Source organism: Corythoichthys intestinalis, chromosome 10 (genome assembly GCF_030265065.1).
Source record: "Corythoichthys intestinalis isolate RoL2023-P3 chromosome 10, ASM3026506v1, whole genome shotgun sequence".
Taxonomy (NCBI): domain Eukaryota; kingdom Metazoa; phylum Chordata; class Actinopteri; order Syngnathiformes; family Syngnathidae; genus Corythoichthys; species Corythoichthys intestinalis.
In genome coordinates, this window is record NC_080404.1 from 41,491,169 (window position 1) to 41,772,889 (window position 281,721).

The 281,721-nt window shown below is 39.7% G+C and overlaps 5 protein-coding genes across 15 annotated transcripts; 2 read left to right on the forward strand and 3 right to left on the reverse strand.

The window, feature by feature from the left end:
* Positions 1 to 4,809: 4,809 nt before the first annotated feature.
* btaf1 (BTAF1 RNA polymerase II, B-TFIID transcription factor-associated) lies at positions 4,810 to 51,190 on the reverse strand. The gene is made up of 38 exons (XM_057848452.1): positions 50,755 to 51,190; positions 49,784 to 49,907; positions 46,056 to 46,170; positions 39,153 to 39,287; positions 38,417 to 38,616; positions 38,160 to 38,293; positions 36,005 to 36,134; positions 35,842 to 35,910; positions 35,534 to 35,623; positions 35,362 to 35,457; positions 34,207 to 34,383; positions 33,981 to 34,121; positions 33,737 to 33,861; positions 33,364 to 33,484; positions 32,749 to 32,853; positions 32,451 to 32,600; positions 32,067 to 32,209; positions 31,781 to 31,955; positions 31,469 to 31,672; positions 30,953 to 31,373; positions 30,680 to 30,864; positions 30,441 to 30,594; positions 27,700 to 27,809; positions 27,323 to 27,524; positions 27,048 to 27,196; positions 26,794 to 26,946; positions 24,014 to 24,135; positions 23,752 to 23,919; positions 23,591 to 23,668; positions 23,381 to 23,510; positions 23,165 to 23,306; positions 22,979 to 23,109; positions 20,093 to 20,215; positions 16,201 to 16,353; positions 15,912 to 16,123; positions 13,861 to 14,020; positions 13,625 to 13,795; positions 4,810 to 5,957 (listed from the first exon to the last, which is right to left on the reverse strand). The coding sequence occupies exons 1-38, from the start codon at positions 50,766 to 50,768 to the stop codon at positions 5,808 to 5,810; spliced, it is 5,562 nt and encodes a 1,853-aa protein (XP_057704435.1). The 5' UTR covers positions 50,769 to 51,190; the 3' UTR covers positions 4,810 to 5,807.
* A 2,801-nt stretch (positions 51,191 to 53,991) lies between these two features.
* Positions 53,992 to 60,770, reverse strand: ccnj (cyclin J). 2 transcript variants are annotated; one of them, XM_057848544.1, is made up of 6 exons: positions 60,702 to 60,770; positions 60,045 to 60,137; positions 58,478 to 58,688; positions 58,098 to 58,397; positions 55,836 to 55,995; positions 53,992 to 55,668 (listed from the first exon to the last, which is right to left on the reverse strand). In XM_057848544.1, exons 2-6 carry the CDS (start codon positions 60,111 to 60,113, stop codon positions 55,332 to 55,334), a joined length of 1,077 nt encoding a protein of 358 aa, XP_057704527.1. In that variant the 5' UTR covers positions 60,114 to 60,137; positions 60,702 to 60,770; the 3' UTR covers positions 53,992 to 55,331. The 2 variants fall into 2 exon arrangements, with proteins under 2 accessions (XP_057704527.1, XP_057704526.1); XM_057848543.1 differs by lacking the exon at positions 60,702 to 60,770 and adding an exon at positions 60,352 to 60,536.
* Positions 60,771 to 68,697: 7,927 nt separating this feature from the next.
* LOC130922800 (zinc finger protein 518A) lies at positions 68,698 to 85,789 on the forward strand. Its single transcript, XM_057847870.1, has 3 exons — positions 68,698 to 68,927; positions 75,847 to 77,955; positions 83,462 to 85,789. The coding sequence occupies exons 2-3, from the start codon at positions 75,861 to 75,863 to the stop codon at positions 84,109 to 84,111; spliced, it is 2,745 nt and encodes a 914-aa protein (XP_057703853.1). The 5' UTR covers positions 68,698 to 68,927; positions 75,847 to 75,860; the 3' UTR covers positions 84,112 to 85,789.
* On the reverse strand, positions 84,565 to 106,643 carry blnk (B cell linker). Of its 5 annotated transcripts, none has more exons than XM_057847876.1 (18): positions 106,556 to 106,643; positions 97,563 to 97,687; positions 97,275 to 97,340; positions 96,402 to 96,448; positions 96,291 to 96,331; positions 96,072 to 96,189; positions 94,789 to 94,892; positions 94,594 to 94,666; positions 91,768 to 91,793; positions 91,640 to 91,691; positions 91,431 to 91,497; positions 91,321 to 91,355; positions 89,500 to 89,578; positions 89,395 to 89,423; positions 89,210 to 89,259; positions 89,046 to 89,129; positions 88,819 to 88,974; positions 84,565 to 85,591 (listed from the first exon to the last, which is right to left on the reverse strand). In XM_057847876.1, the coding sequence occupies exons 2-18, from the start codon at positions 97,607 to 97,609 to the stop codon at positions 85,394 to 85,396; spliced, it is 1,272 nt and encodes a 423-aa protein (XP_057703859.1). In that variant the 5' UTR covers positions 97,610 to 97,687; positions 106,556 to 106,643; the 3' UTR covers positions 84,565 to 85,393. The 5 variants fall into 5 exon arrangements, with proteins under 5 accessions (XP_057703859.1, XP_057703858.1, XP_057703860.1 ...); XM_057847875.1 differs by lacking the exon at positions 106,556 to 106,643 and adding an exon at positions 98,193 to 98,210; XM_057847877.1 differs by lacking the exon at positions 106,556 to 106,643 and having other exon boundaries at positions 97,563 to 97,754.
* On the forward strand, positions 98,799 to 221,287 carry dntt (deoxynucleotidyltransferase, terminal). 6 transcript variants are annotated; one of them, XR_009064581.1, is made up of 16 exons: positions 98,799 to 98,943; positions 99,039 to 99,110; positions 112,672 to 112,830; positions 118,433 to 118,607; positions 120,158 to 120,268; positions 126,651 to 126,821; positions 134,039 to 134,110; positions 134,313 to 134,436; positions 135,678 to 135,810; positions 157,547 to 157,649; positions 173,267 to 173,515; positions 174,544 to 174,627; positions 220,571 to 220,644; positions 220,745 to 220,813; positions 220,876 to 220,904; positions 221,023 to 221,089. XR_009064581.1 is itself a non-coding variant. In XM_057847871.1 (13 exons), the coding sequence occupies exons 2-13, from the start codon at positions 99,049 to 99,051 to the stop codon at positions 221,107 to 221,109; spliced, it is 1,530 nt and encodes a 509-aa protein (XP_057703854.1). In that variant the 5' UTR covers positions 98,799 to 98,943; positions 99,039 to 99,048; the 3' UTR covers positions 221,110 to 221,287. The 6 variants fall into 6 exon arrangements, 4 of the variants coding, with proteins under 4 accessions (XP_057703854.1, XP_057703855.1, XP_057703856.1 ...); XR_009064580.1 differs by lacking the exon at positions 221,023 to 221,089 and having other exon boundaries at positions 220,745 to 220,887; XM_057847871.1 differs by lacking the exons at positions 220,571 to 220,644; positions 220,745 to 220,813; positions 220,876 to 220,904 and having other exon boundaries at positions 221,023 to 221,287.
* The last annotated feature ends 60,434 nt before the right edge of the window (positions 221,288 to 281,721 follow it).

A 281,721-nucleotide genomic window follows, 5' to 3' on the forward strand; every position in this document is an offset into this window, starting at 1 on the left:
ATTTACTGGGGGAGATTTTCATATCTGGTCAATGTCATTCGTAATATATTATTTTGTATTTTTCTTGGAATAAATTAATTTTTTGATGCTGATTAAAAAATCTGGATTTTTTTTTTTTAATAAGAGATCATGTCACTTCTTTATGGATTTTTTTAATGCATTTGCTTTGTGTGTCCATGTGAAAAATAATCTATTGGGTGGAATTAAGTAGGCCCACATAAACAAATGATTGGGGCTTGATTAAAAAAAAAAGTTATCTGTAAGGCAAAATGGCAATTAAATGGGGAAAAACAAACAGAATTGAGTGTATGTGAGTTTTGTATTTTGTAGCAGCATGGCCGTTTTGACAGAAGGCTTACGCTGTTTTGCTGTATTCAATAAAGTGCTTCTCACGTCCTTTGTCTGGTCTGCAAGTGTGAGCCCGAACATGGATCCAGTGCATATAACCGGGGTGAAAGTGGGCCAGAACGGTCAGGAACGCAGTTCCGGTATAAGATTCAGGGCTGGAACGCTTTGATTACGAAAATATGACGGCAACTGTCAGCTGCCACACATGCATTTCATCTCCAAGAAGAAACCAATCTACCAACATCAGATTTACATACACAAGTGTTAACAACAAGCATAATAAAGTGCTTGTGTCGCGTAATCCGTTTCCACTAAGCTTGAGAACGATAAACCGATACGACCGGATATCCGGTTTTACAGGTGAGAGATACAGCTGTATCGATAGTAAAGTTACCATTCGACAGTAATTAGCCATTAAATATTCAATGAACCGATAGTAGAGATAGAATTCGGCTATCGCGAGCACAAGAATCGGCTTCTAATGCCTCGTTCAATGCATTGCTTAATGGTATAATAATTTAGCTTTTACTTCACATGCTGCGCTTGTGTCATTCACCACACAGAGCACTTAGATTGAGACCGCACGCATGATATAATATGGACAAGCACAACTCACTGTCGTGGTTGCCTCAACTTTCCATGCATTTTGGCAGAACCGCTAGTAGTCGCCGTCATTACCCGATCGTTACGGGCGTCATGACAACGCGAGCGCTAACAAAACCACTGTAACGCACGCTCCGTAGCGTTTTCTTCACAGCCCAAAACGAAACTAGTAGTGGCAACGAAGCAACAAGCTAAAACAATGGACAGTTTGAGCACAGACGCCAGCGACGTCCAGCGATTGATTTTCAACGCACCCAGGAAAACAAAAGTCGGACTCTGTTCACACGGGACAGGGCTAGCGTGAAGTGTGGAGCGGTACAGAGATCGTTTTCGAGAGAGTTTTTAACCCTGAAAAATAACCCACTACAATGGTGGAAAGGGCAGCACGACCCTCTGGAGATCTTTTTTTCCACGAAACGCAGTCTACTTAAACATGAACATGTGGATTAATTGATCTTCCTCAAGAAAAAAGTCTGCCCTTCAAAAAAGATATGGACAGTGATGAGGAGTAAAAAATGTGGAAACACCGGCATAAGTGAAAGACTTTGCTCTGTATAAGGTTAAAGTAATGATTATTGACCTGTCTAAAATGCCATATTTTTATTCCCCCAATTATACCAGTGGTAAAGCATAATTTATTATTTATTTATAATAACATAGCAGGTTTAATTCTTTTTTTCTAGAGCTGCTGCATATAATTAATATTTTTTGTTTGTAAGATGTTTACGTTGAAAGTTTGCACTTAAATTACTTACCTCTTGTGTTCAAAACACCAGGAAATACAGTAATTGAATTACTGCACTTTATTGTCTGTCACTGGAGTTGGAGTAGTAAGCCTTAATTTTTTTTTTTCATAAAAAAAAAAATAAAACATAACATTGGTATGAAATTTGTTGTTTAATTTTGCTATTAGAAATGTTGTCTTTTTTTATATGTTTAAAATACTGTACGAACACACACAGCAAATGTTTACTATCGTATCGTTTTCACTCTGTATCAAACCGTATCGTTCTTAAACTGTATCGAATCGTATCGACTCGCTCGGCCATAAAAATGTTTCGTTTTTTAATCGAATCATAACCTGTGTATCTACAGTAGATACATATCGAATCGGCTTCATGCCAGAGATTCCCAACCCTAGTTTCCACCGATATTTATCATTTATTTTATTCCACGGACTGCATGGAGGTTTCCCCATCTGCTGCAGTTATCAGAGTCTGACGATGACGAGTCACATCCACGTGCGAAGGCATGCAGCAAATCAAAACGCCTGGACTCATTTATTCATTCAGTTGGCTGACGTACTGACATGTGATCACCAGAGATAGCTCTGATTGGTTCAAATGCGCATGTTTTCTGAAACGGCAAAAAAAAAAAAAAAAAAAAAAAAAAAAAAAGGGCAATGCAACAGAAAATGGATCAAATCTTTAAGAGTAAGCAAAGATTAAAGGAGGCTTATTTATCATATTTTGTTTTATTTGCTCTGATGGGGAGGTTCAGAACATCTTAGCTGTCAATCTGCACTTTGGACTTATATTTGTTCATTCATGTTAGGCTACTTATTAATTTCCTTATGATTTAAGAAGAAAAATGTGTGCGTAATCTTCAAAATATATTCCATTTCACTCTGCATAATATAAGTCATTTGTACTTATTTTTCCGAATGTATGTTACTTATATCTTTATTATTAAAAAAACACAACAAAAAGTAAATGTTACGTTATCTATAATTTGTGTATACATCCCATGTTCTTAAGTAGTTAAAATTGAGTTTTGGCATTTAGTATGTGAGGAAATGAGGGAAAATAAAAATTAGGAGATGGAGGTTGGGGTTATAGCCATTTTTGTTAATATTTATTTTGCAAATCATCCAAAAAATTACTATTTTTAATGAAAATCAGTTATGTGTTATAGAAATAACTGACCAAAACAGTTTTCTTGGCATTTCAGTATTTTTGTGCCCCCCCCCCTCAAATAAAATAAATAAATAAAATTTCTTGCTCCGTGGCGACCTTCATGTCAGGGAGTTCGGCAAGAAATCCTAACCACTTTCACCCCTGCATACAGTATAACCAAGGGCGTAGGTTTGGTCCCAACATAGGTAGGGACGATATAACAGCATAACTTACATGTAGACTTTTTGCTGGGGACGGCACATTAATAAAACCAAACAGATTGGGTGACGGGGGCTGAATTTCTCATGAATATGAACCTAATTAATTGATAGGCTAAATGATTAATGCAAATCTGTAAATCTGTATTGACTTATACAAACTTTCAAGTGTATTGGTTCAGGTGATACACCGTTCGATTCAAACCTGTGTTTTCAAAAACTACTAAAGAAACATTTTTTAAAAATTCCAGAATAAATGTCTGGATTTTATTAGTAAATTTAAATTGCAATATTTGAACATAAATTATATTAACATATACGTGTTAATAATCCTTTACCTATTGCAGATTCCCAGCCTGGTCCAGCTCTACAATTTTGTCTCTGGTGTCCTTCAACAGCTCTTTGGTATTGGCCATTGTGGAGTTTGGAGTGTGACTGACTGAGTTTGTGGACAGGTGTCTTTTATACCGATAATGAGTTAAAACAGGTGCCATTAGTACAGGTAACGAGTAGAGCCTCGTTAGAAGAAGTTAAGACCTCTTTGACAGCCAGAAATCTTGCTTGTTTGTAGGTGACCAAATACTTATTTTCCACTCTAATTTGGAAATAAATTCTTTAAAAATCAAACAATGTGATTTTCTGTTATTTTTTTCCCCACATTCTGTCTCTCATGTTTGAGGTTTAACCATGTTGACAATTACAGGCCTCTTAATCTTTTCAAGTAGGAGAACTTGCATAATTGGTGGTTGAATAAATACTTATTTGCCCCACTGTAAGGTTGGTGGGAACAATTTGAGCATCGTGAAAAGTTGGTAGTGTTATGTCCTTACCGTCCCTATGCAAACCTACGCCCTTGGTTTCATCTACTACACTGAGCAGTAATTCTCAAATGTAATGCCATGGCACTTCCATGTGCCGTGAAAAAAAACAACCATTGGTACTTTAGGAATAAGTCTATTTCATCTTGTTTGTCCCAGAAATATTCATTAAAATCTGTTAGTGATGTACAGTGACAAGGTGGAAATTAAATAGCTGGCAGAATAGTGTCCACCATTAGTAAAACTAGATTTGTAAGAGTTGTAACAGCTTTGTGTTCACTTAAAAGGCTCATAATTCACAGAAAGTAAATTGAGACGAGAGAATCACTTCAGTCCTCGTACTTTTGAATCGTTTTTTTTTTTTGTCATTGTTGTGCAGTGAGGTTTTCTACTTTTGGCCATGTTTACACCTAGCAGGCTTTTTTTTTTTTTTTTTTTTTAAACATAGGACCCTGCACTAATACGCTGGGGAAAAAATAATTACGTCCACACCAGCACATTTGTTTGAAAAAGCTTCCACAGCCAACCGTATTCATTCATAACAATGCGTGAAAAATAATTGTCCATAATACCCCCATCCTTCGCATGTGTTCTTCAATATGAAGCACTGCAAGAGTTCGTAAATAAATGGAAACAAACAAACAAAAAGCACCTGATTTACTCCAAATGTAAACATTGGTCTCGTGTGAATGGGGGACAAAGGTTATCACAGTCAGACATTTCAACATTTAAATTTGATCAGTGTCCACATGATGGCGCCACAAACGCAGAATTCGTACATCTTCACTTTGGATGCAGTTTTTAAGAATCCTCGTTTCAATGCGCGTGCGGATGATAGTCCAAACCGTAGAAAAAGCTCTTTATGCCAAATACCCTGCTAGGTGTAGACATTGCCTTAGAATGTCTCATAAGCAGTTGGGAGATCTTGATCTCATCAATTCTCATTAAAAAAAAAAAACATTTAACTGTAATTTTACTTGAACACTGTTTTGTGTTCAAATTTACTTGAATTTACATGAAAATCTTAAGACAGGCTGCATTTGTTTTTAAATATACTTTACAAAAGAACACTACACCATAATAACCTCAGTAGCCTACTAAGCTTATTTGTCCTTCTGGGCAAACGTAATTAAATGTACTACATGATACTTTCACAACTGATCTCATCTTTCAATTCTGTTGCCAAGTCAACGACAAATATTGAGACCAATGCAACTCTTTTTAAATACTTAAACAAAAAACAATAGTGTGACATGGTTCAAAGGGTTTGTAGAATTTATTACAATTCCACTTTCATAAACAAAAATCCACCATTACGGAAATATCTACAACTCCATTCTCGCTCTTTTATCTATTTATTTAAATACTTAAATGGCAGAAACCATTTTCAACTTGGCCCCTGACCACGTTTTAGTCAGTGTGACACTGTATTAAGCAAACGGCTTTTCTTCAGGTCGTACACTCATTTAGAGGTTCTCGACATGAGTCTTTTCTGCATCGGAGAGTTGTGAGCAACTGAAAAGAATAGAGTCATTTGGTGGCTGAGTAGAAGTGCTAGGTCAGGTGAGACAAAGTGTGGTAAAATGTCACGGTTGTTTGGATTGCCAGAGATGAACTGTTGTGCTTCTGTAACTGAGGATGAAGGCAAAATAAGTTTGTGGCACTACATTACAAAGGCAGTGTGCCATAAAAAGTAGTAGCTACGTTAAATTTTACACTAAATGATGAAACTATAAATGTTGACAGTTTGGTGCACAATTCACTGAAAATTTGCGGGGTGTAAAACTATACAGACATTTGACAAAGGGGCTTAGCGAATTAACTGAATAGCACTAAATAAGGGAAACTTGAATTCATCAGGTTCTTGCAGGGTTTGTTAAGATCCTGACCAGGTCCTGCTTGGCCAGCTGTGAGGTCATGTGACACTATTGCAGGGAGTGCATGAAACTGTCCAAGTTGTACTCGCTGTCGTACTGCTGCTGGTCCCAGAGCTCTCCTAGACCGTCCAGTACAGATTTCATGGAGGCCTTTCCTGAGGTTGAAGTAGACTGTTCACCCCTCTCACCTTGGTCACCCTAAAGCACAAGAAATTAGGGGTGTGACAAAATATCGAAATGGTGATATATCGCGATACTTTGTATCCCGAAAGGTTATCGATATGCGCCTGACAAGAATCGAGATATCGTTTTAAAAAGGTGTCAATGTCTAAAAAAAAAATAAAAAGGAACCAACAAGTTGCTACCAAAATCTTCTACCATAACAGTGTCTCAGTTAACTCTAAGGCTGCATTGACTGGGCTCTACGCCCAATCCATTTAGATTGGGAACGTTCATTCATTCGAAACAAGAGCATTCACAGTCAGATTTTCAGGGCATTTACAGGTCACTTGCTGTTCATTTTAGGGCATTTAGAGTAGAGATGTCCCAATCAGATATTTGGATCGGATCGGACGCCGATATGGGCAATAAAATGCGCATCGTTATCAGATCGGAACATGGGGAAAAATTCCGATCCAGACTTCCGATCCAGTTTTTTTTTTTTTTTTTTTTTTTAAATCCGGTCCGGGTTTTCCAGCGCACCGATTTACATAATCCATTCCAGTTTTTGCTTCAGTTTCCCTAAAATCCGGTCCGCATTTTACGGCACACCTTCAACACGCTACATTTACATTATCGTCTCCCAATTTACCGAGAGACTTTATCAGTAAAAATGTCAGCTGTGTGGGATCATTTCACCTTAAAGGACGACAAAGAGGAAGAGGCAGAGAGCAACATAAGCCACAATAAAGTCAAGGGTGGTGGTAAAGCTGTAAGAAGTTTTAATACAACCAACCTAATCAAGCATTTAGCGAAATACCACCACAAACAATATGAGGAGTATGTTAAGAAAACCGAAGACAAAAAGAAAGATCCTACGCAACTAACACTGGCAGAAACTTTTGCTATGCGTGACAAACTGGCACTCGACAGTCCCAAAGCCCAGGGAATAACAAGAGTCATTGCCGAAGAATTCATTCTGGATGACGAGCCATTATCTCACGTGAGTAAAGGCGCACCATCCAACACGCGATTCGGCCATGGAAGATTCGAGAACGATTCACAAACATCCAAATTCCGATTATTGAAATATGTCAAGTAAAGCGGAACTAATACACAGCGGGGTCTTCGGGACGCAAAGAGAAACTGACCGCATTGCGTCCCGAAAGTAAACATAATTTGTCTTAGACCCGGGTAATGCCAATGCTCAACTCACGGCTTTAGCTCAACTCATGCCGCTGGATAAAAAAAACACAAGAATACCTGACTGCTGCTGACAGCCGCTCCAAACTACGTCAACGTCGTTTTACTGGAGATAATAGATATATGTATATAGAACTAGATGCATGATGACAGACTCGACTGCGTTAACAACATCGAAGTATTGAATACCAGATGCGTTAGTAAGCCGCCGCCATCTTAAAGCAGAAGACTTCCCTAATAGGCTGTTGTGAACCTTCCAAGCAAACCTAATTAACTTTTTATCTAAAATACTCCTAAATCGGCACAATCTTGACTTGAATCTATCTTCAAAACAGTTTTAAAACTTTCACACGTCGAAAGTTTTAAAATTTTCACATTCGAAAGTAGACAGAAGGGAAATTATGGAATAACGGGAGCAATTTTAATAACTTTAACAGTTGATTCGCAAAATTAAATGAATTGAATGTAGTTTAAAGCTGCTGATACGGAATGGTATTTTAACAGTATTTTATTTACTGTTTTAAAATGTTAACTTGATACTGAAATAGTCATTTATTTAAACCTGAGAGGCTTTTTATACAATTTTTGTAACTAATGCACGAAACATTAAAAGCATCTAATAGCTTGGGGGATTTGTGGGATTTTCCACTGAGGTTGTTGGTGTGTTTTGCTTTTTTAAGACAGTTTACAATACTATTTGCACGTTTTACTGACTGTCTGCCATTTCTGTTTGTTATTTATAATGTTTTGTGTTTGTCACTGAATAAACAGGTCAGTTTCTTGTTACCAACCGTTGTGTGTTATTCAAACTCACCTAATTCAGCTGGCTAGTTGTTATAAGAGTACTAAAACCTTTTTCAACATGAGTCTGACAACTAAGTAAGGAGGCTAAATAACTTTAAACTTTAACACATGCTCACATAGGTCGGTATCGGTATCGGCCAGTATTGGTATCGGAAGTGCAAAAAAAATATCGGTATCGGATCGGAAGTGCAAAAACCTGGATCGGGACATCCCTAATTTAGAGGTCATTTCCTGTTGCGTTTGAGTCACTGCCTATTTATTTGGGTGATTCCTAAGTCACTTCCTGTTCTGTAACTCATAATAAACAGGAAGTGACCTATAAAATACCCCAAAATCAACTGATAGTAACAGAAAATCAACAGGTAAATGACCTTAAATGGCCCAAAATTACCTCATTGCCTGGCATTGGCTGCCACTGACGGCCATAGACGTTCAATCCGTTTGAAGTGGGAGGGATCAGTTCACATGGATTGGACGTCTACTAGTAATAAACTCATTCTAATTCGCAGCAGAAGCTTGTTTATTAGTTGTTTGTTAAATATCCTAGAATCAAGGGCGTAGGTTTAGTCTCAATATTGGTAGGGACGATAGAACAGCATAACCTGCATGTACACTTTTTGCTGGGGACAGGACATTAATAAAACCAAACAGATTGGGTGAACGGGGGTCAGGGCTACATTTCTCACCAATATGAACCTAATTACCTTAATTTCCCGAATATAACGCGCATTTTCCCCAAAATTTACTCGTAAAATCATGGCTGCGCGTTATTCCCGGGTACATGGATGGAGACAGAAAAAAATTCATCATGATTCATGTTCCATTGTAAGCATGGACCAGCACAATATTACCTAATCCGAACGACAGTGATATAATAATCAAGTTTTATGTGGTAAATAATTGTTTTCATGATATTTTTCACATCTAATAAAATTAACTTTTTTTTTGTACTATTCGTTTATTATTTACCGGTACATTTTTCGAACCTTTGCGTTGCCGGCACACGGCGATGTTGTCTTGAAGAGAACGTATACGGCGATCCGTTTCGTATAAATGTTGACCGTGTGCCAAGCTAGGACAGGAGTCTGAGGAAGAGTGTCGAACCACTGAGCCAAGCCGCGTTGTTTTATTTACATTGAAACTAGGCCTGAACGATATATCGTTTAAACATCGCCATCGCGATGTGCGCATGCACAATAGTCCCATGGCAAGAACGTGCGATAGTTTTTTCATTTCATTTTTTTAATCCACAAACGTTTGTTTTGAGGAAGGAGGGGGAAGGAGAGCGCACAGCTTCTCTTTCCCTCCAGCTCCGCAGTCATCGGCTCCTCCCCCTCCCACTGCTACAGCGGAGTGGAGGGAGGAGGGGCCGAACAGCAGAGCGGAGGGAGGAGGGGCCGTTTTCAAAGTGAAAACATGCAAGCAAGCAACACGTTGAAGGAACCGAGGGAAGACTGTCTCCAAAAGGAGTTTTGGAAGTATTTTGGCTATCGACAAGAATATAAGGAACAAAAAACAGCCCTGTCGACAGTGCCTTGCCGTGGCTGCCATCAACAAGAAGTAATCCGTCGAACATTGGGACCATTTAAAACGCAGGTATCTATGCATTACAGCTACGAGCTTCCCATCAGAGGCTTTTTAGTACAGGTGGGAACATTGTTACGTGCCAACGTTCTTGTCTCAAGCCTGCAATGGTGGATAAACTAGTAGTTATGGCCTAAAACCTATGAGACCCAGTTGAGAATTGCTGAGCAAGGAAGGTGGACGATATGCAGACAAATACATAACACAGCTGTAGGAATGTCTTTTCTTTATTCATGTGACAGCTTTTAGGAAGGCAGGAAATTTGAGAGTTAAAATGGTTCTGTTATTCATCACAGTTATTTGCAGTTATTCAGTTCAATTATTTACAAGTTCAATTGAGTTTCTGTTTCTTTTATATTTAAATTTATTGTAAATCGTATTTTTCAAATAACTATATAGTATAGCTGCACATAAAGTTTTGATACTTCATATTTTTGTTTAAAGATTTTTACAACTTTGTTGCTGTTTTGTAGTTTTATATTGTTATATTTTGTGTAAACAACTCAGGGGACTAATGCACTTGCACTTTTATTTGTCATATTTAATATTTAAGTTCAAATATGTTGACAACTTTGTTGTTTTACTGAGGTTTTTATTTATTGTTATAGTTTGTGAACAACTCTTTTGTCATATTTAATATTTTTGCTCAAATATGTTGACAATTTTGTTGTTTTACTGAGGTTTTTATTGTTATAGTTTGTGAACAACTCTTTATTTGTCATATTTAATATTTTTGTTCAAATATGTTTACAACTTTGTTATTTTATAGAAGTTTTTATTTATTGTTTTATTTTGTCAAAAACTTAGAGGAATAATGCACCTGCTCTTTTATATATATCATTTAATTTATTTGCTGCTGTTGAAGTGCAAAATATTGTGTTCAATAAATGATCTATTTTGTGCAGACATGGCTTCCTGGATCCCTTCATACAGCAATCTTCATCATTCACAAATGAAACGGTATTATATGAATACACTGTGGTCATGGTGTGTCATGCAAAGTATTTCCAAACAGCTATTCAAGTCATCTAGTGAAAATTTCTTTAAAAAAAGATATATATATATATATTAATATCGCAATATAATATCACAATATATTGCAAACCTCAAAAAAATCGCAACAATAGTTCTTTCCAATATCGTTCAGGCCTAATTGAAACTCACAAAGTAACAATGTACGTCTTGCACGCAAATCGCGGGACATTTGTTTACTTCTGGCTGTTCCCTTAACTCAGTGCTTCTCAATTATTTTCTGTTACGCCCCCCCAAGGAAGACGTTAATGTTTCGCGCCCCCCCAACTCTCTGCCGCCACTGTAAATAGTATCATTTGTCTATAATATTACTATTATAAGTACGCCTCAGCCTAACATTGTGTCATTTTTTTTCTATTAAAGAAAAAAAGTAACATAGATCAACTTATAATAAAGTATAACTTTATTAACATTGTTTTGCTTGTAACAGAAAAGACTTAACGCGCATCAATTTGCCTGAAGTAAAAAAAATAAAAAATAAAATTTAAAAAAAGTCACATCCAAACTGTAAAAATACACTCAAGGTACATTTTGACCATTTGATACTAAAAAAATAAAATGTAATAAAATCAGTAAATAATAACAAATTCAAATTGATTAGAAACATTTACTTTTCAGGACAACATGCCAAAAAATTTGACCGAAAAAAAACTAAACTGAATAGAAGGGGGAAAAAAAGTCTTTGGACAGAAGGAAAGTTTTTATTTTCGCTGATTCACCACAGTGCTCACTGGTTTACTGATATAACACTGACAAAGCGGGACGATTGTGACAATTGGCAATATTCAGCACGTTTTCGCTGAAAAACAATCAAGCGGCTTATCAATGAGATTGAGGTCTAATGTCTTTAAGTGGTTTCTTAACTGATTTGGCTTCAGACTCAGTAAACAGTGGTCTTTCCTCATTTCTCACTATATTAAAAGTCAAAGCCAAAAGGCAAATGGCCCGAAAAAAGCGCATTGTCGGCGGCCGAGGGAGAACCGTAGGTGAGGGCGGTGGTCGTGACGATCCCAAGCCGAAAACGGCACTTCTCGGCCGGACACGTGAGAACCGGAGAAGACAGTGGGTCGCTGCGTGAGTCCAGCTCTGCATGAGTCTCTTCCGTGTGCTCTTGCTTACTTCAAAAATACTGCACGCACTTTGAAAATGAGAGCGCCACTGCCACCCACGGAGTGGATGTGCAAGTACACTTTATTCTAGTACGGCAAAAAAAAAAAAAAAAAGCATGTTCCCCGAGGTCACTCGCGCCACCCTTGGCATCGCTCAGCGCCCCCCTGAGGGGGGCGCGCCCCACCATTTGAGAAGTACTGCCTTAACTAAACTCTTCCCCCCGGGAACTACACAACTTGCCAACATTAGTTCCGCTGGTGAATTCTGTTAAAACTCGCTAAAACTCCTTACTTTGTGAAATTTATTATCGTATTCTGTGAGCAATTTTACCACTGAATTTTTTTTTTTTTTTAAATATTTGACAATAGGATTAGAAAATGCTGCAACCGCGTACGTTATAAAAGTTCAAGACACGAGACTCATATTTATTGGTGCTAAAATTAGGGTGAGCTTTATACATGGGTACAAGAATTTTCCCTAGATTTTACAGGTAAAGTTGGGGTGCGCGTCATACACAGGTGTGCCTTATATTCAGGAAATTACGGTAATTGATAACTGATAGGCTAAATGATTAATGCAAAATAAATCTGTATTGACTTATACTAACTTTCACACTGCATATTTAAAACATCTTAATCTGATCATTTTTTCTTAAACCTAGTCGAATTATTTTCTCCATCTTGTTTTGAGTGTTAAAGGCTACTTAACAGATTAATGCGTCAGATTATTCCCTTACTTTAAATGTTAAATTGTTCTTATTAAGCCCACTCATCTAAAACTTGGTCATTTTTCACCTAAATCAAGACAAAAATTACTTTCAAATAATGTTTTGATGTAATGTAATGTTTTGAACAATATATTCTTGAATTAAGAAAATTTCTGAAAAACAAGCAAATGTATGACACACGTCTGTTAAGCTTATTTGCAGTCAGCTATTTTTCTCATTTCAAGAATAATTTTACTTATTTCTATTAGATTTACACTGAAAACAAGGGAATTTATGTTTGTTTTTTGTTTTTGTTTTTTTCAGTTTTAAGGAGGTGGGTTTTTGCAGTGCATATTTATTGGTTGAGGCGATACACTGTTCGATTCAAACCGGTTTTAAAAAAAGACAACAACTAAAGCATTAAGAAAGCGCGTCTATGGGGTGGGAGGAGGGGGCGCGGGTCAAGTCATCAGCCAATCAAACGTGCGTTTGAAGGGAAAAAAATAGACTGGCACATTCAGCAAGTGAAAAGCGGTCAATGCAAGTCGGAACATAATGAAAATAATTCACTTAATAATGGTAGGGTCAATTCTATCCTTACAACATATGTGAGACAATCTAAATTGCCAATATAACTGAAGTCATTATATAATGCAAATAAGGTTTCTTAAAAGTTGGTGGGGAAAATTCGAGCATCCTGAAAAGTTGGTAGTGTTATGTCCCTACCGTCCCTATGCAAACCTACGCCTTCGCCTAGAATGATTTCCTGACCAATATATCGATAATCGTTGTATCGCCATATCGTTGGATCATCGTTATCGTGAGCTTTGTATCGCAAATCATATCGTATCGTGAGTTACCAAGAAGTTCCCACTCCTACAAGAAATTCACACGTGTATATATAAAAATCGACATGCCATTAATCCTTTAAAATGATTGCACATGAAGCTAATTCAGCTAGTTTGAACCTAAACTGATAAACGCATTTTAAATGTTTTCTTTTGGAAAAATAAAACACAGATAATTAGGCTGCATTCATACTGCAGGCATATCTGATTCCAATCGGATTCTTCCTCTAATCTGATTTCTTTGGGCTGACTGTTCACACTATTTTTAGCAAGTGTCCAAATCAGATCTGGGCCTTTTCAGACTGAGCCACATTATTGACGGACCTGACAGATTGCCCAGGCCTTAGTCTCTTGAAACAAATAGAGATTTGTAGCCAACCCTGAGAGACATTTTGACTGGAGAAGGCTCATGATCTCACCTTGTCAAGAGTGAACAGGTTGAGGAGCTGGTCTGTTCCCATGCTCTGTAGGCTTGCATTCTCCTGGCTGATGATGGTGTTGGCGATATTCATCTTGAACTTCTGGAGACCCATTATCTTCTCCTCCAGGGTGCCCCGAGTAATCAGCCTATACACGTTCACCACCCGTTTCTGATTGACACAAAAGAGACTCTTAATACGAAGACCATAACACCCTCACCAGTTCATATGCATACCTGGCCTATCCTGTGTGCGCGATCCATGGCCTGCAGGTCCCTCATAGGGTTCCAGTCATGTTCCACAAACACCACCGTATCAGCGCCAGTCAAATTCAGACCAAGACCGCCAACATGCGTGGTCAGCAACAGCACATCAATGGACGGGTCGTTGTTGAACCTACAACAACAAATGAGTTTTAAAGGGAACCTTGGACTAAAGACTTGTAGGCTCTAATAAGCCACAATTGTTCTCTTTTACTAAAATATGTTATTAGTAAGGGTGTAACGGTACATGTATTCGTATTGAACCGTTTCGGTACTTGGCGTTCGGTTCGGAACGGAGGCGTACCGAACGAGTTTCTGACGTAATGTAACCCTTACTTTTCGAGGCAGTGAGTCGATCGGGTTACAGTTTCTTTGTCTAGATTATATTTACTCCGTCTTCCCTACTATAATGAGGACCAACACGGTAGGACAGTAAGAAACGTCAACGGCACAACAACGTGGCCGCCACGAGAACGCAGTGAAACGCAGCCGTTAATCAGCGAATGCACACCAGTCGCAGTGCGGCCACATGTTGCGTCCCAGAAGCGGCTCAACGCGATGCACGCGAAAACCACGGCAGAGTTTACTATTTGACGCGAGACGCGGCCCTCCTTCGTCAATACTACTAGCTAGCAGACCGGAAGTCACTCGTGTAAAAATCGGGGTGCATCCGGTCGATTTTCAAACTAATATGCAATCATAACCCACTTTTTGAGCCCATCAGATCTCTTGAGTGGTAGATTGGGGCACAGTTGACTTGTCTTTGTTGATTTACAGTTGTCTTCTCTGCTATAATAATAACCAACACGGCCCCATATTCAATACAAAACCCACCTACCACAACAAAACAAGTAGGTATACGCGGGGTCTGAAAGGCAAATTGTTGTTGGATTATTATCTTTATAAATACCCGCTACTTTTTGAGCAGAATTCTAGCTTTGTATAGGCTACTGTTCCTATTTTTGAAAGCACAAAAAGTGTGTAATAAACAACTAGCACATTTATATTTTGCATTTTGTTTTCTTACTGTACCGAAAATGAACCGAACTGTGACCTCAAAACCGCGGTACGTACCGAACCGAGATTTTTGTTTACCGTTACACCCCTAGTTATTAGAAACATAAAATATTGCCATTGATTTAAAAATGTCTAATATTATTATTATTACATAATAATATTTAGTACGTTTTCACATACAGAAGGCGCCATGTTTTATGCACGCAATGGACGCTCGGGGTGATGATGTAGTTTGTCACTGTCACTTGAACACTGTGTTCTGCAATTCCTTCCTATGAGGTGAGACGTCCAACATATTTGTTAAAAGCAGCGAGTACTTACCATTTATGTTTTTATTGAGTCTTCTATTACTTTTTCATTGCCTCAAAATACTTCTTCCATGCATTTCCCTCTCATACTCAGTTTTTTTTTGTGGTAGCTTTAAAGCAGATAGTTGATCGGTTGACCACGTTAGTCAAGTAGCGTATTTAAACCACCGTTATTTAATATTACTACGTTTAAGTATTTTTTCAACTAATCTTTAGTATGTTCTGTTTGAATTTAAACAAAACTGAAAGCGCACAGTAGTACTAAAGGTGTCAAATTTGTCTCCTGTAGACGTTTCGCCGGCGTAGAACATTTTGGCAGAACACCGGTTTTGTCCTAGTCTCGTCTCATCCAGTCTTTCCTGTTCATTTTGCTTTTTCTGCTCGTTTTGTGAAATATTGACAGTGCTGTCATGCTCATTAATGTTCCTCTCAGGTTCGAATTGAAAGCCCTGAACAGATGACGTCACTAGTCATACTCTGGAAGCCCGGCAGCGTCAACAACAATGGCGACCTACTAGTTTTTATACAATTTTACAAATTGCATAAAAACGAAAACATCAAGAGGGGTTTAATATCAAATCATTTTAACTCATAATAACATTTATCTTTTAAGAACTTAGTAAGTCTTTCTATCCCTGGTTCCCTTTAAATGGGCGTCAAAAAGCACAGTCAAAGCGCGGCGTGACACTGAAGACTCACCGAGAGACGATGGAGTGGCGCAGGCCTGCCTGCACGCTCCCATCCAGTCTCAAGTAGGTGACAGCAGGCATTTTGGGTTTCAGGAGGTCATGCTCGACGATATCCAACATACTCTTCAGCTGACAGAAAATGAGCACCCGATGCTGAGCCACCACCGCCTCAGTGCTTCCTTCGGAACCTCCGCCACCACCAACTCCACAGTCAAGGAGTAACTGAACCGACAAACAAATTTGCACTTTAATTTTCTCACTAAACAGCCTTTTGAGAACATGAAGCTTAAGTTAATCACCTGTTTTAGTGCAGAGAGTTTTGGAGCATGCTGAATGTCCCGGAGGTTGGAGTTTTGGCCCGCTAGCTGCTCGGTGACGCGTTTGTACTCTGGATGCTGTGGTGTCAAAACCAAGCTCGGGTGGTTGCACAGCTTGCGCAGGTACTGCAGGGCCTGAAAGATTATGTCTTTATTGTCACATTCCATCCTTTTCTGTGAATCAAAAGAGTGTCACCAGTAGGCATCCAAATCATTTGAAGTTGGAAGGCTAGCAGCGAATGGGCCTTCCTACTTCAAATGGTTTGGACGTCTATAAACATCAGCCCATTCTTTAAGAAACTCAAGATAAACATGGCAACTGCATGTCCAAAACTTCCAAAAACATCTAGTACAGAATATTTGAATCACAATGTCAAGAAACAGAAAATGTCTTCACTAATTTTTGTGTAGGATCTCAATATGGTATTGGAAATGAAGTCATTCTGAAACTTAAAATCCTGTCTGACCTAGGCCTGTCGCGATAACAAATTTTAGTGGGCGATAAATTATCTAATAAATTATTGCGATATGCGATATTATTGCGCCCCACCCCCCCAAAAAAATTTTTTTTAGAGCGTTTATTTTTATTTATTGTCATCATCATCATCGGTATCATTGACAGTTGCAAGATGTGATATGAGCAACCCGAAAAAAACGAAGAAAAGACCAGGGCTGACGAGAGAAGCATATGCTTATCAAGTCCCGTCCCCTTTTAACCAATTTACAATAACAGTGAGAATACAGTATATAATAATAGATCAAGTAGACCCATTTAAACGCAATATATGTTTACTTTTAAATCAAAAAATACCTTTTAAGAAATCACAACTAAAAACAATAGACCATGCCTCTTTCAAGTAAAAGACAACAATATTAATACCGCACAGAAACACATATTAAATGTCTTTTTTCAAGAAAAAATAAGATTGCACTTAATAACAAGCATTTAGGCATATAGGTATAAAGTTGCAGTCACAGTAATTGCACTTCAACAACAACAACGAAAAATAGACTAATTAAGTAGCAGTAACAAAAATTTGGCTCCCAAAGGTATCAAATATCACTTAACAGAGTTAAAACGTTCTCATTTCTTCAGCAATGTAGCGGACTTCACTTTCCGTCAGGGAACGCTATTTTGCGCGGTGTCGTCTGTATTTCTCACATCAAGCGAATACCTCTAATTGTCAATTAACATGACGAGGAGGCTCCGCTTGTTGCAATGCAGTTTTCTTACTAAGCAGTGAAAACTGGAGAGGATAACAGTGTTTCAAATGAGCATGTAGATTTATTCTGTTGGCCATCTTTGTTGAAACAACCTCCAAAAACATTTTGCAGACTGGTTCGTCCTCTTCCTCATTCCGCTCGCTCATTGCTGTGCGCCGACAGTGCACTCGGCCCTGCCTCCATCCATTAAATGACGGTCACTCAAACTCAAATGTATAAAACGAACATACCCAGAAGTCAATAAAACAGAGTGGCACAAGGAAGCTGAACTTGAAACAGCGCTGTCAAGCACGTCTGCCATACATTTGCCGCAAGCGCGCATTGCGCGCGCACGTGCACACGAGGCAATAAATCGCAGCACGAAAATTACCGTCTTTATTTTTATATACCGCGCGATAAATGGAATTATTGCATATTTCGACAGGCTTAGTCTGACCTGGAATTTGCTTCAAATATTTCACTGTTCACAAGGTCCTCAGTAAACCTGGGAGTTTTACTCTGACCAGTACAGTAACGTTAGTCCAAATAAGTCGCGCCCAAAGCAGTTGTTAAGTCATACTTACTGCATGTCTTTTGAAAACTGTATTCTTACACAACTGCCTATAATAGAGGAGTTCCCATAAAAATCGATTATTACATGCACCGCGATTCGACAAGTGACGATTTGATTACGATTCATAAAGGCTCAAAAACGCTGATTTTCCCTCATAGCATTATGACAGCCGCTCGTAGCGGAACAAAATTCAAGACACGTCTGCTGCCCGGACACTGTTAACGGACGCACGCACAACGTTATGATGGATGCAGCTGAAGTTACTGAGCGAGAGATTTACTCCTGTTCAAAAGACTGGAAAATAAATTTGTGTATGAGGCAGGCAGGGACCCGGCAGTTGCGCTTTGGGTCCTTTTCTGTGCGCAAGTTATTTTTATTTTTTAGGTCCTCGTCTTTCAGATGTCCAGCTGTGGTTTCAAGTCATGTCAATTGAAAAATGTCCTGAGTGTGTTGCTAAGACACATGTGCGTCTATAAAAGGTGAGTACACAAACCCTCTTGTATGGTGCAGCCTTTATTGCTGTTGTTTTTGAGGTGTTAATAGTTAGCGCCGAGCGCTAAGCTAATTAGCCAATCCGCTAACATGTATTTCATATGCAGAACGTGTAAAACCATGATTAAGTACCGCGGTAACACTACAAACATGCAAAATAGTACAGAAATCTGTGAAAACAAAGTATATTGGTTAAAAGAAGGCTTATTCCTAAAGACACTTTGTTTCAAGAAAATAAAGAATTCATTCCACCTGGGTAAATTTTATTGTATTGTTGAGTGAAATAAGTACCGTAATTTCCCGAATATAACGCGCACTTTTTCCCCCAAAATCAACTTGTAAAATCATGGTGCGTATTATAAATGGGTACATGGATGGAAGACAGAAATGTATATATATAAACCCTTTTTTTTATTATTAACACGGCCATGTTGTGTTGAAGAAACGTATCCGACGATCCGTTGCCGACTATTACGGTACGTGACGTCACCATTTTGTTTCGGTAATACTTCACTCTAATCGGCCGAATGATTCCGTCTGTGTTATCTGCTTTTTTCACTCTTCAAAAAGCAAATAATTTAGTTTCTTGAACTCATTTGAGTCAATGTTTATTGCAGCACCGCAACTCAGACCATAACAAACGTAACAACACAGACTTCCTGTGTGTGTCCGTCAACTATATCCCTCGGGAAACTCACCAAATAACAATAGTTCCTATTGTTACTCTCGTGTCGACAGCAATGAGCGCTCTCGGATTTATGACTTACGTTCTTTCATTTTACCGTATCAACCCATGGAAGAAACATTTATTCATCATGATGAAACGAGCAATTTATACAGCAGCCTTTAAAAGAAAAGTCACATCTGTTTTGTTTTCTCCTAGATTCTGGTAAATTGGAGAAGTTGTCAAATCATATTATTACCGTAAATATTGTCAGTTTATGGTAATGTTTTGAACTACCAATATGCAATGCTTCTGCTTTGTTTCACCAGTCAATAAAATGACATTTCTGTATCTGTACACGAGCTCTGCTTTCTTGTATTCTTCTATTTATTGGTGCTAAAATTAGGGTGCGCGTTATAAACTGATACAATAATTTTCCCTAGAGTTTACAAGTAAATTTGGGGTGCGCACTATACACGGGTGCGCCTTATATTTGGGAAATTACGGTACTCCCTTAAAAATGTTAATGTTTTTGCACTTTGTTGGAAAAATAAATAAATAAAAAAGCAGTTTAAGGGCAGCTTTTTGTTGTATGGGCATGTTTCCATCGTTCCTGTTGAATCAATACGATATTTTAAATAATGGACAAAAATGTGTCTACTTTATTCGTTAGTAATGTACGATGGATCGATAATCATGATAACCGTGATCATTGTCAATACCGTGATCATCGTTAAAGAATCAAACCGTAGCACCCTGAATTGTAATCGACCGAATCGTGGGGTGCTTAAGATGGTACACCCCTACTGCCTAGACTAGTACACTCCACTTCTTGTGTAACAAACAAGAGGACTCCCAAATATTATCCACTATTTGGCAATGACCCTCTCTTGGGTTTTGAGTCACCGATTGAGAATTAGATGCCAGTCATGTTTATTTACCTGGAAAACATGGCCTGTGGCCTTCAGTTTGGGTTTCTCCTCCTGCTCTGCAGAGGTAACAGAGATGCTGTCGTCGATGTTCGCCTTAGCGCGAGACTTGGCAAAGTCTTCATAAAGCTGAACCTGAAAGTTTAGAGGGAACGTTAATAGAGCTGAAATGATTACTCGAATAATTCGAGTAACTTTATTAATCAAAAATTGATCGAAGAATTTTCCCCGCCTCAAGGAATCGTTCAATTTTGCCAGCTCTTAACATGATGTTTTTGCCCGGACTAATTTTAATGCTGCACAACACGCTGACATCACGTGTGCAGGAAGAAGAGGCAGCGAACATATTGGATTCAACCATGCCTGAATATAGAGAGAATGACGAAGATGCCGACCGACGAAAGTGAAAAGAAAGGAACCAAGAAAAAGCAGAAAATGTCAAAAGTGTGGGAGCATTTCAAGCTGGAGACCAAGGCAAACACTGTTTCATGTAGCCACTGTAAGACAGCGCTTGGATAACACTACAGCAGGGTTCACCAAATCTGGACCTCGATGCCATCCATCCTGTCATGTTTTCCACGTCTCTCTCCTCTAACACACCTGAATTAAATGATTATGTCATCAGCAACCTCTCTAGAAGCCTGATAATGATCCTGATTATTTGATTCAGGTGTGTTGAAGGAGGGAGACATGGAAAACACGACAGGAAAAGTGACTCAGAGCTCCGGATTTAGCGAACCCTGCACGACAGCAAGTCCTCAGCTCCACCGAAAGGACCCTGTTTGCGCCAAGAGTGGAGAAGCGATACTCGGCACAAGGTAAAATTAAGGTAACATAGCGCTAATAAATGAAATCATCGTTACTGTACCTTGCTAACGTAACGTTAGCCCTGTGGAGGGCTAGGTTTCTATTATGACTATTGTCGATGCGTGGCTAACTTGTCTTTCATACAGGCATTATTTAATCTGTATAAATACAGCGCTGTAGAGTGATGAGGGTGTAAAATAAAAACATAATAAAGCTAACTGTCAATTTTAACTCGGTAGTCATTGATGGATAAAACACCAAATAGCACTGGAGTCTAATGTGCTCTTATACAGAGGGTATGATACATTTATTTTGAACACTGCAAAACTCTGGTTCGAATGCCTCCTGGACGCCTCCCCGGAGAGGTATTCCGGGCATGTCCCACCGGCGGGAGGCCCCGAGGACGACCCAGGACACGCTGGAGAGACTATGTCTCTCGCCTGGCCTGGGAACGCCTTGGGATCCCGCCGGAGGGACGGGTTGAAGTGGCTAGGGAAAGGGAAGTCTGGGCTTCTCTGTTAAAGCTGCTGCCCCCGCGACCCGACCCCGGAGCAAGCGGAAGATGATAGATGGATGGACTGCAAAACTCAAAATCCTATCAGGACGTACAATTTCCACGGACTTAAAAATAGCTTGACAAAAATGGAAATTCAAAATAAAACACGTGGGATAAACACTCAACTTTTAAGTTATGTGTGTTATCAAGTGTAATGACATTTTTAGGTAAGAAATATATATGGCGGAAAACACAGACAAGACTGAAAAAGTTTCTTCTCTTGCACTCCTCTTTAATAAAAGAAACTGCTGTATTTTAAGCCAAAACAACTGTTGTGTTTGATAGAGCAATATGTCTATATGCTGCCATAGCAGATTCATGATGCATTAAGACCCCAAACTATTTTTAATTTGTCCGTTTTACCCCAGAAACCCCTATTTACAGACGTCGCGCAACCACTTTTGTTTCAACCCAGCCATAAAACGAAGGCAATTATATTATTCAAAATGTCATTTTTAGCTTTGAACCATTAATTGATGTCTGATATTTCGTTAAAAAAAAAAAAAAAAAAAAAAGACTTTAAAAAAATTATTAACTCGCATATTTTAAACTTTTAAACAAATTTCGTCACAATGAAAAAAATTGTGTCTTTAAAAAAGTAACTGATATCTACCTCATAACTATCGCTTAATTGTATTTTTTTGTGTTACTGTCGCATTTTCTCTGAAATGTTAGATGATAAATAATCCATCCAAACAAACAAAAATTGAAAAAAAAAAAAAAAATGTTTAAAAGGGTAAATATATGAAAAAGAAAATCTTGACCACTCCTTGATATCTGTGATTTCTGCATCGCAACCCTTGTTATATTACCATGTTTCACCCATAAAATCCCCCCAAAATCCAGCTGTGGCCATTTACAGCTGTGTCTTGATACATGCTACATGGAGTTTTTGGATCAAAACGAGGCAAGTACGCGATAATATCTCGTTAAAGTCATGGCGTCTGTAATTCTGCTCTCACCTCCAGATAGGGTTTCGCTGTTTAATTTTTTTTTAATGCCCTCATGTTCAAAATTTTTCGTCCCCCATAAAATTGAGATTTTAAGCTTTCCAATGATTTATCACACGTGCATATCAGACAATTTTGAAAGTTGGCCAAATTGGGGGTCTCAGAATGGAACTCCAAGTCACCTGAGTGTTTTTCGCCTTATGGGTATTTTATATATTATTGAATTTTAAATAAGATCTTAAGTTTTTTTTTTTTTTTTTTTTTTAGGTGAAAGCAGTGATTTTATTTTCTAGTCACATCTTAGATGCAATTATTGGCCGCTTTCAACAATGTACATCTAAAATAAAGACATTGTCAAAAAAATGGTTCAATATTAGGTTAAATGTCTTGTTTTCTCGTACACTGTATATTATAACTGCTCTTTACCTAAAAAAAAAGAAAAAATGTTTTATCCGATTACTCGACGGAACTGTCAGTCCAATACTCGATTACTAAAATATTCGATAGCTGCAGCACTAAACGTTAATAAGAGCAATACATTGGACATAAACGAATGGTAGGTAAGGCCAATGAAGTTCATGCTACCTGCAAAGGACTCAAGTTGCAGTAGTAGTCCTGAATTATTTTGGGAGGAAGGTCTTGTAGCACATCCTCTTTCATTCTTCTCAAGAGGAAGGGTAACACTTGCCGATGAAGGGCCTCCATTGCCAGGACACCTGCAGAAAGATAGCTCAGTTCACAGTTCTCAGTTTGAGTAAGGAGCTGCCATACCAGCCTCCTGTTCCCGTGAAGAACTTTTGGCGTCACGACTGGCCAGGATTGGTTTGCCATAACGTGCGGCGAACTGGCGCTCCGTCCCGAGGAAGCCCGGCATGAGGAAGTCAAAAAGAGACCAGAGCTCTAGAACGTTATTCTGGGGATGAAATAAGGGTTGGAAGTCACGTAAGACGATGCAGGTTGATAAAAACACGCCAAGAAGGAACTCACCTGAATTGGAGTTCCTGATAAGATGACACGGAAGTTGGCAGCCAATTGTTTAATAGCTTTAGAAAGTTTGGTTTTGCCATTTTTGATGATGTGACCTTCATCAAGAATACAATAATTGAATTTGATATTTCTGTAAAAGCAGAAATAGAAACACATGTTGATGAAAAATGCACCTTGTAATAAATGTGATTAAATCGTACAGGTACTCACTTAAAAAAGTCAATGTCGTTTCGAACAACATCGTAAGAGGCAACTACAAGATTGTGTTTTTTCACTTGGTGTTGTAAACTGAAAGTGAATTGAAATGCCATTTGGATTTCATTCTAAATGACCACTCCCCACACAAACATATGCCCCTTCAACAACCTTACCGCATTCTCTCTGTAGGCGGCCCTGTATAGTGCAAAGGATTGAGGTACTCTCTAGCACAGAACTTGCCCACCTCATCCACCCAGTGACCAGTCAGTGTTGGCGGGCACACCACTAGTGACGGAAGAGGGCTGCAGTCTGCCGCCTTCGTCTTGGCATATTCTTGAGCCCTGAAAAGGCATCAACCAATAAGAACGCCAGCTCCAGTTCATAAAAATTAAATTCCAAGTACGCTAAGGGGCAAAATTTGGGCTTTAAGCGTACCTGAGGTAGTGATCTCCTGCGAGTATGCAGATAGACTGCAGAGTCTTGCCGAGGCCCATGTCATCACACAAAATACCATGCAGTTTGTACTTGTTTAGAAAGGATAGCCAATTAACACCATCCTGAAACATAAAATATATTTTCACTGAAGAAAGTGACACTTCAGATCAACAACACTTCTAATGTATCATATTTATCTTTATTGCTACACAAAATGTACACTGCTGGCCAAAACTATTGGCACCCCTGCAATTCTGTCAATTTTCTCCCAGAAAATGAGATAACAAATGTTTTAGCATCTGCAGTAATATATTCATTTATTTTGCTTAAAATGAAAAAACACCATTGAGAATGATTTTTTAAAAAAATTCCATGATCATTTTACACAAAACTACAAAAATGGGCCAGACAAAGGTATTGGCACCCTTTGAAAAATCATGTGATGCTTCTCTAATTTGTGTAATTAACAGCACCTGTTACTTAACTGTGGCACATAAAAGGTGGTGTTAATAACTAAATCACACTTGCAGCCAGTTAAAATGGATTAAAGTTGACTCAACCTCTGTCCTGTGTCCTTGTCTGTACCACATTGAGCATGGAGAAAAGAAAGAAGGAAAACAAAAGAACTGAGGACTTGAGAAGCAAAATTGTGAGGAAGCATGGGCAATCTCAAGGCTATAAGTTCCTCTACAAAGATCTGACTGTTCCTGTGTCAACCGTGCGCAGTGTCATCAATAAGTGTAAAGCCCATGGCACAGTGGCTATCCCTCCCTAGATGTGGACAGAAAAGAAAAATTGAAGAGCGATTTCAACGAAAGATGGATAAAGACAGACAGTGGATAAAGACCCCCGACTAACATCCAAACGAGTTCTAGCAGCCCTGCAGTCCGAGGGTACAACAGTGTCAACCCGTACTATCCGTCAGCGTCTGAATGAAAAGGGACTCTATGGCAGGATACCCAGGAAGACCCCACTTCTGACCCAGAGACATAAAAAAGCCAGGCTGGAGTTTGCCAAAACTTACCTAAGAAAGCCAAAAATGTTTTGGAAAAATGTTCTCTGGTCAGATGAGACAAAAGTAGAGCTTTTTGGGAAAAGGCATCAACAGAGTTTACAGGGGAAAAAAACGAGGCCTTCAAAGAAAAGAACACTGTCCCCACAATCAAACATGGCCGAGGTTGCCCTAATGTTTTGGGGTTGCTTTGCTACCTCTTGCACTGGACTGCTTGACCGTGTGAATGCCATTATGAAGTCTACCAAAAGATTTTGCAGCATAATGTAGGGCCCAGTGTGAGAATAGCTGTGTCTCCCTCAGAGGTCGTGGGACTTCCAGCAGGACAATGAACCAAAACACACTTCAAAAAGCACTAGAAAATTGTTTGAAAGAAAGCACTGGAGACTACCAAAGTGGCAGGCAATGAGTCCAGACCTGAATACCATAGAACACCTATGGAGAGAGCTGAAAATGGCAGTTTGGAGAAGGCACCCTTCAAATCTCAGAGACCTGAGGCAGTTGGCAAAAGAGGAATGGTCTAAAATTCCAGGAGAGCATTTTAAGACACTCACTGATGTATACCGGAAGCGGTTGTTTGCAGTTATTTTGTCTAAAGGTTGTGCTACCAAGTATTAGGCTGAGGGTGCCAATACTATTGTCTGGCCCATTTTTGGATTTTTTTGGTAAAATGATAATTCAATTTTTTTTTCTCTTTAGTGTTTTTTCATTGCAATCAAAATAAATGACGATATTACTACAAAAGCATTTGTAATTGCAATCATTTTCTGGGAGAAATTGAGCATTATCTGACCGAATTGCATGGGTGCCAATACTTTTGGCCACCAGTGGATCTTGATCAAACTGGAGGTCAAAATTTTTCCCAGTTGCTTAAAAAGCTTCCTGTCCGGCAAAGTACAGTGGTACCTCGACAAACGATCCTTTCGACATCAGACATAAAATTTGACTCGTCATTTGTCTCGACATATGACAACATGCTTAAAATATGACGATTTATGACAACGTCGCAATTTCACGGACACACCAGATATTCTTGTGAGAGAAATCAACCTGAGTCCCAAGATGAAAGCTGGAAATGATAAAAAAATATGAGCGTGGTGCGCGCGTCAGGGAACTGGCTCGACAATAGGGCTGGAATATGTCTATGATCTCGACAGTCCTCCATAGATCTCTATTCGCCAGTCTTTATAAGGTGTCAATTATTATTGTTGTAACATCAGCAAGAAAGTGGCCAGCTTCGTCAGGTTTTTAATAATTTCACAACACAGCTACTGTCCGCCGTTGCCGATGCCAACAACAGAACATGAGGTGAAAGTAAAAACTAACGCACCTCTCTCACTCTCGCCAGTCACACGCCGTGTTCAGGAACAGCATGCAAAACACAACCGCCACATTACAACCTGATTCGTTACATTATTATTCCGATTGGTATTAATAATTTGTTTTGCTATGTGTAATTGCTGTTTGTAATTGCACCAGGAGTATTTGTAAAGGATTTAGCGTTGGTTTTTGTTATTGTACCAGCAGTATTAATAAAGGATTTAGCGTAGGTTTTTTGGGCTGTGTAACGAATTAATCAAATTATAATGTATTCTTATGGGGAAATCCCACTTGACATATACCTTCATTTCGATTTACCAACCAGGTCCTGAAACGAAACGAATTAAATCAGTATGTAGAGGTACCACTGTACAACTTTGGCTTACTGTTATGCAAAAACAGAAATTTGGAGGCCACAATTTTCTATGTGAAAACAAATGAGACATACCTGCTGGTACTTCCTTAACTCTGCCTTAATAGGCACAGGGATGACATAATTCTCCAACTTTCTGCTGTCTAGCAGCTGTTCCAAAAAGCGTCGCTCTCTGGCCTTCTGGCGGATCAGGTCGGCAGACATGGCAGGAGGGTCAGGTATTCCTGCCTGATAAACAAGTAGGCTATGTCAGGGTGGGAGGAGAAAAACCTCAACAGATTTCAGTGTTGAAAACACCGTATGTTGGATTCTTATTTGTGTAGTCATACTTCCAGCGGCAATAGGCGGATGAGCGTAGCAAAGCACTGCGTGGCCATAAAACGAATACTGTCACTGGGATCGCTCATACGGCCCAACACCGGTACTACCAGCAGTACGATGTAGGGCACAATATCAACATCCAACTGCTCCATAACACCTGAAAGTAGGCAGGTCAAGGGAAATATTACCCCAATATAAAACGGGAAAACACATTACTTTTGAATAATGCACATTCCTGTATAAAGGTCATAGAGACATTCACATGAGAATGCGTGAAGGATACAAGCCAAAGCTTCGATGGCACCCTCCTGTTTGGTGCAGTCATGAATAGCAGCTAACCAGGGTAGTACGCACTCAAGAAAAACATCCATGGTCTCCAGCATGGAAATCTTACTAAGTACACCAACACACCGTGCTGCCATGTGACGCACTGCTGTGTAAGGATGCTGCAGGCAGGTAAAGAGATGAGGAAGGTGTTCCAGCAGCTGAAAATACAGGACAAAACTATTTAAAACAATAACAGTGAGCAATCCCTTCCGCTGAGAAATATTCTTGTGCCAAGGAAAATAAATTAAGACCAAATCAACATGTTTACTGGAATGGATTTTGCAATGAGGTCACCACAAACACAATAGAACCGCCATGATGGTTAAATCATACCAGAGGTTTGAGGTCAGGGGACATGGCTCCAGTCATGACTTCAAGCACTTGTAGCGAGTTTACCAGTTCCTGAGCTGCAACATCGCCTCTTTCCATCTGAATCTGCCTATCTGGAACACAGGAAGCACACATGAGTCATGACTCTTAATGTATTTCCTTGCAACACTGGTTCTTAAAGTGCGGTATGAGTACCTCCAGTGGTAAATAGGCTCCCTCTAGCGGTATTCAAAAGAATTTGTTTTGAAAAAGTTATTAAATTTATATATACACTCACCGCCCACTTTATTAGGTACACCATGCTAGTAACGGGTTGGACCCCCTTTTGCCTTCAGAACTGCCTCAATTCTGCGTGGCATAGATACAACAAGGTGCCTCAGAGAGTTTGGTCCATATTGACATGATGGCATCACACAGTTGGTGCAGATTTGTCGGCTACACATCCATGACGCGAATCTCCCGTTCCACCACATCCCAAAGATGCTCTATTGGATGGAGATCTGGTGACTGTGGAGGCCATTTGAGTACAGAGAACTCATTGTCATGTTTAAGAAACCAGTCTGAGATGATTCCAGCTTTATGACATGGCGCATTATCCTGCTGAGAGTAGCAATCAGAAGTTGGGTACATTGTGGTCATAAAGGGATGGACATGGTCAGCAACAATACTCAGGTAGGCTGTGGCGTTCCAACGATGCTCAATTGGTACCGAGGGGCCCAAAGAGTGCCAAGAAAATATTCCCCACACCATTACACCACCACCACCACCACCAGCCTGAACCGCTGATACAAGGCAGGATGGATCCATGCTTTCATGTTGTTGACGCCAAATTCTGACCCTACCATCCGAATGTCGCAGCAGAAATCGAGACTCATCAGACCAGGCAACGTTTTTCCAATCTTCTATTGTCCAATTTCAATGAGCTTGTGCAAATTGTAGCCTCAATTTCCTGTTCTTAGCTGAAAGGGGTGGCACCCGGCGTGGTCTTCTGCTGCTGTAGCCCATCTGCCTCAAAGTTCAACGTACTGTGCGTTCAGAGATGCTCTTCTGCCTTCCTTGGTTGTAACGGGTGGTTATTTGAGTCACCGTTGCCTTTCTATCAGCTCGAACCAGTCTGACCATTCTCCTCTGACCTCTGGCATCAACAAGGCATTTCCGCCCACAGAAGTGCCGCTCACTGGATATTTTTTCTTTTTCAGACCATTCTCTAAACCCTAGAGATGGTTGTGCGTGAAAATCCCAGTAGATCAGCAGTTTCTGAAATACTCAGACCAGCCCTTCTGGCACCAACAACCATGCCACGTTCAAAGTCACTCAAATCACCTTTCTTCCCCATACTGATGCCCGGTTTGAACTGCAGGAGGTTGTCTTAAACCATGTCTACATGCCTAAATGCACTGAGTGGCCACCATGTAATTGGCTGATTAGAAATTAAGTATTAACAAGCGGTTGGACAGGTGTACCTAATAAAGTGGCTGGTGAGTGTAAACTACAGTGCAATACACACACAGTTCAGTTTTATTCAACTTAAACTACAAAATATTCACATTTAACGTTAGCAATCATTTACCAGTCAACTCAATCTTTGATTCCATTACCATTTAATTCATTTATTACATTCAGCACTAAGTGAAACCTACGGAAGGTAGAGGTTATGTACGTTTCTGTTCAAGATAACCCCCAATATTAATCTGAGAGTTATCAAATTTGGAGGATATCTTGGTAATATAAAATGGAACAATTTTACGATAAATAGGTTGAGTCGTTGTGAAGTTAACTCAAATTTTGGGGTAGGTGATAGGATAAGAGAAAGGGTCAAAGGTCAGCTATAGGGCAATGCTTTAAATTTGCCACCTTGGGCAGAATTTCGCTCTTAACTCCCCATTCAAATCAAAGTGCAGATTCATTGCTCAAACTGTAGCTTACTAAAAAAAAAAAAAAAACTAAAATCACAGCCTGACCAACCCTAAACATTTTGACCAACCACACAATGCAGTTTAACTCATTGCCTACCGAATTCATTTTAAGTGAGAAGGCTGCGGTGATAATTTGCTGCCAGATTCTTCTAGTCAAAATGGATTGGACGCTTAGCGCAGTGAATGGCAAGCAATGTGTTCATGTTATTGCTGATTAGAAGTGCAACAATTAATCGACAACTAATCGATTAGCAAATTAATCAACAACTGTTTTGATAGCCAATTAATCATTTAGGACCTTCACCTTAAACCTGTCTAAATTCTTGTAATTATAACTTCACAGTTGTAAATATCAGATTTCTTCTTTATAATTTTTATTAAGTCAAAGTAGGACAAGAACAAAAATCTGCTCACGTTTTTGCTCATTTTCAGAGATTTTACAGTCTAAACTGGCTTCTTAATAAGGCTGCAACAACTGAGTGATTACATCAATAAATTAGTTAACGAATTTGATAATCGATACAGTTGTAGAATACAGTTAAGTCAGGAAGCAGTAATAAAATATTCTTGAATGAAATAGTCAACCATTTTGTCTTCATTGCTCCTTACTACATGCTTAAAACAACTTCAAAGTAAACTGTGAAGGTAATTGGGAAAAAAGCGACATTTATCTGATTAATCATTTAATTAATCGTCTGAATAATGGATTATGAAAATAGTTGTTAGTTGCAGCCCTACTGCTAGTGGTGGTCCTCGGAGAACCAGGTATTCCTTAATGTAGTACTTGCGTTAAAATGGTTGGGAATCAATGTCCTATGTCATACATACCGATATCATGATTTTCATCAACGACAGCCCTCAGAGGTCCCACTGTGTTCTCCCAAAGGTAAGGCAGAGACTTTGTGAGATCAACGCCAAAGTGCCTTGCAATGGTTGTAAGGGAAAACTCTGCCCCTCTTCTTTGAATGAGACACGGCTTTCGCTAAAAAGGAAGAAAACAAAAGTACAGACACATTTGACTTTTTTTTTTTTTAACCTTAAGATGACATTATAACACCTCTCCATACCTCATCATTCTCTATGCCAATTGCGCTGCCGGGAGGAAGATCAGAAGGGGGAGTTTTGGAGGATTTAGGAACAGGACCCCTTTTACTTGTGATTGCAAATGCTGCCCTTTGATGACGGTACAGTGTCATAATGCCTCGAGTTTTGGTAACCATATGATGGGGCCAGTCTTTGTCCAAACCACTGCCTAATTTTCATGTGAAAAAAGGTTGGAAAAAATCAAATCAGACAGTAGAATTAAGAGGTAATGACGTAAATCATTCAACTGCTGTTACCTTTAGAATTGTCCAGTGGGGTGGGTACAGGACAAGCAGATGAGGGAGTAACGGAAGAGTCCGCACAGACTGAGGCACAGAGGTTTTTTATTATCTTGGGATTGGGACAAGGTGAGCGTCCGCCACACTGCTGTAGCAGCTTGGCAATAAAAGAAGCAGCATAGCTCTGAATAAGAGTATTTTCTTCCCGTTTGATGGACTCCATCAGAGGTCGGACCAGTGGGTTGAGTTTGTCAGGAAGCACGTGGAGGTTAATCACAGCACAAGCGGTGAACATGTGAACCCGGAGATGCAACTGCTGCCATTCATTACTGGTTTCCATTACTGTGGCCTGTGCCTGCTGCCGTTTACTGTCCAATACCTGCCCCGGTTTTGTCTTCATATTCAAACCGGATGTTGATTCTGTGAAGATGGTGGTCAACTAGGAAAAAATGCACGAGAATGGGAGTTTTTTTTAGTCTAGATAAAGCGCACGAGTGGTCGTGTACAAGTACGTCAGCGTGCTGCTGGCCATACCAGCTCGTTGGCTTGATCAATGGTGAAAACGCTACAATTGAGGCGGTCCTGAATGTCTATGTGAGCCTCAGAGAGCAAGGCGATGAGCTGCTTGCACTCATTTTGCATGCGTGTGAAAGGAATGGCAATCTCATCGTAATACAAGTGCTCTGATAGAATGGCGAGAAGACGAGGCTGCACCGTGCTGGACACCATCTGGCAATCCTGGTTGGGAGAGTGAAAATGTACTGTAAATTAATATTTGACTTGAAATGCACCGATTCCCTCACACATAAATACATTTACAAAAAATAAATAAATGATATGCTTCACCTTTTGAAGAGCAGCCCACTCACAGAGTACAAGAGCTACAGCTATTCGTTGCAGTGCAGACTTTGAATTGAGGTGAAAGAGCAACAACTGACCCAGCGACTCAGCTGGACGGATCTCCTGAGTTGCAGCATTGAGGTGAGGGTCACAGATACACCTACACAGGGCTCCGAGCAATCTGGTGAAAAGATATCAGAGAAACATTGCGAAAATAAATGTAAAAAAAAAAAAAAAAAAACTCCATTGTTCACAAAAGAGTGACAGTTTCCGAAAAATTATGCCAACTTACTTGGCAGCCATGAGCCGAGCACGGATCACCACATAGTCCCTCGATACTGGGTCATCAGTCACCGTCTCTGACCCAGCTATATACTTCTGGACTGTTTCCTTTACCTGGTTGGTCGCTTGGCGTGCCTTTGAACCAGCTTTATCCTGGTAAAGCAACAGTGCCATGTTAAAGTGTTTGCATTTTAATTGCTGATCAGGTAAATAACTGCTTGTAGCATGTTCACAACTTATTAAATGGTGTAATTTGATAAAAATGTCAGCATATTTTTAGGTTTGTACAAAAAGAAAGCTTCTGTTATCCTACCCTGCTTCTTATTGTAAAAATTCAATTAGTTCGAGATGAACAATAGTTTAGAAGTTATAAGATTTGAATGGAAAGAACAACCTTGGAGCGGGCTTTCGCTTCAAGCAACATGTTGAGGTCAATGGGAATGTGCGAGGCCTGCATCATGAGACAAAGCCAGGCACCCATCCACGGACAGCTGGCTGCTACCACATACTGTTGCGGGGCCTGTGAGAGAAGCTCTGTCCATACCTGCATGCAAGTACAATAAACATGAGCTACAATAAATGGGTTAGGAAGTAAAATAAATTATTGAAAGTCAATAACTGAGCAAATAGTAACTTGTAATAAATTGTCTTCAGTCGTCATACGCAGTGACGTCGTCTTCCATGCAACATACCTTTTGTATGAGTTCTAGAATTTCCTCATTGCTTTCTAGTATGCAAGACTGGAAAATGTGGCGAAGCATATCTTGCATGATAGGATTGATCCATAATGCACACTTCTGATTAAAAATAAATAAATACAAAAGCACATCAGCTAGGAATAATATTTTTTAAAAAATGAATACATCACAGACAACTCAAGATCCTAATACACAACGTTAGACAACTCAAGATTAGGGTTGGGCATCGTTTGAAATTGAAAGATTCCGGTTCCGATTAAGATTCCACATTTCGATTCCGGTTCCGTACGATTCAGATTCTTTTAAGAGGCAGGGTCCCAAAAAAAAAACAAAAAAAAAAAAAACAAACAAAAAAAAAAAAGACTAAACCATCCAATACAACTTCTCGATTTTTTAAATTATATGAGCTTCTCACAGGGCTTATTTTAACTTGTATATAAATATTAGTCTTTGAACTTGAGCAATTTTTTTCCGCTCGGCGGTCAGGGCATTGAAACATGGAATCGAAATTTAAGAATTCGAACGATTTCGGGATCATCGGAGTGATAGAACCAGTTCCCATCGATGCTCGATGCCCAACCCTACTCAAGATCCTAATACAAATTTTACCTGGTCAGATTTAGACAGCAGTGTGTAAAGTGTTTCTAGTGCTGCCCGTCTCACTGATGATATTGTATGTCTCAAGAAGGGCCAGACCCGGGGGACCAGCACTGTTAATGACTGCTGCATACTAGAGGGAGGGAAAAAGGTAATAGATTGTAACAATAAAATGTTTAATCACAGGTTATCTATTACCAATAAGTTTAAAGGTGACATTGTGTCAATTTACATTTTTCCCCCCAACATTTTATGGATAACATAGGCCAAAATGAGTGCAATTTATGTCGTTTGTGATTTTATTGCAATCGCAATGAAAGTACAAACCACCAATTGAGATCTGTTATCATTCAGCTTTCACACTGTGGACCTTATTTAGACCAACCTGCACTGTCGAACCTGCGGGTAGGTGAGCAGGGACGATAACAACGTCATGATGCTGTTGGTGGAAGCAGTGAGATCATCCAGATCCAAAAGAGCATCCCACAATGTGTTTATGATGAATGGTACCTGAGGTAAACAAAGAATGTCATTAACAACATTAAACCTTGAAGAGAAGGGATTGTGGAAAAACTACACAAAAAATCTGTACTGGACAACAGGTTTGAGTACTGCTCCTGAAAACTGACCTTATTGGGCAGTATCTGTACTAAGCCTTCTACCACAGGGATGAGTGCTGCAGCAGCCACAGCCCTGACATCATCATCAAGGTCCTGAAGACCCAAGGTGATGGCAGGTAGCAGGCGTGGGAGCAAAATGGAGATTAGGTCCTAAGATGTAGAAGAAATAACATAACAGTGATTGCAAATGTGCCGCAAAAAGTGAATACTGAATACCAAATTGAACGTGTGCTACCTGTCGGACAGCAAGAGCATATTTGATTCCAAGCAGGCCTCCATGACGGACCTCCCACTGGTCTTCTTTGAGCAGCTTCAGCAGGACATCAACTGTCATAGACACACCCGTCTCACTCATGTAGCGAAGAGCAACACCAAGTGTCTGAGCACACGTCTCCCGGACAGGTGCCACTACCTGGTAAGTAATTAATAGAGATTAAGTACAACAACAAATAATTTTTCAAACATTGAGTGCTTTAAAGTCATGACATTACTGCAGCAGAGATGTACATATACTCTTTGGCTACTTTCATACTACAGGTCTTAATGCATGAATCCGATTTTTTCATGTTTTTCCCCGACTCGAGTGAGGCATTAACTTGATGGTCTGAACGTGACAAGTCGCATAGAACTGGACCATTTCAACTCCGATCTGGGTCACTTTCGTATGTGGTTCAAATCCAATCTGGGCCACATTTTTCCAGACTGTCGCGGCGGTCTGTACTGTCCAGTCTCTCAAATTGGAATTCATGCAGCAATTAGGTCATCAAAAAGCGAGAGAGACGCTACGGTGGCGGTGCAGCTGTGCGTTATTAGCGCCTAGCTTGCCTTGAACACGGCTTTTTAGGAAGGGCCAGACTTGACAACAGTCATAAAAAAATAAAAATGGGTTGAGGATAAGCCTGAGAATAATTGGTTTTCTGTCTGCTCCATATAAGCAATATTTCAACATTGCTTACACGGCCGAGAGTCGGGGCAAACTGCCCGTGTGTGTGTGTGACATGCACGGACAGTGCATGCATGCTATTGATCCATATACTTTGAAAATAAGACTAAACTGGGATTATTTATGTCTGTTATTTGTGTCCTCTTTTTAAAAAGCAAAATATGATATCCCTGGAATAACGGATGACAGCCAGCATGTGTGGTCATTTGTTTCGATGCTTCTGCGCATGCGGGTCGTCTTACTCAGCGCGTGTCGGACTGCGAATTAGTGCATATGCGTAATACTTGAATGGTCTCAATGGACAAAGACAGTCTGAACGGGCACGCCAAAAAAACAGATATGACAAAAAAATCGGATTTGTGCATTAAGACCTGTATTATGAACCTAGCCTTTGTTAACTCTGAAAATGTGGATGATGACTCAGAGCTCTCCGAGATGAAGACGAACCTCATCAGACACAAAGTCTCCAAAACGATCCAGAGCGAATACACACAGCAAACGGATGACGAGGTCTTGTATCCACTCTTCATGCTGCCGCATCATCTAAACATAACATGCCCCACAGTTAGTGGTAAACCCCCTGATAAACATTTTTCAATTCATATAGATTATTATATACCTGCTCTGCAGTGCTTCCCACAAGTTTGCCACCTCCTGCGCCATGGCACTTAAGGATTTCTCTAAGACCAGTGCCTGCACCATGACGGATCTATAAATAACCAAATTGGTTAAAATGGTTTTGACGTCAATCGCCGTCAATAACAGCCAACGACTTGGCACTGCACCAACAAATCACAGTGCGTTCACAGGTCATGGCTGCCGTTCATCTAACTGATTTTGTAAATATCAAAACATGCAACACTCAGCCTCCCAGTTTGTTACTGTTTTTCTGTAGTTTCTTAAACTTGCAAACAACAGTTTTTGTACCTCCCAAGAAGGATTAAAGAGGTCATTGCAAAGCTCTTCACTGAAGCTTTCCAAGGGCCACTCTTGTGTCTAAAGATAAAGAGACATCAATACATTATTCACACAAATTTGATTTGGAAAAATACCCAGATTTTGATACATTTATCTATATTGGTTTCTTTACCTCCTCTGAAAGACCGGCGTTATCTGTAACTTTGTTAAATAATACTTTTTGCTCTGATGCTGGCTGGTCAATAACCATGCTGGTGGTCTTCCTTCGCTTCTCTTCAGGCTCGCCTTCAAAACTGTCATTACTAAATAAAAGTGCATATGGTCAATCGTTAAACAAAAACACTTTTTTAAAAAATATTTTAGACTATATTTGAGCAAGATAAACCTCTGTATGCTATTTTTATGTTAACTTAAACTTAACAAGTAGCCACAGATTTGTTTTATGTATAGTGGAGTGGCTTGAATAACTATCATAGTCAGGGGTGCACATAATTTTTTTGCCCAGGTTCTCAGAGGAGGACCTGGAGATGTGACTTGGTCCTCATTGAGCTTGAGAGCCGACCCACCTGATGCGATAAATTTATGACAAGCTTTACTTAGAGCAAATTAACTTTAATTAATTATATTAACAATTAATGCTTGATTAACATCAACTTGCACAACAAAATTGCCCTTACTTTGAAGTGAAATGTAAAGAAATAAAAAGCACCAATTCAAAATAAAGGGCATTATGCGGTTCCCACATTAACTCCAAGCCTTTTTAAAAAAGTGGGATGTCCTCCTCATAAGACCTCATTGAACGTGCATGTTTAGCTTTGTAAAATGCGAGCAAAAACACGTTTGTCAGTGCATGTCGCTGTTCATTACCTTTATTCCGCCCTATTCCGCCACTTGTCCATAGGGCGAGTGGGGTCCTGTTTGACATCGATAGTTTGCTTAATTGCCACATGCTCTCTGTTTTTTTCGTGCTTTTCAAAGTTTGGATGGCTGAAATTCTTTGACCCTACATAAAATGCGCTGCTCTTATCGGCGACATTGGGATTCTCACGGCACATTTTGTACCGCATTTCCGTGCGAGCATCATTTGCTTCTAGCCATGGTACCTCCTGTAGCCACTTTTCAGCAAAAGTCCTTTTTTTTCGGTAGCTCCGGTGACGTCTCTGTCGTCTGTCTGTCTTTTGACGGGGGTGGGGGAACACGGAAGTAATTACTCAGTGTGGCCTGCCTCTTCGACATTTTGAGAAGTTATTTTCTCGTGTCCGCCGCAAATACAGTGGTCAGCCATCGGTACGCAAAAGCGTATGGAAGCCGTTGAGGGCCAGCGCGTTTGTCTACGTCTAGTCCGCATGCGGACCACTTATGTGCACCCCTGATCATAGTGCATAGAAATGTATTCATAAAACCGTAATTTTTGCACTATAAGGCGCACCTGACTAAGTCGCCACCCACCAAATTTGGCACAAAAACGGCATTTTTGATAGATAAGCCGCACCGGACTATAAGCCGCAGCTGTCCTCCCTGTACCAAAAGATATTAACCAGTAACACTTTATTTGACAGCGGCATCAAACGACTGTCAAGTGACCAATTGATCCACCATGAAGCTTTGAACCACTTGGTTGCTAAGCTTCATTGCTTCAAGAAGCTTCATTTGGTCATCATTGCTCCCTTGTGTGAGACAGTTAACCTCTGCTGCCACCTGCTGCCAAAACTGTTGTTCTCCAACATGCCTCCTAGCATGCATTGCTGCGATACAGATGTAAATAACAATCAAAACTCATGTTCTGTGCTAATTATTTCTTCAGTTACTGCTCCAGTTGTTTCATTAGTTGCTAGTTATGGTTTTTGGTAACACTTTATTTGACAGTGGCGCCATAAGACTACCATTAGACAATCATAATTATGACATGACACTATCATGAGCATTAATGAATGCTTATAACAAATGTCATTTAGTGTTATCTAGCAAATTATTTCACTTTCGAATGGATGTAAAAGATCAAAGCTGGACATAAATGAAAAAAAAAAAAAAAAGGCTGGACATAAATGGAGTTAGTGACAAAATTTGCCGGATGACACTTAATGAAATCTGTCATAAGCATTCATTAATGCCCACGATAGTATCATGTCATAATTATGACTGTCTTATGACAGTCTTGTGATTGCTGTCAAATAAAGTGCTACCTATTAAATCAAATAAATCAACAAATAAGCCGCACTTGACCATAAGCTGCAGGATTCAAAATGAAGGGAAAAAAGTAGCGGCTTATAGTCCAAAAACACAATTAAAAAGACTGCAATGAGCAGTATAACCATGTTTTGTCTTACCTTTTTTCATTTGGATCCAAGTCCCTGGATTTTTGTTTTGCAACTAGCTTTGCTAGTCTTTTTGCCTTATTCTTCTGGCGATTGCTCATGCCTGGCCGGAATTCCGAGTCTATCAATTCTGCAGCTTGAATAGGCTGAGAAGATTTACTATAATTATTTCCGATGCATTGTTCAATAATATAAAAAAAATTGTAGGAGAAGCCTACTCACATACTGTTCTGATTAAGAAAGGCTATAACGTTCAAATGAAGACTTACGACATGGTTACGGGAGGTGGATCCTGCGGTTATCTTGCTTCCTTGTGGTCGAGACCCACTGGATGAACATGTATAGTCGAGGTCCTCATCATTAAATAGCTCCTCTGTGTCCATACCAATTGCAGCACCTATGTCAAGTCCCAGTTTCTTCTGAAGAAGCTTTCTTTGACAGGCCAGACGTTCTTTTGGGTCCATTTCACCTGAAGACATAGGACAGTTCGCAGCCACAAAATATTAGGCAATAAACAAGGGTAAACCCTTTCCAACAAAATGTTTCTAATTCGACTAGTTTGATGAAACCACTTTAAACTTATAGTTCAAATGAATACGTTCACACAAGAAAAAGCAGAAGTGTCAAATGTTTGTGAAACGCGCCAGCAATGTAAACCACCAGAAACTAGTTCAGTTTTGGAGGATTCGTTAGTCACATTGTATTATAAAAAGTGGGACAATTGTGACACCCACGAAAGTGAGCTTGAGAATAAATCTCAAGTCAGTGTACCAGTAGAAACTCATTACTTTCTGAAAACGAGTTTCCAAAGAATGAGTAATGCATCAGAAATGCAGTTTCGAAAACAATGGTTATGAAAAGCAGGTTGTCAGCGTTCAGACGTTTTAGCACTTTTAAATAATAAAGGATCATTTTGCCTTTGTTTGAGTCTCAACATTTCAAACAGAAGACACAAAAACTGCAGTTTTAACGAAATCACTCTTATGTAATCATGCCCTGACTTACACATTTTGTCATCCTGCAATTCAAACTCCACTCCAGCAGATCCCAAAAGAGATGCTCCATGTTTGAGTAGGCGGGAAATGTCGAAATGGTAGAAACTCAGCCTGTCACAAGATGGCTCTTCTGGCGATAAAGACTCTGTAACAAACAAAAGAAACGGATGACTTGCATTGCAGTAAACCGGTGCAGAGCAAATAAGCAAAAGCATATTGCATCTTAACCTTTCTACATTATCCTTTAAAAAAAGAAAAAAAAGACTAAATTTCTTTGTGAGCCTAGATTAACTCACTTCAAGACATATCAGAACTTTGCAGACATTGCTACCATGAGTGTGACAAAATCTCGATATGACAACATATCGCGATATTTTGCTATCCGATGAGTTATCGATATGCCGATATGCTCCAGACAAGTATCGATACTTTTATTCGCCATAATGGCCATACCATGAAGTATGGATGCTGAAAGTGCCTGTGACAGCAAAAAGCATGTTTATTTCATATTTCATGCGGTATTTCATGCTCCTGAATGAAATGGACCGCTTGAATGTGTGTGGAAGCGATCGATTTATGTATTCAATTTTTTGAATCCCGCCCCATGAACATGAGTGACTTCCTGGATTGAGGACGACTACGAATGTGACGTCAGCATATCACAATACAGCATTGCTTTATAGCATGCAGATGGACGGCGGATTCAGCTGATTTTGCGGATTAATTCGTTTATTTTTCGCAACACGCCAGCCAAATGCGCTGCAGGTTATTGTTGCTGCACCAGGGAGAGGCGTGTGAGCCTTCTTGGGTTTCAAAAAGTTCCCATTCATCACGGTTTTTGGCCAAAACAAGTCCGACAACTGTGGGACCATTGGACTTAACGAATTGAGTAATCTCCGTGTTTTGTATTATGTCAAATACTGGGATCATGGCACACGTTTTAATAAGGAGGTGGCTTGCATTTTGTGGATAACAATGCTCCTTGTCCACAGAGAAGGCCACTCGACCGACGACTTGTCACACACCCCGCTCGGTTCTCTCTGCGTGCCCGCCGAGAATGTGCTTTCCTCGGCTTGGCGACGAACACTGCCAGCCCGCTGTGGCCACAGTAGAACGACCAGCTGTAACTTGCTCACCCCAGGGGCTGGCTGATCCAGCCCGCTCGGTCCTCTTCGCGTGCCCGCCAAGAATGCGCTTTCCTTGGCTTGGCCACGAGCAGCTCCATGTTCTGACGTCAGCCGGTTTGTCCACTGATAATGGGCTATTTTTGGCGTTCATTCCCAGCGGCGAGCACTGCCAGGCCGCCGTTGTTTATGCTCTTTCCTCCGTCTCCAAAGCCAAGGCAGGAAATGACAAAAGCCAGACCAACTCCGGTGGTATAAAATATCGTTCGGGAGAGGAAGAAGTTGGCAGTTTTGATCATTATGCAGTAATATTGCCCTGTCCATCTGAATAAATGCATTTTTAATATTTCATATTCCATTTAGCACAAGACTTATTTGTCATGACCATACCATTTTTTTAGCAATTGGGAAAAATACTTAGATAAAAAGAATATCCTGTAAAAATATTGGAGTGGAGCGATTGAAACAATCATGACATTTTGATGCTGTCTGTTGCATTTTCCTCGTTCTTACTCTTCCTCCTCAATGGGCTGAACTCTAGAGCAGATGAAATTGTGACCCTGCCGACGTCATCCTCTAACTAGGGACGCTAGAGCGCTATACTGACAGGCACTAAACGGCAGATTAAAAGACTAATTTCTCATCATCTGCGATTTGCCAAATTGCTGTATATAGTCGAATCGTCTCAAAATATGATTCTAATTCATACAACAATGCTATTTAGATTTTTTTATGCTGTCACAGGCACTTTAAAGTGCTTGTGACACGAAAAAGCATGTTTATTTCATAATACACGCGGTATTTTATGCTCCTGAATGATATGGACCGCTTGGATGTGTGTGGAAGCGATCGCTATATTTATTTAGTTTTTTGAATCCCGCGCCAGGAAAATGAGTGACTTCCGGCTTCGGTCTCGCATTGAGGAGGAGGGCGCTGTGACGTGTACGGTAGAAGACGTCCTCTTCACGCTACAGTGTACTGTTGTGTATGAGGACTAAGGATTCAGCTGATTTTGCGGATTAATACTTTTATTTTTTGCATCACGCCAGCCAAACGGCTGCAGAAAAATCATTCTGTATGCGGGAGAGGCGTATGCGCCTTTTTGGAGTTTCAAAAGGTTCCCATTCACCGTGGATATTTACTGTGGGACCATTGGACTTACAAGGAAGTAAGTAAACATCTTGTTTTGGATCATGTCAAATACGAATACAGTGATTACAAAGTAAACACTATAAAATTCCTTTAAATAAAGGACTACTTACGTTTGATCATTGATAGGCATGTAAAAAGCTATCCTCACGCTCATTAGCAGTTAGCTGTTAGCACGTTAGCTACAAAACAATTCCAGCCACCCTCCTCCAGGGAACGAACTGTAAATTGCTCTCCGCCGGGCGGTTTGCCGATCCGCAAAGAAACTCGACAACCGGGTCGTCATGTCAAATAATCCAGGCTAGTTATGTGTGATTTTCCACTTCGAAGACTTTGAAACATCCCTCGGTTCGGGTTAGCATGTCGGCTAGCTGTCACTCCTTCTGGTCTGTTTACATTCTCCGAAGCCGGGGAAGGGAAATGACATATGTCCGATTTAGGTGTCATAAAATATCGTTCGGCAGGTGTGACAGTAAAGGTAAAGTCGACTGTTTTGACCATTATGGAGTAATTTTGCCATGTCGTCTTGAATAAATGGATTTTTATTATTTTATATTCCATTTAGCACAAGTTATTTGTCATGACCATGCCATTTATTTAGCAATTGGGGAAAGTACTTGGGTAAAAAGAATATCCTGTAAAAATATTGAAGTAAAGAGACAGAAACAATGACATTTTGCCGCTCTCTTCGTCGCGTTTTCCTCATTGTGAATAGTTCCCCCTCGACGGGCTGACTGGTCCTTCTCAAGCCATTTATATAGCTATTGGGGAAAATACTTGGATAAAAAGAATATCCTGTAAAAATATTGGGAGTAGAGAGACTGAAACAATGACATTTTGCAGCTCTCTTCGTCTCGTTTTCCTCGTTCTGAACAATTCCCCCTCAATGGGCTGAATAGTAAAACCGATGAGCCTAGTCTACCGCTGACGTCATCCACCTGTTGGGGACGCTAAAGCCCTATAATTGTAGGCGTGGCTAACCGGCAGATTAAAAGACTAATTTCTCGTCATGTGCGCTTTGCTAAATTGTTGTATATAGTCAAATCGTCTCAAAATATGATTCTAATTCACATAATAATGCCATTTAAGACTTTTTTTCTGGTGTCGTATGCTCTTTAAACTGCTCATTCAATGTTTCTTGAGCAATTCCTTGACGGTCCGCTAGGGGCACTCAGAGTGGCAGTGAAGGTAAATTGTGCCAAAGTCTTCTAGCGAAGAAGATACAAGACTTTGGTTGAAAAACCCAAAATTTAGCGAGAATGCCGGCGGAAAAAAGTGAGAAAAATAATCCTACCAATCACGCTCAGACACATTTTGGATTATACACCAATAAGGAAGAACTAAGCTGAACAAGGACTTTGCTTTATGCAAGAATTGCTGAACAAAAAAACAAGGTACACTGGAAACACAATGAATATGCACAGCCACCTGTAGCGCCTACAAAATGGTCACCAGATAGCAACAACCTGCCATCATGTCTTTGCTTTTATCACCTGAGAAAGGTTTTCCAATGTAAATGATTATTGCATTTGCATGAAGTATTTGGATTACATTTAGTTTTGAATAATCTTACATTAAGTGGATGGAAATGAATATCAAACAAGCCTACATTAATTTACTGCCTAATATAATTTGAGAACCACTTTCCATCTAATTTAACACTAACTACTAGAGGCGTGCAAAATTTCCGATTCTTAGAATATTCGCGATTCGGCCGAGGAAGATTCGAGAACGATTCACAAACATCCAAATTCCGATTGTTGAATTATACCTGGTAAAGCGGAAATAAAACGCAGTCAGCGCGGTCTTCGGGACGCAATGAGGAACAGACCGAGAGTAAATATCATGTGCAGCTAATGCCGCTAGGTAAAAAAAAAACAAAAAAAACAAAATCTGACTGCGGCCGTCATGCGCCACAAACAGCGCCCAGTTGCTAGTTACTACAAACATACGGCAACATACGGCTATGGTAGATATCACATATATCTAGACTAGATGTGAATTGACAGACTTTCCCGCGTTAGTAAACAGGCGCCATCTTAAAGCAGTAGACTTCTCTAGAAGGCTCTGCTGTAATGAATCTAATTACTTTTTATCTAAAATACCCCTTAATCGGCAAAATCTTGACTTGAATCTATCTTTAAATGATGAAACCGTTTTAAAAAACTTTCACATGTCGAAAGTAGACATGAGGGAAATTATGGAATAACGGGCGCAATTTTAACAACTTTAACGGTTGATTCACTACATTAAATGACCTCCAAACAAAGCAAAAGTTACTATGTTTTTGTTTTGTTTTTTGAAAAAATGGGAAAAAAACATGAAAGGTAACACCAGTTACTTACTCAATACTCAATTTACTTACATCATTAAATTAATTGAATGTAGTTTAAACCTGCTGATACAGAATGGGGATTTGAGTATTTTATTTACTGTTTTTAACCGTTAACTTGATACTAAAATAGTAGTTTGGTTTATTTAGCCTGAGAGGATTTTTGAACAATTTTGGAACAAATATACAAAACATTTTAAAAAATGGGGGGAAGGGGGCATCAATAATCATTTATAATCGAATCGGAGTCTCTGAATCGTAATCCTAATCGAACCGTTAGGTGCCCAAAGATTCCCACCTCTACTAATAACTATAACTGCCATTTTGATACAATAAGCTACAAAATGATTTGAATTGCCTCAAGATAAATAAGGTGATGTGCATGTTAATTAATGTAGCCTCCATATTTTTAAATTCTATACATTCAATTCATATTTAATTTACTCAATACTTCCAACTCACATAAAAATCAGGATTTCAACTCAAAATCTATTCAGTTGCTAAATGTTTTTGTTTTAGTATGTTGTTTTTAAGGTAAGGAAGAATGAGACTGACTGAGCCAGACATTGCAATTGCTGAAGAGACGGTGGAAGCGCTCAAACCAATGCTTGTGGCAGCAAAGGTCATGTGCGAAAAAAAGAAACTCACTATTTGTAGCATAGGTCATGTGCGAAGAAAAGAGACCCGCAATTTCTATCATTTCTCCAAGCTCAACTGCCAATTGTCACCTCCAGCACTGTTAAAGATTCACCTCTGGTTCGAAAAATTAAGTGTGCCAATCATCATTATCTATAGACCCTACCCACGTGACGTCACAACTCCTTCCTCCTGACTGGTGCCGCCCAATTGTCCGTCAACACATCATGTTTACCTGTTACGGCTACGTACATTCCTCCTATTTACGACGTGTTTTTCTGCTCGTTAACATTAATAATCAAAATGGTGAAGGCGTGTGTGGCGGTCGGTTGCAATAACAGAGAAGATAGACGGAGAAGACTGAGAGACTTGAAGTTCTACCGGATTCCGAGAGACCCGGAGAGAAGAGAGCGAGATGGGCTGCTGCAATTCGACGAGAAAACTGGACTCCAAACGATTACCACAGATTATGTAGTAGTCATTTTATATCTGGTAAGATGCATTTAATATATATTTAGAGGGTTTTGGGCTGACAACCACAATTAAGATCATTGCTAGGCTAATCGCCGACAACATACACGTATGTATGTAGTGAGAGTGCTATCGCTAAACCATATAAACATTAAAAGCCCTCACTCCATTGACAAATGACATTAAATACATTAGACTTGACAGTGGATGTTAGCAATAACAAAAGATTTTGAATTGAAAATTTCGTAACTCACCTTTCCAAGCACAAGATAGATTCCTGCCGAATTTTCGTGGACGAAGGACCTGTTTCACCCAACCAGCAACGAAGTATTTATAAGCCTCCAAGCTCTTAAAGTTTTTCAAACTTTCGTGAGAATAGGCTGATTTTGTGTGGACAAGATAGTTGTACATATCAGAGTAGCTAGCAGATGTCAGGCAAATACGGCGGAGACAGCGGGTCGAAAAACATCAATTTAGGCATCCAATATGGATCTGGCGAATGGATAAACTGAAGCTTTTCCACATAACGTCTTTTATGCAACGCATCAAGTGAGTTTACGGCATCCGAAAGCACCGGGTCTTCCATGAAATGCATTATAAATTGCTCGATCAATTGAGACCATTGATAATACAGACACAAAATGACGGACAAGGGGGCGGAACCATACAGCGAGCACGTGATTTTGTGACGTCGGTGGGTAGGGTCTATACCAGTGGTTGTGGTTTGTTCCCTCTATATGTGCAGGTAAAAACTTTGCAGTAGATTTATATTTTACAGCAATGTTGAACTGAAAAGGTGTCACTGTTAAATAATTGGAAATGTCTTTTCATTTTAAATTAGTTGTATCGTAGAATATCGTACACAACCGTTAAAAATTGGGGGTCTAAGCCCCCAAACTTTTGAACCGTAGTGTATATCGATTGGCTGATCAATGTATCGATAACAACTGCATCGCAATATCGTGAGATAATCGTTATCGTGAACCTTGTATCGCGAATCGTACCATATAATATCATGAGGTGCGCTGAGATTTACCTCAATAATCGCTTGATGTCAGCATTAAGCAAATAGTTTGTTATGAGAGGTCATGGCTAGATAAATTTAGAGAGTGGGTTTCAGCAAATCGCCAATTGTCCTAGCCTTGATTGTCCAATTAAACCAAACATATGCAGTATCTGCAAAGACAGCCTTGGCACTCACCTTCTTTAGGGTTTGGCGCAGGATTCCACTCCGGAATATTTTTCACAATAGCCTCTACGGCTTGGCCAGCCGCAATACGAGTGTCCCAGTTTGGACTCCTTAGGTAGGTCAAGACCTTAGAATAGATAGAACCAATTTATTGCCTTAAAGGGATCCATGGATACAAAGACATGTCGTTCTTAAAAGATAAACATTATTATGGGTGATATGAAAACCCCTCTAGATGTTATCGTTTTTATACAATTTGTGAAATTAGTTTTAACTAGTAGGTCGCCATTGTTGTTGACGTCGCAAGGTGGTGATGTCACTTGGTTACGCTGCAGAGCTTCCAGTGTATGACTTTAGAGACATAAACATGTCATCTGTTCAACCCTCTTTTAATTTGAACCAGAGAGGAACATTAATGAGCATGACAATACGGTTGACATTTCACAAAATGAGTAGCAAAAGCAAAATGAAAAGGAAAGACCGGATGAGACAAGACGAGAGTATGACAAAACCGGTGTTCAGCCAAAATGTGCTACACCGGTGAAACATCCGACAAGAGACAATTTTGACACCCAAAGTACTACCATGCCATGCGCTTTCAGCTAGTTTTGTTTAGATGCATACACACAGAACATACTAAAGTGCCTTAAGAAAATAATTAAGTATAGTAATATCAAATAAGGGTGGTTTAAAAACGCTACGTGTCTAATGTGGTCAAGAGATCAACAATCGGCTTTAAAGCTATCACAAGAAAATGCAATGCTTAAAGGTATGAGAGGGAAACGCATGCAAAAAGTATTTTGAGGCAACGAAAAAGTAATAAAAGACTCAATAAAAACACAAATAGTAAGTACTTGCCGCTTTTACCCAATGTGCGCATGTGTTGGATGGCTCACCGCGTAGAAGGAATTGCAGAAGTAGTGTTCGTCTAGTGAGTGACAAGCTAAGTCATCACTAGAGGCGTGAAAAATTTCCGATTCTTAGATTATTCGCGATTCGGCCGTGGAAGATTCGAGAATGATTCACAAACATCCAAATTCCGATAATTGAATTATACCAGGTAAAGCGGAAATAAAACTCAGTCAGCGCGGTCCTCGGGACGCAATGAGGAATGGACTGAGACTAAATAACATGTGCAGCTAATGCCGCTAGGTAAAAAAAAAAACAATAATACCTGACTGCGGCTGTCAGCCGCGACAAACAGCGTCCAGTTGCTATTTGCTACAAACATACGGCAACATACGGCTATGGTAGATATCACATATATCTAGACTAGATGTAAAATGACACTTACCCGCGCTAGTAAACAGGCGCCATCTTTAAGCAGTAGACTTCTCTAGAAGGCTCTGTTGTAGAGAACCTATTACTTTTTATCTAAAATACCCTTAAATCAGCAAAATCTTGACTTGAATCATCTTTAAATGATGAAACAGTTTTAAAACTTTCACATGTCGAAAAACTTTCACATGTCGAAAGCAGACATGAGGGAAATTATGGAATAACGGGCGCAATTTTAACAACTTTAACGGTTGATTCACAACATTAAATTAATTGAATGTAGTTTAAAGCTGCTGATACAGAATGAGGACTTGAGTATTTTATTTACTGTTTTTAACCGGTAACTTGATACTAAAATAGTAGTTTGGTTTATTTAGCCTGAGAGGATTTTTGAACAATTTTGGAACAACTATACAAAACATACAAAAAAAAAAGGGGGGGGGGCACGGGGGGGAATCAATAATTGATTTATAATCGAATTGGAGTCTCTGAATCGTAATCGAATCGTTAAGTGCCCAAAGATTCCCACCTCTAGTCATCACCCCGAGCGTCCATTGCGGCCATAAAACATGGCGCCCTTCGCAGGTCAAAACATGTGCTCAATATTATAGATTTTTAAATCAATGGCAATACTTTATGTGTTTCTAATAACATATTTTAGTAAAAAAAAAAAAAAAAAAAGAACAATTGTGGCTTATTACAGCCTATAAGTCTTTAAGTTTGAGGTTTCCTTTAAACATTCAAATGTTAGATGAGCAGAACAATTAGAACAGGCAACGAAAATGCCCACTTTAGAAAATATATCTTATGACCAACGTTCCCTCTAAGCTGCGCGCGTGCGCAATCGCGCACTGCTGACACCTACTCTGCGCACAAGAAATTCAATGCTGCGCACAAAAAAAAAAAAAAAAAAAAAATCAACAGAAACGTATGTTGTAACTCTGAGTGAGAGGTGTCCAGCAAATGATACGATAAGGTTCACTTCCGCTACGCAGCCAATCATAGCATTGACATTGCTTGTGTATTGCCCAGCCTACACGCGCGGTGTAGGTTAGCAAGCTGACAACAGTGCGTGAGTGCGGCGGAGTTCAGAGACGCAAAGGCCAACCCCTTATCATGGCGAAACGAACGGGCAGCGACACATCCACTCACCAAGCCAAAGTAAAAAAGAAATGCGGTTCATACAAGATTGAGTGGCTGTCGGAGCATGTGCAAATAGACGAACAATCGGTGAAACTGAAGCCAAAGTACCAAGTGAATTTTCAGAGGGAAAAATGTGGACTGAATGGAATTTGGACTACCTCAAGCGTCATATTCAGCAGAAAAGTCATTTGAAAGCTATTGAAAATTATAAAGACTCAAGATGCGACAGGGGATTGGTACATTATTGAGGGAGAATGCAAAAGACCGACAGAAAAGAGACGAGCTGTCCCAAAAAACAAAATCTGACCCAGAGCAAGTTGAAGTTCTCATTGACAATATTTTACTTGCCATCGAAATGAATACGTCAATGGTGTCAGTTCAACAAATCCGCAATCACATGGCAAAGTATGTGAGTATACCAGAAAGCTGGCGAAGTAAAAACTATGCCTTTGAATTTGTACACTCAATCAATGATATAGTGGAGAACGAGACTATGTGCAGTGTTAAAAATGCACCCTGGCAAACACTGATAGTAGATGAGAGCACTGACATATCAGTACACCAAATGCAAGTCCTATATATTAAGACGTGAAAAATAAGGTACAATTTAAGTCAGATTGGTGTGTATTCCAGTGACATTTATTAAGATATTTTAATTATGGATATTAATCATTAAATGCTCTTACTACTAAATAATTTACGGGCAGTAGAAATGCTAAAAGGCGTGATACTGGTGTGTGGCCGCTACCGTATTTTTCGGACTATAAAATCGCAGTTTTTTTTCTTAGTTTGGCAGAGGGTGCGTCTTATTTTCTGGAGCGACTTATATGTGAACTTATTCACACATTATTATATCATTGTCGCTAGTTAGCATGTTCTTTATGCTATTGTTATCTGAAAAAAACTAAATAGCTATGTTACATTGACATACCAGGCATGTTCTCAGTTCGTTGTTTATGAGTCATGTAATGTTATCATACCGTACACTTATTCAGCCTGTTGTTCTTTATTGTATTTTTATTCTAAACTGCCTTTCAAAATGACATGTCTGTTCTTGGTGGTGGATTATACCAAATAAATTTCCCCCCAAAATGCAACTTGTACGCCGGTGCGACATATATGTTTTTACCTTTTCATTGCGCATTTTTTGGCTGGTGTGACTTATAGTCCAAAAAATACAGTGCACATCTGATGTTGCTCACTGTGGGCCACAGTGTGCTCAGGGAGATTGTGTGTTCGCTCAGACACATGAAAAATTAGAGGGAACATTGCTTATGACACCCTGTTTCAAAGCCTTTGGGGGAAACAAATCAGCATACCTTTGCTAACAGATTGTTCAGTTCATGCGGATGTAGTTTCACCACTTCTCCCAGCTGCTGGGCTGCTGCTTTCCTGGTTACTGGTGTTGTTCCAGTGTCAAGTAGGATGAACAAACGATCAAGTCTAGAAATAATTGCATAAGGTCACTAAAGACAATGCACGACAAAGAGAGGATGCAAGAGTGGCTGCAAAAAATATCATAAGCACAATTACAGGAAACCTTTGAGTTGACCTGCACACTGAAATAAAACAAGAATAGAATTTGTGATCAATAATTTCATATTGTAGTTAAGTGTAGCCACTTATGAGACAGCAGACCCATGTGTAACCAACAGGGGGTTATAGTGCTTTGCATAAGCAGTCTATAAATACGATGCCGTGGATTAGAGGTGTGCAGGTTTTGCCCCAGGTAAAACTTCAACAGAGTTTGCTATGCAAATGACGACCAGTGTCACACAAAGAGGACTTGGAACAGCCAAACCCTTTAAACATCATACAGTGTTTAGCCATTCAAGTCTTGTCAGTCTGCTGACAAAATTCATTAGTATATGATTCAAATCAACACCTACTCTTATACTATACCGGTGCTCAACTGTCAGGGGGTTTGCTGAGACAACCATCATGTCATCACATTGTATTACTTCCCTGCATCTATTCAGCATCTTGACTACATCAAGCAAGCATTGTTGCTCAACACTAGTGCACCGCAAATGAGTAAATTAAAATGTCATATGGGACCAGCAGTGCAGTTACAATTTTAGTCATTAGCAGGATTTAAAAGTGGACAACGACGAGTGCTCAAGTTTTCTGCCAATTTTATACTGCTTGCAAACCGGCTGTTTGGATAGCTTAGTTGTCGCTATGCCGTCCTTTGCCGAACCAAACGCCACACTGTTAAGTAGGCAAGCTAGCCAATTGTTAAGTCCGTCACATAAAAACTATGTGTTAGCGTAATGTAGGCCGGTCTTACCTTGTTACAGCCATGTTCAGCAGTCCTTTCGTTCTTCCCGTCCCACATTCAAGCAGAAGCTAGTAACTCAACACGATCGGTGTGGAATGGTTCCAATGTGGCGAATAATAGCAGGCGAAATCATGAGCTAGTTAGCAGCTAACGTTAGCGAGTCGAGGCCCGACCGTGTGTGGATGTGCTACTGACCGCCCCAAGTGTGTCGAACCAAGAAGAAGAGTTCACAATTCATGCCTTCAAAGTTGTCGCTCTTGCCTCCCGGATATCTTCCGCCATCAAAAATTACCAAGTACCACACATATATCAATTTGTAGCTTACGTCAACCTGCAGAACTCTTAGCCGATGAATATTTCAACCTAATTAAATATAAAGAGTTATTTTGTGGTGCTGTGACGGCGACCCAGTAGACTGTTTTTATATGAGGGGCCATCTTGCATTTATTCCTTCCTCCGTGGAAGGCGATCGCTGATTGGCTACACACATCACAGGGAGCCAATCAACGTACACGTCTAAAGAGGAAACGAGTAAAGAAAAAAAAACGTGTAGGACGTTTTTTTGTTGTTGTTTTTTTATGCGTATGTTATATTGGCGTGGCCGTAGGCGAGCTTTGACAACGCTGCATGTATTCATTACATAATACAAACATACATTAACTCATTTATGCGTATGAACAAAACCCAACAATTTCGTATTAATGCATCATATTTTGAAATGTCTTTGTTTTCCTAAAGCCTTTATTATTAGTCACTGACTGTTATTGTACTATTTCCCTGCTTGAAATTGCTCAAATGAAACGAAATATGGAACGTGAACAGCCGTAGAGCTGACCGTGGTGCTGAACACTTAACTAAACTTTGTGCGCCTCAAAATGGGAAGGTTTGACGTAAAACATTTAAGGAAAAATCAAGGAAATTCAGTGATAAACTGATTCGAAAAGAAAGGAAGAACAGTATACGCAAATTTCATAGCCATACTATAAACTCCCAAATTTGACTTTGTCTATGGCTTCAACCCGCATGCTTGGACCGACGGTCGATTCAGGCATCGGTGTAGCATTGGCATTCCCACATACTGAATATTATCAAGTGCGTAGGTTTGCATAGGGACTGTGGGGACATAACACTCTCAACTTTTCAGGATGTTCAAATTGTCCCCACCAACTTTAGCAACCTTATTTGCATTACATAATGAATTCAGTTATATAATAATAATAATTATTATATTTATATAATATAAAAATGTAGATTATCTTCACCTATATTGTCTACCATTATTAAGTGAATTATTTTCATTATGTTCAAACTTGCTGAATGTGCTGGTTCATTTTTTCCCCCTCAAACGCACGTTTGATTGGCTAATGACTCATCCCCCCCTCCACACACACACAGCCTCCCGCCACACAGACACACACGTACACTCACAACCCCGACAGTCATGTTGACAACATGCCGCCTCCTCCTCCCCCTTAAAAGAGGAGGGATAATAGCAGTTTTTTTCAGCCAGCAGCAGCCACTGTAAGTAATGTAAAAAGAGGACAATGTTGTGGAGGTGGGGAACACACCAATAGTTTTGCTGCTGAAAATCAGACCTGCATCGGAGTTGGCATAACATTAAACTGTGTGAACTTGCTAACCTCCAAAACGACTGCAGTCAAGCCAGCCTTCGCAAGGAACAACGAAGTCAAGCTAGCCATCCCTCATTTGGATCATTATTTGCGTTATATACAACACGGTAATGCAACATGGTGGCTTCAGAGTGCAAGTCCCTTTATTTAAAGTCTTGGAGTAGTCTAGTATGGCTCAGATGTACAGTACATCGGTCCTTGGACATCTAATATTTTTTTCATTGATTTTTTTCCCCCAAATCACTTCTATGTTACAATACTTTAGTTTGAGTTTTGGGGTACTACAGTGTACCCCAAAAGTGGACCCATTCTTGGATATTTCGTTTTTTTCAATAAAGGGACTTGCACTTCAAATGGTTCTTTAGTAGTTTTTGAAAACAAAGGATTGAATTGACCATTATTTCACTTGAACCAATACGCATGAAAGTTAGTATAAGTCAATACAGATTTATTTTGCATTGATCATCATCTCTTATATCATATTTGTGAGAAATTTTGCCCTGACCCCTGTTCAATAATCTGTTTGGTCTTATTGATGTCCTGTCCCCAGCAAAAAGCGTACATGCAGTTTATGTTGCTATACAGTCCCTACCAATATTGAGACCAAACCTACACCCTTGATTAATATCATCATCTTTCCAACAACTTTTAACAAATATAGTCTGGGGAAGACTGATTTCTTTTCAATGTCTTCAACCACACCACTACTTTGACACAAACATTTCAAGCAATCGTGAAAGACATCCAATAAGGAATATAGGGAAAACTTACTAAAAACTGATTTCTAAGACATATTTATATAGCATTATACGGGATGAAAAAGCAGACCACCAGGCATATCAAGCTCAGGTGGGAGAGGGAGGCAGGAATAGAACTATTTGTTGAGCACTGGTCGATTTGTTAAACCATGGCAACTGCGTCTAGCTTTGATTTATGGCCTGATTTCACATGGAAGAATAAATAGCCAACTACGTGTTTATCACCCAAGAGTAAAGGAACTCCAAAGTATAAATCCTGAACATAGTAAATGGGAGAAACTGTGGATGCTCCTCTGTGGGCCACATCCATATCTTCTGGGAGTGCCCCAAGATCTCCTCTTATTCGAAAGTGATGGTTGTTGAAAGGGTTGTGGGTTTGAAATTGGAAATGAGTTTTAGTACGTTTAATTTGGGTAACATTCCGACTCGACTTAGAAGACAGGTACCTGCTACAGATATTGCAGGCTGCAAGAAAAAAAAAGACTAACTCGAAAGTGGCTGAAGGAGGAACCACCTACTTTCACTAAATGGGTGGACATAATGCACAATGGAGGGACTAACCTTCTCCCTCAGATATATTCCGCAGTAAAAAGTGCAAGATACTGGAACAGAAACTTTTGTTCACCTTAGTTTTGATTAACAACATATAATTTTATACTTATCCCACTGGGTATGGGCTATGTAACCAGTTGTGGGCATTGCAGTGAGTGAACATGTAGTAGTGGTTAAAAAATATACATATATATGGGTTCCCACTACATGGTACGTTTGCCTTTCTTTAATGTCTCTTTGTTGTTGTGATTTGTTATTGTTGAAAAAATTTCAATAAAAACAAAGTTGACAAGCATGGGGTTTGCATTTCTTTTATTTGTATATATATGTCCATTATACAGGCTTTTCACAGTCACGTGAAACCAAAACAACAATTGTTTCAAAGAACATATGTATGGCAGCAATTGATACAATTGGAAATTATTCGCTTTTCTCCTTGACTCTCTTTAAAGTGTAATTGTCAAGCTGTCTTCTCCAGCAAGTGCAATTCAGAGAAGTAAACAATTTCTTTTACTGCCACATTGCTTAAGTGGTCTGTTTTGTTTGTTGATGTCCCAATTGCCTCAGATATCTCTAGCCCGAGAGCTTTAACCACAATTTTGAACAAGGTGTTGTCTGGAACACAGCATAACAGTAGCTCAGTAAATCCAGACGACAAATTGTAATTGTTGTTTCAAACAATGCCAGGGATGCATAAGCATCGTCGTTAACGTGTGATTTAGTGGGTCACAGACCTGCTTTGCAATGGGTTGGCCTGCCCAATGCCCACTAGTGCACTGCAGGATACTGCAGTAGAACTGAGTGGATGGAGGAGGGAGCAAGGCAAAGGCATATGTGTGCCATTGTCAGGTTGGATTACAATTTTGACAAAAACTCAAAACAAATGCCTATCAGAATATGAAACACTGGAGTGATTTAATAGAAAACAGGGTAAATTACCTTGGAAAATATTGACAAAAATCCAGGGACTTTTCTTATCCAGTGCAAAAGGGGTAGATACTGTAGATGCCCGCTGCTGTGTCAAAAAGCTTTGCATGAACAAAATCACTTTTGGTCACAAATTTAAGTTCAACAGAAGTTTGTGTTTTATTCAAAACACTTTAGTGCACAGCACTGACTGAAATAATTTGTGTCCAGAAGAGCAACAATTTCTCTGTATATGAACTGATTTTTAACAGTTCACAATTATACAAAAAAAAAAAAAAAAAAAAGTGCTGAAACATTCAATGTTCGTGCGCCACTTACTGTCAACAAAAGGATATGAATATTGTGCTGGTATTGCCTTAACTAAGTATTGTTCTCAACAAGATGGTAGTAAGGCATTTTTGTGCAATACTTCTTATGTACTTTAGATTAAATAAATAAATACATAAATAGATACTTTTGGCCAGGCAAAATTATAACTGAAGTAATACCGCTGTGTAAAGACTCTAGTGGTATACTTGAGCAGCCAACAGTTATCAACTAAACAAAAATCCTAATACTGGCTCTCCATACAAAATTACTACAGAGCAGGCATCCAAATAGCCTAAACCTTGTGGTTCAAAGTGCGACATATATTCAATCAATTCCCTTAAAATAAAAATGTTTTAGTACAAAGAAAGATATCTTGACTTCTTTTCAATCACTAAATTCCAAAAGTTCATCACCTGTCAAAGCATGTAGCACCACTGTAGAGCATGCTGACTTGATAAACTCTGTTAGTTTGGTTAGATTTTGGCTCAAATGCGGTAGTTACGGTCTGAGTACTGCCCTGCGTCGCTCCGTTGGAGACCTGCATGGTGGCAGTATGGGTCAGATATGAGGCAGGCCTGAGGTTTGGGGCAAGAGCTGGCTGTGAAGCTTGCTGGGCGTACTGCATGCCCGGCCGGTACTGGGCCACAGTGGCTGCCTGGCTCGAACTGTGGTACACCGTCTGACCTTTCTGCTGTGGCTGTTGGCACTTCTGCTTGTTGGCCTCTTTAACATCACTGTCATGTGCGCTGGATAAAAAAAAAAGGACAAAAAGTGAAGAATTATTCATGAATATTCAAGACTCAGTGAATCAGTTTGACCTTGAATTAAAATGCATTTCATTTGTGTTCCTTTAAATTATACTTTTTCAACAATGATGATTTTTTTTTTTTTTAATTCATTGTCAGATACACACATGATGAGTTTCTCAGCACATGGGACAAGGTTCTCCCACGAATATCCACTGAGCCGCTGCAATCGGGGGGCCCATGTGGGGGATACATGCAGGATGAGGCGTGAAGCAGCCACGCATGCAGCAGCCACCAAAGAGGGTGCAAAACATAAAAACGCATGATCTAGGAAAAGAACAATGTAACAAAATACAATACATTGTTTAACAAGTTTAACAGATGTGGTGTGAATTTCCTCCCCCCTCCAATCAGAACTTTTCTTAAGTGTTTACTACCATTTAAAAATATTTCAGAAGTTAAAATCGTTGATGAAAAGATTAAAAAAAAAAAAACAATTAAGATTCATGAATCTTTTACTTGTTTTAGCTTTCAAATAGATGCTAAATCAAGTTGAGAAAGTTAATTTAAAATAATAGATAATTAAAATAATAAAAGTTAAAAAGTAAAAAAAAAAAAAAAAAAATTAAAATTCCAAAACAATTAAAAGAAAATACATATAATTTTATGAATGATGCAAATTAGCGCTAACAGGCATACAGTATATCGTTTAAAAAACAAAAAACATTGAGGCTGCTTTGGTTCTTTGCCCCAAAAAGATGAAAAGCCTTACAATGACGGCAACACATGCTGTATGTATATATATTAGCCTACTATCAAAATGACAAAGTTGGCTACAAATATATAACGAGCCTTCATGATTAAATGTTTATTTTCCCCGAAGTGCATCCTATAGAGAATGACGACCTTGTGACTACTCTGTTGTACGATGCCACCTCAAGTTTAACTACATTACAATATCAATGAATTAAAAGAATGTTTGTGTCATGTTTGTCCTATTACAGAAACCATAATTAAACAATATATAGATATTCTTTACCCCCATCTTTTTCCATTTTCAAACATTTTAGAAAAAGCTCCAGGGAGCCACTACGGCAGCGCTAAAGAGCCACATGCGGCTCTAGAGCCGCAGGTTGCTGACCCCCATGTTAGTTTAACAATGTTATTTCAAAGAGGTGTTTCATCATTACCCCTTAAAAGTGTAGCTAGAAATACCAGCCTTTTCACAAATGACTCAGAAGGGTGACAGTACGTTTAGACCAGACATGTCTAAAGTCAGGCCCGGGGGCCAAATGCGCCCCGTGGTCAAATTTCATCCGGCCCCCAGCCTCTGTGATAAAATCAATAACGTCTGGCCCGCACAAAGACTTAATAAATTGGTCAGCAGTACTGCTACCAGCATATGAAGTAGCTTACACACTAAATGCTGCTCCTCATTTACCCACTAAAAGGCAGCAGCACTCTAAGCAATATTACCCCGTGTGACCCTTTACTTCCAATTTTCTAAAATGATGATAACAAAAAAAAAAAAAAAGTTGGCTTCAAGGATAGGTGGAAATTGGACTATTTCTTCAGTAAAATATCCAACAACTGTGTCTGCCTCATTTGCAAAAAGACAGTCGCTGTTTTTAACCCTTTATTGCCAAATGTATCACATTTGATACGCCTAAAATTTCATGATTTTTAGAGTAATTCAGAATTTTGACATTTCTTTTTGGAAAAAAAAAAAAAAAGATGGATGCAACACGTGCATCTGCAGATTCCATGAGAAAAAAAAAACAGGATTTAGCTAGGGTTATAGATATTAGAGTGCTTATTACACATATTCATTTTGACATTTATTTTTACAAATTTGAAAAAAGGGTTTCATTAGGACCTTATTTTTCAAATTTTGGGATTCTCTGATAATTGCTTCATGTTGCAGGTGTTTAAGGGTTAAAAAGTTCAATGTGAGGAGATATTATCAAACAAGACACGCTGACATGTACGGCAAGATTACAGGGAAGATACGCAGGGAGAAATTGAAACAACTTGAAGCTAGTTTAATTTCACAGCAGCAGTATTTCGCAAGAGCCCGTGAGTCAAATGAGAACGCCAAAAAGGCTAGTTGCGAGATTGTTGAAATTATTAATTTAAAAAAATAATAAAGCAAATGTAACACACAGAATGACTTGCTAAAATTGCTTAAATATATTGTTCTACGTAAAGGACGTCAGCCAAGGTCGGCCCCCCACATTTTTATCACACTAAATCTGGCCCCCTCGCAAAAAGTTTGGACACCCCTGGTTTAGACATTAATGAAAGCAAGCAAAACAACTTACCAGCAACGCGTGTCGAAAATATATTACCGCTCTTGTATTTTATCCGAGATTCTCCATAAAAGTACCGTAAGCGTTATACAGCATGCATTAAACCTTTGTTAACATTACCTTGTAGGGAGACCTCCAGGAAGTAATCAGCATACTTGGCCATGTAGGGTTTTGTTTTCTCTAGACTGGACATAGGCCAGCCGTCATGGAGATCTCCCTCGTGGACCGCAATAGAAAGGTAGTATTCAATGAAATGAGCTGCCGTGGGGAGGTACAGGTTCCACTGGAAGGATTCTAGCAGGAAAAGCTCCATGTGCAGTAGAGCCTGCTTGGTCAAAACAAGATTCATAGTGCTCATGCATCCGAGACTGTTCAGACTGTCCAACTTTGGAATCCTGTCCTCCCTTTCCTCAACCTTACCTAGAGGAAGGAAAACAGAGCATCACTAAACACAAAACTACAAAAAGCCTTTTCCTACACATGGGCTGTTACATACTTACTGGCCAAAAGAAGACATGAGAGTGAGACCATATAAAGCTGCTGCACTGTGACATCATAGCGGTCCATGAAGAGGTCCAGCAGGTAGACAGCAAGGTGTCTAGCTGTGGGGCACAGTTGGAAGTGGTTGCTGATGATGGCTATGAGGTCTGCAAAGTATCGCCTCAAGTAGAGCTGAGGAGACTGGCCTTTGAAGGAGGGCAGCTTGAGCTCCTGATTGACAACATTTTGCATTTGGAAAAGTACTGTCAATAAAGGTGTGTAAACTAGTAATCAAACCATACTGAAGCAAACTTCAACAAATAAAAATCCTGGAAATAAAAACGTTCACCTTAATAATGGCAGCTTTTTATACACACACAAACACCTTGTGCTTCACATTATTAAAAGGTCATTCAAAATTATTTTAAAAATTGAATTCAGAAATACAAAACAGTACGCTAAAAACACTGAAAGAACATACAGGCCATGTAAAATATTTAGGGCTGTCAAAATTATCGTGATAACGGCGGTAATTAATTTTTTTCAATAATCACGTTAAAATATTTGACGCATTTAACGCACATGCCCCGCTCAAACAGATTAAAATGACAGCACAGGGTCATATGCACTTGTTACTTGTGTTTTTTGGAGTTTTGACGCCCTCTGCTGGCGCTTGGGTGTGACTGATTTTATGGGTTCAGCACCATGAGAATTGTGTAATTCTTGACATCAACAATGGCGAGCTAGTAGTTTATTTTTTGATTGAAAATTTTACAAATTTTTTTAAAAACGAAAACATTAAGAGGGGGTTTAATATAAAATTTCTATAACTTCTACTAACATTTATCTTTTAAGAACTACAAGTCTTTCTATCCATGGATCGCTTTAACAGAATGTTAATGTTGATGCCATCTTGTTGATTTGTTATAATAAACAAATACAGTCCTTATGTACAGTATGCTGAATGTATATATCCGTTTTGTGTCTTATCTTTCCATTCCAACAATAATTTACAGAAAAATATGGCATATTTTATAGATGTTTTGATTTGCGATTAATTACGATTAATTTTTAAGCTGCGATTAACTCGATTAAAATTTTTAATCATTTGACAGCCCTAAAAATATTTAAAGATTTTTAAATTTCTTTAAAATGACCTCAAACAAGAGTATGACAAAAACGTTTCTGACCTGGACTTATAAAAGAATTCACAATTTGGGACGACCTCACTTGTGTTGGTGGTGTACATTTGAGTGATGCATAACACCTCAATGCTGTTTCTCTATGCTGGCCTTTAACTCTGGGTTCAATTCTTTGAGCTTTTATGTTTATATGACATGAACCTTTTCTCAATGTGTTCAGGAACTAAATTATTTTGTGACTTATAGCCCATTAGCAGAGTTATAGTCTATTTTATCAGAATGGGAGCCACTAGACTTAAGAACAAAAGCAATGACAACAATATTGCTGCATATAATGTTCAAGTTTAAGTAATGGGGGAGAAACAAAACTGTTAAATCTTAGTTTTGAAGAGTAATTCTATTACTAATCGCAGTTCCTATTCCAAACCCCGGTCTGAACACTTACATTGTATCGCAGTGTCTGGTAAATATCTGTTGCCAGTTGTCCTTTCCACCATTGGTCCTCTAGCTCCATTTAATATAGGGGCTTTTGAAATATCTGAAAATACAAATTTGACGTTTGACATTATATCACTAAAAATTCGCCTGTTCACAAAGTAAACACATTTTGTGCGAAAACAACGCCAGAGACACAGTGTCAAGCAGGCAGTATTTTTACTGTTGATGCTAGCAGCAGCAACTAATTGTGCTGTTCATTCATAAATTTCAAAGCACTAACTATATAAACAACATTTGGAAAAACGAAACCTCACCTAGTGAGTACATGAAGGGAATACAAAAATCCGTTGCGCCGAAGTAAATTTCAATATACATTCGCAGAACATACTCGCTAACAAAAATCAATACTAATCAGTTAGTGAAACTTTTTCGGTCTGCAAGAGCCCAGCAAACACAGCTGTAGCCGTCATGCCACCGGAAATACAACCATCAAGGTGAACCGCCATCAATTACAAAATTAAACACGCTACAATGGAATTACATATATTTACTCATAGCTGACGAGAAATTGCGTTATAGTGTATCATTTTCAAATGACGTAGAAATTATTTTTTGTATCGTGAGGATTTTTTTCAAAGGCAAAATAAACTAATTTTTGGTTTACCTTTTATCGGACGAACTTTTTTTTCTTTGCCATTTTTCATGAAAGCAACACGGTGTCTACCTACCACTGGTCGTTAATCCACAGGGATCAGCCAATTAAATGTAAGTAAGCACAATTAGTATCCAGTCACTGGATAGCATAGAAATCGCATTGATTAAATAAATGCATGATTTTTGATAACAAACCACTTTATAGGGGAAATAGTGACAGAGGGATTCTTTTTCAAATATCCATGATAAATGCAAAAAATGGCATGATGAGAAGGCTCGCTTCTCATCGACAGCTTATTATTATATACATAATTGTTCAACTAAAAATTCCGATTTTGAAAAATGAGGATGAACATCGTGACGTAGTTCTTTTTCTTTTTTAACCTGCCCTTCAGCTGCTTGTCACGCAGAATGGAAATCTGAGTGTCCGATTGGTTTGAACACTTTTAATGTTTGACATGCAAGGGCATAGGTTTGCATAGGGACGGTAGGGCCACAACACTACCAACTTTTCAGGATGCTAAAATTGTCCCCACCAACTTTTAAGCAACCTTATTTGCATTATATGAATAATGAGTTCAGTTATATAGGGAATTTAGATCGTCTTCCCGTAAGTTGTAAGGATAGAATTGACCCTACCATTATTATGTGAATTATTTTCATTATGTTTACGTTTACTAATAAAAACCAGACATTTATTCTGGAAGTTTTTATAATGTTTCTTTAGTAGTTTTTTTAAAATAAAGGTTTGAATCGAACAGTGTATCACCTTAACCCAGGGGTTCCCAACCTATTCCACTAAGGCACACTGTGGGTGCAGGATTTCATTCTTACCAAACAAGATGACAACACTTTTTCCCCAATCTGGTGTTTTACAAGTGCAATCAGTTGATTGCAGTCAGGTGTGGCTTGTTTTAGCAGAAGCCTCATTGGTTCAACTGTCTCTGCTGGATCGGCTGGAACAAAAACCAGGACCCACAGTGTGCCTTGAGGACTGGGTTGAAAACCCCTGCCTTAACCAATGCACGTAAAAGTTATTATCAATTGATATGGATTCATTTTGTATTGATCAGGGGTTCAGTGAGTAAGTGTAAGGGGTTTGGCGAAGGTAAAGTAATGCAGAGCCCTATTTTCGTACGCTGATTAAATCCAGGCAAAGTGGCTTTTTAGACCAGGCTTTGAACTGGTTTGCTCCCAATTTACAGGCTTAATCCATTTATTTAACTATTAGTCCTCGATCTTGTAGCAGGATGAACTGGTTTGATCAGTGGAAGGTCGACTCGCCATATGAGGGAATACAACAGACCAATGGGAAGCGTGGGCTCAAATTTTGACCTGTTTATAAAACATGCTGTCAAAATGAGAATTTTGAATGGGAATTTGCTAAACTATTAGCTTGATAGCTTTGATATATTGGTTTAGAATTTGACAAAAATAACCTTATTATCTAATTCCGAAGGGGTTCGGTGAATCCACATGTGAATCTTGTGGTGTTCGGTACCTTTAACAAAGCTGAGAACCACTGATTTAGTCTATCAATTAATTAGGTTCATATTCATGAGAAATGTTGTAAGGATAGAATTGAGCCCACCATTATTAAGTGAATTATTTTCATTATGTTTATGTTTGCTAATAAAAAACAGACATTTATTCTGGAAGTTTTCAAAATGTTTCTTTGGTAGTTTTTGAAAACAAAGGTTGGAATCGAACACCTTATTCGTATCACCTGAACCAATACACATGAAGGTTAGTATAAGTCAATACAGATTTGTTTTGCATTGGTCATTTTTAGCCCATCAATTAATTAGGCTCATATTCGTGAGAAATGTGGCCCTTTGCCCCATTAATCCAATCTGTTTGGTCTTATTAATGTCCCGTCCCCAGCAAAAAGTGTACATGCAGGTTATGCTGTTATATTGTCCCTACCAATTTTGAGACCAAACCTACACCCTAGATCACATGGGAGTATGACACACTTCCATTGTGATCATTCAACATGCCTCGTTTATTAGTAGAAAGCAGCTAACAGGAAGAAGTTATGGGGGGACAGAAGAAAAGGAGAGAGAGACAAAAGAAGTACAAACAACAACAAGAAATACATTAAACGCCTACATTAACTATGAAGATGTTGGTGCCATCGTTAGCCAGTTGTATTTTCAGTTGACACCATGTGGGGGGCCTGATGACCAAGGAAAAAAGAAGAGGAGGGGTCAGAAAGATGAGTGATTGGGAGGGGTGGAGTGTACACAAATCAGCCATGTGAAGTGTAGAAATTTGTGTGAATCCCTTGTGAGTGTGAGTATGCTGGCATCCTATTCTATGCTACCTGATCGCTAATCCTGACACCGAGTTTTACTACTTGAGTGAGTGTAATTGCACCTAGTCATGCGTGAATCCCATCAGACATGTGATGGTCCTGCAGATGAGTGGAAATGTTGAAATGCAGCCCATCCCTCCTCCCGCAGTCCAGCAAGGGGGCCCATAGATAGAACTTTTCAGGTGGAAGAATAAGTAACAGGTGATTAAAATATATGATCTACATTTGTTAACAATCAAAGATAATTATGACACTCATTTGGATGTGTGGGTGGGTGGACGGATAGCATTCATCTTTGGCAAAGCTCTGCTCTGCACTGGGAAAAAAAAATCCGACCAGGATTAAACATTTCAAACCAAAATATGATAATCATCTTTATTTTCCAAATAGGTTGGAAAGAGACAAGGATTAATTGATTAATTAGTAGGTTCAGTTTCATCCTACTCAAAGAATATGAAAAATATGGCGACACATAGAGGGTAGGACAGGATAGGAAGAACCAGTATTTCTTATATGATAGTTCTCTGTCTGCCAATATATTTATTTTCAGGCAGTTGGTAGGTTCAATAACCCGTTACTGGGATTGTATTAAATTTGTTATGATAGTTTATGGGCAGGTAAGTAAATGACTAGTTTGCACGTCCGCCTCAGTTCCTAGATCATGTGTTCTAATCTAGGTTCGGGCCTGGCTATCAGTTTGCATGTTCACTTGTCTGTTACAGGTTTCTTCCCACATTCTAAGAACATGGATGTAGGCAGAGTGAATGCTTGCATATGTTTGGCCTGCAGTTGGCTGGCAACCAATTCAGAGTGTACCCCGCCTACTGCCCACAGTTGACAGAGATAGGCTGCAGCAGTTTGGAAGATGAATGTTTGCAGTAGCATGTAATGCAGAATTAGTGAAATATTGTTTCCTGTTTTTTCATTAATCTGTAAAATTGAAAAAAAGTAGTTTGATATGCACACATTCCAACACATTCAAGCACACACATACTAGTCCTTCTCAAAAAATTAGCATATTGTGATAAAGTTCATTATTTTCTGTAATGTACTGATAAACATTAGACTTTCATATATTTTAGATTCATTACACATAACTGAAGTAGTTCAAGCCTTTTATTGTTTTAATATTGATGCTTTTGGCAAAAAAGACAAGAAAAACCAAAAATCCCTATCTCGAAAAATTTGCATGTTTCATCCGACCAATACAAAAAAGTGTTTTTCAATATAAAAAAAGTCAATCTTCAATTAATTATATCAGCTATGCACTCAATACTTTGTCGGGAATCTTTTTGCAGAAATGACTGCTTCAATGCGGCGTGGCATGGAGGCAATCAGCCTGTGGCACTGCTGAGGTGTTATGGAGGCCCAGGATGCTTCGATGCTTCGACCTTAAGCTCATCCACAGTGTTGGGTCTGGTGTCTCTCAACTTTCTCTTCACAATATCCCACAGATTCTCTGTGGGATTCAGGTCAGGAGAGTTGGCAGGTCAATTGAGCACAGTTTTGCCATGGTCAGTAAACCATTTACCAGTGGTTTTGGCACTGTGAGCAGGTGCCAGGTTGTGCTGAAAAATGAAATCTTCATCTCCATAAAGCCCTTGATAAAAGACAGTAGACCAACACCAGCAGCTGACATGCCACCCCAGACCATCACTGACTGTGGGTGCTTGACACTGGACTTCGGGCATTTTGGCATTTCCTTCTCCCCAGTCTTCCCCCAAACTCTGGCATCTTGATTTCCGAAAGACATGCAAAATTTGCTTTCATCTGAAAAAAGTACTTTGGACCACTGAGCAACAGTCCAGTGCTGCTTCTCTGTAGCCCAGGTCAGGTGCTTCTGCCGCTGTTTAAGGTTCAAAAGTGGCTTGACCTGTGGAATGCGGCACCTGTAACCCATTTCCAGTTTTCTGCAGGTCCCCCAAGGTCTGGAATCGGCCCTTCTCCACAATCTTTCTCAGGGTGTGGTCACCTCTTCTGGTTGTGCAGTGTTTCCTGCCACACTTTTTCCTTCCCACAGACTTCCCACTGAGGTGCCTTGATACAGCACTCTGGGAACAGCCTATTCGCTCAGAAATTTCTTTCCGTGTCTTAGCCTTTTGCTTGCGGGTGTCAATGATAGCCTTCTGGACAGCAGTCAGGTCGGCAGTCTTGCCCATGATTGCGGTTTTGAGTAATGAACCAGGCTGGGAGTTCTTAAAAGCCTCAGGAATCTTTCGCAGGGGTTTTGAGTGAATTCGTTGATTCAGATGATTAGGTTAGTAGCTTTTTGAGAGTGCCTTTTGATGATACGCCAATTTTTTGAGAAAGGAATTTTTGTCTTTTCTTGACTTTTTAGCCAAAATCCTCAATATTAAAACAATAATGGGCTACGACTACTTCAGTTGTGTGTAATGAATCTAAAATATATGAAAATCTAATGTTCATCAGTACATTACAGAAATTAATGAACTTTATCACAATACGCTAATTTTTTTAGAAGGACCAGTATATATAATATATGTAGAAATGTGCATTTGTCGTACTGGCTGATATCGCAATACGCTTTAAACTGCAATGCCCAGCTCTAATGAATATTTAACAAATTAATTTTGAAAATTGGAACATTACTGCCACCCACAGAATACGGAACATTTTTTTTTTTTTAACTCGGTGTCTGCCATTGACAGCGATAGATATCCAGTCCATTTTGACTAGGAGGGCTGGCAGCGATTAATGACAGGTTATTAATTAAAAATAAAAATAAATACATTTTAAAGCAACACTTGGTAACTTTTCAGTTTTAGTTGATTTTAGCGACGCCGGTAGTGATAGTGTTTTGCCTTAAGGAAGACTTCGTTTACTATGAGGACCAGTGCACACCAGCATAGTGTCGTAAAATTATGATGCTCACCTGCAGATGTATTAAACAACATTTGTTTTCAGCAGGATGACAAGAAATAAGGTAATGAATCCAGTTGTGGCTAAACAATAGCATATGACAGTTAGCAACCGTATGGTATAGTGTGGGGGTCGTCACGCCAGTGAGTGAAAGCCGGGCCAATGTTTATTCTGTATATCCTGGTAGCCGCCCTTTCTTTTTCATCCTCAGACAAAACTTTTTGTCACTATTGCTCTGCCATCCTTGCAGAATTCGCGCGAAAGCGTTAGCATCGACTTCTGTCTTCATGAATGGGGAAAGTGACATGTGCCGTCAGTCAGCACATTTGTAGTTTTTTGTGTGTGGCAGGGTTCCTGCTTGCCTGGAACTCCAGATTAAACGCTGTTCCAGCGATAGATTCTTGCGACCGTTCCGCGGATCAAATTTCCAGGGCGTAGCAAGCCACAGCAAATAGACAGTGGAGTGTACCAATTATCGACGGGCAGACGTCACGTTGCTAAAGCCACAAGAAACTAATGCATCGAAATAAACATACAAGGAGAGCAGAGAAGTTTATTCAACATGGCTAGCGCCAGACTGTTGGTTTAATGACTCGATGTGTTTTTGGTCATTTAAAACTGAGGTGCAGTTTACATGGTGACTCTGCGACACCAAGACGTAATGAATGTGTTGCGGAATGGCCTCTCTTTCATATGGTGTCGGCGAAAACGGAAGGCTAAGACGCAAACCACTGAATCCGGGCTCCAAAGTGGAAGGATCCGATTGCAGGGGCTTGCTCCGCATCCTTATCAATGGAAAGCTCCCTCACCAATAACGTCAGCACTCGCACACGTCACGTTGGCCATTCGCAGCAGTGCAACTAAATATTAAAAAGAGCAAACATGGTGGATTGTCCGCTTTAATTGACTGATTTTATAATATGTTTAAATATGTTGAATGTTTCCTTTTTTGTGCCTTTTGGGGCAAAAGAAAAGTGCCATTGCTTAGAGTGGGCGGGTCTGTTGTCTTCCGGGCTGAGGAGGTTGTTGAGGTCAAAGTGCATCTTTGGCCGTCGCCTTGTAAATCTGCATTATTCGAATAGAGACGGAACTATATAAATGTAAATTTGAAATTTTTCGTATTCTCGGAGAGAGAGAGAATTTACTGCGGAGTGCAACATATTCTTGGCTCTCACGTTCGCCATCTGTCGCCATCCATTGTTGTGGAGACGACTTCCGACATGCAAGAGTGACGTTGCTCGTTAAGAACACGTCACGCAAATAAACATATCTGATTGCAGGGATGAGTTCGTTCCGGCTCGAGAGGCCATTAAGGAGCTGGGTCCCAGAAAATTACAGGAATTGAAATTGAAAAATACAGGGAGAACAGTCTGGCCGTCCGTGACAGGCAAGGTTCCTGCCTCCCTCCTCAAAGTTAATTAGTGCCGGTGAAAGTGAGACAGACCCAGGCCATGTTCACACGTAGCAGGGTATTTGGCAAAAAGATATTTTTCTACGGTTTGACCTATCATCCACACACGCACGCAGATTTTAACCAGGGTACTTAAAAACAACGGGGAAGGTGAAGATTTGCGAATTCTGCGTTTGTGGCTCTATCATGTGGACACTGATAACCAAAGATTTACGTCACTGGCTGCGACAAATTTTGTCCTCACGTCACACATGAGACCAATTTTTACATTTGGAGTATATCAAATAGGCACTTTTTTGCTTCCATTTTTTTTTTTTTTTTTTTACAAACTCTTGCTGTGCTTCTTGTTGAATAATGGGTATTTTGGACAATTATGTCATTGTTTTGAATGTATTTCAAAATGAACGAAAGCGGTTGGCTGTGGAAGTTGTTTTTTTTTTCTACACAAACGTGCAGGTGTGGACGCAATTATTTTTCCCCAACATATTAGGGCAGAATCCTCGTTTTTAAAAAACCCTGCTACGTGTGGACATGGCCCCAATCAAGATATAAAGGAGGTGTCATTCCACTAGTTGTCAGTTGGCATCTCATCACAAATGTTATGTAAATATTTTATAAAGGTTGAAAAGACACCTAGGGTTGCTTTAAAACCCCAATCTTTTACAAAAGTTACCTAGTGTTACTTTAAAAACCCAATTCTTTTTTTTACCCAATTCCGATCCTCTGAAAATGTAGGGCCGAAAACCAAAAGTGGTTTTTGCCACATAAAACATTTTGCCAAATGGCAAAAAAAATGCCACATGGCAAAAATGTTTTGCCACATGGAAAAAAAAAATGCCACATGGCAAAAACTTTTTGCCACATGGCAAAAAAAAAAAAATGCCACATGGCAAAAAAATGCCACATGGCAAAAAAATTTTGCCACATGGCAAAAAAAAATGCCACATGGCAAAAACATTTTGCCACATGACAAAAAAAATGCCACATGGCAAAAACATTTTGCCACATGGCAAAAAAAAAGCCACATGGCAAAAACATTTTGCCACATGGCAAAAAAAATGCCACATGGCAAAAAAAAAGCCACATGGCAAAAACATTTTGCCACATGGCAAAAAAAAAAAAAATGCCACATGGCAAAAAAAAAAAAAAAAAAAAAAAAGCCACATGGCAAAACAATTTTGCCATATGGCAAATACCACTTTTGGTTCTCGCTGTCTCTCGAAAATGACGAGAACGCTCCGGATTCCCCAAATAGTATGAAGACCCCTCATTTAACGTCTATCGCAGTCAATGGCAGTGAAAAGAGTTAAAAGACGTGAAATAAAAGTCATAGCTGAACAATTTCCAGACATTCATAGAAGTTATAATAACTCAGAGTTAGTAATATTTTCATGTTGAAGAGGATGATTAAAAATAAATAAATAAAAAGGCTTTTGATTAGCATCGAGCCACTTGAATGTCGCCAGGCTGTCGGCAAAGTCAGCAGGAGGCCTGAAACAGGACGAGCTGAGCTGCCTTTGAGTGCCATCAGGCTAAAGGCTAAAGGGGCTCAGAGGCTGTAATCCCCGGATGATGAAACCATCATGGCTGCCACTCGCTGAGCTGTCAAGCGCTCGACAAAAGAAAAGGTAAAAACCGAGACACTACTTTCAACAACAATTGCTTTGACTCGGATTTCCATAACCTTGTAGCTTTAATTACAGTGTCGCAGCAACGCCACGCTTTGATGTGCATTTATCGTAACTTTGCCTTACGCTCTTTATTCCTCAAGTTATTTTGTCTATGCAAGCGCTTGGTGCGTCACGTTATTTAAAACAAACGAAACGCGACTTGGCGTCACATTTAGCTCGACAGCAAACACTTAAAGGGCGTTCTTCTGGGAATTGAACACAGTGTCAAGTCTTACGCTCGGTTGTATTTAAATCGTCACTTCCCAGTTCCTACGCGTCTGTCGGCTACAGTCTCGTCACTTTGTTGTGGTTAAGTTATAGTAGTACAATGGCCGCCCCAATCGCCGACGTAGCTGCTATGATATGATTACTCTTTGGAAGCTCCTTCCGCTTCATTCATTAGTGCGTTAGCAAACTCCGAAAGCCATTTTAATGTACATATACTTTAAACGGTGATTAAGTAGTAGTGCACATAAATAGCGCGTGTGCAAGTGAGCCCACCAGCAGTGGCCCAACACTTAGTTGTTCAAATGAGTTCCGTGTTTTCCGCCATTGGGAAATGATAGGATTTTCAAACTGAACAAGTTCAACCACTGCTAGCAACAAGTGGACATGCAGCAGAAATATAGGGTGCCTCTATTGAGTGAATACTGTATGGTGAAGCAAGTATTCACAAGTATTTTGTGCACCCCTTAAATTATATGAATGCTCAGAAGGCTGATTCTTTTTTTTCTTTCTTTCTTTGGTTAACTGTATAATTGAAACACAAAGGTTAGTAGTAGATTTTACTTGCAAAACAACCAAAAAGTATCTGTAGCTGGTTCCTTTCGGGTTTTGTAAAGGGCTTTATAAATAAAGTTGATTTGGTTTGAATATACGAGTCCTTCTCAAAAAATTAGCATATTGTGATAAAATAATGTACTGATTAACAGACTTTCATATATTTTAGATTCATTACACACAACTGAAGTAGTTCAAGCCTATTATTGTTTTAAAGGGTATGACAACACCTGGGGAAATGCTAATATTCCATCATTTATCGACAAACGCATGCCTTTTTGGATTCATATCATGCCACTTCGTGTAATTACACACATCGCAATACCAAGAAAATGATAGAAATTTGGATCGATTGTCAAGCTAAAAGGACCCGCCCACGAGATCCCGGAAATCTAGCATATTGTGTGCGTGACGTCACTACAAGGAAACAACCGGCTCAGTGCTTAGTACTGAATGGCGGCGATGATGGCGAACAATTTTGTTTCTAGTTGCAGCGACGAATCCGACGTAACGAACATTCTTCTAATGGTCACGAGGTATGAACCTTTCTTTGGTGTTTTGGGTTATCAATTTGAGCCCAAACGAAAGCGAATGCAGCCTAATGAAAGGATCATTGAGAGGAGCAATCACACTGATGAAACACCGGCAACATCGTGTGGGAAACACCGAATGGTTTGTTTTGCATTTCTTTTTGTGAAGCTGATACACCGTGACCGCAAAATAATTTATGGCATTCATTTATTGTGCTATCATAGGTTTTCGCTCTGCCAACAGACACAAATATGAATGGGATTCGAGGATTTGTTCTATATATTTTACGAGCGATAATTCATACATGTGTCGAGTCCTATATCCAATGCGTGATATGTTTTTATTTTAAAAGAGTACTGACTCTGGCCATTTGAGCTTGGCTGCTCCGGTCCTTTGGTTAGCCTGGGGTGGTCTCATCAGAGCCAGTCGTCCTCTTTCTTGATATCTCGGGACATTTAGGTGGCTGCGCGTGTTTGGTGGCTGCTTTCATCAGCAATTTCTTAGCAAAACCTGATTTTAATTTGTCCATAGTTCGAATAGCTTTCAGGTGTAAAATGCGCACCACACAAAATCGTGCCGGAGGCTGGGTCTGCAAAATTAGCCCTCTTAGCACGGACGAACTTTACTCATTGTCTGCGTAGTCCAGCTCTTTTTCTCGCGTTCAGGGACTCATGGGTACTACATTGCGACAAATGGCTATTTGTAGACCACATAGCATGACAGGTTTGAACCATTTCAACGATTTTTTGGTCAAACACGAACGCAACTCTCTCGTCGATAAACAACGATTGCACCTGCCTCGACCTTTCATTTCCTTGTTATAACGTCTCCGCCCCATTCGGCTGCTTCCGGAATACTTTCGGAAATGTTGGTAATTTTCGATCTATTTTCGATAATCGCTCATGAATACAATTTATTTTTTTGTTAACTTTATTAATATTTGTTATCTTACCACATAACGGTTCTATTGATATCTCACAGCCCCTTAGTGTTTTAATACCCTTTAATATTGATGATTTTGGCAAAAAAGTCAAGAAAACCCAAAAATCCCTAAAAATTAGCATATCATGAAAAGGTACTCTAAAGAAGCTACTAACCTAATCATCTGAATCAACGAATTAACTCAAAACCCCTGCGAAATATTCCTGAGGCTTTTAAAAACTCCCAGCCTGGTTTAGTACTCAAAATCGCAATAATGGTCAAGACTGACAACCATGGGCTGAGTTGCAATATATAAACTCAACCGCAGCTATTGTTTTTTAAAGCTAGTATTCGGCTAACACGTTGTGCTGGATGCCGGACACATCACTGAAAAGGCTAAGTGTCCGTCCTAAAACCGGACAGGTAGTCACCCTAAAGCTCATCTTTAGTGCCACTGACAGCGCTCGACGTACAATCCATTTTGACTAGGATGGGGCGAATGAACTGTTCCAGCCGACAAGAGATCTTATTACCATAAATGTGGCCTGCTAACCAAAAAAGGTTTGACAACCCTTGGTCTAAAGCTCATTGAGTGGCAGTTGTAGCGGTTACTAGTCCTTCTCAAAAATTAGCATATTGTGATAACGTTCATTATTTTCTGTACTGTACTGATAAACATTAGACTTTCATATATTTTAGATTCATTACACACAACTGAAGTAGTACAAGCCTTTTATTGTTTTAATATCGTTGATTTTGGCAAAAAAGTTTTTTTTTTTTTTGCCGTACTAGAATAAAGTGTACTTGCACATCCACTTAGTGGGTGGCAGTGGCGCTCTCATTTTCAAAGTGTGCGCAGTATTTTTGAAGTAAGCAAGAGCACACGGAAGAGACTCATGAAGAGCTGGAGAGGTGTGCGCCGTTTTCGAAAGCCGTTTTCAGGCCGGACTCACGCAGCGACCCACTGTCTTCTCCGGTTCTCACGTGTCCGCCCGACATGTGCCATTTTCGGCTTGGGATCTTCACGACGACCGCCCTCATCTACGGTTTTCCCTCGGCCGCCGAGAATGCGCTTTTTTCGGGCTGTTTGCCTTTTGGCTTTCACATTTAATACAGTGGTAGGTGAGGAAAGACCACTGTTTACTGTGTCTAAAAATGATTATAGCGGACAGCCGGAAGCCAAATCAATTAAGATGCCACTTGAAGACATTAGAACCCAATCTAATTGATAAGCCGCTTGGTTGTTTTTCAGCGAAAACGTGCCGAATATTGCCAATAATCGTCCCGCTTTGTCAGTGTTATATAAGTAAACCAGTGAGCACTGTTAGCATGCTCAGTGGAAAATAACCCCACACCATTGAAAACTGGAGGTGATACTGTGAGCAGCGGGCAGCAAAAATAAAAACTGTCCTTCTGTCCAAAGACACCTTTTTTTCCCCTCTTCTATTCAGTTTTGTTTTTTCCGTCAAATTTTTTTGGCATATTGTCCTCATGAGTTAATGTTTCTAATCAATTTGAATTTGTTATTATTTACTGATTTTATTTTTCAGTATCAAATGTAAAAATGTACCTTGAGTCTATTTTTTACAGTTTGGATGTGACTTTTTTTTTTTTTTTTTTTTTAATTCAGGCAAATTGATGCGCTTTAAGTGTTTTTCTGTTACAAACAAAACAATGTTAATAAAGTTATACTTTATAAGTTGATCTCTGTTATTTTCTCTAATAGAAAAAAAGGATACAATGTGAGGCAGAGGTGTACTTATAATAGTAATATAGACAAATGATACTATTTACAGTGGCGGCAGAGTTTGGGGGGGCGCAAAACATTTACGTCTTCCTTGGGGGGGCGTAACAGAAAATAATTGAGAAGCACTGCCTTAACTTATAAAGACTGGCGAACGGAGGTCGGAGGAGAACTGTTGAGATCGTAGACATTCTACCGCCGTATTGTCGAGCCAGATCACGGACGCACACACCACGCTTATATCTTTCTATCATTTGCATCTTGATTTCAATGTTAAGCGGCACTTTTTTCCTTTTTCACCACCTGCACTAACCTTCTTGGAACCCATGTTGATTTCTCTCACAAGAAAATCCGCCTTGCGGGAAAACAAAGAAACGGCAGCGCTGTCAGAAATCGTCGTAGAAACAAATGGCGAGTCAATTTATCCGTGGGATGTCGAAAAGATGGTTTGTCGAAGCAAACGTATGTGGAGGTACCACTGAACTGAAAAACTAAGTTTGCTTTCCACAAAATACAGTGATAGACACAGTGCTTAAAAACAACTTTAGCTATTAAGTCCATAATAAAAAGGTAATCGGAGCGTTCGACTTTGTACAAATGATTACCCATAAACAGGGGCATAGGTATAACATAACTGAACCTGCATTTGCCGCCTCCTGTTCACAGCCAGCTGGGATTGGAGCCAGCACCCCTGTGACCCTTGTAGAAAAAAAGCGACGCATATGGATGAACTTTGTATTAAGTTATTCATCCAGACTCATTCCACAGCTGCAAAACCTGAAGCTTAGTCATTAAATTATTAATTATTGTAATATGTGTGAGTTGAGTTCATTTAAACTCATCTTCTGGTTGAGGGATTTTTTTGTGTGTCAAGTAGGGCTGCAACAAACGATTTAAAAAAAAATTTGGGGGGGGAAATCAACTATTCTCTAAATTCAGGGGTCTGCAACCTTTAACACTCAAGCCATTTCGACCATGTTTCCACAGAAAAGACAACACTCTGAGCCGCACGATGTATATATATTTATACATACGTATATACCGTAATTTCCCGAATATAAGGCGCACCCGTGTATAATGCGCACCCCAAATTTACTTGTAAAATCTAGGGAAAATTATTGTACCCGTTTATAACGCGCACCCTAATTTTAGCACCAATGAATAGAAGAATACAAGAAAACAGAGCTCGTGTACAGATACAGAAATGTCATTTTACTGAATGGTGAAGCACAGCACAAGCATAGCATATTGGTAATTCAAAACATTACCATAAACTGACAATATTTACGGTAATAATATGATTTGACAACTTCTCCAACTTACCAGAATCTAGGAGAAAACAAAACCGATGTGACTTTTCTTTTAGAGGCTGCTGTATAACTTGCTCGTTTCATCATGATGAATAAATGTTTCTTCCATGGATTGATACGGTAAAATGAAAGTGAGAACGTAAGTCAGAAATCCGAGAGAGCTCATCGCTGTCGGCACGACAGTAACAATATGAACTATTATTACTTGGGTTTGAGTTTCCCGAGGGACAGATATCGTTGACGGACACACACTAGAAGTCTGTGTTGTTACGTTTGTTATGGTCCGAGTTGCGAAGCTGCAATAAACGTTGACTCAAATGAGTTCAAGAAACTAAATTCTGTGCTTTATGAAGATTGAAAATAGCAGAATTTAACACAGACGAAATCATTCGGCCGATCATAGTGAAGTATTACCGAAACAAAATGGTGACGTCACGTACCGTAATTGTCGGCAACGAATCGCCGCACATGTTTCTTCAACACAACGTGGCCGTGTCAAAAAAAAAAAAAAATTTTAAATCTGTTTATATATAAATATTTCTGTCTCCATCCATGTACCCGTTTATAATGGGCACCATGATTTTACAAGTTGATTTTGGGGGGAAAAAAGTGCGCGTTATATTCGGGAAATTACGGTATATTCTGTTGCTTATATTTCACTTAACAAAGGAGTTTTCCCCCTGTTCAGTAAGCAGAATTAGTGTTCACTTTTTACACTCTCATTTACAGAACACTCTCACAGGACGTGAATTCAGCAACTATGTTAAGTCACAGTTGCACTCGGAAGGCGTACCTACAAGTCTTTTCGTCTGTGAATAGCATGACCTTCTTGAGCGTTCGGTTAACAAACACAAAACACAGTGAGCCTGATTTGGTCAACCTACTAAAGGGAAGATAATAATACCAAATATTCATTTATTTAATATAAAACTGAGCCATATCAGAGGGTTCAAAGAACCATATGAGGCTCCGGAGCAGTAGGTTGCTGACCCCTTCTCTAATCATTTTAGCAATTAGTTGACTATTTGGATCAAATTTAAATTACAATTATTAGCACCAGTATATGGTTGTTATATTGAAATAGCTAGAGAAAGCATTTAACCCGCATTAGCTTGCCGCTTGATCTGTGTGACCTAAAAAAGGACAATGATTATAGTACATGTAAGCAGGATTTGTGTATTATTCCTATTATTTAATTACAGGTGTTGAAAAGTAAGGGTTACAGTACATTTAAACCTTTAAGGAAATACTATACTACCTCACGATATGACAGGGAGGGCACAGGATGACTGGTAATGATAATAATTGCGCGACACAGCGAATCGATATTTTTTAATTAATTTTCAATTATTGACTTTTAGAGATTTCTTGCTGCAGCCTTAATTGATTCAGTTGACTTAAATGGGTAAAACAGTTACAGTTTTAACAAATTAAGCCTCGTTTTTTTTTTTTTTTTTTTTGTGAATCATTTTACCTTAGATTTTTGGTACAATGCTGAATATTAAAAATGCAACATTGCCATATTTCTTTGAAGTTAGCTTGATTTAAATAAGTAGTTGCATTGTTTTTTATTTATTTTACTTATTTACAGAAACCTGAAAGCCTATGGATTTGGTGGATATTTGCACAGTTATCTCTGCTACAAATAAAAAGCAGTGCACACGCAAGAACAATCGAGTTTGGCACAAACGGCTCCGCCGAAGGAATCCTACAGCTTCTTTTTCAACTATGCAACGTGGAACTCAAAATGGACCAAAAAAGATGCCCGAGGAACATGAACAAAGCACAGAGTGGCCTTCCTCAAAAAAGTCCCACTTGGAGTCCCAACAAAGTGAACGCTGGACAAACCATAGTATCGATGCACTCAGGTTTACGTGCTGTCAATGCAAGGACAATCTGGAATATGTTCCCAAAGACTTGGTGAGACACTTTGAGGAAAACCACAGAGGAAGCTCACCTATTTTTTCTTGTCATATGTGTCCGTTTGATGCACATGACTTCACATACCTAAGGGTTCATCTGTTAAGCCACAAGGACACTTTTTCTAGCTGCAACATTTGTAATGATGACGTGAAACGCACATGGGAAGAACTGAGTACACATCTCACAATGTGTCACTGCCAAAATGGCAAATATTCTTGTGAAAAATGTTCAAGATTCTCTACGGAGGATGTGACCATGTTTTTAAAGCATATGTGTGTACATCACCTTGGCCTTCAAAGAGCAAATGAGATTGAACTTGACAAAAATGTTACTCAGTTTGGTTCTGTGACAGCAAATCAAACTTTACGTTGTCCCCACTGTAGCTATGAAGCATCTCATAATTGGGTACTTGCAAAGCACATTAAAGCAAACCACGGTTGCCAGAAAGGTAACCAGAAAAAAAAGGAGACCCGTTCCAAAATGAGAAACTCAAACCATACCCACATTAAGCCTAGGTTGACAAGGAGCTCAGTGAAGGAAATGTGCTGGTTGACACAGGACTGCCTCTCTCTTCCAGGTAGAAACTTCCTGGATAAATACTGTCATTTGCCTGATCCCCAAACTACACTAGAAGAGACACAACAGTTTTTAATGAAATCTGTAGCAGGGGAAAAGGGTGATCAGAAATGGACCAAGGCTCTTAAATCTGTTCTGTCCAATGTTCCTCAAGATATAAGTGTCCATCCAAAGTCTGAGAATGGCATCGTGTCCAATTCCGAGGCGCTCACCGTCCTCACGGTCCAGAACAAGATAACTGTTGCTCAGAATGGTGCTACCTATCCTAAGAGGTTAAAGATGGTGGAGACAACAGAGAAAGGAAGTCTAACCCCTGAAAGTACTGCTGCTGATACTCATTATGACATTGGACAAAACCAACGTCAAGTAATCTTGAATGACAACCCATATTGCCTCGACACTGAAACAAAAGTAAGCAAAGATGTAGTAACTCGCACCCACAATGAAACACTTGAGTTTGTCAAAATCCTGGAAAATGGAGAGAATCAGGAATCAAAAACTAACTTGAACAATGGGGAAGATGTCAAGAATGAGGATGTGCAACTGGGTTTAGATGGAATCAATATTTCTGGTGAGCCAATGATCACAAATGAGAGCCAAGAGCAGAAAGGCACTTATAAAGCCAAACCAAAAAATACCACCAAGAGAAGAAGGAAAAGAAAATCCAGATTTAAAAAGGTGAAGAAAGTAACTTCTGAATTAGCCTTAAAGATTGTGTTAAAGAAAAATCCAGTCAAAGAAAGACAGTGGGTGTCACAAAGCCCGTTACTTCCAGTGGAAGACCACTCTATACTACCGCCTCCCGACACAACAGTGAAGGCCTCGATACCTTTGACTGATCAGCATGACCCCAAAGAAGCCATTACGTTAGCACATACACCATCAGGGACTGAACGTCCTCTACATGGCAGCACAAAGCCTGCCGGGTTGAAAAATGTTCCCATAGAGCAGCCTTTTGTGGTTGAAGATTTGCAATTCTCATTTGAAAGAAAAGGCGATGATGCAAATAAAACACTACAATTTGTGGAGACCGTTCATGACAAGAGCATCTTGTCAAATTTAACCAAGACTGCAGTCGAGGCGTGTCCTGAGAGCTCCAGTGGATCCCCAAACTGCAGTGCGTCAGCTGTTGATGATGGGGGCATTCAAAGCAGCCACAGCAAGTCACCCCCTATTTCTGAACCTGCTATTACATCATATGGTAAGACAGCAAATTATAGTTCATGTTGAGATAAAAATCGCTAAGGGTTTAACTCACTGTTAGATCTTTACATTTACACTGCTGACCAAAAGTATTGGCACCCCTGCAATTATGTCAGATAATGCTAAATTTCTCCCAGAAAATTAATTCAATGGCGTACCGCAAGCAACACGTCACTTCCGTTCATTAATATTCATGACATTAGCTACTGTTGCTAAGTAGGGACAAGCCACCGTTTGTCCCTAATAGGAAATGAATGGAAATCGTGTACGAAGGAGATGTTTACAGAGTTAAACCTACCAATTCTCTCCGAAAATGATGTGTCTGGTGCCAAATTCACTGGCAAAGATGTGGAAGAACATAAAAATGTTCAGTTAAAGAGATGGCTTTAGTGTCGAAGGCTGAAAAAGACGAAAAAAAACGAGCCGACCTAAGCATAGCTTTAGCTTTTTTATCGACGCGACTGACAATGACATTCTCCTGTTTCAACAAGCTATCCTTTACCATCAGCCCTGTCTTTCTTATATATCCTCTGGTTGTCCAACGTCTCTTACCGTTCTTGGGGGTAATTTAGTTACCTTTGTGTAGCGATCGCAAATGCTACTCAGTGACAGCCAACGAACACTTTTAATTTTTTCATGATAACACATCCTAATCCTATGATTTATTTACACTTCCCCCTTACTAATGTTGTTTTTATATATAACAGAAACGGTAACAGTGGCAGTCAGATACCATCTTTTCAGGTCATTCATTGTCAGACAGAAGCAGTACGGCACAACGTTACGCTAAAAAATAAGTTAAAAATATAAAAATGGCTTACCTCTTTGTCCTCTGAAAGACCATGCCAACCCAACATAATGTTTACTGCATATGAAATGTGAATGGATTCACCGAGCTGGTGTTAAAGTCCGCGCAAGTTGATTTGGTCTTCACATTTTTACCTCCCGAGTTTTTGGTTTCCGGAAACGTATGAAGAAAACATCCTTCATGTGTCGTAATGTCTAGAGTCGTTTCTACAAGTTCCAAAAAAGCAATGCGTGATTGGCATTTTCGTTTTTGAAAGATTACCGGCGAAAAGTAGCACTAATTGCGTTGTGTTTATGCGAGGGCGGGTCTATAATGTCCCACTTCGGCTTTACTTCCGCTTTACGGTGCGACGTCACGGTCTAAAAATAGCCTGCGTGCGGTATGCCATTATAAATGCTTTGGTAGTAATTATCTTCTTTTGCTTGCAATGAAAAACACAAAAGAGAATGAAACAAAAATAAATGACACTAAACTCCCAAAAGTATTGGCACCCTCAGGCTAGTACTTGGTAGCACAACTTTTAGACAAAATAACTGAACAACCGCTTCTGGTATCCATCAATAGGTTTTTTGCAATGCATTGCTGGAATTTTTGACTATTCTTCTTTGGCCAACTGCTCCAGGTCTCTGAGATTTGAAAGGTGCCTTCTCCAAACTGCCATTTTCAGATCTCTACACAGGTGTTCCATAGGATTCAGGTGTGGACTCATTGCTGGCCACTTAAAGAGTATGAAAACACCTGGGGAAATGCTAATATTCAATCATTTATCCATAAATGCATGCTTTTTGGATTCATATCATGCCACTTCGTGTAATTGCACACATCGCAACACCAAGAAAATGATAGAAATTTGGATCGATTGTCAAGCTAAAACGACCGGCGCCCGAGATCCCGGAAATCTAGCATATTGTGTGCGTGATGTCACAACTAGGAAACACCCGGCTCAGTGCTTAGTACTGAATAGCGGCGATGATGGCGGACAATTTTGTTTCTAGTCGCGGCGACGAATCTGACGTAACGAACGTTCTTCTAATGGTGACGAGGAGAGTTATAAACCTTTCTTTGGTGTTTTGGGTTATCAATTTGAGCCCAAACGAAAGCCAATGCAGCCTAATGAAACGATCATTGAGGTGAGCAATCACACTGATGAAACACCGGCAACAGATCGTGTGGGAAACACCGAATGGTTTGTTTTGCATTTCTTTTTGTGAACCTGATACACCGTGAGCGCAAAATAATGTATACAATAATGATCATTTATTGTGCTATCATAGGTTTTTGCTCTGCCAACAGACACAAATATGAAGGGGATTAGAGGATTTGTTGTATATATTTTACGAGCGATAATTTATACATGTGTCCAGTCCTATATCCAAAGCGTGATATGTTTTTTATTATATAAATAAATTTGATTTGATTTGATTTGATAAAAGAGTACTTACTCTGGCCATTTCGAGGTTGGCTGCTCCCCTCCTTTGCTTAGCCTGGGGTGGTCTCATCAGTTCCAGTCATCGTCCTCTTTCTTGATATCTCGGGACATTTAAGTGGCTGCGCGTGTATGGTGGGCACCGCATCTGCTTTCAGCAGCAATTTCTTAGCAAAACCTGATTTCATTTGTCCATAGTTCGAATAGCTTTCAGGTGTAAAATGCGCACCACACAAAACCGTGCCGGAGGATGGGTCTTCAAAATTAGCCCTCTTTGCACGGACGAACTTTACTCATTGTCTGCGTAGTCCAGCTCTTTTTCTCGCGTTCGGGAACTCATGTGTACAACATTACGACAAATGGCTATTTGTACACCACATAGCACGACAGGTTTGAACCATTTTAGCGTTTTTTTTTTTTTTTATAAAACACGAACGCAACTCTCTCGTCGATAAACAACGATGGCGCCTGCCTCGACCTTTTGTTTCCTGGCTGTGACGTCAAAGCCCCATTCGGCTGTTTCCGGAATACTTTCGGAAATGTTGGTAATTTTCGATCTATTTTCAATAATTGCTCATGAATGTGATTTATTTTTTTGTTAACTTATTCATATTTGTTATTTTGCCACATAACGGTTCTATTGGTATCTCACCTTATTCATATTTGTTATTTTGCCACAAAACGGTTCTATTGGTATCTCACAGCCCCATAATATTATCATTCCCTTTAAGAAGTATCCAGTGCTTTCTCTCAAACCATTTTCTAGTGCTTTTTGAAGTGTGTTTTGTGTCAATGTCCTTCTGGAAGACCCGTGACCTCAGAGGGAGACCCAGCTTTCTCACACTGGGCCCTACATTATGCTGCAAAATGTGTTGGTAGTCTTCAGACTTCATAATGCCATGCACACGGTCAAGCAGTCCAGTGCCAGAGGCAGCAAACCGACCCAAAAACATCAGGGAACCTGCACCATGTTTGATTGTGGGGACCGTGTTCTTTTCTTTGAAGGCCTCATTTTTTTCCCCCTGTAAACTCTATGTTGATGCCTTTACTTTGGTCTCATCTGACCAGAGAACATTCTTCCAAAATGTTTTCTGAGGTAAGTTTTGTCAAACTCCAGCCTGGCTTTTTTAAGTATGTCTGTGGGTCAGAAGTGGGGTCTTCCTGGGTGTTCTACCATAGTCCCTTTTCATTCAGATGCCGACTGATAGTACGGGTTGACACTGTTGTACCCTCGGACTGCAGGACAGCTTGAACTTGTTTGGATGTTAATCGAGGTTCTTTATCCACCATCCGCACAATCTTATGTTGAAATCTCTCGTCAATTTTTCTTTTCAGTTCACATCTAGGGAGGTTAGCCACAGTGCCATGGGCTTTACACTTATTGATGACACTGCGCACTAGCCTTGAGATTGCCCATGCTTCCTCCAAATTTTGCTTCTCAAGTCCTCAGACAGTTCTTTGGTCTTCCTTCTTTTCTCCATGCTGAATGTGGTACACACAAGGACACAGGACCGAAGTCTACTTTAATCCATTTTAACTGGCTGCAAGTGTGATTTAGTTATTGCAACCACCTATTACATGCCACGGGTAAGTAACAGGTGCTGTTAATTACACAAATTAGAGAAGTATCACATGATTTTTCAAAGGGTGCCAATACTTTTGTCCGGCCCATTTTTGGAGTTTTGTGTAAAATGATAATAATTTTTTTCCTATTCTCTTTTGAGTTTTTTCATTGCAAGCAAAGTAAATGAAGATATTACTCCCTAAGCATTTGTAATTGCAATCATTTTCTGGGAGAAATTGAGCATTATCTGACAGAATTGCAGGGGTGCCTATAGACCCTACTCACATGACATCACAACCACGCCTCCGCGCCATATTGTCCGTCAGGTCGTCTGGTTTAAGCATTACCGCTACGTAAATTCCTCCTATTATGGCGTGTTTTTCTGCTCAACATTAATAATCAAAATGGTGAAGGCTTGTGTGGCGGTTGGTTGCAGTAACAGAGAGGATAGACGGAGAGACTTGAAATTCTACCGTATTCCGAGAGACCTGGAGAAGAGAGCGAGATGGACTGCTACAATTCGACGAGAAAACTGGGCACCAAACGATCACCACAGATTATGTAGTAGTCATTTTATATCTGGTAAGATGCATTTAATATATATTTAGAGGGTTCTGACAACCACAATTAAGATCATTGCGAGGCTAATCGCCGACAACATACAGTTTCAAATTCAAGATGCTTATTTTTTCCACCATCATTACATTTTGAATAATATTTAACTGGTACCAAGTGAATGAAGCTGGCCTTGTCTACGGATCATCAGTTAAACAGGTGTGTCCAAACCTTTAGCAAAGGGGGCCAGATTTGGTGTGGTAAAAATGAGGGGGGCTACCTTGGCTGATTTACATAGAACAATATATTTAAACAAATTTTAGCAAGCCCTTCTGTGTGTCACATTTACTTTATTATTTTTTTTAAATTCATAATTTCAGCAGTCTCTGTGGCGTTGTCTTTCGAAACTCGGGCTCTTGCGAAATACTGCTGCTGTGAAATTAAACTAGCTTCAAGGTGCTATAATTTCTCGCTGCGTATCTTCCCTGTAATGTTGTCGTACATGTCAGCGTGTCTTGTTTGGTAATATCGCGTCACATCGAACTCTTTGAAAACAGCGACTGTCTCTTTGCAAATGAGGCAGACACAGTTGTTGCGTGTTTTATTGAAGAAATAGTCCAATATCCACCTATCCTTGAAGCGTCGGCCATCGCAGTCAACTTTTTTTTTTTTTTTTGATTGTCGCCATTTTAGAAATCACACAGGGTAATGTTGCTTAGAGTGCTGCTCTTAGTTTTTCAAACTTTCGTGAGAATAGGCTTATTTTGTGTGGACAAGATAGTTGTAGATATCAGGGTAGCAGATGTCAGGCAGAGACGGGCGAAGACAGCGGGTCGAAAAATATCGATTTAGGCATAAAATATGGATCTGGCGAATGGATAGACTGAAGCTTTTCCACATAACGCCTTTTATGCAACGCATCCAATGAGTTTACAGCGTCTGAAAGCACCGGGGCTTCCATGAATTGCACTATAAATTGCACGACAAATTGAAACCATCGATAATACGGATAAACAATGACGGACAATATGGCGGCCGTATACAGCGGCACGTCATCCTGTGACGTTGGTGAGTAGGGTCTATACTTTTGGCCAACAGTGTAACTTGAAGATTCGCATCTTTCTAAACGAGTGCCAATTTCTACTTCGCAGGTGTGATAAACCCAGCAGGGAAAAGTCAGATTGACCTTCATGTAGAAGTGCCTCCAAAATCCAACCCAAAGCTTTTCAACTGTTCTGACCAGCCCATAAAGAAAGCCATCCGTCAGGAATCGTGGCCAGCCTTCGTACGCTCCTGGCAGCCCCCTCCAAAAAGCCTGCAAAGAACACTAAAACTTAACGCCGTGAATCCCTCTCAGTTGATCAAGCGTCCCGTCAGAGACCAGCCTGTTGTGGTACTCAATCACCCAGATGCAGACATCCCAGAGGTGGCCAGGATTATGAACGTGGTCAGCCGGTACAAAGGAGATGTGCAAAAGGTAGTGCTGTCACAAAGAACTCTGAAAGCGCTGTCAGCTGTGACCAATGGGAATAGTGAAACAAACCATTATATGGACGCTCAGACACAACCGCCGTGGCACGGGGAGAGCCTAATCCAAGAAAGGTTTGTTTTGAAGCTCAGGCTACGGAGACTAAGCAGGAAAAAGTACGAGGTCGTTGATGCAGTGTCGTCCAACAGAGTAGTTGCAAAAAAATTCAGTTGCTGGTTCTGCGGCAGGGTCTTTGAAAAGCAGGAGTTGTGGATGGTCCACCGGCAGAGGCACCTGATTGACTGGAAAAGGCCAAACTGTGAAAACTTTTAAATGTCCCGTGCACTGAAAGAAATGTCTGGAAGATAACAATCATGGAGAAAGTGACAATCATGTTTTCCAAGTCTTAATTTAAATGTCGCACATCCTGGACCATCTCAGGGTAACATTACATACCATAATCCTCAGTCAGTCTCGCCCAGGTGTTGCTTCTTTAAAACTATTGATGCAAGAAGGCAATTTGTAAAGTCAAAAAAATGTGATGACGTAATTTAGTTCGAGTACCCTTTTTGTTTATCGACACACTTTCTTTATTTAAATACACTGTTGCATTTTTTTCCCTTTAAGAAAACACTGTAATTGTGTATTGCCACACAGGTTGTATATACGGGTAGGCTATAAAATATTTATGATTTTGGAATGGGATGTCAAAACCCACGTTAGTCAGAGATACCAAAAGAGTTAAAAGAAGGAAAAAAAGAAGCAATAAGCTGTTTTATTCAACATTTATTTATGGCTCTAATGAATGGAAATTATTTTGAGGCCAATGGAATATTTCTTGTAAATGTTTTGTAAATTCGAAATGTTCAAATCTAGTATTATCTATGACATATATTTTCATGCATTCATTTAACAGGGGCAGATTTTCTTTAACGTGCTACATTTTTATACCTAAAGTTGTTCTACGATGTCAGCAAATGATAGATTTTCTTTTTTAATCTGACCTTGATTGGTTGTTTTCCCCCAATTAGTTTACTTTTGTTTGACTTGAAGATGCTAATCTAGTTTTTTACTTGCACTATGAAAGGAGGATTTCTATTTCCATTACCTCACCCCAAGCTGACAGCAGTCTCGACAGGTGTCCTCCTGTGGCAAAACATTTCCTAAAGCATGACATCTCAGTATTGACAGCACAGGAACTGTGGTGTGTATCTGCGTTTGTGTCACTCAAGGACCATCCCTTTTTAGAACTCAGTGTAAATATCAAATCTTCAATTCAGAGGAGAGATTTATAATTGTACTGTACATAGTTGAGCTAGTGGTACTCAAGAATAAGTTGTATTTCTCAAAGTGCCTTAATTTTTTTTGTTATGCAACAAATCTGCATGAACGCTATTTGATCAGAGAATAAAGTTGTTTTCCTGGTGACATAATTAAAGAGACTGAGTTATATATTTCTTTATTTAATGAAAATTACAATTTGTGAGTTGCTGACTAATTAAAGAATCCTGCATCCGCTACAGTTAAAGTCTGGCTTTTTTGTAAATTTGAATACTAAATGAGCGTTGCAAAGCATCTCAATAAATCATGTTCCAAGTCTCCTGAGTCTACTAATTTAGTGCCACGTGACCTGCGGACCCCTTGGGTTCTGCAAACTAGGGGAGAACACAGAAGTGTGGTGATGTCCAGATGTGGTTGGCCGTTTCGGAGGAAAGCACAGCATGACTGCACCCTTGCTGTTACTCTTGCTGTCTATGAGCACCAGTGGTTTCTTCTGATGTTTTTCAATGATGTGAGAGACACTGTGGAAATACTAAAAGGATAGAAAAAAAAAAAAAAATTTGAGCTCTCACTGTTGAACCACACGTTCATTTTTACAATGGCATATTTGTAAGTATTGATCAATGTTTTAGATTTACATGTATGACTCAATATGGAAACATTTTCAAATTACAGTGCCTTGCAAAAGTATTCGCCCCCCTTGAACCTTGCAACCTTTCGCCACATTTCAGGCTTCAAACATAAAGATAAAATTTTAATTTTTTGTCAAGAATCAACAAGTGGGACACAATCGTGAAGTGGAACAAAATTTATTGGATAATTTAAACTTTTTTAACAAAAAACTGAAAAATGGGGTGTGCAACATTATTCGGCCCCCTTGCGTTAATACTTTGTAGCGCCACCTTTTGCTCCAATTACAGCTGCAAGTCGCTTGGGGTATGTTTCTATCAGTTTTGCACATCAAGAGACTGACATTCTTGCCCATTCTTCCTTGCAAAACAGCTCGAGCTCAGTGAGGTTGGATGGAGAGTGTTTGTGAACAGCAGTCTTCAGCTCTTTCCACAGATTCTCGATTGGATTCAGGTCTGGACTTTGACTTGGCCATTCTAACACCTGAATATGTTTATTTTTGAACCATTCCATTGTAGATTTGGCTTTATGTTTTGGATCATTGTCCTGTTGGAAGATAAATCTCAGTCCCAGTCTCAGGTCTTGTGCAGATACCAACAGGTTTTCTCCCAGAATGTTCCTGTATTTGGCTGCATCCATCTTCCCGTCAATTTTAACCATCTTCCCTGTCCCTGCTGAAGAAAAGCAGGCCCAAACCATGATGCTGCCACCACCATGTTTGACAGTGGGGATGGTGTGTTCAGGGTGATGAGCTGTGTTGCTTTTACGCCAAACATATAGTTTTGCATTGTGGCCAAAAAGTTCAATTTTGGCTTCATCTGACCAGAGCACCTTCTTCCACATGTTTGGTGTGTCTCCCAGGTGGCTTGTGGCAAACTTTAAACGAGACTTTTTATGGATATCTTTGAGAAATGGCTTTCTTCTTGCCACTCTTCCATAAAGGCCAGATTTGTGCAGTGTACGACTGATTGTTGTCCTATGGACAGACTCTCCCACCTCAGCTGTAGATCTCTGCAGTTCATCCAGAGTGATCATGGGCCTCTTGGCTGCATCTCTGATCAGTTTTCTCCTTGTTTGAGAAGAAAGTTTGGAAGGACGGCCGGGTCTTGGTAGATTTGCAGTGGTCTGATGCTCCTTCCATTTCAATATGATGGCTTGCACAGTGCTCCTTGAGATGTTTAAAGCTTGGGAAATCTTTTTGTATCCAAATCCGGCTTTAAACTTCTCCACAACAGTATCTCGGACCTGCCTGGTGTGTTCCTTGGTTTTCATAATGCTCTCTGCACTTTAAACAGAACCCTGAGACTATCACAGAGCAGGTGCATTTATACGGAGACTTGATCACACACAGGTGGATTCTATTTATCATCATCGGTCATTTAGGACAACATTGCATCATTCAGAGATCCTCACTGAACTTCTGGAGTGAGTTTGCTGCACTGAAAGTAAAGGGGCCGAATAATATTGCACGCCCCACTTTTCAGTTTTTTATTAGTTAAAAAAGTTTAAATTATCCAATAAATGTTGTTCCACTTCACGATTGTGTCCCACTTGTTGTTGATTCTTGACAAAAAAATTAAATTTCATATCTTTATGTTTGAAGCCTGAAATGTGGCGAAAGCTTGCAAGATTCAAGGGGGCCGAATACTTTTGCAAGGCACTGTGTGTTAAGTGAATGTTGAGTACATGCATTACATATACTTACATACTTTCTTACATATACTTTTTAAACAGCTTTTATATACAGACTGTACTCAATAGATTTGCAGTTCAGCTGAAGCCTTCTCGATTAGCATAATTTTGTTGCAGCCCAGAATGGTTGCCAACTAACCGCAAAAATCATATAATCTGAAGTATTTGTCTTGCCTCACCAACTGTAAAGTTTCTTGTTTATATGACTTCATTGCACTGCAACAGGTTCCGGTTTTAAATTACAACTTAAGCTTAATTATTTGTATAAAACTGCAATGTCAAAATCATCTGCTGTAATACCGTGATTGCTGTTATCTCACAATGAATGAAACTAAGGGTTTGCATAGGGATAGTACAGACATAACACTATATATGGACATAACGGTTATATAGGTAATTTAGATCGTTTTCCCATATGTTATAAGCATAGACTTGACCCTACTATTATTAAGTGAATTATTTTCATTATGTTCAGACTGATATTTACCCCTTTTCACCTTCCACAACCCCCTGGCCCCAAATGCTGTTTGATCTGCATCAGAGTTAGCATCGAACTAAACTGTGTGAATTTGCTAACCGCCAAAACTCGAGTAGGAAGCTGCTTAGAGAGAAGTGTCCTCCTCTATGTGTTTTCTACTGTTAACGTTAATTAAACTGTGAGAACTGTAGTGAACCGAGGTTTACGCCGTTCTCCCTAATTTTTATTTTATTTATGGGGTCTTAAAGCAGCCCAAATGAGCTTTCATTTTTTGTTGAGTTTGGCTGTGCCTGTGAACAAAAGCAGTAGTGTTTTACATAAAGGAAGGTTCCATTTTTATTTATTTTTGTTATTCCCTGTAAAAGTTTTTTCAGATGTATTTGTCTTTATTTAGACAACGTTTAGTGGTCTTAGGACAAATATGTATTTTCAGCAGATAGTGTAAAGCGCTTTGAGCGCCTAGAAAGGTGGAAAAGCGCTATATAAGTGTAACATCATCATCATCATCATCATTCCTTGATAGTTCTGAGATTATTAACCAGTTTGTATTGATTGTGTATGTTATTATAATTTATGTTCAAATATTGCAATCTCACAATGCCAATAAAATCCAGGCATTTATCCTGGAAGTTTTCATTATTATTATTATTATTTTTAGTAGTTTTCGAAAACAAAGGTTTGAATTGAACGGTGTATCACCTGAACCAATACACATGAAAGTTAGTATAAGCGAGTACAAATTTATTTATCATTGATCATTTAGCCTATCAAATAATCAGGTTAATATTCGTGAGAAATGTAGCCCTGATCCACGTTCACCCAATCTGTTTGGTCTTATTAATGCCCTGTGCCCAGCAAAAAGTGCACATGCAGGTTATGCTGTTATATAATTCCTACAAATGTCGACACCAAACCTACACCCTTGAATGGAACAACAACAGCAAAATAAGGCGGTATACCACTTCTGTTTTCTTCTCAGTCCCCAATGCATACTGCTGTCTTGTGTGTATAAACCGGATTGGGATGTTGTACACCTTGCCGTGATAGTACACGACTAGTGTGTAGGGCTGATTTATGTCCTGTCCAGAACTCTTCCTCACCATGAAGGCCCCATCCTGAAGCAGAAACCAACAGAGGGTCAGTGAAATGTCAATGACTATGTCGTGGAAGTTGATAAGAGTTATACTTCATTTGCGTGAAACAACAGCTGGTCAGCAGTCTTGCGGTCACATTCCCCAGCAAACCATGGCTTTTCATAGATGTCTGCATCCTGAAATAAAGAAAATAAGCAGTCAATGGAGAGTTTGAATTCTTTATAGTGCTATTCATTTTGGTCTCTGAGAAGATAACCTTGTTTTGGTCCTTAGTCCAATTTTCATCAGAATGGCTTTCAGTTTGTTCTGGTATGCAAAGACAGTTTACAAGGTAAATGCCAGGAAAAATATATAGTAACAGCGGTACCTTCTGCTCTCTTTGTTAACTAATAATGACTCCAATGTGGTTGTTTTCTTGCACGTATACAAAATGTTACTTACCAAGGAAAGAAACATTTGGAAGCGGTATTCTGTAGAAGTGTCCAGACAAATAGTGAATATTAAATTGAAAGTAATTTATCTCTATGGTCTCTGCATGTGCCTTACTTTGACTGCTTCATGTCCAGAGTAGGGAATTTTGGAGGATGTGGTCTGCGATCTGTGTGAATCATCGGCAGCTTTCGGCCTGTAATAAACCACACAGACCATCAGAACAATGTGTTTTGCTGCGGTCCCACTGCCCCAAGCCGAGCTCTCCTATTTTAATGCATACATTGCACTACCCTCCCCTCACAATCCCATCGCGGTGCTGGGAACCTGGCGGCCACAGTAATAGGGTGGTAGGTGGGTCCCACACTTTTTCGCTATGGCGTGGCCCCTGGGGCGTGGCCTCCCCTCTGCCTGGGCTGCAGTCCGCGGGAGTTGGGGAGGTTGGGGCTCCGATCTTGCGTCGCCCCATGGCGGCTCCTCGGCGTTCTCCTGCCACCGCCTTTCCCTCTCTTCTCTTACTGGGTTTCCGCCCTGTGCTCCGTCGCGGGTCGCTGGCTGGGCGTCGGTGTATCGGCCGGGTGTTGCTTGCTCCGGCAGGGGACCCTGCCCTGGGCTTGGTGGGCCGCTGAGGGTCCCATGGCGTGCCGTGCTGGTTGCGGGGCTGCGGCTGTGGCTCGTGGGCTGACGGGGGTGGAGGTGGGCGTGGGATATTTCGTGCGTCCCCTCTTGCCATCCCTGAAGGCCGGTTGATGGGTGCGCGGGTGGCCCGCGGACCACCCTGGATCCCGGGGGGGGGCGAGCAAAGCTCCTTTGCTGGGCTGCGGGAGGAGGGATGGGCTGCACTGACCCCCCCCCCAAGGTTGACTGGGTGGGGGCCAGGGCCCTGGGTTGGCGCTCGCGTGGCGTCTCTGCTCGTCTGCGTGGCTGTCGCGCGTCTGGTGGGGCTCGTGTGCGGCTGGATGTGATAGGGCGCGCTTGGGGGTCCCGGTGCCAAGATTGGTGATGGGGCGGCGTAGGGTCGGTCGCCAACAGGCTTACACTCACAAGGGATTCACACAATTACAGGGTTCTAGATCAAAGAGCTGATTTGTGTACACTCTACCCCTTTCAATCACTTAGCTTATAGACTCCCCCACCCCCGTCCCTCTCTTTCCCTGGTCAACAAGCCCCCCCACATGATTTCAACCGGAAATACATCTAGCTGACGATAGCATCAACATATTAGTAGTTAGTGTAGATGTTCAATGTATTTCTTGTTGTAGTTTGTGTTTTTCTTTCTTCTCTTGTGCTTCTTTTCTTCTGTTCCCCCATTACCCCTTCCTGTTTGCTGCTACGAGGTATGTTGAATGATCACAATGGGAGTATGTCAGACTCTCAATGTGAAACATTAAAACTGTTCGGACCATCCGAGCACCTAGACTTCCATTCTCCGTGTAGAATAGCTGAACAGGACAGTTTTTTTTGTGTGTGTTTTTTTTATTTATTTTTTTATTTAAAAGAACAATGTATTTTCCATATATTCATTTTCTACATAGCTTGTCCTTGTTAGTGTTACGGTTCGGACTAGCTGGATTCTATATAGCTGACTTTGGGCGAAGATTTTCATGATCATATTATAATTTATCCCGGAATCTATCTGTATTTATTCAGAGAATAGGAAATGCACAGTTGTCCTACTTGCTAGGATGATGAATATTGGGCAGAGGAAGAACAAGTTTATATTTTTAAGGTCTCTATGCGTCCTCCCAATAACAAGAGGTTGGCCACTGTATTTTTTCATCTTCAAGTGCACATTCTGCTCTCATATTTATTTAGAAAAGAATGTATATTTGTACAATAATTATGTAACTACACCATAGGAAGGCATAGCTATCCCTTGAAATTTATTTTTCTTCTTTTTGGATTGAAAAATTGGCCAGATCAAATAAAAATACTTACACTCAAAGTTATGCCTTAAAGGGGGTTCTGGCAACCTGAAAAAGAAAAATCAACTCCTCAGTCACTATCCTGATATTTAAAAGTACCGTGTATATATTTCTGTTACTTACAGTCTGGGCATAGGTTTGGGTGAATAAAAGGGAGCTGGTTCCTGTTGACCAGTGCCATGAGAGGAAGCTACAAAAATGTAGTCAGATGAGGTTTGAATGACAAGTTTGCTTGCTTATATTAATGCAAGTGTATTTCTGCTGTTACACTTGTCATCCTCTAAGTGACGCTACATGCTAAATTACTGAACTGTAGTGAAATTGATACTCACTATCGACATGATCCCCCACTGTATATTTTGAGTCACTTTCAGCCTGGTGTTCCTGGATGGACAAAAGGCAGTATTTATCTAGAACATTATGAAATTATTGTCACACAGACTTGAATACAAAAACCCACCTCTTTGCCCAGCGTATCACAAAAAGCTGGGGGGGGGGAAAATCCACATTTATGATTAGTTTGGTTGTGAATATGGCAACATTCATCATTTAATGTCTGTGTTGTGAGAAGCCCAGAGACGTTTTAACACTATATTTCTGTTTGACCCTCCCTCGCCCAACCACATCCCCTTCACGCCACAAACCCTTTGAGGCCCAGGCCCAGTTGTAGCCACACACCCCTCTGCTTAACGTCTGGCTCCAACCTTTTATGAGGCGAAATATACATTGGTATGAAAAAATATCTGAACCTTTCTCACATTTCACCATAAAATCACCATCAAATGTGATCTTTGTCAAAATAACACAGATGAAAAAACAGTGACTGCTTTAAAACCACCCAAACATTTATTGGTTTTCATATTTTAATGAGGATAGTATGTAAACAATGACACAGGGGGAAAAAATAACTAAATGAACCATCACATTTAATATTTTGTGCCCCGCCCCTTTGGCAGCAATAACTTCAACCAAACAGTTTCTGTGGCTGTAGATCGGTCTGGCACATCAATCAGGACTAATCTTGGCCCATTCTTCTCTACAAAACTGCTGTAGTCGAGTCAGATTCCTGGGATGTCTGGCATGAATCGCTGTCTTTAGGTCATGCCACAGCATCTCAATGGGGTTCAAATCTGGACTTTGACTTGGTCAATCCAGAATAGGGGTGTGACAAAATATCGAAATGGTGATATATCGTGATACTTTGTATCCCAAAAGGTTATCGATATGCTCCTGCCTAGAATCGAGATATCGTTTTAAAAAGGTGTCAATGTCGAAAAAAATAAAAAAGGAACCAAGAAGTTGCTACCAAAATCTTCCACCATAATAGTGTCTCAGTTAGCTCTAAGGCTGCATTGACGGTGCACAACACCCAATCAATTTAGACTAGGAACGTTCATTCATTCGAAACCAGAGCATTCACAGTCATTCTGTTCGATTTTCAGGGCATTTACAGGTCACTTGCGGTTCATTGTAGGGCATTTATCGGTAATTTCCTGTTGAGTTTGAGTCACTGCCTATTCATTTGGGCTATTCCCAGGTCACTTCCTGTTCTGTAACTAAAAATATACAGGAAGTGACCCATAAAATACCCCAAAATCAACAGGAAGTAACTGAACATCAACAGGTAAATGACCTTAAATGGCCCAAAATTACCTCATTGGCTGCCACTGACGGCCATAGACTTTCAATCCGTTTGAAGTGGGAGGGATGGCAGCGAATGAACGAATGTTCATTCGCTGCCATCCCTCCCAGTTCAAATGGATTGAACTTCTACTAGTGATAAACTCATTCCAATTCACAGCAGAAGCTTGTTTTTCTTTTCATTAGTTATTTGTCGAATATCCTAGAATGATTTCCTGACCAATGTATCGATAATCGTTGTATCGCCATGTCGTCAGATCATCGTTATCGATGCTTATCGATGCTTTGTATCGCAAATCGTATAGCATCGTTAGGTACCAAGAGGTTCCCACTCTTACTCCAGAATGTGTATTTTGTTATTCTAAAACCATTCTGAAGTTGATTTACTTTTTTGTTTTGGATCATTGTCTTGTTGCAGCATCCATCCTCTTTTTAGCTGTTCAAATGTCTGACAGACGGCCTCAGGTTTTCCTGCAAAAAATCCTGATAAACTTGTCGAATTCATTCTTCCATTAACAATTGCAAGTCGTCCAGGCCCTGAAGGAGCGAAACAGCCCCAAATCATGATGCTCCCTCTACCATGCTTCACAGTGGGGATGAGGTGTTAATGTTGGTGAGCTGTTCCATATTTCCTCCACACATGACGTTGTGTGTTACTCCCAAACAATTCAACTTTGGTTTCATCAGTCCACAAAATATTTTGCCAAAACCTCTGTGGAGTGTCCAAGTGTCCTTTTGCGAACATTAAACGAGCAACAATGTTTTTTTTATTTTAGACAGCAGTGGCTTCTTGACCATAGTTTTACATATTGTTGATGTGTGCGCAGAGATATTGGACGGTGCCAGTGATTTCTTTAAGTCTTTAGCAGAAACTCTAGGGTTCTTTTTTACCTCCCTGAGTATTCTGCGCTGAACTCTTGGCATCATCTGTGGTGGACAGCCACCCCTTGGGAGAGAAGCAACAGTGCCAAACTTGTTTGTAGACAACTTCTCTGACTGTCGACTGTCTGTTGATTGGTGAACATCCAGATTTTTAGAGATAGTTTTGTATCCTTTCCCAGCTTTATACAAATCAACAATCCTTGAACGCAGGTCTACAGACACCTTTTTTGACCGAGCCATGATGCACATCAAACAATGCTTCTCGTGAAGACAGTTCTTAACAGGTGTGTGTTTTACAGTGGGCAGCGTTGCTTTAAACCGCTCATCAGTGATTGGGCAGGCACCTGACTTAAATTGTTTGGTTTGGTTAAAAATTGGTTTCAATTGCTCTTTAAGTCTCCTTAGGCAGAGGGTTCACTTATTTATTTTTCCCCTTCTGTCATTGTTTGCATGCTATCCTCAAATGGAAAACCTATATATATTTGGGTGGTTTTATTTAAAGCAGACAGTTTTTGCATCTGTGTGATTTTGACAAAGATCAGATCACATTTGATGGTGATTTTATGCAGAAATGTGAGAAATTCCAAAAGGTTCAGATACTTTTACATACCATTGTATCAACATTCTTCACAAGGGTTGTCAGTTACCGAGCACTTCAGATTATTTTTATTGCTATGTACTGTATTCCAAAAGAAGGATCAGCTTTTACTATCTTTAAGTTTCATATTTATCTTTCTTTCTGTTAATTTGAAGTATATCTTACCAGAAGGGGGGTTCTCAGCAGGTACTACGTAATTGTCATCCTCATTACTGCCATCTGGATTGATATAGTCATCCTGTAGTACAGCAAGAGAACATTAGGAAAAAAATTGCCGTGTAGACTTAATGGGAAGTTTCTACAATATGGAAAGGTGGAAAATGAAAAAAAAAAGTCTCTATGCTTGTGTCTTCATCTCACATCATTACTGCCCATATGGGTGGGCTGTGGGTGCGATCGCTGTGGTTCTTTGGATCGTTTGACTGCCTTTCTGTGTTCCAGGTTTGGCCTGTAATTGCAACCGTCTGCAAAGGAGAAGCTGAGTGTCAGCATTTGCATAACGCTCACTTCTGAGCCCCTACCTCTTGTACTGGCTTGACAGTCTTTCTATTTTACAAACAAACAAACAAACAAATCCAATAGGCTACAAAATATATATGGCGGAAAACACTCAGGTGACTTAAAGTTCCGCTCTGAGACCCCCAATTTGGCCAAATTTCAAAATTGTCCTATATGCATGTCTGATACATCTTTGGAAAGCTTAAAATCTAAATTTTCTGGGGGATGAAAAATTTTGAGCAGGAGGGCATTTAGAAAAAAAAAAAAATAAATAAATAAACAGCAAAACCCTATCTAGAGGTGAGAGCACGCGAGAGCAGAATTACAGACACCATGACTTTAATGCGATATTATCCCGTACTTACCTTGTTTCGATCCGAAAACTCCATGTTGCATGTATCACTGAGTGTCAAGACACAGCTGTGAATGACCACAGCCGGATTTTTGGGGGATTTTATGGGTGAAACATGGTAATATAACAAAAGGTCGCGACGCAGAAATCGCAGACATCAAGGAGTGGTCGAAATTTTCTTTTTCATATATTTACCCTTTGAAATGTTTTTTTTTTCCCAAATTTTGTTTGTTTGGATCATCTAACATATCGGAGAAAATGCGACAGTAACAAAAAAAATACATTTAGCGATAGTTATGAGGTAGATATCCGTGACTTTTTTACGGACACCATTTTTTTCATTGTGACGTCATTTGTTTAAAAGTTTCAAATATGCGAGTGTTAAAGTATTTTTTTTTAAAAACGAAATATTAGGCATCAATTAATGATTCAAAGCTAAAAATGACAGACATTTTGAAAAATAAATATAATTAATTACTTTAGTTTTATGGCTGGGTTGAAACAAAAGCGGTTGCGCGACGTCTGTAAACGGGGGTTTTCAGGGTAAAACTGACAAATTAAAAGTAGTTCGGGGGCTTAATGGGGCATGAATCTGCAACGGCAGCATATAGACATATTGTTCTATCAAACACAACAGTTCTTTTGGTTTAAAATACAGCAGTTTATTTTAAAGAAGGGTGCAAGAGCAGAAATTGCTTTTTCAGTCTTGTCTGTGTTTTCCGCCATATAGAAAATCGGTCAAATCGTGTGTGTGAATTTTGATTGTATCGACATTATGTTCAACATGACTCACCAAGATAGGCCTCTGCAGGGAGGGATGAAGATAACGTCCTGGTAAAGACTCTGTGGCTGGGAGGTGGTTCATAGTTGATATTGTGCACTTGCCGTGGATTGTCGTAGATATCATTGTCCTGAGGACAGCATACATTGAAAAGTTAGCTATTTTAGAGAGTATTGTAGAGCTGTGACAGTTAATTTTCTGTATTGTAAAAATAATAATAATCAAACTTACATATTCTGATTCCGACAACATTTCTGGACCCACCATTTCTTCTGCACTCACCATACACATATTGTATTTTGAGGAAAAAAAAATGCTCAGTCGTAAATATTAAGTTCTTACCTCTGTAGTCCCTCACCGGAATGTCTGGAACTGGTTTGCGTTTCAGTCTGTGATAAAGATAGACAATGTAACTAGAGGACCAATAACTGAAAAGTTATTTAACATGCTGTAGTCATCCATTCTTTCACCATAGTCAAGGAAACACTGTCAGGTCCAGTACCCTCTCACCCCCCAGTGAGAATGAGGTATGTACAGCCACCACCACAGTAACACTGCAGTTTGGGTGGTCCCTCTTGACTCTAGAGGTACTTTGGTACATGGAGATTTTTTTTTTTTTTTTTACTTTGGAGATGTGTAACTCAACATAAAGGGCTTACTGATCAAAACTGTTGACTGCATCAGCAACACCAGCTTCAATGACAGATTAAGTATCTACTTTATGTTTCCCTTGTAGTTGATAAGTCCACATCCAGTAGTTTGAGTAATACATTATTTCGATAACAGCATTTGAGGCAGAAACCGTGAATTATAACTGAATGAAAGGAGAATATAATAGCCAGAAGTGAGAGACGGCTTTGAACCGAACTGACATACAACTAAGTTCAGTAACACAAAGCTTCAGTGTACCGACTCTGATTGGTTCCTCTCCTTTAGGGCTTTCATATCAGAAAAAGTAAGTGAGACAGCAGCCATCTGCTTGAGATATTTTTAGCTTCATAGTCTTACTGAAATTACTATGAAAACAGAACATTTTCCAATGATACACAGGTTCATTTTTAGATGTTAGCAGCAATATATCATTGTAATGACTAACACACTAATTGGAAGGAACCATATTGTTCCTGTCGTGCACAAGTCGTCTGTTCTCGTTGTCAAGTGTCGAAATGGGTGAGAATGTAGGTATTTAAAAAAGTATACAAACGTTAAAAGTACCTTTTTAGTTTATTCAGGTTGCTGGCATCATTTTTCTGGATGTTCTGAGCAATCTTTTGAAGCTGTCTGAAAAAAAGATGAACAATGTGTACAAATCAGCAGCGTTAACATGAATAGGAACAAGGTCCTACTGGAAGTTCCTTTAACTTTTAGAATGGCAAAATTTACATGTTAGGCAATAGCTTTCAGATAAAAGCTGGAACAAATTCCATCAATTTGAAGTTACATCTTCATTCACCTCCTTGACATGACTTAATGGTGACAACAAAAAAAATCAACAAAACTTACCGAATCTTTGCTGTGGCAGAAGCAGTGAGTTGACTGATAATATCCATGCTTAATCTAATGCTTTACCTACAGTATTTAGATGCCATTTATCTCATGTTGGTCTGTGTAAGTCACACCTCGGGCACCTAAAAGTCGGAATTTAATTTGGTTAGCTCAAACAGACAAAAAATTAAAAGAATCACTTCTCTTTTCCACTCTAACACAGATGCACAAACACAACCACAATTTCCACATAACCTCTATCATTAACAGGTGCATGTGTTATGTTGTATTATGACACATCTTTGAAAATGTTATTTTTAATTTACATTTTAGCTCAATAATTGCAATACATTAATGTCAGCAGTATTTTAAAATCATCAATTGCTTGCAATGTCCTGTACTGTACCTAACAAAAACTATAACATTGATTGCTATGTAATTATTTCTTATAAATTAAAGAAATATTCAGTGCAAATAAAATACAATGGTTTGGAAGCGCCAAACATCTGTAAACATGGACTGTATCATTGTAATTTGACAAATGCTTTTTTAAATTAATGGTATGATAAACATTTTGTTGTTGTTTAATTTTGCTTTCATTTTAAGGTGATTCAGAAAACTGACAAGACAATGGCCATTGTTACTTACAGTCGATGGGCTGAACGGTTCATAGCTCCATCTGACAGGTTCAGTTCAAACAACAGATAAGATATTCAATGATCTGGCAAGTAACACTTGGTGTGAGCCTGTTTGTAAACAGTGGATGGCAGTATTTCACTTCACGAATGTGTGATTGCCAGCTGACTTCATTAGTTGTCTCTAATCTAACATTTGGAGGTGATACTGAGGTCCACATTAAGGGATCTCTGGGGCACACATTTGTTTTATAAAGTATAAAACAGGACCTCTGTGTGATAACCACAACGGAATGAGTGCTGCATGGCAGGGAAAGGTGCCAATGTTGACCTTCTACGTTTGTAAAATGTGTGGCTCATTTAAATTGAGGAATGTTTCATGAAATTTTTTTACAGCAATAAGCAAATCATCAGGAAAAATTAAGATGCTTCTGTCACCCGGTATCACATGTTGATTAAACAGATTTCGCCCAAAGAAAAATATGGAAGCGTTATACCCAATAACAACGCTAGAGAGCATGAGCGACATTTAAAAAAGTATTTCTTATTCAAGGACTAGCGACTGTGACGTCAGCGCATGCGCATTTCCTTTTGGAACGTCGGCCTTTCTAATTGAGGGGAAAAAGTTTTTTTTCGCTCCAGAACAAAATAAAAAGATAAAGAAAAGCAAATTGACAGATGCCTCAACTGCTGCGGCGTGTTGTCTTCTGCTTAAAGCGAATTCAGACGGTCGCGTGGTGAAAATATTGAGCAGAACCCACTCGGTAAGATGTGGAAACACAGTTCGCTAATTCGCTAATGCTAAATTGGCTAACTTTTTTTTTTTTTTTTTTTTTTTACATTCATGGCTAACTGCTAGCGCCTTATTCATGCAGGCCAAAAGCCTTGTGTGCGAGGAAGAGGACCAGGTGTCGTCAGTTAAGACTATTCGGTGAGATGTTTAAAAATGATATAAAATATATTTTCCTTTTGAAAGGAAAAGAAATGTAATTTATTTGTGTTATGGAAAATGTACCATTTACAGTATTGCATGAAAAAAAAAAACGCTTTTGAAAGCATGATTAACTCATTTGCTCCCAGAAACGTATAAACACGTTCTATTTTTAAACGCTTCATTGTCCCAAAAACGTATTTATACGTCTTTTGCGTCTTTTTGGTTTTATTTTATAAGAAGCATATATAGACCCCAATCATGTGACGTCACAACTCCGCCCCCCTGACTGGTGCCGCCATATTTTCCGTCAGCTCGTCGTGTTTACATATTACCGCTACGTACATACCTCCTATTACTGCGTGTTTTTCTGCTTGTCTAAGGACTCACCGCCTAGTAAACGAACCCAAAAACCTTCCTGACAATCGTTAACATTGATTAATCAAAATGGTGAAGACATGTGTGGCGGTTGGTTGCAGTAACAGAGAAGATTAACGGTCATTTTAGTAGTTGCTGTGTGCCCATTGTTAAAAGGGCAAATCTCTAAAGCAGCATGGTTTGTTTATCTCGGTCCATGATGCGTTTGTGTCGACAGCCGTTAGACAGCGGCGAAAACATCAATATGATGCCAACACGATTGCAGACATCATCAGACGGAGACGACGAAGCTCGTCGCCACAGTTGCGCAGCAAGAAGGTGAGCGCAACAACAGGTGTTGTGCCAAAAAATAGCCACCCTGCGTGAAATGTCCCCCCTGACGGGAGCGCCCACACGGAAATGACTTTCTTGTACCGTGAATATGTATTATTTTACTCTGCTTGAATTAATAAATGTCATACCTGTGTGATTGTCATTGGAATATGGTCGTGAAAACCTGTAGACTAATACATTTCTGTTCAAAGATGGTTATGTGGTCCAGTACATGATTTGTTACTAAAATACAGTACTAATATTTTGTGTAATTTAATTTAAAACCGATCTTACAGTCGTAAATCCATTACTGTAATGCGTCCATGAAAACATTTGATGTTTTCACGTCAATACAGCGTTATAAATAAGCGCTCCCGTCAGGGGTGACATTTCACGCCGGGCAGCCATTTTTTGGCACATACCGGCCCGTTGTCGATCAAGTTTCATTTTACAATCGTGACAAAGGTGACGCTCAGCTGACCAAATGTCGGTTTACATTCGGACCGGTGCCGATTTTGGGTACCCAACTCCTCATCGTGGTCTCAGGACGAGCTCTGACGCACGGGACGGGACCCGACGGGAGGAAACATCGGTTTGGGCATCAAATATGGATCTGCCGACTGGATCGAGGGTTAGGGTTAGCCAAATAACGGCGTTTATGCAACTCATCCAATGAGTTTACAGCGTCTGAAAGCACCGGGGCTTCTGTAATTTGCGAGTGAATCCACCTTTAGAAACTACAATCATTGACAATACGGACACACAATGATGGACAATATGGCGGCACAATACAGCGATCACGTGATTGTGTGACGTTGGTGATTGGGGTCTATAGCTTCCGCTCTATCTGAGAAACAAAGAACAAAGCTCAAAACCCATTTTAAAGCAATAAAACTGGCCACTGGAGGGCAGTAGCGCAGTTTGTAAGACCAGGCAAGCCGATACAACAGCAATGAACGGCCGGGCAGCATGGTCGGAGCGCTGGCGGCATGATTCCAGGCGGCGCTCCGACCGAACAAAACAACTGAGAGGACGCCAGGGAGGCCAGGCGCTGGACGACCGAGCAAAACGAGTGGGAACCCCAGTGCAGTGTCTCGCCGAGCAGACCCCGCAGAAACGCAAAAATAATCCATCTTTGTGACACACAACGATGAGGGAAAAGTTTACACGGCTGACGTGGCAACAATGGCGTCATCTCGGCGACAAACCATCATCTCTCAGTAGTCATGTGTGAATAAATTGTTACTTTGCTATCAAAAGCCCTATTTGTCTGGTTGGTCATGGTATTTTGCAAAAGGAAAACATTATTCAGATGTTTGGGATGTAACTAATGCAAAAAAATAGCTTTGTTAAAGTCAAAGTTATGTTTGAAATGTATGCGTTTACAAAAAGCTCATTTTCTCCATTTTTTTCTTTAGAAATATGAAAATTGCTCAAACTAAGCTATTTTCTAATGCTGATTTCTATATGAAATTTGAACTTACTTTTTGTCTGCTGAAAGAAGAGAGTCTGATCTTTCTTTTGGTGGGTTTCATGTTTCTATAGCAATAGAACAGAATTTTCTGTGGGCCTTGCAAAATCAGTCAAAATCCAGAAAAACGGCCGGGAGTGAAGGGCCTTGCTCTGGCGAAAATGGCTGGGAGTGAATGAGTTAACATTTTTGTGTTATGAAAAATATCATTTCTTGCATACAAAATGCTTGTGAATGAATATGTTTTATTATTGAGTGTTTATACTCACTATGTTTTTAAAAAGTTGTACAACATAAATGAAACTGAAAGATTGAAACTGAAAAGATTGTAACCCAAGACCTGTGTTAAATACTGGTCAGGTTTTTTTTCTGATTGGAAAAAAAAGAAAGATCAGATTGGATTCAACGATAGCGAGCTAACCCAGAGTGATTAAAGAACCAAGAACATCGATAATTGTGGAATAACAGACGGATATCCGGTAGGATTGCATCAGTCATTGGACTAATACATACATTTTTCTTTTCTTCAAAAGAGTGCACTCCAACGAACATTTGGAAAAAATCTATTGCAATAGTAAAAACTTGACACATTGAATAAGTTGCAATTGCAGCTAATATTCGACGATTTTGACTTTGACGAACAATTGACTGAGACCCAACACAACTATTTTTTAAAATCTTTTTTCTTGTTAATTACAATTGTGGTCAAACGTTTACATACATTTGTGAAGAACATAATGTCATGGCTCTCTTGAGTTTCCAGTTATTTCTACAACTCTGATTTTCCTCTGATAGAGTGATTGGAACAGATACTTCTTTGTCACAAAAAGCATTCATGAAGTTTGGTTCTTTTATGACTTTATTATGGGTGAACAGAAAAAAGTGATCAAATCTGCTGGGTCAAAAATATACATACAGCAGCGCTAATATTTGGTAACATGTCCCTTGGCCATTTTCACTTCAATTAGGCGCTTTTGGTAGCCATCCACAAGCTTCTGGCAAGCTTCTGGTTGAATCTTTGACCACTCCTCTTGACAGAATTGGTGCAGTTCAGTTAAATTTGATGGCTTTCTGACCTGGACTTGTTTCTTCAGCATTGTCCACAAGTTCTCAATGGGGTTTAAGTCAGGACTTTGGGAAGGCCATTCGAAAGCCTGATTTAGCCATTCCATTACCACTTTTGATGTGTGTTTGGGGTCATTGTCCTGCTGGAACACCCAACTGCGGCCAAGACCCAATCTTCGGGCTGATGACGTTAGGTTATCTTGAAGAATTTGAAGGTAATCCTCCTTCTTCATTATCCCATTTACTCTCTGTAAAGCACCAGTTCCATTGGCAGCAAAACAGCCCCACAGCATAATACTACCACCACCGTGCTTGACGGTAGGCATGGTGTACTTGGGGTTAAAGGCCTCACCTTTTCTCCTCCAAACATATTGCTGGGCATTGTGGCCAAACAGCTCGATTTTTGTTTTGTCTGACCACAGAACTTTCCTCCAGAAGGTCTTATCTTTGTCCATGTGATCAGCAGCAAACTTCAGTCGAGCCTTAAGGTGCCGCTTTTGGAGCAAGGGCTTCCTTCTTGCACGGCAGCCTCTCAGTCCATGGAGATGCAAAACACGCTTGACTGTGGACACTGACACCTGTGTTCCAGCAGCTTCTAATTCTTGGCACATCTGCTTTTTGGTGATTCTCGGTTGAATCTTCACCCTCCTGACCAATTTTCTCTCAGCAGCAGGTGATAGCTTGCGTTTTCTTCCTGATTGTGGCAGTGACAAAACAGTGCCCTGCACTTTATACTTACAAACAATTGTTTGCACTGTTGCTCTTGGGACCTGCAGCTGCTTTGAAATGGCTCCAAGTGACTTTCCTGACTTGTTCAAGTCAATGATTCGCTTTTTCAGATCCATGTATGTATATTTTTGACCCAGCAGATTTGATCACTTTTTCTGGTAACCCATAATAAAGTCATAAAAGAACCAAACTTCATGAATGTTTTTTGTGACAAAGAAGTATCTGTTCCAATCACTCTATCGGAGAAAAATCAGAGTTGTAGAAATAACTGGAAACTCAAGAGAGCCATGACATTATGTTCTTCACAAGTGTATGTAAACTTTTGACCACAACTGTATATATATTATCAGTCTTAGCTGTTTGTGAAGTTTTGTGCTTGTATGTTAAGTTCAGTTACATTCTGTGCAAGTCCTTGGGTTAAGCCCCTCCTCTTCTTAAAACCTAGTGACGCCCCTGCTGTGCACCCATCCATCAATTTATTACTGTTTACCATTCTTAAGGTTACAGGTACATGGGGCTAAATCAGACAACTGGGTGAGGGCCAGCAGGACTGGTCAACAATCTAGTCAGGGAATTCACACTAACCATCAGGATACAGTACTGGGATACTATGTTATCATCAGGGGTCGCGTTAACCGAATATTTTCCGTCGTTGACCGATTTTTTAAAACGGTGACGGAAAAAACTGAAGTCCATCCGTCATTTTGACCGATTGCAATTCACACCCCAGACCACAGGGTGGCGAGTGAGCATATTAATTAGCTATTGTCTCTCTTGATGCATGAAGTCGTTGGCCTTACTCTGAAAAATGTCAAGGCAACTTGAGTGTCCGAAGTTTCTTCAAAAAGCCCCAAAATGACGATGGTGTTGATAAAAGAGGTGAAAAAACAGGGACTGCACAAGCGGGCACGCAATTCAAGTCCATGCGCACCAAGAGGAAAGTGTGAGACGACGTTCAGGCCACAGCAGGTGAACTGTTAATTTCATTGTTCCATATGCTACATATGGTAGGCTACCTAACTACTGGGGCCACAGTCAGCTGTTTTTGTCACTGCGCAGAAAAAGTTACATATTCATCTGCTTGATGTGTGATGGCACGGCGTGGATTCTCTGTTAAGCTTGTTCGGACAGAATATTAATTTAAAATGAATGAAAACTAAATACTATTGAATATGTTGAAGCGGTATGCAATGTTAAGAGTCTTGTTAGCTGTAGGCGCACTATCCTAGACCCCTCACTATCCACTCGCGGGGGCCTGCGCTTGTCAGTGACGTTCCTTATTCTCGCTATATGATTATACAACTTTAACATTTGTTAATAATACGCTCTGTGTGTAGTATCATCCATCGCTTTTCCTTTTTAAATGGGCACTTATAAGCGAACGCAAGAAGTAACAACGGGAACATTTTTAAACAGGCATTTCACGGGAGAGCATTTCGACTCTTCGGCCAATCATATAGCGAGAGCGAGTGGATAGTGAGGGGACCGCGCGCGGCTCTTAAAGGCTCAAACACACTAGAAACGTGAACATCGCGTCAACGATCCCGCCGCGATAACGCACCAGTGACGCTTGGCGTCAATTTCCATAGGACGCGTTTCACGAGCAGCGCGTCTGTGGAGCGGCTTGATCGGTTCACGCGAGGATTGCAAGATCGCGCGAGAATAGCGGGTATTAAAAGCTAATAAAACAACAACACTTTGCCTTTCAGACCCAGCGTATTGGCCAGCTTTCTTTTTGAAAGAAAGAAGAAAAAAGTCATGTGCTAAAGCAAAAAGCAATCCCAGTGACAAAGATTTTAACATTTTTTTTCTTATGAACATTTTTCTAAGCTTTATTGGTGTTTTTTCTCAGGTTAAAGCACCACGGAGGAATTAATTTAATTTTGTAGCAGGATTTGTGTATTATTCGTATTAATTGCAGGTGTTTTAGCTCAGTTCAGTTTATTTTATTTATATTGTAAGTTACGATTGCATATTATTTTGAAAATCGACCGGATCCACCGTATTTTTACACGAGTGACTTCCGGCCTGCCCGATCCTACCTAGAATCAAACAAACTCTGCTGTTCTTTTCGCGTGCGTCGCATTTAGCGCTTCTGGGACGCGTCTAACACGCGGACGCACTGCGACTGGTGTGCATTGGCTGATTGACTTTAACGGCCGCGTTTCGAAGCGTAATCGCGGCGAGATCGTTGACGCGACGTTCACGTTGCTGGTGTGTTTGAGCCTTTAGTGTCTGTCACGTGACTGTCGTAGTCGGTAACGCGCTCGGCCATATGGACACACAAGTACGGAAGGTGAATTATGCCAAACAAAGGGTCACCACAATGTCATTATCATCATTTTAAAAATTTAAGTGACGGGTAAAATTAGATTATGAACGGATTTTTATGACCCTGTCAGTCAAAATGACAGACAACGAAAAAGTCTAGCGCAACCTCTGGTTATCATCAACATAACAATGAAACTATTTTAGTCATAATTTTTTGTTTGAACTTTATTTCTGTTGGGTAGCAACACAATCATAAACTTAAGAAAAAAATAATTACCATAAAATATGCAGCAATGCCAACTAAATTATATATTCCATTTTTTATTCATAATTTATTGTTCCAGGCCATTACTCTCTCTCTCTCTCTCTCTCTCTCTCTCTCTCTCACTTTCATTTTTCTGTCCTACATACAGTTACTGTGGTATTCCTTATAGAACATCCATTGTATTTACATTTGTCTAATACACCTCAGGGAGATTTTTAAAGCACTACCATGGCCTCCAGGTAATAGACAGCACCCAAAATAAACACAGAGTGAACCCTTTAAAGCAGACTCTTGTGATTTAATCATGTGTAAATCACAGCAATCCCATCATATGAAAGACTTTCCTTCCTTTAAAGAAAATGAACCTTGACCCCACATTTTATCATTATGCATCTACAGTGAGGAAAAGGGTGTCTGTATAAATCAGACTTAGCCTTCTGACACCGACTAAAATATCAAATAATCCACCCCAGCGGATACTTAGGCACCGTCCCGATGTTGAATTATTTATAGGAGTGTCTGTGCTTGTTTAAATGAGACACAACTTCTCTCTGAGCTTCAGCCTCTCTCCTTTGTATCGCCCACTGCAATCCTGGTGTAAAGCCACTTTTAAATCTTAATAACTCACTGTCTGTTAGAATGGTGTTGAATTGTCATTTGTGAAGAATTCTTTTAAGCGCATGAATTCTCGCTTTATATGACAAGAATGTGTGAATGTAACCAAATCTAATTGGTTTGATGGTGAATACATACAACCATTTGAACAACATGTTTGCATACTGTTCTGTCCGGGAGGGCATTTTGCTTGGCAAGAAGAAATGAGGAAGTGCATGGTGATAAATCCAACTTTGGATTCAGAGCAATAAAGATGCAGTAAAACGATTTTTTAAAAAAGGGTTATTTTCAGAGGAAATAGGTCAACCTGCCAGCACTCTCTACATACTTATCACTCACCTTGCCCATAAATAAGGCCACTTGGCTCTGGTCCCACCCCTCACACTGCTCCCTTGATGGCAAGTTCATTTCAGTCACAGCAGGGATACCCGGGTTGAAGTGAGTGTGCCTGTAGAAGTGCAGTAATAGACTGACCTGTCACATCATGCAGCTCCAGGGTTCAGATAAAGCACAGAGCAGCACGCAGTGGGAGGTCATATTTCATTATTAGTCTCCCACATCTTTAACTAATGCAGGAATTTATTTATTTATTTTTCGACCAAAAATGACATTTCACTGATGTGTCTAAGGTTGGAAGCAAGATTTTTGTTTTTTGTTTTAAGTAAATGTGCCAGAGGGGGATAAAATATTTCTGTTAATTCATAAACAAAACATGATTTTTCCATAAACTGCATTCACTTAAATTGCTGGGTGTTGTCCAAATATTTTTGATCAAAACAAAACTTTTTGCAGAACATGCTATCTGCTGCTAGCCTGTTGCTAATCAGTACGTGTAGGATGGCACAATTATGTAAATGCATAAATGCAAGCGTTACACGTTTTTTTGTTCGTTTCTTTGAATGTGGAAAATGCAGTTAGTCAGGGAGAGACAACTTGATGTGCCACACAACAACACTTATGTTGATGGACATTAGGAGTGTGACAAAATATCGAAATTGTGATATATCGTGATACTTTGTATCCCAAAAGGTTATCGATATGCTCCTGCCAAGAATCGAGATATCGTTTTGAAAAGGTATCAATTAAAAAAAAATAAAATAAAAATGAACCACCAAGTTGTTACCAAAATTTTCCAGCATAAGTCAGTCATAAATCAGTTTACTTTAAGGCTGCATTGACGGTGCTCGACGCCCAATCTATTTAGACTGGGAACTTTCGTTCATTCGAAACCATAGCATTCACAGTCATTCTGTCCGATTTTCAGGGCATTTACAGGTCACTTGCTGTTCATTTTAGGGCATTTATAGGTCATTTTCTGTTGAGTTTGAGTCACTGCCTATTCATTTGGGTGATTCCTAGGTCATTTCCAGTGCTGTAACTCAAAATAAACAGGGAGAGACCCATAAAATACCCTAAAATCAACAAAAAGTAACTGAACATCAACAGGTAAATGACCTTAAATGGCCCAAAATTACCTTATTGGCTGCCACTGATGGCCATAGACTTTCAATCTGTTTGAAGTGGGAGGGATGCATTCGCTGCCACCCTCCCAGTTCAAATGGATTGGATGTCTACTAATGATGAACTCATTCCAATTCACAGCAGAAGCTTGATTTTCTGTTTATTAGTTGTTTGTAGAATATCCTAGATTGATTTCCTGACCAATGTATCGATAATCGTTGTATCGTCAGATCATCGTTATCATGAGCTGTGTATCGCAAATCGTATCGTATCATGAGGTACCAAGAGGTTCCCACTCCTAATGGACATATACAGTGTTATGAAAAAGCATCTGAACCTTTTGGAATTTCTCACATTCCTGCATAAAATCATCATCAAATGTGATCTGCTCCTCTAAATCACATAGACGTAAATAAACCCTCTGCCTAAGGAGACTTGAAGATCAATTGAAACCAATTTTTACCAAACAATTTAAGTCTGGTGTGTGCCCAATCACTCATGAGTAGTTTAAAGCTGCCCTGCTCACTATAAAACACACAGCTGGTAATAATTGTCTTTATGAGAAGCATTGTCTGATGGGCATCATGGTTCGGTCAAAAGAGCTGTCTGAAGACCTGCGATCAATGATTGTATAAAGCTGGGAAAGGATACAAAACCATCTCTAAAAGCCTGGATATTCATCAATCTACAGTCAAAGAAGCTGTCTAGAAATGGAGAGAGTTTAGCATTGTTGCTTCTCTCCCAAGGAGTGGCCGTCCACCAAAGATGACGCCAAGAGTTCAGCGCAGAATACTCAGAGAGGTAAAAAAGAACCCTAGAGTGTCTGCTAAAGACTTACCAAAATCACTGGCACAGTCCAGTATCTATGTGCACACATCAACTATATGTAAAACTATGGCCAAGAATGGTATTCATTGGAGGACTCCGCGGAGGAAGCCACTGCTGTCTAAAAAACATTGTTGCTTGTTTAATGTTCGCAAAAAGGCACATGGACACTCCACAGAAGTTTTGGATAAATATTTCGTGGACTGATGAAACCAAAGTTGAATTGTTTGGGAGTAACACACAACGTCATGTGTGGAGGAAAAAAAGAACAGCTTACCAACATCAACACCTCACCCCCACCATGAAGCATGGTGGAGGGCGCATCATGATTTGGGGCTGTTTTGCTGCCTCAGGGGCTGGACAACTTGCAATCATTAATGAAAGAATGAATTTAAAGGATTATCAGGATGTTTTGCAGGAAAACCCGAGTTCGTCTTTCAGACAGTTAAAACTAAAAAGAGGATGAATGCTGCAACAAAACAATGATCGAAAACATAGAATTAAATGGTTTCAGAAGGACAAAATACAATTTCTGGAGTGGCCAAGTCAAAGTCCAGACTTGAACCCCATTAAGATGCTGTGGCATGACCTCAAGACAGCCATTCATGCCCGAGTAGAGAAGAATGGGCCAAGATTAGTCCTGATCGATGTGCCAGACTGATCTGCAGCTACAGGAAGCGTCTGGTTGAAGTTATTGCTGCCAAAGGGGGGGGGGGGGGGCCACAAAATATTAAATGTGATGGTTCACTTACTTATTTTTCCCCCTTCTGTCATTGTTTGCATACTATCCTCATTAAAATATGAAAACCTATAAATGTTTGGGTGGTTTTAGTTAAAGCAGACACCTTTTTTTTCATCTGTGTGATTTTGACAAAGATCACATTTGATGGTGATTTCATGCAGAAATGTGAGAAATTCCAAAAGGTTCAGATACTTTTTCATACCACTGTACACTGTATCAAGACTAGGTGCGTTCTACTTTGATGATGGCATGCTCGACTTATGCTCCACCTTTGTTAATATTTTTTTCTATTAATCTAATAGATTGTGATTTATTGACCTGTTTTGCACATGCAGCAATCGTTTTAAATAAAACAAGAAATGGAATCATGTTGTCCAAATGTTTTATTGGGATCAATATCTGTAATAAAAAAGAATTACATACTATTTTTGTCTGTATGTATATATCTTGTAGTATTTCCTTGTAACACCAAAATCCGTGTCAGCCCTTCTGCATTTGGCAACTGTAATATTGTTTGTGATTTCACCTAATTTTGGTTACTCAAGTGGCCGGCATATCAATCTACACCTCACATCAACACAGGCTGCACAAGTTGTGATAATTTTGTCGTAAATATGTCGTGCTGAATCCATTTTTGGAGATTCCGTGGGTTCCTCTGGTTTGATTTTGTAGTTTTAACTTTGTCAACACACAGCTTACTTCAACCACACTTCATGTTGTTCTGTCTAAACCGGAAGTTCGGAGCAGAAATGATTAAAGATGGCGCCGCCCATGTTTCGCTCAGGAAACTTTTCTATACAGTAATAAAATGCAGTAATTATTATTAGCAGCACAGTGGTGTTGGTGCTGAATCGATTTTTCTCTGGGTACTCCAATTTCTTTGAAAACTAAATTGCTCTTAGGTGAGAATAATTGTCTGTCCAAACTTTACGTGCCCTGTAATTAACTGGCTAGCACTCATATATATCCGTACTCATTCCCTTACTTAGAATTAAATGACCATTTTCCTCTTCAATTTTTCTTTTTCACGCACCAATAAAACTGTAATCTGTCATCTACAATGACCAACAAACTTGCTGATATGTGCTTATGTTGAGTTCCTTGAATATCTAACGTTATGTTTTCCCTCATTGGACTGTAAATTATTACATATGCACAACAAATTGAAGGACCTTGTTGTTAATTACTCTTACTGACCACGTTTCCATCAACCATCACGTGGCCTGCTTTGGCTACCTGTCTGTGCAAAGGTTGTTGATGAAATTCCAGCGAGAGTTTTTTTTAGACAGTAAGCTAATTAAAGTGGTGGAGCAGATGGTGCAGACTTGGTCTGGACATAATGTGTGAGCAAGTGGCAAAAATGAACTGGACATGGCAGGACAGCTGTGTGAGGTGACCAGAATTCAGGCAACTCCCAAGACAGAAGCTTCACACTCATTCCAAGACGGCGTTCTTGCCATGAAACTTTTGAGTTGAGTTGTTGGGTGTAACTCAAACACACTTGCTCTTAAAACATATACAGTGCTGGCCAAAAGTATTGGCATCCCTGCAATTCTGTCAGATAATGCTCAATTTCTCCCAGAAAATGATTGCAATTAAAATGCTTTGGTAATAATATCTTCCATTTATTTTGTTTGTAATTAAAAAAACACAAAAGAGAATGAAAAAAACCCCAACAAAAAACAATGAAATCATGATCATTTTACAGAAAACTCAAAAAATGACCCGGACAAAAGTATTGGCACCCCCAGCCTAATACATGGTAGCACAACCTTTAGACAAAATAACTGCAAACAACCACTTCCGGGATCCATCAATGAGTTTCTTATATTGCTCTGCTAGAATTTTAGACCATTCTTCTTTGGCCAACTGCTCCAGGTCTCTGAGATTTGAAGCGTGCCTTCTCCGAACTGCCATTTTCAGATCTCTCCACAGGTATTCTATGGGATTCAGGTCTGGACTCATTGCTTGCCATTTTAGAAGTCTCCAGTGCCTTTTTCTAGTGCTTTTTGAAGTGTGTTTTGGATCATTGTCCTGCTGGAAGACCCATGACCTCTGAAGGAGACCCAGCTTTCTCACGCTGGACCCTACATTATGCTACAAATTTTGTTGGTAGTCTTCAGACTTCATAATGCCATGCACACGATCAAGCAGTCCAGTGCTAGAGGTAGCAAAGCAACCCCAAAACATGAGGGAACCTCCGCCATGTTTAACTGTGGGGACTATGTTCTTTTCTTTGAAGGCCTCGTTTTTTTCCCCTGTAAACTCTGTTGATGCCTTTTCCCAAAAAGCTCTACTTTTGTCTCATTTGACCAGCGAACATTCTTCCAAAACATTTTTGGCTTTCTCAGGTAAGTTTTGGCAAACTCCAGCCTGGCTTTTTTTATGTCTCTGGGTCAGAAGTGGTGTCTTCCTGGGTATCCTACCATAGAGTCCCTTTTCATTCAGACGCCGACGTCTAGTAGGGGTTGACACTGTTGTACCCTCTGACTGCAGGACAGCTTGAACTTGTTTGGATGTTAGTCGAGGTTCTTTATCCACCATCCGCACAATCAGAAGTTCAAATCTCTCATCAATTTTGTTTTCCATCCACATCTAGGGAGGTTAGCCGCAGTGCCATGGGCTTTACACTTATTAATGACACTGCGCACGGTAGACACAGGAACATTCAGGTCTTTAGATATTGACTTGTAACCTTGAGATTGTCCATGCTTCCTCACAATTTTACCTCTCAAGTCCTCAGACAGTTCTTTGGTCTTCTTTTTTTTCTCCATGCTCAATGTAGTACACACAACGACACAGGACAGAGGTTGAGTCAACTTTGATCCATTTTAACTGGCTGCAAGTGTGATTTAGGTATTGCTACCACCTGTTATGTCCCATAAGTAAGTAACAGGTGCTGTTAATTACACCAAGTAGAGAAGCATCACATGATTTTTCAAAGGGTGCCGATACTTTTTTTTTGGGCCCATTTTTGGAGTTTTGTGTGAAATGATAATGATTTAATTTTCATTTTGCATTCTCTTTTGTGTTTTTTTTATTGCAAGCAAAATAAATGAAGATATTACTACCAAAGCATTTGTAATTGCAATCATTTTCTGGGAGAAATTAAGCATTGTCTGGGGGTGCCAATACTTTTGGCTGGCACTGTAAATGGAGCATTTCTTTGGCAAACAAGAGCATGCCAAATTCTATGGGGGGAAAAAAAAGAAAAAACCACCAGCCAATTATGCAGGTGTTTCTATGGTAAACACCAAAACTACAACTTCAACACCTGTTGCCAGAAATTTTCTAGTCTACCAGTAACTGCCAGAAGCAACCGCATAAGACCTTTTTTCCTTGATGAAAGTTGGAAGAACAAAAGCTGAAGAAACATTTTGATCATTGAAGAAACGATGTTCCATTCTGCCATTGTGCCTTGTGTTAGGAAGCGGTCAAAACCAACGAGCGTCGGTGTCCCAAGTCATGTGATTAAGTTTAAGGAGGTGAGACTGTACCTAGTGGAGAGGAAAATGGGCTCCAGCAGGAGAAGCTTTCTGACCCAGCTGGCCAGGTCAAAAGGCTTTGTTGTGGATGACATCCTCAGGTTGGGAAAAAAGTATTACTTTTTACTCTTTAATCTGTGTTTGTTTTTCGACATGTAGTTATGACTGTTAAATGAAATTTAAGACAACACAGAGGGATTTTTAATGAGTTGGTAAAAAATTCAAGTCCTAACTGAAGGGAGAATTTTTCTGTAACATCTCAAGCCATGATAAATCACCTGTGAGCTGCCTTTGAATGTGAAAGGCGTCGTCGTTATTCTCTCACTAGTTGAAAGCTTTCTGAAACTGTGCACACATTCCTCTGTGTGATTGAAAACAAAGCTACATGCTAAATTTCCAATTAGGTGATGTTATTCATGCAGCACATTCATAAGAATTGACTCAGGTTAGAATTAACCGAAAATTCAGGTATTCTATTTCTGTAACGAGTTTGCACTATTGTCTGTTAGCTTTGATAATTCTTCTTATTATCATATTGTCTCTTTGGAGCAGATATATTGATTTGAACCGCATATAGTGCCCACTGTTAATGAACTGTCCTCATGAGTGTTGTATAACTGTAAGTGTCTGTGTGTTTGTGTCTGTGTGCCTGCAAGCCGCGAGACAGCATGGACATGGCAGCATTCCCAGAAACACAGCTTGAACGCTACTTCGGTTACACTCGGCTTGATACAATGGTTTGAAACCAACGGCAGGAAATAGAGCGTGCCTGCCTCAAACTGACGTTAATTCTGTAAGCCGACTAAACTCATATCAGCTGCAGTTTGATAGCAACAGCACAAACATAGGAAGAAGGCACATTCCCCTCAACACATGGGCGTAATGGCCACAATATTCTCAAAGAACAGGGAAGCAGGGGTCTTCTCCGTATTCAACCTTTGAGACTTTAATATGACCTTGTTTAGAATTGTCTGATTATCCCAGTTATACCAATCAACATTGTTCTTTTTGTCTTTCTCATTTGCATGTCATTTTGACTATTTCTATTTTTTATGACATTGGCTACCTGCAATACCACAGTTTACATGGAAACGTGACTTTCAAGATTTTTAACATACAGTGCAGGCCAAACCTTCTCATTCATGCGCTTTCTTTGTTTCATGAATCATTACATTGTAAATTCTCACTGATGTTAATAAAACTATGAATGAACACGTGTGGAACTATGTACTCAGCAAAAAAAGGTGAAATAACTAAAAACATACATAATATTCTAGTATCTTCCAGGTACGCATCATTTGCTCGAATTCCTTTTTTTGCACACTCGTGCCATTCTCTTGAAGAGTTTCAAGTAGGGGTGTGACAAAATATCGAAATGGTGATATATTGTGATACTTTGTATCTCAAAAGGTTATTGATATGCTCCTGCAAGAAATTGAGATATCGTTTTTAAAAGGTGTCAATGTCTTGAGGAAAAAAAAAAAAAGAACCAACAAGTTGCTACCAAAATCTTCCACCACAATAGTGTCTCAGTTAATTAAGGCTCCATTGACTGTGCTCGACGCCCAATCCATTTAGACTGGGAACGTATGTTCATTCGAAACCAGATTCATTCACAGCCATTCTGTCCGATTTTTAGGGCATTTACAGATCACTTGCTGTTCATTTTAGGGCATTTCCAGGTCATTTCCTGTTGAGTTTAAGTCACTACCTATTCATTTGGGTGATTCCCAGGTCACTTCCTGTTCCATAACACAAACAGGAAGTGACCCATAAAATACCCCAAAATCAACAGGAAGTAACTGAAAATCAACAGGTAAATGACCTTAAATGACCAAAACTACCTGTCTGGCAGTTGCTGCCCGTTGACGGCCATAGACGTCCAATCCGTTTGAACTGGGAGGGTGGCAGCGAATGAACTTTCATTCGCTACCACCCTCCCAGTTCAAACGGATTGAACGTCTACTAGTGATAAACCTCAATTCAACTTCCAACTTCCAATTCACAACAGAAGCTTGTTTTTCTGTTTATTAGTTGTTTGTAGAATATCCTTGAATGTTTTCCTGACCAATGTTTCGATAATCGTTGTATCGCCATATCGTCAGATCATCGTTATCGTGAGCTTTGTATGGCAAACCGTACCGTATCGTGAGGTACCAAGAGGTTCCCACTCCTAAGAGCGAGTCACCTGAAATGTTTTTTGACTTCACAGGTATGCCTTTTCAGGGTTAATTAGGGGAATTTATTGCTTTATCAAGGAGTTTGGAACCTTCATTTGTGTTACATTGAATGAGGTCTGTCCAAACTTTTGGCCTGTTCTGTATAACATTGTTTTTTGTTTTTTTTTTGCAAGTCAGTACAGTTGAAACAAAGCATATAAGCGAACAGATCCACAAGTTAGTCATCGAAGCAATGCGTCATATTAGATATATAATTGTTAATAATATACTACACTGTATTTTTAATACTGTAATGGCAAAACTCAACATTTATAATTTACATTGTTTATTCAACAAGGTACATGACAAGATTAGGTTGTAAATAATAATCTTGATTATGTGTTCCATAATCTACAGTTTTCAAATGTGTGCATTTAGTATTCAGTTTGCTGTTTTACAAATCAAATTCTCCTAACTTTGTATCTGGGTTATGAAATAACTTCATTGGAAATAATCTTGAACTAATTTTAGTTCAGGGTGAATAAGAAAAAGTTGATTTTCTCCATGTACAAAGTTTGTTAAATCTCTTAATGAACAGGAGATGACAACACACAATTCAGGAAAAGAAGAGAGCAATAATCACCAAGATAAAATATAAAGGAAATATAAAGGAAAGAATATTTAATAGCTGGCCGGCCAGGACCAATGTCCCGGAGAGCCCCACCCACACACCTTCGAGAAGAGCTGACCCGAACTCTCAACGCATACACTTTTTGTTATTTCCAATGTGAATAGGCAGGCCCCCATGTTAACCCATCGGCTGGCTCACAAGAAGGTGGAATTTTACTAGGCAGCTGTGTTTAAGCCTGTCGCAATATGCAATAATTCAATTTATCGCACGGTAAATAAAAATGAAGGCGTTAATTTTTCCGCTGCGATTTATTGCCTCGCGTGCACCTGCTGACGTGCTGTTAAAAGTTCGGCTTCCTTGTTACCAACTACGCAAAATGCATTTTAGTTCTGTTTTTAGTTCAGTGCAGTTTAAGTTTAGTGCAGGTGGAGGGAAAAAAGAAAAGGCGACAGTGCAGCTGGAGGATAAAAAAGAAAAGGTGACGCTTACCATTGAAATGAAGATGTGAATGATGGCAAAATATAAACATGGTGTGTGCATCCATGAACTGGGTCGTAGAATGCCGATCTCGGCCGGCGGTCACCCTCCGTTCGCCAGTCTTTATAAGTTAAGGTGACAGTTCTTATTGTTGTAACATCGCCTAAGAAATCGCCAGCTTCGTCAGGTTTCAAATCATTTATTCCATTAACTCGCCAAGTGTCCACTGCTGTTGACGCCAGGATCGAAACAGAAAGTAAAATAGCGCTCTCCTGCTCACCGTCAGCCCCGTGGTGTGTCCAGGTACAGCAAAAAAAGTCCGCCACATTAGAAGCCGATTCGTTACATTATTACAGGTACTGTACTGTATTATTGTTATTATTGCTATTATTATATTATTGTTATTCTGATTTTTATTCATATTTTATTTGTTTTGCTCTTTGTAATTGCTATTTGCAATAGTAACAGCAATATTTATTAAGGATGTAGTGTGGGTTTTTGGGCTGTGGAACGAATTATTCATTCATTTTCCATGCCGTTTTGACCTCACGAGGGTCGCGGAGTATTCTTATGGGAAAATCCTGCTCGAAATATGGCCATTTCGACTTACAAACAAGCTCCTGGAAGGAATTAACTTGTATGTAGAGGTACCACTGTATTACACATGGAACGCCATAGCAGAAGCTATGAGGGGAAACGTTTTCATTTGCCTAGATGCTTAAATTATTAAATGGAATTTTATTTTTCTTAAAAACACATTTTATTTCTTCTGTGTTTCTGTGCAAGTATTAATATTGTGGTCTTTTACTTAAAAGAGGCATGGTCTATTGTTTTTAGTTGTGATTTCCTAAAAAGTATTTTTGAATTTAAGAGTAAACATTTATTGCGTTTAAATGGGTGTACATGATCTATTAATATATACTGTATTCTCACAGTGTTATTGTTTTGTTTTTTTTTTTAATTTGGGGGGGTGCAATAATATCGCATATCGCAATAATTTATTAAATAAATTATCGCACACTAAAATTTGTTATCGCGACAGGCCTAGTTGTGTTATCTGTTCATCACGTTGCTTCAGAGAAGACGATACGAGCTGTGCAAATCTTATGCGGTACAAAATGATCTAGAAATAAATACCAAATACAATGAACAAGCTAGTGGTGTTTTCATCAACAATGAGGATAACGAACAATTTTTTTCATGACGATGACGTCACGATGATGCACTGAAAATGAGTCACACTTCAAGTATATGAAGAATAAAGAACAGGTTTGGTGTCAAAAGAGTTGTTTTGATCTTTAATTTTAAATAACAGACAGTTCACACACGATACATCATCACTGATTGACAGTGCCTCGGTGCTTTTTATGATAACGTTAACATCAAGGCTTCCAACGCAGTTAAGGAAGTTCCATAGACGCCAGAAATCTGCTATGGGTTCCCACTGACTAGTTGTAGGACACGGCAAACAAATTGGGCTGGAGGGCTTTGCAGACCTTGGACAAAAGGCTGGACGCAGTGCACGATGCCAGTTTGAAGCTAGCCGCCACAGCTAGCTGGTTTTCACCCGAGGCTAGAAGAACTCTATGCGGCATCAAAAGTTGGACAGACCGCCTCAAAACCGTCTTCTGCGTCGCCTGCGCCCCAACATTTGTATAATCAACATTTATTCAGTATTGATGAGCTGAAGATCCACATTCAAGCGTTCCATCTTGCATTGTTTATGTTTTCTCCGTTAAACTAGACAAGAGGAAGTCAACAAGCATGCCCCGAAGCCGTACAAACATAACACCCATCTAGTGGCTTGGCGGTGAATTACAGAGCAACGCGTCACCTGGCCGGAGAACCATCGAATGTTGAATGACGCCGTAGTCGCTGCGCCGTCACCCCAACGCGGGAGCATAACTCAGGCTTGACTTGTGGCATTAGCATAGCGTTCGCATTAGCATTTACCGCAGTGACTTGATGTCTTCTTAAATTGCTGGAAAACATTTTACATACAGTTCGTGGTGTCCAGGTGAGTTTAATTAATTGCAAATGATATGCTGTTTTCCTGCTGAGTGTGTCACTTATCATAAATGTTGATGTCCTTGTAGACTCTTCAGTTATTTGCTCGTCTGTCATGTTCATTCGAAATTGTTGGAAACCTATTTATTTATTTACTCATGGACTAAAACTTTTGAAGTTTATAGACAAAAACATTATGAGAATTTTCGTCGACTAAAACTAGACGAAGACGAACACATTTTGAAATGACTAAAATATGACTAAGACTACAGTAATAAGTATTTTTGGCCAAAAGACGATAATTAAAATGGCTGCCAAAAACAACACTGGAACAAACAGATGGGGGCAAATATATCTACAGTCTTAAATTCTCTGTATCTTGCTGGACGCTTTGAATCAAGTGCTAAAGTAATTCATTTTTATTTACAGTGATGAGATCACTCACGTGGTGTCTGAAGACAGCGAGACATCATCTCTTTGGACGTGGCTAAAGGGGTGTGGCCTTGGAAATCTTTCCAAGATGCAAGTGCTGCACATCAGTTGGTTCACTGACAGCATGAGAGAGGGAAGGCCTGTTACTGTTGAGAACAGACATCTTATTCAGGTTTGACTCGTAGATTGGATGGATTGAGAAAACAAACCAAACCATATCTTTTCATATTTACACAGCTAAATTTTAACGTGCCAACCAGTCACAGCTACCGTAATTTCCTGAATATAACACGCACTTTTTTCCCCAAAATCAACTTGTAAAATCATGGGTGCGCATTATACACAGGCTTTTATTGACACAGCCATGTTGTGTTGAAGAAAACGTATGCGGCGATCCGTTGCCGACCATTACGTTACATGATGTCACCATTTTGTTTCGGTAATACTTGTTTCGGTAATACCACACTAATTGGTCGAATGATTTCGTCTGTGTTAAATTCTGTTTTTTTCACTCTTCATAAAGCAAAGAATTTAGTTTCTTGAACTCATTTGAGTCAACGTTTATTGCAACTCGGCAAATTGGACCATAACAAACGTAACACAAGACCGAGTTCCTGTGTCCGTCAACTATATCTGTCCCTCAGTAAACTCAAACCCAAATAACAATAGTTCCCCTTGTTACAGTCCACAGCGATGCGCTTTTTCCGTTTTCCGACTTCAGTCCCCACTTTTATTTTACCGTATCAATCCATGGAAGAAACATTTATTCATCATGATGAAATGAGCAAGTTATACAGCAACCTTTAAAAGAAAAGTCACATCTGTTTTGTTTTCTCCTAGATTCTGGTAAGTTGGAGAAGTTGTCAAATCATATAATTACCGTAAATATTGTCAGTTATTGGTAATGTTTTGAACTACCAATATGCTATGCTTGTGCTGTGTTTCACCAGTCAGTAAAATGACATTTCTGTATTTGTACACGAGCTGTTTTCTTGTATTCTTCTATTTATTGGTGCTAAAATTAGGGTGCGCGTTATAAACAGGTACAATAATTTCCCCTAGATTTTACATGTAAATTTGGGGTGCGCGTCATACACAGGTGCGCCTTATATTCGGGAAATTACGGTATGCTGTCTGCACTCTTAATTTCTTTCAGGTTGATATGTTTCAAGTGTATCAAGACATTTGGTCAACATACTGTAGATTCTCCTTGCTCAATACTTTTAGCTTCTGCAGAGCCACAATGCCTCACGCTGCTAAAACTATTACTAATTTGATGTAAACAATATTCTTTTTGTTATGTCTGATTATCTAGACTTATTTTGTCATGGCCTTGACATACATATCACAAATGTTAAACCATTTCTTCTTAGTATGAAAAAGGCAATTTACAGGGGGCAAATTGGATGACTGCAAGCAGATTTGTAATGCCAAGGGTTCAGCGCTGTAATGGATTTGGATGTCACCAGACTGTGAGATGAGTGTCATTAGCCTGTTGCCCTGGAGACACACAGTTATGAAATAACTCTAAGGCAAACAGTTACATTTCTGTTATTCAGCTTGAGTGCGTTGCTCGGTTTTTCGGGGTACATATCCTCTAACACACCTAGACATTCACCATACAGCAGCGTTCATGTACTTGACATGAAAAGATACCGAGTACAAGGCAAGTAATGCCATGCATTTATGTGGTTTTGAGACCCTTGTTATTCTTCTACTCAGGACGCACTACCTGCATTGCAAATAGAATCAGCACTAGCCCCTGTGGCTATGATTTCTCAATATGCCTGTCAGAGACGGACAAGTACAGACAACAAAAACAAGATTTTTACAGTAAGAATCTTTCCTCACTTCCCTCCATTTTACATGTACTTATTTTGGTCTATGAAATTGCAAATTTGTTTTACTGACAGTTGATACGGTACGGCACTGTAGTGGTCATGAATGCATTTGTAATGTTTTGGTGTGGTTGCCAGCTTTTACTCACTTGTGAGTCCTCAAGCCAGCCAGCTTTTAACTATGAGCATTGTGTCATGTGGAAAAGCATTACCAAATGTATTGATACAACTGGCTGTTCGGCTGTTTCATGATGAGCGCTGGTAAAAATGATGTAAGATCACCTTTTAAGTTTAAACAGGCCTAATGTACAGTCAATGGACCAACTGTCACACATACATTATAAATGCCAACATATGCCTTGGTTCCTACTCACATCTCAAAAGGGGGTGAGTTATTATTTAGGTTTCAAACCCCTGCTTCCCCATCTTCATTAGTTCTGCAATTAGCAGTCTCACTTAGTTTCTCTCCCCTATAATTAAATCATTAACCTCATGTAAAACCAATGTAACTCCTCATGGGAGATATTACTTCGGAACATCTACATTGAAATAGCCTGTCTGATTGAAATGTAAATTACAGTAGCTTTCTAGGACCTTTTGACTACACGTTGGAAAAACAGTGTCACCATATCATATCTTTGCTCTATCCAGAGATGAATTTTGTTATCCAATTTCTCAGAAAAAAACTACATAACAGCCAGACAAGGGCTTATTCTTTGGTTAGCAATCCCAGAGAAAGGATAACTATAATTCCTCTTTCTCTTCGGGTATGAGTAAAGGTGTCACGTCAAAGTTGTAACATAACACTGACTCATCCAAACAAACTACTGGTAACATATCAAGTACACATGCATGCTCTCGCCTTCTTCATTACCAGCCCAGCTTGCTGCTACTGTGTGTTGCATGCTGTTTAGAGAGTCAGCTTTGGGAGTGTGTTTACAAGCGGATGAGTCGCTCCATCTCCCTGCGGTGCACTAAGCGGGTCAGTGCATCCCCGGGTGAACTAGTGTCCTGTTTACTGACCCGAGGCTGCATGTCTGCACAAGACAGCAGGTGGTGCAGCGGCCTCAAATGAGTGCTTGGGTTAAAGTATAAATAAGGTGTCTTTCTTGGTCTGGTCAAATCCCAGAGCGTTCAATGTAAGCCTTATTTGGAAGTTGGAAATGGCTCAGTAGTTTATTACACATACTTGAGGATCTTTCATCGGAAAGTATCACTATGTAAGACTACTATGACATACTACAACAAACATATGAAAATGTCAACTGAAAATTTCTCCTGAAGGGACACACTTGCCAATTTTCATAAAACATTCCATCCATCCATCCATCCATCCATCCATCCATCCATCCATCCATCCATCCATCCATCCATCCATCCATCCATCCATCCATCCATCCATCCATCCATCCACCCATCCACCCATCCACCCACCCATCCACCCATCCACCCACCTCTTAATGAAGGGAAGCTTCCCAAGGAAGGATCCCAAGGCGTTCCCAGGCCAGCCGAGAGACAGTCTCTCCAGCGTGTCCTGGGTCATCCCCGGGGCCTCCCGCCGGTGGGACATGCCCAGAACACCTCTCCTGGGAGGCGTCTAGGAGGCATCCGTACCAGATGCTCTAGCCAACCCAACTAGATCCTCTCGATGCGGAGGAGAAGCAGTTCGACACAAAGTCCCTCCCAGATGACCGAGCTTCTCAACCTATCTCTAAGGGAGAGCCCGGACACCCTGTGGAGAAAACTCATTTCGGCCGCTTGTATCCGGGATCTTGTTCTTTCGGTAACAACCCACAGCTCGTGACCAGAGGTGAGGGTAGAAACGTAGATCGACTGGTATATCGAGAGCTTTGCCTTTCGGCTCAGCTATTTCTTCACCAGTACGGAACGGTACAAAGGTTGCATCACTGCAGACGCTGCACCGATCCGCCTGTTGATCTCCTGCTCCATCCTACCCTCACTCGTGAACAAGACCCCAAGATACTTGAACTCCTCCACTTGGGGCAGGATCGCATGCCCGACCCGCAGAGGGCACGCCACCCTTTTCCGACTGTGGATCATGGTCTTGGATTTGGAGGTGCTGAACTTCATCCTAACCACTTCACACTCGGCTGCGAACCGCTCAAGTAGGAGTTGGAGGTCACAGCTTGATGAAGCCAACAGCACCACATCATCTACAAAAAGCAGAGATGCAATGCTGAGGCCACCAAACCGGACCCCCTCAACACTTCGGTTGCGCCTAGAAATTCTGTCCATAAAAATTTTGAACAGAATTGGTGACAAAGAGCAGCCTTGGCGGAGTCCAACCCTCAATGGGAACAAATTTGACTTACTACCGGCAATGCGGACCAAACTCCGACACCGGTCGTACTAGGACCGAAAAGCCCTTACCAAGGGGCTCGGTACCTCGTACTCCTGGAGCACCCACCACAGGACTCTCCGAAACACACGGTCGAACGCCTTCTCCAAATCCACAAAACACATGTATACTGATTGCACCCATGCACCTTCGAGGAAACATTCAATATTCCATTTATCCTCACCATGGGCATTACGGCAGACAAGGTAAACCCTGAATAGGTTGCCAGCCAATCACAGGGCACAATGAGACACATAACCATTCATGTACACACTCATGCCTCAGGACAATTTTGAAATGTTCAATCAGCCTACCATGCATGTTTTTGGGATGGGCGATGCCGGAGTACACGGAGAAAACCCACGCAGGAATGAGGAGAACATGCAGACTCCACACAGGAAGGCCGGAGCCTGGGATTGAACCCTTCACCTCATTACTGTGAGGCAGACGTGCTAACCACTCCTCTACTGCGTCACCTTTAATAATACAGTTATGGACAATTTAATTTTCATTAGCCTTGACTGTTATGAATCATTGAAAAGTTGAAAGTATTGCTCATAGTGCTGCTTGTGGAGAGCATAGTGTACTCCACTTTAAGAATACTAAACCTGGCATGCTAGGAGCAATCAAGTTCCCCTGACAGTGTAGTGTGACCTTGGATTTTTACCACACCGAAATGAAGTAGTAGTCAGCGGAGCTGGATGTCACTCACAGCGGGGGTGCTGAGGATCTTTTAAAGTTTTTCCCATTCAACAACAGCCGTTTCGGTACAAATTTGTCATGCCTGCACGTTTTCTCCATAAAAGGCGGCCACAATGGCAGTACACACACATGCTGGATAGTTTACGTACTACTACTAGGCTACTACAAAGACATTGTTCTATTTCACCAACAGTGTGTGTTGGCGTTTTTGTATTGGAAATAAAAGTGCCCATGTATTAATGCAAATCCCCGCAAAACTAAAAAGCCAATAAGTCTCGGTTTAACACCCCCTTTTCACAGCACTAGAATAAATTGCACACGAATATCCAACAGTGCTCTGCACGGCGGCAGTCAACAGCAACACCAAATAATAATCTGGCTTCAATGCAAGCATATCTTACCTATTCGAAGACACTAAAGGACAATCATCTTAATTTTCGAACTCGAATTGAATTTTAGAAAATGTCGCTGCTTTTGTAAAGAAAAAAAATCGCAAATTTGTTTTTGGGCCATCTTAACGCCTCCTCTGTCAAGTTTACTTTTCCAATAGCGCCTTTTTCAACCTGACCTGGTAGCAAGCAAGGTGTCAGGTGTTGCTATTAACAAACAAAGAAAAAACAACAAATTTATTTATTTATTTATTTTCAACAACAAAAACAAAAAAAGAATCTACAAAACAGTTTTTCCTCCCCAACACCAGGGGGTGCGCTGCACGCTCAGCACCCCACTTCCGGCACTACTGTTAGTGGTCAGTTAAAATAACTACAGAAAAATAAGTCATGTTTTTTTAATTAAACTTTTACCAGTTTTGTACTACTTTATGATATTCAACTAGGCATGTGCCGGTATGAGATTGTTATATGGTATGATAACCTTAAGCAACAGGCATGAAAATCTCTCACCTTTCGGCGAAATTCGCCGTTTTGAAGTAAAAAAGGATGACCTACGTGAATCGTGTAGATCCGATGAGAAAATTTTTAAGGGGGGTGGGGGGGTCAGGTGTAGGCATGTGCCGGTTACCTTCACGGTTTACCATGCTATGAAAACGTCGCGGTTACAAAACCACTAAAATTTTCCATCATACAGTAGTACGTATTCGTTATTTTTCATGTGTCAAAAATGCAGTCAGAAGTGGCTTGGTGCGGCAGCGCTTACCCCTTCCGCTGTTTGATGCTGCGTGTGTCAGTGACGCTATTCCAGCAAACCCAAAAACAAACACTCCAAACACAAGGCGTACTTTTCTTCAATTTATTGAGCTCTCAAATCGTGGTAACTGAAATATACCAAATGAATACATTTAAAACGTTGTACAATCGTATTTTTCCACGTGTGAGTAGCTTCAACAGTTTAGCTTCGTGAAAAAGTTTGCCAAAAACATAACACACATTTTCCTTTCAAATTCAATACACAGAGTTACTAAAAACCTACAAAGACGAATGATAGGAAACTCTAAAACTTTTATAGACAACATTTTAATGGCCATATTCAATGGTCTTTATTTTAAAGGGGAAGTTCAGAATTTTTTACATTAGGCTTAATCTTTGATTTAGCTGGGGTTTAATTAGTCGTTGGAGTTGATTTGAACAAATTCTGTGCAGTTTGCATGTTATTTGTTAGTTTCAGGGCTCCGGAGTGGCTAAGCCAGCGCGAGCCAATGGTGGTTGAAATCAACTCCTTCAACTAATTAAACCCCCGCTAACTCGAATATTAAGCGTTACGTGAAAAATTAAAATTTTCAAATTCGCCTCATGTAGACGTTTCGCCGATGGAGGACATTTTGGCAGAACACCGGAACATATTTCCTCCACATCCCACTCACCTTTTTAACCCCTGACCCATTTTCATGCCTGAAGCAAAAATATCACAGTTTCACGGTATCACGGTATTGCAATCAAAGCTCTAAAATGTGTTACCTTTAGATGTCTGGGTTAAAAAAAAAAAAAAATCCCGTTCAATGGGAAAAGTTTATTTTTTAAAACGCATTATATTGCCTCCTCGGCAGCCACCCACCGCAAAGATGTTTTACATGTCGGTTGGCCCTTCTCGAAGTCGCGGCCGCCTGTAACTTTTCTGTAGCTGTAGTATTCCCATACCAGTGATTTTGTTTTCTTTGATGGGGGACAGAGTTCAGGAGTTTCATGTCCTCTAGCCATCGTGTAGCATAGCTGACTCACTGACCTTAGGGACGGTATGACGGAATTTTTTTGCGGTTTTGAAACTTTGACGTTTTCATACCATGGTATACCTTGAACCCGGTAATCGGCACATGCCTATGTTAAACTGCTCATAACTAAAGAACGAAAGAGTCAAAACAAACTTTTTTCTTAACTCATTCAATCCCAGCTATTTTCACCGGAGCAACCCCCTTCGCTCCTGGCCGTTTTACTGGATTTTGACTGATTTTGGAAGGCCCACAGAAAATTCTGTTCTATTGCTATATAAACATGGAACCCACCAAAAGAAAGATTAGAAAATTGAACTTTTTTAAAAGCATACATTTCAAACATAACTTTGACTTTAACATTTTTTGCTTTTATGAGATCCCAAACATCTGAATAAGGTTTTCCTTCTACAAAATAACATAAACAACAAGACAAATAGAGCTTTTGATAGCAAAGTAACAATTTATTTACACATAACTAAACTATTGAACTGAGAGACGAGGCTGTTGTGGCCGCGGCTGTCTCGGCAGATGGGGTAAATTTTTCCCTCATCACCGTCCGTCTCATCAAGATAGATTTATGTGAATCTTTCTTTGACGATTGTGTCGTTTGACTTTTGTTTTCCATCATTCTCCACATTTTTCTCATGCTTCGGGTCCCTCCAACGTCCGTTTCCTGACTATTTTTCTTCACTTCACTTCCTTTAATGGTGCTATTTGAGTTCTTACCAAATGTGGTACTGCCCTCCAGTGGCCAGTTTTATTGCTTTAAAATGGGTTTTGAGCATTGTGTATTGAAGCGAAGTTGCATCAGTACCTAGAGATGTAGCTTGTGAAAAAAAAAAAATGTAAAAGACGTATAAATACATTTTTGGGACACTGAAACAATTAAAAATAGAACATATTCATACGTTTTTGGGAACAAATGAGTCAATGATGAAAGATGGGAATCTAATCTTTTTTGGTAAGTTTTGTGTCCATGTAGCCATAGAACACAATGTTCTATGGCGCTTGAAAGAAGGGGATGTCTTGCGATATGATATTTGGTGGTGAACGAGGTAAAAATGATTACTATTATTTATCATTTATCTAATGTGTCCTAAATTTCCCTCGTTTTCCCCTTCCTTTGTCTGTTCTGTCCTCCTCTGTCTGCAGGATGCTTTTGAAATACTGGCAGAGAACTACGAATTCAATGACCTGAAGAGTTCATGCATTGCCTTTAGGAGAGCTGCGTCTGTCTTGAAAAGTCTGCCGTGGACTGTGGAGTGTATAGGGGCCACTCAGGGCTTACCCTGCCTGAGGGAGCACACCAAGGCAGTTATGGAGGTATCATATTTTAATCATTTGATTTAATATGAGGACAGAGACTACAAGACGTGGTTACATGAATTTTTTACCTTTCCTCAATCTATGTACCCATGGGACTTCATCCCATCATTCATCAGTCTGGTCAACGTATTCGCTTGCATTGCTTTTCCATTACATTTACTGCATGTCTTTACACTTAAATACATGTTGACAGGCAAACTATTTTGACTGTGTTCTGCAATAGAGGCCTTGCCTGGGAATGCAATGTTATTTGACACGTTAAGCTTGTCGCATACAGTGCTTTTCTTGGTATATGTTTCAAAATCTGTCAGATCTGTCAGCTTGGAAGTGAAATCACAAAAGGAAATAACACGAATGTCTCAAAAAACCCAAATTGGACTGGCAATGAATGACCTCGCGTTCTTGTTGTCTTTACAGCAGTCAGATGCTCATCCACTGCTACCCATTTTCTTTTCTCTTTGAGAAGATCATTGATCAAAACAAGAAAATGACATGACACATCAAACAACGCGAAAGCAGACAGCGTAAAAACAAAAGGCTTGATATGGTTTTGAACATTGGAATGACACTCAGACGGTACTGACTGAAGATAAAAACCTACTGATGTGAAGGTCGGGTAGCAATGAGGCAGAGCTTGTGTACGCGTGTGTGTGCATATGTGGCTGCTCTTGTACTCTAGTCCTACTGTGGATGTCAGGTTCACTTACTAATGGACTTGGGAGTCAGGACGTCATTACTTATTTCAAAACATTAAAGTAATATATAGTGTAACAGAAATACAGGCTTGAATTTCAGGTTTCAGTTTATATAAGAGATATTGGCTGATTTGAACCATAACAAAGACAAAAAGGCTATAACACAAATTTGTTATTTCGAAGCAACACTAAAACTTTTCAGTTTTGGTCAATTTTAGCAGTGCCGTTGGATAAAAGCGGTAGTGTTTTGCCTTAAGGTAGACTGCGTTTCCCATGAGGACCAGCACATACCCGCACAGTGTCGTAAAATTAATAATCTCCCGGTCAGCTGAAGATGGATTAAACGACATTTCTGTTTCCAACGGCTGTGTGAAGGATGAATACTGATAAGGTAATTCATTCAGTTGTGGCTAAACAATAGCATATGACGGTTAGCAACCTGTGGCTAAAACCCCCCACCCGAGTTCGGTTGAGGGGGCGGGGCGTCACACCAGTGAGTGAAAGTCGGGCCAATGTTTATCCTTGAGTATCCCTAGCCTCCCTTTTTTCCTCCTCGGACAAAGCTTTTTGTATCTTTTGTTGCTCTGCCGTTTTTGCAGAATTCGCTCGAAAGCGTTCGCATCGACTTCCATTTTTATAATAAAAGGGGGAAGTGATATATGATGTAAAGCAGTCAGCACATATGTAGTTTTTTTGTGTGGCAGGGTTCCTACCACCCTACTCAAAGTTAATTAGTGCAGGTGAAAGCGATACAGACTATAAAAGAGGTGTCATTCAACTAGTTGTCAGTCGACATATCATCACAAAGCGGAGGTAAACAGGATTTTTGACATTAGACTTAATCTTTGAGTTAGCAGCGGTTTAGTTAGTTGGTGGAGTTGATTTCAACAAATTCTGTTTAGTTTGCAAGTTATTTGTTAGTTTCAGGGCTCCGGAGTGTAGTGCTGCAACGATTAATCGATTAACTCGAGTATTCGATTAGGAAAAAAAGATTTGAATTAAATTTTGCTGCCTCGAGTATTCGTTTAATTAAAGTAGGGTTGTAATGGTTTATTTCGAAAGTGTTTGCATTGAGTTTTATTGATTTGGGTGGCTACACTGCCATCTAGTCTGTCTCATTTCATATGGCTGAATCCAGCTGGTCCATGTTAAGACCAACATAAGCTAAGTGTTTGTTTGAGCTAATGTTTTCTAATGCATTCGTAATTTCGTTTACGGGTATATTTAGCCGTTTTCTATAGGAATATGTGTCCAACTATTTGTTAAGAGCTTTGTTAAAAAAAAAATAAAAAAAAAAGCTAGCGTTTTATAGCATTTAAGCTAGCAGACTTTTGCTGTGTTAGTTAGCCAATTGTTCTTTTGTTGTAGATAAATCCTTATTTTATTTTTTTTATAACGTTTGAGGCTCAGCTCGGGTATTTTAATTTTTCATGCTCCTTATCCGATTACTTGATTATTCGAACTCACTAGTTCATCAATTAATCGACTACAAAAATAATTGATAGCTGCAGCCCTACTGGAGTGGCTAAGCTAGCGAGAGTCAATGGCACCATTATAGCATGCCAATAAAAAAGCGATACAGATCTATGAACAGATTCAACATCGTCAAATAAATTCCAAAACACATCATTGTTTCAAATCACCCATGCGGCCAAAACAATGTCACACCAAACTGCCGTAGTTCATTTCATTCTGCACAAATCTGCTGGACAATTTTTTTAGATGCGGAACACGACCCCAATAAAGACGAATGCTTTGGTCAGTCGTTCTCATGCTGCATTCAAAGAAGGTGGAAGGTTGGACTTATCCCGATCGGAGGGTACCAGTTGCGACCTTAAAGCATTCCAAGCGAATGTAAACAGCAAAGAAGGCTGATCGCCACAAGTTGTTTTTATTTTTGGCCTTCAAAAGACCTCCAGGAAACCTGACTTTTTATAAGCGATCAAATAATGAAGACGTACTGATGATATATTACCAGATCAGGGGTCGGAAACTCTGACTTCCCACCCTTCTCAAATGCAGCATCATTCTGCTGAATGAACTGACGGCCGGGAACAGGGCGAAATGTGCATTTAGAGCAGTGCTTCTCAATTATTCTCTGTTACGCCCCCCCAAGGAAGACGTAAATGTTTCGCGCCCCCCCCAACTCTCTGCCGCCACTGTAAATAGTATCATTTGTCTATAATATTACTATTATAAGTACGCCTCAGCCTAACATTGTGTCCTTTTTTTCTATTAAAGAAAAAAGTAACATAGATCAACTTATTATAAAGTATAACTTTATTAACATTGTTTTGCTTGTAACAGAAAAGACCGCGCATCAATTTGCCTGAAGTAAAAAAAAAAAAAAAAAAGTCACATCCAAACTGTAAAAATACACTCAAGGTACATTTTTTTGACCATTTGATACTGAAAAATAAAATGTAATAAAATCAGCAAATAATAACAAATTCAAAATGATTAGAAACATTTACTCTTCAGGACAACATACCAAAAAATTTGACCGAAAAAAACAAAACTGAATAGAAGGGGGGGGGGGGGGGGTGTCTTTGGACAGAAGGAAAGTTTTTATTTTCGCTGATTCACCACAGTGCTCACTGGTTTACTGATATAACACTGACAAAGCGGGACGATTGTGACAATTGGCAATATTCGGCACGTTTTCGCTGAAAAACAATCAAGCGGCTTATCAATGAGATTGAGGTCTAATGTCTTTAAGTGGCGTCTTAACTGATTTGGCTTCAGACTCTCCGCTATAATCATTTTTAGACTCAGTAAACAGTGGTCTTTCCTCATTTCCCACTATATTAAAAGTCAAAGCCAAAAGGCAAACGGCCCAAAAAAAGCGCATTCTCGGCGGCCGAGGGAGAACCGTAGGTGAGGGCGGTGGTCGTGACGATCCCAAGCCGAAAACGGCACTTCTCGGCCGGACACGTGAGAACCCGTGTAGGTTCACTATCCTCTTCCCCTCACTATCCACTCGCTCTCGCTATATGATTGGCCGAAGAGTTGAAATGCTCTCCCGTGAAATGCCTGTTTAAAAATGTTCCCGTTGTTACTTCTTGCGTTCGCTTAAAAGTGCTCATTTAAAAAGGAAAATCGATGGATGATACTACACACACAGCGTATTATTAACAAATGCTAAAGCTGTATATTCATATAGCGAGAATAAGGAACGTCACTGACAAGCGCAGGCCCCCGCGAGTGGATAGTGAGGGTAATAGGATAGTGCACCTACAGGTATAGCGAGAATAAGGAACGTCGCTGACGAGCGCAGGCCCCCGCGAGTGGTTGGATAGTGAGGGGAATAGGATAGTGCGCCTACACCTGTGAAGACAGTGGGTCGCTGCGTGATTCCAGCTGTGCATGAGTCTCTTCCGTGTGCTCTTGCTTACTTCAAAAATACTGCACGCACTTTGAAAATGAGAGCGCCACTGCCACCCACGGAGTGGATGTGCAAGTACACTTTATTCTAGTATGGCAAAAAAAAAAAAAAAAAAAAAAAAAAAGCATGTTCCCCGAGGTCACTTGCGCCACCCCTGGCATCGCTCTGCGCCCCCCTAGGGGGGGCGCGCCCCACCATTTGAGAAGTACTGATTTAGAGGCTGTGAAAACATACACAAGAAACGGGCAAAGGAATGTTTCCACAAATTCCCTCTGACGAACGAGGAAAAATATAAACTGGTCACTTGCTGTTGGCTACGACATGAAAAATCAGCGGTGAAAAAACCCCGATGTGATATCACTCCGCCCTGCTCGTCTGCAGACCTACTGGATTACAAATGTTGCTGTTCATACTACAATTTTTGACACGCAATTGTAAATTTTAATAACTAATAAAACATAGCCAACACTACTGATTGCATTGTTGTCAATGATTTTCATGTGTTCATATGTTATTTTTTATTGGCATGCTATAATGGTGCCATTGACTCGCGCTAGCTTAGCCATTCCAGAGCCCTGAAACTAACAAATACCGTATTTTTCAGACTACAAATCGCAGTTTTTTTCATATTTTGGCTGGGGGTGCGACTTATACTCTGGAGCGACTTACGTGTGAAATTATCAACACATTGTTATATCATTTCACATGTTATTTTGGTGTTTTGGAGTGACACTGATGGTTTGGAAAACTTGTTAGCATGTTCTTTATGCTATAGTTATCTGAATAACTCTTAATAGCTATGTTACGTTAACATACCGGCCACGTTCACATTTCGTTATTCATGCATCATGTAACATTATCATACTGTACACTTATTCAGCATGTTGTTCTCTATTGTATTTTTATTTTAAATTGCCTTGCAAGATGACATATCTGTTCTATATGTTGGATTTTATCAAGTAAATTTCCCCCCAAAATATATGTTTTTTCTGTTTTTTTTTTTCTCTTCATTGCGCATTTTTGGGCCGGTGCGACTTATACTCAGGTGGGACTTATAATCCGAAAAATACGGAAACTTGCAAACAAAACAGAATTTGTTGAAATCAACTCCACCAACTAACTAATCCTCCGCTTACTCAAAGACTAAGCCTATTATCAAAAATCCTGAACTTCCGCGACAAATGTTGTGAAAACATTTTATAATGGTTGAAAAGTTTCCTAGTGTTACTTTACATATGACACCAGAAAAAAAGTCTTAAATGGCATTATTATGTGAATTAGAATCATATTTTGAGACGATTCGACTATATACAACAATTTAGCAAAGCGCAGATGACGAGAAATTAGTCTTTTAATCTGCCGGTTAGCCACGCCTACCATTATAGGGCTTTAGCGTCCCCAACAGGTGGATGACGTCAGCGGTAGACTGAGCTCATCGGTTTTACTATTCAGCCCATTGAGGGGGAATTGTTCAGAACGAGGAAAACGCGACGAAGAGAGCCGCAAAATGTCATTGTTTCAGTTTTACTCCAATATTTTTACAGGATATTCTTTTAATGCAAGTATTTTTCCCCAATAGCTATATAAATGGCTTGAGAAGGACCAGTCAGCCCGTCGAGGGGGAACTATTCACAATGAGGAAAACGCGACGAAGAGAGCGGCAAAATGTCATTGTTTCTGTCTCTTTACTTCCATATTTATACAGGATATTCTTTTTATCCAAGTATTTTTCCCCAATTGCTAAATCAATGGCATGGTCAAGACAAATAACAATCTTGTGCTAAATGGAATATGAAATAACAAAAATCCATTTATTCAAGACGACATGGCAAAATTACTACATAATGGTCAAAACTGTCGACTTCACCTTTACTGTCGCACCTCCCGAACGATATTTTATGACACCTAAATCGGACATATGTCATTTCCCTTCCCCGGCTTCGGAGAATGTAAACAAACCAGAAGGAGTGACAGCTAGCCGACATGCTAACCCGAACCGAGTGATGTTTCAAAGTCTTCAAAGCGGAAAATCAAACAAAGCTATCCTGGATTATTTGACACGACGACCCGGTTGTCGAATGTCTTAGCGGATCGGCAAACCGCCCGGCGGAGAGCAATTTACAGTTCGTTCCCCGGAGGAGGGTGGCTGGAGCTAACGCAGCTAACGTGCTGCTGCTAATGCATTAGGAGAGCTTTTTACATGCCTATCAATGATCAAACGTAAGCAGTCCTTCATTTAAAGGAAGTTTGTAGTGTTTACTTTGTAATCGCTGTATTCGTATTTGACATAATACAAAACAAGATGTTTACTCACTTCCTCGTAAGTCCAATGGTCCCACAGTAAATATCCACGGTGAATGGGAACCTTTTGAAACTCCAAAAAGGCGCATACACCTCTCCCCCATACAGAATGATTTTTCTGCAGCCGTTTGGCTGGCGTGATGCGAAAAATAAACGTATTAATCCGCAAAATCAGCTGAATCCTTCGTCCTCATACACAACAGTACACTGTAGCGTGAAGAGGACGTCTTCTACCGTACACGTCACAGCGCCCTCCTCCTCAATGCAAGACCGAAGCCGGAAGTCACTCATTTTCCTGGCGCGGGATTCAAAAAACTAAATAAATATAGCGATCGCTTCCACACACATCCAAGCGGTCCATATCATTCAGGAGCATAAAATACCGCGTGTATTATGAAATAAAGATGCTTTTTCGTGTCACAGGCACTTTAATAGCTTTTGCAAATGTTGAAATTTTGATTTAAAAAATCAGTAATAAACTTCCTAACAAAACAGAGTGTAGTAGGAATTAACTAATTTGAAAAGACCATCCCAAGCAACAACAACAACAACAAAAAAAAACAATGATGAGTATTTACTTTAAGAGGGTAATTAACTCATTGGATTGACAGGAATAGACGTCCAATCCATTTGAGTGGGGAAGATTGGTAACAAATGAGTGGGAGTGTTCATTCGTTGCCAATCTTCCCCACTCAAATGAATAAGACGTCTACTAGTGATAAACTCATTTGAATTCACAGCAAAATGACAAAAAAAAGTCACATGATTGGATGTTTATCATTGTCAATGGCGGTGAAACAGTTAATATAATGTGTCTAACTTGTGTTTTTCAGGACATCCTGCAATGTGGCCGTTCCTTTGAAGTTGAAAAAATACTCTCAAGTGAGCGGTATCAGACATTAAAGGTCAGCGAATGAAAAACAAGTAAATCTGCATTATCACGACAGCCTCAATTGAAGTGCTTTGAATCTGAGTTGAAAATGATTTGCATTTTTTGCCCTCTCTAAAGGCCATCCATATAACATTCCAACCTCCACAAGCTAGTCTCTTCTTAAAAGAGCACATGTCTTAATGTCTTAATAAAGCCCTTTCCTCATTTCCTGACAGCTGTTCACAAGTGTGTTTGGGGTTGGACTGAAGACAGCAGAGAAATGGTACCTTAGGGGGCTGCGCTCATTTAGTGAGATTCTGGCAGAGCCCAGCATTGAGCTCAACCGGATGCAGAAAAGTGGTATGTCAACATCTCAGCCTCTCTACTTTTACATGTCACTGATTAGAGAATAAAAAATCCGCCCGGAGTTTAGAGCTGAGAGAAAGTGATGTAGAAATTTGGGTGAAAATTGCACGAATACGTTCAGTTTTTTTAATTTTTTTATTTTTTTGCGACATACTTATCATCTACCTTAGAAAACATTGCAAAGACGCCAGTAGCATTTTTCTACATTATTCTGCAATGAGGAGTGAAGCCTTATCATTATAAACTATTTTTATCCCCAGCATTTCTTTGGTTCTTTTGTTCCTCAAAATGCAGCTGGCTGCATGAAATAGAGTGCTGCAGAAAATAGTAATTCAAAACATTCGATTACACAGCTCCCATATCTCAATTTTCTGTACTGACAGACACTTACATCAAAATGGTCACAATCCATCATTCCAAACATTGTCGTAACTCTCAGTGACCACAAACAATGGTGATTGTTGATATAAATGACTGTCTGAACACTATCATTACACTTAGTTTTACATTTAACAATGTTAAACTGTTAGGTTTTGTGTTGGTTTCTCCTAGTGTGACTTGTCCCTGTGATTACCCATTGCTCTCACCTGTGTGTGTTTTCCCAGTGTATCCTGCAATCTGCATCCACCTGTGTTACCCAGCTGTTCCTCGTCTCGTTACCCCTTGTCTGCGTATATAATGACCCAGTTTCTTGTCACTCCTTGTTGCGTCATTGTCTATGTCTGTCCTTGCCAAAGTCAAGACCCGTCCAAGCCCTCGCGTACCTGTCCATCCGTTTACGTAAGTTTTGTTGATCCATAGTCCTTTTGTTTAAACTTTGTGATTTTTGTTAGTTATTATTAAAACGTTTTTTTTTAGTTCACTGCCTCCTGCCTTGCATTTTTAGTTTCACTGCTTTTGAGTCCACACAACCTGCCTTCCCGTGCATTCCCTGACATAAACAATGGCTGATATGATCAGGCGTATTTATGTTTGTCAGATATCGGTATTTTATGTGTTCAAAGATAGTGTTTTTTCAAACAATGTGACAAAAACAAAACAAATAGTTGAGATAGAGAAAACCAAAATGACATCAGTTCATCATTTACTGACATGCACCAGCAGTCGCCTTCTAGCACAACATATCACATTGTATCTCCCGTGTAATTCACCCTGACTCTCCACTACCTCAGAGCAACTGGCTGTGATTGATGGCTGGCTCCCAGACTAATAACTACATGGTCTTTCCCCTGCAGGTTTTCTGCATTATGGAGACATCTCGAGGGCTGTCACTAAAGCGGAGGCTCAAGCCCTGGGGAACATTATTGACGAAGCTGCCCATTTGATCACATCGGACGCCGTAATAGCAATGACAGGTGGCTTCCGCAGGTAGAAGACATGTCTGGTCCTCTCCTTGTGATGTGGTGGTTGAAAGAACGATATGGTTAGCTGATGTAATGGCAATGGTCTGATCCGTCCTTCTATTTTGCTATCTTAAATTATTCAAATTTTCAAATCAAGCTTCAAACTAGGCCTGCACAATATATTGTTTGAACATCGCCATCGCAATGTGCGCATGCGCAATAGTCTCATTGCAGGACGTGCAATTGTTTATTTTACTTTTTTTGTTTAAATATTTTTATTTTTGCTTTTGTTTTTCTTCATAAAAGCAGCAGTTGTGCAGAGAAATGGCTTCTGGGATCCCTTTTATATATGGCGGAAAACACAGACAAGACTGAAAAAGCAGTTTCTGCTCTTGCACCCTCTTTAAAAAAAACTGTATTTTAAGCCAAAAGAACTGTTGTGTTTGATTGAACAATATGTCTATACGCCGCCATAGCAGATTCATGGCGCACTAACTCTCCAAACTATTTTTAATTTGCCCGTTTTACCCTGAAATCCCCTGTTTACAGATGTCGCGCAACCGCTTTTGTGTCAACCTAGCCATAAAAAGACGGTAAGTAATTATATTTATTATTCAAAATGTCTGTCATTTTTAGCTTAGAATCATTAATTGATGTCTAATATTTAGTTTAAAAAAAAACGAGACTTTAAAAAACTATTCACTCGCATATTTTAAATTTTTAAACAAATTACGTCAGAATGAAAAATTTGGCGTCTGTAAAAAAGTCACTGATCTCTACCTCATAACTATCGCTTATTTTTTTTTTTTTTGTTCCTGTCGCATTTTGCCTGATATGTTAGATGATAATCGCTCCAAAGAATTTAAAAAAAAAAAAAAAACGTATAAAAGGGTAACTATATGAAAAAAAATCTCAACCACTCCTTGTTGTCTGCGATTTCTGCATCGCGGCCCTTGTTATATCACCATGTTTCACCCATAAAATAAAAAAATAAAAAAAATTCCGGCTGTGGCCATTCACAGCTGTGTCTTGACATTCGGTGATACAATTTACATGGAGTTTTTGGATTGAAACATGCTATGTACGCGATAATATCTCGTTAAAATTGTGGCGTCTTTAGTTCTGCTCTCGCCTCCAGTTAGGGTTTTGCTGTTAAAATTTATTTTTTTTTTTTTAAATTTATTTTTTCCTAAAATGCCCTCCTGTTTAAATCCCCCCCCCCCCCCCCCTCCAAGCTCTCCAATGATGTATCACACGTGCATATCGGACAATTTTGAAATTTGGTCAAAATGGGGGTCTCAGAGTGGAACTTCAAGTCAACTGAGTGTTTTCCGCCACATACAAATGTCCATCGTTCACAGATAAACCCCCTTCGTCAGATGTCCCGATCACATATTTTTGAACCTGTTCAGAGTCATTTGATTTGAGAATCTGCTGATACCGAGTCCCGATGCTGGAAAAACTGTTTTTTTTTTTTGGCTTTGACGCTCACACTGTTGAGAACAACCTCTCACTCTCACAATGAATGAGTTTCCACAGCACATTTCAGACTATGCACCAAGCTTAACGATGTTTAACACATTTGTGCCTTTGATCGTAGAGCTACCGAGGCGTCTATGGCCAGATAAAAGCTACAAACCTGTCAATCATCATTAACTTTAAGTACCAAATGCCAGCTGCACTGGTGACCAAGAAAAACAGTTTGGTTGCACTGCTTAGCAGGAGGGAGGGTGCGAAACTACGAGCATGAAGCAGGGAAAAAAAAAAAAAAAAAATTCTAAAATTAAAAACCCTATCCTTTTCACCCGATTCATTCCTCTGAAAAATGCCGCAATAGGCCCGATTTCCGATCATGTGATCGGATCGGGACATTTCTAATGAATACAAAGTGATCCACCAAAGTCTTCCCAAACAGCTGTTCAAGTCATCTGGGGAAAATTCTTTGTTTTAATGTTGCAATCATCATCGGCGATCACTCGTAATCGAGTATGATAGTCCACCTGGGGGGGAGGTGTTATTTGTGGGTCCTCAGATGGCTGAAAAGTCCAATTCTAGAACCACAGACTTTCGTGCAGTGTGGGCATGGGTACGTGTTACTGGGGGTGGAATATGATGTGGCCTCATGGGTGGCAGTTTTCCTCTCCTTCCTGCGCTGTCTTTTGACTGTGGCAGCCCGGCGGAGATTAAGTTCATGGAATGTGGCTCCTTTGCATAGACTGTCTCTCCATGCAGGCCTATTTTGGGCAAGGTCTTCCCAGCAAGCGCTGTTGATGTTGAACTGCTTGAGGCAGTTTCTTATGTTATCCTTGTAGCGCTTCTTCTGCCCTCCAGGAGCTCTCTGGCCTGTCAGCAGCTCTGAATAAAGGACCTGTTTGGGCAGCCGCGTGTCTGGCATTCGGACAACATGGCCGGTCCATCTGAGTTGATGTTTAATGACGGTGGTGCTAATGCTGTCTATGTTTGCCTCCTCGAGTACCCTGACATTTGTGCGCTTCTGGTTCCACGTTATGTGCAGGATTTTACGTAGGCACCTCTGGTGGTAGGACTCCAGAGCTTTTACGTGCCTGCTGTAAGTGGTCCATGTCTCTGCTCCGTATAGAAGTGTAGGCATGATAACAGCCTTGTAGACAAGGATTTTTGTCCTTGCCAGCAGGTCGGGATTTTCAAAGACCCTTCTTCGGAGCTTTGCAAACGCTCCTCCGGCACAGTAAATTCGATGGTGTACCTCAGAGTCAATGTCTGCGCTCGAGGAGAGGTGGCTGCCCAGGTAGGAAAACTGGTCCACATTTTCAAGGACTGTGTTGTCGATCATTATTGTTGGCGGGGTTATGGTGGAATCTCGTTGAGGCTGATAGAGCACCTTGGTCTTTTTAACATTTATGGCCATTCCTAGGAGCTTGTATGCTCTAGCAAAAGCATCAAGTATGGTCTGGAGATCTTTCTCTTTGTGGGCGACGATGGCATTGTCATCTGCGTATTGCAGTTCCACAATAGAGGTATTGGAGATCTTCGTCTTGGCCTTGAAACGGTTAAGATTGAAAAGCTTGCCATCTGTTCTGTAAATGATCTGGACTCCAGGGGGTAGGCTGTTACTAATTAGGTGGAGAATGGCTGCAATGAAGACGGAAAACAGGGTAGGGGCAATTATACATCCTTGTTTGACCCCAGTTGCCACCTTGAAAGGCTCAGTCTCACTTCCACTGCAGAGAACTGTTGCTGACATGTTGTCATGCAGGAGCCGCAAGATCCTGATGTACTTGTCTGGACATCCACTTTTTGATAGGATTTTCCAGAGAGCCTCACGGTTTACAGAGTCAAACGCCTTTGATAGATCGATGAAGGCCACGTATAGTGGTTGCTTTTGTTCCTTGCATTTCTCTTGTAATTGTCTAGCTGTGAAGATCATATCTGCTGTGCCTCGCGCAGAACGGAAACCACACTGGGACTCAGGTAGGATTTCTTCAGATGTTTGATGTAGCCTCTTTAACAGAATGCGGGCAATGATCTTTCCAGTTGTAGAGAGGAGTGAGATGCCCCTGTAGTTTCCACAGTCTGCCTTGTCCCCCTTTTTGAACAGGATTACAATGAGTGCATCTCTAAGATCTGCAGGTATTGCCTCCCTGTCCCAGATTTTATTGATGAAAGCATGCATGTGCCGAAGAAGGTTGTTCCCTCCGGCCTTCAGGATTTCAGCTGGAATTCCATCAGGACCAGCAGCTTTGTTGTTTCGTAGCTTTGCGATGGCATCTTGAACCTCCAACAGGTTTGGTGCATCACCCATGCATTCCTTCACGGGACTCTGTTGGACCAGAGGGTGCTTGATATCTGATGACTGGGTCCATATACAGCTTTGGTCGCATTGAAGAAGCCCTTTGTGTCCCCTGCTTCGGCAAGTTCTTGAATTTCCCTGGCTTTCTCTGTCCACCATTGGTTTTTAAGCACCCTTACCCGACGTTGGACGCAGGCTTTGGCCCTGGCATGAGCTTCCCTCTTGTCCTGGCATGAGATGTCTTTCTGCCAGGCACAGAAAGCCTGCCGTTTTTGGGAAATTAGTTGTTCGATTTCCTCGTCGTTTTCGTCAAACCAGTCTTGGTTTCTCTTAGTTTTTAAACCGAGGACTTCTTGGCCAGTGTTCAGGATGGTGGTTTTCAAAGAGCTCCAGTGTGCCTCAACATCATCAGGATACACAGGTGGCAAGTTGTCATTTATAGCAGCTTGGAGTAGCTCCTGTGTCTCAGGCTTTCCCAGGTTCCTGATGTTGAGGCAGGGGCGCTGTTGCTTTTTCCTCCCTCTCCTTTTGGGCATCAGTCTGATGGCCATGATTGATTGAATTAGGCGATGGTCTGTCCAGCATCCATCTGTACAGGACATTGCCCTGGTTAGATGTACATCACGCCGGTCCCTAGTTCTGACGATTATGAAATCAATCAGATGCCAATGTCCTGAACGTGGATGCATCCAGGAGGTCTTAAATTTGTCTTTCTGTCTGAAGAGGGTGTTGGTGATAGTGAGATTGTGTTCTACACACTTGGTCAGAAGGAGAATCCCATTGGAGTTGATGTTACCTACACCCTCTTTCCCAATGGTGCTAGTCCATGTTCCATGGTCCTGACCAACTCTGGCATTGAAATCCCCCAGAAGGATGATTTTGTCCTCTTTGGGAATGCCTGATAGGATGCTGTCCAAACTAGAATAGAAGGCTTCCTTGACATCATCTTGTGAGTCCATTGTGGGGGCATATGCACTCACAGCGGTGGCCATCTGGTTGTCTTCCAGTTTTAACCTGACTGTCATTAGGCGTTCACTAATGCCATGGGGCAGTTCAGTAAGCTGGCCAACCAGGTTGTTTCTGATGGCAAATCCAACTCCGTGTATCCGCGGCTCCCCAGCAGGCTTCCCTTTCCAGAAGAATGTGTATCCTCCCTTTTCCTCCCTCAGTTGACCTTCTTCTGCCAGTCTGGTCTCAGACAGGGCTGCAATGTCAATGTGAAACCTCTGCAGTTCCCTTGCTACAAAGGCAGTTCTCCTCTCTGGCCTGTCACAGGAGTCATTGTCTAGCAGGGTGCGTACATTCCAGGTTCCGAAATTCATTCTTTTGTATTTTCGACCGCATTAAAGGAGATCCCACTGGACGCGGTAATCCAGCCAGGAAGTTGGTGAGGCAGACAATTTTTAGGACACCTTTTCTAGTCCTTCCCCCTACTGGGGTGAGCAGTGTGGTTCCTGAAGAGGACTGCTCAGTCATGGGTGAAGGTACCGAAGGACTCTCCTGCCTCAATCCGAGAGCCCAGCGACTCAAGCTTCACTCACCGCCTGTGTGCTAGTTCGTGACTGGGAGCTTCTAGACTTCTCAATCCTGCTCCCGTCGCCCTTTGCTAGTCGCCACAGGGCTTGGGGGTGGGTGGGGGTGGGGTGGGGGGGGTGCAATCATAGATTTCCCAACAGGCGGACGCCTGTGCGTGACTTCTTTTAACGTGGAGAGACTGGTGCACGGACAGCCACCACACGATCCTTGACAGTGAGAGACCAGCGCCCAACGGCATGGACTCCATGACAGTCGGAGGCCCCCTTCTGCTGCAGCCTTCCTCCACCTTCACAGCCGGTGTGGACCGCCATTTGACAGCAGGGCCCACTCTCCGCCTGCTCCGCTGTTGAGGTCTTTTCTGGGCCGCGCTTCGTCTGGCACCTCCCCCTCGACCTTACCGCCATGGGTGACCCTACCAGGAGCGAAGCTCCCGACGGCATTGCTCTTGGGATCTTAGGCACACACAAGCTTCTCCACCACGACAAGGTGGCGACCCCCCGGAGAAGAATGTTGCAATATACTGTATATCACAATATACGTATATAGTAGCAGTGCAACAGTTTGCGGTTCAAAGCCGAACCGTACGGTTCGCCCTGTACGGTTACATACGCCTTTATGAACCGCGCCTTTTCGGTTTTGCAATTAATTTATTCCGAACGCTTGTGGAATGAATTTGTCGAGCTCTGTGTGCCTGTGTGTGACATGAAGCACAGCTGTGGAGAAATTCCTGCCCCGCAAGTAAATGTCCGATCGCTGTCAAACACCTGTGGAATAGAAGCAGAGTAACGCCCTCTCTCGCTTACGAGCAGGGCCGGCCCAGGCCATTTGGGGGCCCTAAGCAAAATAATGCAAAGGGGCCCGTATTTTTGGCCCACCATTTCGTCACAGCGTACTGTGAAACCCATACATGCAATCCAACCCATACGTCCATATTTTGTATATTAATCAGATTTTGTTGCACTGCATACTTCAAACTTCTCACCCCAAATGATTGTCAGTACTTACAGTAGATAGCGCCAAACATTTTCTGAAAGAGGAAAGAAGTCGAGGAAGAACTTTTCTTTTTTTAAGCTTGTAATCAAGTATCAAAACTCACAAAAGTCAAATAAAGCAAACTGTAGTAAACAAAATAGAATATAAATTAAATAATTGCCAGATTGGGGGCCCCCTAGTGGCCCAAAGCAGCTGCATAGTCTGCGTATAGGCTGGTCCGGCCCTGCTTACGAGTAAAGTGAAAGTGAAACAAGAAAGAAAGCAAAAAAGCGGAGGAGTGGAGAGACCAAATTTTGAGGAAGCACGGCTTCTTTCAAATCTGCGGTGTTGCAACATCTCGATTTCCCCGTGGACTACAATGCGGAGAGAAAATATTGAAAAAAAAAAAAAAAAAAAACAGTTTGCAAGCATTGCTCAGCGCTTGTTCCCTATGCTAATGGCAACACTTATAACATGACTCCAGCACCTCAGCCGGCATCACCCACAGATATCACTTTCTCAGAGCAGGACAACCCTGAAGATGACACCAGTGAAAACACACGGTGGGCTTTGTTAATTTATTTGCAACGCTTGACCCGCGTTACATTGTTCCCTCACGGACATATTTCTCTCACAACGTAATCCCCGACATTTATGAAATGGCACGCAAAGCCATCGAAGATGATTTCGCTACAGCACACAGCCCTGACCACTGATAATTGGACGTCCCGTGCTACAGAGTGCTACTACCAAACTGTGACGGTCCACTATAATTCATACCTGTCAAGTTGGACCGTCTCGGCGTAATTTGTACAAGTGAGCACTGATTTTTAAATGTGTACGTCGTACGTTACGTTCAAAATCTGTACGTTTTTCGGGCATTACTTTTTTCCTCTGTTCGGATTTTGTCAACGTTTTAACAACGAGACGATGTGCGTTAATACATTAGTTGAATGACGCGAGAAAAGTCAGTGACACTGAGCGGGAAGAGTGTTTGTCGTGACGCTGTAGCAAACGCAATGCTAGGCTAGGTGGCTCCAATATTTCCTGACTGTATTCGACAGCCTACAGTCGACGCCTAGATGTCTCATGCATATAGAACTACATGCAAAATGGCAGACTCGGTAGCGTTAGTAAACAGCCGCCATTTTAGAGCAGTAAACTTCTCCGAAAGGCTGTGTTGTAGTGAACCTTCCAAGCGAACCTAAGTAACTTTTTAGCTAAAATACTCCTAATTTGACAAAATCTTGACTTGAGTCTATCTTTAAAGAATGAAACAGTTTTAAAATTTTCACATGTCGAAAGTAGACAGAGGGGAACTATTGCAAAAACGGGAGCAATTTTATCAACTTTAACGGTTGATTCACAACATTAAATGACCTCCAAACATAGCAAATGTTACTATGTTTTTGTTTTGTTTTGTTCTGTTTTTTTTAAATGAAAAAAAAAACATGAAGGGTAAAACCAGTTACTTTGCCTAGTATTTTTTTTTAATACTGTGTGTGTATTTTAGTAGTCAGTCACTACACCAGCCAAAGAGCTAAGAGGCATTTTAACATTCGAAAATGTTTACATTTTAAGTGTTTATTTCATTTTCTTAAAAGCAAAATAAATGCAGTTAAAAAAAAAAAAAAAAAGAAAAGCAAAACACAAACCGAACCGAAACTGTGATCCCAAAACCGAGGTTCAATCCGAACCGTGGGCTAACTGAACCGTTGCACCCCTAGTATATAGCAATATATCGCAAACCCCTAAAAAGTCGCAATGTCAGTCTTTTCCGATATCGTTTAGCCCTACTTGAAACCATCAATGACGTTTTGGTTGCATGAGTAGATTTGCACTAATATCCATCCAAATTACCTGAACACTCGGGTCAAAGGTCATATTGGTTTGTGACAGTTATCTTTTCCTTGGTCACCTTAACTTTGGCAACTAAGTGCTCTTACCTACTGAGTGCAGCTATTTGCACCTTCCTTCCTCCTTTGCCTCTTTATACCTAGAGCTTTTTGCCTGAGTAAGTTAGGCCCCTTCTGGTCTGTGTGTTGTAAAAATCCAGTCATATCCTGTTTTGTGAGTGAGTGCGCACACGCATGTGCGCGTGTTCAATAATTCAGAAACAGCAGTATGGGCGCGGTAAGGAAGGGCACTTAAGTCAACACGGGTGACTGAGCCCTCACTTTGTTGTAAGTCTCCAATAGTGCCTGGTCGACCACTATACTGTATATACATGCTCCCAAGGAGCATTTTCATCTTTGTATTGTAGTATTTCTTTCATATTCTATTTAATAACACGTTACAGTACATAACAGATCTCAGGCTTCTAAAGAAATGGAATATTTTGTAAAAATCAAATAAGACAGTTCAGTCAGCACATATAGTGGGGCAAATAAGTATTTAGTCAACCACTAATTGTGCAAGTTCTCCCACTTGAAAATATTAGAGAGACCTGTAATTGTCAACATGGGTAAACCTCAACCATGAGAGACAGAATGTGGAAAAACACCCCAGAAAATCACATTGTTTGATTTTTAAAGAATTTATTTGCAAATCACGGTGGAAAATAAGTATTTGGTCAATACCAAAAGTTCATCTCAATACTTTGTTATGTACCCTTTGTTGGCAATAACAGAGGCCAAACGTTTTCTGTAACTCTTCACAAGGTTTTCATCACATGTAATTTAATTTTTCACATAAGGCTTAATCTTTGAGTTAGCGGGGGTTTAATTGGTCGATGGAGTTGATTTCAACCACCATTGACTCACGCTCGCTTAGCCACTCCGGAGCCCTGAAACTGACAAATAACTGACAAACTGCACGGAATTTGTTCAGATCAACTCCAACGACCAAATAAACCCTTGCTAACTCCAAGATAAAGTCTAATGTCAAAAATTCTGAACTTCCCCTTTAAAATAAAGACCTAGCTGTTAAGATATTGTCTATAAAAGGTGTAAAGCAATAAAACAAACAACAAAAATTAATGAAATGCACAAGAATCCTACAACGTATTTCATAATGGGTCAAAATCATTTTTCGAGCAGATCATGTGACTAGCACCTTAGACTTCTTTTGCTTTGCTTAGCCAAAGCTACACCTGTGGAGGCAAGATGGATATTTAGAATTTCTGTAAACCTAAGCTTTTAAACGCAACCAACAACAACTGAGCTTGAACAGTTTTATATAGATGTATATATACAGTATTGGCCAAAAGTTTGGCAACACCTCAAAGGTGGATACTTTGAAGAATGTAGAATATAAAACCTGTTTTCAGTTATTTCACATTTTTTTGCCATTCCACATGTTCGTTCATAGTTTTGATTTATTCAGAGAGGATTTACAATCGTAGGGAAAATATATAAGACGCAAAAATGATGAGGTGTGTCCAAACTTTTGACTTTTGTTTCAGAGTCATCAACATCCTTTGCCCCCAGTCCCACAAAAGTAAAACTCTGCCTATGGTTACAAACACTAACAATAAAATGTGCATAAAGGCTGGTTACTAACTGTAGAAGTGCTGGCTGTCTTTTCACTTGTAGGCTTTGTTTCAAGTTTTGTCGTGTTGTGCTGGAATTCCAAGTGCTTCCTTGATGAATTCTATGTAGAGTTTTTAGCGGCCAACAGTCTTTTTCAGCCAGCGCAAAGTTTGCAACGCACAGAGATATTTTTGTCATCTTTACTGGACAGAAATGTGATTTAATGGCTGTACGTATTTCCAGTGAGCAAAAGCAGCCATTTAGGTATACTGTATATCCTGCCTTTCACTGTTAGCCTCGCTGCCTCATCAGAATGCTATGTTGTTGACCGCAGTGGCAGACAGCGCTCAAACAGCATGGTAACACACGTGACCTGTTTTTTTTTTTTTTCCCTGATGAGAAAACGTGAGATGTGATGTCACTCCCAAACTCAAGAGCAATATTTTCTATTCAAATGCTCTTCGTACATGACTACAGTATTCATCATTCTACATACATTATGAGGCAAAAACAAAATAGTAACGCACAGGCACTAAGGAAACTAACTTTAATCGGATTACTGGCTTGGGAAAATGAATGCGTTAGATTGCTCGTTACTAACGCGTTACTTAATAACGCGTTACTGACAACACTGCCCTTACCATTACAGCACAATGACATTTAACTGGCGCCTAAATAAGTCAATGCCATGGACAGCCATGCACGTCCTTGCCAATGACGGCCATGTAAGTCAATGCTATTGACCGCCATGTATCTCGAATCTATTGATGCCAATGTACTTGAATTTCATTGACAGCAGTGTACGTCCATGCAATGGACGGCCATGTACAGTATGTCCATGCCATTGACAGCCATTTACATCTTTGCCATTGATGGCCATGTACTTCCATGCCATTGACGGCCATATATGTCGATTCTATTGATGCCAATATACTTGGATTAAGTTGACGTATATGTAAGTAGATACCACTGACGGCCATGTACGTCAAAATATCAACAGGAAATGACCTGATATCAACAGGAAGTGACCCTGAAATGTCCCCAAATCAACAGGAAGTGACCTGAAATCAGCAAGACGTGAACATGGAATTTACCTGCAAAAGCAAAGCTGCCTTAATGCTTTCGTTTACTGCTTGTTGTTAATGATTGATCTCCTCTTATGCAGTGCCATTGCACCTAACTGTAGCGAGATTTAAAAAAAAAAATAGTTTAGTTTGAAAATAATGTTTTTATCCTTGAAAATAACTTTCTGATCTCAAGTTCCTGGTCAAATATAATAAAGGTTTATTGCTGTAATGGTTGGAAATGTTCTACTTCTCTTGACATGAGAGAAACATTAGTGAGGGTATCCTCCCTATACAGCATAGTAAGTCCTAACTTCAAAGAGCTGAGTGACAGCTTGAATGATGTCTGATTATGTAAATAACTGCTCCTCAAGGGAAAATGTGGTAAAAGAGATGAGGAAAAAAAGATTAGAGCATCACGGCTAGTTAACATCAAGATGATGAGGAGCAACAGTACACGATTTATGGGAGAGGAGTCTGCTGAAAAGCATAACAGGCCCTATGAGGGAGCTTTTTTATGACTTCAAACTCAGCAAGATGGAGCACACTTTAAAATCCTTCTAATATGTGGTGCAGGCTCAGGAGTAGACCCTGAAATCTAATTGGATTCATGCAGCGCTATATAGAAGAACAATGACTTGCACTTTTTAAGTCAATCAATGATTAATTGACCTTAATATTGGTAAAACGTATACCGTAGGTAATTAGTTCAAATAGATTAGATGACAATTGCTTTCAATGTCAGACTGCATTAAAAGTGGATCTTAGTTTGGGTCCATCACACCACCATATCTTATGGGCTCATTTAATTGCTAGCATTACCACTAATCACCCACTAATTTTCTTGATTGTGACATTCTTGAAATAGCATCTCCTAAAACTTCAACAGATGTAATTTCTACCATTGCTCGGGAGTCTCTTATTAGCCTAATTAATGAAAACCAAGAGCCTTCATTAAAATCTCTTGTAATAAACATGCTACAGAAACTTACACAAAAGTATGAGTCAAACACCAAATTTACAAAAAGTAACTGTCACTGCAGTAAGTCAAACTGTCATCCACTTCACAGCAAAGTAGCACAGCAAGGATTTTGACACTGCTGACATTAGCCTTATTGAAAGGACAGCTGTGAGAGGAGGGTGACAAGACTTAAAGAAATGTTGTTGAGGGGGATTAAAAATAGATTTTGGTGGAAAACACAGCCTCTGTTAGCAATGTATGTGAAACGCTCAAATGGTACCAGCTTGACTTAAGATCTTAGGGAAATCTGTGAATGCTATTTAACATCATGTTTGTCAGGAATGTCACCCAGTGACACTGAACTGCTCAAAAATCCTCAAGTAACAGGAGATCTCGGCAAGAAACACGCCGTTATGTACCATTGCTGTTCACTATAAATACTAAATCTAGGGTGACCATATTTTGATTTCCATAAAAGAGATGCTCGGCCTCGAGATACTTAAATTTTACTCGAAGTTCACTAAAAGATGCCTTATCACTTTAATATATTTAAAAGTGCCTCCTCTGTCTGGATCGGAATATTCAGTTTTATTTATACTTTTTTTCTTTGATTGAATTTTTTATTTGATTGAATAATAAAGACAGAAATCTACCGCCACATAATCATTCAGTAACGTCATCATTACACAGAAGTTGTTCGAAAACTAATACAGTCATGTGAAGAAATTAGGACACCCCATTAAATATTCAGTTCTTTATGAAGTAATGTTCACAGATTAATGTCAGATCTTGTTTGTCTTTATCTCTGGGAAAGAAAGCGATTTACAGTGGGGAGAACAAGTATTTGACACACTGCCAATGGGTTTTCCTATTGGCTGTCAACATGGGTGGTTGAGAGACAGAATGTGGAAAAAAAACAGAAAATCACATTGTTTGATTTTTAAAGAATTTATTTGCAAATCATGGTGGAAAATAAGTATTTGGTCAATACTAAAAGTTCATCTCAATACTTTGTCATGTACCCTTTGTTGGCAATAACGGAGGCCAAACATTTTCTGTAACTCTTCACAAGCTTTTCACACACTGTTGCTGGTATTTTGGCCCATTCCTCCATGCAGATCTCCTCTAGAGCAGTGATGTTTTGGGGCTGTTGTTGGGCAACACGGACTTTCAACTCCTTCCACAGATTTTCTATGGGGTTGAGATCTGGAGACTGGCTAGGCCACTCCAGGACCTTGAAATGCTTCTTACAAAGCCACTACTTTGTTGCCCTGGCTGTGTGTTTGGGATCATTGTCATGCTGAAAGACCCAGCCACGTCTCATCTTCATTGACCTTGCTGATGGAAGGAGATTTTCTCTCAAAATCTCTCGATACATGGCCCCATTCAGTCTTTCCTTTACACAGAACAGTCGTCTTGGTCCCTTTGCAGAAAAACAGCCTCAAAGTATGATGTTTCCACCCCCATGCTTCACAGTGGGTATGGTGTTCTTTAGATGCAATTCAGTATTCTTTGTCCTCCAAACACGAGAACCTGTGTTTCTACTAAAAAGTTCTTTTTTGGTTTCGTCTGACCTTAACACATTCTCCCAGTCCTCTTCTGGATCATCCAAATGCTCTCTAGCGAACCGCAGACGGGCCTGGATGTGTACTTTCTTCAGCAGGGGGACACGTTTGGCAGGACAGGATTTGAGTCCCTGGCGGCGCATTGTGTTACTGATAGTAGCCTTTTTTACTGTGGTCCAATCTCTCTGTAGGTCATTCACTAGGTCCCCCCATGTGGTTCTGGGATTTTTGCTCACCCTTCTTATCATTTTGACGCCATGGGGTGAGATCTTGCATGGAGCCCCAGATCACGGGAGATTATCACTGGTCTTGTATGTCTTCCATTTTCTAATAATTGCTCCCACAGTAGATTTCTTTACACCAAGCTTTTGACCTATTACAGAATCAGTCTTCCCAGCCTGGTGCAGGTCTACAATTTTGTCTCTGGTGTCCTTCGACAGCTCTTTGGTCTTGGCCATAGTGGAGTTTGGAGTGTGACTGACTGAGTTTGTGGTCAGGTGTCTTTAATACCGATAATGAGTTAAAACAGGTGCCATTAATACAGGTAACGAGTGGAGCCTTATTAGACCTCGTTAGAAGTTAGACCTCTTTGACAGCCAGAAATCTTGCTTGTTTGTAGGTGACCAAATACTTATTTTCCACTCTAATTTGGAAATAAATTCTTTAAAAATCAAACAATGTGATTTTCTGGTTTTTTTTTCCACATTCTTTCTCTCATGGTTGAGATTTACCCATGTTGACAATTACAGGCCTCTCTAATCTTTTCAAGTAGGCGAACTTGCACAATTGGTGGTTGACTAAATACTTATTTGCCCCACTGTAATGACTCTTTTGGGTACATTAGCATTTGATTATGTACCTATTGATCTTAAAGTCTTAACAACTGGGCGGGCTCTCTGGGAACACGTCAATGTCAGCACAGTACCTTAGTAATCTGTGCAAAGCGTTAGTCAATTTCAACACACGCTAATCGGTCCCATAAAAAATAATGAAAACCGGACATTTTCATGGATTTAAAAAAAAAAAAAACGCCGGACGCCACAAACAGGATGTAAAACGTGGACATGTCCGGGCAAAAGAGGACATTTGGTCACCCTACTAAAACCGAATGAACCATGACATTTAGAAGAGGCATTTTCCGCAATGTTAGCTATGATCAGCAATCCTTTACAGGATGAGTGGTAAACAAAATTATTGGATTCTTCTCAAGTAGAGTTTAACAAAATGTTTTTCATGAGACATAACTCGTTAACATGTTTTTTCTTGCATTCATGTTCTCTTCATTATCACTTCCCGTTTCTTGTTGTGAGGCAAAAGTGTTAGTGAAGTGACACATCACGGCGAGGAAAGCAGTTTTTTTTTTCTGTGGCTAGCTCCTTTAAGCTGTGACTAAACTTTTCTATCCTCACATTTTTTTGACATTTCTAGAAGCAACACTTCCCACATCTGTATTATTCATACATGTCACCCTGTCATCCACACAAATTTGTAAATAACCTTTAATATTTCATGCGCTTTGTGCTGGAAGCACTTAATAATTTATCATTTTTTCCTCACGCAATATAAGTGTAGACCAGCTGACTTTACACTCTTTTTTTTTCCTGCATGGTGCCACAACTGACCGTAAGTGAATACCTTATAGAGATTTCAACGAAAAGGAAGAAAAACAACCTCAATTTAGGTGAATGAGACTTGTGTGCTGTCATCCATTTTTCTGCTGACCAAAACTCTTTATTAGTGCAAGTAGCTGCACAGTCTCCTATACATACTAATAATGCAGTTACTATCCAGAGAGCTGTAAAGTGTAATGCACTGTATATGTGAATGTAACCTACTTCACCAACTACCCATTCTTATGCCATGCACTCACTCATAGATGTCCAAGAGAGGATTTGCTGATGATCTCAGTCTCTCTCCCTGTTTATGTTTTTGCTATTCATGGCACATATTTATGCAGTACAGTCAAGTTAGATTTGCCAGCATAGTAGGGGCAACTTGTGAGCTTCATGTGTTTTAACATCCAACACCAACAAGAAAAATTGTGGAAATCTCAGCTTTGCCAATTAAAAGAGCTGTGGGGTTTACTGGGTTTTTGCACATTCAGCAAATAAAAAACTGCAATGGAAATACTAGTCAATTCATTTGGGTGAAGTTGTAGTTTCCAATAGCAATGACACACCCCACACTGAAAGTACAGTGGTATGAAAAAGTATCTGAACCTTTTGGAATTTCTCACATTTCTGCATAAAATCACAGTCAAATGTGATCGGATCTTTGTCAAAATCACACAGAGGTAAAAACAGTCTCTGCTTGAACTAAAACTACCCAAACATTTTTAGGTTTTCATATTTTGATGATAGCATGCAAACAATGACAGAAGAGGGAAAAATAAGTAAGTGAACCCTCTGTATTATAAATCTGTATTGACTTATACTAACCTCTATGTGTATTGGTTCAGGGGATAGAGCGGTATAAAAAAGTATCTGGACTTTTTGGAATTTCTCACATATCTGCATAAAATCACCATCAAATCTGATCTGATCTGATCTTTGTAAAAATCTCACAGATGAAAATACAATACTGCTTTAACTAAAACCACCCAAACATTTATAGGTTTTCATATTTTAATGAGGATAGCATGCAAACAATGACAGAATGGGGAAAAAAATAAGTGAACCCTGTGCCAAAGGAGACTTAAACGGCAATTGAAACCAATTTTTACCAAACATTTTAAGTCAGGTGTGTGCCCAATCACTGATGAGGGGTTTAAAGCTGCCCTGCCCACTATAAAACACACACCTGGTAAGAATTGTCTTGGTGTGAAGCATTGTCTGATGTGCATCATGGCTGGGTCAAAAGAGCTGTCTGAAGACCTGCGATCAAGGATTGTTGATTTGTATAAGACTGGAAAAGTATACAAAACCTTCTCTAAAAGTTTGGGTCATCAATCGACAGCCAGAGAAGTTGTCTACAAATGGAGAAAATTTGGCACTGTTGCTTCTCTCCCAAGGAGTGGCCGTCCACCAAAGATGATGCCAATAGTTCAGCGCAGAATACTCAGAGGGATAAAAAGGAACCCTTGAGTGTCTGCTAAAGACTTACAGAAATCACTGGCACAGTCCAACATCTCCAATATCAATGCATTGATAAACTATAGCCAAGAATGGTTTTCATGGGAGGACTCCACAGAGAAAGCCTCTGCTGTCTAAAAAAAACATTGTTGCTCGTTTAGTGTTTGCAAAAAGGCACTTGGACACTCCACAGAAGTTCTGGCAATTTTTTTTTTTTTGTGGACTGATGAAACTAAAGTTGAATTGTTTGAGAGTAACACACAACGTCATGTGTGGAGGGAAAATGGAGCAGCTTACCAACATCAACGCCTCATCCCCACCGGGAAGCATGGCGGAGGGAGCATCATGATTTGGGGCAATTTTGCTGCCTCAGGGCCTGGACAACTTGAATTCAAAAAGTTTATCAGGATGTTTTGCTGGAAAACCTGAGGCCATCCATCAGATAATTGAAGCTACAAAGAGGATGGATGCTTCAACAATACAATGATCCAAAACACAGAAGTAAATCTGAAACTTCAGAATGGTTTCAGAAGAACAAATTACATGTTCTAGAGTGGCCTAGTCAAAATCCATACTTGAACCCCATTGAGATGCTGTGGCATGACCTAAAGACAGTGATTCATGCCAGACATCCCAGGAATCTGACTGAACTACAGCTGATTTGTACAACGGGCCAAGATTAGTCCTGATTGATGTGCCAGACTGATCTGCAGCTAAAGGAAGCGTCTGGTTGAAGTTATTGCTGCCAAAGGGGGGGGGGGGGGGGCACAAAATATTAACTCATTTGCTCCCAAAAACGTATAAATACATTCTATTTTTAATTGTTTTAGTGTCCCAAAGACATATTAATACATCTTGTATGTTTTCTTTTCATAAGAGACATCTCTGGGTTCTGATTCAACTGAGCTCCAGAGCACAAAGCTGAAAATCCATTTTAAAGCAATAAAACTGGCCACTGGAGGGCAGTAGTGCATTTGGTAAGACCCGCAACCCGATTCAACGGCAACGAACGACCGGGCCGCACGGTCAGAGCTCCGGCAGAAGGATGCCAGGCGGCGGACGACTGAGCAGAACAACCGAGAGGACGCCCAGGATGCTAGGCGCTGGACGACCGAGCAAAACGACCCAGACCACCAGTGCAGCGGAAAATGCTGTTGAGTCCGTGCTGCTCGCCGAGCAGACTCCGCTGAGACTAAAAAAAAAAAAAAAATCCATCTTTATGAGAGAGGCAGCGATGAGGGAAAAGTTTACATGGCTGTCGCAGCAACAAAAGCGTCATCTCGGCGATAACAGCGTCATCTCTCAGTTAGTTATGTGTAAATAAATTGTTACTTTCCTATCAAAAGTAGGGCTGTCCCAAACGACTAATTTTCTCCCGATTAGTCAGCCGACTATTTTTACGATTAGTCGACTAATCATGTAATCTTTTTAAATTATTATTTTTTTACTAATTTAGCAATGAATTTTTTTTTTTTTACGCTTGTCAATTCACAAAAACATTTTTGGAACACTTCTTGATTCTTGATTAAAATACAAATAAACAGATAAATAACAATAATAAATCACAAACAATGAGTTTAAATGCTGATAGAATTAACTTGTGGAAAAGAATGGAATGTAAACAGATTCAGAACACTGACCTCACCTTTCCAAAATGATTCAAAACAATTCTTTAAAAAAATACCTAGCATTAATATTATAGTATACTGTAGTACTATATATAATAGTATTATAATAATTATTCATTGCCAATCAGAATTATCATAAAGGGTGTCATTTTAAAGGTATTCTTAGTGTAGAATCTGAAGTATGTGGGATTAACTCCAAAAAATCGTTATTTATATGACGAACATTACATGCTTTTATTTTGAAATGTTCCCTGGAAGTACCTTCGCTAAACCGCTAATTTAAGCTTTACACTCCGCAAAAAAAAGCACTTTTTGTCATTGCATGTGTTGTCAGTAATAGATTTTTTTTCCTTTTGCAAATGCTGTTCACCAGCGATTTTTCATGTTTGAAGTGTCACCGTTTACCTGCAAGTTTTGGAGAAGGCTGCCTGTTTTATAGCCGGCTAAAGTAGGTCGTCTTTTTCCCCCATTCACCTCAATGTAGCAATGCTGACGTATATAGTGTTTAATATACAGGGTGGCCACAAAGTCACGCACCAATGTTAATATTTATTTTTTGTTAATATAATTTTTTATTTTTTTATTTCAGATCAGACATGCCATTGACTACAGAGCAGCGCGTAGAAATCATTTTATTATCTGGTCGTGATGGTGCAACCAACAGAAGTGTTGCTGAGCAATTCAACAGAAACCATCCTCATTGGTGCGTGACTTTGTGGCCACCCTGTAGATGTGTTTTCTTATTTTCTATGTCTGAACTTTAATTCTACAGCGTGTTGATGAGAGAAAAGAATGAGTCTCATATGCCATCAGCACGCACGCACAAATAAATGCATGCATGCGCGCGCGCGCAGCGATAAGACAAAAATGACCGCCCTCATTTTTATTTACCATGCGATAATTGGACTCATTGCATATTGCGACAGGCTTAGCAACTTCAATAAAACATGTCATTAGTTAGTTAGATGGACTTACAATCTCCTGTCGTTATCATTCACGGCCGACGTGCAGCCAAGCTTGGCATTGAAGAGACAGGACACAACAGTGTACCCTCCTTTGTTTCTTTAAAAATAAGTCAATGTTTTGGACTCTGGTGCGCTTTTTTGGCTTTGTGCCGCTTTCCCCGCTTGCATACCAAGCGTCCGACATTCTGAACTTTCTACACATATATTCTTTTTAACCCTTCATTAACCATCGACGGGATGTTGTGCTCATCGACGGATTTTCGTCATCGGTGACGTCGACTATGTCGACTAGTCGGGACAGCTCTAATCAAAAGCTCTATTTGTCTTGTTGTATATGATATTTTGTAAAAGGAAACCATTATTCAGATGTTCAGGATGTAACTAAAGCAAAAAATAGCTGTGTTAAAGTCAAATTTATGTTTGAAATGTATGCTTTCACAAAAAGCTCAATTTCTCTGTTTTTTCATCAGAAATGGGAAAATTGCTCAAACAGCTATTTTCTAATGCTGATTTCTAAAGAATGAAAAAGATATGAACTAACTTTTTTCCTGCTGAAAGAAGAGAGTAATCTTTTGGTGGGTTCCATGTTTATATAGCAATAGAACAGAATTTTCTGTGGGCCTTGCAAAATCAGTCAAAATCCAGTAAAACGGCCGGGAGCGAAGGGCCTTTCTCCGGTGAAAATGGCTATGAGTGAATGAGTTAAATGTGATGGTTCACTTATTTTTCCCCCTTCTGTCATTGTTTGCATACTATCCTCATTAAAATACGAAAACCTACAAATATTTGTGTGGTTTTAGTCAAAGCAGTTTTTTCATCTGTGTGATTTTGACAAAGATCAGATCACATTTGATGGTGATTTTATGCAGAAATGTGAGAAATTCCAAAAGGTTCAGGTTCTTTTTCGTACCTTTGTAAGTGACATTTATTGTAGGGCTGTCAAACGATTAAAAATTTTAATCGAGTTTAATTACAATTTTTAAGCTGTAATTAATCGCAATTAATCGCAATTCAAACCATCTCTAAAATATGCCATATTTTTATGTAAATTATTGTTGGAATGGAAAGATATGACACACGACGGATATATACATACAACATACTGTACATCAGTACTGTACTTGTTTATTGTAACAATAAATCCACAAATGGCATTATTAACATTCTTTCTGTTAAAGTGATCCACGGATAGAAAGACTTGTAGTTCTTAAACGATAAATGTTATAGTTACAAATTATAGTAATTTTATATTAAAACCACTCTTCATGTTTTCGTTTTAATAAAATTTGTAAAATTTTCAATCAAAAGTAGAGGTAATATAATAATAATAAGAATAAAAATAACAATAATAAAAATAGAGAGAAAAGTTTTACGTGTATTTTGCATAGCTAAATTGATATGGAATGCCAGTTTATTTAGCATTGTTGTTTAACTATGTGTCAGAATAGGGCCTCATTACTATAGACTGAAGTGCTTTTCTTTTTGAGAACTTTTTTTTTTTTTTTTGAGAGAGATAGGAATATTATTTTTGTTGTGCTTTCACTAAACGATACTTATGTTTGTTGTGAAGGAGAAGCTTATGCCAATAAACGGCGCACCTGTGTCCACTCGCCTTTACTGTATAACATATACAGTGGGGAGAACAAGTATTTGATACACTGCCAAAACCCATTGGCAGTGTATCAAATACTTGTTCTCCCCACTGTATCTGTACATATCTTACCCAAAATAAAACAAGAGACACATATAGCCACTAAAAGAAAGAAAACTTACCGAAATATGTGTGGAGCACAAATAGCAATTTGCATTGCATTGTGAATACAGCATAAACGTCTCACAACTACTAATTCTCCCACGTTTTGAAGACATAACATGAGTATGAAACGGCGCTGCCCCCAAGCGGCCGGTGTCATTCTCTTCACTCTTAATGTCCATAAACGGCCTCATTGTAATGTTTGAGGCAATATGCCAGCGGGTGCGTTAATTGCGTCAAATATTTTAACGTGATTATTTTAAAAAATTAATTAACGCCCGTTAACGCGATAATTTTGACAGCCCTAATTTATTGTCATGTCACTGTTCTGTTAGCTGCGTCATTTGTGCTTTTGTGTACAAAAGATGTTTTCTGTCAATGTGTGTGAGTGAGCTTAATGATCAGTTTGAAATGGCACCTGGCCTATTTGGCAGCAAGCAGGAGCAAAAGATGGGGCTGAAACAGAGGTCAACTTTGAAAAATCAGGAGTCTTCTGTTATTCACTTGTAGCCTTTGTATCCTCTGTGTTTGTGTCAGCACTGTTCTCACCGATGACAAACTGCTCACATGGCTGTTTTACTGGGTCGCCATAATCACAAGAGCACAATGTTTCTTTTCATCATGGAATCTGAGCGCTTCGATAATGAGCCCAGAGCAAGTCTATAACACAAAAACACCTTTTCTTTGAAAAAATGCAATGTGTCACCTGTGCATTTGTTAAAGAAAACGCTGTATCGTTGAAATCTGTTTTATTTGATCATGGTGGACGTTTATTTAAAAAAAAAAAAAAAAAAAAAAAAAAAACAAGCAAAAAAACCCCCCCTCAAACTAAAACAAAACAAAGGCTGTTGGTTCATATAAACCTAGTCCACATAACTGGCCACATCCCAGATTCAAACCCCAAATCTCATATATGTCAAAACTGTGAGCCGAATGTGCTTACCATTTTTCCACTTTGTAGTCCGCGTATCAAATGCTGTCTTTTTTAAAAAACATTTTTTTTGCAGGGGTAAGGAGGTTGGCCATGATGTAGACTTTATCGTCACAACACCTGAGGCGGGAAAGGAGGAATACATGCTACGCCAAATTATCGATAGCTTCAAAAAACAAGTAAGTAATTGATTGGGATTAAGTGTTTATCCTTCAAAATAGTTCCAAATGAATTTTTAAACATGAACATTACTGAAGTTGTTGGGTCACTATGGCTAGGTTCATACAACAGGTCTTAATGCACAAATCCGATTTTTTGTCATATCTAGGGATGGGAATCGAAATCCGATTCCAATTCAGAACCGGTTCCTTGTGTTTCGAGGCCTCGACATCACAATGAAAAAGCCTGAACGATCCCTTTAACGATTCCTAAAGACGCATATTGCGTTGTGACGTGTCTTGTTGTCCAGACGCATCAAACTAGCATGGCGCCAAGAACCACCCGCTCCAAAGTTTGGCTACACTTCACCAGTGAAGAGGGTGAAAATGAAAGGTTACGATAGTTTAGCACGAGCATTGCAGCCGCAAACATAACAATGACAGCACGTAGGTTCAAACGCTCGAAAGTGTGTCTTTACTTCACGAGGAAAAATTACAACAAAACGACTTGCAGTCTTGCAAGGTGGAGATAACAGCATCGGGAGGGAATAAGACTGCACTGTCCTCACAGAGACGCTAAGGCTTAGTCCTGGCTATATAGCTAGCTAAACTCCCAAATGAGGATACAGAAGACGTTGGTATAATTTGCTGACTTTATTCAACCATCACTTGAAGAGTGAAACTAAAAATAGAAATGAAACGAATCAATTTAGTCCCCAACAACAAACAGGTTTGCATCAACGTAAATCTGCGATGATTAGCTGCTAATACAGCTAAACTGTTAGCATGCGTTCGCTAGCATTAGCACATCGTTCAAACTACTACACAACTGGATTTAAGTGTCCGATCGCGAGTGGAAGCACACAACAACAACACAAAAGACGATACATACAGGCGTTGCCTCTGTAGATATTTTACAAACATTAAAAAAGAACGTAGGCTCGTAGCAGTGTTTCCCCTCTCTCACTAACTCGCTCACTCGCTTGGATGCGGCATTTCTTCTTCGCGTGTAAGCGCGCTCTTCTTCACGTGAACGCGTTCTTCTTCGCGTGAGGAAGCGCAAGGGCGCCCCCACGTGAGCGTGAAAGCGCCATAAAAACTAATGCATTTCAATATACTGGTAAATAATACACTTTAACATGGTCCCCAAACTACGGTCCGCGGGCCGGATACGGCCCGCCCCCACATTTGGTCCAGGCCCTGAACAAGAACAAGCATTTTGAATTTTTTTTTTTCTTAATAGTGTTATTTATTTTCTGGCCTTTTTCTGTGAAGAACTCAGAGAGGGTTATTTGGTTATTATTTATTTGATTAATAGTGTTATTATTTATTATGATGATTATTATTATTATATTATTATTTTTATTTTATTTACTTTTGTTCTGTAAAGAATCCAGAAAGGGTCATTTGATTGCGGCTTTCTGAAAAGCAATAATTTTTTATATTTCGGCACTCCTGCAATTGTCACACTTTTTCTGTGTTCTGTTCAAACTGACCCCGGCCCCTTATCAGTTAAAAGTTATGTGGCCCTCACAGGAAAAAGTTTGGGGACCCCTGCTTTAACACATATTGCCAACGGCAGAACAACGACCTATATGCCAATATTCATTCATTCATTCATTTTCATATTTTTTATTTCTATTAAAAAAATGTTTCAGTAAAATGTTACACATTCTTGTGCATTTGCCACTTATTGCCACAGTTAATATTGAGGCTTTGGGCCTCTTTTGACCTCGTTGTGAGTTTGTAAGGTTGTGACTTCTGATTAAACTCGATGCCAATCAAAACGTTTGTTTCTTTTTCCCCAAATTAGAATCGATAAGAGAATCGATAAAGAATCGAATCGTTAAGCAATATCAATAATGGAATCGGAATCGTAAAAATCCTATCAATTCCCATCCCTAGTCATATCTGTTTTTTCTGGCGTGTCCATTGTCCATTGAGACCGTTCAAGTATCACGCATGCGCACTAATTCGCAGTCAGAGATGCGCTCTGCAAAGAGACCCGCTTGCGCAGAAGCATCAAAACAAATTACACATGCTAGCTGTATGTCATTCCAGAGTGATCATATTTTGATTTCCAAAAAGAGGACACAAATAACAGACATGAATAATCCCCATTTAGTCTTATATTATATAGTTTACATGGACTGATAGAACGCATACACGCACACACATGAGCCTTGACGTGTGTGCGGGAAATGACGTGGGTGCGTCGGTTTGCCCCGACTCGGCCATATGTGCAATAATGAAATATTGCTCATTCGGCACACAGAATGAACATTGAAAATTGTAAGTCTTATTCTGTTCTTCATTTTATATTTTTTTATGACTGTGGTCAAGCCCGCTTCGTGCTTAAAAGCAGAGTGCTAATGCCTACATAACTGCCGTCCTCCGTGCCTCTTGCTCTTTGCTGACGTAATTGCTGTATGAATTCCGATTTGGGAGTCTTGACAGTTCAGACCGCCATTCACGGTCTGAAAAAATGTGGCCCAGATCGGATTTGAACCACATTTGAAAGTGATTGGATTTGAAATGGTCCACTTCACTTGTCCCATTCAGACTGTCAACTTAATGCCTGACTCAAGTCGGAGAAACACGAAAAAATCGGATTCGTGCATTAAGACCTGTAGTATGAACCTAGCCTATGCTTCAGTGTTGCTAACTCCCCAGGAAAGTAGCTATTGGCTGTCGTAAAAGTCGCTAGAAGTCGGTAAATGACGTAATCGCTTGATTTACATGATTGGCAATTTAGCCAATTTAGGGCTGTAGGCGAGATGAATAACTTTGTGGAAGATGCAAAAAGTGAGTCACAAAAACACCAGAAAAAGTCGCTAGTCGCTTTAAATAAAAAAGTCGGATTTATAGTTTAACCACCAGTGCAATCTTACAAGATAATATACTAGTAGTATTTCAACCCCGTGGCCTGACTTCATCTCTGTCATCCCAAGTTTTTTTTTTTTTTTTTTAAACAACTCTGAGTTGTCTATCCCTTTTTTTTTTTTTAATTAAAATCCACACCGCCCCATGCCTAATGTCCTTCAAGGGTCTATTGACAATAATTACCTCCTACATGCTGTTACAACAGTGTTCCCACCATTTGCAGCCACTTGTTCCCTACAGGCAGAGCAGGTGAAGTTGTGAAAAGCATGTGTGAACACGAGGTAACATTGAAGTGAGATGGTGACTTCAGCTGGTGTTAAAGAGGTTTTAGGTGGCCAAGAAAGGAAAGTAGGACACATATGATGATCCTTCATGTCGGCTCGGTAGAAAAGGTGTAAAGCCACTGATTTAATGACATAACAAAAGTTGCTGACTTTCTGTGTAACCTTGTCTTTGGCAAATATATCCCCAAAGACTCAATTACACTCACTCAGGTAACATTAACTCAGTCACCGACATTGACAGCGATAGACATCAAATCAATATGAACTGGGATGATGATGATGGGAGGGCTGTTGAACAAATGTTCATTCGCTGCCACACTTCCAGTTCCAAACAGGCTTATTCATATTGTTGGTCATATTGTCGAGATAAATCATAGTGAGATTATCGGGATCTTCAAAACATGCCACCAAGGAGATTACTTCGTTAAAGCCGGATTAATTCTCATTTGCACTGTTTGTATTTTATTTCGACTGTTACAATGTTTTGTTGACCCTTGCTAGTTTGGAATAGGCTTCCATTTATTTAAATATATGAATATCTAATTATGTACTACATCTGCAATGTTTTTTCTTAATTTTATTAATTCATATTTTTCTAACAAGGCAGCCAGGCTGGCAGCTAAATATGCTGCAAAAGGCGCCCTTTTTTCCCTCTGAACACCTGCCCCCCAAATTGTCTGTACACGCCACTGCCAAGCTTCTATCAAAACATTACGTATGTCCTCTTAGTGTTGAACGTTGTGCTATGACCACGTTATCTTAAAAAACAACCCAAAAAAAACCACTGTGAATAAATAAAAACTGGAGGAAAAAACATTTCAATTGTCCCCCTCCGACTCACTACTTCTTAGAGGCAAAGCTTTTGGGGGGAAGATTATCTTTGCGCCTGCGTCATTCTATGTAATTCCCTCTGTAAACCCCGGCAAGAGCTTGCTCTCAGATGTTTGCTGACATTACCTGCTGCTTGGGAGATGATTACATACCGCCATTGGGCTAAACAGTCCACTGCGTTACTGACATCCACTGACTTCACGACATCCTTTTTTTTTTCTTTTTTTAAGCAATGCGAGTGACTACTCTTGATTTATTGTTTGTATTTTATACTGGAGGGCCCCAAATTTAAGAGTAAGGAAATGCATTTAACTCATTGCCCGGAAAGCAGGCGACTGTGCACCGTCAGCTCGCCAGATCCACATAGCAATCACGCCCGCTAAACGTCAGTGCGGCAGATGCGGCGGGGGATTATCAATCTGACAGTCCAAACCCGATAGCGGGTGGCTGTGCGCCGGATCTGGTTTCAGCTCGCCAGGTTCATATAGCAACCATGTCTGTTGAACGCCTCAGTGCGCCAGATGCCGTCCGTATCGTCAATCTGACAGTCCAAATGATAAGTTACGCACTTGCCCGGGGAGGACCGTGCAGACCTGACGCGTTAAAAACCTGAAATGTAACGTTCGGCGTGTTACGTCGCAACAGCACACATCTTGAGGCAGGCATCCGCTGTGACACTAAACAGGAGAACACACAGAATTCAGGACACGTCATCTCGGCGTACGGAAATTTTTAAGGTAAGTGCTTCATTCATAGTCATAGTTGCGTTTACTTAACAGCTAAACAAGTTATTCAAGGGAGCCTTACTAAAATGGCCGGTCTATTAAAGTGATCTACCATGTCTGCAAGTTAAGTAATTCAAAATTTGTTGCATAACAGATGGAAGGAGAAAGCATTTAGTCTGTTGCTGTAAATGTGTCAATGTTTGAATACTATTATTCAAACTGAGCCCCTCCTCGTTGTGTTTGTGTATTTGTGTCACTGCCTTGATTGGACAAATGGGTGAGCCTGGGACCAGGTGCCGCTGATCATCGTCAGCAACTTAATTAAACCGGTCCTTGCCCTCAAATCATCGGCAGATCAACAACTCACCTACGTGACTTTCAGATAACAAAGAATCTTGAGAAGAAGAAGCTCATTTTTGTTTTTCTCCCTAGATGCAACACTGCCTGCCTGCCAGTTCTATCCCCAAATTGCCCACCGGATCCTTCGGACACTATCTGCCACTCCCTTTCATCGTCAATGAACTCTTGTTACCACCGCTAGTTTGCCCCCAGAACCTTACCAAATACAATATGTTGTTCACAGTCTAAAAATGGGTCATCTTTAATGTGGAGTTGCTGTTTCCAGTTAAAATATTTTGTGAAAAAACAGTGTTGTATTGTTATGGTGCATGAATATGTTAGCACTAATAAATGGCAAGAAAAAGAAGTGCTGTTATTGCTTTTAATGGACAAATTTAATTTGCAATATAAACACAGTACAGTATGAACAAAATCACTGAACAAAATAGACGTCGGACTTAATACTGAAAACGATTTTGATACAAATCTGACCCAGACTGGCTAACATGTGTGCCATTTCCGGGCCATACATTAGTGTAGTGCCTGCTACTTTGGACCAGTTCTGGCCCAAAACTGGTTGCTGATCCGACAAGTGAATCCCTACTGAGTTTGGGCCATTGTTCAAAAAGACACGTGTGTGGAAGTCATTGACAGCGCTACCCAGATAGCAAAATATAACTGTAGCGGACATGGGCCAGATGTACTGCAAATTTCGGCCTAACTTTGTGAAATCTATACGCCCCAGTCAGAGGTTGCGCTAGACTTTTTCGCTGTCTGTCATTTTGACTGACGGTCATAAAAATCCGGTCATAATCTATTTTTACACGTCACTTAAATTTTTAAAATGATAATAATGACATATTCAATAGCAGTGTTGCTCAAAAGCAGTGCGTTACTTACTCAACTCTGAATAAATTGAAGAAACTACCAGCCATGTTGTGTCTACTCTCTGCTCTGTTGATTTGTCATCCAAGACTCGGAGTGCGTTCAGGTTTGAGAATAGCGCACGTACTTCTGACTCCAAGCTGTTTGTCCCTGCTCATTCACTTAGGCTACGTTCATACTACAGGTCTTAATGCACAAATCCGATTTTTTTGTCGTATCCGTTTTTTTGGCGTGCCCGTTCAGACTGCTTTTGTCCATTGAGACCATTCAAGTATTACGCATGCGCTCTAATTCGCAGTCCGACACGCGCCGGTGCGCAGAAGCATCAAAACAAATGACAAGTCATCCGTCATTCCAGAGATATCATATTTTGCTTTTCAAAAGGTGGAGACAAATAACAGACATAAATAATCCCCGTTTAGGCTTATATTCACTGTTTATATGGATCGATAACATGCACGCACTGTCCGTGCATGTCACACACACATACGGGCAGTTTACCCCGACTCTCCAAGACTGGCTACAGCCAGACCCCTCTCCCGACTCTCGGCCGTTTAGGAAATGTTGAAATATAGCTCACATAGAGCAGAGAGAAAACCGATCATTCTCATGCTTATCCTCAACCCATTTTTATTTTTTATGACTGTTGTCAAGCCCGGCCCTTCCCCAAAAGCCGTGTTCACTGCAAGCTAGACGCTAATAACGCACAGCTGAAATCGGATTTGGGATACTGGACGGTACAGACCGCCGCGACAGTCTGGAAAAATGTGGCCCAGATCGGATTTGAACCACATACAAAAATGACCCAGATCGGATTTGAAATGGTCCACTTCTATGCGACTTGTCCCGTTCAGACCGTCAAGTTAATGCCTGACTCGAGTCGGAAAAACACGAAAAAATTGGATTCGTGCATTAAGACCTGTAGAATGAACGTAGCCTTAGACAATGCTCTCCAAAGCTTCCTAACGTTTCCATGTTTGCTACACCTGAATGCTAGTCCAGACATTTTTCCGAGTAAGGCCAACGACGTCATGCATCAAGAGAGACAATAGCTAATTAATATGCTCACTCGCCATCCTGTGGTCTGGGGTGTGAATTGCAACCTGTCAAAATGACGGATGGACTTCAGTTTTTTCCGTCAACGTTTTAAAAAACCAGTCAACGACGGAAAATATTCGGTTAACGCGACCCCTGGCCCCAGTGTCTTTTTATCAATAGCACAAACTCCCCAGAGAGCAAAATATAACTGGAGCAGACATGGACCAGATGTATTGCAAATTTCGGCCCAACTTCGTAAAACCGCCCCAGTGTCTTTTGACGTTCAGCAGGCGTGGGGTCAGTAATTGATTGTCACTTGCTGTACAAGAAAAAGCCACACCCCTCTAGTGACATTGCGGCAAATTACAGAGCAACATGTTCCCTTGACACAGAACTTTAAATGCTCAATAACGGCGTAGGGTCTATGTAGTCGCTCCGCGCAGCGGATGACAGCCTTCAGGGTGCGCGCTGTTGTTACATCACAAGCCGAACGTTAACTTTCAGGTTTTTAGCGCGTCCGATCTGCATGGACCGCCTCAGACCAGCGTAACCTATCATTTGGACTGTCAGATTGATGATCCCGGCCGCATCTGTCACGCTGAGGCTTTCATCATACTTGATTGCTATGTGAACCTGGCGAGCTGACGCCGGATCCGGCCCACAGTCACCTGCTATTGGGTTTGGACTGTACGATTCATGATACGGGCCGCATCTGGCACACTGACATTCAGCGGGTGTGATTGCTATGCGGATCTGGCGAACTGAAGCTCGATCTGGCACGGAGTCACGTGCTATTGGGGTAGACATCCTCTCCATTTTGACTGGAAATTCTTTCATTCTCCCCACCCAGTCAAAATGGATGGGACGTCTAAGCGTCAATGGCACTGAAAGATGAGCATTCACGTCTATTGTTGTCAATGGCATGCAATGAGTAATTGGTCCATCTGACAGTCATCAAAACTGTTAATGCTTTTCTTGTAAAAGGAAGTGAAAATCTTGTGGGAAAAATGAAAGTAAATTTCATTTGCAAGCTCTCGTATTTAAAAAAGGGCAGTTTTTAAATGTATCTTTACGTCAAAGGGATTCTAATTACAGGTGACTTCTTTTATACTGCCCTTCTAGTCACTGACTATTCAGCACAACACAAAAGAAACTTGAAAGAATCTGCCTCCCTACCTATTGGAAGGTGAATGGTTATCTGTAATTGCAGAAAGAAGGAAGGCAATCCATGGGTGCACTCGAGGGTGACACCTGGAAATGTGGCCTTTAGCTGTGCAACAAATGAGTTTCTCACCATGGATAATGAGGGGGTTTAATAAAGAGAGTACAGGAAAAAGTTCTTTGCGCTTGCTGTTTCACAATGTACTAGCAACTTTGATGGAGGGGGAAAATGTTACATTTTGTGAACGTTTATGATTGGCAGCGGTTGCTTCATTTTTTTACACTTGAATGATTGATGATATGTTACTTAGAAATGCCTGCAGTCGCAAATTTTATCGGATGATCCACTGTCAAACAACTGCATCAAGCATGAATGAAGCAATATCACAGCAAAAGAATTACCAGCCCCTGAGAGCTCCATATTTCAGCTCTTCAGTGATATTTTTTTTTCCCGTTTCAATGCTCAAGGTACTTCTCTTTCTAATATGGACTACATTGTATTTTCTAATTCTTTTATGTTCATTCAATTCCATTCCCACTTATTTTCAGTGGTACCCATCAGCGCTCAACTTACCTCCTCCAGCACACTGACATCTTATTTGGCAAAGATTCCCATTATCTGAAGAGAGAAGCTTTTTTTCCATCGAATAAGCTTCAATGATCTTCCATGGCTGAACTGGGGGCCTGTCGGACTCTCTTATTTTCAGCCGTCTTCTTTTCTCCCACTCTCAAATTAAGTCAATGATCCTCCCAGTAGTTTCTGTTTTAACTTGCCTCTTTTCCCTACTCTCAATTATTGCAACAATTGCTGTTCAAAAGCTGTTTAAAACTTAATTCAAATGATCAATTCTAAGATTAGAATGAAAGAGGCTCATCATCACTCAAGGTCATGATTTAGAACATAAATATTTGATGCCATTCGCAGTAAGACCGCACTCAAATGAATCATGGTTGAGGAATCAACAAACCAATGCATTGCAACAAACTACTTCAATTAAATTTGTACTTGAACTTAGGACATTTAATTAGTGGAACCTTTGGCACCAGAGGATAAGACTGAATGAAATGATCTACACACATTTATAAACACAGCTTCCCGTATGCTCCTTTTCAAGACATACTGTAATCTTTGCAGCATTAAATGATAAAACTAAGGTCATCATCAGCATGCTGTAATTAAAGAATAACTTCCCTGAAGTATTTAAAGTGTAATCACTGCCTGAGAAGGACCAGAAGCAAAGAAGATTATTTTATCGGCATAGAAGGGAATTTAGGAATTACGGACGACTGAGAGAATAAAAATGGAGAAGAAAGTGGGAGCAAGTATTGAACCTTTGGGGATGTTTGAAAGGTGAAAGTCTAAATTAACATCCTGAACTCTATTAGAGAGGCTGTTAGATAAACAAGCTAACCGATGACCCCAATAGAATCTACAATTTATAGGAAGATGGAATGATCCACCAAGCCAGATGCTTTCATTAGGTACATGAATAATGATGCAGACATTTTTTCTTTGCCTCAGTGCAGGGGCTATCTTTTATGACTTCCTTTAGCATACCCAAGCACAAACACGAAACCCTTTTACGCACTTCAAAAGGTTATGCGTCTAAAATGGTGACATACTTTTTGAACTTTAAATAAATAAATAACATATATATTAATACTTAAAATGGCAGCCACCATCATAAGTAAACTGAAATATTTATACAGTGATCCCTCGCTACTTCGCGCTTTAAACTTCGTGCCCTCAGTCTATCGCAGATTTTTTTTTTTTCAATTAAATAAATAAATACAATATTTTATAGCGATGTCCCGATCCGATCCTGTAGTCAATCACTCTCCCTCCGTCTGCTTTTATTGGTCAAGCAGTTTGTTAAAGTTAACTATAATTGCCAGAGATGCTTTGGAGTGCTTAGTTTAAGGCACCGCATGTGTCAATCATCGTTTAGCTTGTTAAAAGTTAAGTGTGTGTAAGTGAGCAGTGTGAGCGGATTTGCGTGGACACATTCAATGAAGCATTTATTAAAGACAAGCATTTTTCTATGTTATTCTTGTTTAAAAACAATTCGTTGGGACTGTAACATGTTTAAAACTTATAATTATTAATCCGTTCGGGTTCAAAAGGAAACATGGAACCGATACGTGCATATTTGCATTGAAGGAATTATTACTTAAGTAACAAAGCTTGAACTCAACAATGTTTTTATGCTTTATTGACTCATTGAAAGCCTTTGATTGGCTCAATCATAGCAAACTTTTTCTTATGTTGACACAAAGGGGGGTGCCCAAATATATCATCCATATTCTAGCCTACTGGTATGCAAATCAGCTTGTTCACAATAAATGGGGTAGCACGATTTCTTCCTGCATCAAAGTAAGTAATGGTGACCAATTTGACATTAAATACAATGCAGAGAAAAGTAACATTATGATTATACGATCCAAAGAAGATAGGAGGGCCATATTCCCTCGCTTCCTTCTGGGGAAAAAAAGCGTTGAATGTCTGCAATGAGGCTAAATATCTTTGCCACTTTATAACAGCTGATTTGTCAGATGACCGGGACATTCACCGTCAATGCAATAAACCTGCTTAAGCAAACATGCTTAAGAGAATTTTTTTATGTGTTCCTTCCACGTGAAAACATCACTGTTCAGGGCATATTGCACACCCTTCTACTCTGCTCACCTGTGCACCAGGTACTTAGCTAAGTCCATGCAGAGGCTATTTATATAATGATGCTTTGAGGCTGTTATTGCGTGTGCCTAGATGGCATAGCGCCAGCCAATTATTTGTCAGTTCTGGGTTATCCACCTTTAAAGCGCTATTAAGAAATCTGATGTATAAGTTCATGTGTCGATTAAGTGAGTCTGAAAATAGTATTTTAATGAAAAAAAACGGACCCTACAAATAGTTATGGACTCAGGTCAAGCATGTGGCATGGCGCCATTGGCGTAAAAGCCATTTTTTGTTGGTTTGTGGGCTATGGACACCTGGTATGACTCCTGAATAAAGATCATATATACAGTATATATATTACATTTGAAGTGCTTAAAACCATTTACTTATACAGTAGTACCTCGACATACGATCGCTTCGACACGCGATATTTTCGACATCCTACGTAAAATTTGACTTGCCATTTGTTTCTACATCCGAGGACATGCTCAAAATACAACGACATGACAGCAACGCAGACGAATGTACTTCGGATTTTCTTGTGGGAGAAATCAATACAGGTTCCAAGAAGGTTAGTGCAGGTGGTGAAGGGAAAAAGGTGACGCTTACCTGGAGGGTCCTCCCAGCGACGAAACCCCGAGGCGCAATGAAGCTGAGGGCCGGTGTTGTGCCGAAAAATGCACCTACTGTGCGAAATGCACCTCCTGCGGGAGCGCGCACGCGTCACTTGTACAGCGATTAATCTACAGGTTTTCACTACCATATCCCTATAAGAATCATGAGATTTAATAGTTAAAGCAGAGTACATTTATTCATATGTTAAGTGTGGTGTGATGATGAAAGCAAAGTCCGCAGAAAACGCCTCGTGTTTCGTCTGTAGAGAAATTTTATTTGGCTGTAATAAGGTCTATGGAAAACACATAGCATTTTTCAGTACATATTCACAATAAACGAAAGTCGTTTCCTTGTCCATTGATTGGTGTGGAGAGGCTGTGTTATTTCGATTGGTAAGAAAAAGCCGTTTTATTTCGCCAAAGTAAATACTTTTAACTTGTTCAAAAGTAATTTCTGTACAGGCTCGATGACAATCCAAACAATGATAGAAATCATAGAAGTAATTAGTTTCATTGGTTCGAAATAATTTGTAGTCTAATTGTTGTACGAGTGAAGGGGTGCATTTCACGCAGGGGGTTTCTCAGCAGCCAGCTGCGGCTGGGAACCAGCCTAAAAGCCACTGGGGAAGAAACCGCGTGGCTTCTAACTGCTGGACAGCCAGCCAGAAAGCCTACTTCTCAAGAAAACATTAAAAGTGAAATTAAACACTCGAAAGTAAACGAAGGTAAACGCTCAACCGCATCGCTCCCTCTCTGTCACGTCAGCCACGCGGTGTGTTCAGGTACAGCAACAAACGTCGGCCACATTAGAACCGGATACGTTACATTATTACAGGAATTAATATTATTATTATTTGATTATTCCAGTTTTAATTAATAATTTAGGTGCTTTGCTATGTGTAATTGCCATTTGTTATTGTACCAGCAGTATTTATTAAGGATTTAGTGTAGGTTTTCGGGCTGTGGAACGAATTAATGGAATTATAATGTATTCTTATGGGAAATTCCTGCTCGACATACGACCGTTTCGACTTAAAAACAAGGTCCTTGAACGAATTAACTTCGTATGTAGAGGTACAACTGTACATATATACATATGCTTTTTTTTTTTTTTCCCTTTTAAATTTTCCTTTGGGGAAAAAGGGAGAAAACATGTCTTATATGTATCCCTTTCAAATGCTAAATATGAATAAATACATTAAACACACACAACTATATATGGCGGAAAACAGCCATAAAAAGAAGGTAAGTAATTAAATTTATTATTTGATATGTGTGTTCTTTTCAGCTTAGAATCATAACTGATGTCTAATATTTCGTTTGGAAAAAAAAAAAAAAAAGACCTGAAAAGAGCTATATAAGTATAACACCATTTACCATTAAAAAAAAAATATTCACTCGCATAATTCAAACATTTATACAAATTACATCACAATGAAAAAAATAGTGTCTATAAATAAGTCACGGATATGTACCTCATAACTATTGCTTAATTGTATTTACTTTGTTACTGTCACATTTTCCCTGATATGTTAGATAAATAATCGATCCAAACAAAGAACCAAACAAAAAAAAAAAAAACGTTTAAAAGGGTAAATATATAAAAAAGAAAATCTCGACCACTCCTTGATGTCTGCGATTTCTGCATCGCGACCCTTGTTATATTACCATGTTTGACCCATAAAATCCCCCCAAACCCCGGCTCTGGCCATTCACAGCTGTGTCTTGACACTCAGTGATACATGCTACATGAATTTTTTGGATCGAAACAAGGTAAGTACGCGATAATATCTCGTTAAAATCATGGCATCTTTAATTATACTCTCTCATGCTCTCACCTCCAGTTAGGGTTTTGCTGTTTAAAAAAACAACAGATTAAATGCCCTCCTGTTCAAAATCACTCACTGGCCACTTTATTAGGTACACCATGCTAGTAACGGGTTGGACACACTTTTGCCTTCAGAACTGCCTCAATTCTCCGTGGCATAGATTCAACAAGAAGCAGGAAGCATTCCTCAGATAGTTTGGTCCATATTGACATGATGGCATCACACAGTTGGTGCAGATTTGTCGGCTGCACATCCATGATGCGAATCCCCCGTTCCGCCACATCCCAAAGATGCTCTATTGGATTGAGATCTGGTGACTGTGGAGGCCATTTGAGTACAGTGAACTCATTGTCATGTTTAAGAAACCAGTCTGAGATGATTCCAGCTTAATGACATGGCGCATTATCCTGCTGAAAGTAGCCATCAGAAGTTGGGTACATTGTGGTCATAAAGGGATGGACATGGTCAGCAACAATACTCAGGTAGGCTGTGGGGTTCCAACGATGCTCAATTGGTACCAAGTGGCCCAAAGAGTGCCAAGAAAATATTCCCCACACCATTACACCACCACCACCAGCCTGAACCGTTGATACAAGGCAGGATAGATCCATGCTTTCATGTTGTTGACGCCTAGTTCTGACCCTACCATCCGAATGTCGCAGGAGTATTCGAGACTCATCAGACCAGGCAACGTTTTTCCAATCTTCTATTGTCCAATTTCGATGAGCTTGTGCAAATTGTAGCCTCAGTTTCCTGTTCTTAGCTGAAAGGAGTGGCACCCGGCGTGGTCTTCTGCTGCTGTAGCCCATCTGCCTCAAAGTTTGACGTACTGTGCGTTCAGAGATGCTGTTCTGCCTACCTTAGTTGTAACGGGTGGTTATTTGAGTCACTGTTGCCTTTCTATCAGCTCGAACCAGTCTGGCCACACTCCTCTGACCTCTGGAATCAACAAGGCATTTCCGCCTACAGAACTGCCGCTCACTGGATATTTTTTCTTTTTCGGACCATTCTCTGTAAACCCTAGAGATGGTTGTGCGTGAAAAGCCCAGTAGATCAGCAGTTTCTGAAATACTCAGACCAGCCCTTCTGGCACCAACAACCATGCCACGTTCAAAGTCACTCAAATCACCTTTCTTCCCCATACTGATGCTTGGTTTGAACTGCAGGAGATTGTCTTAAACCACAGGTGTCAAACCGATTCCAGAAAGGGTCAAGTGGGTGCAGGTTTGCTTTCTAACCAATGAACAGGACACCTTTTCACCAATCAGATCTTTTACATGTGTAATCAACTTTGTCAGGTGCTGCTTGTTTCAGTAGGAAGTTCATTGGTTAAACTCTCTGCACGGTATCAGTTGGAACAAAATCCAGCACCCACTTGGCCCTTTCTGGAATCGTTTTGACACCTGTGTCTTAAACCACGTCTACATGCCTAAATGCACTGAGTTGCCGCCATGTGATTGGCTGATTAGAAATTAAGTGGTAACGAGCAGTTGGACAGGTGTACCTAATAAAGTGGCTGGGGAGTGTATATCTATCTATCTATCTATCTATCTATCTATCTATCTATCTATCTATCTATCTATCTATCTATCTATCTATCTATCTATCTATCTATCTATCTATCTATCTATCTATCTATCTATACAGTGGGGAGAACAAGTATTTGATACACTGCCAATGGGAAAACCCATTGGCAGTGTATCAAATACTTGTTCTCCCCACTGTATATCTATATATCTATATATATATATATCTATATCGCTCTCTCTCTCTATATATATATTTATATATATATATATATATATATATTTTTTTTTTAATGTACATAAGCGCCACCTCTACTTCGCGGATTTTCGATTTTTCATTATTCGCGAAAAACGAGGGATCACTCACTGTATATGTTCCAGTTGACAAAAACTCACAGACTACTGTATTGAATGTATAATCACCTTGGACCATTAATTAAGGTATCTTTAGGACAATTTTATGTCTGCAAACACCAGTCATCATGTAAAGTTAATTTAGGCACTTACTCTATAAAGTCATAGGTTTAAGATGAAAGGTGACTTTGTTTGCCAATTCCTATCAGGACCTCCAAATTCACATTTCAGCAGGGTAGACATGCTGTTCTTTTTTCACTCGACTGCTGCAAGAATATCTCTATATTTCTTTATGAATTATAAATGCAGACTTTGACTCTTCTATATACCCTAAATCTACACTGTGAACTTTAACTTGTAACAAAAAAGTCTTCCTGCGATCAGAATATCATTTCCAACACACAGATATATATTCAAAATGATCATTTTGACCTTGTAACAAATCACTAATAGCCAGTATTTTTTTTTGGTCATGTTTTCTCTTTTGTTCAGGGAATTCTTCTTTACTGTGAATACCAGGCCTCTACTTTCCACATGTCCAAGCTGCCATGCCAGTCATTTGAGGCAATGGACTATTTTGCCAAATGTTTTCTCATCCTGCGCTTGGAGGCTAGCCGAGTGGATGGAGGTCTCAGCTGTGCTGAGGGGGACAACAGGGGCTGGAGGGCAATTCGTGTGGACTTGGTATCACCACCGATGGATCGTTACGCATTTGCTCTCCTGGGATGGACTGGATCCACGGTACGATGCAAACAAAATAGAATTTTTAGAAACAAAAGAAAACCTTGAAATAATGTATGAGAGAAAATCCAAATCAATAATCACTTTTTCATAAAACCTTATGGCCCATTTCTGCTAAAGCAATTGGCTTTTCTGTGTGACAATAATAATGTAGGAGATACAAAAAAAATTGTTGTGGTCAGTGTTGTTTTTGGCAGCTCTTTTAATTATTGTCTTAGTATTTTGGAAGAAAATACATACTGGTCTTGGTCATATTTTAGTTATTTCAAAATGTGTTCGTCGTCGTCTAGTCTTAGTTGACAATTCTCAAAATCATCATATTCCTCATTGTAATCCAAACTCGGCAAGAAAACAGCACATTATTTGCAATTAATTAAAATTTACCTGGACGCCACAAACCGTATGTAAAAAGGTTTTCAAGAGTTTAAGACACTTAACGAGTCACTGCGCTAAATGCTCATTTGAACGCAAACGCTATGCTAACGCTTACAAGTTAGTTTAGTGTGTGATGATCCCTCAGCATAGAACTTTCAAGGCTAAAGCAACATGGCATAGCCAAGATAGGAAAACAAAACCTCCAAGAAGCACCTGACACGTGTTTCACAAAAGGTGCCTGGAATGTGCACACGCTTGAGCCTGTGTGTTGGTGGCGCAGCACGTCACGTGAGTGACACTGCCAAACACTGCTCAAATGCGTGCTAACTGCACATACAATAAGAAAATATCACACATTGCGAACTTATGACGGAAACTATTGCAAATTTTCATCTCGTTCTCATCTCGTCAGACGACAACTGGAATTCATCTCGCTTTGTTTTAGTCTCCGAAGACAAATTTTTAGGTTGTCATCGTGATGTCATCGTCCTGAATAAAATAGTTTGTTGACGAAAATATTTCATCAGTGTCATCGTTGACGAAAACAACACCTGGTAGTGGTTTTATGCAACCATATTTCTTCCATTAACAAGAAAAAAAGAAGATATTCTACTCTATACTCCTTTTTAACCACTTGTTTTCTTTCCTTACAGCAGTTTGACAGAGATCTGAGGAGGTTCGCTCGATCAGAGAGAAGGATGATTTTAGACAATCATACTCTTTACGACAAAACAAAGGTACTTCTCTTTACTAGGGGTGTATCAGTACACACAGGTCAAGGTTCGATACGTACCACGGTACAGGGATCATGGTTTGATACGGGTTCTTCAGGGCTGCTTCTGACCAATTTGGCACTCTAGGCAACATATTTGTTGGCACCCCCCACCCCCTATTTTCACCACATATATTTTAACACTCACACTTAAAAAGCACATTATCTCTTTGTAATTTATTATATAAAAAAAGACAAAAATGAACAAGTGCAGAAATTAAAAGAAAATCTCTAATAACTATTCAAAAGCACCAATAAAAAACACTTAAAAAACAAATGAATAAAATAAATTACAATTGTTATTACAATATGATTAAAACCCACCCACACAAACCTATATAAAGACACACAGAACACTTTAAAATGCAACTTATTTTCTCACCTTACTCACCTTGTCTTCACTGATGCAAAAGTATCTATTGGACTTTCATATGACAGTTGTTTTGGAAGGTGCACTTCTTTCCTGGACTTGGTGGGCTTGGACTTTGTGCTGATGTGGATAGGTTCGCTGTAAAAGATGGCCAAGGATGTACAGAGGTAGAAAGAAAATATTTGAGAAGAGCATCTACAAAGAGAAGAAAGTGGAATGTTACATTATGTTAGTCAAATAGCTGTTGACTGTGAAACCAGCATGACATTACCATAATAGCGCCTAATTTCTTGCAGCCTACTGTACCTGTCTATTGAATCCGGCCGCTACCTTTGATGGCTGTAGTAAAAAAGAAAATAAATTCTTGAAGCACTGCAACTACACAGGACTATCCAATAATAATAAATTAAATAATATATGATAGCAAAAAAAAAAAAATTAATAAATTGAATATTTTTTTTACATGACCGTGATCGCCATTTTAACGAATTAATGACACATTTAATAACAAATGTTTGCATTTAAATCCATGGCACTTTTAGTCCCCCATACCACAGAACTTTGAAATTATTAATTGCATATTTAATGGTGTATTTATTTAATTAACCTTGGCACTTTTAGGCAAGGCAAATTTATTTGAAAATCACAATTTAACACAAGGTAAAAGTGGTTCACATCACATGAAAATAAGCAAGACAATGTTAGTCCCCCATACACTTTGTCCAAATTTCTCTAAAATGGGAGGGGGAGTAAATTTAACTGAAACTAATCCACAGCTGGCTGAATACTGAAAATATTTCTAAAACAACAGCTTGGCTAATGATACAGTATAAATTTGCTGTAGCAGTAAGTCATATAAACTACGTGCTTATGCTGTTGAAAAAAATCATCACAACAAACCTCTGTTTTTCTTCACGTTTATACTCTCTTCTTTCTTTTTCTTCTGACCCGGTGGGCTTTTGTCTTTTCATGAAGTTGACTTGTCACCGTAATGTCGCTCAATTGCGGAGGCTAAAAATAGCACCTTCAGGTAGCTCGCTGGTCTGCTGGGTAGTGAGACTAGGAACTGTGGTGAAATTATCGCATCAGAGGAAAAAGTGAAACGGGCAGAAGGCACGCTAGAAAAATGATTTCATTATTATTTAAAGACTTATTACGAACGGTTTTGTTGTTCTTTTTTCTATTATTTTGTGTAATTTTTTGAATACTGCTATCATCAAATATTATTTGAATATTTTTCTTGAAGCCCTTTTGGACGCTGCTGCGCCCTCAGGCATTTGCCTAGTTCGCCTTATGGGCGGCACATGTCTGTGTTCGGTACAACAGGAAAAACAGAGTTATTTTTTTTCTATCACAGCATTTGAAAGTTGAGGTTGATTCTATTAGCTAAAACTAAAAAGCAGCTTTTATTAAAGCACAGCATAAATAGAAGAAAACAAACTTGCGGATTTGTATATTTATTGTTTTAACATTCTTTAATTAATAGTTTTACTGAAAAAATATACAACACACCCTTTGACTGAGGTACAGTTAAAGTCAGGTAACACTCGCCAGCTGGCAACAAAAAATAAGATTCAACCATTTGTCAATGGTGTATTACACACAGTTAACTGTAAACAATTACCAGTGAACATACACCACCATATAAGATGTATTTTTATATTGGCTAAAATTAGATAAAAAGTGCAAATCATTGCAAAGCTAAAAAGTAGCTCTTGCAATAGTGCAAAAATAAGTACTTACTCAGTGTTTCAATAACTTCAGCGTAGGGCTAGAGCAAAATAAACTTGATTTGAAAAAAATAAAATGAACTTCAAAAAATGTTAGTTTGCATTTGATAGTTCCCACTCTGTACATTCGCCATAACTTTCCTAGTAGTGGGCCTTTCTTCTTTTTCCCATAATGTTGGTTGTTGGTTTAGGCGCATTACCTCTACTGCCTCCTGGAGTGGAGGAGGACTAACGACTAACGTATTTGCTCTCTGTCTGTGTGCACCGAACAGTGATGTCGTAATGTGACGTATGGGACGAATACAAATACTGTTGCACTCTTACTCTTTACATATCACTTGATACTGGCAATACACCAGACAAGAACTCTGCAGTGTTCGTTATAAATTCAGAGGTAAAATAAGTACTGTGAAATTCGTCAATAATTTCATGCTTTACCATACAGCAAATTCAGAATATTTTTTTTGGTTTTGTTTATTAAATAAATTCTCTATAGCCCCTTTCAGATATACAACGCACTCTGGTTAAATCCCGGGATTTAAACGGGTAGCCCTTATGTCTGAAAGCAAATTAATGACACGGACATTAACCGGATCGCGGTCTGTGTGAAAGCAGCCGTTTAATTCCCGGGTCAGAGCACAAAGGCTCATGCCGTATATATTGGCGGGACGATCGTCATTTTCTCTTTCATTCGCAGTAAGACATAAAGTGGGAAAAAAAGCATCGCAATTATCAACATGGCAAACTTCAGATAGCAAAATTAACCTGGAAACATAACCAAATTAAATTGCTACTAAATCCTGCGTTACTGTACACGGGAATTTAGCAGGGTATTAGTCCAAAAAGGAGCTTTTGACTGACAGAAATGTAATCAGTGTTTTAAAAATCGCTTGCTAAAAATATGACCTACAGATTTGCTAAGCAGCAACCAGAGTTGATATTTTCTAACACGAACAGCAAACACTCTGTAGTCAAGCTATGATCATTTTTGATTTATAAGAAAAACCTGTGTGGCGCGGGTGGCCTGTTTATATTATCGCGGCATAGTTCAGAGGTTTTGGGTTCAATTTTGGGCTCTGAACTTCCTATATAGAGTTTGTATGTTTTCTTCATGCCGGTGTGGCTTTTCTATAATGGGGTAATGACCTGTTCAGGGTGCAGCCCGTGACCCTAGTGAGGATAAGCCATACAGAAAATGGATGGATGAAAAAGATTTTTTCTCAACAGGGCTTGTTTTTCTACCAATAACATTAGAAGAAAAAAAAACACTCTTCCAAAACTCAGGACGGACAAGAAAGAAATATTCTAGCTAACCGTCAATCTTTAATGCAGTCATTTCTGAGCTTGTGCGTATTGCAGCATGTTTGCATTTATTCTTATTTACAATGCTTAGAACTGAGTAGCGTTTCTCAACTATAAAACCGATCAGCGTGAAGATTGACATCGGGGCCGCAACACTGTCACTGCAATGGCCCATCAGCGCCACCCTAGGGACAGAGGTCAGGGTCTCGGGCTCACAGGGTGGCAATTTCATGACAGTTTTATACACAACTCGCCAACTCAGATGGTGTTTATTAAAATGCAAGGACAGAGCAGACCTGCTGACAGTGCAGTCATCCGTGCACTGAAGTGGACAGTAGAAGTCACACAAAACATATTTAAACAGTGTATGAGCTGTTATGTTGAAAACACAAAATGTGCAACCATAGACTTCATAATGTATTGATGGGGCGTGGGGCTGCTTAATAGGGGGTCTGCATTTTTGGCGAGGCCGTCAAAGCTGAACGAGTGGATCACAGACAAAGAGCTTGTTTCGTTGAAAATTCTTGTGAATAAATGCTTAAATCCCTGAATTCTTTATAGATATGGAAGTAAAACAGTCTGGATTCTTGCTTGAAAGCAAAAAAAAAAAAAAAAAACGTGCAGTAAGCATTTATTTTACGTAAAGATGTCGAAGTACCAGTACCATGCTAGTCTGTTGGTGAATGTAGCTAGCCTGACGTAAACAGAGCTTTTCCGGTAAAAGCTCTGTAAATCGGTCTCGATTCTTGGTTAAAAGAAAAAAAATAAACACGTGCAGTAAGCATTTATTTTACGTAAATATGTTGAAGTACAATGCTAGTCAGCCACCTGATGTAAACAGAGCTTTTCCGGTGAATATTCTTGTGAATAAATGCTTAAATCTCCGACTTCTTTATAGATAAGGACGTAAAACAGTCTTGATTCTTGGTTAAAAGCAAAACAAACAAAAAAAACCTGCAGTAAGCATTTATTTTACGTAAATACGTCGAAGTACAATGCTAGTCTGTTAGTGAATGTAGCTAGTGGCTGCCTGATCTGAACAGAGCTTTTCCGGTGAAAATTCTTGTGAATAAATGCTTAAATCCCTGAATTTATTATAGATATGTATGTAAAACGGTCTCGATTCTTGGTTAAAAGCAAAAAAAAAAAAAAAAAAAAGTGCAGTAATCATTTATTTTACGTAAATACGTCGAAGTACAATGCTAGTCTGTTAGTGAATGTAGCTAGTGGCTGCCTGATGTGAACAGAGCTTTTCCGGTGAAAATTCTTGTGAATAAATGCTTAAATCCCTGAATTTATTATAGATATGGATGTAAAACGGTCTCGATTCTTGGTTAAAAGCAAAAAAAAAAAAAAAAGTGCAGTAAGCATTTATTTTACGTAAATATTGCTAACTATGATGCCAGTGCCGTAGCAGCTAATTTCTTCCAATGATTTTTTTTTTTCACGTTTCAAAATGCATGCAAGGTACGAAAAATATAATAATTACCTGTAATCCTCAAGCAAATAACTCCTGAGACAATCATTCCTGTTTGTATGTGGTACAGCTTTCGTACTTTTATCCTAAATCCGGCGTTGAATGCTGCATGTGTCGCTGCTACCGACCGCGAATAAAGCGTATTGTGGAATGTCTGGCCCCCTACTTGAAATATGGTAACAGAAGAAGAAGGCATGAGGACTAATGCCCGTTTACGATGATGATCTAATGATGGGCTTTATAAAGGTTTCTAATCTTGTGGGTTTCATAAATTCTGAGTTGATACAATATGGCATATCGACTCCATCTAATCATCTCCCGATTAAGTGCTGGCTGCGGGGCAATCTTGACGAGGCTTGCAAATGGCATACACAGATACTTTGGATTCATACACAGTAAATAGGAATCCAATTTCAAATCTTTTTCCGTGGGTGGGAAAACGTCAACTAAGACAGGTGAAACACAGCAGTGAAAAATGGCATAGATTACTAAAAATGATCCCACCCCATGTGTTTGGGGTGCCATTATATGCAGGAATTGCTCACCCACAAAGCCTTAAAAAACAAATTATGCCGCATATGGCCTCTGCAATATGCTCTGCAGAGCATTTCCACCCCTGAATGAACATCCAGCCATATTTAGCCGGGATAAATTTGTATTGCCTTTACCGTATCCTTTTTCAACACAACCCACTGTCAAACCAAATGAACTGGCAGGTTGACAGATTAAAAGAAATGTTTTCTTTGGAATTAAAGGATTCAAGAAGAAGTTGGATTTGAAACAAATGTGTTGTAAGAGGGGGAACTTGTAAAATGTGTGTTTTTTTTTTTAAATATAATGATTAAATCAGCAATGCACATTGAATACTGAGTACTGTATAGACCCTACTCACATGACGTCACAACCACGCCTCCGCGCCATATTGTCCGTCGACTCGTCGTTTTGACGCATTACCGCTATGTAAATTCCTCCTGTTATGGCGTGTTTTTCTGCTAGTTAACATTAATAATCAAAATGGTGAAGGCGTGTGTGGCGGTTGGTTGATATAACAGAGAACATAGACGGAGAGACTTGAAGTTCTACCGTATTCCGAGAGACCCGGAGAGGAGAGCGAGATGGACTGCTGCAATTCGACGAGAAAACTGGGCTCCAAACGATTACCACGGATTATGTAGTAGTCATTTTATATCTGGTAAGATGCATTTAATATATATTTAGAGGGTTTTGGGCTGACAACCACAATTAAGATCATTGCGAGGCTAATCGCCGACAACATACAGTTTCAAATTCAAGATGCTTATTTCTTCCACCATCGGTACATTTTGAATAATATTTAGCTGGTGCCAAGTGAAAGAAGCTGGCCTCGTCTACGGATCATCAGTTAAACAGGTGTGTCCAAACCTTTTGCAAAGGGGGCCAGATTTGGTGTGGTAAAAATGCGGGAGGCTACCTTGGCTGATTTACATAGAACAATATATTTAAACAAATGTTAGCAAGCCCTTCTGTGTGTCACATTTGCTTTATTATTTTTTTTAATTCATAATTTCAACAGTCTCGTCTTTGTGGCGTTCTCTTTCGACACTCGGGCTCTTGCGAAATACTGCTGCTGTGAAATTAAACTAGCTTCAAGTTGCTATAATTTCTCGCTGCGTATCTTCCCTGTAATGTTGTCATACATGTCAGCGTGTCTTGTTATTATCGTGTCACATCGAACTCTTTGAAAACAGCGATTGTCTCTTTGCAAATGTGGCAGACACAGTTGTTGCGTTTTTTTATTGAAGAAATAGTCCAATATCCACCTATCCTTGAAGCGTCGGCCATCGCAGTCAACTTTTTTTTTTTTTTTTTTTATTGTCGCCATTTTAGAAATCACACGGTAATGTTGCTTAGAGTGCTGCTCTTAATGTTTTTCAAAGTTTCGTGAGAATAGGCCGAGTTTCTGTGGAAAAGATAGTTGTAGATATCAGGGTAGCAGATGTCAAGCAGAGAGGGCAGCGGGTCGAAAAATATCGATTTAGGCATCAAATATGGATCTGGCGAATGGATAGACTGAAGCTTTTCCACATAACGCCTTTTATGCAGCGCATCCAATGAGTTTACAGCGTCTGAAAGCACTGGGGCTTCCATGAATTGCTCTATAAACTGAACGACTAATTGAAACCATTGAGAATAGGGCTAAACAGAGACGGACAATATGGCGGCCGGATACAGCGACACGTCATTCTGTGACGTCGGTGAGTAGGGTCTATAGGTTAATGTAAACGGGAATTGAACCTAAGGTAACACTTTATAATAACTATCCGTTTACTAGTTAATAGATCATTAGTAAACTGTTGATAAATGATTTATTGTTGAATTGTGAAGTATTTAACAGTTTGTTAAGCATTCACAGGGTGTTCTTAACCTGAAACACAGTTTGTGTAGAAACGTTTCAAGTTTTTGTAACGTTTGGCATTTCTATCTTTTCAGGTTAAGAAATGCCGTTCACTTCAAAAGAAAAGGCATTTTGATAAGGCATTTTGCAGGCAGCGCTCATGTTGCACATTTATGGAAATCTGCCATAGAACCAACAAATATTTGTACTTTTCTTTGTAAATTTAACAAATAAAACTTATGACCTTCAACATATATGTATATAGTTTTATTAAGAGCCATCAACTAGCATGGGCATTTAGAATGGGGTCAACCATATTGGAACACCCTGTAAATGCTTAACTATCTGTTAACAAATACTTCACAAATCAGCAATAAATAATTTATCAACAGTTTACTAATGATCTAATAACTAGTAAAACGGATAGTTATTATAAAGTGTTACCGAACCTAAAACCTTAATTCATTTGGATTCAAATTAGTGTCATGCATTCTATGTCATGTCTGGAAATGCTCGTGATATGACGAATGGCCTCTTGGTGGATGTCCTAGAGGTGTTAAATTGCATTCAGATTTTGTGAACTGGTGGCATTGCATGGTTATCGGCATTGCACCAAATAAAATACCTCAAAGGAATTGGGTGGATTTAAGAAGCCATTCTGGAATGAGACTGATCTGGGTCAGAACTGCTCCATTGTGCTAGTGCGGTGAGGTTTAGATGACAGACTGTAACTGAGGCGAGCTGAGAGGTTTTTGCTTCGGCAAGCAATGACTGACATCTTTAGGCCAACAATTTGCAGTGCCGCAGGCATTTGGAACCAGCATCAGTTGAGATGGATGAAATAGGTTTACTGTGATGGTAGTCTCTGCTGCAGTGGCTTTTCAATGTAGTAGGTTCTGTGGGATTATATGTGTGTCCTCTGCTGTAAGTCTGAAGGTTTGTGATAATTAATATGTGGAGTGGGCTTGATGAATGAGGACAGCCGGAGGATTTCATCATACTTTGACAGACTACTCCCTCCCAGAACAGGAGGGATCCATGACCTGTCCAGCACCTCCAAAAACACTTGAGTACAGCCTGTGGGGAATGACCTATTGTTGAAAATCATTCTGTATCTACAGTAAATATTGTCTATAGAATGTTGTCAAAAGTAGAAATGCTGCAATATGTTCAAGCAAGTGTGTGCGCGCACGTGGGTGTGCGTGCATGTGTGTTTCGGTATCAGTATTAAAGGGTAATCGCTCTTTGTCATGTCTCGGGGCGTGATTAATGAAGTCCTGGTGAAAAGGGTGCAAGTGTAGATGTCGCAGCTCAGTCTAGTTGCAGTCACTGATATGAGAAGCTCATTTATACAATGTCTACCTGACACTCGGCAAGAAAAGCTTTCGGCCCATGTAACCTCCCTGACTGGCGCTGAGTACGAAATACATACTTACCTCTCCTACCTTATATGTTTGCATTTCAAGGTCAAAATTCTATTCTATTCTATTCTATTCTATTCTATTCTATTCTATTCTATTCTATTCTATTCTATTCTATTCTATTCTAAAATTGCATCAGTCCCTTTGTGCTGCATATGACTGCCATCATTTGTCATGTGATTTAGTACTCTTGATTATTTCAATATTGTTATTAGATGGGACTTTGTAAGGAAATGGCCCATATAGTAAAATTCCTATATATGTTTTTTTTTGAATGGCGATTCTTCGGCACGCCGCACAGCCCAAACCATTTGACCGACCATCACCAGTCAAACATCAAAATGACTGATGCTGGGAATTTTTCAAACGACCCGCCCAAATTTTCCATTCGCCTGTAAACGTGGATTTTTTGAAAAAAAAAAAAAAAACATTTTTTTTAACGCTACTTGTAAAGCTGTCCCGATTAGTCGACGTAGTCGACGTCATCGATGACTTAAATGCGTTGACGGGCACAATATCCCGTCGACGGTTAATGACTGGTTAAAATAATTTTATGCATGGAAAGTTGAGGATCGCAGACGCTCGAAATGCAAGCGGGGAAAGCGGCACAAAGCCAAAAAAGCGCACCAGAGTGGCCAAATCATTGACTTATTTCTACGAAACAAAGGAGGGTACACTGTTGTGTCCTGTCTCTTCAATGCCAAGCTTGGCTGCATGCGGCCGTAAATGAACACCTAAAGCGCCGTCACTCAGTTGTATTTTTGGAAGACGACAGGAGACATCAAGCTGGATGATCGTAAGTCCATCTAACTAACCAAAAATTTTTTTTTTGTTGAAGTTGCTAAGGCTTTCGCACTATGCCATAAGTCCACTTATCGCTCGGTAAATAAAAAAAAAAATCACGACTGCATTTTATCGCCGAGTGCGTGCATTGCGTGGACACGTGTTGATGTATATGAGACTCCAGTTCTTTTCACAGATGTTTATTGGTCATCAACACTCCGTAGAATTGAAGTTCAGACATACAAAATAAGGAAACATATCTATATTAAACACTGTAAACGTTAGCATTGCTACATTGAGGCTAATGGGGGAAAAATGAGTCTACTTTAGCCTGCTATAAAACATTGGCAGTCTTCTCCAAAACGCAAACTTGCGGTTAAAAGGTGACACTTCAATCATGAAAAATCGCTGGTTAACAACATTTGAAAAGGAAAAATTGAAAAGAAAAAAAAATCTATTGCTGACACCACATGCAATGAAAAGTGTTTTTCTGAGGAGTGTAAAGTTTACGATTAGTGGTTTAGCAGTGTACTTCTGGTGAACATATCAAAATAAAAGCACGTCATGTCACATAAATAACGATTTCTGGAGTTAATCCCACATACTTCAGAATTCAGATTCTACACTAAGAATAGCTTTAAAATGACACCCTTTATGAAAAATCTGATTGGCAATGAATAATTATTATAATAATATATATAGTAGTATACAATAATATTAATGCTAGATTTTTTTTAAAGAATTTTTTTGAATCATGTTGAAAAGGCGAAATTTGGGACAGCCCTAGCTACTTGTCCTACAATTTTTGACCAAATCGCATAACTCACACATAAAAGATTCCAGGACGGTAAGGGGCATAAAAGTATACAGATTTGGCAAAAATGTATGGTTCCCCCCAAAATTCACCAAAAACTGTCCTATTCATTTCTAATGGGATGCCATTGACAGCCATGTATGTCTAAATTTCCCATTCATTTTCAATGGGAGCAAAACAGGTTTTTGGGCTGTAATGGTAAATAGTCGGTCCCCGAAAATGTCCCCAAATCTACAGGACATGACCTGATATCAACAGGAATTGTCCTCGAAACGTCCCCATATTAACAGGAAAAGACTTGATATCAACAGGACGTGTCCCCCAAATGGATATCAACAGGGCATGTCCCTGAATCGTCCCTAAATTAACAGGAACTGACCTGATTTCAACAGGACGTGTCCCCGAAATGTCTCCAAATTATCAGGAAAAGACTTGACATCAACAGGACGTGTCCCCTAAATGGATATCAACAGGACATGTACCCCAAATGTCCCTAATTTAACAGGAAGTGACCTGATATCAACGGGACGTGTCCCCGAACTGTCCCCAAATGAACAGGAAAAGATCTGATATCAACAGGATGTGTCCCCCAAATGGATATCAACAGGACATGTCCCCCAAATGTCCCTAAATTAACAGGAAGTGACCTGATATTAAGAGGACGCATCCCCAAATGTCCCCAAATCATCAGGAAGTGACCCGATATCAACAGGGCATGTTCGCGAAATGTCCCCAAATCAACAGAAAGTGACCTGATAGATCTGTATCTACCATAGCAAAGCCCCCATCATAATTTCGCCAGAAATCGCAGTTTCTAGTTATTGTAATAAAACTAGCTGAGTCAGAGTGAAGAGACTCCAACAATAAATATGAATAGCATATTTATAATTTTTGTGTAAATGTTATTCAAGCACGGATTTTATTCGAAACATTCACTTTCACATCATTTCTGCTTTCTAAAGATGACCATGAAGGAACATAGAAAATGTTGCTTTAATCATTCGTATCCATCCATTTCATTTCTTAAAATACCCTTACAGTTTTTCCTGACATGCACAAAAATGTTTAATTTAAAAAGTGATCAGCTTGTAAAGATAGTTCCCTGTCATGCAGAAGTTCTCTGCCCCCCAGACAGAGAGTAGAAATTAATATGAAGCTCACTGTCAAATTAGAAAATCTAGGGTGTAGAGTGCTCACAGCTCTTTCGACCCACTCCCTTGAGAGCACTGGATGACTGGACAATAACAGGGCAATTGCACTGGGCTTTGGGGAGCAAGGGGTTTGAAACCTCCAAGATGGTGAAAGTTTGAGGATAGGAGCTAGTCACGAGAAAGATCTTCAGTGTGCAACGGAAGGGGAGGAGAGGTTTAATTTAGCGGATGGTGGCACATGGACCCTCAGGGCTTCGCATATTGTAAGAAAGACACACCTGTGCGTACATTGTGACAGACAAGTGAACTGTGGAGGATGTCCTCTAAACAGTCAGATGGCTGTCGGGTATGTGGAGGAGTTTGAAAAATTAGCTGCTATGCTTTTACAAATGAACGTGCATTTCTGTGCACATTTACTATGCATACTGACAATACTCTCTTCCCGTCTGTCCTTATGAATTTTAATTACAATTTAATTAACAGAGGCGGATGAAAAGAAAAAAGTGGTTGCGTTGGAGCTTCGTTGTCATATACCGCTTCAAGGTCAGGAGATGTGGTGGTTTATTAAATGCTCGGTGTGTGCAGACTTTTAAGCCTCAATAATTTTTTTCTGCAACAGCGGCATCTCTGAAAGTATCTTTATCTAGTAACCACCGAAAGAAATTCAGCACGAGCACAAAGGTTCACATACGTACTACGCACACAATATCTTAGCTGCACACTCACAAAGTAAATTTCACCGTTCCAATTTTGTGACGGGTTGAGTCACTTTTTTCCAAGAATAAAACCCTTTAACCTTGTAATTTCAGGAGTTAATATATAATTCCACACCAATTACAGGTATGGACAAAAATATGCTTTCTCTTGATAACTATGGCGGTTGCTTTTCCAGACCACTGTCTCAGAATCCCATTTTAATACCGATTAGCATGTAAAATAACAAACCCTAAAATTGCCCTGTTTGTTACTCATATTTCCAGCTATCAATCATGGGAATTGCAGGAAACAAAATACTAAAATAAGACATGCACCCAATTCTATTCCGTGACCTCATTATAGTAAAGCGCTAGAGGGATAGCTTATTTCTCCCTTGCCTCACATGGGTGCAAACAACATCTTGCATTTTAATTAGGTACACAAAGTCATCATCATTATGGTTTTCATAGTGTAATATTCATGCTGAAGTGGGATTTTAGCGTAAACAAAAGCAGGTTTTATTTATTTATTTATATATTCTAGTTGAAAAAGTACTATTAGGCATTGTTTAGCTGGGTTTTTAATCATATATGTAAATTGCTATCCACAAACAATCAACATTTTATCTTATTTTTTCTCCATATTGTGAAATATTCTTATTCAGTTTTTGAGAATTCACAGGTTACATGTAGTGGTGGGGGGCGGGGGGAGAAGCACGTGAACCTTTTCAGGGGCAATGTCTTCACTTAAGATTTTAACCCTTTATAGCGCAAGTGACTATTAGAAAATATTTAAATATATGTATAGCGGAAAACACTCAGGTGACTTGAAGTTCCACTCTGAGACCCCCAATTTGGCCAAATTTCAAAATTGTCCCATATGCATGGATGATACATCATTGGAAAGCTTAAAATCTCAATTTTCTTGGGGAGGAAAGTTTTTTGAACAGGATGCCATTTAAAAAAAATTTTTTAAACCCCTAAACCCTAACGAGGACGTCCATCCAGCCAGGGGTCAGGATAGTCAGGAGGCTGTGGCTGAAGAAATAGCCCCTCCCCTCTGGGGTAGGGGGGAAAGGGGACACCGGGTGACTGGTGATGAAGAGAAAAGTCATCTAGATATTAAAATTAAATAGAGAAATAAAGTAAAGACAAATGGTAGTTAGAGTGAAAAACAGGGGAAAGGACTCAGTGGCTGAACTTCAACTACAACTAGCCTGACCATAAGCTTTGCCAAATAGGAACATTTTTAGTCTAATCTTAAATGTACAGACTGTGTCGGCCTCTTTAATATTAGCTGGAAGCTGATTCCGTAAGACAGGAGTTTGGTAACTAAAGGCTCCAGCTCCGACTGTACTTTTAGAGACCCTGGGAACTACCAGTAGACCAGCATTCTGAGAACGAAGTGCTCTCTTGGGGCGGTATGGAACCAGAGCATCTGTGAGATAAGATGGTTTCAGACCATTAATGGTCTTAAATCTAAGAAGGAGGATTTTAAATTTAATTCTAAACTCGTCTGGAAGCCAGTGAAGGGCTTGGAGTACTATTAGTTCCTGTTAAAAGTCTTGCTGCTGCGTTCGGGACTAGCTGAAGACCTTTTAGGGAACTATTAGGACAAGCTGCGAGTATGGAGTTACAGTAATCCAATCTAGCTGTAACGAACGCGTGAAATCATTTTCCTGCATCGTTTTTAGGCAGAATATTTCTAAATTTCGGATATGTTGCGCAGGTGAAAAAACGCTGTTCTGCAGGTTTGTTTAATATGAGCTTTAAATGATAAGTCTGGGTCAAATAGAACTCCTAGGTTTTCAACTGTGGTGCTGGAATCTATACTCACATTGTCCAGAGAGACTATCTGGGCAGTTAGAGAGTCTCTCACAATTTTAGGACCTATTATAAGGACTTTGTAATATACTTTTATACTTTACTTTATAATATATAATATATTTACTTACTTTCTTTTTATGGCTGAGTTGAAACAAAAGCAGTTGCGCAGTGTCTGTAAACGGAGGTCTCCAGGGTAAAACGGAAAAATCAAAAATTGTCCAGCGGCTTAATGCGCCATGAAACTGCTATCGGAGCATATACGTAGGTATACTGTTCTATCAAACACAACAGTTCTTTTGGCTTAAAATACAGCAATTTATTTTAAAGAGGGGTGCTCGAGAAGAAACTGATTTTTCGGCCTTGTCTGTGTTTTCCGCCAAATGTATATTAGCAATTATTATATATTTTTTGTATTATTCATCATTATTGTAATTTTGTAACATATATATACATATAAGTATATATGTATATATATATAAATATATATTAGTGCTGGAAAGTGTATGCATTTAGTTTTATTGATTTGGGTGAAAACACTGTACTCTAGTGGTAACAGTGAATATGACATAACTCATTTCACACGGGTGAATCCGGCTGTTCCCTGTTAAGACCAACATAAGCTTTGTTTTTTGTTTAATGTTTTTGTTAATGCATTCGTAATTTAGTTTATTGGTATATTTAGCCGTTTTTTGTGGGAATACGTGTTTGAACCATTTCTTAAGAGCATTACAAAACAAAACAAAAAAGTTAGCATTTTATAGCATTTAAGCTAGCGGACTTTTGCCATGTAAGTTCTTTTGTTGTACATAGATCCTGATTTATTTATATATTTTTATACCATTTGAGGCTCAGATCAGTTATTTTAATTTTTATGTTCCTTATCCGATTACTCGATTATTCGGACTAACTAGTTCATCAATTAATCGACTACTAAAATAATCGATAGGTGCAGCCCTGTATGTATATAATATATATTTTTGTATATTTATTTGATCTTATTTATAAATTATTGTTAATACAATGATAATTAAACCTAAATTAATGAAATTAAAATGAAGAAAACCAGAAATACACACTTTTTACAGCTACAAGTAAGACTCTAAAGTTGATTTTTTTTTTCATTGTATTTAGATAATTGCATGTGTAGAGATATTTATTTCTATATGTTTGTTCATCTTCCTTGGTACATTCATTGCTGTATTGTTTGTCTTTCTGACTTTATAAGAAAGTGCAGCTTTCAGCTTCTTCTCTGAACCAAGGTCATAAACAGATAACACTTTTACCTAGAAAATTCCACTTTCCTGTTGAGTCATGGGTTTAAATGGGGACCTGTTTATTCGCATTAGAATTTACCAAAAGTGTATGCGTTGAGAGTTCGGCGCAGATCTTCTCGAAGGCACCTGTTTGGGGCTCTCGGGGACATTTGTCCTGGCCAGCCAGCTTTTAATTATTCTTTCCTTATCAAATGTGTTGATCTTAGGTGATGATTGCTTTCTTTTTGTTCCAGAATTGTGTGTCGTCATCTCCTGTTAAGAGAGCAAAAGAACCTGTAAAATGAGAAAATCAACTCTTTTCTTCTTCACATACCATAGACTCAATACATATCCAATTCCTCTAAACCGAACGGACTGCCTGTGAATTCTCATGTCTCTGTACAAAAGTTCATTTGCCCCTCCCAGTCAAAAGTGATTGGTCGCTTAGTGCTGTCAATGGCAGCCAATTAGTTAAATGAACGCATTGTAAGAATGCATTGAAAAAAAAAAAAAAAAAAAACAAGGACAAAAACAAATCATAATTCATGCATGAAAGAGTTAATATGTCATTGTGGCAAATTACTTCAGTTCAGGTCTGAAATTAGTTGGTGCATTCAAATCATACGGCAATAAACACATTAACCTGTGGCAGGCAAATTACTGAAGAATGTTTGTTCGGAGCAGAAGTAGAAGATGAATTGTCGGATTAAAGTTTCTAGACATATCTCAGCACCACAGGATGTCAGTTCCTGATTTCTCATGAAAAACGTTCCAGTATAAGCCCCAACGTATGGTTATAAGATAAGAATGGTAAATTACAAAATTCATTTGGATTTGTAAGTAGGATTAGGGAAATTGAACTGTTTCAAACGTTGCTAATGTTCAGCCTTGTGATGTGTGGTGACTAACTCTAAATAAGCATGGAGCATAGCCACCAGCAACATATAGTAGCTTTTCTAATTGGTAGCAGGAAGTGTGAAAACGTGCTGCAGTGATTTATTTATTATTATTTTTTTTTTAAGATATCGGATAAACTGCATATTTGCAGTATTCTTGTCTTCCACTGAATGAGAGTTATGAGCGCAGTTTTAAAATTAGTTATCTTTGTGCTTATACAACATCAGTTGTATATAAAAGTTGCACTAACCATGAAATTGTTAATTCGTCACTCAGTTTAGTGGCATATTCTTTATTCATATGTGCAAATATGTGTACTAAAATGTCCTCCCTCCCTTCGAGGGAGAATATGTTTATTCACTTCAGCCAGTCATCCATATGACAGGAGAACAAAAATATGTACATTCATTTCAAGACACAGGGACTGCATGCAATGTTGCACATAAAGGTCACAGAAACAATCATGGCACTTTAATGGGGATTATTGGAGAATGTGAGAGCGGGTAGCTGCATTAATGGTGCAAAGTGATTTGTAAGCCTGGCTGAAAGACCAGAACCCAAGAGTCTTAAGTTCCTCAATCACTGCCATTGACAGAGATAGACATCAAATTAATTTGAACTGGCGTGGCTGGCATTGAGTGATCATTTTTCAGTGCCATTGACGGAGATAGATGTCTAATTCATTTGGAGCGGCAGGGCTGACAGCGATCGTCGCTTCCATGCCTCCCAGTCTAAATGGATCAACATTTATCACAGTTAATGGCAGCCAATAAGTTTATAATTAACAGTAATACAACAATTTATGAACTGTTACAACACTAGGAAGGTTGTTGATGCGTTTCCTTAGTTTGAGTGTGGTGATATGCTGACGTTACTGTGTAGTCAATGTAAAAACGTATTTTTAGAGCAACTTGTTCTTCTATCAGCTTCATTGACAGCCAATGAGTTAAAGACTAAATGTGAAGTAATTTCATAAAATGCCAAATCGGGTCACAATTAAAGTAATTAAACATTGTCCAACAAATAAAGCATAAAAAAATAATTTATATGTTGTGTATTTGACAAAATAATAGCGTTTCCGAAGTTCGAGCCTGAAAGGTGACGAACCTGGAAGTGATACGTCACACGAGAACAGCGATGGGAGCGCTCCATACGGCCGCCCTACAAAGCCCTTCAAACAATGCTTTAAACAGCGATATAAGAGATAGATCGAGCGCAAGTGAGGAGACCAAAGTTTTTGAAGAGTTGGAGGAAGAGGAGGAGGTTGGAATTTTATGTTGGAACGTACATGTATTAGCCAGACGCTAATCAGGATGCAAACAATGTGCCCAGACTACCTGACAGGGAATGGAGACAAGACCCATCGAGATTACAAGATTGGTAAGATATAGGCTGTTATTATTTTTATGATTTGAAGCATGTCAGGTAAATAAACCACCTACTATTGCCTGGGATAAAAGAAAAGTTTTGACGAATCCCCCGATCGTGTTGTGGAGTGGGCGGTGGAGGCTAGCGACGTTGGCTTTTGTTTGCCTGGCATGTTTCGGCGAGCGCCTCCACCTTCGGACCCTCCGACGGGGGCGGGGGTGTTCGCCGAGGCATGTCAGGTAGATAAACCACCTACTATTGCCTTGGATAAAAGAACATTTTTGATGGATCCCCGATCGTGTTGTGGGGTGGAGGCTAGCGACGTTGGCTATTGTTTGCCTGACATGTTTCGGAGAGCACTTCCGCCTTCGGACCCTCCGACGGGGCGGGGGTGATCGGCGAGGCATTTCAGGTGGATAAACCACCTACTATTGCCTGGGATAAAAGAAAAGTTTTGACAAACTTATAAGTGCGGGCAAAATGAACTCAATACAACTATGATCGGGGATTGCCACGAGTTAGCTTTCGGCTGGCGTCGCTGGCTTCTGCTGTTCGTTCCGCAGCACGATCGGGGTTTTGCCTCGAGTGACCTTTCGGCTGGCGTCGCTACCTTCGACTGTTCATTCCACAACAGTTGGCAGCTCTGCTTTGACAAAGTCATCAGTCATCTATCCAAAAATCACACTTTTTTGCAAATCCTTGATCATAAGCAGACTGGTTGAGGAAGCAGGCATCTTCGAAGTCCTTGTAGCAGAGAACACGACTCGATGATGGCGTGAAATTCATTCGCTTTGTGCGAACAAAAGATTTCCATTTACGTGCCCTGCTATCCTTTGGCCACTCATACAACTTTTCTTTAGATTGAGAACAATACATCGCCACACACCGCCGTGGCATCTTACTGAGAAGCAATGCAACAATACTGTGTGTATGGCGGACTTCCCTCACAGTTCTCAGTGTGACGTAATTTCCGAAGATTTCCAAAGATTGTCGAAGAAAAGCATTTTCGTTGTCAAGGGCGTTGCTATGGGTTAAACAAAGAATCTGGAAGGGTTGCGTTAAAAAAATAACGAAAATATGCTTACAATTGCCTAGCCATTGATATTATTCAAAAACATGGTTGGCCAACCTTTCTTCACATTTGGTCTTTAATAGTAACTTTTTTTATTTATTTATTTTTTAAATCACTTTTTTGCAAATCTCAATTCCTGTATTTGTGTCTTTCACAACACACATGCACAACGTATACAAAATAAGGTTTCTTTTTTGGCTACGCATTTTAATCGAACCTAAAAGCCTTCATTTAGAAACTGTAGCACAACCAGTGATGTCACAGATTACTTTCATTCATTCATTTTCCATGCCGCTTTTTCCTCACGAGGGTCGCGGAGGTGCTGGAGCCTATCCCAGCTAACTATGGGCAGTAGGCAGGGGACACCCTGAACTGGTTGCCAGCCAATCACAGGGCACAAGGAGACATACAACCATTCACGCACACACTTATACCTACGGACAATTTAGAGTGTTCAATCAGCCTACCATGCATGTTTTTGGGATGTGGGAGGAAACCGGAGTCCCCGGAGGAAACCCACGCAGGCACGGGGAGAACATGCAAACTCCACACAGGACGGCCGAAGCCCGGGATTGAACCCTTGATCTCAGAACTGTGAGGCAGACGTGCTAACCACTCAGCCACCGTGCCGCTCACAGATTACTTGAAAAATTTAATTACTGATTACGACTCAAAAAAGTAATCTAGTTACTTTACTAATTATTTTATCATCAAAGTATCTAAGTTACTTTAAAAGTAATTTATCAGTTACTTTTCACTATTTTTTCTCTTTGCTGCCTCAGCATAAGAATGACAATACGTAGAAAAAGTGAGTATGAGTAGAAGTCGCACCCCCAGCCAAACTATGAAAAAAACTGCGACTTATAGTCCGAAAAATACGGTAGCTAAAAGACACAACATACATTTCAAATGAAAAATACACATGAATTATAAGAACTACTGGGTTTCTTCAAAAGCATGCCAAAATACTAAGTTGTACATGCTGTGTCCTGATTGTGAAGCTGTGATTGTTGCTTGGTGACAATATTCAGGAATGCCTGGGCTCTCATTTTATTTGCACTCTTGCATTTGGCAGAACCTGACCTTCATGACCACAGGCGTAGATGGAACGTTGCCTAAACTGTGACACCTACTGTGTTCAACATCCAAGATTTGCTTGTAAGACTGACAACATGTGTAGTTCAATTGCTATAATACAAAAACTATTTGTGAAGATACTACGATTTGATCTCATTGTTGTTGGTCTCTTTGGATTTAGAGTAACTCGTGAAAGAAAAAGTTCCCTGTGCATAGTTGCAATTGAAGCAGTAAACATATGCTATTATAGTAAGCGGTTGTCTTCTTTTCTGAACTTATTAGATAATATAAAAGGTGTGAAGCTGTATTGCAGGATGAGTGTAATCAAGTTTATCTCTTTGAATGGAGGCGCAGTTTTATCCATTTTTAATGAAGTGAAAGGCAGAAGGTTTAAGGGCTGTCTGAGTCTGGACCATGTTTGCCTTGTCGTATAGCATTAATTGACACTGAGCTGGCGGTGGCACAGGCACGCTTCCTCTCTGGGCTTCTGTTTCAGTTTGGTCCATGATTTATTTAGTGGAACACTCGAATGAACAATCACTGGGATGGTTCAGCCTGATCATGCGGTCACTGTGCAACCTTTGTGTGATTTGACTCTACATTATCAGGAAAGTAAGCAGACAGCATGTCTTACTAAAAGGAGCGCTGACCTCTGACAGGTTGTGACTTTCGACTTTATGTTGTGACTTTGTGTCTGTGATTTTGTGAGTAAAAGTGATAAAAATAATACCTGGGCTAAATTGACCAATTTCTTTGCATGCATCAGTATTGTAGCGCGCCTTCTCACAAAATGATTTTTGTTGTTGTTGTTGTTTTTGTGTGTATTTATAGTGCTTGGGGTAGTAAAATAAAAAAGAACTTTTTAGTGCTATTATTAGTGTGAATGTAAATGCATAAAATAACGCATAAGTTACTTGGATAGTCTCTTACTCGATATCAGTGTTCTTCAATCTTTTCTGAGTCAAGGCACATTTTTACATTGGAAAAAATATTGCGGCACACAACAAACTAAAAATGTTCCAAAATGACTTTCTGTACAGTATATTTAATTATTTAATATAATTTCTAAGTATTTATAATTACTCAGGATGATATTTGATGGAACGTGAAACATAATGGAGTAGGTTTCATCTCATCCCCGGTGAAAGTAAATTTGCACGAAAGTTTTCACTAGATTGCCTTGGATCTTCCCTTTTTCTTTTTGCCACGACTCATACTAGGGCCTTCATCTGGGTCAGAATCTTGTCCAGGTCCCAGTTTGGATTTCAAGATGGTTACAAAGTTATCCATGACTGCCACCACGACTTCTGTGTGCTTCACAAGGAAGGTTCTCGGTTGCGTGCGGGGGCGAAGTTCAAGAATTGCTCGGAATTATAGCCATCAGCCATCTTGCTGTCTACAACAATGTGAACCCCAGCACGGCTACTGTACATCATTTGATGAGACTCGTCAAGAGTCGAAATACACAACCATCTACTTTCCATTTTATCCATATTATCCTTCAATCCTCCCCCTGCGTTTTATTCCAACACATTGTCGTGGACAGCAAAGTGGCCTTTAGCTAGAAATCCGAGCAGTTCTTGAATGCAAGGTGAGCAATACTTCGCTTGCCTGCACATGACCGAGAACCTTCAACCTACTCCTTCATTCCTACTGCAACTTCCCCCATCGACGTCTGTGTGCTGTTAACAAAGCTGAGTGTCCTTCAAAATACCGTCAGGGGCAACGCTAATAGTATTATATGTTTGAAAAAAAAAAAAAAAAAAAAAGCAATATTGGATAATTTCTTGAAGCACACCGGTTGAAAAAAAAACACTGCTCTAGATATGTGTTTTTCAACCTTTTCTAAGTCACGGCACGTTTTTACATTGGAAAAAATCTCGCGGCACACCACAAACCAAAAATGTTTCAAAATTACTTTCTGTACAGTATATTTATTTATAAAATAGTTTCTCAATGTTTATACTTACTCAGTGTACAACTCGAGCCTGTTTGGATGAACCCAAAGCTGATATCCTGGCAGGAATCTTCATCAACAGCTCTCAGTCTCTGTTTTTATTTTTTTATAGCAGGCTTGAAAAACTCAGAATTATCAGACAGACGGAATTTAGCAATGTCTTTAACCGCATCAGGGCCGAGCAGCTTGCTGACAATAGCTTTGCAGGAAGGTAGTATTAAGGTCTGTGCCATAGTGTGGGACTTAGTGTGTGGATTTAGCAACAAGTTCAGCAACAAGATAACTCGCTTTGGGGGCTTTGTCATTTACCTTTGTAGCTTTTCTCAAAAAGTTGCCTGTTTCTCTGTGTTTTCACAAAGGCGAACAAAATAGTCCATCGACTTGTTTTAAAGCAACGGGTGTTTCGTTTGGGGATGACGTTTAGGATAGCTGCCCGTGTCGCTTTCAAGAACTGATCAGATTTCTAGCCGTCAGCCACCTTGCTGCCCTTGACAATGTGACGACAGTCAATCCTCCCCCTGTGTTTAATTCCAACACAGTGAATATTGACTCTTGACGAGTCTAATCAAATGATGTACAGTAGACGTGCTAGGGTCCACATTGTCTTGGACAGAAGGTTAGCTGATGGCTAGAAATCCGAGCAGTTATTGAACGCGACATGAGAAATACCTCGCTCATCTGCACATGACCGCAACGTTCTACCTCCTCCTTCCTTCCTACTGCAACTCCGCTCGATGACATTAAAATAAATAAATAAAAATGCAATATTGGACAATTATTCGCGGCACACCTGACGAGCTCTCACGGCACAATAGTGTGCCACGGCACTCCGGTTGAAAAACACTGCTCTAGATGATATTAGGATCATCCCATTACTGCACGCTGTATTCATTGACAAAACACCAAATGTACCGTAATTTCCCGAATATAAGGCACACCTGTGTATAATGCGCACCCCAAATTTACTTGTAAAATCTAGGGAAAATTATTGTACCCGTTTATAACGCGCACCCTAATTTTAGCACCAATAAATAGAAGAATACAAGAAAACAGAGCTCGTGTACAGATACAGAAATATCATAATACTGACAGGTGAAACACAGCACAAGCATAGCATATTGGTAGTTCAAAACATTACTATAAACCAGTGCTTCTCAATTATTTTCTGTTACGCCCCCCCAAGGAAGACGTAAATGTTTCGCGCCCCCCCCCAACTCTCTGCCACCACTGTAAATAGTATCATTCGTCTATATTACTATTATAAGTACGCCTCAGCCTAACATTGTGTCCTTTTTTTTCTATTAAAGAAAAAAGTAACATAGATCAACTTATAATAAAGTATAACTTTTTTAACATTGTGTTGCTTGTAACAGAAAAGACTTAACGCGCATCAATTTGCCTGAAGTTAAAAAAAAAAAATAAAAAAAAGTCACATCCAAACTGTAAAAATACACTCAAGGTACATTTTTGACCATTTGATACTGAAAAATAAAATGTAATAAAATCAGTAAATAATAACAAATTCAAATTGATTAGAAACATTTACTCTTCAGGACAACGTGCCAAAACATTTGACCGAAAAACAAAACTGAATAGAAGGGGGGGAAAAAAAGTCTTTGGACAGAAGGAAAGTTTTTATTTTCGCTGATTCACCACAGTGCTCACTGGTTTACTGATATAACACTGACAAAGCGGGACGATTGTGACAATTGGCAATATTCGGCACATTTTCGCTGAAAAACAATCAAGCGGCTTATCAATGAGATTGAGGTCGAATGTCTTTAAGTGGCGTCTTAACTGATTTGGCTTCTCCGCTATAATCATTTTTAGACTCAGTAAACAGTGGTCTTTCCTCATTTCCCACTATATTAAAAGTCAAAGGCAAACGGCCCGAAAAAAGCGCATTCTCGGCGGCCGAGGTAGAACCGTAGGTGAGGGCGGTGGTCGTGACGATCCCAAGCCGAAAACGGCACTTCTCGGCCGGACACGTGAGAACCGAAGAAGACAGTGGGTCGCTGCGTGAGTCCAGCTCTGCATGAGTCTCTTCCGTGTGCTCTTGCTTACTTCAAAAATACTGCACGCACTTTGAAAATGAGAGCGCCACTGCCACCCACGGAGTGGATGTGCAAGTACACTTTATTCTAGTACGGCAAAAAAAATAAAAATAAAAATAAAAGCATGTTCCCCGAGGTCACTCGCGCCCCCCCTGGCATCGCTCTGCGCCCCCCTGGGGGGGCGCGCCCCACCATTTGAGAAGTACTGCTATAAACTGACAATATTTACGGTAATAATATGACTTGACAACTTCTCCAACTTACCAGAATCATATAGGAGAAAACAAAACATGTGACTTTTCTTTTAAAGGCTGCTGTATAACTTGCTCGTTTCATCATGATGAATAAATGTTTCTTCCATGGATTGATATGGTAAAATGAAAGTGAGAAAGTAAGTCGGAAATCCGAGAGAGCTCATCGCTGTCGACACGACAGTAACACTAGGAACTATTGTTATTTGGATTTGAGTTTCCCGAGGGACAGATATAGTTGACGGACACACACAGGAAGTCTGTGTTACTACGTTTGTTATGGTCCGAGTTGCGGAGCTGCAACAAACGTTGACTCAAATGAATTCAAGAAACTAAAAAATGTGCTTTATGAAGAGTGGAAAAAGCAGAATTTAACACAGACGAAATCATTCGGCCGATCGTAGTGAAGTATTACCGAAACAAAATGGTGATGTCACGTACCGTAATGGTCGGCAACGGATCACCGCATACGTTTCTTCAACACAACGTGGCCGTGTCAATAATAAATAAATAAAAAAACAGTTTATATGTGTATATATATATATATATATATAATTCTGTCTCCATCTATGTACCTGTTTATAATGCGCACCATGATTTTACAAGTTGATTTTGGGGGGAAAAAAGTGCGCGTTATATTCGGGAAATTACGGTATTCCACTTTTATCCACAGATTTTTGTAAAATGAAAAATTGGAATGAATTGGCTTGAAAACCTCTGCCTTCTACTTACATGCAGACCACATCACAGTGATTGTTTCAAATGAGATCACGTCTCTTTGCTCATTTTAAAATGAGCCCGCTCCAACTGATTGCCCCTAACGATAGCGATGAGATGGAAAAGTGGCTTAACAAACTCTTCTCAAATATTCTCTCTAACAAAAGCATCTTCTTAAGGGACTCTTAAAGAAATAGTCTCAATTAAAATTGCCATGGAAGAGAGACTTAAACATTATGTCAAAGCAAGCTAGGACTGAAATAACATTTTTCTCCTGCAAATACAATTTTGATAAGCATTTGTCAATCTGCACCCTTCTACTATTATATCATGTCAGCATTCAGAGATCCAAACAATCTTACTTAAATGCTCACACCAGTTGGATTTAGATTATTTTTGTTTGCAACTAAAAGCCTAAAACCTCCATACAGACAATACCCATAATCGTCTGGAGCGCCAGCTCCCTGTTCAACAAACCAGTTAATTATTCATGAGCTTTGGTGCAAGAGAGAAAGTTAATTTTCTGCTATCATTAGAGGGGTGTTCTTTTTGCGGCTCCAAATGAAGGAGAGAGACAATACACTGTACAACTGCAAGCTCAGCTGTCAACCTGGCTGCATTTTAGAATCAAGATTTAGAAAGAACAACTTTCCTGTTGTAATTTATTTATCAACACATTTAATAAAACATAATCATCAGCTGCATGTGTTTGTTGTGTACCAACAAAAATAGCATACTGTAATAACCTGATAACACATCTATTTTGTATGTAGTTGTGGCAACACAATTGAATGGCAGCATAGCAGGAGTTGCAGTAGAGAATAAGTGAGATGTGATTGCTGGGACACTGGAAGTCACTCAGAGCAGGGGGTTCTGAGTATTTTTTTTTTGTGTTTCCCATCGAAAAATAGCTGTTTCAGTCCAAATTTTTCATGCTCGTGCGTTTTCTCCATACAAGGCGTGCACAATGGCAGTACACACTTAAGCCTGAACGATATATCGTTTAAACATCGCCATCGCGAAGTGCGCATGCGCGATAGTCCCATTGCAAGGACGTGGGATAGTTTTTTTGTTTTTTTTCAATCCACAAACCTTTGTTCTGCTTCTTTCGCTCACACAGTCTCCCTCACCCCCTCTCCCAGCTCTCAGTCACTGCGGCACTTGCTTATTAAAGTTAACAATGTCTTTGATCTTGCCAAAGAAGCGGACTTCACAAAGGCAGCAATGTGTCAATCATCGTTTACCTTGTTAAACAGTTTCTGTAAAGAAGCGAGAATGTGTATGTGTGAATGACGGGGGGTGGGGGCTTGAGACATTCGAGACTAAAATAAACGCTAGAAGTGATCATGAGGAGTTTGTAATTTCTACATGTCACTCCAAGAGTCACAGCCAAGTTAGGTAAAGAAAAGCATTTAATTAAGCCAAACATTTTTCTACTACAGTACGTTATTGTTGTTTAAAAATGATTCGGTGGGACAGTTATGTTTAAAACTGATCATACTTATTCACGTCGTTTTCAAAGTATCGGAATCGGCCATGCCTTTTTAAAAAAAAAAAAATATATATATATATATATATATATATATTTTTTTTAGGGCTGTCAAAATATCGCGTTAACGCGCGGTAATTAATTTTTTTAATTAATCACGTCAAAATATTTGACGCAATTAACGCACATGTCCCGCTCAGACAGTATTCTGCCTTTTGGTAAGTTTTACAGCAAGGCTTTTTGTGCTGTCTAACAGCGAACTCTTGTGGTCGCTTTGCGACATGGTTTATTGTCTTCTTGCCAGTTCAATATGGCTGCACGACATCTCGGGCTGACGCCTACGTTGTAATGTTGTGCTTACATGATCCTTGGACAAGATTTGTCCGTAAGTATGGTTGTTGTAAAGAATGTACATATTATGTTAGTAAGTGAAATGTTATATTTTTTGTATGAGACGCTTTTTGTTTATGTTTAGTGAACCTGTATAGCGTGCTAAGCTAACATTGTTGCTAATGCAATACTTGTGTACTTTTTTTTGTAATTTTACGACGGTCTAAAGACAGAGGTGGGCAAACCGGTCCTCGAGGGCCGCAGTGGGTCCTGGTCTTTGTTCAAACTTCTTAAGAACAGACAGTTTAGCCAATGAGGAACCAGTGGAAACAAGAAGCACCTGACTGAAATCTACTGATTGGTGAAAGGCTGTCCTCATGATGGGTATGAACAAAAACCCGCACCCACTGCGGCCCATTGTGGAATAGTTTGCCCACCCCTGGTCTAAAGAGGACAATGATTTGAGGCCATCTTATTAATAAATCAGATGAAAAAGGAAGAAGTCTGATTATTAAGGCGTCGTTCTCTAGCTGTCTAGCTTTGGAAAAAGTAGACGCTTCGGAGTGAGGACAGCATAGACAGATTTAAATGACAGTAGAGTGAAATGCCCACTACAGTCCTTATGTACCGTATGTTGAATGTATATATCCATCTTGTGTCTTATCTTTCCATTCCAACAATTTATTTTACAGAATATATATATAATTTACAGAAAAATATGGCATATATAATAGATGGTTTGAATTGCGATTAATTACGATTAATTAATTTTTAAGCTGTAATTAACTCGATTAAAATTTTGAATCGTTTGACAGCCCTAATATTTTTAAATTAAATCGTTTTCTAATTGTATTTAACGTTACAGACATAATATGTTACACTCATCCAGAGTCTTTAGTTTAGGCTTAAGGTAGGGTTATCAAAAATATCCCGATAACGGCGGCAATTAATTTATTAAAAAATGTGTCACGTTAATATATTCAACGCGATTAATGCATGCGCTGCACGACCCTCTCACTCATTGTCGCGCTCAATCTGTAATGACGCCGTTTTACCTATAAAGAGAGATAAAAGGCAGCGCAAAATGAGTAGAGTGAAGTTTGCCAGCCTTTGGAGCCTTTCTTTAATTGGCTAAAGCCTTGCAATCCCTCTCCCTATGATTAGAAATATCATGGGAAGCAATGTGGGGAAGCAAGATGGCAATTGATCTTTGTCTTAACACCTTAAGTTATTTCCCAAAGCAGAGAAGATATATCCATTGGTAGCACGACGCACAGTCATGGGTCCACTTCCTATCATGCATTTGGGATGGCCACAGTATCATTTACTGAAAGCTCAACAAATACACTAGATGGCAATATTTAGTCACAATATACAAAGTCACAAGTCTTTCTATCTGTGGATCCCTCGAACAGAAAGAATGTTAATAATGTAAATGCCATCTTGAGGATTTATTGTCATAATAAACAAATACAGTACTTATGTACTGTATGTTGAATGTATATATCCGGCCGAGTTTTATTCATTTTTTTCTTGATGCATTGCCAAAATGTATATGATCGGGAAAAATTATTGGGAATGATTGGAATTGAATCGGGAGCAAAAAAAAGCAATCGGATCGGGAAATATCGGGATCGGCAGATACACAAACTAAAACGATTGGGATCGGATCGGGAGCAAAAAAACATGGTCGGAACAACCCTAATATGTATATACAGTGCCTTGCAAAAGTATTCGGCCCCCTCGAACCTTGCAACCTTTCGCCACATTTCAGGCTTCAAACATAAAGATATAAAATTTTAATTTTTTGTCAAGAATCAACAACAAGTGGGACACAATCGTGAAGTGGAACAAAATTTATTGGATAATTTAAACTTTTTTAACAAATAAAAAACTGAAAAGTGGGGCGTGCAATATTATTCGGCCCCCTTGCGTTAATACTTTGTAGCGCCACCTTTTGCTCCAATTACAGCTGCAAGTCGCTTGTGGTATGTTTCTATCAGTTTTGCACATCGAGAGACTGACATTCTCACCCATTCTTCCTTGCAAAACAGCTCGAGCTCAGTGAGGTTGGATGGAGAGTGTTTGTGAACAGCAGTCTTCAGCTTTTTCCACAGATTCTCGATTGGATTCAGGTCTGGACTTTGACTTGGCCATTCTAACACCTGGATACGTTTATTTTTGAACCATTCCATTGTAGATTTGGCTTTATGTTTTGGATCATTGTCCTGTTGGAAGATAAATCTCCGTCCCAGTCTCAGGTCTTGTGCAGATACCAACAGGTTTTCTTCCAGAATGTTCCTGTATTTGGCTGCATCCATCTTCCCGTCAATTTTAACCATCTTCCCTGTCCCTGCTGAAGAAAAGCAGGCCCAAACCATGATGCTGCCACCACCATGTTTGACAGTGGGGATGGTGTGTTCAGGGTGATGAGCTGTGTTGCTTTTACGCCAAACATATCGTTTTGCATTGTGGCCAAAAAGTTCAATTTTGGTTTCATCTGACCAGAGCACCTTCTTCCACATGTTTGGTGTGTCTCCCAGGTGGCTTGTGGCAAACTTTAAACGAGACTTTTTATGGATATCTTTGAGAAATGGCTTTCTTCTTGCCACTCTTCCATAAAGGCCAGATTTGTGCAGTGTACGACTGATTGTTGTCCTATGGACAGACTCTCCCACCTCAGCTGTAGATCTCTGCAGTTCATCCAGAGTGATCATGGGCCTCTTGGCTGCATCTCTGATCAGTTTTCTCCTTGTTTGAGAAGAAAGTTTGGAAGGACGGCCGGGTCTTGGTAGATTTGCGGTGGTCTGATGCTCCTTCCATTTCAATATGATGGCTTGCACAGTGCTCCTTCAGATGTTTAAAGCTTGGGAAATCTTTTTGTATCCAAATCCGGCTTTAAACTTCTCCACAACAGTATCTGGGACCTGCCTGGTGTGTTCCTTGGTTTTCATAATGCTCTCTGCACTTTAAAAAGAACCCTGAGACTATCACAGAGCAGGTGCATTTATACGGAGACTTGATTACACACAGGTGGATTCTATTTATCATCATCGGTCATTTAGGACAACATTGGATCATTCAGAGATCCTCACTGAACTTCTGGAGTGAGTTTGCTGCACTGAAAGTAAAGGGGCCGAATAATATTGCACGCCCCACTTTTCAGTTTTTTATTTGTTAAAAAAGTTTAAATTATCCAATAAATGTTGTTCCACTTCACAATTGTGTCCCACTTGTTGTTGATTCTTGACAAAAAAATTAAATTTCATATCTTTATGTTTGAAGCCTGAAATGTGGCGAAAGGTTGCAAGATTCAAGGGGGCCGAATATTTTTACAAGGCACTGTATATATAAATCATACTTTTGGTAACAAGGTGAGAAAAAACATGTCTTATATGTATCTCTTTCCAATGCTAAATCTGTATAAATACATTGAACACACACACACACCAAAAAAAAAAAAAAAGTGGGGGTGGGGGATGCGCTACTTCGCGGTTTTTCACTTATCGCGGCGGCTTCTGGTCCCTATTAACCGAGAAAAACGATGGAATACTGTACACTGTGGTCATGGTGAGTCATCCAATGTCTTTCCAAACAGCTATTCAAGTCATTTAGTAAAAAATTCTTTGGGAAAAAAAAAATATATATATAAATTTTTTTAATATCGCAATATAATATCGCAATATATCGCAAACCCCCAAAAAATCGCAGCAATAGTTTTTTCCCGTATCATTCAGGCCTAGTACGCACGCATGCTGGATAGTTCACGTACTAGTACTAGGCTGCTACTAAACATGTGCCGATTACCGAATTCAAGATATACCGTAGTAGGAAATGTCACGGTCTCAAAACCGCAGAAATTTTCCGTCATACTGTCCCTACAGTATTAGCTATTTTTTATGTCCCAAAAATGCAGGGAGTTATCCCTCGCTTGGGGCTGCAAGGCTCAACCCTCCCTCACCAGTTGTTGCTCAGTGTTCGTGAGTCAGCTGTGCTACACGATGGCTGGAGGAGGTAAAACTTCTGAATTTTTTCACCCATTGAAGAAAACGAAATCACTGGTATGGAAATACTTTGGCTGCAGAAAAGTTAGAAAGCCGTGGCTGAGAGGAGGAGGGCCAGCAGACATGTAAAACATGATTTCGGCGGGTGGCTGCCGAGGAGGCAATACCTCCAATATGATTTCGCATTTAAACAAGTTTAAAGGTTAGTAAACACTGTCATGAACGTTTCCCACCAGCTACGAGAGTTAACTCCAGTGTGTTTATTGTGTCTTGCGGTGGTAAAACGTGGTGTTTTTTTCTCTATTTGACAACTGCCTGTGTTGAGAAAGAGTGTGTGTATAATAAAAACATGGTACGAGTCATACCCACGTGCTTTTTATGGTAAATAATTCAACTATTTTTGTTCTGATGGTTATAATGTTGAGCTGTGGCTGTGGGTTTAGGCTCACGTAAAGGACTGTATTTATTTTAATTTTATTTAGAATATGTCAGTTATTTTTTGTTATTTTTTTAAAAATTTATTTTAAGTTAACATTTTACTTATGTTCCAATTTGCTAATATTTTGCTATGTTCAATTTTTTAACCCAGATACAGTATCTCAAAGTAGCACATTTTTGGGCTGTAACTGCAATACCGTGATACCGTGAAAACGTGATATTTTGGCTTAAGGTTATCGTACCGTCAGAATATCATACCAGCACACTTCTAGCTACTTACAAAGGAAGCATTCTATTTTACCTACATTGTGTGTTGGAGTTTTTATTTTGGAAATAAAAGCGCCCATGTATTATAACGCAAATCGGTGCAGCTAGGCGACGCAATGACACACGAACACATTTGAAAACTAAAAGGTCCGATAAGCCTCAGTTTGACACCCCCTTTTCACAACACTAAAATAAATTGCACACGAATATCCAACAGCACTCTGCATGCCGGCAACAACAACAAACAATAATAAAGCTGCAATGCAAGCATGTCTTACCTATTTGAAGAGACCAAAGGTAGATAGAGCTATCATAATAATGATCTTTATTTACAACCTCGAATTTTAGAAAATTTCACTGTTATTGAAAAGAAAAAAAAAATCCCCAATTCGTTTTTGCACCATGTTAACGGCTCCTCTGTCAACAGTTTTTCAATGGTGCCTTATTCAACGTGACCCGGTCGCAAGCAAGGTGTCAGGTGGTGACCATTTTACTAACAAAAAAAACAAACATTTTTCAACATTTTAATACCCAAAGTTGAATACAGTGGCACCTCTACGTACAAAGTGCATTCATTCCAGGACTTTGTAAGTCGAAATGGTCCAATGTTGGGTAGGATTTTCCCATAAGAATACATTATAATTCCATTAATTCGTGCCACAGCCCAAAAACCTACACTAAATCCTTAATAAATTCTTCTGGTACTTTTACAAATGGCGATTACACATAGCAAATAAAAAAAATTATAAATAAAATTTAGAATAACAGCATAATGATAATATTTTCTGTAATAATGTAGCGAATCAGGTTCTAATGTGGCGGATGTGTTTTGCGTGCTGTACCTGAACGCACCGCGTGGCTGACGTGACAGAAAGAGAAAGGTGCGGTAGAGATTTTACTTTCTCTTTTAATGTTTTGTTGTTGGCATCAATTGCGGCAGAAAGTGGCGTGTTGTGTTGCACAAGTTTTGAAATAAATGATTAAAAACCTGACGAAGCTTCGACCTTAACTCGGTGCTTCTCAATTATTAAGGACCATTAATTTGCCTGAATAAAAAAAGTCACATCCAAACTGTAAAAATTCACTCAAGGTTCCTTTTTTGATCATTTGATAACTGAAAAATGAAACTTAACATAAAAGCAATCGATAATAATAGATTAAAATTAAACGACTGTGTCATTGGACAGAGGGAGAGTTTTTATTTTTGCTGCAGGAAGTATCAGCTCCTTTGCTATGGTGTGGAGTTATTTTGCACTGAGCATGCAAACAGTGCATGTTGGTTTAACTGCTGTAACATTGACAAAGAGGCTCGATTGCTGGCAATACTCGGCACATTTTTGCTGAAAAACAATCAAGCGGCTTATCAATGTGGTCGGGGTCTAATGTCTTTAACTTATTTGCTCCCCAAAACGTATAAATACGTTCTATTTTTAATTGTTTCAGTGTCCCAAAGACGTATTTATACGTCTTTTATGTTTTTTTTTTTTTTTGTGTGTGTGTTTTTTTTTTTCCCCGAAAAGTCATCTCTGGGTTCTGATTCAATTTAGTTCCAAAGCACAAAGCTGAAAATCCATTTCAAAGCAATAAAACTGGCCACTGGAAGGCAGTAGCGCATTTGGTAAGACCCGCAACCCGATTCAATGGAAACGAACGGCCAAGCCACACGGCTGGGGCGTCGGCGGAAGACGACCAAATGGATGCCAGGCAGCGGACGACTGAGCAGAACGACCGGTAGGACGCCCGGGATGCCAAGCACTGGACGACTGAGCAGAACGACCGGGACCACTAGTGCAGCGGACGATGCCTTTGAGCCCGTGCTGCTCGCGAGCAGAGCTCGCAGACACTCAAAAAAATTCATCTTTATGAGACAGGCGGCGATGAGGGAAAAGTTTAACTGGCTGTCGCGGCCGGAAGAGCATCATCTTTCAGTCAATTATTTGTAAATAAATTGTTACTTTGCTATCAAAAACTCTATTTGTCTTGTTGTTTAACCTGTTTTGTAAAAGTAAAACATTATTCAGATGTTTGGGGTGTAACTAAAGTCAAAGTTATGTTTGAAATATATGCTTTCACAAAAAGCTCAGTTTCTCCGTTTTTTTTCATCAGAAATTGGAAAACTGCTCAAACTAAGCTGTTTTCTAATGCTGATTTCTAAAGAATGGAAAAAGATATGAACCAACTTTTTCTGCTGAAAGAAAAGAGTCTAATCTTTTTTTGGTGGGTTCCATGTTTATATAGCAATAGAACATAATTTTATGTGGGCCTTGCAAAATCAGTCAAAATCCAGTAAAACGGCCGGGAGCGAAGGGCCTTGCTCTGGTGAAAATGGCTGGGAGTGAATGAGTTAAGTGATGTCTTAATTGATATTGCTGGTCTTTCCTCATCTGCTACAGTATTCTTTTCTGTTTGCTTTTATTCTGTTCAAAAATACTGCGCATACTCTGAAAATGAGAGCGCCACTGCCACCTACTGAGTGGGTGTGCAAGTACACCTTATTCTTATACGGCAAAAAAGGCTCTGCGAGAACTACTGCCTTAACTTATGAAGACTGGCGAACAGATGTCGAAGGAGAACCATCGAGACCGCAGACATTATACGGCCGTATTGTCGAGCCAGTTCACGGATGCGCACACCATGCTCATATTTTTCTATCATATCCATCTTCATTTTTATAGTTAGCTTGACTTTTTTCCTTTTTTTTACATTTGCACAAACATTTCTGGAACCCACTTTGATGTCTGATCCGCTGTGCATCCGTCTCGCAGCAGAACAAAGCAACTGCGCTGTGACAAATCGTCGTATTTTGAGCATATCGTCGGATGTAGAAACAAATGGCGAGTCAAATTTTACGTCGGATGTCGAAGAGATTGTGTGTCGAAGCGATCGTATGTTGAGGTACCACTGTACTCGATTCCCTCAGCACCCCACTTTGAGAGTGTTTTCTTGGTATAGCATTTAAATACAGTAGCAATAAACGCTTGTTAAATTCAGGCATGATAAAAATGTGTACACAACCTTCCACTGTTTCGTTCCAGCATTTGTTGGACTGAAAACATCAATCTTTTTTCTAACTATAACATTTGGCCCGCCAAACCCTCTGAACAATTTTCATTCCCAAATTTTTGGTCCTCCACAGGCGCGCAGAGCAATACCATTTGCATATTTTGAGTAGAAATCCCAACACGTCTGATGAGGAATTTATTATTTACTGGACGTGTGCCTGCTTTACATGCTGATTGGCGAGCCATTAGCAAGGTTGGATAAAGACAACAACACTAAAGCCAATATAGCTGTTTAATAAGCAGATGTGGTTTATGACTCTTCTCCTAATTGCTGGTGTGATTAGTGAGGTGCTTTTGCCCTTCCGGTCCGTGTCACTAGTGTTTGACCTGTGTCCTGCAGAGAGGAAGATAAGAGAACAACAACTGTGATTGCTTGGCATGAAAGTGTAACTGGGGAGGAAAACACAACAACACAGCAAACATTATATGATAAAATACTGTATTTTGAATTTGTGATAACCTTGAATGTTGATTATTACCTAATTTCCCAACACTGTAATTTAGTTCCGCCATATAAAACTTCTGTGATCCTTTACTTTAAGCCTAAATGCACATTTAAACTAGCATAGTCGAAAAGCAGCTTAATAGAGCTGCAAAGTCAAACGATTAACACATTTTTTTCTGTTTGCAATGTCAGGTCCTTGGCGTATGTCACACTTAGACTTGCCTAAAAATGTCTCCTAGAAGACAGGTAATAGTGTGTAAAACTGTGCAGTTAAGGTAACAGCATTCAGACAGTGTAAAATGGAAATCAGGACAGATTTTTTATTTCTTCAGTGACGGTACATTTGTCCCAATTTGCAAAAAACTAATTGTTCTGCTTTGACACAGCCCTGATTTACCCCGTGGCAAAGACAGTGTATAAAGGATGCAATAACCTATACAGTATTGACTTAACACATTTAACATACAGTATTGATGGGCTGTTCAGCGTATTTTTACAGAAATGCTAGGTTTTCTACATGTCCTTCAAAGTCCTCATGACAGTCGTGCTGATCTGCTTTCCAGTTTTTTTCCCTCTGTCTCCTTTTCTGTCATGCTTTGATGTGTCGGTGGCGTCTGTCCGGGATCGGGCAGGCAGCCATGTCCATCTGCCCCATCCATCAAGCCATGGGTTGGGTGGCACACTGGATGACGGGTAACAGAGAAAAGGCAGATGTTTTGCTGGGACTCGGATGTGTTCACACCCACTAGGGACGTCATTATGGGGAGGACAGCGAAACATGTCGCTGATTAGCAGCTTATTTAGTCAAGGACACTGACTCATGGTAGCATACAGCACTTTAATTTTGGTCTGGAGTGTTGATAGGCTGCTAATTCTTGGTGCTAAAGTAGGAAACATAAATAAGTATATACTTCTCAACTAAAATGATTGAAACAGTGAGCCTTTATTTTTGCCGTGGGATAAAAGTATTAAAATCAATAGACGGCTTTTATTTCCAGTAATATTATGGTATCTTTTTCAATTTTGTTCACCTTTTTGTCCGCCAAGCATGAGAGACAGAATGTGAAAAAAGAAACCAGACAATCACATTGTTTGATTTTTAGAGAATTTATTTGCAAATCATAGTGGAAAATAAGTATTTGGTCAATACCAAAAGTTCATCTCAATACTTTGTTATGTACCGTTTGTTGGCAATAACGGAGGCCAAACGTTTTCTGTAACTCTTAACAAGCTTTTCACACACTGTTGCTGGTATTTTGGCCCATTCCTCCATGCAGATCTCCTGTATAGCAGTGATGTTTTGGGGCTATCGTTGGGCAACATGGACTTTCAACTCCCTCCATAGATTTTCTATGGGTTTGAGATCTGGAGACTGGCTAGGCCACTCCAGGACCTTGAAATGCTTCTTACAAAGCCACTCCTTTGTTGCCCTGGCTGTGTGTTTGGGATCATTATCTTGCTCAAAGACCCAGCCACGTCTCATCTTCAATGCCCTTGCTGATGGAAGGAGATTTTCACTCAAAATCTCTCGATACATGGCCCCATTCATTCTTTCCTTTACACATATCAGTCGTCCTGGTCCCTTCGCAGAAAAACAGCCCCAAAGCATGATGTTTCCACCCCCATGCTTCACAGTGGGTATGGGGTTCTTCGGATGCAATTCAGTATTCTTTCTCCTCCAAACACAAGAACCTGTGTTTATACCAAAAAGTTCTATTTTGGTTTCATCTGACCATAACACATTCTCCCAGTCCTCTTCTGGATCATCCAAATGCTCTCTAGCGAACCGCAGGCGGGCCTGGACGTGTACTGGCTTCAGCAGGGGGACACTTCTGGCAGTGCAGGATTTGAGTCCCTGGCGGTGCATTGTGTTAGTGATAGTAGCCTTTGTTACTGTGGTCCCAGCTCTCTTTAGGTCATTCACTACATCCCCCCGTGTGGTTCTGGGATTTTTGCTTACCGTTCTTGTTATCATTTTGACGCCACAGGGTGAGATCTTGCATGGAGCCCCAGATCGAGGGAGACTATCAGTGGTCTTGTAAGTCTTCCATTTTCTAATAATTGCTCCCACAGTTGATTTCTTTACGCCAAGCGTTTTACCTATTGCAGATTCAGTCTTCCCAGCCTGGTGCAGGTCTGCAATTTTGTGTCTGCTGTCCTTCGACAGCTCTTTGGTCTTGGTCATATTGGAGTTTGGAGTGTAACTGACTGAAGTTGTGGACAGGTGTCTTTTATACCGATAATGAGTTAAAACAGGTGCCATTATTACAGGTAATGAGTGGAGCCTCGTTAGAACTTGTTAGAAGAAGTTAGCCAGCCAGAAATCTTGCTTGTTTGTAGGTGACCAAATACTTATTTTCCACTCTAATTTGGAAATAAAATTCTTTAAAAATCAAACTGTGATTTTCTGTTTTTTTTTTTTTCCACATTCTGTCTCTCATGGTTGAGGTTTACCCATGTTGACAATTGCAGGCCTATCTAATCTTTTCAAATAGGAGAACTTGCACAATTGGTGGTTGACTAAATAATTATTTGCCCCACTGTATAAAAATTCCCAGTTGACCTTGTCGAACGCTTTTTCTGCATCCAGACTGCTTAAAGCTGTTGGTATTGTGTTCTAATTTTTTGTATGATATGTAGCGTTCTTGTAACATTGTCATGTGTTTGCCTATTTCTAACAAACCCACACTGATATTCGTCCATCAGCTCTGGTAAAAATGTTTGTAGGCTGTTTGTTAAAATTGACATATACTCGCATAACTTGTAATCTACATTCGGAACTGATATTGGTTTATAATTTTGACTGTAATCCCAATCATTTTGTACCTTGGGAAGACCTGTAATGATCGCGTCTGTCCAGGAAGTTGGGATTTTTCTTTGTATTAGAATTCAATTAAAAGCGTCATGTAACAGGGGTGTCAATATCTCCCCGAGTCCCTAGTACCATTCTGATGGGTAGCTATAACTTCCTGGCATCTTATTTAATTTTAATTTCCCAATTGTTTTTCGAATTTCAACAATTGTAATCTCTGCTGTTAGTTTCTCATTTTGTTTTATGACAATGGATTGTTGATCCAAGGAATCAAGAAAGGTCTTGACAACCCTCTGATCTGGTGGAGATAACTGAGAGTAAAAAGTTTTATAGTAATCTCTGAAAATAATTTCTATTTCTTTTGATTCGTATTGAAGTTGGTTTGCTTTAGGGTCATATATATCTTGTTAATTGTCCATTCAGCCTGTTGTATTCGTTATTATCTCGCCAACAATTTTGTTGCTTTAGGGCCTGATTCATAGTAATTTTGTTTTAAATACCTTGCTTTTGTTTCGGTTTCAGATTTAAGCAAATCATTGATTGCCTTCCTTTCTCCTTCAGGCTTTGTTTAATTTTGGAGTCAAGATTTTAGTTCCCCTTATGTGTTTGTTCTAGAGATTTTAACTCTGCCATAATCGTTTAATATTGTTTTTGAAGAGAATAGCATGTTTTCTCATATTTACCGATCGACAGGAATAGTATATTTTCTCGTATTTACCGTTCGACTGTTTGTATTACTCTAACACACCCAGTATAAAATAGATAGCACTTATACAATAGTTTAAAGAAAACAAGCAGAATATAGGGCATAAGAGATACATGACGCCTTCTTATCATGGAAGCCCAACGTGTGCGTCATGCAGCTGGCTAAGCAAGATTGACCCTGACTACCAGGTGATAGGCAAGACATCTATAAGCCCACGTATCCTTGTCAGTTCTTCTGAACAGTCCAGAACAAATAGCAGGACATCCTGTCCCAACACAAGTAACACCAAAGAATGCCCGATAGCCCCTTTGACGCTGAGGCGGGCAAAATCTCCCAATGCGGTTGCCCCAGTAATGGTACGAAACGTACGAACTAAACAGCCCAAAGCGCGATAGAAGATTATCCTAAACACACCCTTCTTCCTGCCCACGGCCCGCGAGAGCCTTCTAAAGGCTGAATGTTTCACTAAGTATTGTAATTTTTTTTCTCGGGAACCTTTTGTCGACTTGTGATGGTGACCCTGAATCCTCACCTGGGTCCCTCTGTGCTGTTTGATCGCTGTCGACCTGAATAAATGGTCAACTGGTGCTTCGAAACCTTTTTCCAGCTTTCAAAATGGAGTCAGTACAAGGGGTTAAGACTAATTGATCAAAATTCTCGACAATGAACAATGTTGAATCAATGTTCCAAATACCGATGACACATGGCAGTGACGATGAAACAATGTTGTTCTATGGTATGTCCGGCGATGGTTGGGTTAACATTGTTTTATAGTTGATGAACTGATGTTGACAAATAGTTGATTTATGACTGAGCAGGAAATATGATTGAAAAGTCATCGAATTATGGATGAGCGGGAGTTTTGGTCGAAAAATAGTTGTTCTCAGTTGACCGGGAAGACAACGACTCACTTCGAATGAATGAGGAAAACGCGACGAAGAAAGCCGCAAAATGTCATTGTTTCAGTCTCTCTACTCCAATATTTTTACAGGATATTCTTTTTATCCAAGTATTTTTCCCCAATAGTTAAATAAATGGCTTGAAAAGGACCAGTCAGCCTGTTGAGGGGGAATTATTCACAACGAGGAAAACGCGACGAAGAGAGCTGCAAAATGTCATAGTTTCTGTCTCTCTACTTCAATATTTTTACAGGATATTCTTTTTATCCAAGTATTTTTCCCCAGTTGCTAAATAAATGGCATTATCATGACAAATAACAGTCTTGTGCCAAAGGGAATATGAAATAATAAAAATACACTTATTCAGGACGACATGGCAAAATTACTCCATAATGGTCAAAACTGTCGACTTCACCTTTACTGTCGCACCCAAACGATATTTTATGACACCTAAATCGGGCTTATGTCATTTCCCTTCCCCGGCTTCGGAGAATGTAAACAAACCAAGAGGCGTGACAGCTAGCCAACATGCTAACCCGAACTGAGTGATGTTTCAAAGTCTTCGAAGCGGAAAATCACACATAACTAGCCCAGATTATTTGACATGACGACTGGGTTGTCGATTGTCTTCGCGGATCGGCAAACCGCCCGACGGAGAGCAATTTACAGTTCGTTCCCCGGAGGAGGACGGCTGCAGTTGTTGTGCAGCTAATGTGCACGAGGAGAGCTTTGTATATGCCTATCAATGATCAAACGTAAGTAGTCCTTTATTTAAAGAAAGTTTGTAGTGTTTACTTTGTAATCGCTGTATTCGTATTTGACATTATACAAAACAAGATGTTTACTCACTTCCTCGTAAGTCCAATGGTCCCACAATAGTAGAGCTTGTTTTGGCCAATACCCACGGTGAATGGGAACCTTTTGAAACTCCAAAAAGGCGCACATGCCTCTCCCTCATAAAGCAAGATTTTTCTGCAGCCGTTTGGCTGGTGTGATGCGAAAAATAAACGTATTAATCCGCAAAATCAGCTGAATCCTTAGTCCTCATACACAACAGTAACGCTGTTTAGTGAAGAGGACGCCTTCACCCGTACACGTCACAGAGCCCTCCTCCTCAATGCAAGACCGGCTAGCCGACACGCTAACCCAAGCCGAGTGATGTTTCAAAGTCTTCGAAGCGGAAAATCCCACATTCCTAGCCCGGATCATTTCACATGACGACTGGGTTGTCGATTGTCTTCGCCGATCGGCAAACATAACATTGATTCAGCGTTGTTAATAATTGAAGTGACGCTTCGGTTTTGTAAGAATTTTAATGTTGAAACAACATTATTGAGGGTGCAAAGGCGATGACAATTCAACGTCGGGTGTCAACGTTGATTCAACGACAGCGGAATGTTGATCCAACATCTTTTCAATGTCTGCTATCTGGGCAGGTGGTGGTGTGAAACTTAACTCTAATCCAAATTAGAATTGACCCTGATGGAAGCCTTTGCTCCATCTCCTCTCAGTCAGGTACTTTAAAATTAACAGTCGCTCTGCATTTTTGAACTTTCTCTTTGACTCACCTACTATAAAAGGAATAAACACCATTTTTGCATTATCAAGTGTAGTTTTCTTGTGTATACCCAAGGCAGAAAAGTCTGAGCTACATAAGAATTATGGACACAGTGTTGTGCTAAGTAAATAAATCAGCACCTCGCTGAGGCTATATGAGGGTTTTAGGAGTCGGGGAAAGTGAACAGTGCACTACAGAAATGACTTTCATCCTGATCCGCAACAATGGCTAAATTGGTAACGTTGAAAATCTCATCTGTGTTTTCTCATACAGCTAGATGCCCTCAATTGTCCTGCCTGCCATGTATTGTAGTAGAAGTGGATTTACTGCAAATCACATCAGCCATGTCAAGCACTCTTTTTCATGTTGTCTTCCACTCCTCCTCACAACCAGCCTGTTATCACCCAGGAGTTCAATATCGTGTAGCGCAATGCACCATAAATTACAATGATGTGTGTCTGTATGTTATTTGATTTAAGTTGTTAGAGCAATAAATGGGCCTGGGGTTATGAGCAAGGCAAAACTAAACGCTTAATGTGCCTTAGGATGATTCCAATGTAATACATTAAATGTTCTACCCTACAAGATTTCCCTTGAAAACAAACAAGTTATCTTCCTCTAAATATTTTGTTTGCATGAGTCATCGAGATAAGCAAATAACTCTCAATTCTTCGTCAAGTGACAGAGTAAACTGATTTTAAGAGGCAGCCCTTATAGGATAATGAAATTATATTACAGATTAGGGCCTACTTTTATAGTTTAGGCTATAACTTTTACTGTTGACAAAAAAGTTGAAGAAAATAAAGCATCACCCAAGTCTGCCTGGACTATATCATGGAGACTCAGTATCACCAGTAACAGTATCACTCTTTGAATTCTGGTGTTGCATTTTTCATTAATACAATCACACCTTCAGAGATCACATCCAATCTTCTGAAAGATGGTGTACAAGTACCTGCTCTTGAGTGGGAATAAAATGTATCAAAAACTTTTGTATTGAATTGCGTCCTTATACAGTACCTTGTTTTATTGCGAAACCGCACAGTATTGAATTTAAAGACCAAATGTGAAGTAAGGTTGGCCAACCATGTTTTTGAATATTATCAATGGCTAAACAATTATAAGCATATTTTCGTTATTTTTTTTAACGCAACCCTTCCAGATTCTTTGTTTAACCCATAGCAACGCCCTTGACAACGAAAATGCTTTTCTTCGACAGTCTTCGGAAATCTTCGGAAATTACGTCACACAGAGAACTGCGAGGGATGTCTGCCATAGAACAGTATTGTTGCATTGCTTCTCGGTAAGATGCCACGGCGGTGTGTGGCGATGTATTGTTCTCAATCTAAAGAAAAGTTGTATGAGTGGCCAAAGGATAGTAGGGCACGTAAATGGACATCTTTCGTTCGCGCCAAGCGAATGAATTTCACGCCATCATCGAGACTTGTTCTCTGCTACAAACACTTCGAAGATGCCTGCTTCCTCAACCCGTCTGCTTATGATCAAGGATTTGCAAAAAAGTAAATGTGATTTTTGGATAGATGACTGATTACTTTGTCTGTTGTGGAATGAACAGTAGAAGGTAGCGACGTTAGCCGAAAGCTAACTCGTGGCAATCCCCGATCATAGTTGTATTGAGTTCATTTTGCCTACACTTATAAATTTGTCAAAACTTTTCTTTTATCCCAGGCAATAGTAGGTCGTTTATTTACCTGACATGTTTCGGCGAACACTTCCGCCTTCGTCAGAGTCCGAAGGCGGAAGTGTTCGCCGAAACATGTCAGGTAAATAAAAGCTAACGTCGCTAGCTTCTACTGTTCATTCCACAACATGATCGGGGATTAGTCAAAACTTTTCTTTTATCCCAGGCAATAGTAGGTGGCTTATTTACCTTACATATTTCAGCGAACACTTCCGCCTTTGTCAGAGGGTCCAAAGGCGGAGGTGTTCGCTGAAACATGTCAGGTAAATAAAAGCTAACGTCGCTAGCTTCTACTGTTAATTACACAACATGATCGGGGAATCGTCAAAACTTTTCTTTTATCCCAGGCAAAAGTAGGTGGTTTATTTACCTGACATGCTTCAAATCATAAATATAATAGCCTATATTTTACCAATCTTGTAATCTAGATGGATCTTGTCTCCATATCCATGTCAGGTAGACTGGGCACATTGTTTGCATCCTGATTAGCGACATGTACGGTCCAACATAAAATTCCAACCTCCTCCTCTTCCTCCAACTCTTCAAATACTTGGATCTCCTCACTTGCGCTCGATCTATCGCTTATATCGCTTTTTGAATTATTGTTTGAAGAGCTTTGTATGGCGGCCGTATGGAGCGCTGCCATCGCTGTTCTTGGTGTCACTCCCGGGTTCGTCCCCTTTCAGGCTCGAACTTTGGAAACACGATTATTTTGTCAAATATACAACATATAAATTATTTTTTCATGCTTTATTTGTTGAACAATGTTTAATCAAATTAATTGTGACCCTATTTGGCATGCTATGAAATTACTTCACATTTGGTCTTTAAAGTGCCTGTGACACCATGGGAAAAAAAAAACTTAGAAGGAAAATCATATTTTTAGACTATTCGACTGTATATAAACAATTATGCAAAGCGCAGATGACGAGAAATGAGTCTTTTAATCTGCCGTTTAGCCCCGCCTGTCATTATAGCACTCTGGCACCTCCATCTGGGTGATGACATCAGTGGAGTAGTGATTTCAGAATTCAGCCAAATGGAGGAGGAAGCGTTTTTCAGCGATTCTGGTTCAAGTTAGGACCTTTCAAGTGATATTGTCGATCCAAAGGAAGCCTGTGGCATATAGCCATGTTTCCACAGTTAAATCTTCCCTTATCAGTGTCCACATGATGGCGCTACAAACGCAGAATTTGCACACCTTCACTTTGGACGAAGTTTTTAAGAACCCTCGTTTAAATGTGCGTTTGGATGATCGGTCAAACCGTATAAAAAGTTATTTTTGCCAAATACCCTGCTACATGTAGACAAGTTTTGATACCTTTTGTTTGATTCCCTTGGCTTTTGTTTGTACTTGGTTTTGCTGACTTCGATGAAAGCATTTTTTAAGTTTATCACCACCCTGCCTCCCCGTATTCCCTGCGTTTGGGTCCACCTCGCCCTCTTGACAAAATAGCATAATATTTCTTCAAGCATTACATTCAAAAAGAAGAGTGTGATCAATAATAACTCTTTGGCTGCCATTGACGGTGCTAGACAATCTAATCCATTTCAATTGGGAGACTGCAGCGAATGAACTAACTGGGAAGGGCATTGCCGAGCCCGGACCGTTTCCCGTTTCTGTGCCTTCTTAAAATATTAACTGGCGTTCACCCCCGCTTCCCAATGTTAAAGCAACACTCGAAACTAACAGAAAATAGCGCTTGCGTGACGTCAAACATGTCCGAGTGCAACAAGGGAAAGCGGACTGCACATACAGTGGGGCAAATAAGTATTTAGTCAACCACCAATTGTGCTAGTTCTCCTACTTGAAAAGATTAGAGAGGCCTATAATAGTCAACATGGGTCACCTACAAACAAGCTAGATTTTTGGCTGTGAAAAAGGTCTAAATTCTTCTAATGAAGTCCAACGAGGTCTAACAAGGCTCCACTCATTACCTGTATTAATGGCACCTGTTTTAACTCATTATCGGTATAAAAGAAACCTGTCCACAATCTCAGTCAGTCACACTCCAAACTCCACTATGGCCAAGACCAAAGAGCTGTCGAAGGACACCAGAGACAAAATTGTAGACCTTCACCAGGCTGGGAAGACTGAATCTGCAATAGGTAAAACGCTTGGTGTAAAGAAATCACCTGAGGGAGCAGTTATTAGAAAATGGAAGAAATACAAGACCACTGATAATCTCCCTCGATCTGGGGCTCCATGCAAGATCTAACCCCGTGGCGTCAAAATGATAATAAGAACGGTGAGCAAAAATCCCGGAACCACACGGGGGGACCTAGTGAATGACCTACAGAAAGCTGGGACCACAGTAACAAAGGCTACTATCAGTAACACAATGCGCCGCCAGGGACTCAAATCCTGCACTGCCAGACGTGTCCCCCTGCTGAAGCAAGTACACGTCCAGGCCCGTCTGCGGTTCGCCAGAGAGCATATGGATGATCCAGAAGAGGACTGGGAGAATGTGTTATGGTCAGATGAAGCCAAAATAGAACTTTTTGGTAGAAACACAGGTTCTCGTGTTTGGAGGAGAAAGAATACTGAATTGCATCCGAAGAACACCATACCCACTGTGAAGCATTGGGGTGGAAACATCATGCTTTGGGGCTGTTTTTCTGCAAAGCGACCAGGACTGCTGATTTGTGTAAAGGAAAGAATGAATGGGGCCATGTATCGAGAGATTTTGAGTGAAAATCTCCTTCCATCAGCAAGGGCATTGAAGATGAGACGTGGCTGGGTCTTTCAGCATGACAATGATCCCAAACACACAGCCAGGGCAACAAAGGAGTGGCTTCGTAAGAAGCATTTCAAGGTCCTGGAGTGGCCTAGCCAGTCTCCAGATCTCAACCCCATAGAAAATCTGTGGAGGGAGTTGAAAGTCCGTGTTGCCCAACGACAGCCCAAAACATCACTGCTCTAGAGGAGATCTGCATGGAGGAATGGGCCAAAATACCAGCAACAGTGTGTGAAAAGCTTGTGAAGAGTTACAGAAAACGTTTGGCCTCAGTTATTGCCAACAAAGGGTACATAACAAAGTATTGAGATGAACTTTTGGTATTGACCAAATATTTTCCACCATGATTTGCAAATAAATTCTTTAAAAATCAAACAATGTGATTTATTTTTTTGATTTTTTAAAATTTTTTTATTATTACATTCTGTCTCTCATGGTTGAGGTTTACCCATGTTGACAATTACAGGCCTCGCTAATATTTTCAAGTGGGAGAACTTTCACAATTAGTGGTTGACTAAATACTTATTTGCCCCACTGTATACTGTAGTATAATGAAATATTAGCTACGTATCGTAATTACTGTAGAGACCAACCATTTAGATTAATTAGACCTAATAAATGACATAATTGAATGAAAAATAATATACTGTACTTACCAATAATGCTGAGAGTTGTAACCCGGGCACTACCTGTACTACTACTATTCTCAAACATATCTTCGTATCTTTTGCATTATCTGTAACAAGTGAGTGTGTAGGACTTGCATTTCTCTTTAGGCTGACAACCAGTTACTGTATGCGTGCCTTCAGCTGACAGCTTTGCTTCTCGTTCTTTTGGCTTTTCCTACCATCCTTTTGCAACATGTCAGGTCCAGTTTAACACTTGAAGGCAGGATGTGTCAAAATCACAGCTCATTTCTCTCCAGGCAGTACAGCTCCCAAGGTGAGTCAGAGCTCGTCAGCCTTCTTATGGAGACATAACCCCCCCATCACATGGCATTGGTAAACAGCCAACTGTTAATAACCAAGTCATGTTTTGTTAGGGAAAATGCTCATCTTTTCCACGGTAGCACAAGTACATACAACTGTTGTGAGAAGGAAACTGACGCAAGGTGGGAAAGAGCTAAATGGTCTACAAATCGCATTTAACATATGAACATGTTTGACTCAACAGACACAACACGGGAACGGAAACTAAAATAGGTGAATAATGGAATAAATGTTAATTGTTTTTTGTGTTGTCGTATAAGTGCCCGCTTTTCTGAATCTGTTGCATTTGTGCACATTTCAATGACTTTGTCATTGTTTGTCTCCTTGCTAGAAAGAGTTCCTGACAGCGAGGAGCGAGGAGGACATATTTGCTCATCTGGGTCTTGAGTACATTGAGCCTCTGCAAAGAAATGCGTAGGCATCCACTCTTCATTGAATCCTTGACACGACATTGGCGTTGCTCCCATCTGCTTTCAAATATCTCCGTCTTTGATTCCTTTTTTTTTTTTTTGGTTTTCATGCAGTTGTGAAATGATTATTCTATTTGTTGTTTTTTATTTTAAATGCCTATTCATAATTCATAATGTTGTTCATTCTTTTACCAGGAAGTAAATAAATAAACACTTTCCTTCATCTACAGTTTGCTTGTCTGTATGTGTCGTAATGACACTTGCAATACAAAGGCAATTGAATTCCTTCGTGGGCGACTAAAAGAAGCTCAGAGGGAGGGAGGAGGCAGAAAGAGAACACGAAGTTGGAGGGGGGACAGGAAACAATGACAAAGAAGGGTGGAAGCTCGTTGAGAAAAATGTTGCAATCACTCTCTCGGCAGGAAAATGCTCAGCGTGAAGCAGAAGAAGGTCTTGTGGGAATTGAGTGGCGGGTAATGAGCTTCAGATAAAGAGCCTTCTGTGTCACCGTTTAGCCTCCATTTTTGTCTGCGTCCACTGCAGATCATTTAGATGGCATTCGATAATCGAAAAATGTACCTCAGCCAATAAAACCTCTCAATCACATGTTAAAATTTGTGTCAGATAATTCACTGCATAGCTATTTAAAATAGATTTTAAAAATAACATGAGCCATGTGTCATACATCCTCAAATGTCCACAAAGGTACTAGAATGTCCAAAAGATTAGATGGTGGCTTCAGATTTGGATTTTTTTATAATCACTAATTTTGTCAGATCTGCAATGTAAGTCAAAACTGGGCAGCACAATTTTTAAAGTAAAAGCGCAGTCTCTTTGAAACTGAGCATCATATGAATAACGATTGGTCAAAAAACGGTTAAGAAGTTAAGTGAGGTGGGAAGCAAACTAATCCAGATTTTAGCAATCATAGCTGCCAATCACAATATAATACAAATGGGTCATAATCAGTGTTGTCACAGATTACTTGAAAAAGCAATTTAATTACTGATGAATGATTACGCCCAAAAAAAGTCATCTCGGTATCGGTTACTTTTTACCAATTTTTCTCCCTTTGCTGCCTCAACAGAGGAATGACACCAGATAAATGTCATCACATGTACAATGCTGGCCAAAAATATTGGCACCCCTGCAATTGTGTCAGATAATGCTAAATTTCTCCCAGAAAATGATTGCAATTACAAATGCTTTGGTCATGATGTCTTCATTTATTTTCCTTGCAATGAAAAAACACAAAAGACAATGAAAAACAAGTTTAAATCATTATCATTTTACACAAAACTCCAAAAATGGGCCGGAAAACAGTATAGACCCTACTCACCGACGTCACAGAATGACGTGTCGCTGTATCCGGCCGCCATATTGTCCGTCTCTGTTTAGCCCTATTCTCAATGGTTTCAATTAGTCGTTCAGTTTATAGAGCAATTCATGGAAGCCCCAGTGCTTTCAGACGCTGTAAACTCATTGGATGCGTTGCATAAAAGGCGTTATGTGGAAAAGCTTCAGTCTATCCATTCGCCAGATCCATATTTGATGCCTAAATCGATATTTTTCGACCCGCTGTCTTCGCCCTCTCTGCCTGACATCTGCTACCCTGATATCTACAACTATCTTGTCCACAGAAACTCGGCCTATTCTCACGAAACTTTGAAAAACATTAAGAGCAGCACTCTAAGCAACATTACCCTGTGTGATTTCTAAAAAAAACGTTGACTGCGATGGCCGACGCTTCAAGGATAGGTGGATATTGGACTATTTCTTCAATAAAACACGCAACAACTGTCTCTGCCTCATTTGCAAAGAGACAGTCGCTGTTTTCAAAGAGTTCGATGTGACACGATAATAACAAGACACGCTGATATGTACGACATTACAGGGAAGATACGCAGCGAGAAATTATAGCAACTTGAAGCTACAGCAGCAGTATTTCGCAAGAGCCCGAGTGTCGAAAGAGAACGCCACAAAGACGAGACTGTTGAAATTATGAATAAAAAAAAATAATAAAGCAAATGTGACACACAGAAGGGCTTGCTAACATTTGTTTAAATATATTGTTCTATGTAAATCAGCCAAAGTAGCCCCCCCGCATTTTTACCACACCAAATCTGGCCCCCTTTGCAAAAGGTTTGGACACACCTGTTTAACTGATGATCCGTAGACGAGGCCAGCTTTTTTCACTTGGTACCTGCTAAATATTATTCAAAATGTAATGATGGTGGAAGAAATAGGCATCTTGAATATGAAACTGTATGTTGTCGGCGATTAGCCTCGCAATGATCTTAATTGTGGTTGTCAGCCCAAAACCCTCTAAATATATATTAAATGCATCTTACCAGATATAAAATGACTACTACATAATCCGTGGTAATCGTTTGGGGCCCAGTTTTCTCGTCGAATTGCAGCAGTCCATCTCGCTCTCCTCTCCGGGTCTCTCGGAATACGGTGTAACTTCAAGTCTCTCCGTCTATCTTCTCTGTTATTGCAACCAACCGCCACACACGCCTTCACCATTTTGATTATTAATGTTAACGAGCAGAAAAACACGCCATAATAGGAGGAATTTACGTTGCGGTAATGCGTCAAAACAACGAGTAGACTGACAATATGGCGCGGGGGCGTGGTTGTGACGTCATGTGAGTAGGGTCTATAGGCACACTCAGCCTAATAGTTGGTAGCACGAGGCGAGCTGGTCACTCTCACAGGCCTCGCCACAACATGCTTTTCTGATGACAAATTACAACTGGCTTGAACAAATAATAATGAACAATAATTGTACCTGCATAACACATGCATACGATGCGAGCTGGTCACTCTCACAGGCCTCGCCACAACATGCTAAAGAATAATTGAGAATGATTAGCTCTTTGGCGCTAAGCTAATAGCAACTTAGCAATGCTATCCAACTCACCTTTGCTGATGACAAAGTACAACTGGCGCCATCTGCGGCGCGCCCAGCTATTTATAGTCACCACATTAGCTGGGGGCGCTATTGTGCCTTCTAATGTGAACAAGTGGAATCACACATTCGCTTTGGATGAGTCAACAGATGTAAGCAACTTATCCCAGTTCAGCGTGATTGCAAGGTTTTGAATACGAAAGGGACAACAATAGGGGAGGATTTATTCAAGTCCTTCACTAAGTTCGCTAAAGGAAAAAAAAAGGTAGTCTTGTTTCGTAAACATGGAAAGAAATGCATCCTAGGTTTCTCAACGGCTGCATCAAGCTTAAAGAGCATACAACAGGAGAAAAAAGTCTTAAATGGCATTATTATGTGAATTAGAATCATATTTTGAGACGATTCGACTATATACAACAATTTAGCAAAGCGCAGATGACGAGAAATTTGTCTTTTAATCTGCCGGTTAGCCACGCGTACCATTATAGGGCTTCAGCGTCCCCAACAGGTGGATGACGTCAACGGTAGACTGGGCTCATCGGTTTTACTATTCAGCCCATTGAGAGGGAATTATTCAGAACGAGGAAAACGCGACGAAGAGAGCCGCAAAATGTCATTGTTTCAGTCTCTCTTCTCCAGTATTTTACAGGATATTATTTTTATCCAAGTATTTTCCCCAATAGCTATATAAATGGCTTGAGAAGGACCAGTCAGCCCGTCGAGGGGGAACTATTCACAACGAGGAAAACGCAATGAAGAGAGCTGCAAAATGTCATTGTTTCTGTCTCTTCAATATTTTTACAGGATATTCTTTTTATCCAAGTATTTTCCCCAATTTCTAAATAAATGGCATGGTCATGACAAATAACAGTCTTGTGCTAAATGGAATATGAAATAATAAAAATGCATTTATTCAGGACAACATGGCAAAATTACTCCATAATAGTCAAAACTGTCGACTTCACCTTTACTGTCGCACCTCCCGAACGATATTTTATGACACCTAAATCGGACATATGTCATTTCCCTTTCCCGGCTTCGGAGAATGTAAACAGACCAAAAGGCGTGACAGCTAGCCGACATGCTAACCCGAACCGAGTGATGTTTCAAAGTCTTCAAAGCGGAAAATCACACATAACTAGCCTGGATTATTTGACATGACCACTGGGTTGTTGATTGTCTTCGCGGATCGGCAAACCGCCCGGCGGAGAGCAATTTACAGTTCGTTCCCCAGAGGAGGGTGGCTGCAATTGTTGTGCAGCTAACGTGCTGCTAATGTGCATGGGGAGAGCTTACATGCCTATCAATGATCAAATGTAAGTAATCCTTTATTTAAAGAAATTTTGTAGTGTTTACTTTGTATAATAGCTGTATTAATATTTGACATAATACTAAACAAGATGTTTACTCACTTCCTCGTAAGTCCAATGGTCCCACAGTAGTCGGGCTTGTTTTGGCCAATATCCACGGTGAATGGGAACCTTTTGAAACTCCAAAAAGGAGCATACGCCTCTCCCTCATACAGAAGGATTTTTCTGCAGCCGTTTGGCTGGCGTGATGCGAAAAATAAACATATTAATCCGCAAAATCAGCTGAATCCTTCGTCCTCATACACAACAGTACGCTGTATAGTGAAGAGGACGCCTTCTCCCATACACGTCACAGCGCCCTCCTCCTCAATGCATGACCGAAGCCAGAAGTCACTCATTTTCATGGCGTGGGATTCAAAAAACTAAATAAATATAGCGATCGCTTCCACACACATCCAAGCGGTCCATATCATTCAGGAGCATAAAATACCGGGTGTATTATGAAATAAACATGCTTTTTCGTGTCACATGCACTTTAACCCCATCAAGTATCAACCAGACTACAAAGCCATCAGCAAAACCAAGCAGCACCAGAAGTCGCATTAATGGTAAGAAATACTCATCATTGATCAGCAACAGCATAACAATGTTATTGAAAAGAATTCAGAGACTTATATTGTACTTTAAACGTGTTAAAAATTACATAACACATTACTTGTATTTTTAGTTTCAAACATATTGTATGGCTCTCACAGAATTACATTTACAAATACGTGATGTTCATGGCTCCCTCAGCCAAAAAGGTTCACGACCCCTGTTCTAAATGCTGTCTGTGAGTGCGTTCGCAAGTAAGTACCGTAATATGTGGATTGATTGAAAGAATACGTTCTTCATATGTATAGCCTATATAAGAGCGCCTGCAGTTATATTTGTAACTTTCTGTATGTCTGTGTAATTAGCCTGATTAGCAAAGCACAGACGAAATAAGTGCAGTGCTACTTATTGTTTTTCTGTTTATTTGTATTTATAGAAACCACATAGACACACATATAAAGCAAGTTTGGCAATGTAAAGGCGTGCGTTACTATGCGTTACTACGTTGGTTGGATGACACGAGAAATGGAGAAACACGGAGAGCGCATAGCGGGAGAGGGGAAAGGGGTTGTGACGCCGTTGCAAATGCGATGCTTGGTGGCTCGGCACGCAGCATAGCATTCGCGTTCTTGCTAGCATTAGCATTTAGCGTGGCTAGCGTCATGTCGAAGGCTCAGGAAACTTTTTACATACAGTCCCTGGCGTTCAGGTGAGTACAATTAATTGAAAATAATGTACTATTTTCCTGCTGAGTGTGCATTATCACCACCAAGTTTGCGTTGTCTTTTTAGACGCTTTTTTTTTTTTTTTTAATTACCAAATGTAGTCACTTGCCCTGAACTTGTTTTGAATGACGTATCCATAAACTGTGTGTGTTTTTTTTTTTCCTTTAATAGACAAGAGATTCAAACCTCACCTGCATATTGAAAAATATATATACAGTATACAGTATATTAGGGGTGTGATGGCACACACAAGTCATGCTTCAGTACAACAGGAAGAAATCTTTTTTTCACAGCATTTGAAAGTTAAAGTTTGTATACCATTACACTCTAATATAGGTGAAATTTAAAAAATTGTAAAAAGGGTGACCTAGGTTTTTTTGGAATGAAAAAGACAGTTCAATTCAATCACTTACAATAGATATATTTGATGTGAAAGACGTTATAGAATGGATCATGTCATAACTAGGGCTGTCAAACGATTACAATTTTTAATCGAGTTAATTACAGCTTAAAAATTAATTAATCGTAATTAATCGCAATTCAAACCATCAATAAAACATGCCAAATTGTTCTGTAAATTATTGTTGGAATGGAAAGATAAGACACAAAATGGATTTATACATTCAACATACGGTACATAAGTAGGCCTACTGTATTTGTTTATTATAACAATAAATCAACAAGATGGCATTAATATTAACATTCTTTTAAAGCGATCCATGGATAGAAAGACTTGTAGTTCTTAAAAGATAAATGTTAGTACAAGTTATAGAAATTTTATATTAAAACCCCTCTTAGTGTTTTCGTTTTAATAAAATTTGTAAAAATTTCAATCAAAAAGTAAACTGGTAGCCCGCCATTGTTGATGTCAATAATTACACAATGCTCATGGGTGGTGCAGCCCATAAAAGCAGTCGCACCCAAGCGCCAGCAGGGGGCGATAAAACTTTTATAAAACATTTTAATCTGTTTGAGCAGGGCATGTGCGTTAATTGCGTCAAATATTTTAACTTGATTCATTTTAAAAATTAATTACCGCCCGTTAACACGATAATTTTGACAGCCCTAGTAATAACGTGTAGAACATGAAAAGTGACTTCAGTTACTTTGCCGAGTAATTACAAAAAAGAGTAATTACTCATACGTTGAGGTAACTGAGTTACTAACTCAATGAGTTTTTAGGAGAAGTAATTTGTAACTGTAATTAATTTTTTAAAGTAAGATGAACGACACTGGGTACAATGACATATAATACATGTTTTTGGATAATTATTTTGAGATTTTGGCAGTATTTAGAGGTACTTAAAGGGTTAATTCCGACTTACGTGGAAATTCAGGGTTACGTCGCCAGCATAGGAACTTGTTCATAACCTGTACAATCAATTTTCCCTTGATGTATTTGTCTATTCTGAATGTTAGTTTGCGCTATAATTATTTCAGAAAGTTCATACCTTTTTTCCCTTCTGGTAAAGCCACATATCATTTGTTTATTCCTGACTTATGATCAACCGCGTGTCCATTTTCCTTGCAAATTATTGCCTTGGCTTTTCAAAGTCTGGCACCCACAACCTTTCCATCTATTTTGATGTCTGAGGTCTGACTAAGATGACTGGTGTGACAACATGATGAATTGCATGCAGCCATTTGCATAGAAATAATTTGCTGATTTGCCTACCCCCCCTCCAAAAAAAAGTCCGGTATTCAATTTTTAGTGTTCACTCAGATTGTTCTAGCAAAATCCCCCTTTTTTTTGCATTCATAATGGCAAAGGAGGTCTGTATTTGCAATGTTAATGCACTGGCCACTCTGTCTTTACCTTGCAATAGCTCGCTCTTCCGTCTGACCTTTTCATAAGCATGCACACATTGTTTTGTTGCAGTGTAAAATGACATATGAATCTCCTGCACCTCTATTTATCACTGCAGATGTTACATGATTGACTAAGAGAGAGAGAATGATATGTTGACAGTTTGCATTGATGGAAAGTGCCCAAAGATTAATGGGCTGCTCTTTGAGAAGGACACACGTACTCCGGGGAATTTTCATCAAATGGCATTCGTCTCTAAAACAAACCTGATCATTTCATAAGAAGTTGTTTACAAGTTTCAAAGAGGTCAACTGCAATATGAGTTCACATTAGGAACAGACAATACCAAAAATAATTAATAGTGAGGCATTCTTGCTTTCGCTGCTCTTATTAAATTCAATTGAAATAAAATATCATATACCCAAACTGAACTCTAACACTTTAGAGACAGAAGAATATCAAATCATCACAAAAAGAACCCTAATCAATTCTGAGTGAAACTCCTCAAACTAAGTTTCTTTGTTTTCGACAAGAAGACAGTGATTTATAGGCTGCCACGGTTGGGGCATTAGTGCATATGTTGAGGCCACTCAAAGGCAACAGGGAAGGCGACAGAATAAGGACATGACGCATCCTTGCCTCTCAAGGCCCGTCACAAAGTCAGTTCAACCAGAGTGAAGCAAAAGCAATGTGCAATGCACTGTGACCAGTTCGGGGACAGCACAACATACTGATTGCAAGACAGCTACGAAAAGATGCCCAAAGCTATTACTTCTGTTGAAATACATACAGTATTTGAGAGATGTAAGCAACAGCTTAGATAAAGATCGTGCTTAAATAATGAAATACCTCTTTTGATTTACCGTATTGGCCCCAATATAAGACAGTGTTTTTTGCATTGAAATAAGACTGAAAAAGTGGGGGTCATCTTATTATTATTATTTTATTTTTTTACCTGTCCTATTCAGCTGTTTGACATGGAGAATGGAAGTCTAAGTGCCCGGATAGTCTGAACAGTTTTAATGTTTCACATTGAGAGTCTGACATACTCCCTTTGTGATCATTCAACATACCTCATTTATTATGACAAAACAGCGAACAGAAAGGGGTTATGGGGGAACAGAAGAAAAGAAACACAAGAGAAGAAACACAACAAGAAGAAATACATTGAACGCCTAACTACACTAACTACCAATATGTTGATGCTATCGGCAGCTAAATGTATTTCCGGTTGACACCATGTGGGGGGCCTGTTGACCAGGGAAAGAGGGGGAAGAAGGTGGGGGAGTCTAGAAGCTAAGTGATAGAAATGGGTAGAGTGTACACAAATCATCTCTGTGATCTAAAACCCAGTAATAGTGTGAATCCCTTGTGAGTGTAAGCCCGTTGGCGACCGACCCTACGCCGCCCCATCGCCAATCTCGGCACCGGGACCCCCCGCCCGAGCGCGCCCAATAACATTCAGCAGCACGCGAGCCCCGCCTAGCACGCAGCAGCCACGCAGACGAGCGGAGACACCACGCGGGCGCCGACACAGGGCCACGGCCCCCACCCAGTCAGCCCGGGGGGGGGCAGCGCAGCCCATCCCTCCTCCCGCAGCCCAGCAAAGGAGCCCTCGTTCCACCCCCCCACCCCCCGGAATCCAGGGTGGTCCCCCGGGCCACCCGTGCGCCCATCTACCGTCACTTGGGGATGGCAAGAGGGGACGCACCACCAACCCCATGCCGTCCCCAACCCCGTCCGCCCACCCGGGCCACAAGCCACCGCCGCAGCCTCCCAGCCGACACGGCCAGCCGATACTCCGCCGTCCAGCCAGCGATCCACAGCGGAGCACAGGGCGGATACCCAGTTAGAGAAGTGAGGGGACAGCGCAGGCGGGAGAATGCCGAGGAGCCGCTGTGGGGCGACGCGAGCCCCGACCTCCCCCCATTCCCGTGGCCGGCAGCCCAGGCAGAGAGGAGGCCACGCCTCGGGAACCATGCCATAGAAAGACGTGTGGGACCCACCTACCACCCTATTACTGTGGCTTCCAGGTTCCCGGCGTGGGGGTTATCTTATATTCACGGTCTAGACATTATACCCATTCACGACGCTAGATGGCACCAGATATCATTGAAGCGATGTATCTGTCATGACAAATCTCAGCTACTCTCAAGTTTAACCAGTTTGCATTATTTTATTGCAATGTTTTTCCTTATTCAGATTTGTTTCAGACTACAATTATAGCTAGATTTCACTTTGATGATGAATGCGGTTATTGCAATTTTGTTGTTTTATCACAATAGATTAGTTTATTTACATTTCAAAAACCAGAAGCCATTCATTTACGAATGTGATTGCACTTTAGTTTACATATTTCAATTTTCAGATATTAAGATTTGAATGAGGCAAAATAACATGCTTTTTCTCTCAAATATATTGTTATAATCATTTGTTTCAGATGTACTGTAATATTTTCTGTATAATACTTTGGTGTTCAAAAAGTTTTTTTTCAAACTTGAGTCTTGAAAAAGAGGGGGTCGTCTTACAATCAGGGCCGTCTTATATTCGGGCCTATACGGTAATTAACTCATTGGCTGCCATTGGTTAGGGATAGGGGTAACATTCCTACATTCACCCCCTCCCAGTCAAAATGGATTGAATGTCTAGCATTGCAAATGACAATAAAATATGAGCATTCACCGCCAGTTTAAATGAATTGAATGTCTATTGTTGTCAAAGGCAGACCATGAGTTATTGTAAGCAACTATATGAACAAATTCATTCATGACCAGGCGTCATGGCTTAGGTGGTAAAGTCTTTCTTTTAAAGCAAGGCCGTGTGAATGAATGTGTCAGGAAATGTCTATGCACAGTGAATGACAGGAAGCAGGGCAGGGTATGCGGACTGGAACGAGACTGAATGAGGATGGACTGCCAGCAGCTGTGTGGACATTCAAGCAGGCACGAGAAGGAGTAATAGCAGACAGTCATTACAATCATGAGGTAGTTGTTATACGGGCAATAATTTTGAAAGTGTTGCTATCATACTGACATTTTATGGTAAGTTTATGTGGGCACTTGTTGAAAAAGTACAGTATTAACTAGGCGTCAGATATTTATAAACATCTACACTGCTGGCCAGAAGTATTGGCACCCCTGCAATTCTGTCAGATAATGTTCAATTTCTCCCAGAAAATGATTGCAATTACAAATGCTTTGGTAGTAATATCTTGATTTATTTTGCTTGCATTGAAAAAACACTACTGAGAATGGGAGGGATTTAGACAGAACTCCAAAAATGGGCCAGACAACTCAGATTTTATGTTTATTGTGCAATAATCTAATTTTAACATGTATTTGTTTGTTGGATTAGGGCATTTACATGGGAAACGCTTCTCTATTTACAGAATTTTCAAGTTAAGCAACTACATCCAGAACCAATTAATTTCATTATTTCAAGTAGCGGTACCACTGTAGCGGTACCACTGTATTTAAATTCAGGTGCCCGATATCCAGTGATAACGGGAGTCCAGTTGCTTCTGTGTCGAGTGCTCTCTCTCCCTCATGTTGTGTTATGGTAAATTTCTGCCCCTGGTTTATGAGTCGTCGCACGATAAATTCAACGAGTCTCAACTGGTTTTCCATTCATTCATACGCCCTCTTTCAGATTTCCTTACCTTTGATCATGTCATCAGTTTCAACAAAGCAGTGGCAAACAGTTACAAAAATGATTTTTATTGCACAATTTCAGTAGTTATGGATCCGTGTGAGTCTTGATAATTGATTTTCTAATGCGCTTTGACAAGATTCAATCAGTTATTATTAGGGTTGTTCCGATCATGTTTTTTGCTCCCGATCCGATCCCGATCGTTTTAGTCTGAGTATCTGCCGATCCCGATATTTCCCGATCCGATTGCTTTTTTTTTTGCTCCCGATTCAATTCCAATCATTCCCGATAATTTTTCCCGATCATATACATTTTGGAAATGCATTAAGAAAAAAATGAATAAAACTCGGACGAATATATACATTCAACGTACAGTAACTGTATTTGTTTATTATGACAATAAATCCTCAAAATGGCATTTACATTATTAACATTCTTTGAGAGATCCACGGATAGAAAGACTTGTAATTCTTAAAGGATAAATGTGACTTTGTATATTGTGACTAAATATTGCCATCTAGTGTATTTGTTGAGCTTTCAGTAAATGATACTTTAGCCATGCCCAAATGCATGATGGGAAGTGCAACCATGACTGTGCGTAGTGCTACCAATTGATATATCTTCTCTACATTGGGAAGTAACATAGGGTGTTACGAAAAAGATCAATTACTACCTTGCTTCCCCACATTGCATCCCACGATATTTCTAATCGTAGGGAGAGGGATTGTAAGGCTTTAGCCAATTAAGAAAAGGCTCCAAAGGCTGCCAAAATTCACTCTACTCATTTTACGCTGCCTCTTAGCTCTCTATATAGGTAAAACGGCGCCATTACAGATTGAGCGCGACAATGCGTGAGTGGGTCGTGCAGCGCATGCATTAATTGCATTAAATATTTTAACGTGATACATTTTTAAAAAAATAATTACCGCCGTTATCGGGATAAATTTGATAACCCTACCGTAAGCCTAAACTAAAGACTGGATGAGTGTAACATATTACGTCTGTAACGTTAAATACAATTAGAAAACGATTTAATTAAAATATATATATATATTGAAAACAGGCATGTCCGATATTTTTTTGCCGATTCCGATACTTTGAAAATGACGTGATTGGGATCGATCGGGACATCTCTAGTTATTATTATCAATTATTATTAAATCATTATTCAATCAATTAGTGTAGGAAAACCGTGATGGGGGGCTTTACAGGAAATTTTAGGGCAAGAGTTGACGACCAGACAAAAAACTACGAACAAATTTAGGTAGAATAGAGACAAGGTGAGAACACAAAATGGCACTGGACAGTTGAAATCAAAATCTTGCGTTTCATGTGCGCATTCTTTGTCATTCTCCATGATCACTTTGATTTAACAGATGAGGAAATGTTTTCACCGGGGAAATTTCAATGCATCTTTAATTGTCCGTCGAGCACAAAATTAGTTCCTGTCCTAATTTATCTGGCTTAATTTATCAACAACCTCACTTGAGAGCTTGAACTTGCTTTTGTTTCTGCCTCTGTGGTGATTGCAGCAGCAGTCCTTTCTACTGTTGTACATGATTTTGCTTCCCGCTGTTGTAATGGTCTATGTTTCCGAATATAGGCTGTTATCCGTCAATTTGAGAAGACATGCTGACAGAGTACAAACAAACAGAGAAAATCAGAGCTCGAGTCGTCTGCTACACTCTTGATCATGGGCGCTCCCTCTGTCTAATGGGCTTTCTCCCTGCCTGCTACTTTGACCAAGCTGCAGGGTTTGAGTTGCGTTAATATGGTCATGTTTGTGCCAACAATTATGCGCTCTACACCATTGCAAAGGTTGGAATGTCCAAAGTTGTTTTTTATTCCCTTATTTTGAGACGCATACTGTCAGCGACTGTAATCTTTTACATTCCTTGATACAATGTTCAGTTCATGGAATCCTCAAAATCTTCAAATGGCATTGAAAAGCTGTGATCAGCTGCTCTTTCCAGCGCTTGCATGGGGAAAATGCACCAAAGAGCTTGGATTTCGTCTTATTGTATTTGCCTAGTTAGCAGGGCTGAAAGTGGTTGTATAGCATCATCCGTGTCCACCGATATTTAGTATTTATTTATTCAACGGACAGCACGGAGCTCTCCACCATGTGTCATGTAGATATGTGCATGCGCTCAGCTAACCACCCTCGTTTGCCGGGACTCCAGTTGCTGGTGTTCTGAGAAATGGGTATCCCGGTCGAATTGTTATCCAAAGCACTACTGAGCATGTGCACGACAACCACGCCCGTCCAATTTATAGTGCCTTTTGACCACTAAACTCTGTATGCAATTATGTATATGCACGAAAGACTACAATAGAATATTAATGATATTGCGAGATAATAGCGTTAGGACGTTAACATTGTCTGATAAGCAGTAAACACGTGGGTTGCTTGGGTTTTAATATTGTATATTGTTCAAGAGAGAATATTGGCATTATAGCGGGAGTATCTAAATATTTAATATTAATAATATATCCATAATATATCAAAATAGACGTGTCAAAACGTAAAGTAGATTTGTTCAACGTTAAAGTGCCTACGACAGGATAAAAAACGTCTTAAATAGCATTGTTATGTGAATTAGAATCATATTTTGAGACGATTCGACGATATACAACAATTTGGCAAAGCGCAGATGACGAAAATTTAGTCTTTTAATGTGCCGTTTAGCCACGCCTACTAAAGATGTCCGATCACGTCATTTTCAAAGTACTGGAATCGGCAAAAAAAATATCGGACATGCCTTTTTTTAATATATATGCAGTATATATTTTATTTAAATCGTTTTCTAATTGTATTTAACGTTACAGACAAAATGTCTTACACTCATCCAGAGTAGTTTTGGCTTAAAGTAGGGCTATCAAATTTACTGCGTTAACGGCGCTAATTTTTTTTTTTTTTTTTTTTTTCAACGCATGCACTGCACGACCCACTCACGCATTGTCGCGTTCAATCTATATAGACACCGTTTTACCTATAGATAGCGCTAAAAAGCAGCGTATAATGAGTAGAGAGAATTTTGACAGCCTTTGGAGCCATTTTTTATGTGGCTAAAGCCTTACAATACCTCTCTCAGCAATTAAAAATAACGTGGGAGGCAATGTGGGGAAGAACGGTAGTAGTTGATCATTTTCTTCACACCCTATGTTCTTTCCCAACGCAGAGAATTTGTGGCCCTACGCACAGTCATGGTTGCACTTCCCATCATGAATTTGGGCAGAAGTTAAATGGCTGCAGTATCATTTACTGAAAGCTCACCAAATACACGAGATGGCAATATTTAGTCACAATATACAAAGTCACATTTATCCTTTAAGAATTACAAGTCTTTCTATCCGTGGATCCCTCTCACAGAAAGAATGTTAATCATGTAAATGCCATCTTGAGGATTTATTGTCATAATACAGTACATATGTACTGTATGTTGAATGTATATATACGTCCGAGTTTTATTTATTTTTTTCTAAATGCATTGCCAAAATGTATATGATCGGGATAAATTATCGGGAATGATTGGAACTGAATCGGGAGCAAAAAAAAAAAAGCAATCAGATCGGGAAATATCAGGATCGGCAGATACTCAAACTAAAACGATCGGGATCGGATCGGATCGGGAGCAAAAAAACATGATCGGAACAACCCTAACGCCTACCATTATAGGGCTCAAGCATCCCCAACGGGAGGATGACGTCGGCAGGGTCATGGTTTCATCTGATTTAGAATTCAGCCCATTGAGGTAGAATTATTCAGAACGAGGAAAATGCGACGAAGAAAGCCGTAAAATGTCATTGTTTCAGTCTCTCTTCTCCTATATTTTTACAGGATATTCTTTTCATTGAAGTATTTTTCCCCAATTGCAAAACAAATTGTATGGTCATGACAAATAACAGTCTTGTGCTAAATGGAATATGAAATATTAAAAATGGATTTAATCAGTTCGACATGGCAAAATTACTCCATAATGGTCAAAACTGCCCACTACTTGCACCTCCCAAACTATATGTTATGCCACCGGAGTTAGTCTAGCTTTTGTCATTTCCCTTCCCCGGCTTCGGAGAGCGTAAATAAACCAGGAGGTGTGACAGCTAGCCGACATGCTAACACAAACCGAGTGATGTTTCAAAGTCTTTTTTTTGGCTTTCAAAGTGAAAAATCACACAAAACTAGTCAGGATCATGTCACACGGCGGCGGGGTTGTCGATTGTCTTCGCTGATTGGCAACCCGCCCGGCGGCGAGCAAGTTACAGCTCGTCGGACTCGTTCCCCTGTTGCAGGCAGGAGAGCCGTGGAAGCAGCTGGACTAACCGGCCGATGTCGGAGGAGCGCGTAGCTGCTCCATGGTCAACACGAATATGGCGGAAAATAATGCTTTACTACACGGCGAAGACGTAAACAGTGGGAGAGCGGTGTCCAGTTGTTGTGCAGCTAACACGGCAGGATGTGTCTGAGGAGAATTTGTCGTGCAGCTAACATAGCAGGATGTGTCTGAGGAGAACTTTTCTACATGTCCGTCCATGATCAAACGTAAGTAAATAGTCCTTTATTTAAAGAAAGTTTGTAATGTTTACTTTGTAATCACTGTATTTGCGGCCATTTTTAACACAACGTGTCAATTTCTAATGGAGTTGAAAATTTGACAAAACACCGGGCACACCAAGAGGGCAATAGCCCGACTATAGCGCTCTCCCGGCGGGCATGTGAGGAATCGAGGGTGGTGTACGGCCGAGTAGCATTCTCGGTGGACAATCAGCCACAACATGCTAGCCACCTCTGTGTTAAAACGTGTGCTATGATACCATTATTTGACAGAATACAAAATACGATGTTTACTCAACTCCTCGTAAGTCCAATGGTCCCACAGTAGTAGGGTGTTTTGGCCAATATTCATGGTGAATGGGAACCTTTTGAAACCCAAAAAGGCTCACACGCCTCTCCCTGGTGCAGCAACAATTTTCTGCAGCACATTTGGCTGGCGTTATGCGAAAAATAAACAAATTAATCTGCAAAATCAGCTGCATACGTACTCTATCTGCATGCTATAAAGCAATGCTGTATTGTGAGATGCTGACCCGGGTGACGTCACATTCGCATTCGTCCCAAACATGAGACTGTTACTCATTTTCATGGCACGGGATTAAAAAAAAAATGTAATATATAAAACGATCATTTCCACACACATCCAAGCGGTCCATTTCATTCAGGAGCATAAAACACAGCGTGAAATATGAAATAAACATTCTTTTTGGTGTCATACGCACTTTAAGCTAATATAAACATCTGGGATACTACTTCGACAAGGGATACCCATTCGTCAGAACACCGGTTCAGTTGGCTGACATACGTATGCTCAGCATGGATAGTTAACTCTGATTGGTTCAAATAAACGTTTTAATAAAGAGTTGAAGAGACTTTATTTTCTCTGATGGGGAGGTTCATAACATCATGTTGACCCTAGAATAAAAATATTCATTCTCAAATGCTACTGGGAGTATGAAAATGCAGTTCAAGTGTGAACATGTCAAGTTATCAGCTGCATAAGGGTGTATACATTTTTTTGGGGACACCCTGTTCTCTAATTTGTATCATAATTAATACATTAATCATTACATGCAGTTCTCATGGTAAAACAAATATAGATAAAGTGAGATTGAACACAACAAGGTTTTAAACCATTTTTTTTACTGCAATGAGGTCCCGAATTGCATGTCTCAAATGTGACATATTTGGCAGATTTATTAATGTGCATTTTGGACTTATTTTTGTTCATTTACCCATGTTAGGCTACTTATTTCCTGATCATACTGTATAAAAAGTCAATGTTTGTGTTATCTTCAAAATATATTTAATTTCACTGTGCATAATGTAAGTCACCTGTATTTATTTTGTTCATGTGTGTGACTTTAATTTGAATGAAAATCAGTTTCTCATATATGCCTTGTTGCAGTAAATGTACTGCAGTAGCCTAATGCATGTGTAAAACCAGTTTTTTCCTGTGGTTTTAGGAGGTTTGAAAAAAAAAAAAAAAAAGACATCTGGCTCCGTGGCGGCCTTTTTGTCAGGGTGTTCTGGCAAGAAATTCAAGCCACTTTCACCCCTGCTGGTCAGATACTTTTGATTAACCAAGCTCATCTCACTTTCTCACCTGATCTACTTGCTGTTGTCTCACTCTACCATATCTGTTCTCTGATACTAGAAACATTAGTTATCATTAGGGTTGTCAAATAATTAAAATTTTTAATCAAGTTAATTACAGCTTAAAAATTAATTAATTGTAATAATCGCAATTCAAACCGTCTATAAAATAAGCCACATTTTTCTGTAAATTATTGTTGGAATGGAAAGATAACACACAAGACGGATATATACATTCTACATACGGTACATAAGTACTGTATTTGTTTATTATAACAATAAATCAACAAGATGGCATTAACATTATTAACATTCTGTTAAAGCGATCCATGGATAGAAAGACTTGTAGTTCTTAAAAGATAAATGATAGCACAAGTTATAGAAATTTTATATTAACCCTTTAACACCGAACGTGTCGGCAGCGACGCGTTTACGCATATCGTCTTTGAAGCTTCGTCACGCTGTAATTACGTCACCCACATGCCGCTGGTTGGTGAAAGTGCGGAAGTTGATGTCCACACCAGTTTTTATTTGAAGTCAATCGGGCAAGAAAAACGGGAGATAATGTCATTTGAGTTTTATAGTTGCACTCATAAATATGCATTAAAACGCTGCATGGACCATGTATCCATCTCCATATTTCCATCATTTCTTGTCCTTTTTCAAAACCGAAAGCAGCACAAAAGACTACATATCCCAAGAGCCGTTGTGATGTCAAGAAGGACGAACCGAATGTGATCATTTTTAATAAATTTCCGAGCGAGGCGGTAACTATTGAAAGGGAGGCATGCGAAGCAAGCAACGGCCGATGGCTTGACCGAGCGACTTTGAAACGTGCAGAATGAATCTAAAACTACATTTAGCGCAAGCTAATGCATTATTTCGTTAACTCAAGGAAGAAGATGAGCCGTATTTGTCGTTTTCGTGGGATGAGTCGGCGTCTCGGCTAGTAGAAGTGACAGCAGCGCGCAAAGCCGCAAACGGCGAAAGAGTAGGCTGTGTGACGTTGTGTGTGACGCAGCTCCGTGACCTGTTCAAGAAGAAACTTTATTGAGTGCGCAAAAAAAAAAACTTTACTGTGTCGCATGCCTGAAAAATTTGAATTGAACTGAACTACTTGTCAATATTTCTTAAAATACTTTTTTCCAAAGTTATATATTTTTTTTCTTCACTATAATATTTTCAATTTTTATGTAGATGTGTGTTCGAGAAGCTTGATTGCATGTACGTATATACTTTTGATAAGGTGATGGGTACAACACCTAACTTCACAAAGAGATATCCTCCAAACCCTTTTTGTGTTAGATGATATATATAATTTTTTTCTCTCACTATTTTGCACAGTATATAACCTGTTTTGACCATAGTATGTGTAAAGGCCAAAAACGTCTATAACCATACCTGCTGTTTGTGTTGAATTGTCAAACATAAAACTATTCAATCTTATTTTTTTTTACATTGAATGTTTATCCTAACAAGTTGAATAAATATTATCAAGCTTCAAAACGGTTGGTCGAGCATGTTTGGTTGTCAATGGCACATCAACATTACAAATTTTGAAAAACGATTTTGGGATTTTTTTGTCTTTTTGGGTCTAAAATGTGGATTATAATTGGTCAGTGAAGAAAACAACAGTTTAGACATGAAGTTCAATGTGTCCTGAAAAAAGTGACCCAACTTGGCCATTATAAACAATTTTTTCTTTGAAATATAAAGGCAACATCAAATGCATGCAAATTCGGCCAAAATAGGCTTAGGTGTTAAAGGGTTAAAACCCCTCTTAATGTTTTCGTTTTAATAAAATTTGTAAAATTTTCAAACAAAAAATAAACTAGTAGCTCGCCATTGTTGATGTCAATAATTACACAATGCTCATGGTGCTGAAACCCATAAAATCAGTCGCACCCAAGTGCCAGCAGAGGGCGGCAAAACACCAGAAAACACGAGTAACAAATGGACGTCACACTGTGCTGTCATTTTAATCTGTTTGAGCGGGGCATGTGCGTTAAATGCGTCAAATATTTTAACGTGATTAATTTAATTACCGCCAGTTAACGCGACCATTTTGACAGCCCTAGTTATCGTATACAAAATCAGTTTGGGGATTTGATGAGTTGAACTGATGGACCACATGTAAGAAGAGAAGGGATGACCAAAACGCAAGGCACCATGCAAAAACTGAATGGAAAAAACGTATTAAAATGGACAGAGAAAGAATTGTATGAAAGTATTACTCTGAACAGGAACATATTGAAAAGACGTGTGATAAAAAGGCATGGAAAAATGGTAAAAGATGAGAAAAAAAGGTCAGGAGATTTAATTAAAAATATATATCAGTAAATATCACCTGCCAAACTGGCAATATGAAAAAAGCAAAGTGTCATTCAATCTAATGTAATATTTTGCAGTGCAGGTTTTTATAGTGTTTACTACAATAACAAGGTTTCTTCTCTAATGGCCCAAGGAGCTCTCTTTAAATTCTGTGAAAGAAGCAGCCGACAATGCATTGAACTTTATAGCCCTTGTCTTGAGGTCTGCAGACTACACTGAGAAAGCTGGAGGTGATTCACTTTGCTCCATTTTGCTGGCTATCAACAGCTCATGAGCACCGCTAAACCTTTTATCATATTCCGCTGTCTTCAAGAGCAGTTTAGCTTTTTCTCACAGGTTATCATTTGGTGTGCTTATGCTATGTGTGCCTGTGAGAGGGACTAAAAGGGGCTTCAACATCTGTGTGTGTCAAGATTGGGGCATGAGTGGATGGAGACCATGTATCATTGATTTGTTGCTAGAGGCTTTCTATACAAAAGATGGTATTAAAATGATTCATGGTCCTCGAACCTGGCTATGGTGATATTGAGATACTGTATCAGTTTGCCATTTTCTGTCACTGGCTCACTGGGCAAATGCCTTTACCGAGACAAGAGGTTTCTTCCACATGAGCTGAGGTAATCATCTAATAGGGACATTTGTTTTCGTCTCTTACTCCCTTCTTGACACCAAGATACAATCTGTCGACTTGGGGGGTATGTTCTGCCTCTGCAGCAAATAAATAACAGTTGGATGACAGCAAAGCAAGTGTAACTCATACCATTTGGCCCTCCTGGTGACTCAGTCACTGTGACAGTCTAGGGGATGATATGAGTTCACCATCTCAGCTGCATATCAACCACAATATAACCTAGCGAGTGTGTATCAAATATATTTCTAGATTTGGATCAGTTTCACAAAATAGTCTCTATGTTCCCTAAATAAGATTCCTTGCTATAGTTCAAGTGAGTTAGGTGATATGCTTGGACCTTGTCAATAGGGTTGGGCATCGTTTGAAATTGAACGATTCTGGTTCTGATTCCGATTCCACGTTTCGATTCCGGTTCCGAACTATTCTCGATGCCGATTCTTTTAAGAGGCAGGGTAAAAAAAATGCAGGGTAAAATTAAAATTGCATAGTTTATATTTAAGGCTTAACTTCTCAATGTTTTTCTTTAAGTCAGGCGTGTCCAAAGTCCGGCCCGGGGGCCAAATGCGGCCCGTGGACAAATTTCATCCGGCCCCCAGCCTCTGTCCTAAAATTAATAACGTCTGGCCCACACACAGACTTAATAAATTGGTCAGCAGTACTGCTACCAACATATGAAGTAGCTTGCTGCCCCTCATTTACCCACTAAAAGGCAGCAGCACTCTAAGCAACATTACCCCGTGTGACCCTTTACTCCCAATTTTCTAAAATGGCGACAATCAACGGCCGACGCTTCAAGGATAGGTGGAAATTGGACAATTTCTTCTCTAAAATACGCAACAACTGTGTCTGCCTCATTTGCAAAGAGACAGTCGCTGCTTTTAATAGATCAATGTGAGGCGATATTACCAAACAAGACACGCTGACATGTACGACAAGATTACAGGGTAAATACGTAGTGATAAACTGAAGCAACTTGAAGCTAGTTTAATTTCACAGCAGCAGTATTTCGCAAGAGCCCGAGATTCAAAAGAGTACGCCACAAAGGCTAGTTGCGAGATTGTTGAAATTATTAATTTAAAAAAATAATAAAGCAAATGTGACACACAGAATGGCTTGCTAAAATTTGCTTAAATATATTGTTCTACGTAAAGGACGTCAGCCAAGGTCGGCCCCCCACATTTTTAACACACCAAATCTGGCCCCCTTTGCAAAAAGTTTGGACACCCCTTTTCACAGGGTTAATTTTAACTTGTATATAAATATCAGTCTAGTGCTGCAATGATTAATCAATTAACTCGAGTAATTGATTCGGGAAAAAAAGCCTTGAATCAAATTTTGCTGCTTCGAGTATTCGTTTAATCAGAGTGGTATTATAGTAGATTGTTTTGAAAGTGCTTGCATTTAGTTTTATTGATTTGGGTGGATACACCACCCTCTATTGGCAACAGTGAATATGAATTAACTCATTTAACATGGCTGAATTCAGCTGCTGCCCGTTAAGAAGGTGGAAAAGCGCTATATAAGTATAACACCATTTACCATTTACCAACGTAAGGTAAGTTTTTGTTTGAGCTAATATGTTTTTTAAAGCATTCGTAATTTAGTTTCTAGGTGTATTTAGCCGTTTTTTTGTGGAAATATGTGTTTGAACAATTTAAGAGCATTAAAAAAAAAAAAAAAAAAAAAAAAAAAAACGTTAGCATTTTATAGCGTTTAAGCTAGCGGACTTTTGCTATGTAAGTTAGCCAATTCTTTAGTTGTACTTTGATCCTCATTTATTTATTTTTTAATTTTTTATGCCGTTTGTTGCTAAACTCAGGTATTTAAATTCTTTTTAAAATGAAAGTACAATTCTGAATATTTTGAAGAAACACAGGGAATTTTATTTTGTATTCACAATTAATGCTCTTTTGAAAGTGCAATCGTAGCAAGCCTTTGTTTTACATCTCCTAAACTTTATTCTGCAACGCATTAAATGTTCGGATGATCCGATTACTCGATTAGTCGAACTAATTACTTGATCAGTCTGAACTCGAGCAATTTTTTTTCCACTCAGCGGTCAGGGCATTGAAACAAGGAATCGAAATTTTAAAATTCGGACGATTCCGGGAGCATCGGAGTGTTAGAACCGGTTCCCATCGATGCTCGGTGCCCAACCCTACTTGTCAAATATCTCATTCAAGCCACATTAAAGTTGAGCAGTAGGGTGCAAGAGAGGTGTCTGTATGAAAGAAACATCTGTTTTAAAAATGTATTTGTGGTCATTCTTGAGTGTTGGTATACACAGAATTGTTAATTACTTGTTCACCCTTTATAGGGCACCCAATTAATTCATTGGCTGCCATTAACAACAACAGGAAACGTTCAATCTATTTTAACTGGGAGGGTACAAATGAACAATTAGAAAAAACAGTACATGCACTGTATATACAGGTAGTCCTCGGTTTATGAACGAGTTCTATTGCTATGCTGACGACGTAACCCAAATTTCCATGCAAGTCAGAATTAACCCTTTAAGTGCCCTTAATCTCAAAATAATTATCCAAAAACATGTACAGTGGTACCTCTACATACGAAGTTAATCCGTTCCAGGAGCTTGTTTGTAAGTCGAAATGGTCGTATGTCGAGCAGGATTTTCCCATAGGAATACATTATAATTCCATTAATTCGTTCCACAGCCCAAAAACCTGCACTAAATCCTTAAAAAATACTGCTGGTACTATTACAAATGGCAATTACATATAGCAAAACAAATAAATAATAAATAAAAATCGGATTAATAATATAATAATAATAATAATTCCTTTAATAGTGTAACGAAACGGGTTCTAATAAGGCGGACGTTTTTTTCTGTACCTGAAGGCACCGCGGCGCTGACGTGACAAAGAGGGAGGGGAGCGGGTGAAAGTTTACTTTCGCTTTCAATGCTTTCTTGAGAACATCGTCAATTGCGGCAGACAGCAGGCGTTTTGTGTTGAATAAGTTGTGAAAGAAATGCTGAAAACGTGGCGAAGCTGGCGATTTCTCTGGAGATGTTACCACAATAGGAATTGTCAGCTTAACTTATAAAGACTGGCGAACGATGGTCGGAGGAGGACCGTGGAGATGTATTGTTGAGCCATTTCACGGATGCCCACCCTACGCTCATATTTTTCTGTCATTTGCATCTTTATTTAGAAGGTAAGCGTCAACTTTTTCCTTGTTTCACCACCTGTACCAACCTTTTCTGAAACCTGTGTTGATTTGTCACACAAGAAAATCCGCCGTGCATTCGTCTGCGGTGCTGCCATTGTCGTCGTATTTCGAGCATGTCGTCGGATGTAGAAACAAATGGCGAGTCAAATTTTACGTCGGATGTCGAAAAGTTCGTGTGTCGAAGCGATCGTATGTAGAGGTACCACTGTATTATATGACATATTAGTAAAATAAAAAGTAAAAATAAAGATTGATATTTCTTCCACTCCCTTAACATCGATTACATCATAGTTCTTTTCACAACTGACATTTATTTATTTATCACCGTCAAACTCCACAGCTGGCCAAAAGTATTGGCACCCCTGCAATTCTGTCATATAATGTTCAATTTCTCCCAGAAAATGATCGCAATTGGTGAATGCTTTGGTAGTAATATCTTCATTTATTTTGCTTTCAATGAAAAAACGCAAAAGACAATGAAAAAAAAAACTTAAATCATTATCATTTTACACAAAACTACACAAATGGGCCGGACAAAAGTATTGGCACCCTCAGTCTAATACTTGGTAGCACAACCTTTCGACAAAATAACTGCGAACAACCGCTTCCGGTATCCATCAGTGAGTTTCTTACAATGCTCTGCTGCAATTTTAGACCATTGTTCTTTGTTAAACTGCTCCAGGTCTCTGAGATTTGAAGGGTCTCCTCTCCAAACTGCCATTTTCAGATTTCTAGACAGGTGTTCTATGGAATTCAGGTCTGGGCTCATTGCTGGCCACTTTAGAAGTCTCCAGTGCTTTCTCTCAAACCATTTTGTAGTGCTTTTTGAAGTGTGTTTTGGGTCATTGTCCTGCTGGAAGACCCATGCCCTCTGAGGGAGACCCAGCTTTCTCACACTGGGCCCTACGTTATGCTGCAAAATTTGTTGGTGGTCTTCAGACTTCATAATGTCATGTACATGATCAAGCAGTTCAGTGCCAGAGGAAGCAAAGCAACCCCAAAACATCAGGGAACCTACGCCATGTTTGACTGTGGGGACCATGTTCTTTTCTTTGAAGGCCTTGTTTTTTTCCTGTAAACTCTATGTTTTTGCCTTTTCCCAAAAAGCTCTACTTTTGTCTCATCTGACCAGTGAACATTTTTCCGAAACGTGTTTGGCTTTCTCAGTTAAGTTCTTTTGCAAACTCCAACCTGGCTTTTGTATGTCTCCGGATCAGAAATGGGGTCTTCCTGAGCATCCTACCATAGAATCCCTTTTCATTCAGACGCCGAAGGATAGTACGGGTTGATACTGTTGTACCGTCGGACTGCAGGACAGCTTGAACTTGTTTGGATGTTAGTTGAAGTTCTTTATCCACTATCCGCACAATCTTTCGTTGAAATCTCTCGGCAATTTTTCCTTTCCGTCCGCATCTAGGGAGGTTAGCCACAGTGCGATGGGCTTTACACTTATTGATGACACTGCGCACTGTAGACACAGGAACATTCAGATCGTGGAGATGGACTTGTTGCCTTGAGATTGCCCATGCTTCCTCACAATTTTGCTTCTCATGTCCTCAGACAGTTATTTGGTCGTCTTTCTTTTCTTCATGCTCAATGAGGTACACACAGGACAGAGGTTGAGCCAACTTTAAACCATTTTAACTGGCTGTAAGTGTGATTTAGTCATTGCCACCACCTGTTATGTGCCACAGGTAAGTAACAGGTGCTGTTAATTCCACAAATTACAGAAGCATCACATGATTTTTCAAAGGGTACCAATACTTTTGTCTGGCCAATTTTTGGAGTTTTGTGTAAAATGATCATGATTTTAATTTTTTCCCATTCTCTTTTGTGTTTTTTAATTGCAAGCAAAATAAATGAAGATATTACTACCAAAGCATTTGTAATTGCCATCATTTTCTGGGAGAAATTGAGCATTATCTGGCAGAATTGCAGGGGTGCCAATACTTTTGGCCAGCAGTGTATGTGTGTGTTCAATCATGACAGAGCGTACAATAATGCTATAAAGTAAATCAATAGAGACATATTTGCTTACAAAAACATAGCTCAATGGCTGCACAATAATACCGAGGGATATAAGGCCCAAATCTTGGGCAATTCAACATGATAAATGGCAGCGATTAGTGGCACCAGTCCAGTGCTGAAAATGAACGCTGCTCAATAAGCTAGCGGGCTAATGGCGAGCTAACGGCAGGAATCACTGCGCCTTGCCATTTACCCTTTCACTGCCTTCCTGTAATGTTAACTGGCGTTCAACCCCGCTTCCCAATGTGAAAGCACCTGCATCTCTACCTGTATATTCATCGACCAGTTCTTTCCAGTTATACCGCATCACTAAGTGTGTGGCTTGGTTTAGAGTGGACGTTAGTTTTGCGCTTTTTGTTTCTGCTTTGTTAAATTTACTAGCGAGCTACACACTGTCCTGCTGCTATGATATTCCACAATGTAAAGAGCAAATGTATCTATTATACCTATTAGTTGTACACATGAAACACTGACAAAATGCAATTGAGGAACCCCAGTGCACTGACCTGTGGCATTTTGACTATTAATATAATTTAAAAAATGGGTTGCCCATTTTTAAAGAGAGGTGTTTAATTATTTATTACTGCAGTCAGAGAAAATACTCCGGGTATCCCTCCAATAACTGTATTGCTGTTGCTTGCCGTTAGTCTTTTTGCTGTACTATTAAGTTAGGGTGACCAAACGTCCTCTTTTGCCCAGACAAGTCCTCTTATTACGTGCCCTCCAGAGCGTCCGGCCGGGTTTCATAAATTCATGAAAATGTCCGGTTTTTATGATTTGTCACGGGACCAATTTGAAGAGAATCCCTCCGGCCACTAGGGGGCAGCGCCTGCCTATGTTGACGTGGCTCTTACTAGGGGCGGGAGAAGGAGTAGATCTTCTTCTTCTTTTTTGTTGGCAGTTTACCCTTTGTTTCATGGGGAATTACCACCATCTACTGACGGTTTGGCGAGAGATCAGACTACAGTAAGGAGTTCTAAAAGAGAGATCAGACTGGAGTAAGGAGTTCTAAAAGACGTGGCTCCATACACCTTTCTGTAAGTTTATCTCCTTTTAATGTCGATCACGTGTCTTCTGTTGTATACAAGGTTGTATGTATACACAGCGATGCAGTATATTCTGTAAATCTTGTAATTGTTCTACGTTAGTTTATTTGGTTGAAGGCTAGCATTATATTCTAAATAGCTGTGTTTCTTATGAGTTTTTTTTTTTTATTTTTTTTTACGATAAATACGTATATAATGGCAACTGTTGACTTCTGTCGGAGATTTGTACTGGTGTAATCTGTAAAATCCCATTTGGTGTCGCATCTTTGCGCTGCCACTGATTGTAAACTTTTATAGCAAAGTCTGATTTTGCCTCGGCCCCTGTACTCACTAATAGGGTAGCAATCAGTGAGCTCGGCCGCGCTAGGCATTATGGGCAATGTAGTTTTGAACAGCTGCATTTGGAAACATGCTGGTTGAATAGCTTGTCAATTTATTTCGGTTATTGTTTGCGTACAATCTAGAACATTGAATTAGAATAAAAATTGAGTGAGAGTAACAATTTGTCAACGACAATTGTTTTGATAGCAATTTAAAAAAATGTTGAGTTTGCACATAGCCTACTGTGTGTCTGGATTGACTGGACTACATTTCCATGGGTCTGCATTATATTATTTTGTGTTAATCATTACTTTTTTTTTTTCATTGTTTGATTATTTTTCTAGGAAGAATAAAGCCTGTTGAGTAACCAGTTGAGTAAAAAAAGTGGATGATGTAGGCATCTTTGAGTGATCTTCGAATAGAATTCAAGTATCTCGAGGCCGGGCCGAGTGTCCTCTTTTTTGGAAATCAAAATATGGTCACCCTAATTAAGGGAAAATACCTAAAAAAAACTCACGAGCTCATTAGTCCTCTTTGATAGCACTGATTCATTTTCATGATCTCAGCGAAACAGTATTTTATATCTTCTGTGAACACTTATCGATTCTATGAGCAAAGAATGTTCCATTACTGAGAATTACTCAGCTATTGGCAAACAAGGGATATTAATCAATGTAACCTTCTTAACTAACAACCTTGTTACTCTTTCAAAGCCCAAGCACGGTGAGAATTTGTCTGCTTTTGGGGGTGTAGCGCAGCCATTATGCATTGTTATTGATCATATGTGAAGACGAGGCTAAATAGTCAATAGCGAATGAAAGTGAATCTTTTTTATGAGAGCGTCCAGCTGGGAAAAGCAGATTAACCTTGTAATATCTGTTTTCTGTCAATGGAACAGACAGAGTTATCCTTTTTGCGCTTTTGAGTTCTGAAACCTTTAACTAGATGCGGGAAACTTGAAGGAACATTCAGGTAACTGCACTTTCTCATTGTTTGAACAGTGCATGAAAGCTGTCGTTTTTATTTCAATGTCATTGTGTTATTTATTAAATAAATAAAAGCATGTACAGATGGTATAGGCTTCTGTACAGAAAAGAATAAGACTGGTGCAAATGACGTGAACTGATTAATTTCTACTTGGTCATGACTTTATTGGTAATAAGCTTTTAAAGGCTTTGCTCTTCTTTTCATTGCATATTTTCTTTCATTTTATGTTCCACCAAAACCTATGAGGTTCTTAAAACTTTTAATGTGTCTCTTGTGCCATATAATAACACTGTTGAAGCTTGCCTCAGTTTATATGCTTCTAAACCTAGCCAAATTGCATTAACTTTCTATTTTTTTTTTGACTGATGTGCTGAAAATCTGCTGTGTTCTACTTTGGTTTTATGAGCATTTGGTTTAAAATAAGCACAGATCTAATAAAGGGTTACATCTATGAAAAATTGATCCGAGATTCCAATTTCAACATAACCATAATGTTTTTAAACCCATGCGAGGCGAAGTACAGTCTCGTGAGTTTCCCTCTGGCAGTAAAGACTCACAAATTTGAATAAACGTTACAACTGAAATGAATCAAATTGACCTTAAAAGAAATGTGAAATTTCAGTTGGTCATTTTTATATGCGGAGATTTAGGGGAGGTGGGTGGGGCAGTGCCCCCCCAGGCCGAAAAATGTCATTGCATATAATTGACTTTCCTATAGACCCTACCCACGTGACGTCACAACTCCTTCCTCCTGACTGGTGCCGTCCACTTGTCCGTCAACACATCATGTTTCCCTGTTACGGCTACGTACATTCCTCCTATTTACGGCGTGTTTTTCTGCTCCTTAACATTAATAATCAAAATGGTGAAGGCGTGTGTGGCTGTTGGTTGCACTAACAGAGAAGATGGAAGGAGAGACTTGAAGTTTTACCGGATTCCGAGGGATCCAAAGAGGAGAGCGAAATGGACGGCTGCAATTCGACGTGAAAACTGGGCACCAAAAAATCACCACAGACTATGTAGTAGTCATTTTATATCCGGTAAGATGCATTTAAGATATACTTAGAGGGTTTGGGGCTGACAAACAACCACAATTAAGATCATTGCTAGGCTAATCGCCGACAACATACATGTATGTATGTAGTGAGAGTGCTATCGCTAAACCATATAAACATTAAAAGCCTTAACTCCATTGACAAACGACATGAAATGCATTAGACTTGACAGTGGATGTTAGCAATAACAAAAGATTTTGAATTGAAAATTTCGTAACTCACCTTTCCAAGCACAAGATAGATTCCTGCCAAATTTTCGTGGACGAGGACCTGTTTCACCCAACCAGCAACGAAGTATTTATAAGCCTCCAAGCTCTTGAAGTTTTTCAAATTTTCGTGAGAACAGGCTGATTTTGTGTGGACAAGATAATTGTAAATATCAGCGTAGCAGATGTCAGGCAGACAGGGCGAAGACAGTGGGTCGAAAAACATCGATTTGGACATCAAATATGGATCTGGCGACTGTATAGAACGAAGCTTTTCCACATAACGCCTTTTATGCAACACATCCAGTGAGTTTACGGCATCAGAAAGCACTGGGTCTTCCATTAAATGCATTTTAAATTCCTCGATCAATTGAAACCAACGCTAATACAGAGACAAAATGACGGACAAGTGGGCGGAACCATACAGCGAGCACGTGGTTTTGTGACGTCGGTGGGTAGGGTCTATAGACCCCACTCACATGACGTCACAACCACGCCTCCGCGCCATATTGTCCGTCAGCTCGTCGTGTTTACGCATTACCGCTACGTAAATTCCTCCTATTATGGCGTGTTTTTCTGCTCGTTAACATTAATAATCAAAATGGTGAAGGCGTGTGTGGCGGTTGGTTGCAGTAACAGAGAAGATAGACGGAGAGACTTGAAGTTCTCCCGTATTCAGAGAGACCCGGAGAGGAGAGCGAGATGGACTGCTGCAATTCGACGAGAAAACTGGGCACCAAACGATCACCACAGATTATGTAGTAGTCATTTTATATCTGGTAAAATGCATTTAATATATATTTAGAGCGTTTTGGGCTGACAACCACAATTAAGATCATTGCGAGGCTAATAGCCGACAACATACAGTTTCAAATTCAAGATGCTTATTTCTTCCACCATCATTATTTTTTGAATAATACTTAGCTGGTAACAAGTGAAAGAAGCTGGCCTCGTCTACGGATCATCAGTTCAACAGGGGTGTCCAAACTTTTTGCAAAGGGGGCCAGATTTGGTGTGGTAAAAATGTGGGGGGGCTACCTTGGCTGATTTACGTAGAACAATATATTTAAACAAATTTTAGCAAGCCCTTCTGTGTGTCACATTTGCTTTATCATTATTTTTTAAAATTAATAATTTCAACAATCTCGCCTTTGTGGTGTTCTCTTTCGACCCTCGGGCTCTTGTGAAATACTGCTGCTGTGAAATTAAATTAGCTTCAAGTTGCTTAAATTTCTCTCTGTGCATCGTCCTGTAATGTTGTCGTACATGTCAGTGTGTCTTGTTTGTTAATATCGCGTCACATCGAACTCTTTGAAAACAGCGACTGTCTCTTTGCAAATGAGGCAGACACAGTTGTTGCATATTTTATTTGAAGAAATAGTCCAATAAACAACTATACTTGAAACGTCGGCCATCGCAGTCAACTTCAGTTTTTTTTTTTATTGATTGTTGCCATTTTTATGGAGTCACAGGAGTGCCAAAATTTAAAATAAATAAATAAATGACTAAATAAATAAATGAATGAATAAATAAATAAATATAAAGAGAAATAAATATATAAATAAATAAATGAATCGGTAAATAAATGAACGAATAAATAAATATAAAGAGAAATAAATATATAATATATAAATAAATAAAAATATATAACGGTATACTTTGTCATTGACTTTTACTTTCTGTCATTGAACACCACAAACGGAAAAAACAATGACAATTGTATTTTTTGCCTTTGCCTTTTCTGTTTGGCTTTCACATTGTCATTGTCATTTGTCGATCGCCTTTCCTCTTTGGGAATGTAAATGGCAAATGCGCAGAGAAACGGTCTGTCAATCAAATGACGTTGGGAGGGGCTTTCCAACCAGGAATCGTAGTCGATAACTGATTATTCCTGGTTTAACTTTCCGCACATGCGCCGTACGGCTACCCAAGTGTGACCGCGGCTGTTTTGTGTGACTGCACTACGCCACTTCCTCCAATGTCGTCATGATTATAAACGCGAAGATTCGGACATAGAAAATAATTATTCTTTGAATGGTCTGGCATGTGTGTCGAATAATATATTTTATAATTTTTTTTTTTTTTACTGTACTAGAAAAATGTATTTCTATCGTTGAATCTATCACGTAAAAAGTCTATCCATATCCATATCTATCCAGTCTATCCTATCCATAAAAACCGCACGTGCAACTCGATAACCGACGTCACTTTCCCTCAGGTAAACTAGGAATAATCAGTTATCCACTATTATTCCTGGTTGGAAAGCCCCGCCCAATGTCATTTGATTGACAGACCGTTTCTCTGCGCATTTGCCATTTACATTCCCGAAGAGGAAAGGCGAGCGACAAATGACAATGACAATGTAAAAGCCAAACAGAAAAGGCAAAGGCAAAAAATACAATTGTCATTGTTTTTTCCGTTTGTGGTGTTCAGTGACAGAAAGTAAAAGTCAATGAAAAATATTGTCATTGTTTTTTCCGTTTGTGGTTGTTAATGACCAAAAGTAAATGTCAATGACAAAGTATACCGTTATATTTTTATTTATTTATATATTTATTTCTCTTTATATTTATTTATTCGTTCATTTATTTACCTATTTATTTATTTATTTATATATATATTTATTTCTCTTAATTTATTTATTCATTCATTTATTTATTCATTCATTTATTTATATATTTTTAATTTTGGCACTCCTGTGACTCCATACATTTCAGAAAATTGGAAGTAAAGGGTCACACCGGGTAATGTTGCTTAAAGTGCTGCTCTTAAAAGTTTTTCAATCTTTCGTGAGAATAGGCTTAGATAATAGAGAGAATAGAATAGTTTCTGTGGACAAGATAGTTGTAGATATCAGGGTAGCAGATGTCAGGCAGAGAGGGTGAAGACAGCGGGTCGAAAAATATCGATTTAGCCATCAAATATGGATCTGGCGAATGGATAGACTGAAGCTTTTCCACATAACGCCTTTTATGTAACGTATCCAATGAGTTTACAGCGTCTGAAAGCACCGGGGCTTCCATGAATTGCACTATAAATTGCATGACAAATTGAAACCATTGAGAATACGGATAAACAATGACGGACAATATGGTTGCCGGATACAGCGACACGTCATTGTGTGACGTTGGTGAGTGGGGTCTAAACAGTGGTACCTCAACACACGATCGCATCGACATCCGACAAAATATTCGAAATACGAAGATTTATTACAGTGTCACAATCTCATTGTTTTCCCGCAAGACGAACAAATGGCAGATTTTCTTGTGAGAGAAATCAACATGGGTCTCAAGAATGTTAGTGCAGGTGGTGAAAAAAGGAAAAAAATGACACTTTTTTTTTTAAAATTCAGAAGGAAATAATAGAAAAATAGTGTGCAGTGTGCTTGTGAACTGGCTCGACAATCCGGCTGGAATATGTCTACGATCTTGAGGACGACTTTCATTATTATTATTTTAACATGGGCAAGGAAGTCGCTTGTTTTGTCAGGTTTTTAATAATTTCAGAACTTGTGCAACACAACACGGCTACTGTGCGCCGTAGCCGACGCCAACGACTCTGCCTCACCGCTCTCACACTCTCATCAGTCACATGTTGCATTCAGGAGCAGCATGCAAAACACAACTGGCACATTAGAAACCAATTCAGGATTACATAGGAATATGGTAGTTCCTGCTGGGCAGTACTGCCTGTCGCAGCTCCTCCGGTGCCCATTGGTCAGCTGCAGGGTCATCAGCCAGAAACCACCATTCAACGTTTCGCACCTTTAATTCTGGTACGTCTCCTGGTGGCGGAGCAGTGACATGGACGTCTCCCTGTCACCCCCTGCAGCTGATGGGTCTTGTCCCCTGCGGCTGTTGTCTGGGGGTTAGGTGTTCTTCCCCCAGGTTTTGTCCTTCCTCCTGAGCCAGAGACAAAAGCTCCCTTTTTCAGCCTCTTATGCCAGGTCTTTTATTGCCTTTTTGAGTCTTCTGCCTGTGAGTCCCATGTCCTTCAGGAGGCGTGTTGCTGACATCCCCATTAAGCCTCGGCATCCGACCTCCACTGGGTTGATGGTAGTCTTCAAGCCAGCCTCTCGGAATTCAGCAACAAGCTCTGAGTACTTGGCCTTCTTGCGTTCACAGGCGGCCTCAGTCCCTTTTTCCATGGGTACAGTGAGCTCGATAAGGAACGCTGCTTTTGCCTTGGCTGACCACACGACTATATCTGGCCAGAGAGAGGTGATGGTGATCTCCGTGGGGACCTGCAGCTTCCTGCAATGCCCAACTACTTTGGAATAATTGAGTTGGCTTTCCCATCCATCTCGTTCACGGTCGATGAGGAGATCTCACTCATTTTCATGAGCCACATTATCGTTTAGTAGAGTGTAAATTGGTAGCACCAGACCTTGTATTTCCCAGGAAGTTGGCTTTGGTCGATCCTTGCCAGGCCATCGCAGAGCTGTTTCATGATAGCTTTCCCCATCTGCTTGTCAGACAGCTCTGCGGTGTACTGCCTCCCCAGTCTTTTGATGGGCTGTTCTGGTAGAAGTGGAATGTTCTCTCTCCCCCCCCGACATTATTATTAGTAGTAGTATTTTGACTTGTATTTGTAATTTATTTGTTTTGCTATATGTAATCCGTATGTAGAGGTACCACTGTATATGAATTTAAAATAAAGACCTCACCGGTAAAATGTTGTCTATTATAGTTGTAAAGCAATAAAACAAACATAAAAAATGATTGAAATGAACAAGAATCTATACAAAGTATTTCATAATGGGTCAAAATTATTTTTTGAACAGATTATGTGACTAGCACCTAAGAGACGGTCCTTTGCTTTGCTTAGCCAAAACTACACCTGAGAAGGCAAGATGAATCTTGTAAGTTAATTTTATTGCTGATAATGCGTTTCGGGGTCATCAACATGTTTTGTCAATTTTTGACATTCAGATTTCGTAGTGATTACAAGTTTTTTTTTTTTTTTTTTTTTATAGTAACCATCCCCTCTGATTGTTCATTTCCCCAATAGTCCATTGTCGATCGTGGCAATGTGCTCGTTATGTTGATTATATCCAGTAGATTAGTTCATAATTCAGTAGTTAGTTTATTCAGTTGATTCGATCCAGAAGATAGGGAATAGCTGAGGACCGATGGTAGGCCGTGTCCGCCACCCTCCTTTTGTCGACTTAATCCTCGTCGCAGTTTTCATTCTGACTCCCGACGAACATTCATCTCAAGGTTGCGCAGCTTCGTAGTAGGTTGCATCGCCATTCCGGTTGTGGACTCATGGCCTGGGGGACTGGCGTCGCTAGGTCCTTCATAAGGACCGTCCCAGCGATCACTGTCCCACCTGGCACAATCAGAAGAGTAGCTGCCAGCAGCGCACCAAAAGGAAACATCCTCGATATCGTTCCACTTCGAGTGTGGTCAGACACAGCGGCTGCCATCTACCCCAGCTATCGTCCACAATATCCAGACTTTAAGGTGTTTTCCGGGCAGGCGCGTTGTCTTGGGCAGGATAGCGGCCAATCGACCAGTTCCATGTCGTTATAGAAGTTGAAGAACTTGTAATTCTACCTGCAGTATTTAGTAATGATTTGGCGTAGATTTTTGGGCTGTGGAATGAATTAATGTATTCTTATAGGAAAATCACCCTTGAAATAGACCATTTCGACTTGAAATAGACCATTTCGACATATGATCGAAATGAACAAGAATCTATATAAAGTATTTCAAAATGGGTATAATTAATTTTTTTAACAGATTATGTGACTAACACTTGCACTTAAGAGACGGTCTTTTGCTTTGCTTAGCCAAAACTACACCTGAGAAGGCAAGATGAATCTTGTAAGTGAATTTTATTGCTGATAATACGTTTCGGGGTCATCAACATGTTTTGCCACCCCTCCCACAAAAGTCAAACTCCGCTTATGCTCATTTGAAAGTAAAAAGCCTCAATAAGTGAAAATCATTATAAACCAGAATTGCCGCAAACTAAAACCAGTGATTGAAGTGTTTCTCAATCATCACTTGGTAGCTCCACTATGTTGTTTTTGTCAATGTTTTGGTAAATGGGGCATGACGCTACCATTTTTCCATTTGAGATTTGGCATACTAAAATCTCTATTTGTGTGATGGCTTTAGTCTGCAGATGGTTCAGGCAGATAACATTTCCAAACAGGTGGGTGAGCGTGTCTCCTAATTAATATCCTCATTGTTCCTACTTGGTCAAGCATGCATCAGTTATCTGAGCAGAGAAAATCGCCCTCACTCTGAATGTATTCCAATTCACTAAAGCACCACTAGCATTTTAAATTACCAGTAGTCTGATGTTCTCTATATGCTCTACGGAGATGAAATTGCCTGTGGTTATGGTCTATTGTGGAGTAATAGCTAATTGGGTATCTTTTGAAAACTGTTTATTTATGCATCAATAATATCGCCCTTTCCTTCTTTGTTTGTTTTTTCTCCAGATACAGTAACTTCAGTATGATTGTTCACCTGCTGTAGTGGACCAAACATACACAATAACACTGGTGTTTCAACTTAGGTGAAAATTCTATTTAATAAAGTCACACACACACACACACTAAAAAAAAAAAAAAACAGTTTAACAAAATGTCTTGGGCCAAACATAAAGTACATCACCATAACAATAGGCTTCAACCAAACTGACCTATAGACTAGAGCTGAAACGAATACTCGAGCGACTCGAGTAACTCGAGTTTAAAAACTGATCCGAGTAATTTTATTCACTTCGAGGAATCGTTTAATTTTGCCAGCTCTAAGCATCACGTTTTGCCCGGACTACTTTTAATGCGGGACAACGCGCTGATGTCACGTGCGTAGAGGAAGAAGCAATTAAAAAAAAAAACTTTCTGCCGCCGACAGCCGCTACAAACTACGCCGTCGTGGCTAAAAACTAGCCCGCCCCACATGATGCGGTGGTAGCAGGTAGCATCTGATGCGTCTCATTGATATCACATGTATGTTGAACTAGATGCGAAATGACTGAGTCAGCGGTGTTAGTAAACAGCCGCCATCTTAAAGCAGTGCACTACTCAGCGCTAATAAAAAAGATTAACGTTACTGTCACTCGCTCACGTACGTAACGTTAGCCCAGCCGAGGGCTAGGTTTCTATTAAGACCACTGTCGATGCGTGGCTAACATGTCTTAAATACAGGCTTTATTTAATCTGTGAAACATAGCGCTGTAGATTGATGATGGTGTAAAATAAAAAAAATGATAAAGCTAACTGTCAATTTTAGCTCAGTAGTCATTGCTGGATAAAACACCAAGTAGCACTGGCCCCTAATGTGCTCCAATACAGCAGGTATCATACTGTAACGTTGACAAAGAGTCACCCGTTTCGTTAGGTTGCAATTATTTCTTTTTTAGGAACTTGTGGAACGACAACAACAACAGGAAGGCACGTCCCTCGCTCTCCCGCACCTCCCTCACCCCCGCACGTCACGCGGTGCATTTAGGAATGCATGCAAATATCCCCGCCATATTATATCTTTTTTTCTCATGTATATTTATAATTGCTCTTTACCTAAAAAAATTAGTTTTATCCGATTACTCGATTAATCGATATGATATTCAGTCGATTACTCGATTACTAAAATATTCGATAGCTCTACTATAGACACAAATCTGCGGTAGTTTAAATAAGGACGGGCTCTACTAAGCGACCACCTGAGGGAAGTACAGTGGGGAGAACAAGTATTTGATACACTGTCGATTTTGCTGGTTTTCCCACTTGCAAGCCATTTAGAGGTCTGTAGTTTGTATCATTATAAATTCTCTTCAACTGTGAGGGACGGAATCTAACACAAAAATCCAGAAAATCACATTGTATAATTTTTAGATAATAAATTTGTATTTAACTGCATGAAATAAGTATTTGATACATTGCCAACTAGTAAATATTTCGGCTCTTAGTTCTTTTTAAGAACCCCTCCTGTTCTCCACTCATTACCGGAAGTAACTGCACGTGTTTGAACTTGTTACCTGTATAAAAGACACCTGTTCACCTGCTCAAACAAACAAACTCCAACCTCTCCATAATGGCCAAGACCAAAGAGCTATGTAAGGACATCAGGGATAAAATAATAGACCTGCACAAGGCTGGGATTGGCTACAGGAAAATAAGCAAGCAGCTTGGTGAGAAGGTAACAACTGTTGGAGCGATTATTAGAAAATGGAAGAAGTTCAAGTTGACGGTCAATCTGCCTCGTTCTGGGGCTCCATGCAAGATCTCACCTCATGGGGCATCACTGATCATGAGGAAGGTGAGGGATCAGCCCAGAACTACACGGCAGGACCTGCTCAATGACCTGAAGAGAGCTGGAACCACAGTCTGGACGAAAACCATCGGAAACACATTACGCCATCATGGATTAAAATCCTACAGCGCACGCAAGGTCCCGCTGCTGAAGCCAGTGCATGTCCAGATACGTCTGAAGTTTGCCACTGACCGTCTGGATGATCCAGAGGAGCAATGGGAGAAGGTCATGTAGTCGGATGAGATCGAAATTGAACTTTTTGGTCTAAACTTGGCTTGTCATGTTTGGAGGAAAAAGAAGGATGAGTACAACCCCAAGAACACCATCCCAACCCTGAAACATGGAGGAGGAAACATCATTTTTTGGGGCTGCTTCTCTGCCAAGGGTACAGGACGACTGCACCGTATTGAGGGGAGGATGGATGGGGCTATGTATCGCCAGATCTTGGCTGACAACCTCCTTTCTTCAGTGAGAGCCCTGAAGATGCGTCGTGGCTGGGTCTTCCAGCATGACAACGACCCAAAGCACACAGCCAAGGCAACTAAAGAGTGGCTCCATAAGAAGCATCTTAAGGTCCTGGAGTGGCCCAGCCAGTCACCAGATCTGAACCCAGTAGAAAATCTATGGAGGGAGCTGAAAGTCCGTGTTGCCTGGCAGCAGCCCCGAAACCTGAAGGCTCTGGAGAAGATCTGCATGGAGGAGGGGGCCAAAATCCCTGCTGCAGTGTGTGCAAACCTTGTCAAGGACTACAGGAAACGTTTGGTATCTGTAATAGCAAACAAAGGTTTCTGTAACAAATATTAAGTTCGATTTTTGTGATGTATCAAATACTTATTTCGTGCAATTAAATGCAAATGTATTATTTAAAAATCATACAACGTGATTTTCTGTTTTTTTTTTTTTGTATTAGATTCCGTCCCTCACAGTTGAAGAGAACTTATAATACAAATTACAGACCTCTACATGCTTTGCAAGTGGGAAAACCAGCAAAATCGGCAGTGTATCAAATACTTGTTCTCCCCACTGTAGGATAAGACATTAACATTGTCAACTTAAATAACAACAGATGGAAAAATGACAAACATTAACTTCAAACAATAAATCAACTAATGTGCAGTTAAACAAACAGTGGAATGATTACCCCAAACAATCATGCCTAAATTAACTTAAGTATTCCCCCTCCAGATGGTGGGTGCCAGGTCTTCAACGGCTGTGGTCCTTACCCCAAATTAGAAAATCAAAATCAAGTAAGCATTCAGACAAATATTAACTAAAGTGTGCACCCATTAGGAAATACATGTCCAAATAACTCAAAAAAATCAAATTAAAAATGTATTCACTAAATCTTGGGACAACACTAAATTGTGGTGGTAGTGGTATCCACCACACCTGCAAAGAGAAAATAAGGATAATCCAAAATCACTACACCAAGAGGAAAATATGACTGAGGCTTATCTTTTTTTTTTTTTTTTTCTCTCTCGGTACCAGATAAACTTGATAATACTACTCGAGTGGTGAGTGAAGTACATGCTGTGCAAAATTTGACAAGTATGCTTTTGAATAAGACCAAGCGGAGAATCCCAACATTCAAATTAGAACCGCTTCAGGTGCTTTTAAATTACCTCATTTTCGTGTAAAGATTCTTTAAATAAGGGCTTAAGGCACAGTGTTTTTCCTCCAATGTTATGAGAACTGTGAAATCAAACCGTTATATCTGCTGACTACAAAAGTGCAATAGAGCTGGTTTTGAATTTGGTGATATCATTAATGTATCTCCGATGAATATTACATTTTACTTGTCTGCTTCCCAACATGGAACAAGTGACTCGAGTGCATAGGCTGTGACATGCAGTGATTCTTCGTTTTTCGCTGTTAATGGGGACTAGAACCCGCCGCGATAAGCGAAAAACCGCGTAGTAGCGCCCCCCCACCATTTCCCCCCCCCAATATATTTATTCAGCTCTATCATTAGAAAGAGATACATATAAGACATGTTTTTTATGCTTTTCCCCGAAGTATAATTAAAAAAACTTTTATGTATATAAATTAGTGCTGTCAAATTTATTGCGTTAACGGGCGGTAATTAATTTTTTGGATTAATCACGTTAAAATATTTGACGCATTTAACTCATGCGCAGAATGACATGCATTGCCTCAAACAGATTACAATGACGCTGTTTTTTTGCGCATGGAGAGCTAAGAGGCAGAGAAATGGGAGAGGACACAGGCGTAAGCATAAGCGCTTTCACAACAAAAATAACTATTGTAGCAAGCGACGTGGGGAAGTATGACAGGAGATGGTCTTTTTCTTAACATGTTTCATTGAACACAACGCAGAACTTATACAATTTACAGCTACCACTGACAGTCATGGTTGCCCACTTCCTATCATGCATTTGGGCGGAACAGTTAAGTCACTACAGTATCATTTAGTGAAAGCACAACAAAAGTAATATTCCTATCTCTGAAAAAAAAAATGTTCACAAAAAGAAAAGCGCTCAATGCAAAGACAACTGGCATTCCCAATCAAAATAGCTATGCAAAATACACATAAAACTTACTCAGACTTTGGTCAAACTCTATTCAAGCATTTCGTTTAGCTCAACAAATACACTAGATGGCAATATTTAGTCACAATATACAAACTATCAGAGGTCTCGTACGTTGTGAAGTCAACACTCAAATGAACGTAAGGTACAATGAACCCGGAAACTGGCATCATTCGAGGGGAAAAACACACTCGTTGGCTAGATCTCTAATTAATTCAAAACTCGCCATTGACACCTTGTGGTATATTTCAATCAGTACCTTGCGTAGTTAAAGACACTGTGGAAGAACGGCAGGGAGCCCATGTGACGTCCCGCTCGGCGACGTCAACATTGGCGAGCTATTAGTTTATTTTTTGATTGAAAATTTGAAAATTTTACATATTTTATTAAAACGAAAACATTAAAAGGGGTTTTAATATAAAATTACTATAACTTGTACTCACGTGTATCTTTTAAGAACTACAAGTCTTTCTATCCTGGGATCCCTTTAACAAAAGAATGTAAATTATGTTAATGCCATCTTGTGGATTTATTGTTATAATAAACAAATAGAGTACTTATTTACAGTATGTTGAATGTATATATCCGTCTTATGTCTTATCTTTCCATTCCAACAATAATTTACAGAACAATATGGCATATTTTAGAGATGGTTTGAACTGTGATTAATTACGATTAATTGATTTTTAAGCTGTGATTAGCTTGATTAAAAATTTTAATCGTTTGACAGCCCTAATATAAATATATATAGTTTAATAAATTGTAAATAAAAAGTTTTAAACATGCTACAGCTCCACCGAATTATTTTTAGGAAAAAAAGTAGACACCCTATCCCTTTATAAATAGTAAAAAAAGAAATGCTTGTCTTTATTAAATGCTTCATTGAATGTCCATTCAAATCCGCTCCAACTGCTCACTTACACACAATGAGTTGCCACAGCAACTGTTTAACAAGTTAAACGATGATTGACGCATGCGGCCGTTTGAAGGTCGAGTCTGGCGAGATCAAAGCTTAACCGTCTGTCAATCGTCATTTACTTTAATAAGCATTTCCAGTTCACTTTTTGATAAACAAAGAGCAGGGAGAGGGAGGGAGGAAGGGAGCGAGCTGAGACTATGCAATCAGCTCGGGACAGCTCATCTGTATTTATGTTTTTTAATTGAAAAAAAAATCGCGATGGACTGAGGGCGTGAAGTTTGAAGCGCGAAGTAGAAAGGGATCACTGTATTATCCATATTTTTTTTACAAACAAAACTAGCTAAAAAAACAATCCGATCTGCATACTACCGCTGAAGCCTTTAGCAATTGGATGTCTGCATTTTTCAGATTTCAATTGTTTCTTCTTCTTCTTTTTTTGTACATTAAAACAACTTCACTTGGATCAACCAGACCATAGCAGCCAGTCTTGTTGTGTTGGCTTTATACTGTAGCTGTTTCTGAAATGACAACCTAGATATTTTTCTGCTTGGTCCTGTGAGAGGGCTTGTGGGGGCCTGGTTCCATTTATCTCACTGCTGCTAAGATATAAATGAAGGTTAAGGCCGCCTAGACTTTGGTCCCTGTTGGGGAGGGTTAGGAGAATATGAAATGAAGTGGTTAAAAATTTACATTTCGCTCTCAGGAAATATCTGGTTTGATATATCACTCTGCTTCCATCGTCTAGGTTTTTTTTTTTTTTTTTTAATATATATATATATATATATATATATGATTTGTCAGTGTTGTGGCACAGTACATATCATTAGGGAAAATATGTACAGTAGAGTGTGCAAATCTCTAATGAACAGACCATAGGCTCTGTAACCTGTTAACATAATACAAACAATCTCGAATCTAATTCTTAAGTGGCTAAAGGGATGTAATAATACCTGGAGCGGGAACCTTTTAAGTTGTTTGAAGGCTTTCAGACTTTATATTTATTTGGATCCCCATTTATTTGCACATAGATGCACATTAGACAGTTTAAATGTTTTGGTATTGTATTGTATTTTGATGGACAGATTCAGTATTATAAAAATGATTTAATGAGCTTCTCCATGTTATAATTTAACTGTTGCAAAATTAGACCAGTGACATTATTCCAACCCTGCTAATGCATGTGGGTGTCACTACTCAGATTCTCCACACAGCTGCAAGCCAAAATCTTTGAAGACACCTGCTCATTTGATTGTGAGCTCATCAATGTTTTGCATGCTGGCCAGTTTGAATTGCTTAGACTTGTGCTGTTTTTGAAGTCAAACAATGGTGAAATTTGTCAATTTTCTGCATAAAATCACCATCAAATGTGATCTGATCTTTGTCAAAATCACACAGATTAAAATAGTGTCTGCTTTAACTAAAACCACCCAAAAATGTATAGGTTTTCATATTTTAATGAGGATAGCATGCAAACACTAGCCACGTTTACATACTGACTTTTATTCATACCGATTCAAATCATTCCGAATGGAAATTTCAGATCAGCTGTTTACATGTCACTTCATCTATTCCGATCCAGCGTTTACATGTGTCTGCCTTTATTCCGAAAGGACGTTTGACAACTGCCGTCTGACATGCGCAGATTAATCAAAACAAAGCGTCACGTTGCAAAACATGGAGATCGATCGTCAGAGTGCTGCTGTTTTAACTTTAACCCACTTGTTGTGTTTGTGGGGTCGTATCCGCTTCTGCTGTTTTGCTCTTTTGCCTTGTAGTAGCCGGTTGTCAGTGTTTTCCACCATTTCTAATCTGGTCAACGCTCCGGTCTATTCCGGCTTCGTGTAACCTCTCGTGAACTTTTTTAAATAGTTCACTGTTCCTCGTTTTACGCCCGTCTAAGCGAGCAATTATATTCAATTCTTTTAAAGTTTGAATTAAATACAATCTTTCCGCCGGACTCCAATTAGATGCGCTGTGCTTGGAAGCCATGTTGCAAGTGACGTTACTTACGTCACCAAGTGACGTCACCACGTCAGTACGGAGCATGTGCAGAAAGAACGCAACCAGACACCATTCCGCTTCCCTGTTTACATGATATAATTTTACTTCTAATCGGTTTGGGAAAAGGAATATTCCACCCCTGTGAATCGGAATGAAATTCCATTCGGTTTGAGCCTGTTCATTCCGAATGAGGTGTTTATATGGAACACATTTATTCGGTTTGAACATCTAAACCGATTGTAATTGGAATATTTGGCTCCATGTAAACGTGGCAAATGACAGGGGGGGGGGGGGGGGGGGATAATTAAGTGAACCCTCTGCCTAAGGAGATTTAAAGAGCAATTGAAACAATTTTTTACCAAACATTTTAAGTCAGGTGTGTGCCCAATCACTGATGAGTGGTTTAAAGCTGCCCTGCCCACCACAAAACACACACCTGGTAAGAAATGTCTTGATGAGAAGCATTGTCTGATGTGCATCATGGCTCGGTCAAAAGAGCTGTCTGAAGACCTGCGATCAAGGATTGTTGATTTGTATAAAGCTGGGAAAGGAAAGGATACAAAACCATCTCTAAAAGTCTGGATGTTCATCAGTCGACAGTTATAGAAATTGTCTACAAATGGAGAGCGTTCGGCACAGTTGCTTCTCTCCCAAAGAGTGGTCGTCCACCAAAGATGACTCTAAGAGTTCAGCGCAGAATACTCATAGAGTTAAAAAAGAACCATAGAGTGTCTGCTAAAGACTTACGGAAATCACTAGCACAGTCCATATATCTCTGTGCACACATCAACTATATGTAAAACTATGGCCAAGAATGGTGTTCATGGGAGGATTCTACGGAAGAAGTCTAAAGTCTGTTTAAAAAAAACATTGTTGCTCGTTTAATGTTCACAAAAAGGCACTTGGACACTCCACAGATGTTTGGGCGAAATATTTTGTGGACTGATGAAACCAAAGTTGAAATATTTGGGAGTAACACACAACGTCTTGTGTGGAGGAAAAATGGAACAGCTCACCAGCGTCAACACCTCATCCCCACCGTTAAGCTGTTTTGCTGCCTCAGGGCCTGGACCACTCGCAATCATTAATGGGAGAATGAACTCAAACGTTTATCAGGATGTTTTGCTGGAAAACCTGAGGCTGCCTGTTGAAGTTGGAGCTAAAAAGAGGATGGATGCTGCAACAAGACAATGATCTAAAACACAGAAGTAAATTAACTTTGGAATGGTTTCAGAAGAACAAACTACACGTAATGGAGTGGCCAAGTCAAAGTCCAGACTTGAACCTCATTGAGACGCTGTGGCATAACCTAAAGACAGCAATTTATGCCAGACATCCCAGGAATCTGACTGAAGTACAGCAGTTTTGTAGAGGGGAATGACCAATATTAGTCCTGATCGATGTGCCAGACTGATCTGCAGCAGGAAGCATCTGGTAGAAGTTATTGCTGCCAAAGGGGGGCCACAAATATTAAATGTGATGGTTCACTTACTTATTTTTTCCCCTTCTGTCATTGTTTGCATACTATCCTCATTAAAATATGAAAACCTGTAAATGTTTGAGTGGTTTTAGTTAAAACAGACACTGTTTTTTTCATCTGTGTTATTTAAATCACATTTGATGGTGATTTTATGCAGAAATGTGAGAAATTCCAAAAGTTTCAGATACTCTTTCATACAACTATATTTTTTATTTTATGAACACCCTGTTCAATACTTAGTGTATTTTCCAATTGGAAAAGTTTGCATGAACTTTATTTCTCAGCATACGATACATTATTGCAGGTGTGCCTTTGTTTGGTGGTTACATTTGTTGATGTCCTCGTATTGTTAATGCATAAAAGTTTGCATTTACACTATTGTGCTTACTGAGATGCTGAAATAGTTTTACTCATTCCTTAAAGGAGACCACACTAAAATTAAAAAAAAAAAAGTTCTACTTTATAAACTAACTAAACAGGTTAAGAAAAAAAAGTTTGTTTACTGTACATCCTAGAAAAAAATGCATGTAAAAAAATCCTTTCCAATAATAATATTTTAAAAATTGCAAACCTACATGTATGTTAACAGTTGATCACAAGTAACCAGATAAAGTGGTCTAATGAAGGTATGGATAATCCACTGCAACTATGCTTTTGAAGCACAATACCAGAAAACTGCAGCAGACCAAATTGAATTGGACTCAAACGAGACTTATCAAACATTCCCCCAACCCGAAATACAGGCATCTTTATTTTTACAGCATTCTCATAAATCGAAATCATACTCATTCACCGCTATTGAACATCAGCATCAGTTCCAAGACTGTCTTGTTATAGTACCTCATATTTTTTTTGAAAGTGTATATTTCAGTGACCATCTGCCCTAAATCTGTACATATTGTATGACAACAGTGACAGCACAGTGACCCTGACAGGTCCATTACAGATGTCATATTACTGTGAATGAATAACGCATGAGAAGCTAAATGGCTCCATAGGAGTTCAAGTATAAATATTTAATTGACACAAGCTGTAGTTTTTCAGCAGGTTTCATCAAGTTTTGTATATCGTGTACATACCTGATGGTTGAGACCTTGACGATAAGATGACAAGATGCCCTTGGATATGTTTTTAGCTCTGACAACTTTGAATATGGTACATCAGAAAAAAAAGTTACAGACCACCTTCCAACCATTTGATTGCTGGCAAAGAATTCATGCATTTATTTAAAGGGATCCTCGGACTTAAAGACTTGTAGGCTCTAATAAGCCATAATTGTTCTCTTTTAAGAAGATATTTTATTTGAAATATATATTACTCCCATTGATTTAAAAATATATAATATTTTTTAAATTTACGTTTTGACCTATGGAGGGCGCAGTGTTTTATACAAGCAATGCACGTTGGAGGTGATGACGCGGTTGGCTTGGACTGGGAGAATAGCTGTGCTAGCTAGCAAGCGAAGATAGTTTGATGACTGTCATGATTTTGTCACATTCTGTTGCTGGTCAGATTGTTTTGTTCGAGATGTGGAATGACTTCCCAACATCATACCTGCATCCAATCCAGCTCATCAGCAGTGTCTTTAAACCGATCCTAGGCAGCTTGTATTGACTTGCTACCATTTGACAGTTTGTCTATCCCTCTGTTGTTAGTTTCATCATTGCCTTTTTTTTTTTTTTTTAATTTGTCTGCCTCTCACTGCGGTTTTCCCTCAGATTTTTAAAAAATTTTATTCCGACCTACTGTCATGGACCCTTTTTGTGTCTCCCTTTTTCACGATAGCAATTTTTTTTATGTGTTCAATAAACCCTTTAACGAAATTCCAATGTTATTGTCGTCTGCTTGCTGTCTGAAGTTAGCCGCGTTTTTTTAATTCCTTGGTTAAGCCAGCCGCAATTTCTTTTCAGTTGTGTTTCCCTTTTAGACAGTATGTGTGGGTTGCGATTGCTTTACAAGGAAAATCATGACTCTAACATCGCACAGTAGAGTCGTCATGTGGTCTACGCGCTCGTCTGTTGCCACAGGAAACGCGGCTTCGCTATTGAGATCTTGCATGGAGCCCCAGATCGAGGGAGATTATCAGTGGTCTTTTATGTCTTCCATTTTCTAATAATTGCTCCCACAGTTGATTTCTTTACACCAAGCGTTTTACCTATTGCAGATTCATTTAATTGGTCTTGCTGCTCGTTTTTGTGAAATATCGAGTGCTGTCTTGGTAATCACGTCTCCGCTCGGGTTCAAATTGGAAGGACAGAACCGACGACATTTTTATGTAGCTAACGAGTGACACTGTGGAAGCGCTGCCCAGTGACGTCACCGAGTGCACAGAGTGCATTGCGTCGTCAACAAGTACCGCGTTACTGTAATCTGATTACTTTCTTTCAGTAATGAGTAATCTAGCGCATTCATTTCCTTAGTGTCCTTGTGCACGATTTGGTTATTGCCTCATAATTTATTAGAACGAAGAATATTGCAGTCAAAAGGTTGGTTCCTTCCATGTGATCATATCCATGGTAACTGTAACTTCCTGTTTTGGTCTCGAGTCACACGCGCTAAGTGTTTTGGGACTGAAAGGCGTGTGCCAGGCTGCCAGCGCAGGTGCACATTCGAGCTGAGTGCTGCAGCCACTTGTTGAGATGTGCGAGGGAATGGTAATCTGTGTATGTCCATGAATGAACGTGGGTATTTTTCCTTCATTCTGGAGTGTTCCAGTGATAGGTTGCACCCCCTACATGCAGTGGCGCCTCCAGAAATTTTTCATAGGGGTGGCCAGATGGGGCCACTTAAAATCTTGGGGTGGCCAAAACTAAAAGCCATAATTTCAGGTTTTCATTATATTATTGCAGTAAAAAGTTCAGGGGAAAACTATCAGAAAGACTTAAGGACACGGCTACTGATATACTTTGGTGTATTGTGTAATATTTGATGTTACTAATGATTTAATGTGCATGGTCCATAACTGTCCAGTCAACATTTTGAGTTCCACAACAATTCTGTTTTATTGTGTTATGTATATATTAGGCATAAGGTGTACATTTAACTAAGGCTGTCAAACGATTAAAATTTTTAATCGAGTTCATCGCAGCTTAAAAATTAATTAATCGTAATTAATCGCAATTCAAACCATCTCTAACATATGCCATATTTTTCTGTAAATTATTGTTGGAATGGAAAGATAAGATGGATCTATACATTCAACATACTGTACATAAGTACTGTATTTGTTTATTATAACAATAAATCCACAAGGTGGCATTAACATTATTAACATTCTTTCTGTGAAAGGGATCCACGGGTAGAAAGACTTATAAATGTGAGTTTGTATATTGTGACTAAATATTGCCATCTAGTGTATTTGTTGAGCTTTCAGTAAATGATACTGTAGCGACTTAACTGTTCTGCCCAAATGCATGATGGGAAGTGGCGCAACCATGACTGTGTGTGGTGGCTGCAAATTCTATATCTTTTCTGCTTTGCGTACACTACAGTGTGTTAAGAAAAAGATCAACTCCTGTAATTCTTCCCCACGTCGCTTCCCACAATATTTATCATTCTTGTGGGAGAGATGACAAAGCTTTTGCCAATTAAAAGCACGGCCCCAATGAATGACTGGATCTACTCCACTCTGCCTCTTATCTCTGTATATAAGTAAAACAGCGCCGTTGTAGGCTGTTTGCGGCAATGCGTGAATGAGTCGTACCGCAAATGCGTTAATTGCGATAAATATTTTCAGGTGATTAATTTTTTAAAAAATAGTTACCGCCCGTTAATGCGATAAATTTGACAGCCCTACATTTAACAAAACAAAATAAATACATTCATTTGGGATGAAATGCATAACTGGTGCTACAACAATCTAACAATATACTGGCAAGAGGGGTGGCCAGTGGGTTGGCCAACCAATTTATAGGGGTGGCCATGGCCACCCCTGGCCACCCCCTGGTGGCGCCACTGCCTACATGCGCGGCCGTGTCGTAGCTTTGCCGTTGCAATGACGGGTAGTCATTGTTCCAAGTTGACAAGCACTGTTTACATCTTATTCTTGTTGTACGTATATGCTGTGAGGTGACGTGTTCGTTTAGTATCTTTGGGATGTTTTGTAAGTCCGATTGAGTGTAAAGTGCTTAGTTGCCACAACGTTTTGTTGCCAAATTGACTGCTTCAGTGTACAGCGTACTTCGTTGTTTTGCATGCACATCTGCGGCATTGCTGTCCAGTCAGTTTGCATTGTTTTATATTGGCACTAATATGCTGGTAACCCTAACCCGAAATACAACATTTTTGACATTAGGCTGAATCTTCAAGTTAGCAAGTTTTAATTAGTCGGTCGAGTTGATTCCATCAAATTCCATGCAGTTTTTCAGTTATTTGTTAGTTTCAGGGCTCCGGACTGGCTAAGCTAGCACGAGTCGATGGTGGTCGAAATCAACTCCATCAACAAATTAAACCTCCGCTAAGTCGTAGATTAAGCCTTGTGTGAAAAATTCTGATCTTCTCATTTGAATTCAATTATCAGAAAGTCAATTACATGTGATGACATGTTTCTGTTGTCATTCTTATGTTGAGGTGGCAAAGGGAGAAAAAATGGTAAAAAGTAACTGATAAATTACTTTAAAAGTAACTTTGATAATAAAGTTATCAGTAAAGTTACTAGATTACTTTTTAGAGGTGTAATCAGTAATAAAGGACTTTTTCCAGTAATCTGTGGAACACTGGAAACTAGTTTTATAAAAACAAAAACATTAAGAAGGGTTTGAATATCAAATTATTATAATTCATACTAACATTTATCTTTTAAGAACTACAAGTCTTTCTGTCCGTGGTTCCCTTTAAAAAAATAACAACTGTCTTTTCCCCTCCATTAATCATAATAATTAATGTCAAAGTGATTTTGATCAGCATCTTCGTCAATGGTATAAAAATAACCGGTTTTCCATTGGCCAATGCTCCCTGGCAGCAAAAAGTAAAGTAACACATATTAGTACATTAATTCCTAAGTACCAAAATGAAATTAGAATTAATTTAATATACACAAGATATACACGTACCAGACCTCCCTTAGGCTCAATTGTGCTCACAGGTTCAATATATTATTGCGACACAGCACTGGATAAGAAAGACCAACCAAATCAAAAATGAAGTATTACAGAAAATGTACTAAGCTCGTTTAGTTTGCCTGAGGAAAGGATTAGCTTCAAAGATTTGTCAGCACAAAGGCAGAACACAGGTTAGAGAAAAGCTGAAATTTCTGACATACACTGTAAATTGCATCCTTTTTTTTTTATTTTTTTAGACTTCATTAATACACTTACTGTACATTACAGCGTGTTCATGTGTGGTTGTATTTAACTCACTGGCTGAAACTGACTGCGCTCTACGTCTAATCCATTTTGACCGAGAGAGGCTACAACCAAATGATCGATGATGGATTGGACGTCTAGTGGCGTCAATGGCATTGAAAGAAGAGCATTCATTAATCTGTTGTTTTCAGCTGCTTAGACACAAAGAATGGGAATATGAGTATCTTTACAGACTAAACAGTTATAATTAAAGATGTCCCGATCGATCGGGTCGATCACGTAATTTTCAAGGTATCGGAATCGGCAAACAAATATCGGACATGCCTTTTTTATTTTTAAAAAAATTTTTCTTAATTCTAATTGTATTTAACGTTACAGACAAAATGTCTTACACTCATCCAGAGTCTTTAGTTTTGGCTTAAAGTAAGGCTACCAAATTTATCGCGTTAACGGCGGTAATTAATCCTTTTTAAATTAATCACGTTAAAATATTTAACGCAATTAACGCATGCGCTGCACGACCCACTCACGCATTGTCGCGTTCAATCTATAATGGCGCCGTTTGACCTATATATAGAGCTAAAAGGCAGCGTAAAATGAGTAGAGTGAATTTCGGCAGCCTTTGGAGCCTTTTTTTAATTGGCTAAAGCCTTACAATCCCTCTCTCAACACTTAGAAATATCGTGGGTAGCAATGTGGGGAAGAAAGGTAGTAATTGATCTTTTTCTTAACACCCTGTGTTATTTCCCAACGCAGAGAAGATATATCAATTGGTATTTTAGTACATATTTAGTCACAATATACAAAGTCACATTTATCCTTTAAGAATTACAAGTCTTTCTATCCGTGGATCCCTCTCACAGAAAGAATGTTAATAATGTAAATGCCATCTTGAGGATTTATTGTCATAATAAACAAATACAGTACTTATGTACTGTATGTTGAATGTATATATTCGTCCGAGTTTTATTCATTTTTTTCTTAATGCATTGCCAAGATGTATATGATCGGGAAAAATTATTGGGAATGATGGGAATTGAATCGGGAGCAAAAAAAAGCAATCGGATCGGGAAATATCGGGATCGGCAGATACTCAAACTAAAAGGATCTGATCGGGAGCAAAAAAACATGATCGGAACAACCGTAGTTATAATGTGCCACATGGGAGTTCCATGACATTCATTGTTGGCTATGGTAGGCAATGATTTAATGTAATGTCCAGAATTTTCTTCCAGCTGCAGTTTGTTGTTATAGCACTCTATTGAAAAAAGTAAATTATATTGAAAAACAACAAGAGAAAGGTTGTCACAGGCAATGCTGGACTGCCAACCCAAAATCACCTTTTCCTCATAATCCCGGTTTTTCAACAGCCAAAATAATTATCACTTTGTAGCCATGTAATAACATAAATCTATCAAAGACCTCTGCTCTGTGTATGTGCTTTTTGCATTATGAGATTTGCGCAGCTTTGCTAAATTACAGGCTCTGGGGTGCATAAATGGGTGATGAATGTTCGACTCCATTTGCAGATGTCGGTGCTTTCCCATAATCAGAGTTTGAATTAAATTCCCAGTTCAGCTATTTAACATAGTTATTTGTCCAGCCTTAAAAGCTAATAAATATGCAAACATATGCAAATATTCACTGCAAAAAAGGCTTTACAGGTCAGCAAATATTTGGATGCATGATTGTGGTATTTAAACAAACATTCAGGGACATGAATTGGCCATCAATATTTATTTTACAAATTCATAAGGTATGAAGTCCCTGGATTGGAAAACCAAGATGGATGGATGGATATATTTCAGAACTTATTTCATAAGGTACTGTACATGTCTTTTGGTTATTTTTTTTTTCTCCACAGTGACACTTTTTTGAGGAGTTTTCTTTGAAGGGTCAGAAATAGCTGGTTGAACTGAGGTAATCTGATAATGCAGCCATGTATCCATCGTTCATACTTGAGAATGGGATTTGAAAGCTGCCTGGTAGTTTGCTAACTCATCCAGCAGCAGGCAAATAGCAAGATAATGAACTCTTGCGGCCAGGACACATTTCACATTGCAATAAGGTGAGATACTTCTATACAAAAAAAAAAAAAAAAAAAACATTGGACATGGAACATGGAAACAGGTGGTCAATTGTCACCTGTGAATGTGTGAACAAAAGCGAAATTGTAACATTGCCGCTTCAACTGCACCAAATTACTCCGCCATAACATTAGACGTTATTACGGCCAACATAAATACGGTATATTTTACGATATATTCGACATGAGAAACTATTATTAGGATAAGATAAAATAGATAATCCTTTACTTATCCTCCATAGGGGATCAAACAGTATACAGTCAAAAGTATAAACTATGGAGAAACTATGAAAACTATATAAAAGTATAAAATAAGTAATATATTAATAAATATAATAATGAATAAAAAAAAAAAAAAAACCTACCTAAGACCTGAGCCTAAGTAAAAAAAAAAATAAACGAATAAATAAAAATATAAAAACCCTAACCCAGGGGTCGGCAAACTAAAATGTTGAAAGGTCCATATTGGACCAAAAAATAAAAATAAAAAAAAAGGGCTGTCAAACGATTAAAAATTTTAATCGAGTTAATCACAGCTTAAAAATTAATTAATCGTAATTAATCGTAATTCAAACCATCTATAACATATGCCATATTTTTCTGTAAATTATTGTTGGAATGGAAAGATAAGACACAATACGGATATATACATTCAACATACTGTACATAAGTACTGTATTTGTTTATTATAACAAGAAGTCAACAAGATGGCATTAACATTATTAACATTCTGTTAAAGCGATCCATGGATAGAAAGACTTGGGACCGTGTGCTTTGGTCAGATGAGACCAAGATTGAGCTTTTTGGAACCAAACACTCTAAGTGGGTCTGGCGTGCCACGAAAGATGCGCATGCTGAAAAGCACCTCATACCCACTGTGAAGTATGGGGGTGGGTCAGTGATGCTGCGGGGCTGTTTTGCTTCCAAAGGCCCTGGGAACCTTGTTAGGGTGCATGGCATCATGAATGCTTTGAAATACCAGGACATTTTAAATCAAAATCTGTTGCCCTCTGCTTGAAAGCTGAAGATGGGTCCTCACTGGGTCTTTCAGTAAGACAATGACCCTAAACATATGGCCAAATCTACACAGAAATGGTTCACCAGACACAAAATCAAGCTCCTCCCATGGCCATCTCAGTCCCCAGACCTTGTTTTGTTGGCAAAAGGGGGTTGTACAAAGTATTAGCACCAGAGGCGCTAATAAGTGTGGCACACATTATTTGATGTCAAATAATTATTTCTTTATGTGGGATTTTTTTCCCCACTGAATAAATGCACTTATATTGAAGGTTGGATTTTTCTCTTTTTTTCCATTAAGGTCCCATATTATTTGAATAAAAAAAGAAATATTAGAAGCTAAAAAACACATCTTAACCAGGGGTGCCAATAATTATGGAGGGCACTGTGATTATTTTCTGTATAAAAATTAATTTGGTGTTCAAAAAGTATTTTTTTAAACTTGAGTCTTGAAAAAGAGGGGATCGTCTTATAATCAGGGCCATCTTATATTCGGGCCAATGCGGTAATTGTAGTATAAACGGCAATATTTATAATCCAGCAGCTCTGCAGGGAACAGGCTGTCTAGACAAGCTGGGCGGAGTGACATCACATCGGTTTAGAATGAAATTCATTATGGCAGTTTGGTGTGACATTAGTTTGGCCGCATGGGTATTTTGAACAATGATCCGTCTTTTGAATTTATTTGACTGTGTTAGAGCTGTTAATATCGTGTTTGATTAGCATGGTAGCAAGCATCACTGACTCGCGCTAGCGCTAGTTTAGCCACTCCGGAGCCCTGCAACTAGCAAATACTATATTGGCCCGAATATAAGATGGCCCTGATTATAAGACGACCCCCTCTTTTTCAAGACTCAAGTTTTAAAAAAGACTTTTTGAACACCAAATTGATTTTTATACAGAAAATAATTACAGTACATCTTAAACAAATGATTATAACAATATACTTGAGTGAAAAAGCATGTTATTTTGCCTCATTCAAATCTTAATATCTGAACATTGAAATATGTAAACTAAAGTGCAATCACATTCGTAAATAAATGGCTTCTGGTTTTCGAAATGTAAATCAACCAATCTATTGTGATAAAACAACAAAATTGCAATAACTGCATCAACCATCAAAGTGAAGTCTAACTGTAACTGTAGTCTTGAAACAAATCTGAATGAGGAAAAACATTGCAATAAAATAATGCAAACTGGTTAAACTTGAGAGTAGCTGAGATCTGTCATGACAGAACATTGCTTCAATGATATCTGGTGCCATTTAGCGTCGTGAATGGTTATTATGTCTAGAGCGTGAATATAAGACGACCCCCACTTTTTCAGTCTTATTTCAATGCAAAAAACTTATATTTGGGCAAATATGGTAACTAAAAAACTTAATTTTCAGCATTTTTCGGGGCAAACATTTAACTAATTTTCTGCCACTGGAAACGACAGACGTCCAATTAATTTGAACTACGAGTACTGACTATGAATGCTCATCTTTCAATGGCATTGATGGCAGTGGAGGTCCAATCTATTTTGACTGGGAGGGCTGGTCAGTCTCTCCCAGTCAAAATGGATTGGATGTCTAGCGCAAGCGATGGCAGCCATTATGTAAAATAAAAGCCCTATAAAGTGTTAAGTTTTTTGAACGCCTGAGGTCAAATCTAAATAGAATTCACTACTAACTATTATTAACAGTATCATCAATGAGTTGGTCATAGTATCCTTGGGACAGGTGACACTTTTCTACAGACCACTCAATGAGAGAAGTCCTTTCATAACTGCAAAGGGACATTTGGGAATGTTTTTAGCCTGTCATTGTCACTGTAGTTGCATCCCAAAAGACATAGGTTCAAGTTTGGGTTGCGGATAATAATGTTCAGAGTTGACAAGCAAGAATGATAATTTCTCAAATCTCCCTACAGTTAACACACAGCAGAGCTGCTCAATTCCCATGTGGTGTTTCTTGTCTCCCAGCCTTTAGTAACACTCGCAGAGGGGCACCATTGTATTGACAGATAAAGGACAATGACATGCTGTGATGAAGAAGAGTCAGTTCTTCTTGAAGCAGCATGTGATTTATGGTACGTGCATACCTTAGGGAGGATCCACTACAAACATATTAGGTTCCCTCGGTTAACAAGACATGGGTCCTCTGTGAGTTTTCAGATTGAACTATCTGTACAAGATGATGCAAGTTGCCCGGGGATTCGGAAACTATATTCTGCTTTGTCTGTTTAATGAAAATTACATCAGCAGGAGTGTTTTTTTCATTCAATTTTCAGGCTGGGATGGGAGAGGGCTAAACAGTGGCTAGTTTGTAATACAACATTTCACCCTGAAGGCGATCAGTGTCATTCTTAATTTGTCTCTTTTTACCAAAGACTATGGACATGAAAAGTTGATATCATGCAGGTTATTTGTGACTACATATCAAGGTAGCACACGTAAGTGCCAAATTATTGTTTGATTGACTCTTACGAATACTAGTTCATCAAGATGCATTATAATTTTAATAGCAAACCCTAAGCGCACTCTTCAAACATTATCAATTTTTAAGCCATCAAACATGACCCTGACTTGCTCGCTCCGTATGACTTGGCTGCTGAAATATAAATGCACCCTTCACTTGCCCTCTATTTGGCTTTCTCTCTTGTGTTTTTACCCATCTAGCTGCCACAACATTTCGAAGAAGGAAACCATCAGTTTCCTTGATAGGGTTATTAGACAGTCAACACACACTGACCCTTTATGTGTTTCGGTACATCCAAACTTTTTATTTCAAAGACGCCTTCAGATTTAGCGCATAAACACTCTCTCCTTTGAAAAGGCGGTTCCCAGAGTCTCGGTGAGCAAAATGGTTGCTCTATTGTTGGTTGTGTAGCAAATACATTAGAACACACAGTATTCTATACTGGTCACACTCTATTTGTCATGAGCCTGGCCCTTCTCCACTAATTGGAGGCATATTCCGTCACACTTAGCCTGCTTCCACTCCACCAATGAGGAGGCTCATCTGCCAATCACTCCTAATTACCACCACCTGCAACCTGTTACTAGATGCTCTGGCTGTGCATTTAAAGGGCCGTTTACATGGTGATGCTACGACACCAAGATGCAACAATTGTGTTGATGAATGGCCTCGCCTTTACATGGTGAGGGCGAAAACGTGAACTTTTGATTCCGGCGCTTTGGAACGATTCGATTGCGGTGATTGCTCCACAACCATATGCATGGAACGCTCTCGCGCTGATGATGTCAGCACTCGCACACGTCACTTTGGGCGTGCGCATTCGCTGCTAGTAAACATTCAAAACAGCAAATATGGTGGACCGGCACCTTTAACTTACTGGTTTTATAATATTTTTAATTTAAATACTTTTCGTGTTTTTGTGCCTTTTGAAGCCGAACAAAAAAAAAAAAACTCATGGATGCCATTGCTTGAAGGTTTATTTTTTCGTTTTTTTTTTTTTTTTCATTGACATGCAGTGTTATACAATCATTTAAACTTGTAAGGATCAGCAAACCTACAAGACATACGAGAGAAAAATTTAATATTCAGGAAAAACCGTGAAAAAATATGCCATTGCTTCGATTGGGTGGGTGTATTGTCTTCTGGGCTGAGGAGATTGTTGTCAAGGAAGTGCATCATTGGCTGTCGCCTTGTAAAACTGCACTGCCCTTTAGGGCCCGGCATGAATACGACATCGTTTTCACGTGGATTTGAGACATCGTTTGAATGGGGACGGAACCAACAAGACGGAACCATGTAAATGCAAACATGAAATTTTTCGTATTCTTAGAGCGTCACCACGTAAACAGCTTCCATGGCATGGCCTCCAACCAATTAGTGTGAATTTGTCAACAATTCAGTAGACTCCTGCTCGTCAAAAGTACTTGACTGATCACTACTTCTGACCCAGTCAGCTCAACCTGCTCTGCTTGACCCGACTACGCAAGATCTCCAGCCTGCTCAGCCTGGCCTGCCGACCCGACTAAGCCGTCTCTTCAGTTCCTGACAGTTTTTCACTGCCTACCAACACGAATAATACCTTGTGTGATGAATGAATAAATGAATGAACTGTTTGGACCCTGACCCTTATTCAGTGGCGTCATCAGCCCCCCTAAAATATTCTCAAGCCCCCCTAAATAATTGTTGTTTTACTAAAAAGAAAAAAAAAAATACAAAAAAATGCTGAAATTTTCACTATGACGTTGCCTGGATATTAGTTTAAAATAGTAATCATATAACCTATCATCATGAACTTAAACATAATCATAAATCTGTCAGTTTCCTCTCACTTCTGAGAGTAAGGTAGAGAGCCCCTTCAGTGCGTTATTATCTAATCCATTCCACTTGTTCATATAGAGAACGCTCACATCACTGAAAATCCAGTGAGTGTTTTCCCTGTGACCTTTTCGCAGTTGGTACCGGACTACCTTCATGTGTGTGTGTGTACCTCTGATGCACACAGAGTGGAGAGTGAATAGATGGATGAAGGATGGAGATAAGAAGGTTTTCCAAGAAAGTGAGTATTTATCACTGCTGATAGTAACAGTTAGCTCCAGCCCCCCCCCCCGTAACAGCAGAAAGTCCCATGTGATTGATAAACCATCTGCTCCGTATTTGACAAATAAAAATCTAGCTTGCACACTACAGACAATCTCTGCGTATGTCTTACCTTTTGTTGTTTTGCAGTCAAAAGTTACATCCCTTCTCTAACATAACGCTGCTACTTAGATGCTGCTAGCTAGTTAGTCTGAAATGCATTGTGAAGGTCCTGGTTATTTATAGAGTTAAGTGTGCACTCTTTTTACCACTATCTTTGAGGTGACTTCCTTCTGGAGTATCAGCTGTGTTTCTCACTTTACCTATAGATGAGTGCAGGAGCTTAGCTCATTCACTGATTACGATCAGTGGGTAGTCATAATAATACACTAATAATAATCACTCCACTACCTTTATTGACCTGTAGGAGTCAGAGCAGAGTGATAGACAGACTTGCCACCCTTAAAAACAGACGATGCTTCCATCTACCAAGTAACTAGCAATAGTGTACCGCACAAATGCTATTTTTACACCGTACAATGCCATCTTAACCCAGAGGTGGGTCAACATAGACATGCCCTCGCATACAACTCATGTTAATGCTCCTTTTTTTCTGTCGGTAATCTTTCAAAAAAAGAACATGCCAAGTAAACACGGCTGCTATGGAACATGTAGAAATGACTCTAGGCATTACAACATATGAAGGATGTTTTCTTCATACATTTCCCGAAGCCAAAAACTCTAAGGAAAAAAATGTGAAGAATGGGTCAACTTGTGCGGCCGACCAGTTTAAGACCAGTTTAACGCCAGCAAGGTGAAGCTATTCACCTTCATATGCAGTAGACATTTTGTTGGGGGCCAAGGTCCTACAGAGGATGAAGATGTAAGCCATTTTGATATTTTTACTTATTTTTTAGCGTGGCGTTTTGTCGTGCTGATTCTGTCTGACCTGAAAAAAAATTAAAATGGTATCCGAGTGCCATTGTTGTTATCTTTTCTGTTGTAAAACAAACAAACAAACAAACAAACAAACAAACAAACAAACAAACAAAAACAACTTTAGTAAGGAGGAAGTGTAAATAGATTATAGAATTAAGATTTGTTATTAATGAAAAAAATTAAAAGTGTTCGTTGGCTGTCACTGAGTAGGATTTGCGGTCGCCACACAAAAATAGCAATGTAAATTACCCCCAAGAACGGTCAGAGCCGTAAGACAACCAGAGGATATAATAAATAAATAAAAAAAAGACAGGGCATATGGTGGTAAAGGATAGATTGCTGAAACAGGAGAATGTCATTGTCAGTGGCGTAAGGCAATGCACACAAGAAAAAGGTATCGATAATAAAGCTACCTCTGGATCAGGTTGGCTCTTTCTCAGCCCTCGACACTCAAGCCAATATCTTTACCAGTGAATTTGGCACCAGGGACATTATTTTCGGACAGAATTGGTAGGTTTAGCTCAGTCGACATCTCGTTCGTACACTATTTCCATGCATTTACTATTAGGGACAAACGGGAGGTTGACCCGCCTAGCAACAATTGCTAACGTCATGAATATTAATGAGCAAAAGTGACGTGTTGCTTGCGGTATGCCATTGTAGCCATTTGTTCATCTGTTGTTCTACTGTATTAAAATAGACCGAAACGACAACGACAATAATAATGAATATAGATTAAAAACAGTCTTTCAGTCTCTGTTAGCTGTTTGTGAAGTTTTGTGCTTGTATGCTACATTCACTTACATCCTGTGCATCTCCTGTGGGCATGTTCTTAAAGCCTAGTGACGCCCCTGCCCTTATTTATAAGAAATTGATCTTTGGTGGCGTACTAGAGTTGACATGTGTTTTTAATTTGTCACAATCTCAGTTTATGCTGTGCTGTATTTTGATCTTCGCCCTGCGGTTGAATGGGATAATGTGGAATCCTTCACACACACACAAAAGCCACTCAAATAATTGTCTATTGATGTGAAAGGATGTTTGTCTATACAGCGGGGCAAATAAGTATTTTGTCAACCACCAATTATGCAAGTTCTCCTACTTGAAAAGATTAGAGAGGCCTGTAATTGTCAACATGGGTAAACCTCAACCATGAGAGACAGGATGTGAAAAAAAAAAAAAAACAGAAAATCACGTTGTTTGATTTTTAAATAATTTATTTCCAAATTAGAGTGGAAAATAAGTATATGGTCACCTACAAACAAGCAAGATTTCTGGCTGTCAAAGAGGTCTAACTTCTTCTAACGAGGTTTCACTCGTTACCTGTATTAATGGCACCTGTTTTAACTCATCATCAGTATAAAAGACACCTGTCCACAACCTTCAGTCAGTCACACTCCAAACTCCACTATGGCCAAGACCAAAGAGCTGTCGAAGGACACCAGAGACAAAATTGTAGACCTGTACCAGGTTGGGAAGACTGAATCTGCAATAGGTAAAATGCTTGAAGTAAAGAAATCAACTGTGGGAGCAATTATTAGAAAATGGAAGACAAACAAGATAATCTCCCTCAATCTGGGGCTCCATGCAAGATCTCACCCCGTGGCGTCAAAATGATAACAAGAACGGTGAGCAAAACTCCCAGAACCACATGGGGGGACCTAGTGAATGACCTACAGAGAGCTGGGACCACAGTAAAAAAGGCTACTATCAGTAACACAATGCGCCGCCAGGGACTCAAATCCTGTACTGCCAAACGTGTCCCCCTGCTGAAGAAAGTACACATCCAGGCCCGTCTGCAGTTCGCTAGAGAGCATTTGGATGATCCAGAAGAGGACTGGGAGAATGTGTTATGGTCAGATGAAACCAAAATAGAACTTCTTGGTAGAAACACAGGTTCTCGTGTTTGGAGGAGATAGAATACTGAATTGCATCCGAAGAACACCATACCCACTGTGAAGCATGGGGGTGGAAACATCATGCTTTGGGGCTGGGACAAGGATGACTGATCTGTATAAAGCAAAGAATGAATGGGGCCATACATTCAGAGATTTTGAGTGAAAATCTCCTTCCATCAGCATGGGCATTGAAGATGAGACGTGGCTGAGTCTTTCAGCATGACAATGATCCCAAACACACAACCAGGGCAACAAAGGAGTGGCTTTGTAAGAAGCATTTCAAGGTCCTGGAGTGGCCTAGCCAGTCTCCAGATCTCAACCCCATAGAAAATCTGTGGAGGGAGTTGAAAGTCCGTGTTGCCCAACGACAGCCCCAAAACATCACTGCTCTAGAGGAGATCTGCATGGAGGAATGAGCCAAAATACCAGCAACAGAGTGTGAAAAGCTTGTGAAGAGTTACAGAAAACGTTTGGCCTCCGTTATTGCCAACAAAAGGGACATAAGAAAGTATTAAGATGAACTTTTGGTATTGACCAAATACTTATTTTCCACCATGATTTGCAAATAAATTCTTTAAAAATCAAACAATGTGATTTTCTGTTGTTGTTTTTTTTCCCACATTCTGTCTCTCATGGTTGAGGTTTACCCATGTTGACAATTACAGGCCTCTC

Excerpts from the sequence above, each read along its gene's own strand:
- blnk (XM_057847876.1), bottom strand. The coding sequence starts at position 97,609 with ATGGATATTATCAGTCAACTCACTGCTTCTGCCACAGCAAAGATTCG. Across the intron at positions 96,332-96,401 it reads TCCGGTGAGGGACTACAGAG|AAGAAATGGTGGGTCCAGAA; the intron begins GTAAGAACTTAA and ends TGGTGAGTGCAG. Across the intron at positions 96,190-96,290 it reads TGTTGTCGGAATCAGAATAT|GACAATGATATCTACGACAA; the intron begins GTAAGTTTGATT and ends TGCTGTCCTCAG.
- ccnj (XM_057848544.1), bottom strand. The coding sequence starts at position 60,113 with ATGGAGCTAGAGGACCAATGGTGGAAAGGACAACTGGCAACAGATATT. Across the intron at positions 58,689-60,044 it reads ACCAGACACTGCGATACAAT|GAGCTCAAGCTGCCCTCCTT; the intron begins GTAAGTGTTCAG and ends GTTGTCAATCAG. Across the intron at positions 58,398-58,477 it reads CTCATGTCTTCTTTTGGCCA|GTAAGGTTGAGGAAAGGGAG; the intron begins GTAAGTATGTAA and ends TCCTTCCTCTAG.
- dntt (XM_057847871.1), top strand. The coding sequence starts at position 99,049 with ATGCAGGCCAAAAGCCTTGTGTGCGAGGAAGAGGACCAGGTGTCGTCA. Across the intron at positions 118,608-120,157 it reads AGAACAGACATCTTATTCAG|GACGCACTACCTGCATTGCA; the intron begins GTTTGACTCGTA and ends TCTTCTACTCAG. Across the intron at positions 174,628-221,022 it reads CTCTTTACGACAAAACAAAG|AAAGAGTTCCTGACAGCGAG; the intron begins GTACTTCTCTTT and ends TCTCCTTGCTAG.
- btaf1 (XM_057848452.1), bottom strand. Across the intron at positions 35,911-36,004 it reads ACGCCGGTCTTTCAGAGGAG|ACACAAGAGTGGCCCTTGGA; the intron begins GTAAAGAAACCA and ends CTTTATCTTTAG. Across the intron at positions 23,920-24,013 it reads GCAGGAGATCACTACCTCAG|GGCTCAAGAATATGCCAAGA; the intron begins GTACGCTTAAAG and ends ATGCCTTTTCAG.
- LOC130922800 (XM_057847870.1), top strand. The coding sequence starts at position 75,861 with ATGGATTTGGTGGATATTTGCACAGTTATCTCTGCTACAAATAAAAAG. Across the intron at positions 77,956-83,461 it reads ACCTGCTATTACATCATATG|GTGTGATAAACCCAGCAGGG; the intron begins GTAAGACAGCAA and ends TCTACTTCGCAG.